Genomic DNA, 224603 nt, shown 5'->3' on the forward strand with positions numbered 1-224603 from the left:
ACTTCTAGTCCCCCTCAATTTCAGATTGCTTGTGGATTATAAGTGTACTTATTTTGTGACCAAAGTGATTAAAGAACAGTGGACTAGGAACAGCACACTGATGTTTGAACCCTCACTTAAATGTACTTGTTTTGAAGTAAGGATTATTACTTTCTATACCAAACAAGTTTTTTACTTACCTTATTGAAACTTCATCACCACTATGCTTCCCTAGTTTGCTTATGAGAATCCTATATAGATACTGCTAAAAGTCTTTCTATTAGTAAAGTTGTTATTCTGCCACTTATGTTCTGTTGCTCTGACATAAGATCAGTGTTAAGCACCTTGTCTTTAGAGATCTATGTTGGCTCTTAACTCCTTGTCTTCCAGATATAAACCTAATTTGTGTGAGGATTTTTTAATCAAAGTTTTTAAGAATTTGAAAGGAATTTTGAGAAAGTGACTGGCACATTTGCTGTTTCTAGTCTTCATTATCCACTGTGAATTTTGTAAGGTAACTGTTAACACTTCTAAAAAAAACCCATTTCAATAATACAGCTTAATATACATGCTGAAGCATCTTCTAATATACAAAGGAGCATCTTCTGGGATTTGAACAATCAAGCACTAAAGTATCCCTCCTGTGTAGCAATTGCAAACATTTGTAGCCTTTTTAATATTCTTAACATGCATGTGCAAACTTGGACTTCACATTACACACAAAATTCGTAACATACTCATCTTTACAGTGTTTCGCTATGTACAATCTTTTATCTCTGACTTTACATAGTAAGCGTTTCTTTCAAGGTACCATTTTTCCGATTCTGTGGTTTTGATTCTACAACATATTATTACATAAAATATACAGAATTCTCATCTATAAAATACAGAGGTGCAGAAATAAAAAACAGAACTTGCAAAAGTAGATTTAAATTACGCTATTCAAACTCACTATTTTTTAGGCAAGAAGGTGAATGCTGGAAAGACAACAATACTGTCACAATTATGCGCAAGGCTTCTCCGATAACCGTTTGGTCATATAAACACAGGGAAATTAACAGGATTTCACTCTCCCGTGATATCCAAGAAAGGACCAGATGGTGGCTGTCCGGGGTACGCGATGCTCGGTCCGTGCGGGATCCCCAGCACTGGGCTGTTTTGTACCTCAGATGAAAAGGGGATCGGGAGAGCACCGTGCGGACTATTCCCGGCGCGAACCCAGCACCCGGTCCGGACCTCCGCCGCCGCCTGGCCCGCCATGCACCACAGGTCGATGCATTCGCCCTCGAGCGAGCACCGCGGACGAAAGGAGCGAGGCTCTTTGTCTCTCCTGAGCTGCCGCGGAATGTCGCGCGGGCGGCGCCGCTGCGGGGCGATCTCGGTCCGGTCCGCAGGGTCCGGGCCCCGCCACCGCCGCATGCGGTAACACCGCCCCGTCCCCCCGGTAACACCGCCCCGTCCCCCCGGTAATAGCGCGGGGCGGGCGCCTCGCGCGCGCCAATCGGCGCGCGGCAAGATGGCGGCGGCGGGAAGTGCGGCTGGGTTGGGCGGCGGACGGGCGGGCGGTGGAGGGCCCGGCCGGGCTCCGCAGCCTGTGGCGTCCTGCATGGAGCGCGGCGGCAACAGCCCGCTGGACCCTGGCTTCTCTCAGCAGGAGACGCCCCTCCTCATCGTGGAAGACTCGCAGCCCCAGGGCGCGGAGGCAGACGCGGAGCGGGCTTGGCTCGGCGTGATGGCCCGCCGGCCGCCGGCCCGGCGGAGCCCGAGCCCCGTGCTGGTGAGCGCCCGGCGCGGTCGCAGCACCACCCGGCCTTGCCCGGCCCGGCTCTGACGTGGCCCCCGCCTCTGTCTTCCAGGACATCATTCGCGGTCCTGCTGGCAGCCCGGCGCCGCTGGAGCGACTCGCAGGTAAGGGCGGGGCGCGGGGTCATGGCGGGCCCGGGTACCGCGGTCGCGCTGACGGCGCCGTGCTTGCAGAGCCCGTGCAGAGCCCGGCCCGCCCGAGCGCCTCTGGACCGCGCGGCTGCGCAGCCGAGGAGTCTTCAGCGCCCGGCAGGGAAAGCAGGTACGTGGGATGGGCCATGGCGGCTCTCGGCCGCCGCCTCTCTGGCCTGCTGGAATCTCTCGTGCTGAGGACAGGCCGAGAAGGCGGGCTCGGCGCTGTAGCGGCCGTGCTCGGCCCCGGCCAGGATGTGCGGTGCGGAGGGCTTGGAGCGCCTGGTCGGTGCCAAGTGACCCTTCGGAACACGAACCGCGGAAATGCGGCCTGCAGGAGCCCCTGCACAACATTAGCGAATCTCTCTGTTGCAGTGCCCTTGGAAAGGCCGGGGAACGAAGTGAAGGTGATGTTGAGGACTGTGCTTCTTCACCGTGTGTAGAAGGTAACTTCTCCATTTCAGGTCGTTTTTTTTGGGTTTTTGGAATAGTATCGACCGTCTGCGCAGTTTTTCAGTTGAGCTGACTCACTTGTCTCACCAGGAGTAATTGTGCTGTTAGTAATAGGTCAGAAATTGACATCCTTTTCTGAAAGTTTATTTGTATGCTTTGGTATTTGAAAAAAAAAAAAAAAAAGGTTGGTTTATTTTTGTTAAAATGGATCTTCAAGATTGAAGGTGGTTTTAGAAGAAGCAGGGATGCATTGTGATCGTTAGGAAATGGAGCCTTATTATGAACTGGCATAATGGCTGTTGTCATCAGAGGGTTTTCAGACACAGGCTGTGTATTATCAAGATTATTTTCTCTTCATAGAATGGAAGTCTGCTGCAGTTCCTAATGGCATTACATAAGCCCTTGCTGATTAATACAGATTTTTGAGTTAGTGGCCATTGTCCCTGTTCTGATACCATATTTTAATTAGTACAGCTGAGATCAGATCAGTTAGTTTATTCAGAGTTTCAGCAATAGTCTAAATACTTTATGTTAGAGGGGATGTCTTTTGCCCTTGTAAAAATTATAGATAGCTCTTGATTTTTTTCTTTTTAGTATGTATGTTTGTAATGGATGTCTGGTGTTAGATACAGGCATGTCACAGCTTCAGTTCGGAGTTCTAGAACTGTCACAGAGCCAGGAGTTTGAGAGTGACTTGGTGCCTAATGAGGGAGATGCTGGGCATCCGCCCCACTCTGGACCCACTGTCCTTTCTTCCAGACTTATTAAGAATGAGTCTAAATATGGTAAGTGAAAATGATCATAGATGTCTTCTTGCTACTGTGTGGATTCTTTCTGGTTTCTTTAAATTGCAAATGTTATATGTTTTTGACAGGAAATATGGTATTAGTAGTTTTCAAAAATGAGTTCACAGCTCACTGATTGTTGCAAAGAATTTTACCCCCTCTTTCCTTTGGACTAATTAATTTGTTTTCTTGTACCTGTCCAAGCGTTACCATTTATTCTTTCACTTTTCTTTCCTAATCAGTTTCCAAAATATTTAGACAATCTGCTACTGAATTCCTTCCCTGGTAAAAAACTCATCCTGGTTTGTTTTTTGTTTTGTTTTTTTTTTTTTTTTTTGTTTGTTTTTTTTTTTTTTTTTTTTTGTTTTTTGTTTTTTGTTTTTTTTTTTCTTATTATCATAGATAGTTCAAAATTATTTTTTTTTCAATATAAGGCTTGCCCTGGTATTTGTGTAAATTACCAACCTACATTTTTTTATTTGTATATTAATCCAGGTATTTTTCTTTTATCTCTCTTCCTAGAACTTTGTGCAGACAACACAGAAACTGACTCCAGTACAGAAGCACATACTACTTTGGAAAGCCAGGCAGAGAAGTCTGAAAGGTAAAGCAAGTCTGTTTTCTCTGTAGGTTGTTTGCTGTAGGCACACAGTTTGTGCTGATTGGGAGTGGGGCTGCAGCTGAGCCTCATCCCCAGTGGGCCCAACTGTGAAAAGCAGGTGAGCAGCATTGACAGCAATGAGCCATGGAGTGCTAGGTGTGCTGACCAATCACCATAGGGAACAGAGGGCATACAGGTGCAATGCATGAACATGAGGGGTATAAAAGGCTGGGCTAAAGAATAAGTAGGGCAGATGCTTGAAGCCTTCTGAAGTGGTGTGGTGTTACTTTGTATGGATTGAAGTTTTCTAAAATTGTATGAGGCTATGCTGTGTGTAGTGGTTGTCTCAACTGTGATGTATACTGTGACAGTTTGTGGACATTCTGGAAGGTGATTTGTGTCTTTTGTTACTAGATTTTTAGATGTGGGAGAGGGTTCAGGGCAAAAGAGAAAGGGAAAGATGACATACTACTTAGACCTTTTTGCAGCAGTGCGGACTAAGGAGTGCTCTCAGCATTCCTTGGTGAGAAAAGATGTGATGTCAAACTCCTAAACGCAAAGATATTGATGGGTTTGTTTTTAAGGGCAAGTTCACTGCATAATAAAATATGGCAGTAATTTTCCTAAAAAGGTATGACTGGACTATACTAGAAGTGATACTTCATTTTAAGTTACAGAAGTTATCTTGAAATAACGTAATCACTGTGGCATGGACTTCGGCTGCACAGGAGAAATCTGGAGGCTAAGTGATGGTGTTTCAGGATGCTTTTTTGTATTTGCTATTGTAAGCTTTGTTTTATCTGTTTTTAAGTGTAAAACTTCAGTTTGTTGAATAGTACTTATTCCACCCAATGTAAAACTTACATAATATTCAGCTCACCTTGTATTATCATATTCTGCTGCAAAATAATGTTGAAAGAGGTGAAGTAAAATTCCTGGAATCCGCATTGAATAGAAGTCAGTAGAACAATCTGCATTTCATTTAAGCATTGCTTAGATTGGTAGAAAATGTAAAAAACTATTCTGAAAGTATAACATATCAAGGATGAAAATGCTGCTTTGTCAGGAGAAGTTGGTCTTCCTTCTCTCATTTTTTTTCCCTGTGTTATGCATGAGTGAATGCCTTCTACCTGTTACTGATAGATTTTCTTTGTAGTGTTGTGGTCTTCATATTTTTAATTTCTCAGGTCAAGGACTGTGTCTTGCATTTTCAGAACTCTTCAGGAAGCAGAAGAGCATACCAGAAGGAAAATGCCTGTCAATGGTGCCAGTAAAACTGAGGAATCCCTTGGCTCTGGTAATGAGGAGTCAGCTATCTTCTCAACTCAGGAAGAGATGTTTCCTGAGAATCATGCAACAGGTAACAATAGACAAGCAGAACCAAAATGTCTATCCCAGAGGTAGTTATAAACATCATACCTACTTGATCTTCACAGATATTAGTGTTTTAGGGTGTAGAGTGCCATGAGTATTTTTCACGTAATTTCTGCAAAAATTGAGAACACTTCAGAACTGAAAGGCTACAGCCTCATTCACTATAGTATGGAACAATATCTAAATGTCGCTTCCTGCTAGAATGGTTACTGGCTTGCTAAATACATTTAATTTCCTTTCTTTCTGTGCCCCTTGAAGAGTAAAACCAAAACCCAACTTTTACCCTCTTCTGAAACTAATGATGCTCTGCCTCTGTAATGACAAAGCAGCGTGGATAATTAGTGTAGGCAAACTTATGCCTAGGGGTGTGTCATCTTCTGAATGAACCTTCTCTATCCAGAAGATTCAATAACAACCTTCTCCTCACACTGAGTTAGTGGTCAGTGCAAGGTGTCTTTTATTGCAAGAACTTTGCCTATATTTGTATTGTATGCTGGATCAGGTATGCTGATATTGGAGCCATTGGGGATTTTCTTTTAATTCCCAGGTGGGAAGACTTGTACAGTCTAAAATTTGTTCGGGTTTTTCTTTTTCATCTGAACTATTTTGTCCTCATGTTTCATATACTGAACTGTCACATGCAGTCCTTTACCAGCTCTGAAAATCAGCTTGTCATTGCCTATCCGAAAAGGAGTTGTGCAATAGCATGAGTTTAATTCCTTGTAATTTTCTAATCACTGGGGGTTTTGACCATATTTCTATCTTTGTTTTCTTTTGTTCAAAGTCACTGCAGGGAGTGGCTGCCCAATAACCAGGGTGGAAGATGGGAGTTCTCTGGCATGCACCCCTGCCTGCAGTCTGCAAGTTCTACAGCTCTCTGGACAGGCATTCCTTGTACAGGAGGGTGATTCCACGTAAGCAAAAAATCTCCAAGCTCTTTTGAGAATTTAATTGCAGTAGTGCATTCCCCCTACTGTCTTCATTAGTCAAGGACTTCTACTTGGTTTAATTTTGCACTATGAGAGGAGTATGGCCTTATTTTGTGATGAAATGAATGAATGGTGGCCATGTAATCCTTGGCTGTTGCTAGTCTCTTACTGGTGAACACCTGACTCTTGCCTTTTATGAGAAGAGTTGTACTGTGGCAAGCTGGAGCTTGATAGGAGAACTTAGTGCATTTTTTTGTGAGGTGTGGTTTTCATTTCCGTGTTTCCTTTTGGTCTGCAGTATTTCTTCAGGCCTAGTTTCTCATCCTCCTGTTTCCTTTGGACCCAATGCCCTTGTCCCCAGCAGTCCTACTGAACAGGGGAAAGCAGAAGGTAATGTTTTTCTGCATACTGTCTGTGGTTGCATATTTGTGCACTGGTTTAGTCAGAGCTGGTAGCCTTTTCAAAATCTGTTAAAATTATGTTTAAAGAATGAAGCAGGACTAAGAACAGTGAAGGGGTTATAGATGAAGGGAGATCTGTATTTGTGACTATTTATGATTCTCTATATTCTCTATCTGCTGTTGATATTTCCTGCATAGCTATCGTAATTAAATTAGTACTGTTGACTAGCACCCCTTCATTTGAAAGATGAGAAATGCCTTGTATGGCATACAGATTTTTGCTGGCAATTATCTTCTTTAGGAACAAGCCATTCTTGCTACAAGCAGAAACCTGTATTAAGTCTATACTATTAGGGCAGTAGGAAGGACAGGTAAGAATTGCATCATAATAGGTTATTTTACCTTAATATAGACAACTTCCACAATATTTGTAAAACCTTTCATGTGCTACAAGTGTGTATTCTAAATTGTGATGCCTTGAGAGAAATTATTCTGTACGATATGTTGGTTGTTAAGATTTTCTCTAAGCATGCATTTACCATTAAGAGTAAGATATCCATCCCTGCAGGCTTTTGGTATGATACAAAATCAGATATTCCTTTCTGAGAGACTCCTGTCACAGAATGTGAAATACTGTTAGAATAGATATTTTGTTAATTGGGGTCTGAATTTAGTTGCATTTTAATTAAGATAGTAAAAGGAAAAGAAATGCCTCAGAACAATGCTTTTTTTAAATGAGTTTCAGACACTTTTTTCTAATTGTAGAAGTTCTAGACCTGTAGCAAAATAGTCATATGAACTGGTAACAAAACACTTGCTTCCCCCTGTGAAAGTAAGAATATGGATGTTTTTGTTGATTTTCCCCCTCCCCCTTTATAAAAAGAATGCCACTGGAGACAAGATTTTACAAAGTTGAATACACCACTGAAGGCAAATCTTTTAATATGATGTTGAAAACTCAGATATAACACAAGAATTTAGTGCTAATGTCTTTTCTGCTCTTTCAAACGAGATGAACAGCTAGATACATCTATCCCTGCAGATGGAAGAGAACTGATGCAAAAGCAGAGAGGAGATGTGCTGGTGGAGATGGCCCTCCCTTGTATCCCTCCAAGACCTCTTGTTCAGCCACAGGCTTCAACTCCAGTGTCCCAGAGTGCCCCAACCTTCTTTCCTGGATCTTTACCTATACCATCACAACCAGAGTTCTCTCATGTAAGGGTTCATGTACATGGCTTTATCAAGGTTTCTATATGGCTGATGCAGATTATGTGTTTGAGTCAATCTCTGTTCTTTTATGTTGAGCTTCCCTACTAAGCTGTTCCCACCAGTTGCAGTCATGCTGTGAGGCAGGTTTTCCTGCAGAGAAAATGCAGAGCAGCTTAAGAGGGCATAGTCAGTTACAGAACATAGAAGCTGTTGTCTTAGACTGTGCTGCCTTCTTATGCTGAACTGGCCATCCTGCATCTCAAACTACATCATAAATTAGTTCTTTATTGGGCAAGACCTTAACATCATTTTTTGTGGAGAAAGGGAAGCTGTTCCATAATAAAGCATTTTTATTCTACAAGGCCAGAATTTATTTGTGACGTTTCTCAAGTTGCTTATTCTTGCTGTTGTTTCCTTTGTGCATTTTAAGTCTGGAAATTATAACTGTTCAAAAGGATTTAACAGACAGTTTGTGGGTTTATACCTTAATATTATGAATGTCCTGAACTTGCTAGAACCCTCACTAGTTGAAGTGGTACTTCTCCTCAGCTGAAAACAGCATTCGTGTTAATATAATAGATATCACAGAGAATCTTTTTAAAACATTTGGTTGTTCAAGTAAAAATAGCTACTAATTTGCTATAGGTGCCCTGTATTTTGTGATTTGGTAGTGAAAGATACCAAGAATTGTATCTGACTTTGCTGAAGATATACTAGATAGTAATATGTGGTGATGATTTTTCTCAGCAAAAACAGATCAATTGTGGCTCTCATAAATGTGTAGAAAAGTTTTGGATGCTTTTGTTTTCATTGGTGGTTTTTTAATACGTAGTTTTGTGCTAAACTTGCTCTGATCCATAATCCAGTGCAATTTTTTTAGGACTAATAAACTAGCAATCCTACTTGGGATGCCCTAATACTCCATGTCTCACCTTTTTCATTTTAGGATATTTTTGTTCCAACTCAGAGTCCAGAGAAGAAGCATGAAGGAGAAGAAAAAATTGTTGGTTTAACCCCTTTATACTTACCAGGAGATCTCTCTGGATCCACAGATGGTTTGTCAAAGATGTCTACAGATGACTCTGTGTCACAGCCTCCTGAGTCTTGTAAACTGATGCTCTCTGCAAGTGTGTGTAGCCAGCCCATGAATACAGATGTCAGTTCAGGCTCTCTGAACACAGGCCAAGACAGTGAGACCACACAGGTAGAGAGGATTTCTGAACACAAGGCCTCAGACTCAAGACTCTGTTCTGTGGAAAATGATAAAATAAAACTGAAAGTGAATGCAGGTGATCAAGCATCCTCTGAAAACTGTGAAAAGGCAAAAAAGGAGGATGTAGAGACTGCAAGAATGCCTGTAGGACAGTCTGTTAGTGCAGGTTGTGCAGGAGATGGGTCATTAGCCTCTACAGTTCATCAGGAGATTGAATGTATTTCTGGAAGTCGGGCTGCTGCAGATCAGTCTGGTCTGCCTGAAATTTTGTCATATGCTCAAGAGACTTCCAAACCTGAGGCAGTTCCTGAGACTCAGTGTGAAGAACAAGAAGAAAATCTGCAAGTAAAAGAGAAGCAAATAAAGGAAGATAGGTCTCTTGTTAATATACTTTCTCATAGCTTTATTCTTGAAAGGGAAGGACAGTGTCATGAAGATACAGAAGTGAATGATTCTTGTAAAAATAGCAAAAATGTAGCCCAGGAATTAGAAGAGGTTGGACCAGAATGTCAGGGAAAAGAAGCTTTGAAAGATTCTACTTTTGATGCTGGGGAGGCAGAGAACGTGGATAAACTGTCTATGAACATGGCAAAGCTCAGTGAAGTTTTAGCTAAGCCTTCTGTAGGGGAGCACCGCAATTTGCTTCCAAAGTTAAAGAGCAGTATCCAATCAGAAGTGGCATTGTGTGCCAAAAACCATCCCGATTATTCAGAATTGGGACAGGTAATGGTAATAAGCAATCAGCCATCACTTCAAGAGAGAGGGTTTGAAACATGCATGGTTCAGCATGAGAATCCCATACCAAAGAGTATGGAGGATACTGTTACAACAAGGAATCTGGAGCAAGAAGAGCAAATGCAACCACAGGAGAAGGCAACTCCTAAATCCCCCAGTCCTTCCAGTGGTAAGTGAATTCAGGTTAATGGTTCACAGGTGTATATTTTGAATAATGTCAAGGACAACTGTATACAATCCTCAGTGTTTTCAGGGAGTACTGCTATTGGATACAAGTTGAGCAGCACTATACCTTACTGTGTTCTATGCAGGACATGACTTTGCTGTTTTCCCCGTGGTGTAATTCTTGTTCCTGACTCTTACTACTTTGTAGTAGAAATGCAGGGCAGCTTGAGGAACTGAAAACACTGTGACCTTGGCAATGTTCCGGGGTTTTTGTGACTTCTGCCCCACTCAAGAAGCAATAACAGCAGGGTCCTTGCAAGGAATAGGAGTGTGTGGTAGTCAGTACTTTCCATCCTGTAGGTCTCCTTATTTTCTTTTTCCTTTTCTTCATTCTCAGAGGAGAACTTTCTTTGGGGGGTGTACAGAGCCACTTTGAGCTAGAAGCTAATATAGCAAATTTTTCTTGAGATTTTTTTTAAAGTAGAATGGCTTTTCACTCGCATGCAAGCTCTGGCTCAGCAGGTATTGTCATGACCCACTGAAATAATTTAACATACTGTGTGTCATTATACAAGATGTGGGATACTGCACCTGTTTTGTTTGTGCCTCTTAGCTGACTTCATCTTTGAACACAGTTCTCTAGCCCTTAAATAAGAATGAACAAAGAATGATTTTAGTGTCAGAATATGTATTTTCCCCCTATGAAATCTGTTAGGCAAAGGGAAAGACTGTAGGACTTCAAATGTTACTTAATGTTAAGTTGAATGATTAAGTTTTTGCTACAATTTGCTTGATTTCCTTTAACTGAAAGAAGAAAAAATAGTTTTACTATATAGAAAACAATGCTTTGAGGTGATCGAGTCAAAATAACTGGTCAGGAAGTTCAAAGGTATTGTGACTCCATTGCATTTTGTGATTGAAGATGAACATTTCTGTGAACAAATCCACAGCATTTGGGACTGTTTTTTAAGACAATTTGGCATAGTCAGAACAGTACTGGTCTTCAAACTTAAGAAGTGTATGAGTTTTATTAAATAAAACAATAAGTTTGGCAGTATACTGCTGAAATGATGATAAATAGCTGTAGTTACATAACAAGGTTAAATGTCAGGTTCCACTTCAGTATTGTCTTTCACAATTTTCACAATCCAAAACTTCCTTTTTAAGAGAGCATAAACAAAATTGTGTTTGACTTTGGATAATATTTCACCTCTCATGCTGTACTCAAAATGTTTTGGTTTTTTTCTTAGGCAAATCTAAATGCAATTTAAACACATCACAGTTGGCGGGGTTTACTTTCAAAAGAGAACTATAAGCCATTGTTTGAAGAAAATTAATTTGAAAATTAATGCTTGTTTGTGTTTTTTTGCATTTCTATTACACTAAAGGGCTGATAGGTGTTCAGTCAGGAGAAAGTTCAGGCTTTTGACCTACTCTATGTAATTGCCTTCAAACTTGTGAAACATGGTGGAAAAGTATGTAGGGTTTTATTTGCTCTCCTGCCATCACTTAGTCCTTAACATATGAAGAGCTGTAGAGCATCTCTCTGCTCCTAAAGCAGCTTTGTTATTGTAATAATTATTTTAATAATAAATATTTTAGGAGTCTAATCTCTTATCAACAAATTGTGAAGCATAAATCAGTGAGCACAAAGATTGCATAGGGGCTTGCCAGGAGTACACTGTCTCTTCATCCAGGTCACTAATGAGTAAGTTGAGTCTGGACCCTGCAGTGACCCCTGGGGACGCCACTAGCTACAGGCCTCCCAACTAGATTCCACACTACTAACCACAGCCCTCTGAGCTCTGCCATTCAGCCAGTTCTCAACTGACCTTGCTGTCCGTTCATCCAAACCATGCTTTCTGGGCTTACCTGTGTGGGTGTTTCAGGAGACAATTTCAAAAATCTTCCTGAAGGCAGTGTAGACACCATGCACCATGCTCTCTTCTCATCTACCCAGCTAGTCATTCTATCACTGAAGGCCATCAGGTTGGTCAAGCATGGTTGCCCCTTGTTCCATGCATGCTGACTTCTGATAACCTTCTCCACGTGCCTGATGATGACGACCAGGGTGATTTGTTCCATCTTTCAATGGACAGAGGTGCAACAGTGGTCTATAGTTCACCGAGTCCTTCTTCTTGCCCTTTTTGAAGACTTGAATGATGCTGGCTTTCTCTCTGTCCTGAGGCATCTCTTGTCCTCCATGACATTTCAAAGAAGAGGGAGTGTGGCTTAGCAGTAACATCTGCCAGCACCCTTAGCAGTCATGGGCACATCCTATCAGGGCCCATATGGGTGGTTGTGAGTGTCATGCTTGTTTAAATGATCTCTAACTTGATCCTCCTTGACTGAGGGGAAGCCTTCCTTGTTCTATACTTTCTCTCTTGCCTCTAGGATCTGGGTTTCTGGGGCACTGGCCCTTTTAGTAAAGACTGAAGCAAAGCAGGTATTCAGTAATTCTATCTTCTCTGTATTCTTCATCACCACGGCACCCACCTCACTGAGCAGCAAACCCACGTTTTCCTTAGGCTTCCTTTTGCTACTGGTGTTCTTGAAGAAACCCTTTTTGTTGTCTTTTGACATCCCTTGCCATATTCAATTCCAAATAGACCTAAATCTGTTACAAGCTGATGGTCATAAGAGCATAAGAAAAGTTTATTACTTTTGATTAACTGTTTTCGTTGATACAACAGTTGAGACTGTAATGTGAATGAAAGCATTTAAACTTTCAGGTGAGGCATTCACATTTTTTTCAATTCTTCTTAAAGCTTGTTGTTGTTCTCTTTCACGGTAGCCCTTGGTGTAGTAATTAGATTATGCTGTTGGTCATCACCTGTGCTGGTGATCATTTCATAAATTCTTTTGATCATTTGTTACTAGCCTGCCAAATGTGGATATATAGGTTAGAAGGGATTGTGGTAGGTAAATCAATATTCAATGGAGTTGCTTCAGTTTTGAAATAAAACACTGTTTAAATAGAGACATGCTCTAGGCCATGATACGACAGACATTCATAAGCTGTTCATGAGGAGGGGCAGTTTGCCTTCCAATGCATGAGTACTGTTGTGTTAGAAGGTACCTACCCACTGCAAAAATACAAGTGAAGTTCTTGGGTTGGTCTTTAGGATGTTGCAGTTGCTCAACCATGTCCTTAAAGCTTGTGACAGCCAGAGAGGTGATGGTTTTCAGAGTTTTCAAACAGATGATACGTAATTGTTTGCTGGTGAGGCATTTTTCTATGAGAGGATTATGCAAATTACTTCTCTATAACATTGAAAGTTTGCAAATAAATACATGGGATGAGGCAAAAGGAAAGAGAATTTTATTAAGTTTCTGATTTATTTAATCCTGCAACATCAGCACATAGTAAATTCACCAAGGCACGGTTTCCCTGATGGGATAGGCCACCTCAGCCGTCATTGTAAGTTTTAGGTTATCAGTTCAGGCAATATGTAACTCTGCCAGTTCATTTCTGTCCTAACCTTCATTTCTGTTTTTGACCTCATTTCCCTCTTCTTTGGAAAATCCTGAGCATCTCTGAAGCAAAGCTGCATTCTTTAGAAGTCCTGTTCATGTCAGGATATTTAGTCTCCCTTTTATCTAGCACCTGGGAACAGCTGCATCCAGATGACCAGTCTAGGTTTTCACTGAGAGACATTTTCCACATAAAATGTGAGGAATATCAGAGCAGCTATTCAGGGGGTTTTTTTAGAGCACCAGTGTTATGCTTTTCCCTATTTCCACAGCACAGTGAATCTGTGCTTTTGATATTTGGACTAAAGTAGACCCTTGAAATTACTAATTCTGGTGCTCTGTGTCTTTTAGGAGCCCCGTTTCATGTTACTTTGCCGAAGGAGGGTGATATCATTCAGTCCTTAACTAGCATAACACCACCTCTTACTGGCCATCTCAAAATGGGACCCAGGAGACACAGCACACCAATTGGTGAGTTTGACCCAAGTGGCTCTGTTCTGCAATGAAAGCCTGGAAGCTTTTGATTCTTGGTGCAGGATGTATTGGGATTACTCAAACCTACCTTGGCAAAAAACATTGCTATGTTCCCATTCTGTGGGGATGGCTTATCCCTTCCCCACAGTTTTCTTGTCATATTTTCTCAGTCTCTAGTGAAGGTGTTTGCTTCCTGAGTACAGGGTGGTATGGAGCAGGTCTTCCTTGCATGTGGACCTTACTGTGGTCCTGCATAGAACTCCATTAAGGATTGTAAAAGAGCCTTCTGAGTAGCAAAAGAGCTTAGACTACAAGAAGATTGCTTCCATTATTCATCATCTTTTATCAGGACTTTCTCTGTTAGGTTCACAAAACGGCACCCTTGAAGTCTGTTCTGCTTGGGTGCTAGTAAATTATTGTGTCACAAACTAAGGATAAGACCTATGCTAGAGAATTGTCATGGTTCAGATCCCTAGAAAGAAATTTCCACTACTGCAGCATTACTAATAATGCATGCAGTGAAGTGTCTTCAAACAAGAACTAGCACCTCAACCCCACCAATGAGAATGACAGTAGCTACTACTTGTTTTTGTTTTTCTGTTTTCAGTGGATGATACTTGCCCAGACAGCACTATAGCAACCAGTGATGTCACAGCAGAGGGCACAATGGGGACCAACAATGTCACTGTGGAAAGTGCAGTGGTATCAGCAGATGTGTCAGAAGTGTATGAGAAAGGCGAGTCTGCTGTGGTTCCTGAGCCAGATGCAAAACTTTCTCTGCGAATGAACCTTGTTACCCCTGTGAATGATGGGAGTGAGGAGTCCTTGCCATTCAGCTTGGAAAGTAAGAGGATGAAACCTGAACTGTATGGGTCCTACTGGATCTCAGCCCTAACTTAAAACCTCTCCATGGCATTCCCTAAGATAGTCCCTAAGTCCCTGTTGTTTTTCTTTTTTCTTTTTGGTCAGTGTCACTTAAATTTATTTCTCTGATACTGCAATGCTCTAAGCAAGGATGAAGTGAGAGGAGAGGCCTCTGTTGTGAGGAAAGGTATTTCCAGCAGACTACAAATTGTGATGTATAGTGGCAGTGGTATACAGGACAGGAAGCGAGGTTTGTGTTGGGTGGGGAAAAATATATATAAGAAAATATAATCATAGAATAGTTTGGATTGGAATGGACCTTAGAGATCACTTAGTCCTAACACCCCCTGCCATGGGCAGGGACATCTTCCAGTAGGCTGGGTTGCTCCAAGCCCCATCCAGCCTGGCCTTGGACACTTCCAGAGTTGGAGCAGCTTCTCCAGGCAGCATGTGAAAGTGCATCACCACGCTCACAAGGAAGCATTTCTTCCTAACATCTAATCTGAATCTCTTGTCTTTTAAATTAAAGCTGTTTCCCACAGTCCCATTTTTATCTGCCCGTAGAAAAAGTTGGTGGTTTTTTGTTTTGTTTTGTTTTGTTTTTTTAATAAGCCCCCTTTTAAGTACTGAAAGGCCACAGTAAGGTGTTTCTGGAGACTTCTCCTCTCCAGGCTGAACAAGCCCAGCTTTCTCAGGCTGTCTCTGTAGGAGGGATTCTCCAGTTCATCTTATCATATTGTTACTTCCTCTGGACCTGCCCATAATCTGGAAAAAAAAGTTTGACAGGATTTTAACCAGTTTTAACAGTGGCATTCAGTCTAATAGTCTAAAACTTGTAGAATCTTAGGTCTGTTCTGAGAAGTTGTATGGGGAAGTCTGGGCACCCTTTGTCCAGTGTTACTCAGCCTCTCTTCACTGAGAGTATGGAGCTGGGAAAGGTTGGGACAGTCTTTTTGGATGATGCCAGAAACATCCTTCCTTTCCTTCTTGTTTCAGAGCCTGCAGCCAGTGATGGGAAAGATGGATCCTCTGCTGCTGCTGAGGCTGCTGCTAGGTAACTGGGCTTCTTGCTGGGCAGAGTTAATATTTAATATCTGGGTAGATCCTTTTTCCACATATTATCAGCTTCAGGGGGAAAAAATTAGGAGACACAGAAGCAAGGAACATTCTAGTAGTAGATGTGATTTTAACTCTTTAGCTCTTGCAGCAGGTTTTAATTACATAGGCAAAATGGGAACCCCACTTGTTAGTTCATTATGGGCTCTGTGGTTCCTCCTAATTTCAGTGTTTTGCCTCAATTTGATTGTAGTCAAAGCCAGAAATGCATGTTTTGTGCAGTCCAGAATGCAAGTCTGCCTTATCCATCTCTTAAAATCCAAATATATGAGAATCTCCTAGAAGTTCTGAAAGAGAATTGTCTTTTTGGTATAAAGCTGACAGAAAGGTAATCAGTTCATGGGTATACAGAAATCACAGATTAGCATTTTGACCAAAACACTGAGTTATTCCCTTGGTCTTTTGATCTGTATGTATCTATCTTACCTCACATTTAATGTCTAGCATTGTTTGATTTAGCTTACAGGAAGTAATGTTTGTAAATACTAACAGGAATCTCAGTAGGAAGATGGTGACCTGCAGTAATCTGAGTGAAGAATAGTGGTTTGAAGTAGTGAGAAAACATAGGAATAAAATCTGTATCTTTTGTTCAAGGATTGCTTGCTAGATGGTAATCATGCCTCAGTGCTGAGGATCAGTGATAGTCATTTCTCACTGGTTGAGGATGGGGTTACCTTTATAGGTACGGGGTGAATATGAACTCTCAGGGTCTGCTTTATGACTGTTGTTCCAGGTATTTTTGTGGTGCTGTGAAGTAAGCCATAAAGGGTCTAACTGTGTTCCCTGGTGGGTAGCAGAGACAGTACATGCTGAAACTCTTGATGGTGCTGCAGTTTTCCACACAACGGTTTCCAGAGTTGTTCCATTGCCCTTGGCTGTTAGGGTGTCTTCAGAAATGACAGAAATTGCTTGTGCAATTGCAGCTTCATTCTTGATCTTTGAGACAGATCATATCAATCATTCTGTGGCTGTGTAGGTCAACAAGCTCAATACTCTTTGTTCTCACAAGGAGCTAGAGAATTCTTGTTTTGCTGTATTAGGGTTTTTCTCACTTCCTGATGCATTTTTGTTTGTTTGTCTTAAATCTGCACTGCTAGCTCCCAGAAAGAATCATCTGTATTCAGTCGTGTCTGTGAAGTTCGTCGAGAGGATGAGGCCAGAGGTCATGGTCTTTCCACTTCTCCGTTTAGGTAACTCCTCACAGTCTTTGCCTGCCAGTCCTGGTTGGCTTTTTTTCAGATGTGTTTTCTACATCAAAGAAATTGTGCTAAGCTGTTTTCTTTGGGTGACTTAGAAGACTGGGGACAATGGGGTAAGTATACTAAATCTGTATGTTTGTGTCTCACATGGTTGTCAGGATTACCTTCCGACTGAGCAGCCATGTGATTCCAGAAGTCTGATATGCTTCAGTGAAGTCTTGGATTTGAGACAATTGAGATCATGTTTAAGGCTGTTTAAATACCTTTTCTGTCTCCTCTTCTAAGATCTTGCGAACAGTTTTGTTTGTTTGTTGTTGCTGCTGCTATTGTCCCCTTCCAAAGGACTGTACAGCTGCATATGTTACAGTGAAGAGGGTGCTGCCTGGAGAACTAGAAGTAGAAATCTGCTTCTTTAGTGTTTTCCATTCTATCTTTTGATGGGACAGTGAGGTCTTGGTCTAGTAGAAAGAATAACCTGAGTTTCAACAGTTGCATTAAAGACCACAACAAACAGGTAGTTACAGTGCTGGGTAAGACACAGCCAGAAAGGAAGACAGTCACTCCTCAAAATCTTCAAGTACCCAAGGGAAGCCAAATACATACTTCTAGTTGGGCTCAGTATAGTGTTCTATATGCTACCTGGCAGAGGCAGTGCTTCTGGCAGAACAGACAAATTCTAATGAAAGCATGAGACAGCATTTATGTTTATGCTGCAGGGTCTTCTTGCTAGATGTGATTATCAGTTTCAAGCCAATCAGGCATTGGAAGAGCCTGAAGTAACTTCCAAGATGGCATGCTTCTGGAAAGTTGCATGGTTGGTGCCTAATGCGTGGAGTGTAGCAAGAAAACTTCTATTTCAAGAAGCACTTAGTTCTGTACAGTGTCACCCATATGTTTTACCACCCTGTGTATCACTTGAGATGTATTGAAAGGTTTTTTTGTTATTATTTGAACTCTCTGAGGTCTGTGCAATTGTAAGAAGCAATTGAGTGACTTCCAGAGTGGAGTTTTTAAAATCTTGCTTTCACTTGAGTGACAGCATATTGGTTGCCTTGTTTTCTTAAACAGTAGTTTTGATCTGTGTGTAACTGGTTTGCAGGGGGGATCTGTTTATTCTTCCTGGCACACAAGAAGATGCTGAATTACTTACCAATCCCAGTGATTGGCAGTACCAGCAACAGAAAGCAGACAGCAGTGGTGGACAGAGCCTAATCGCTCAGAGGATGCAGCAGGACTGCCATCAACAATCTTCTGGTGCAGAGGATGGAGAGTCTATGGAGACTGATGTTGTAAGCACTCAGGCAGAAGATGGAAGAAGAATGCAGAGAAAACAAAGTAAGGCTGTTCAAATTGATCAAAATCGAGAGAGGTGGGAAAACATCAAGAATAAAGGGATCCAAACTACAGCAGACTGTCTTTTTACCCCGGCAACTGTTACAACAGCAACACAAACATCAGAAGAAATCTGTAGACAGGTGGAAATGGGAACCACTATGTTGCAAAAACCTGGGCAACAAGATGTGAACATACAAACCGAAGAGAGTGGGAAAAAGCATGTCAGCACCTCTGGGGATGACACGGATTCTTTGCGCAGTCAGGTGGGATGAGGGCTGCCTCTATTTAACTGCTTTAGGACAGTAAAGTATCCTTTCAGCCAGTAGATTCATTAACAGTTGGTTCTCTATTGAAAAAAGGCCAAGGACCACTTTAAAATGCTGTCCTGAATCAACTGCTAAGGTAGCAGTACTCACTGGACAGCATAAATTTAGGAAGGAAGTATCTCTATCTGTATTTTCTGGAAAAATGTGACAAGTTTTGATTGGTTGGTTGATTGTTTTTGTATCAACAGAAAGACTAGAAAAATTATTTTTTACTAAACCTGATTTAAGACTAATGTGTCCTGTGGGAAATAGGAGATTAATAGGGCCATAAAAGGACAGTGCAAGATTGATGTGATGCACATGAGAGTCTACTCAATCAAAGAGTATTGGAAGCCATGCTAAACAAGTTTGCTGTTTCCTCCTTGGACTGGTGTGATTTCCCTTCCTCTATTTGTCAGCAAAATGTGTTCAGTTCTCCTTTGTTTAGGGTCTCCTGTGTTGTTGCATTAATTTGTAACGATGCTTAAAGGTTCCCTACTCCCATACTTTAACAGGGTTATGAAGAAGCTGTTGCAGAGGTAGCCCTACTCAGAAATAGTTTGCTTTTTGTAGTCTGTTATGGTTTTACTATATCCTGTTTATTACAGGGAGAGGAGGAATTTAACCTTCACCCACCCAAAGGCCGAGTTCAGCGTCGCCACATACGAACCATTCGAGAAGTGCGGACTGTTGTTACACGTGTTATAACAGATGTTTACTACATCAACGGTGCAGAGGTGGAACGAAAAGTAGTTGAGGTAAGTTCCTGTTTTTGTGGTTAAATGGAATGAGATATTGGCTGAAAAATAGAAGGATTTAAAGTGAGACAGCGTTATGACTGCAGGAAACAAGTTGAATTAACATATCTGTGATGACAGGGGTTTCTTCATGAGCGGGCTTGCAGGCCATTTAGTGAACAGCAAAAGCTGTGGTTTTGATGCTGGTATACTTCATGCCATGTGTTCTCAAGACACATTCAAGTCCCAAAGAACTCAACAAAAGACTTAACTATGTGCATCCAGTTATTTTAAAAGTCTTGGACAAACCAGCCTTTTATGAGTACGCTTGTGTTGTAGTATGTACATTCATTAATTGGAAAGTCTTTAGAGAATCATGAAAGATAGCTGAGAAATGCTGATTTGATGGACACAGTAATCTCATCAGCCTGCTAGCAATAAAATGTTACTGCTCTTCTATAAAGGTAAATAACCTGAGAGTCTTGTGCTGTGTAATCACAGTGAGTAATGAAACAAAAGGATAAACTAGTTCAATACTTTTACAACTGATACTACACACAAAAGTCCTTATTGTAATATAAAAATGGAGAATAGAGTGTCCTGAAATATGCTTACATAGTTTCTGTAATCACAATCATATAACCATTTCTGCTTTACCTACCAACACTTGATAACACTGTTCTGTAGATGCGTGTTTTTATGTCCAGAAAGCTTTAGTAATTCTGGATGTCAAGCTGTCTGAAACTGGTCTCATGTATTTGTGCAGTCTCACACTCTACAGGGGTGGGAATTATTCAAAGCCAGATCAATTGGATACCAAGCCAAGCTCTGCCCTGTTGCTAAGGGAACTTCCCTGTCCAGCCATCCCAGAGCCGCTCTGGCAGTCACAACTGCACCATCTGAGCTGGGACTGAGGCGCCTTCACAGTGGACAGCTCAAATGAGTTGATGGGTGCCCTGCTCAAGTCCCAACACACCCCACACTCACACAGTCAGATCAGGTTTTGTTAGGAAACAACAAACCTCCTCACCAACTGGACCCCAGATGTCCAAATGTCTGAGACTATGCCCAGATTTCCCATGGCATAGTCTCAGACATCTGGATCCTTAAAATAATTTAATCTTGTTGCAATAACTAAATAAAACAACTTGAGCTGGTGCCTCCAAGGAGAGACCTCGAACAAAGGGCACCCTAGGCTTTTATACCCTTACAGTCTAAGCTGAAAAATGGGGGAAAGTCCATGGGTCTTCTGTTCCTGCTGTGCCTCCAAGTGTCCAGGTTCCACAACCTTTTGCCTGGGGCTCTCACCCCTCCCTGAGCTCAGCATGCCACTTGCACTTGAAGCCCTGTGCTACCTCCGCTGACTATATTCCTCAACCCTGCTGACTGACTTCTTGATACAGAGCAGCTGCAGGGCTGTAGTGAGAGATGCACTGTCTTCCACGGATTAGCCCAGACAGAAGTCCTAGTGGCTGTCATCAGCTTCATGAATATGGTATCAACTTGTCTGCACTTTGGACTGGTGATTGTAAAGCATCTAGCACTTGCATCATCTTAGGCAAGCCTCTTTTTTGTTTATTTTAAGGAAACTGAGGAGCCTGTAGTGGAGTGCCAGGAATGTGAGACTGACATGTCCCCCTCTAGAACTACAGGGGGCTCATCGCTGACCTCAGGGGACCTTGGTGATGTCAGCTCTTTCTCATCTAAGGCCTCAAGTCTCCACCGTACATCCAGTGGAGGAAGCAGTGGTCACTCTGCCACGCACAGCAGCAGCAGCTCAGGGCAAGGAACTGGAGCTGTAAAAGGGAAAGTGTATGGGACAGAAACCGGAGAACTTGCTTTACCCACTAGCAGAGGCATCTTAGGAAAATTTAGGTAAGTGCAGAGTCTTGGGAAAAGAGGAAGAGATGTTTTGCAGAAATAAGCATCTGGCTTGAGAGTGTGAAGCAGGGTAGATGTAAATCAAAGGTTTTCTGAAAAAGATCTGGCTTGATGAACAGAATTAAGGAGGTAGTACTTGCTTTTGCATCTCTTATTCCTAAAGGAGTAGCTTGTTTCCTTGTGAGACATTACTTTGCAGTTTAGCAGCAAAGAGGCAAAATTCTGGATATGTTGTGAGATGATGAAGGAAATGGGAGGATTCTAGTGAGATTGCTTCTCTTCTCAAAACAGTTAATTCATAAATTCTCTAGCCCTAGGAAAGGGGCTGGGCAGCCTGCATCACCACTCAGAGTTAGCCAGACAGGAGCACTGCCATGTGAGGAAGAGGAGGATTGTATGCCTGGCCCTCGTCAGACTGGCAGGGCACCAGTGACACTTCGTGGACGAGGAAGAAGAGGACGCCCACCATCTCGAACAACAGGAACAAGGTACCCTGGAAAAAGGAGACTGTAGCTTTCATATATTGCAAGAAAGAGAATAGGGAACTTCTGTTTTAATGTCTTAGAAGAAAAGGAGTATTGAGTATTTCAAAAGTTTATGGTGATATCATATAGCAGCTTCAAGCACCTCACCCAAGTATTTTATACTTAGTAATTGGTTTTTTTCAGATCCTTCTGGGTATGCTTTTTGTATTTTTTTTTCCCTATATGGGACTGCTTTTTTCTACAGAGATTTAGCTGGACTGCCAGGTATGGAGGATCTCTCAACTACAGCATCACATGAGGAGAAATCATTTACTCGTTCTGTTCGCCTGCCAGATGGAGGAGAGAAATCTGGCACTTCTGGCTTCTGTGCCTTACGTCGTAGTGACTCTCCAGAAATCCCATTTCAAGTGGTGACTGGTCCTTCAGACTGTGCAGATTCATCCACTGGGAGCAGCTTTGTGGGCCTCAGAGTTGTAGCAAAGTGGTCCTCAAATGGGTTCTTTTATTCGGGGACAATTACCCAAGATGTTGGAGCAGGAAAGTACAAGCTGCTCTTTGATGACACACACGAGCGTGATGTGCTAGGAAAAGATATTTTGCTCTGTGATCCTATCCCACTGGAGACGGAGGTGACCGCACTCTCTGAGGATGACTACTTCAGTGCAGGTAAGAGCAGTGCTTGAATTTCGTACTTGGTTTTCCGAGTTGCTGAATGTGTGGGAAATGGGTGCTTGTTCCAGGAGGATGAGAAGCCTGGTTATGGTTGGCTAACAGCTGTTAGTTGCTGTCTTACCAGGTGTGGTGAAGGGACACCGGAAGGAGTCTGGGGAGCTATACTACTGTATTGAAAAGGAAGGCGAGAGGAAGTGGTACAAACGAATGGCTATTATCCTGTCTCAGGAGCAAGCAAATAACCTGCGGGAGCAGTTTGGGCTAGGTCCTTACGAACCTGTCACGCCCCTGACCAAAGCAGCTGACATCAGTCTTGGTAGGTAATGGTGCTGTTGAGCTGCTGACTGCTATTCTGTGTCTTGTGCCTTTGAGGTAACTCTGGTGCCTGATCCCAGTTGCCAATGTTTAAGTGTTTCTGGGTGTTCAGTGATGCTTTTTGTACTTTATAGTGAGATCTTTGAGATCCTTTTATTGTTTGGCATCAGAAACTTAGTGGTATTGACTGGCTTGTGGAAAGTGGTCTGCTTCAAGGACAGTGATGCTTGCCATACCTGTGTAAACTTGGTGGATGGCTGCTTTGATAATAAAGTCCTAGCAGTACTGGGAGGAAAATAGACAACCAGGGTACAGGGCTTGAGAAGAAGGATATACTTTTTTTTCTTTCTTTCCTCTGTCAGAGGGTGGTGGCATGTATCTTCTAGGTACTATTGAGTTCAGCCACTTCTGTACAGATAGGTGGGGTGAGTTTATGGAGTTTGGTGACAGCCCATGACTAATCCCTGCATCCTATATTGCAGATAATCTGGTGGAGGGGAAGAGGAAGCGACGTAGTACCCTTGGTTCTCCCAGCACTTCCAGCAGCAGCACAACTCCCACTCGTAAAGGGCAGGAGAGTCGCCGTGTCCCACCAGTCTTACTGTCTGGGAAAAGGAAGCTTCTTGCTTCTGAAGGTGAACGATCCCCAGCTAAACGTGGCCGCAAATCAGCAATGATAAAGCCTGGTGAGAACTTGAATTCATCTAGTTTTTTCCGCACTGCTTTTTCTGTAATTATTTTTCCACTTTCCATAACTAAAAAGTAGATGAGATTGCTTTTTTTTTTTCTTTTTCTTCATGGTTTGAGGCTGATTCTCCCTGGATGCATTCAGCAGCCAGAGGTATTTTTAGCACAGTCTGAGTATTTACTTGCTGTCTTCAGTTCTGCCTTTTGACTTTAATGTTGTGATCGGTCTCTCTCTTATCTCTTTAGCCAGTCCTGAAAGCTGTTAAAGGGACCCCTCACAGCAGCCAGTGTTGTTTCAGGATGTTGATAAGACTTGCAAACTTGTCCCATTAGTCCTTCATGTTTTGATTTGAAGATCCAGAAGAATAAAAGATCCATACCTAGCTGAGTGTAATTGTAGCCCAATCCTGCCTCTCTGTGTCTCCTGCAGTAAAATAGCTGAGTTGAACAGATGCCTCAGGTAAGACATATCTTTGAAGACTCATGGTGCTTCTGCCTCTCTACAGGTGCTGTGAGAGGTGGAGAGTTTGTAAGCACCTGTGAAGGTGTAGATGCTACAGATCCCCCAGTACTGGAGGGTGACCATGGGCCCTTACCCCAAAATAAGACCCTCTTTTTGGGCTATGCCTTTCTTCTCACCATGGCAACACCAAGTGACAAATTGATCAATCACCAGAAGCCATCAGATGGTCCCACTGGAAGCAGTGAGGAAGAAGAAGGTGAGGCAAATCTTACTCATTGCATTTTCATATCAAATGCTGTGTCTTAAGGAAAAATGCTGGATACTGTCTGATCAGACATTTGTGTGAATACTTGTTTACCCTTTTGCTCTTTAATCCTTTGCAGAAAGGACCTAAGATTCAGTCTCTGACTTAGCCAACTTGCGGCCTAAGATGTGACAAACCTCAGTGATGATCATGGTCTTGTTCAGCAAGCTAAGAAAGGTGTGAAAATTAGCGAGATCAGCAGTGTCAGAATAGTATAACGTAAGAAGGAAGGCTTTGAGAGTTAAAGGATAGTGCTGGCAAGCATAGAACTTGAAAGCATGTATGAATTGCTCCAGTTAGCCTTTGCTGGTTTGCTGGTGTCATGTTTCATGCAGTCAAAAGAAGTGATGAGGTGCTCACCTGGGTAGTGGTGTGTTGCCCTTCCTGCTGCCTTTTTTTCCTTTTTTTTTTTTTCCCTCCCCTTTCCCCCCCCTTTTCCCCTCTTTTTCCCCCCCCCTCTTTTTCCCCCCCCCTCTTTTTCCCCCCCCTCTTTTTCCCCCCTCCCTCTTTTCCCCCCCCTCTTTTTCCCCCCCTTCTTTTTCCCCCCCCTTCTTTTTCCCCCCCCTTCTTTTTCCCCCCCTTCTTTTTCCCCCCCCTTCTCTTTCCCCCCCCTTCTCTTTCCCCCCCCTTCTCTTTCCCCCCCCTTCTTTTTCCCCCCCCTTCTTTTTCCCCCCCTTCTTTTTCCCCCCCCTTCTTTTTCCCCCCCCTTCTTTTTCCCCCCCTTCTTTTTCCCCCCCCTTCTTTTTCCCCCCCCTCTTTTTCCCCCCCTCTTTTTCCCCCCCCTCTTTTTCCCCCCCCTCTTTTTCCCCCCCCTTTTTCCCCCCCCCTTTTTCCCCCCCCTCTTTTTCCCCCCCCTCTTTTTCCCCCCCCTCTTTTTCCCCCCCCTCTTTTTCCCCCCCCTCTTTTTCCCCCCCCTCTTTTTCCCCCCCCTCTTTTTCCCCCCCCTCTTTTTCCCCCCTTTTTCTCTCTTTTCTCCCCACTCTTTTCCCCCCCACTTTTTTTCCCCCCCCTCTTCCCCCCCTTGCCCCCCCCCCCCCCCCCCACACACACACACCTTTTCCCTTTTTTTGACTCTTAATGATTTTCTCTAGAAATTCTTGAGAGCATGACTGGGATCCCTTATTGGAATGGATGAGGGCTTTGTAGACTCAGGTGTAGGAATATAAGCAGATAGATTATAGTCGACAATTGAACTTTCTGCTCTAGATTTTTTAGAGATGACTCCGTATGATAAACATTACATAGCGCAACAGCTGCGAGCAGGAGCTGGCTATATCCTAGAAGACTTCAATGAAACCCAGGTAAGGGTTCACTTACTAATCTAGAACAACAGTCACAGAATAGCTGAGATTAGAAGGAATTTCTATAGCTTATTTTGTCTAGCTGCTCTGCTGAAAGTGGGTTCAAATAGAGCAGATTGCTTAGGTCCTTGTCCAGTTGTGTTTTGTGTATTGTCAAGGATGGAAACACCAAAGCCTCTTTGGGCTGCTTGATTCAGTTAGAGAGAAAAAAAAAAAGAATTTCTTGTATTTCAGTTTGTAACTGTTGCTTCTTGTCCTTTGAGTGGGTAACACTGAGAAGAGCATACCTTCATATCAGTTATGAATATGCATTAAAAAGACCACCCAAGCCTTCCTTTTTTGATCTTTAACAAGCTCAGCTCTCTCAGCCTCTTCTGGTATGTCAAGGTGCTCCAATGCCCAGGCCTCTTAGTGCCTTGGCTGGACCTGCTCCAGCATGTCTGGTGTTTTTGGTATACTGCAGAATCTGGGAGTGGATGAAATACTCCAGATGTGGTCTCACTGCAGGTGTGTGCTTTGGAACTATTAGAGGTAGAACTCTTCACTTACCAGATCTGCTTCGACAACTACTGTAATTTAGTGTGACTTTTACTTTTTTGTTTTTTTAATAAAGAGGGTAAATTGTTTTTGGAACATTTTACTTGAGGAAGCAATCTTGTCTAGTGACTTACTGAGTCTCAGACTAAAAGGTAAGTAATCTCTTTTGTATGAACAGGAAGAGAGCTATGATACTATTGTAGTTTGACATGGAATAAGTATTTTTCTGGAAGGAAGAGGTCAATTTGGATATTGGCTAATTGAAGGTAGACACACCCCTGAGAACACAGAGGGGTTAAAAGCAGAATTCCCAGGAGAACTCACTCTCTTTGGTTACGGTCAGCACACAGTGCAGCCTCTCCCCCTGCCTGGCCGTGGCTGGGTGGGGAGGGGAAGGCCCATAGCCTGACTGAGGTAGGCCCAAGGGTGGAGGGACTGGAACCAGGCTGGCCCCAGCAGATGGAAGGGTGGAGAAATCTAGGATGTCTCTGTTCCCCCCCCAGAGTTTCTCTCCCGAGAGGGAGAGAGAAAGAGACATCAGCAGTTTTGTCAGCAATTTCACCGTGGGGAAGGAGGAGCTGGGGGGGCCGCAAGGTGCCCAGTTGCGTGGGAGCCGGAGTCTGGGCATCAAGCCATCCGGGGAGTTCAGACTTTTAACCCTTCCTTGAGAAATGAAAGCTTTGTGAATTTCTTTTTCCCCTCCTCGGTTTGAAAGAAGAGAGGAAGAGGGACACCTTAAACCCTGGGATGTTAGAAGGAAAAATTCTAGATGGGAGGGGGACAGGAAGTGGCTTTTGGCTGCACTTTTTTCCTTGGTAGCCACCGACTAAAATCAATCTTCTCCTTCAAGAGAGACTGTATTTTAGGAGGATGTCAGTGAGCCAAGAGACCTGCTTCAACTGGGAAAAGACAGAAGTAGAGCGAACAGAGAAAAAAGTTAGGGAGTTTGTGGTGGTGCCCCCTGTCCTCAAGGAAGAGAAGAAGAAGATCTCTGTTCCTAGACCCCCGGCCCCAGGGAAAAATGGGGGGGAACTGTGGTCCCAAAAAATGAAAAACTGAACTGTTGTTTTCTCCCCTCTTAGAAAGACATCTTTGAAAAGAAAAATCCTAAAAGCAGTCTGTCCATCCATGCATTAGTGGTGAGAGCACTGTGCATAGAAAAGAGGTCACCACGGCAAACTTTTTCTCCGGGCGGTGCCATGTGTGACATGGAAGCACAAAATGTAGCAGCTGTATTTCCTGGGGGGTCTGTGGCACAAGAGAAACTCTGTCTCCCTCGATAGACTGAGTATCAATTGTCTGGAGGGTGGAAACCTGATTGGGGTCCAGATTGTGTCTCACTGTAGTTTGTTATTAGGTAGTAAGAGGAGGAATGCGTTGCAAGGTTTTTTTTTTCATTTTAACCTTTGTGTATTTTTTTTTCCTTTCTTTTTTTCTTTTATAGTAGTAGCTTAATAAAGTCTTTTTTTCCTATTATTAAGCTTAGGCTGCTTTGCTCTGCTCTCAATTACATTTCACAGCATCCATTTAAGAAATTGCATTTTCATAGAGGCACTGGCATTGTGCCAGTGTCAAACCATGACAGATACAAAAACTACTAGGCAGAGTTTTTGCCTGCAAACTGCAGAGCTTTGAATAGGATATGATTAAACAGATTCTGAAATCAGTACTGACTTTATCTAATTCACCTTTTGTATAATATGGCTGTGAAAATCAAGGTTTCAGTTGTTTTCTTGTTTAAACTGTTTAGCATCAGGATAATTTCAAGGGTTTTTTTGCAAGCATTGTTTCCTGTTTACATGCCTTCTTTTCTCCCCTGTAGTGTAATGCAGCATACCAGTGTCTTTTAATTGCGGACCAGCATTGTCGAACTCAGAAATACTTGCTGTGCCTTGCCAGAGGGATCCCTTGTGTGTCTCATATCTGGGTCCATGATAGCTGTCATGCTAACCAGCTTCAAAATTATCGGAATTACCTTTTGCCAGCTGGATATAGCCTCCAGGAGCAAAAATTGTTAGAATGGTGAGTGCCAAATAATCGTGATCTGAGTCTACAGATTCTTGGAGAGACCTGTTGCACTTAGGAGGCTCTTGAATAGCTACAAATACTGAAGGTGACCCGAGTACTGCTCCCTATACTTTCCCTCCCATATATAGGAACAGCACTTCCATCTCTTTCCTTGGATTTGCAATGACCTCTAATGCCAAGGTACATTTGGGTGCCATATGCACAGAAAACAGACTCTCCTTGGAAGTAAGGAAGGTGTCAGTCTTCTCATGAGGAAGGCAGAATTTAGACAAGGCTTCCCATGCCCTCAGCTAATTTCTCTAATTGCTTAGAAATGGATAAAGGAGAACAATACTATGTTAATTTCCTTTTCCCTTTATATGTTTTGAAGCTAGCTTCTGCATTTTCTATGGAGTCTAATCCAGTAAGTCTGTTCTGAGATGACAGAGGAGGTCAGACTCCTTAGGCAAGCTGAGGGGCAGACACAAATTTGTAGATAGCTGTAGACTTTTGGGCAGGAGACTGAGGTCTTCCTGCTTAGCCCTGTTGAAGTGGAAGTAATTTGGATGTGCAAAAAAAAATGTGTTTCAGGATTAGGGAGGAGTTAGCCTTAACTTTGGATGTAGGCTGCTGCGCGCATACCCCACCAACACTGCCTAGCTCTGTGTTAGTCTCTATAAACAACGGATAGTCACTCCAAGTACTACAGGAAGAGTGGCAAGAGAGTGGGTCATTGTATGCAAGATACTAAAAAAGCATATATGGGAGCAAATCGAGTGACTAGGCTACTGGATAGTGTTACCAGTTTGCATTTCTCTTTACTCCTCAGGCACCCACGAGAAAACCCATTCCATAACCTGAAGGTTCTCCTGGTGTCAGACCAGCAAGAGAACTTCCTGGATTTGTGGTCTGAAATCCTCATGACAGGGGGAGCAGCATCTGTTAAACAGCATTACTCACATGGTCACAACAAAGGTACTCACTGGCCAGTTTCTCAGTGAAGCCTATGCCACTGTGGTCTTTAGTGTGGTTTAAAACCATGTGTGATGGTTTACAAGGTTGTTTGTAAGCAGAAAGGAAGGCAAAGCGCAGATGCTCACTACTCAAATATAATCTCTATATAGATTACATCTAGGAGACCTGTCTTGCAGAGGAGAAGCCGCAACAATTCAAACAAAAGCCATCAGCTTCCAGCCTATGTTGAAAGGCAGAAATTGGTCTCTCAAATTGTGCTTCCCTTGTCCTTCTGAACTGGGCTGTCTCTCCCTCTCCATATGTGATGTGTGCATTCACAACCTGAGGTCAGGACTCAGGGTTGTGCCTATACTGTTGGCTACTGGTTTTCTCCTAATTTTTATCTGGACAAAAGGAATATTTTTTGCGAGGTGCAGCACTGCTGTAGGGGTGTCTTAACTTTTACAAAGAGAATTTGCTGCGTAGGAATGAGAAGATGCAAGAGTGGTTCATAGAGGCAAAACACACTGATCTGCCAGGTTGGGTGGGGCTTGAAGCAACCTGGTCCAGTGGAAGGTGCCCCCATTCTTGGCAGAGGGTGGAATGAGATGAGCTTTAAGGTCCCTCTCAAAACAAATAATTCACCATTCCATGCTTCTATGATGTTCTGCTGTGGAGCAGAATCATTTCTTCACCTGACAGATGCCTTGTCTTTCTTCCTGTACAGATCTTGCTTTGGGTGTTTATGATGTGGTGGTGACTGATTTTTCCTGCCCAGCTGGTGTCTTGAAGTGTGCAGAAGCTTTACGGCTGCCTGTTGTCTCACAAGAGTGGGTGATCCAGAGTCTTATTGCTGGGGAGAGAGTAGGCTACAAGCAGCATCCAAAATATAAACATGACTATGTCCCTCACTGAGTGAAATGCTGCCCTGCTGTCCAACTGTTGTGCAGACTGTTTTAAACAGGTTTTAAATGTTTGTGAATTGGGCAGTATGCATGGATTATTGTATATAGTTTTATCTGCCTAACTTTTATGATTAAATAAATGTTTGATCTCTTGTGGTATCTGCTGGTACTCCTCATTTATCTAAACTTATTCAGGGCAATGCCTTCAGGAAAGGAGTACAGAGAAAAAAAGAAATGCTTACAGATCTCTGAGCTGAATAGCACTTAATATTCTGCTTTGAGTAAAGCCTGAGCTAACACAAAGTCAATTACAGAGGACAGGATGTTTTCCATTGGCTGAAGTTCAGGGCTGTGGCATTTCTGCTTGTTGGGAAGAATACCATGTTCTATATTCCTCCAGTTTGCTCCAGTTGTTATTTTCCATTAATTTCATTAAGGTGTTGCTGATGTGAGTGCTAGAGATAGACACAAGAACCTTGGACAACTAAACTGCTAGGAGACTGAGAAAGAGTATGTAAGTGCTGTGTATCTTTAAATGATAATGAGATAAATAATCTGCTTTTGAGCTTCTGCATTCACATCTTAGTGATCAGCTAGTATAAAGGCAAAAGCTCTTCACTACTCAGTGCTACAGGCTGAAGGTCTCCCTCCATCCTCATACAATCTTTTAGTCCCTTGCTTCAAAAGTGTAAAGTTTTTCTCAATGTGTACTTTTTCCTGTATCATTTCATGGCTCAGGCATTTGACTGTGTTGGTCTGTAAATCTCGCATCCAAACTTCAACACTTTCTATAGCTTTTTCCACAGTCTAGGGCTTTTAAACCTTGCATCAGGTACAGTCCTACCATAAAGAGCTGTAATGTGTGGAAGGTGATAAGTCTTATACTTGCAGGCTGTTGTTACTGTGTCTTTCTGAGTGAGCAGAGAGGATTTTTTTCCCCCCAACGACATGTAACTTCAAGTGTGAGCTGCAGCTGTATGCAAATACCAACCCTTTGAGGAGAAGGCTGGTTTTCTTCCCCACAAATGCTGGCAGCATTTGTGTTCAAATTGGGAAACCTGATACACCACCCCAGTGATGGACTGGAGGCTTCTCTTTTGCCAGTCATTCAAATGGACTTGCATCAAGATGGTCTGTTCATTATAGCAAGGCTGGGAAATACTAGGAACAAGCAAGAAGTTCCTACCAGATCCCATTCTTCATTGACAGACAAGGTCGTGCCATGCTATTCCCTTTGCATTGGGGTGCAGACATTGACAATACTCCATATAATTGCACGACAAGATATTTTTATTTGGGTTCAGTAGGGTAGTCACTACTAGCATTCTAAATAGGCTGGCATGAGAACAGCACAAGTGAACATCCAAGGTAAGCATTTCCATACCACTTTCTTGCCGGCAGAGGGCGCTTTCTACTCAAATAGGGCAAAACTGTCTCGGCAAGCGTCATTTTAGCATGTAAACTATTAAATTGTATAGAGAAAGCATGTGATATCCACAGTGTCTCCATAACCTATGGAGACATATGCACATATAATAGACTAGTGCACTGCATGAGAAGAGACTTTAAAAATCCATTCTTCTTCCCACCCCCTTCACCTCAATTGCTACTGCCGTTTCATTTACCTGGTGGTGTTTGATTAGCAGACATTGTGTACTGTAAATCAGCGTACTACACAAGTAGAATGTCTCATTTGTAGCCAAGAACAGGATTACTTCCTCCATACTTGAACTTAAAGTGGAACACAGTCCAGCTGAAGAGTCCAGGCATCTAATTCTAGTTTTTCACTTTCTGAAGAGGTTCATAATGCCTCCCTGGAAGCACTTATAAGTATATGCAGGGCTGCAGAAAGCATATTTTTATGCATTCAGAAGAAATGGAATTGCTTTCTGTAATCACTGGGCAGCCTTATGTAAGTGCCAATTCCCTCTGAAACAGCAGTTCACCAGGCAAAAGCCAGCTACAAAGAAAAATTCATTTGAGTGCAAACTCTCCAACTGTCCAAGAGCACCACTCTCCAGTGCTTGATGCATCGCTAGTCACAGCCTGAAGCAAAGGCCTTTACTGCTTAAACGCCAAAACTGCAAGAGAAAGGTTACAGTATTAACTACGTGTTGAAAGTAACTCCCTTTACCAACCCACACCAGCACTTTTTGGCCAATATGAGCTAGCAGCTTCTTCAACTTCCTGCCAAAAGAAACTCAGTGGAAAGAAAGTATATGAAACCCAAAAACTACCATGTGCTGATTTGTTACTTTTCTGTCACAGCATTTATCAATGCCTAGTGTCAGTCCAAATAATTAGAAGCCATCAATAAAAAATGGCTTTGTACTTCCAAGTACCTCAGGATAATGCTACAAGCAACCTTCAAGATAGTCCTACCTGCCCAAGGTTCCTCCAGCCTGGGTGTAGTATTTGTTATAATCCAAGCGTAGCAGCAGTTGAGCTAAGTCAGAGTTTATCTGATGATTGCGAACGCTAGAGAGAATCTTGAAGAGAAGTGATGACTGACGACTGAATCCCTACAAATTTGAAGATGTCAGTTCTGGGCCTTCTCAGAAAAGAAGGAAAGCAAGCATCTCATCTCTGTTTCTGCCTACCCAGTCCATGAACAGCCTGAAGAAAACAATCACTGCAAGACATTTGATGCTTGTGGTCCAGGACAAGGTAAGCTATTACTTATAGAAAAGGAGGGGTAGAGGTACCAACCTCTGCCTCCTTTCTATTCCAGTATCTGCCCCCGTTCTGTTTCTCTGTGCACATAGAAATTCCAACTCAAGAAGAGTTGATTAGGTAAAATAATTACAAGCACTTGGCTTTCACTCTGGTTCTACAGCTGTTAAAGACAAGATAACTGCTTAGGTAAATGTTTGTATGGAGGAGAACAGATCCACAGAAACATAGATTCACCTTCACCAAAATACTGAGTTGTGCAGCTCCCCGTTCATCTAAGGGACCCAGATTCTGACTGACCAGAGAACAAAAGCTATGACAAAGATCCAGAATTTCATTTAAGCAGTGGAAAACCTACATGGAATAAAAAGTACAAATTAATAGTTGAAACAGAGTTCGAACACAGAGAGAAAGCAGCAAAGTTGTAGCATTCATAAGAAAGATGTTGTTGATACTGTATTTTTTAGGAAGGAAGCTATTGATGCAGCATTTTTTAGTATGTTTTCTATGGAAAAAGGATTTAAATGTTATGCTGCATCTCTGCTCTGCCTCTCCCACAACCTTTTGCACACATTTCTGGGAAAATAGCAATTGGCATGAACCATCCAGATAGGCACAGGAGTTGTACACTGACTTCTCTATCCAACTGGCAGGTCACCACTGCAGCTTTGGGATTTAGAAGGCAGGATAAAGACCAACAGGAGCTGTGGTTCAAGGCTTTGGTTTCACTGCTAAACTAGGAATTTTCTTTGTATCAGTTATCTGACTGTAATTGCTATTTGGACACCTTTATTCTACAATAACCTCATAGATAACTAACCTCTGTAAATGTTTTTGTGAGGCTGTTTATAAACATTTTTTTTTTCTTTTTTTTTCTTTAATGAAATTAAAAAGACCCTAAGTCCACTCAGGAACACTTCAACTTTTTTTTTTCTCTTAAGTAGAAGAGGGAATTTTTCCTAGTCTAACGCATACCAGTATGAGTCCCTCGGGAATACAGTTCCCAGCACTATGCTCATTAGTTCTTCTTTAATAAAGTAGCCTGTGATAAAAACATAGTGCTAAAATACAAGTTATTAAGGTTAACTGAACACTGAAATAAGCTTGAATACATAATTCACACTCACCAACTGTAAATTAGAAGATCTTAATTAAATTATCAGTTATAGTTTATACCTGTATACTCCTAGAATTGTAGTCTGCAAGAGATTATCACTGATCTGTTTTAAAATATGTGATTTGTCATATTTGTACAAAAAAGTGTGTTTCTTAGGGCACTTGTAGAATTGGTAGAAAAAGGTGAAAACAAGACCTTACTTACAGGTTTTAGAAGGATGAAAGACTGAGCCAACAAATTACTTAGGAAATGATCATGAGCCAGTCGTATACTCTCAAAATCTCTTGTGGCATTTATCTGTTGTAGAAGCTGTGAGAACTGAGACTCCAGTACATCGACCTGATGAATATGTGAAGATACCTCATTAGTGGTTTGAGGAGCTGGGAGTGCTTCAGACCAGCCAGAAGTCTGGAGTAAGAAACTTACTTTCCTTATTACTTCTTATGTTAAAAGCTGAGGATCCCCTTCTCTGGCTGATGAATGGGGAATTCTATTCAAGAGCAGTACATAATGTGGGGTATGTACAATTTTTGATGCCTAAGTAATATCTAAGTAGAAAGGGAAATAGTCATTTTCTTTAACTATGGAAAGGCATACAGGTAGCATGTAGACAAAGGTATTTCACGTAGTAATTACTGAATTTTATACTGGGAGATACTATTGGGTATCTTAGGGCAAACCCTGCAGTACAGAAGCTCAGCCACATTACTGTGGAGAATTTAGAAATCCAGGCTCCCTCTCAATTCTTTAAAAACCAAACCAACCAAACAAAAAAGCCCAAAATGTAACTCAAAGTAGAGTTCACTTAAAGAGGCCAGAGAAGGAACCAGGATGGTATGTTATTGATGGTCCTTCAGAGATAAGTAGTTTCTCACAAATATTTAGTAACATTAGAGAGCAACAAAAGAACTCCATTTCACTGATTCACAAGTCCAAAAACTTCGTAGTTGTAGCAGTAGTCTGGGAACTTAGAGGAAGCTCTAGACTTGTTAAGGAAATCCTGATTTCCTTAAGGTACAAGGAATCAGAAACCTGAGATAGGTCTTCAGTGCTCCCTCCATGTGTTTCTGCCAGTTTCTGATTAACTGACATAGTTTATCTTTCTCTGTAATACTGACCTGCAGATAATACTGAAGATTGTCCACAAGGAAAGCCATGTGATCCCTCAGACGCCACTTGATAGCATCGGTTCTGTTAGATTTCAGGTGTTTACGTTGCATCTGGAGAGCCCAGCAGTGCTGTAGCTCAGCCTGGACTCGTCGCACACTCAGAAGGTATTTGAACACAACATTGTACCTACAATCCAAACGTAAAAGTACAAAGTTGTTTAAGACTAAAATCTTTCTCTGTTACTGGAGAATGGAGTTACTGGAGAATGTAACAATGCAAGCCTAGAAAAAGAAACAGGAGGTGACTGCCAATAGTTAGGGCCAATCAGGTTATGGCCCATGTGCCCCACAGCACATCTTACAGAGTAAGATTTCTGCTTGCATTGATTACTGACCTAAAAAATATGAAGTTAGTTTCAGTGTGAGTAGGGGAGCTGACAAAGAAAACACTGTTAAAGTAGCAGTTTGTAAATTGGTGCAGATCTGTCAGCATTTGCAGCTCCTACTGACTTTACAAGTACTTTCAATATGAGTAAGTGGAATGAGCCATTTTAAGGTTCAGGGAGCAATAGTTCTACCTTTCTCTCCATAGAGAATAAAAACCCCCAACACACTAGTGAATGCCTCACATCAGGGAATATACAGATGAATATAGAAAGACCATACCTAGTACTTACTTCTCAAGAACAGCAGGAGTAAAAAGAATGTGCAATGGCCATTGAACTTTGTAAGAAAGGCCCAGAGCTGCCCATCCAGATGTGGGGGCTTCACGTGGAGATAATTCCCGGGAAGGCCCTTCACGAATCTGAGAAGTATCTAAAAACAAGTAAGGTGCTGAATTATGTTATCTTCTCAGCCAGTGCAACCATGGCAAGAATGAAAAGGGAAAGAACAGAAGAAGAGCCAAAGTAGTCTAGGCCATCACATAGGGCAGTAAAGGGAACAAAATTAGTATTTCTTTAACTTGAGAGAAGGGTAAGTAATTGATTTGAAAACAAGGTCACCATCTCCCTTCTTAATTCACTTCTAAAAATGCAAGTAGATACCTTTATGTTCCTTTCCATGATACTCAATCGTTAGGTGAAGAAGGGGAAGAAGGTTGTCATCATCTAACAGTACCTTATGAGCAGACTGCTGAAATGCAATGTTGACATCTGACAAGAGAACACATATCAGCACAAGATGATGCAGCTAGTGCTAATTTTGCATCCATTATTTACTCTTGGTCCTAAAAGACAACACTGATGCACTACTGACGCTCTTTTCTTTTAATGCCAGTTTCAAACACCTGCCATCAGAAGGTTTCTGAGAGATTGTTTTCACTCACTCTCTGAGACATTCTAATTCACAGGTGCTATAGTTTCAAAACTAATGACATCATGTAGAGAGTTAAGATAGAACTCTTCTGTACTGGACATAGCTTACCACTTTCCTGCTATACCACAACGAGGCCAGTTTGGTAAGCAAATAAGCAACACTCACCATGTTCAGTTACAGCCGTAGGTGGTGTCTTTAACATGTGCTGTGCAGTGTCAATGAAGGCCTGAAACAGCTCACCTCTTCCCAAAAGGTAAAAGTCTTTTATAATCTGTGGAGATAAATTCATTGTATCTAACACACCAAAAACAGAGCAGAAATTTTAAACGTCTTAGCTGATAGTGCCCATTCTTATTATATGGACAAGTGCTGTTTCTAAACACAGCTGGAGAGCTCTGAATTTCATTCACTGACCAAAAAGGCTACACCACCTTTGCTTCAAGATGCAAACTACATATACCCCTCTAACTCTGTCTTTGACCTAGTTCTATCACTGTATGCTCACTCTTGAGACTGGAAAATGAAAACAGGTTTACCTAAATGAAGAAAGCCCAGAGTGTAAGTAAACAAAGTACTTAATAGAAAGAAAGAAGAAAGGGAAGAAAGAGCTGTTTTAGCAAAAACAAACTAGCAGTTGCATTACCTTCAGTTGTCCTAGTAGATCTGATTCCTCCACCATCAGTTTCCAAAGATGCTAGTGAAGAAACAAAAATCAAACGACACAACAGAAACCTCCCTTCAGAATTACTTCACCCATTCAGAGAGAAGAGTAGCTGCTGTCTTCATTTGTGATGCATACAAAAAGAGCACCTATATAAAATGCTATACAAAGTACAAGAGAATACAGTGAGCATCCTGTGTAGCAGCCCATGCTATCAGCTAAAATTCTTGATATATACTGGCAAAAAACTCTGCCTAAGAAACCAGAAGACCTGTAACAAAAAAAGTGCAAATTCCTATGAAACCAGTTCTACCCCAGCTTTGTTCTTGATTCTCTAACCTCCCCATTTTCTTTGGTTCTCCTCCCTGCTCCAAGTGAAAAAAAGATTAAAAATTGCCAAAGCATGTGCTCAGCAAGATGCCATCTATTATGCTGAAAGCAAATGAAAAGTTCTGAAGTAATTTCAAGTGAAATAAAAAACAATGCAGGAATTCCCTTCCTTCCCTCATGAAAGAGCATAGTATTTGTTATATGTCCCTTTGTCACTAAAAGCTAGTTTTACACGAAGCCCTGAGACCAGTTAGAACAGTTGCACCACTGACATGTTTGTTCAGTCACTGTCACTGATAAACCCTCTTCTTCCAGGTCCTTCACAAAACTTAAGAGCTTCTCAGCCTGCATAAATAGTTACCCCTCCTAGGATACTCACCTCAGCAACAGTGCTCCGTATCCAGTCAACCACTGATTCAAAGTCCACCAAACTAAAAAGTGGTTGCTGTTTGAGTCGATGTAGCTCTGCTGCAAAAGTGTCCTCCTGGTTTTTTAGAATGGAGCCTGTGCAACAATAAGAATTTCAGAGAGTAAAAAGGAATCCCATTTGGAGACGGGCTGACAGCAGAGGAATGGAAAGGCTGTCCAAGCAGCACTGTCTCAGGTCTGGCAATGAACAGGAAGAGGAGGCTTCAAAGTACAAGTACCAAGGTATAAGATTACTATTGCATGTACAGTTGCAGTATAGACACTTGTCACAGCAGTGCTGTGGTATCAGTAAAACCCCCAAATATTTTCTACATAAATGGTTGCTGCTAAAAGTCCTTTTTCTAGGACTGAGCTAGATCTTCAAACCCACAAACTTTTCTGCCACATTAACCAGTTGGTTTGGGTCTCCCCATACCCCTGCCCCTTTCAAATCTACCCTACTGCCCGAAGTTGGGGACTTTGTTTTTTTAACCAACTGAGCTAGAAGACTTAATTTGTTTTCCCCTTGCTTCTGCTACTGCAAGAAAACAGTCCACCTGAATTGGTCCTTTGTTCTCTGTAATGTCACTCAAGCATTTAAGTATTTTTACATAGGCATGCTCAAGGTAGAGTCACCTCAGCAGTCCTCTTCCATTGGTGTAGGAATGTATTTCCCAAACCACCCTCAATGTAAACTTTCCAAACTCTCAAAGTGAACCATCAGCTAGAAATTTCTCCCCCTTGCTTTCTTTAAGGCTCCATATAATTAGTCTTTCATAGCAACTTTGGGACCACCTTGTAAGTGAATCATGTTTGTGGATGCAGGTTAATTCCATGACTCCATTCTACAACATACACACTCAGAGCAAGATGTGACTTTGTGTCTGTTTGCAGCCTTTAGGGAGAGGGATGCAAACTGAAAAGAAGACAAGGTCTTTCCAATGGCTTTATCCAGAGCAAATCACATGGTGACTTGCCGCTGGAAACTTGGAGACTATGTTTGTAAAGTGTTATTTATTCATCCTGTTCTTACACCTTTCCCTTGGAATCAATCAGAAGCAGAACACCGGGACTCCTTCTCTGTCCTGGCACAACTATCCATATAGTCTGTAATGGCCAATAGCCAGTGACTGTTGAGGAATTCGTTAATGTGGCATTTTGGAAACTATGTGTCAGTCACTCATAACTGAGCAAGGGTTGCAGGAAAGATGTTCCTTACCTTTTCTGGTCAGGTTAACATTCTGATTCTCAAACATCTGAACAGATTCTCCCACAAAGAGGATCTTCTCAGCAACCCGTACAGGAATGTATGAAGGCAGCATTTCTACTCTCAAAGAAAACTGCTTTAGAGATGGAGCTAGCATGTTCTCCTCCTCAATCAAGCGCTGCCAGAGACACAAGGGAAAAGAAATCAAGCGCAAGACAGTGTCAGAAAATCAGGTAGAAAAGGTGTATAAAAGGGTGTGTGTGTGAGGGGGCATTTAAGAGCATTGGAAGTAAGCAGAAAGGTAGCAAAATTTATTTGTATCATTTAAGTAAGCCAGTAATCTTCCTCGTACTTCTGGTATGCTAGCAGATCTCCCTGGAGATATTGCTTCCATCAGAGTACAGCAGAAGGGAAAAAGAAGCTAAACCTTTGTGGAACAGCAGCAAATTTGCTGTATTAAAGGGTTATGTTACATAAGCAAAAGGAGTGTTATTACAAATGCATTACATCTGTCTTTTGCTGATGTAACAATGTTAACTAGAATTACCAAAAATAATCCTCCCCTACACCCATTCCTATGTTTTAACACTTTTAGAATACTTGTGATACAGGCCAAATATAAACACCTCCACTAGACAGTGAATAGGATAAAGATCCAAAGGCTTGCTAGCAAAGATAAGGCAATTTTCTCAGTTCCTGTGAAAGCTGTTTTAGAACAATAAAGTAAGTTATTAATTTTTTTCTGAATGTTAATAAGGAACTCCAAGTATGGAGGCAAGATTTTCCTTCAGGAACGCAATACTGGTAATTTCATCTGTCTTTCTTGTTACTGGAGAATTAGTTTCGGTGGTCCATAATCCATAAGAAAATCGCCCACAGTTTTGAGAATGTTTGCCATCTACAAAATTCTTCATTTCAATAGAAGAGTTCAGTAAAAATTTGTACACTGATGTTAACAGGTTGGCAGTTCTTTTCTTAAGATTCTAGCGACACTTTTAGATGATGCAACACCTAAGTATTTTAGCGATCTATTCCACTAAAACTCAAAGTGTTCTTATTTTACTCTTTGACTGAAGAATTGTCAACACTGTTAGTTGATAATACTGAAAAAATAAGTTGCTTAGTCTACAATTTCCACCATGGACCTAGAAAACTCAACAATTTTCACTTTCTTTATCCAATATAGTGAAATAACAGATTTTTCCACTAACTGCCTTTTAAAAGTTTCCCCTGTTTTTCTCTGGGCATAGTCCATTTACAGCAGAGACTGTTGGTACAGGGCATTTAATTATTATGCAACATAAGAGTTTCAGTGTAGTCACAGCAAAGCTGCATGCACCACACTAACTCCATAAGTGCCCATGAAATGTTTTCTCACCATAAAATAGAAAGTGAATTTAGAGTTGAACTTGCTCCACACTATTCTCTATTCAGACACTATTCAAGTGCTCAGTGTGGAAGACTACTCCATTAAAAAAGGTGCTTTGCAAAAGGGCACTCTAATGGTATAGCATTTATAGAGGAAGAGTTACCACATTTCAGCAGTGTGCTGGTAGGTTGCTCCCTTGCTTAGCAGTCCCTTGACTCTCACATAACGTATTTTCTACAGGTAATGTCAGTAGTATAAACCTATTAGGTAACATTTGCACAACTAATGGCTGTTCAAGAAAGGCACCTGACCCAGCTGACCATAGAAAATGTGCAAATCAAGTCAATAGCCAAGTTCCCCACACCCTGTTCCTTGCAATTGCTCACACTACCACCAATGCCTATGTTAAACAGATCACAGTGTTGGCCATAAGGAATGGGAAACCAGTCACTCAAGAACAGTGGGCATGCAGCAGTTCCCATTACTTGACATCGGCATCTACACAGATTCTATCCTTAGGGCTTTCTGCTGTGGGGTTATCCAACTGTACCAAACAATAGGTCTCTGTCCCTTATGCCTAGCAGAAACCTATTACAGTATTATTTCAATTTACCATCCTAGCAGGTTTCAATATTTGTCTAGTCTAGCACAGCTTACACTGAAGCAGAATACAATACGCATCTTCTTTAGTTCCCTAAGGACCAAAGATGTCAAGTTATGACTTGTAGATCTTACCAGGTCCTGAAGTTCTCGTAGTTGTTTTCCTGTAAGTCCCCCAATTCCTAAGTCATCATCATCTTCTTCAGGCTGGCTAAGAACATTTCCAGAAGAGGGGCCCTGTTTGATAAAGAACTCTTCATGTTGGTCTAGTAGCAATCCATGCAGCATCCAGGCAGAGAGCTGCTTATACATGACTCCATGACACACAGCCAGAATCCTGAGGTCAAGCGAAACGGGTCAGTCAGGCCTTTGCACACAATAATCAAAACCTCACTGAATGTTGTTTCAGAAAGTTCAGTTGGTCAGCCAGGCAGTAGGGCAAGTACTAAGTCGTATCCTCTGAACATGTGACTTCTCCAGGGAAATCTGCTAGTATACCAGAGGTGTAAGTCTGCAATGGCTTTTGTTTCTACTCAAAACAGGACGTTTTAAGTAGTTTGACTTTCTCCACAAGGACATACAAACATCACAACACTCACACATTCACATTTATCATTTTGAAAGATCAAAGATCAGTGATATGCAGAATAGCCTTAGATATGGAGAAAGACTTCATTCTCACCACAAACCTGCTTTAGATAAATAATGGGGATGGTGACAGTCTTCCCCTGCATGGTACTCCTAATTTTATACCATGCTGTTTTGCACGTACTGTTCCAACAAGTAAGAAACACTTTGACACTAACTTCAGAAGAATGAAGTAATAGTTTTACTGGATCTACATACTTTTCAAGAGCACTGCGAACAGGAGGCAGCCCCCCACAGCTGTGTTTGTGGACTGTCTCCAATATCTGGCACCCATGAATCTGCAGAAAGAAAAGGTTAGACCAGGTCTGTTATTTGGATCTGTACTGACCTTTTTATACATTTAAACATTACACTTTCAGCTAACAAAAAAATGCCTTCACAAACTGAACAAGTCTTACTGAAAGAAAGATGTAACATGCTGGTGTAGTGATGAAAAAGACCTTCTATATGTGGCTCTACACTCAAGCTTCTCTCAATACTTTCCCTTAAAAAATGTAAGCATCTCTGGATTCTCGAAACATTAGCCTCTGCCTTTTTTATTTCCAGCAATGGCCAGAGAAAACAGACTCAGAAAATAAAGATTCCCACTACCAGCATCCTGTCCTATAAAATTCAAGACATCAAAGATTATGGGATAAGAGAAAAAAAATCAAATACAATGTAAATGAATTTGTAAAATAATCTCAGTACTTACAGTAGAGCTAGTAATAGGGCACCCATTACTGAAACGACATTATTTTCTACTTTCAGAAATATGGGATGGGGGCAGAAATTACTTCATCAGTTAAAGAGAAAACCTGTTAAGAGAAACTAACTGCAAGTTTACTGTACCTTCTGAGTTTTGATCTGTTCCACCATGACCATCACAGAGGGGAAGAGTAACTGAAACTGCAGAACAAGTGAAATATTGATGTAGGTTGTTATGTAAGGAAGAGAGAAAAAAACTGTACTTGAGTAACTGTGGACAGCAGCTGAACACAATAATTTAATAAAACTATTACCTGTCTTTCCTCACAAATTAGAAACATGACATGCAAATTTCTAGGAAGTATGTCTTCCCTTCACTGGACCAAGATGCACAAAGTTACTATATTCCAGCAGTAGTTAAGGCTAAACACAGTCAGTGAGGAATGTGTGAGGGTCAAGGTGGAGTACCTTAGTTTTGTGCTGAAGTGCAGGTGATCCTCTGAGTACGATTAAGGGACTACAGATGTAGAGACATTAGATAGAAATGACATGACATGATGGAACAAGCCTCGTTTATCCCACCCACTTTCTTATTAGACTCAATGAGGGATGACAACAAGCAAAGAACACTACTTCTTTAATAACACGACATACCTGGTCCAAGGAGTAATTAACATGTGAGATGGAAAGGTGTGGGTCAGCCAGAAACTATAAAGATAAAGCAATTAATGAAGATTAATTATCACAACCACTAAATGGTGACGCTACCCAAGGTATGACAGCTACTAGTCTAGCAGAGATTAATCAAAACCTCTAAAATTGAAAACAGAAGCCACAGTAGTCTGAGACAGCACTGGGCTAACAGAGATGGAGCCCTTACAGAATTGAAGGTAGAGAGGATAACACTTAATAGAATGAAAAGTAATTTACAATGGCATCTCACAGGAATAATTTGGAAGGCATTCCTAACGTGGAAAGGAAAATACCTTGTTTCATCTTAGAAACTACTACTAACATATTAATTGCAGAAATTACAAGTTTCCACAATCTGCCAGCAGCACTACAGCCTCTTGTTCTGTATCTCTCTCCTTTACCTCTTGTTCCAGGTCAAGTAGTGCCTGTCGATAAGGCTGCAGCACTGAATCAAGACCTGTGCAGAAGGCTCTCAAATAAATGCCATGCAATCCACTCTGGTTTTGCTGAGATGGATGGTGATCCTGAAACCAAACAATAAAATCTGCCTCAGCATACTCGTGCAAGTCTGAAGAGTAATGTAGTATCTGTGCAGTGCCACAGCAGTTGTCAGTGCTTTAAACCTGTTGAAATGCACCTTAGCTCACCACAAAGTGATCAGAAAAACAAATACAACCTTTTCACAATGACAGTTACTCGAGCAGACTGATGTTTAGTTCTTTTGTGGACCTCTGAAAGTGCTGGGAGCCTTTGGTACCAGTGCTTCTTTTCACTTAAGTGTGCCTCTTGGATCTCAAGGCTCTTCGCACATCATGAGGAGATAGTCATGAGCATCCCGCTCAATTGACAAACCCTGGCCAGTCTGCTGTGGTCAGAAATTATTACAAGACGTCCCCAATAATAAGATTTTACATTTGATTCATTATTCTTCATTGCTCTCTACCCTCCCTTACAAGCATCGCGAAGAGCTTTCTGGAGCTCTGCTCGGTGGTGGTGCGAGCGCGGGTATGGGCCACGGACCACTGCTGTGTCCTGGGCAGCTTGGCCTTACTGGCACCTGCCGCGCTCTTCCCGGGCAATACCTCGGCCCAGTGACCCCACCTGCTGCTGTACATGTCCCGTGTACTGCTCCACGAATTCGGCGAAGCGGATGTAGTCGGTGCCGAGGCGGCAGAGCCGGTTAAGGACGCTGGTCTCGCTGGGGTGCAGAAACGGCAGCTCCTGAGACACCTGGAAGAGAAAACAGCGGTGAGGAACGAATGGGCGGACGGACGAGCCGCGCAGGCCGGGGGGTGGGGGGCAGGGGGCAGGCGGGGCGGGGTGGGCTTTGCCGGGGCCGTGCCACACCTGGAGGCCGCCGCGCTTGCTCCAGGTGAAGGCCGCCCCCGGGTAGCCGCTGAGGGCCAGCAGCAGCTCGTGGATCATCCTGCGGCGCGGCGCCGCGCGGGCTGCCGGGAGCGGCGGGGCCGCCGGGAGCGCCGGGCGGGGCTGCGGCGTGCAGCGCCGCCGAGGCTCTGATGGCCACCGTCCGTCCCGGACAGCAGAGCTGCGCTGCCCTCTACGATACGCCTCACGAGGTTTCTTTATCGCTTTCTCAGGTTATTTGTCAGTGTTTTATCAGCGCCAGTTTTACCTTTCTCCATTTATTATGTACTGCTTTCCTTCACTTCCTGTCGTAATCCGGGTAGACTTTTATTCAAAACTGTCTAGTTTGAAAACTATGAAGTCATTTAATAAAGTGTTTTTTAGCAGCCTCTTTTTCATTTACCCCCCCTATTTTTGACAGTTTTTTCCTCTATGTACATGTTTACTCTTCTTCATTTAGAAGAAATTGGTGTTTAGTCTTAAGGGTCATCTAATTTGTATTTGTTTCAGCTTGCCACAATAAGGTCTGAAGGGTAGGAAGAATATGGGCATGTACTAGCTATAGCTATACAGCTTTATGTGTAAATTGGAAGCCCCAACATTGTTGTTTATCATATATGAGGAGTATAATAAAACTATTGTCTTTCTGTTGACAAAACTTCTAGCATCATAATAAAGACTGAGGAGTTGGCCTAGACATTTGTTATGCATCCTTGACATAAATATCACAGTATACAATTGGTCTGGAAACCTCTGCAAAAGAACAGATAACAGTAGTTTATTTAAAGGATTTCGGTGCTCATTTTCTCTGGGAAACCTAGTGATTAGTCATTAAAGCAAAAATCTTAAAAGAATTTTTTGGTTGCTCAAATTTTGAAATGAGAGAAAAATAGGTATCTCTATGATATTTGCAGGGCCATCTGACTAGTGCTCATTAAACACTAGGGGGGAAAAAGACAAGGAACAGGATAGGCAATAAATTAGGCACACAGATACACAACTTTTAATAAAAACATTTTGCAAAGTCGATAACAAGCACCAGAAATCTTAAATCAGGGGAGCTGTTATAGGTACCATTGAGTCCAGCTTTGAAGAGGTTCAGAAAGGTTCTTTGATGACATGTAATAATCGTGTTTTATTTTTCTTATCAGAATGAGATGTTTTTGAGGGAGGTTTGTGGCACTGTGCAAAAATGTTACGAGATTTTTAGGGGGAACAAAATGAATTCTGCACGCCACATTCTACATATAAACATTATTTTAAATGTCTTCTCATTGCATAACTTACAAGTGGCTACATGTGAAGTAATGCAAATGTTAATAAATAGAATCCTAACTGTATTATAAAACCTTTTGTTTTGTAATTTATGTCTGGCATTTCCCAATGTAGTTATTTCTGTAACCATTGAATTATGTCTTCCTTTAATCAATTCAGTTCTCTAAGATTGTTGAGTCCAACCAATGATCGAATGCCACTTTGTCAGCTAGATCAAAGCACTAAGTGCCACATCCAATCTTTCCTCTAACACTTACAGGATGATGTCTCCACCACGTTCCTTGGCAGCCCATTCCAATATCTCACCACCCCTCCTGTGAAGAAATTCTTCCTAATGTCCAAGCTAAACCTGCCCTGGCACAGCTTTAGGCTGTGTCTTCTTGTCCTGTTCCATGTTACCTGTGTATATATAGTAAGTAAATATACTTTTTGATGGGCTCATGGAATCACTGATTTTGGAAGTGACCTCTAGAAGTCTCCAGTCCCACCTTGTTTTCTCAATACCAGGTGAACTCAAGCAGGTTTGTCCAGGACTATGCCTAGTTAGGCTTGAATTTTCTCCAAGGACAGAGACTCCATAACTTCTCTAGGTAACTTGTTCCAGTGTTGAGTCACCTTCAGAATACAACTATTTTTTATTCTATTGAAATGGGACTTTTTATATTTTTCAGTCCATTGCCCACTGCTTCTTGGCATGTTCTCTCGTGCTCTCCTCATATGTCAGATGCTCCAAGCCCTTAATCAATTTCACTGTAGTTGTTCCATTATGTCCATGTCTTCCTTGTACTGAGGGAGCTGAAACTGAATCCACATCTGGGAAGATGAGAATGATAGATTGACTCCTTTGCCTGCTGGGGATGCTTTTCCTAACAGAGGCTATTGGTTTTCCAAATTACTTAATGTGTACTTAGGTAGTAAATGTATGCCCTAGCAGTGAAATTCATGTGACTAATTAAAATGGACACCTGGTGACTGACACTGTCAGTACTCTGACCCTTGAACAAGAAATAGGCAAAGCAACAGTAATATGTACTGAGGGGAAGGAAGTTTTCAGGGCATGATTCTCCTGTGGCAGTGCTGCTGGATGTTGCTATTGTTTAGGGGCTTCCACTGCTTCCACTTGTGGTTGACATTTCATATGAGTTACCATGGTTTGGTCAGTAGAGCTGTTTATGCTACATCCAGCAAGGCCAGGTTTTGCTACTGTGAAGGGCTATGCAGCTGAGGAACCTGGCAGGGCAAGAGGGCTTAGGCGAAGCAGCATGTGGGAGGCAGCCGGGCTTTGGAGGCTGAGCTGTACTGCACACAGTGGGGCGCACGTGGGCTGCGCACACATGGCTGGGCTGAGAGGGTAAAATGTGGGTCATGACCAGGTTGACCTGGGCTGTGTCCCGCGTATGCTGGCAGAGTTTAGGTGAGAGCTTAGCTGGGTGTTAGTTATGAGGCTAACAGACAGATTCAGAGCCAGGGCGCTGGCCCTGTGAGAGGGAGAGGGACCCCGGGGAGAGACAAGACGGCCAAGCCGTGTCCTTCAGGTTTACGGGACGGGCCGAGCTAGATTGGGGCCTGGGTCCGGCCGGAACGGGACTGCGCAACTCATCCTTTCCAGCAGCGCCGAAGGTGGCGGGGACGCCTCGGGTGCGGCCGGGGCGGGGAGAGAGAGCGCGGCGGGGCGACTCCTCCCCCGCCACACCCGGTGCGGCAGGAAGAGGAACAGCCGCGCCCAGCTCCCGCTAGCCCCAGCCCAGCGCAGCGCCATGGCGGCGGAGGACGTGGACGGGCTGGCCGTGTCCCGGCCCCACTATGGCTGTAAGTATCGGGATCCCGGGGTGAGGGAATCCGCGTGGCCGCCAAGCGACGCCCAGTCCGAGCCGTCCGTGCTTTCCAGCGTTCAGCGCTGTGAGGGGAGGCTGGGCCACCGCAGGCATGGGGGGAGCCGCGGGCTCCGGGACTGCCCCTCGGGCACGGTGTGCCCCGCCGGCTCTCCTGGCGGGCCCTGTCGAGCTGCGCCTCCCGCGAGATGAGCGCCGTGCCGCGCGGGACCTTGTCTAAGCTCGACAGTCCTCCTGAGGGTTGGAGACGAGTGCTGGGAGAAGGCAGTGGATGAGCAGCAACGCGACGTCCCATGACTGTGCGGCCGTCGTCTGCCGCGGGCGAGCCTTGCACCTCGCCCAAGATGTCCGCCGCGGGCGGGGTGGGGCGGGGGCGGCCCTGCCTTCCGCCTTCCCGCCGATTTTGGCGACCACACCCGATTTTCTGGGCGAAACACCGCTCCCATTTGACACCTTCATTGCCTTGTCGTGGGCTTGCTATGGAGAGGGAGGCTTTGGATCTTAGCGTCCGATGTGCGGGCTCACCTACGCTACTATACCGCGTCAAAAATGACCAACGGCGGAGGAAAACGTGGTGCTGTGGAGGGGCGATGTTGTAAGCGACAGTCGGTCCGACCTGGTCTTTTAACATTCCAGGGATGGGGCTGCCACAGCTTCTCTGCCTCACTATCTTCTTGGTTCAAGAATTTCTTCCTGTCATCTGCTCTAAATCTCTCCACTTCTAGTTTTAAACTGTTCCCCTTTGTCCTATCAGCATTTCCCTCTTCCTTTTATAAGCTCCCTTTTAAGTACAGAGAGACCACAGAGAAAGCCCTCTCCAGGCTGAGCAACCCGTACTGTCTCAGCCTGCCTCTGTGGGAGAGGTGTTCCAGGCCCCGGAGCATCTTTGTTGCCCACCTCTGGACGTGCTCTAGCAGGTTTTGTGCTGAAGATGCCAGTGTTCCTGCTGGGGTCTCACAAGTGCACCATAGATTGTTGTTGAAATTATCTTAGGTATAAGCTAACCTTTGCTTTATTAACAGTATGAAACATTTCCTATTTGTTAAATTGGTCCATGATACCTAAAAAAGTTGACATGAGATGTATTTAGCTGTAAGTATGGGAAGAGAAGACTTTTTTACTGAGACTTTGAACACACAAAATCTAGAAGATTTAGGCATATTACCCCTATGTAGGTCTTTAGCGTGATCCAAAGATGGCATGTAGGTTGGGAATCTGAATGATTCCCTTCCATGTAGGGAGTGTGAGTAGCATTTCTACCTTGCTTTAGAGGTGGACTATAAAGATATAGAGGGGGTTATATGATGTTAATATGTATTTGTGTCCTTCCTTAATCTTTTGCTATCAAAATTGGAGGATTGGTGAGGGGACAAGTGGTCACTGATGTGCTTTTGAGGAAGACAAAGGCAAAGGTAGAAGAAAATAAGAAAATAAAAGATTGTTTCTAAGAAGTTGTAAGAGGGATGCTGTGAATTTGAGAAATCAGGAAGAAGGAAGCTGGCAAATTTATGTGACAAGGATAAGGAAATTGAGTGTTTTCTCTTGCTAGTAAAGAACAAGTAATCAGATCCTTAGTTTGCTGAATTAAAAAAAAACAACCGTGATGAGTTTCTGTGGGAGAGGTTGGATCTGATTTTTGATGTGCCTGTTCCATTACATTCAATGTTCAACCATCTGAGGGCTGTGTTTCATTTATTTTCAGCTGTTTTGGATAATGAGAGATTAACAGCAGAGGAAATGGATGAAAGGCGACGCCAGAATGTAGCCTATGAATACCTTTGTCATCTGGAGGAAGCAAAGAGGTGAGAATAATTGATTTGGAAAGTGGTGGTGCTTTAAAAGAAGATGTGACCTTTGGTATGGGGAATAATTTGGATGCATATTACCTCTTGTCTTGGTTTCTTAGTGGCTATATAGTTTCACTAGAAAAAACAACCAACCAAAAAAAAAATCAAAGAAACTCCCTTCCTCTGTGAAAAAAAAACAACTGACCTCTGATATGTGTTTCTAAGGTTCTCAAAGACTTCATGACAAGGACTACGTACCTGTTTGTTCTGTTATTCCTAGCACTGGATGGGTTCTCCTGATGCCATGATGATTTTTTACTTTTTCTTTTTATGTACCACTTATATATTCCCAACACCCTTAACGTGTGCATTTGTAATTCTTTGAGTCTGTAATACCTTAGCATAGTTCTGGTATTCTGTTAAGCCAGAAGACCAAACATCCTGAAGGCCTTGCAGTGGGAGGCTGAAAAACCTTACGGTATCTTGAAAAACCAAGACCCCCTCTAAAACATGTCCTGTAAACTAAAATTAAGTCCATCTGAGAGAAAATACTTGACGATAAGAACATTCACACTGTTCATTTAAACCTCTAATTGAAGCATCAATTTTAAATATACTAATTTACAAAGTCCATAAAATTGTATATGCAATCTACTGTGTGTGTACGTTTCTACTTATTCCACCTTGGTGAATTAGTGTGCCATAGAAATACTTATTAGATACCGAGATAAAAAAGCCCTTTATCCCTTAACTGTATCTAACTCTTAATGCCCAAGAAAAGGCATCACTTCCTGTTGTCTAACTTGTATATGTCTGGTGCAGTATTGCCTCCTGGCTTAGCAGTGCACATGAAAAATTGTTACTCCCTTCCTCTTAACTGAAGCCTTTTACAAATTTAAATTGCAGCAGTGTATATTCCTTGCACACTGAGAACTCAATTCTTGCGTATTTCTCCATGCATCCATCTATTTAATAGATCTGTAGTACTTTTCCCTGGGTTGCTTAGACTTCTCTCCAGGCACTCAGTGTCTTTCTGGAAATCCTCTGCCAAAAGAGAGAAAACATTTCCAACAGGGCCTTAGTGGGCATACTTACAAAGAGCGCAACAATTATTTTATATACCCTAACAGATTTGATAGTATCATGCATTCTTGCACAGTATCTGTTTTTTCATGATGTCATAGTATAGTGGAGTTTTGCTGAGTTGTCACCTTGAATTTGTGCTGCTGACATGTGTTTCTCATCTTTTGTTTATATGGTCTGTCGTGTTTTCCCAAGTGTTACCCTTCACTCTATTCTGCTGAATTAGATTTTTCCTGATTTTTATTTAAAATATTGAAATAACTTTTATTCTTGTCATCCAGCATGTGTGTAATCTCCACATTTAATAAGCTTATAAACATACTGTGTATCTTCATTAAGACAATTATTTAAAAGTATGATCAGAACACAGTAGATGCTGTGAAAGAAAAAGGACTGGTATTAAAAATGAATGCATTAAGTTCTATTGTTGCTATTTAAAAAATATTTTGCAAACATTAAATCCTATATGCTGTATGTGAAGAATAGGAATGCAATATGCATAAACACATGTTCGACATAGCTGAGAGCATGTTTTATCATGGCTCAGTGAACACTTAAGTCTCCTTTTGTCATTCAAAAGATGATATGGGTTAAGAGCCAGAAGATTTTCCGTGGCTGGGTGATGAATTTTGAATAAATCTGTGTCATTCTTCCTTAGCAAGGCAGACATGTTCAGCTGTGATTTTACTGAGGAGGAAGTAGTCTGTTTGTACAAGTTCACTGCTGGCAGAATATAAAGGATCTAATTCCAGGACTTCAGTTTTACCAAGAATTTATAGTATATTTTTGAAGGGACGGGGAGCATACAGTTTATGCTGTAGTCCTTTAGATGCTTTATGAGGGTTATCACTACTGTAAATTCACAGAGACTGCTTAGTTACTAGTAGATAATAATTTTCCTTCCATACAGACTTGTATGAAGTTCGAAGTAGTCAGATCTGAGTGTGTTTCAAAATAACTCCTTCCTTTTGAATCCAAAGTTTTTAGCAGCAAGTGCGGGGCAAACAGGGAGAGATTAGTTGCACTGTAGTAACTGTCCAAGCTTGAAGGAGCCCCAGATCCTTCACTTGTGGGCTCTTCCTGTCATCAACCTTGGAGTAAATGCTTAAGGAGGTAATGATTCTCTCTTGAATTCCATGCCCAGATATGGGAAAAAAAAAAAAAAAAATCCTCAGGCAAAATACATTTTACAGTGACAGCTTTAATATTTTTGTCTAGCTCTTGCTTAATCGTGGGTACTTACTCTTTAAATAAATCAGCTTTGAGTCTGAAGTTCTTAGTGATCTTGTCTCTGCTTCTGAGTGTTTTGTTGATATTGATGAGGTTGAGCAGCTGGGCATTTGATTTTTGCCACACCTTGTCAGAAAAAAGTTTTCACTCTTGTCTCAGGGTGAGCCTTGAGATGTTTCAAATAATGCCTAGTGGTAGCCACTATGTTTTGTAAAGAATGGAGAAACAGCTGTGCTGCTCAGAATACAAGTAGTGCTGTACAGCCTTCCTTGTATCCACCTTGGCAGTTGGAGCACTTAGGTTTCAAGTGGAAGGTCTGCTTGGAGAGCCTCAACCCTTATCCAATCCATAACCCTTGTTTGCTTTGTGGCATACAGGGTATTCATGTATATGTGAGTGGGAGTTCCCAATTCCTATAGAGAAAGCCATATCACTTAACATAACAGTTAAAGATTAAATGACCAGGAGGGGAGCAGACTTCTGAGTTTAATAATTAAGATATATGAGGGAGAGCAAAGGCTTGAGTTCACTGCTTCCAGGAATTTTTTTCCTTCCTGAGAAGTTATTTTGTAAATTATCCTTTGAGTTTTGATTATTGCTACTAGTACAGTCTAGAAGAGGGCTCTTGGCTGCTTTGTTGGTAAGGAGTTTATTTAGCAGAAGCAATTAAACAAGAGCTATTAGAGGTCAGTGTGTTTGAAATTAATGCCCTTGATCTGAGATGTTCTGTGTTTGAATTCTTTGCTGGTAATGTAACTGAGCGTAGCATCTGAATTAGATACTGTGGCCTTTTTCTTGTGCTATTGAATACAGTCCCTCTGAGCTGTGAGAGGGCTAATAATCTTCCTTCATGATGAGAGAATATCAGATCAGAAGTTCTATCTCTAAGGAGAAGAGGAGGACCTAAGAGCAAAGGAAGGTGGCTGGTGTACTCTGTGTCACACTCAGAAACTGAAAAGGTGAATGTTATAAAGTTGATGGTAGCCAAGGCAGGATGGGATGCAGCTGAAGAACAGCAGTTGGTGACTCCTCTCCTCTTCCCCATAATCATGTTATATTATTACAGTATAGAATGCAATATATATTGTATGCAAACACTGTAGTTTGTATTTATTTTTTCTTCTATGACATAAATACTACTACACTATAGTTTGTATTTATTTTTTCTTCTACAACATAAAGACACCTAAAATCATGTGATTAACAACATGCTGATTTGCATTCTATCAGCATTGTTAGAGGCTTGCCAGCCCTTTAACTGAGCAACAGATAGGGAATCTAGAAGCAAAGAGGGGTTTTTATGTTAGAAGAAGATAAGATGATAATTGGCTAGCACCTGATTTCGTACTGAAATAAAAAAATTAGGAAAGTTTGAATTTCTGATTTGTCTGATGTGATGGTCCATGTGCAGTGTAACTTTGGGTACTTCTGTACTCTATTTTGTGGCAATTTATAGCTGTTTGCCGGACCTGTCTGTTAATGAACATGCATCAGAAGCATTATTAGAAGAATAATTAGTACTTATTTAATGGTATTCCAGCATGTTGTTTGATTGGTCTTTTTTGACTGTCACTGTTTTTATGTTGTTAAATAGTAGGTTTTTATTTCAGTTAATAATGTGCAACAGTGTTGTGAAAGAGGAATTAATTCTTGCTAATTGGAGAAAGGGAAGCGGAGTGTAACTAAGTTGCTCAAGATTGTGAAAAAATGAAATGAAATTTGGGGTTAAAATGAAGATTGTGAATAGAGGGATTCCTGTACTATCTGTGGGCCAGATGCCTCATTCTTGAAGAAAAAAGACTTTATTAATAAGTGTTGTTTAATACTTCAAGTTTTCTTTTTTGTGTTCTTTTTTGTTTGTTTGTTTGGATTGCTTTGCTTGTTTTGTTTTCCCCTGTCTCCAAATCACAGTAATCTGATAGAAAAGCTGTGGCAGTGCAGATAAAACTGTAAAAATATACTCTGTTCTGTTGCCAGCTCATTCTCACAGAAGGGTAAGGGTATATTTGTCTCGAATAGAAGCAGCCTGAGACCTGATTTTTTTGGTCCTTATCTAGAAGTCATGGTGTTTTAATATAATATCCTTCATTGATGTTTCCACTTGTAGAAGAGATCAGATACTTGTTTGGGGTTGGTTGTTTGGATTGGTTTTTCTGTATGTGTTGTTTTGTGTTTTTTTTTTTTTGTTTGTTTCTTTTCTGCTTCTCTCAGGCACAATGCAAGTGCCGTATTAGACTCTAATCCAGGAGTATTCATAGACAATATTTTATTATCACTGTTTGTAAGTTGGAGTAACTTCTGCTTAGCTCTTACTGCTTTATTTGGGCTTTTATCAGCTCCTGTTTGGACTTGAGGTATTTCTCTACGGATCCTGTTCTGTTTCGTATGACCTCATGCAGTTGCAGGGAGTGGCTGTCTGGACTGGAAGTGGTTTGGAATGCATATTCAGGACATATTCTGAGAAGTGGGTGGAGAGAGGTACAGAAAGGACAGTGGTGGAGTACTACCATCTTTGCCTCACTTCGGATACTTCTTTTATGACTCACTGGAAATGGTAATGAAAGGCAGCCAGGAGGAAAGAAACAACTGTTTGTTCAGAGACCAGGACTTTTCTTTTTGGACAATGCTTTCTGAAGGTGTACTGTGTGTAATGTAAGGAAAGAACAGCCCAAAATAACCAAAGCAAACAGATGTTGCTAACAGTTCTTGGCTATCAGGTACTGTGGAGTGGTTCTTAATAACCCTTGTTTACAAGAAATCAAGTTGGTCTTGAGGAGTGATAATTCAGTGATGTTGTAGCTTCCAAGCATGTAGGCCTATTTAGTTTCTAATGCTAAGTGATCAAGGCAATTACCTTGAAAAGATTTTCTGTGTGTTTGATAATTACGTTCCTCTTGACTGTGGGCTTAGTACTCATCTGAAAGTTTTCCAGGACAAATGATCCACCTTTTTGGCAGACATGGCAAGTGCAGTAGTATCCTCAACAGCAAGAGCAGCTAAGGGAATTTTTACAGGTTGATAGCAGTGTTTGCAAGGGAGCAAAGAGGAACCTGATACTTACTTTTAAGGAGGCAGGGAGTGGTAGAGGAAAAGATTTTAATGCCAGAGTATCAGTGTTGTCTTTGGTTCAGCTGCATGTTGCCAGGCAGAGTACATCAATCACTGGGAAAAATCTGGCCTACTGCTAGTTGGAGTTACTCATTAATTTCTTGCTCTTTTGTATCTTTGAACTGAAAATGCCTGTGTGGATAATGAGAATGTTATTTTAGCTGTGCATAGTACTTGTTTTCCTAGCTCTCCACCTGTACAAAACTTACTGGAAGGTGTTTAAATACCCACCTACTTTTCTAGAGGAGAACACTCCTGATGTGATAAATTTATTTTACTTTGCTGTTGTTAACTCTCTGAGAGGTCTTTCATCTTTTGAGGTGATTCCTTGATTTGTTTGGAGTTGGTAGAATGAGTTATTTTGAGAAGTTTTTGTTGGAGTTTTTTCCATGGCTGTCTAATGCCCTTGTTCAGGTGAACTGCATAAAGAGCTGAGGCTGTTTTCCAAGTTTTCTCTTCTTAACCATTTGTGATATTGCCTGCCAAGTCTACATTTGTAACTGAATTCAAAATATTTGAGATTGCTACTACATATGAATGATCTGCTGGAGTATGGGAATCCTCATCTTTCAATAAAATGAATAGTATGGTTAGTCCAAAAAAATGCCATTCCTGTGGTGTCACAGTAGTGAGCAGTGAAAAAGCTTTTAAGCCATAGTTTCGTACATTCTTTTGGATAGTTTATGCAGATACTGTTGGGGAAAAAATAAAAGGTGCTGCCCTTTTGCTCTCACCACTTTTTCCTCTGCTATGGTGCTACAGCGGCTATGCATCTTTTCCTTGGTACATTTCTGGGGAATTGCATTAGAAGAAGGGCTAAGTGATCACAAACAGAAGCATCTAGATGTGAAGGCACCACGTGCAACAGTTGGAATGACTTGTCTTTAAAAATGCCTGGATTAGCTGCTAGTCATCCAGATCCCAGCATGTTTTCATTCAGTTTCACTAGACTCCCTTTGGAGGCAGAACACAGTGAGCAAATGCTGGTGAATCATGGAGATGGTACTGGACAGAGATGGTCATCAATGTTTACTATCAAAGGATATGGAAAGGCTTATTTGTGACCTGTAAATTCTGCATTTGGTTGCCAATTGAGAAAGTGTGCAGGAGATGTGAGGAGGACTTCATGACTGGTCACCCGCCATGTCAGGGCAACAGGTCCTTGACCTGCTGATGCTTGTTGGGCCAGGTGTAATGGCCCTCTCCTGTGTGGATAGCTTGAACATCCTTTTCCTTCTTGAGCAAGAGATTTTTCTTTTCTGGGGCAAGTGACAAAGATTTATATTTCTATTTCAGCTTGTTAGATTTTTTAAAGCTATTTGAGTTGAAAGTGAAATTAGGAAAGATGCTTTTGGTAGAGAAATAGAGGGTTAGAAATAGACCAGTCAGCAGTCAAAATGTGTTTTAGTAAACACATCTTGCTCGATAGAATAATTCAAATTAGAATCCTGATAGTTTTGTGGTAATTACTGGTGTAATTTTAATGGTTGTAAAGGTACCTGACAATGTGTCATACTGATACGAGCAAAGTCCTCTGAGTGTTAGCAAGTGTGAATTCAGATTTACCTGCTTTGGAAGACTTTGAGGGACTGATCTTGAACCTTGTATGTCTTGATGATGATCTCGTTTCCCAGGATGTTGCACCACTGTGAAAGCCTTCATGTGCTTCTCTACCCCCCACCCTTCCCTGGGATGTCATGATCTTTGAAGAGTGGAATTCTAAATAAGTATTGTCGGTACCTTCCTTTACCTTGGGCACCTGCTGTCTGGAATATGCTTGTGTCCCTTAGTCTTCTTTTGTGAGCCTTGTTTCTGTGGGATGAATTCTCAGGCAAAAGATGATAACACTTTAAATTGTGACAGTGCTGGGTGCTAGACAAGATGGGCAAAAAAAATTGGTATGTTATGCAAATATGGACCCTGCGGGTGAGCAAATCCATTGGGGAGTTAGGGAAGGGGAGACAGTTTTTCTTTCTTGAGGTTTTGTTGTTGTGAGTGGAATGCTTAGTATTTTGTAAGTCATTGGGTGGCATAATTTGTCATTTTTGTAGTCGGAATGAACTGGCAGGCTAGCATTATTCACTGTCTCATTTCCAGCTTCTTACTGATGGTTATACTGTGATCACTGAAAGTGTGTTTGTCAGAGTTCTGACCTCTTTTAAGTTTCTTGCCAAATTCTCCTGTTACAGCAGCCACATGAATAAGATGCTATCACAAACTATTACTTAAGGAGGTTTATATTATTTACTGTATGTCAGAAATCCTGTGAAACAAACTACTTTCCACGTAAATAAATGTAGTTTTCAACGCAGGGACAGGTTGATCATGTTACGGGTCCTTCTTGCTCAAAATGTAGTTGTCCTGGAGTTGTGAAACTCAATATTGAACTACCAAAAACTGAAGTATGTGAATGTTTTTGGGTCTTTACTGCTGCAGGTTGTCATACCAACTTTGACAGATCACGAGCAAATTTTTCATTTATTTTCTTGTGAGCAAAAATATTATAGTATGTTTTGTGGGTTTTGTTTGTTTGTTTGTTTTTAGCCCAGGCTAGACAACTTTAGGAACTTTTGCATCAGCACTGTGATATTTGACAGTGTTACACCACAAAGGTATCCAGTGTTGATTTTCTTGATGCTCCAGGCACTTCAAAAGTGCACAAAAATGACCAAATTTCAAGAATTTGTACTCAAAGTCTGAGCACGCGCGTGGAAGTCACACGTTGAAGATGTCCTAGAAGAATGTAATTTTGGGCAAACAGCCTGCCTATTTCATGGTTGTAACAAGGAGATGTTTAAGGCAGTCTAGCTATGTTGGTAAAGCAGAGGTTTAGGTAGGCGTGTTTTCCTGATTAAAATACATTGCTATGGTATACAGACAGTGTTATGAAGATTGGAGACTGACAGTCATATGCACCTGGAAAGAGAGTTAAGCTCTTGTGCCCCTCCAGTCTACCTCTGTTTCCTCATTCAGGGGGAAATGGAGCGTCTGCTTCTTGAAGAAGAAGACAACAGCCTTCTGAAATGTAGTTGGTAGGGGAATGCTGGAAGCAAAGAAGCACTGCTGTGGTACTGACAAGCTTACAAAGAGAAAACTCACGTGATTCTGACCTATGATCAGGAACTCTGTGGCCGGTGCTCTCAAACTAGTGGCTCAGAAGTTTACATGGATGTTCTGTTTGCAGCGTTCCTGCTAATGAAACTGGTGAGGTATTCAGTAAGCAGAATGTGATGTGGAACTGAGCTTCAACCAACAGTGTTGTCACCCGGCCGGGATCCAAATTGTACAAATTATTTTTCAGCATGTCATGCCAAGGTTACATACTTTATCTTCTTAGAGTTCTTATTTGCTAGAAGTCACTCATTTGCTTCAATGTCACTCTTGAGGCCTGCACAGTGGAGTGACCACTAGGTGCAGACTTAGGTGGTGTGTTGGGCCACTGTGTCATCTCAGAGTTGAAAAACATCACTGGCTAGCTCTGTGTCAAAAAGTAAGTCCATTGTTTTGGAACTGTAGGACAATTGAAGGTTAGAAAATGCTATATTTCTGGCCCCTTCAAATAATTAGTTTTACTTGGAAATTATTGCTACTTAATGATGACCAAGAAGTGAGCTTTCTTCATTGGTGGATAAAATCACTTTTTTGTTTATTTGATTTGATATTCTTGCAACAGTTTCTGGAGAGATGGTTTGATAGTTCTACTTCCTCAAGCTTGTCTATAATCAGTCTGAGCGGAAAAGAGTGGCTTTTTATTTATTTTCCACACTATTTCAATTGTCTCGGGTTTAGCCAGACTTACCATTTTCACAAGTGAAAGAGCAAAAGGTATGCCATATGGTCAGTGTTGAGTTTTTGCTGTGTCTAAATTCCAGTTCTGGTTGAAATACGCCTATGATACTTTTCAAACATAAGGACATGTTTGTGTAAACTTGTCACAATACTCAGTGCCATGTTGTGGGAGAATAAAAAGGTTGTTAGCTGAGATGATGAATGTTAATTTTTTTCCAGTCCTTGGTAATGGAGCAATGTTTCCTTTGAAAGCTTGAAGACAATGTTACTTGAGTGACTGGCTGCCCAACAATACCTGATGTTACCTTTTTATTGTCATGCCTTGTCAGGAAAGCCTGGCTCTAAATGGCAGTTGATGGTAGTAGCTGCATGTCAGTATTCAAGAATATTCTTCTAAAAGGGGATTTTGTAACAGTATGACTGATTGGAGGGGTACACTTCATGCTTTAATTAGAGCTAGCTTCAGTAAAATTGTATGTCCAATGTTATCTATGCAGTCATGTGATGAAACTTGATTGAAAAAATAATTCTGGGTGAAACATTGTTTTCTGTACTGGTGAGAGGGAGGGAGCTTAGTGGAAACAACTGAAGTGGCAGAAAATAATTGAAAGTTTCTGCAAAAAGCTTATTGATGGCATATTGTTCTAATGCCTAATGTTGAAAAGGATTAGAGGTTGTTACCCATCAGCCAGATTCCCTGCTCATTGAGAAGTGTATTTGTCCCGGTCATCTGGAAATTCCACATGTATTTCTGCCTTTTAAGGCAGAAAATTAAATTATTAAAATTAACAGTGTTAGTTTTAATACAAGTATGTGAGCTTTTAAACATAAAAGCTCTGAATGAAATACTGAATGATATTTTCTGAAAACATAGCTTTGTCCTCTGGCTTAGCAAATTGTGAAGCAATGCCACACCAAGCAGGAACATTACTGTATGTAAATTGCTCTAGTTTTGTAGCTATAATAACACCCACTTAGGAACCTGTTGAAACAGGTACAAGTACACTGAGATAGCTTATGTTCTAATTATGGGCCATTTATCTTTCTCTGTGGAAACAGACAAAACTCATTGCCTCTGTGTCCTTCCATAAGGAGGTCTAATTAAATTGTTGGGTCACATGTCCCTTTTACTTAGTTTAGGTCTTCAAGTCTGAAGGAAGTGGTTGTTTTTTGGTGTGTGTTTTTTTGTTTGTTTGTTTTGGTTTTTGTTTGTTTGTTTTTTTGTTTTCCCAGTAAGGTAGTTGGGAAGGTATTGTGAAAACTGTTGCTATGATTTGGACTCTTCCAGCATCTGAATAGCTCTGTGTCCTCTCAGGAATCTGGTTCTAATGGTCTGTGGCATGCAAGTGACATTTTTGATAATGGTCCAGATTTTTTAAATTTATGCCATGTTTATTACATATTCAGTTAGTATATGCATTTTTCTAGAACTTAATTAATATTCAAGAGCGACTAAGTTTTGAGGGGAAGGCAGCAAAACCTGGGAAAACAGTAATTTTAAGAAGAACTGAGTTTCTTTTTGTAGCTTATGTATCAGCCAGGTATTCCCAGAAACCTTTTCTTCCTGGTAAACACTACTAGTTGTTGCTTTCCAGGGCCTGCTTTGGTTGCAAGTTCCACCCTTTTTCTGGGCTCACGCTGCAGTCCACAGTGCACTGGGTTGAAGCAGGATCATCTAGTTGCTTGTGTTTCAGATCAGTGCCAGTAATGTGGGCTTATCATCCCTGTAAACCAAATTATTAACTTTGTTTACATTATACTGTCAGCTCCATTTTATAGTACGGACTGTTGCTATTTTGGACCCCTATTGTCTTGAAAGTCACCTTTCTGTGATCTTAATTGGTCCAAGTCCTATAAGAGCTTTAGAGCTCAGCTGCAAGTGAGGCATGATCTGAGTAAGACACTTTAGAAAGTGGCCTGTGGTTGTGAAGGTCCATTTTTTAGAGACCAGAGCAGACAGGTTAGCAGGTGATCTTCAGGTGAAACTGTAGCTGAGCTTGCAGTTTATAGCCTCCAGCAGCTTGTACAGAAGAAATATCAAGGTGCACCTCTGTTTTGAGAACAGTGATTTTTTTCAAAATGTTTTGCTTTATTTTTGTCATGAGATCTGGGATACCACTAAATGAAATGGAAGGCAACAATATAAGGGAAAATGAGTTGTGAGGAGAGGAATGTCTGTTCCATGTTTTTTTCCCTGTTTTTGAAATGTAATAGTAGGATGGGAGGAGATATATAGGAAGATAGACTTGCGAACATCATCATCAAACTGAAAGAGGGTAGGTTTATATTGGGTATAAGGGGAAAAATTCTTTACTGTGTGGGTGTTGAGGCACCTGAAGGAGCTTGCCTAGAAAAATTGTTGCTTGCCCTGTCCCTGTAAGTGTTCAGGAACCAGTCTTGGATAGAGTTCTGAGCAGCTTTGTCTAGTGGAAGGTGTCCCTGCTCATGGCAGAGGGTTGGAATGAAATAGGCCTTGAGGTCCTTTCTGACTCAAACTGTTCTGTGATTCTGTGAACATTGTAGGGCCTCTTTGTGAGATCATTTAAAAGAGCTTGAGTAAGTGGCACAAGTCCTGAAATAACTGGCAAATACTTAATGAGAGTAAAGAAGTGCTTGTGAGATAAACCTGTACAAGGGGAAGATTTAAGTTAGTTAAAAAGGACAGGATGGCCGTGCTATCTGTAGACCAGTACAAACTCCATCATGGGCTGAAGGAGAAACATGAAGATGAAATGGTGTCTTAATTACTTTTGAAACTCTGGCTGATGAATTCTGAACTCTTCTCCTTAATATTTTGTCTGAAGTGTTACCGACCAGCATTTTAATGATGCAGACTCAGTGTTATATCCGTTTTCAACCCTGAGTGCTAAGTGAATAGTATGCTTGAGTATGACAGCAGCAGCAGCATTGTGGGAACCCAGGACATCCCTCTGGCTGTCTCAAGACCCTGGCAGGGGGCTCAGAGACCTTGGCGTGAAGTCAAAAACACCTGTGGCTTTGATTTTAGCCCATGGAAAAAACTGCCAACTTTGTGTGAAGAATTACAAGCCACAAGGGTTTGAGTAGTGTGGTAGTTGAATTAACACAGGGTGAAAAACTAGAATTTTGGGGTTTTTAGAATGGGGTTAGAGGGGACAAGATGGAGGGATTTGGGTGTGTCCTGACCTTCTTCTTGCCCTCCATGTCTTGCTGTGATGATGAGACTTTTCTGTTGGTTTAGTAGAGACACACTCTCCAACATAAATGATAGATATTGGCATGTTATTGTAAACATAGCACAGGCAGTTTTTGGTATAAAATGTGAACACTGCCCTAGAGGCAGACAGAATGCCATGCCTGACTTGCTAGACAAAACTTAGCAGGTTAGAGAAAGAATGTTATAAATAACAGAAAATAAACAAACTTGAGAAGCTGACCCTACGTGTTCAGACTCCTTTGGCTGCGCAAGCTGGAAAACAAGGACTTTTACATTCTTGGGGTCACTTCGATCTGCAGACCCCGAGGCAGCATGAGACTTGTTTGGCATGGGGTTGTGTTCACAAATGAGAAATGTACTCATGTGATCAACTTTGTTGTTTTTGCACTTCCAGATGGATGGAGGCCTGTTTGAATGAGGAGCTGCCCGCCACAACAGAGCTGGAAGAAGGATTGAGAAATGGAGTCTACCTGGCAAAACTTGGAAACTTTTTCTCCCCTAAAGTGGTTTCTGTGAAGAAAATCTATGACAGGGAACAGACTAGGTATAAGGTGAGTACTGTTGACCATGGATACTTCTTTAGGTAGACATCTAAAATGGGAATATGTACACATGGAGATACTGTGAGAAAATAAGCATAAAGTTAATTTGTATTAGTCGCACATGAGAAACTCTGTCTTCACTCCAGAACAATGGTTAAATGAGGGGGTGGGTGGACTCTTAGCTATATATCTAAGCTTGCACTTAGGTGCAATAATTTGTTGTAAACGGTCAATATAAGCATTTATAGAAGACTTCAGACTTCTTTCCTGCAAAGGTGCTGTTTTTGCTATCTGTGTTAATTAAACTCGCTGCTGTTCTTGACCGCTGTGATATTTTGTTCCTTAGTGCCCTCACTCTTGTTTCTGCCGATTTTTATTTCAGGCAACTGGTCTCCACTTCCGACACACAGATAATGTAATCCAGTGGCTGAATGCCATGTCTGAGATTGGTCTCCCCAAGGTAACTTCTGTCTTGTACATCCAAATAAATAAATAATCTCAGAAAAGCTTTGCATTCTATGGAAGCATTTGCTGTTATAAAAAAAAAAAAACAGCACCCTTATTCTAGTTAATTCTTAAATTTCTAGATTTGTGTCCCTGTAGAAACTCTCTCCTAAAACTTGCTGAAAGATTTCATTCTGCTACATATGTGAGAATGACTAGGAGCAAAATAATTTATCCCTGTATACCATTTCCCTGATATTACTTATCTTGCTCAATCTCTGCAATATGTCATTCTTGCCATGCATTCTTTTGAGCAGTATCGAGACTACAGTTTGATTGTGGAAGTTTTTTTAGAAATCAATGCTAAACATAGCAGCACAACAGAAAATACTATGTTCTCTGTTTCTTCAGATTTTCCTATTAAGTTTTCATGTTGAGTTGAAATGTTCCTGGTGTGACTTAATCAAATATAAATGATTGACTTGACTAGAGAAATGGCCAGATAAACTTCTCGGAGCTAATAAACACAATTGCCTGAAAATATATAGAATTGTGGTGGCATTGGGCTGAGAGTCAAGTTTTTTTGTAGCCATGTTATGCATAGTCTCACCAAAACTGGCATTTTGTAGTTTAGTTTGATGCATGTTTTCTTTGCATATATGCTTGTAAATTGAACACTTTGGTTTTGGCAAAGATTTTTAAATAACTTGTTGTGATTTACTAGTTGGGCTTTCCTGGGATCTATGGTGCTCTTACAGAAGCACATTTGGTATTAGGAAATACTGAAATATACTGTAAGGGTGGTTAGGTGGAAAGAAATGAGGGATTTAGACGGAGAGACATTAAGTGCCAGCTATGAGGTAAGATTTGCAGATGCAAGTAGGGTTTGGATGGAAGTAAATATGTGAGAAGATGTTGAAGAAACTGGGCTGGGGTTCAGTAGATTTACAAGAGGTACTGCTTCTTTAAGTATTTGCCCATGCAGAACAGCCAGGGAACTGATACTGTGGAATTAAGGGTCTTTCAGTTGCTCTTGCCTTTATAGAAAGGGCAATGCTATTTTGTGCTCGTAGGCAACAGCAAGGTACCTTCAAATAGTGGAAAATAACATACTTTATTATGTTACAATAAATCAGGCCTTCTGAAATAGTTGAAACATTATTTGTTAAACTTTGAAGGGCTTTGTGTTTGAAAGCTTTTGGGTCCAGCTACCTGAAAATATAGTATGCAAAGCACCTCTGCTGGTCTGGATTTCCAGAAAATTCTGGAAAACTGAGTGCTGGTCTGGGTTTCCAGTTTCCCTTTGAAACTGTCTCTCCTCTTGTTTCTCAACCACATTTAATCCAAACAAAATTCTGTTTTCTCTTTTCTTCTGTAAGTGGTTTTTTTTTTTTCATTCTTTAGCTGTCACAGAAGTCCTTGCTAATACCTCATAGCTGGTATCTTGGTGTACACAAAAACGAAAGGTTCTGCCCATCACACATGTAAAACTTGGCAGGAAAAGGGGACGTCTGATTTGGGTATTGGAAACAAAAGTAAGCATTGACACTTCATTAGGAGAAACATTGGTCCAGGGCAGAGAATCTTGAAGAGTTTTATTCCATGAGCTGTTTCTCTAGTGTAGTGTGGAAGAATTGAGATGACATGATTTGGCTGTATAGAGTGAAGATAATTCAGACTGCTATCTTTGTTTTATCTTTAGATATTCTACCCAGAAACAACAGATATCTATGATCGCAAGAACATGCCACGCTGTATCTATTGTATTCATGCACTCAGGTAAGGAATTCTAGACAGAAATCTGATTGCTTCTGAAATCTTCCTGCAAAGCTGAAAGGTAACAGGAGAGAAAACTGAACTGAAGGCTGGATGAGGACAAATTTTCTAGCAGAACAATCTCATCAGGTCCGCAAAGATCCATGAAGCCAATATTTTGCCTTGGGCAGTGGCCATATCAGATTCTGAAGGAAAAAAGCCAGTAAAGCATGTTGAGATTGCTATCTTTTCATTACGGTTCCCACCCTCTCTGCTGTCTGAGGCAGAGCTAGACATTCTTTAACTGTCACAGATTACCCAGAGAAGCTTTGGCTGTCCCATCCCTGGAAGTGTTCAAGGCCAGGTTGGATGGGGCTTGGAACAACCTGGGATAGTGGAAAGTGTCCCTGCCTGTGGCAGCAGGGTGAGTTGAAAGTAGATGATCTTTAAGGTCCCTTCCAACCCCAGCCTTTCTGTGATCTGTGTTGAGCTAGCATGACAGGCAAAAAGTAGGAGTTGCTTTTCTTTTCCCAGACCCACCTTTCTGCATCTGTATGGGTTCATCCCTCCTTTGTAGCGATTCCATTTCTTATCAGGCTGCAGGTGAATTCATTAATCCCATTTTAGTAAGCCAAATCAGCCTAGTGAATACTTCGCTATTGGGAATGCCACAACTGCAGTCCTGTATTTAGTTCTGGGCATTAGAGAGACACAAGCTGGAGAGAGTTGAAGGAATGGTCACTAAGATGCTTAATGGACTAGAGGATCTCTCCTATCAGGATGGGCTGAGACAGTTGGCACTATTCAGCTTATATAACATATAGTGCCATGGGAATCTCAACAATGCATGCAGCTATCTGAAGGGAAGATGCACAGGAGATGTGAAGCCAGGCTCTTCTCAGTGATGTCCCATGATGTCACAAGCGGCAAATGGCATAATCTGAACCATAGGACCGTCCCTTTTAACATCAGGAAATGTTTCATTTATCTGTGAGAGTGACCAAAAGGTGGCACAGGTTGAAATGTGGGATCTCCACTGTTGTGATCCTCAAAAGCCATCTGAAATGATCCTAGGGAATTTGATCCTATGTGACCTGGTTTGAAAAGGGAGCTTGAACAAGACAAACTTGAGTGTGCCCTTCTAGCCTCAACCATTCTGTAATTCTCTGATGACTTCATAGTGGTGGGCCAGTTACATTCTGCTAAGGGGGGAAGAGAAGAGTCAGCTCACTCTCTTGTTGATTATCAGCTGTTATATTGGCTTACCTCTCCTTGAATCTATATCTCCTAAAACTGTATCATTGTCAGAACTACAAGGAAAAATTACTAATTCTAATTATTTGCTTATTTTCTTTTCTAGCCTGTACCTTTTTAAACTGGGTCTTGCCCCCCAGATTCAGGATTTATATGGCAAGGTAGACTTCACAGGTAAAAAAAAACCCAGCACTTACGCATGCTGCCTTTATCTCATTCTCTTCTAGATCAGTTATTGAACACTTGTTTAGGTCAATTAAAGGATTGTTGCTGTTGCTATCCTAAATGCAAATAAAATTACAAATTAATGCTGTGAGGAATTTTAGTTATTTAAGAAAAAGAGACTTCATTTGCCAGGTTCTGAGCCAGGCAGTTAGACAGTCATCGGTTCTGTAATTGCTTACTTTCACAAATAACAATGTCTTAACTCTTTTGTCACTGCTGTAACATGCTTAAGCCTTGCATCCATCTCCTTAGGAGAGTTTTCAGTTTGGAACTTACTTCATTGTTCTGACCTCCTGTGACAGTTTAGAGGTGCCATCACTGAAGAAGTGTTTGACAGCTGATCTGCTGCAGGAGATGCCAGCACAAAGTCATGTGTCCACACATGTCCTCAAAGTTTCACTTCCTTAATTTTGTGAAAGTGTCAAATTCTGTGTTTTACATTAGTGAGAGTCTTGCCCAAGGGCACACATCTGGTTTAAAAGGTGTATAAACTTTATTTCCCTGCAAATTGGTTGTTGATTATACTTATAAAATGCTGAACTATTAACTCTCTTTGAGAGTTGTATGGTATTTAGCAACCGCATGTGTTGATGCACTGCACTTGCTGTTTGTGCGGAAAAAGCAAATCTTAAACTACTCCCTGTGTGTTTTCCTGACCTGGCAAGCACAGTTGAGGTACCTCAGAATGGAATTGGTTTCCAACTCCTCATGAGAGTTCTTGTTTTGTTTTCTAATAAGAAAAACTACAGAATACTCCTGTATGAGTTTCTGGGAGAAATGTAGTTTTTAGGAAAGTGTGCAGAATGTCTTTGCATTTTCATTTATTTTGTTTCACTTACTGAGTTGCATTCAAAGTATTATTTAAATAATAATTGTCATCTATTGTAGCTGTCCTATTTCTTTTTTTTTAGCAGCAGTTAGTACAGCAGTGCTAACGCATTGTTAATGCTAATGCCATGTAACGCTATTTTAACGTATGTTTCAGAGGAGGAAATCAGTAATATGAGGCTTGAACTGGAGAAGTATGGTATTCAGATGCCTGCCTTCAGCAAGATTGGAGGAATTCTCGCAAATGAACTTTCGGTGGATGAAGCTGCATGTAAGGAAAAATGGCATTTTGTTTGCTTTTTCAAATCAGCAGATCAATTTAGTGTTGGTTTTATTGCTGCAGGTTTTAAGCGTAGTACAGTCTTTCTGATAGGCCTTTTCGAAAACGGGGAATATGTTTTTATTCTTTCCCTTGTGTATTTTTCTTTTTTCTGGAGCATGATGATTTGACTACTTAAAATATTGTAACTAGAAAGTAGGCTGCTAGTTTTTTGAACAACATAAAGCCATGATGGAATGAGAGATACTTTGATAATTATTTTGCTTTCCAGTTAATTTTCAGATAATTTTTCTGCTCTTTTCAAATAAGGGGTTCTGGATGTCTTTATTTTTAACAGTGCTACTTTGTTTGGGACTAACTGGCAGACTGTGGCTTGTTTTTCAGTGCATGCTGCTGTCATTGCCATTAATGAAGCAATTGAGCGTCAGGTTCCAGCTGATACACTTACAGCAATGAAGAACCCTAATGCCATGCTAATAAATCTGGATGATCAACTGGAATCCACTTACCAAGCCACACTCTACAGAGCAAAGCAAGACAAGATGGAGAATGCCAAAAATAGGGTAGCTCAGTTCTTCTTTCAAACCATTTGCATCGATTGCTATTTTGCATTGCAGTGTAAACTGTGGGGAATTCGCTAAACATGTGTTAAGGTCCTGTATGTGTGGTCTTAGGTGGATTTACTCCTTGTGGCATTCTATTATGTTCCCCAATAACTTATCTTAATGCAGAAAACAGGCAATATTTAGCTGTGTTAGTCTGTTTAGCTGTCTGAAATATGGGCCTCATAGATACAGAATTCCTGTCAGCATTTTTATGTTGGGAATGCATCCTTCTGTTTTCACAGATAGGTTTTCCTAATAATGAAATGATGAGCAAAAATTACTGATGCTGGAAGTGGTCCATGTTGCTTTAGAACACTGTATAACACATGCCTAACTCTGTATACTGCTTTCTATGTCCTGGAGCTCTACTGTGTGTTCAGTAGTGCCATTTGACTGAAATAAGACGTTTCTAAGCTGTCTGTATCAGAGTCTGACTACAGTTATTCTAAATGTACTGATGTCTAGGGCTTCTTTTTGCACGTGTAGAGGCATGTATGTATGGCCTATCACAGATCTATAGGGGTCAACATTTACCCTTCCTGACCTTTTCAGTTAGAAGGTATGTAAGGGAGAAGGAAGCTGTAGAAACCCTGATTAGTTTGTATTTCATCTTCAGACTGCCTCAGAAAGTTCAGATAGAGAGAGAGATGTGTATGAAGAACTTCTGACTCAAGCTGAGATTCAGGGAAACATCAATAAAGTGAACAGTAAGTGTCATGTTATACTAAGAGTCTTAATTAAAAGTGTACTTGAAAATGATACCTGTGCATCTCTTTTTCTGTAATGCAGACAAAATTTCAAGGCAGCTCCCCTGTTTTTGTGGTGGGGTGTTTTGGTTTTCTTCAGTTGTGTGGTTTTTGTTTTTATTAGTTGGTTTTGGTCTTGTTTCGGTTTTTTAGTCATTATCAGTACATAGTTGTAAGCTTAATTCACTATGACTTTTGTTACCCTTCCTTTTGGAAATGGATTGTTCCATGTTGCTGGGCCCTTCAATTCTTCATCCTGAATAGTGCATGCCATTTCCAACCATTAGCCTGTTTTTCAGGCTAATAATTCATAATTGACTTAATAATTGATTCTGGAAGTGTTCCTTTTGGATTACATACATACCTTGCTATCTATCATATCTATCAGGTCTAAGAGTATTTCTTTCTGAGTGGTAGGTTATGTAAACCGTGGGATTTTCTCAAGACTCTGTTTTATTGTTGCTAGCACACGCAGCCATATCAAAGATTGACTTGGCTTTGGAACGAGGGGATGCATTAGCACTGTACGAAGCTTTGGCAACACCAGCCCTGGGACTCCGAGGATTGCTACGAGAAAATTGCGACTGGTATTTCAAGCAGTTCTTGAGTGATAGGCAACAGAAACAGGAGGTATGGAAAAGTGTAGATTACCCTGATTTGCGAGGTTTTTCCCCTGCTCCTGCCTTTCATCATACAACTGTGTACTAATCACTTGGTATATACCTGCATTATGGTTTAGTGTTGTCTAGAAAAAGTAAATATTAAGAGATGGAAGCATTCAGTAAGCCTGTCTATTATTGAGGCTTTATCTCTGCATGTGAAAGGCCAGTACAGTGTTTATATGTAGGTGTGCATATAATAGACCAAACCTTAAACTACCAACTTGTGTGTGTATAGGACTATTAAAGTTAAGGTGCATCCTCCCTTGTTTTGCTATTGTCAGTGCCCAAATAATGTGAATATATGTGTTTTATAAACACCTGTCAGATAAGCTTGAACTACTTTCCCTGTGGAGATTATAGTCATAGACCGCTTGAAGGCATTATGCTAAGGGACATGGTTTAGTGGTGGACTTGGCAGTATTAGGTGTATGGTTGGACTCAATGATCCTAAGCATCTTTTTCAGCTTCAGTGATTCTGTAATGCTGCCCAAGTAGTTAAAGTCATCCTTCCCCCCTAGTTACTTAATCTTGTTTTCTATGTGTATTTGTGTAGTATCATAATAGTCCAAGAAGCACATATGTATAAACCAAAGCTGCTTGTTGTTCATTTTGATGTTCTGCTAACTCTATAGTTGCTCAGAGGTAAAATGCAACATTACTTACTGGATTATCTCATGCCAAACTGCACAATTGCTAGTCTCGCTCCAGCACATAGGTCATGTACAGGGAGCCTTTTCCCACAAAGTTGTGCCTTTTATCTTAAATATGTTGCCACTTTGGAAGCAGTCTTGCCTTTTATTGCTATGTTCATGGGACTGCAGTTCTGATATAAAAAAGATCAGGTTGTACACATACAATCTTTCAGCACCTGAACTGAGAATCTGGTGAGTAATTTCTGATTTCCTTATGTATATTCTTTCTGGTTTAAGTTCAAGTGGAGTATTTTTATTGAGGTAATTTGAATTAACTTGGCTTTGTTTCACCCTTACAGTTTCTGTTTTTTCTTCAGGCTGGCCTTACAAGTCCTCTGCAGAAGGAGGAGTTGCAGTTGGGAGTGGATGCTGCTAACAGGGCAGCACAACAGTTCCAGCAAAGTAAGGATCAGCAGAAATTATTATAGCAAAGTCACTGTGCATGTGATCAAGTAAATGAGGCAGCACAGTATTTGGGTCTATTATGAATGGTCATTGTGAATGTTCTTTAAGTACTTTACAGCTGCTAAGAACATTAAAGAGAGCTGGTTGCCCTAATTATTTGCAATGTCTTTTATCCAGGTCTTACAGCATAGCTGGAGATAACAGCATTAAAACATTAATTTGAATTAAGAAACATAGACTTTTTGCATCCATATTAAATAACCTCTTTTTATAGAATACTGTTATGAATTTTTGTGCTGTGGATCTGTGAAGAAAACCTGGATTGCTCCAAGAGTTATGAAAGATAGGTTTAACTGCTGATTGTTCACCCTGAGCTACAGAACCTTTACTGTTTCTGAATATCAGGTAGCAAATAAAATGCAGATCATTTGCTGATTGTTTTTTGATAGATACTTCTGAGACCACAAAAAACTTTCTTACAGGAGCAATTCACTTTGTAGAATTGTATATAGGTAGAAAGGAGACTATCAGAGATTGGAGAGAGGATTTAGAATACAAGAAGAAAATAGCAAATGCTGAATTAAGTAGGCAGCTACCTTCAAAGTACCTTACTTGCTAGGCATGGAAGTCCACATTTTTTTACCTCCTTGCGGTGTTTTAAGTTAGCCAGCATGTACCCACTACAGAGTGCCTGTGTTACTGCCTTGAGCAGGACAGAGGTAGAAAGGAAGAAAAAACTGGTATGATTCACCCATCCAAAAATTTGCAATGAGGCTTCTTACTATCAGAATACTGAAATGGTAAAACAGTCCCTTGATAATCGGGCAAAAAGGTGAACTAGTATTAAATATGAGCATTGTGTGCTTTAATGCTCTTCATTAATAGAATACTAGCTATCTGGGGATGTATGGATCTGAGAGTTTGGCTCTTTCCCTGCAGTTTGGGTATTATTCTTTCTCTAGTTAAGTACTGTTATTATGGGGGTGTCAACTGTCTACCTTCCGTATTTTTTGTGCTCTTTGAATTTCTAGGACTGGCAGCAGTAGCCAAAATTAATTCAGCAATTCGAATGGGTGATGCTGAGAAGACTGTGGCAGAAATTATGAATCCAGAGGCCCAGTTACCAGAGGTTTATAGATTTGCTGCAGATCTTTACCAAAGGGAGCTGGCCACCTTACAGCAACAGAGCCCTGAAGTAAGTATCATCTTCTCTGTTATTTCTGAAAGTTGGCATGGGTCACTGGGTCTACCTGTTTTCTTAAATGCATTCTCTGGAACAAATCTGTCTTGAGTCTTCACAGAACTGCTTTGGTGTTCAGTGTGTTCTGATGTGGTTTAATCTTTTAATTTTGATCTGATCGGCCTTGTAAAACTTTAGCTCAGTCTGTTACTTGGTGCTCTAGCTTTATGATACTAACCTTTCTACTTTATTGTCTTAAAGGATGTTCCTTTGCCTTGTTACATGTCTGTTCTGACAGTTATTTATTTTCTATGCGCAGCAATAGTTTGCATAGAACGAATAGAATTAATTTATTGTCCTCTTTGTATGCAGGGTCACCTCACCCATCCAGAACTATCTGTTGCTGTAGAGATGCTGTCTTCTGTGGCCCTGATTAACAGGGCTTTGGCTTCAGGGGATATGAATACAGTGTGGAAACAACTGAGCAGTCCTGTTACAGGCCTTACAAACGTTGAGGATGAGAATTCACAGAGGTGAGTAATTCAAGGAATCGTAGCTATCCTTGATGTTGCATCTGTTCTGTGACTTCATGAATTTTATTTTCCTTCTCTTAAATGTTACATTATTTCTACATTATTTGTTACAGTGTGGACTTAATCTCTGCTCTCTCTTGCATCTTGTTTTTGCAATTACTGTTTCTTACTGGTTTGATTCCCATGCTGTCTTTCACTGCTTTCTTATGGATTTCACATTAAAGCCATGCTGTAATACCATTAGGTTGTCACTAGTACTTACGCCAGCTTACCTATTTTCTTTGCCCTGATTTAGTGTTTCAGTGCTTCTTTCTATTTGGCAATACTGTCTGTTTGAACGTCCTTCACATTTGTACTGACATCCTTCACATACACAAGCATTTCTCTTTCTCCCCATTTTCAGTTTCAGCCTTCATGTTACCTCTCCCACTTTGTGTGTGGTTCTCAGTGCTGAGTTGTGTGCTCCCTGAGCAGCTTGTTGCAGTGTCATGTTTACTGGGTTTGGTTTTTGTTTTCTGACAGATACATTGATGATTTGGTGAAGCTGAAAGCTGAAAGAAGTGCAGAAGGAAATGAATTTATCACATGGAATGATATCCAATCATGTGTTGATCATGTGAACAAAGTTGTGCATGAAGAACATGAAAGTAAGTTTTCTGTTCAATTCATGGTAGAACGATCGTAGGTTATAAGGAGTGCTAAAATTACATGTGTATCAATACAAAAAGTTACTGATTGACTTGTAGTTGTCTTATACATTAGATATCTAGGAAGATCTTAGTTGTGAACAAGACTTGGTGTTCTATAATATGAAAGTGTTGATTACAGGACTTTTTGTTGATGGAGACATCAGGCAGTCTGTTGTGTTTGTCAGTATTTCAAAGCTGTTTATTAATCCTTCCAGTGTAAATTTCAACTGTTTTCAGATTGGAAATTGATTGTCTGGTATCAGTGTCTGGGATTAGTCTAGAATCTTCTAATTTTGCTTCAATCCCCGAAATTTAAGCTAGTATTACCAAAATCTCTCAATTAGTTGTAGCCTTGTCTTGGAGTGCTCCATCCTTCTTCCTAATTTGCTGCGTTCAGTAGAAGATATTTTTCTTGAATTCTTATCCTTTTATTTGATGGCTGCTTTTTCCCTCTTCAGGTTTTCCTCTTCTTCCTTTTATTTTTTTTTTTTTTTTTTTATCTGCATTGGTCTTTTTACCTTCCCGGTATTTCATTCCCCGGTTTAGTTGCCAGTAATTTAGCTCCATAATCGGAAGATGTGCAAAAATCCTCTGAAGTTGCAAATGTCTAACACAGATCACTGGTGAGACTCAAGCTCCCTGGGTGCGGGGGCACTGGTATTTGAGCTCTCACCATGGCCATGCTTCTGAAGTTAATCCTTCAACTGTACTATGTGTCTTTTGCCTTGCAGTCACACTGCTGATCAGTGTTTCCCTAGACAGCTTATTGACCTGGAGTATGGAAGCCTGTTCCTTTGCGTTCATATAAAAAGTGTGATCGAGGAATCACCACTAATTCATTGCACTCAATTAAAGGCATTTGTTCAGTAGTCCTACAGTGAAGGACTCCTACAATGAAGTTTTTACATTGAAGAGAACAGGAAGAGGTGTAGTATATACATACATACACAGTGTGAGGTTCAACAGGGCTTGGAGCAGCCTGGTCTATAGTCTTCTTGGTCTAGTGGAAGGTGTGCCTTGCCCGTGGCAGGGGGGCTTGGAGCTAGGTGATCTTTAATGTCCCTTCCAACCCAAACCACTCTATGCGGCAAGTGTGAGTACTGAAAATTAAATACTCATGAAGAAAAAAAATTACTGCTGCAAGATGGAAATGGTGAATGAGTGTTAATGTAATTTCTGTGCTTCTAGTCCTGCAAATTTTTTACTTTCTATTTCTCAGTAGTATTTATGTTAATAATGGTCTTTTTAGCAGTGATAAAAGACTAGGCCTGAGTGTAATTATGAAAACTTCATCAGAAAAGAAAATTGGGGTAATTCTTCTTGTGCTAAGACAATATTAGTTGACGTAAAATCCAGAGTGGCGAGAGAGGAGTCCTTGGAAATAGTACAGTTAAACAAACTTATTTTTCAGTAGATCCTTGTGATGTTCTGTCCTTAATAAAAGAGTTTTCTAAAATACAAGGTCACCGTATTTTTAACTTATATTCCATGCAGGTATTTAGTTTCATATGAAGATTTCTTTCTGGAGAAGCCAGAACCTTGGAATATTGTGAACTCTGGCCATTTGGGCTTTCTAGAAGCTTTGAGCCGAGTGTCTGAGGATTCAATTTTGTCCCTGCATGTGGTTTCCCTGAGGTGTTTTTTTTTTCCTTTGAAGCTTTATTTTTTTAATTGCAGCCCTCAAGAATTACGAGTTTGGTTTCTTTGCTAGAAAATAATGTTTTCTGTCAAAAATATTGTGGTTCTGAGCTGTTACTTGATTTATGAGGGATTAATTGCACTTTTCTTCTTAAACAATACTTTTGTGATAATTGTTGACCAAGAATGGAACTTTGTCTTTCTCTTCCCCCTTTGCATTCCTCCCTAGGGATTTTGGCAATTGGTCTTATTAATGAAGCTCTGGATGAAGGGGACACCAAGAAAACTCTTCAAGCCTTACAGACGCCTGCAGCAAAATTGGAGGGTGTAGCCCCAAAGGTAGCACAGCATTACCAGGATACACTACTTCGAGCCAAGAGAGAGAAAGCGCAGGTGAGTGCAGTTAAATGCACCTCTTGAAAGATCTTTACATTAGTGTTGCTGGATTCCTACTGGTCTTGTAAATCAGAAATCAAAATTGACAATGGAGAGGTAGGCATTTTGCATACCTTCAACCGATCTTAACCAATCAGAAAGATATTTCAGCTAACAGTGTGAAATCCATGAACTGTGGAGATGGGTATAAGGATATTAAGTGCACGTGGTGGCTTGCTGTAGCTAAACTCGGGTCCCAAGTGAGATACATATCTTTTTTGTGAAAAAATAATATTCATCATCTGTTTTTGCGAGGAGACCATGTTCATTTGAGGAATACTGAATTGCTGATGTCAAGTTTTCTGCAAGCTTAGGTATTTTCTACTAATGTTCTGTGTTAGATGTACTCTTATGTATAGTCATATATATGGCAAAAAAGAAAGTTTCTGGAAGTGGAAAAATCTGTAAAGTGATAAATTAGAAAAAAGATGTGAAACAACATACATGCTACCAGCAAAATATATGCTGTTGTTCACCTGATGACACTTACATAGCTTATGACTTTTTTGAGCAGAAGTTTTCATTAGCCAAGGACTTCTACTGACTTGTACATAGTTGCAGTTTTCACTAACTGAAAGGTGAAGATGAAGAGAGGAAGAGCAAGTTTCATCTTACAGGTATAAGAAAGCATGACAACTGCACGTGTGTGTACGCAAGTGATTTTTGGGTAGTAGGGATAGGACACTGATTGTTTTTTTCCTTATCTGTTTACAGAGAAGTGGCAGATGTCTGCGTTCAGTGGCTTGAGAGTGTTTTGTTTTCTTTCTTTGGGTGTGGAGCTCATTGCTGTAATAACAATGCACAATTTTGTATAGAGGCTAAGGTCTAGATTGTGTTGAACATTTTGTTTTTGACTAAAGGTAAACAAGTGTGATGACAATAGCTGAAAACTGTATGCAGTTTTGATGAAAATCATTAAACAGCTTTCCCAAGGGTCTTGACAGGGTTAATGTTCCTCAGGATCCATTTTGTGCTGAAGCATTTCCGCTCACTGAGTCAGAATGAAACAATGAAATCTTTTTATCCTGTGCTTAAACTTGTGCCAGATTGTGCTGTTAACTTCTGAGTTGGTATGAAATTGCCTTATTTAGGCATAAGATAAATAAAGGGTTTCTCCCAGCAGCATAGGAAAAATTCCCGAAATAGAAAGATCACATTATACCGCAGCAACAGAGAAAATAAGCACAATCTGAAGTCAATTGTTATGAACTAGTGATTTCTCTGCCTTGGGGCTGAGGGGGATTGTTGTTCACCTGAAGATGTTGTTCGGTTGCTCACTTGAATGGGGAATACTGTACCATGCGTGTTTCTGATGTGATGAGGTGAGAGAGAAAAAAACAGTAGACTCTGTAGTATGTTACACTGTGTGTATCTTGCAGAAAGCCTTGCAGCAGTAAAACTGTAGAGAAGCTTGACGTGGTTTTGGTAGTCTTCAGATTGACTTCTGTGCATAGATAGTACAGTAGAGTTACAGCGATGATTCTCCCGCACATCCTGGACAGGAATTTTGCTGTTGCTGGTGCTTTTGTGGAACTGTCTGACTTTCAGATGGAATCTGCCTGTGATGATCATGTACTCTTGAACAAAGTATCATTTAGCCAGTTAGTTTCAGATCTGCCAAAACAGTGGTTAAAATATGGAAAGCACGTAAAGAAATGTTCATTTTAAGTATGGCCTTAAAGCTCTTGAATGTTGTAACCAGTGGTTCTTTTGTGCACTGTGATTATTATTCCATTCCAGAGCTAAAGGTTTCCTGTGTTCTGTTTGTATGAGGAAAGTTGTCAGGGGGATGGTAGTTTCATCCTAGCATTTCTTCTGGTAGTTACCTACAGGAAGCACCAGTGGTGGGGAGAAGCTTATGCTTGGCAACTGCCTGGGTCATTGTTCTTTATGTATATTTTGGGACTTGCAAAACACTTGTCCCTTTCCTCCTCTCAAATTTCTGCATGTAACATTAGCTCTTTTGGCTAGATTTCCCAGCCAAAATACAGGATACTGTGTGATCACTGCTCCTTTACAGGCAATCTGTTAATATAAAGATTTAAAACATGGCGTTGACTGCTGTGTGTGTACACTCATCCACAACACATATGATGCTTTTTGCTTTCTTAGTTTGTACAGGTTTGTGAAGTTTTGTGGGCACAGAAATGAACAGCCTGATGTGACATTAGTTACCCAAAGACATATTAGTCTCTGCACACAGATATGCATTGGCAGCTCTCTGTAGTCATCTTCTGTTGAAGGACTAACTTCCTGGGAAATCATATCCTCTTATCTAGTATAGCTTTAGGACTAGCTGGTACCTAGTCCCTGGCCTTGTGTTCGCTCAGCTTATTAGAGTAATTCCTGTTGTTAGAATTTCTTGTTTGTTCTGTTTCCTGAGAAATTTTTTTGTCTGGGAGAAAGTCTTGAGTTTGGTAATGCCATAGTCTGCCAGTCACAAATCCACGTGGTGTCCTTGTGCTGGAGTTAGTTAGGAAGACTGAAATACTTCTTATTCCCTCTGATATGGAAAACTACTCTATTGGCTGTTTCTGAATATAGGTTATCTTACTTGGCAAAAATAGTGATACTTTTCTCCTGATATTGTATATTTTTCTTGTTGTATTCTCTTCAGGACACACAGGATGAAACAGCTGTACTTTGGCTAGATGAAATTCAGGATGGGATTCATAAAGCTAACAAGGACACAGAGGAGTCCCAGAGATGTAAGTTGTTATTGCACAGTATTACAATTAATCCCCACTACCAGCTAAATACTAGTTATTTAAGGAAAAGTCATGTCATGTACATGTGTCAGAGGAAATGAAAAGAGCCAACAGGCTTCTGGTGCAGGTGTGTTTTTTTGAGGAGAGAATGTCAGATTCTTCAAATACTAAATTTCTTCTATTGTGGGGGGATATGCATTTCTTTCCAGTTTTGCATGTGACCATTAGACCACGTTACCTTGTTGGACAAATCTATATCAAATTGTTTGTCATCTGCGACTAATTGTGTTTGTGTGGGGGTGGTTGGTTAGAAGTAAGAGTGTTCACATGCCCTGTTGAAATGGTGTTTTCTGGTGAGCATTACCTTTTCTTTGCATGAGGTACTGTTGTGTTGTCTTGATTCTCTTAGGTATTACCAGACAAACACTCACATGTTTTTCAGATACAGAGAGTACTACACGTCGGTGATACTCACCTTTGTTCCTTAATGCAGTTTGCAGGTGGACTGGTCCACCCATTGTTGCATCCCAGTCTTTGTAACAATGTTGTTTCTGTCTGCAGAAACAATTAAGTAATTACCGCTCTGGTTGTTAAAAAGGCCTCTTTTGAGTTGTGCTTGGCTCTGCCAGAAGAAACTGAAACAGACATCAGGGGAGAGCTGTAACTATGTGTGTTGAAAAGTTCTGGTGATAAATCAGCATTATACTGGGACTTCAGGCACACACATTACATGCTGTCAGGTGCAGTTCCACAAATGGTTGGATATGCTTTACTGAAGAGGCCTCTATGTGCAAGTTCTCTAGTTGTTTTTTTATTTATATTTCATGTTTATGTACACTTAAAATTTGCATATCTTACATACAACCCAATTATAAGGGTGTGTTCATATTGCCTTGTTCTGTTCTGCCATACTGTGCTTGCTGTGAGCTACTGAGCCCCTGAGCTAACCTGTTTCCTGGTGTTATCCAAGTCTCCTTAGGAATTCTAGCCATTAATGAAGCAGTAGATCATGGTGACGTTAGTCAGACCCTGAGTGCCTTGCGTTCACCTGATGTTGGGCTGTACGGAGTCACTCCAGAATGTGCTGAGACGTACCAGCAAGAATTATCTGAAGTCAAGAAAAGGGCAGCAGGTACACCTTAAGTAGCTAACTGTTAGTGAAATGAATGCAAGATTATTGCACATGGAATTGGAACCAGAGGTAAAAAAGGCCCTGGTTAAATATCTTGTGTTGTAGATAGCAGTTGTCGATGCTTTGTGAAATAAGGTTTTTTTTGTTTTTTTGGTTTTTTTTTTTAAAAAAAAGTGTGAATCGTATAATGTTCTCCACTTGCAGAACGTGTTGTGTTTAGGTAGCTCTCATATGAGGTCATTAGGGACTCAGAAATGTTCCTTTCCTTGCTTGGACTTCTAATTGCAGTTTCTGCTCTTAGGGGGCAATGGCAGTGAGTGGGTGAAACACTGGGTGAGAGGAGGCTATCATTATTACCATAACCTGAGGACCAAAGAGGGAGGATGGGATGAGCCATCAGAATTTGTGCAAAATGACACTCAGCTGTCACGGGAAGAGATACAGGTAGAGTAATGGATTAACACATACTCTTTCTCTCAAAAGTTGATGTTCTTACCATTCCCAACCTTAATGTAGCTCTAAGATAGAATGCTTCAATGCCATGTTAACACGCTTAGTAATTAATTTGATTTGCTAGGCATCATCAGATGGTGTGTGTCACAACTCCTAGTCCTCTTTCATAAAAATTATCCTGTCACTAAAAGAATACAGAACCATGATGTCACTGTTTTTTGAAAGACAACTTTGGAGCTTCTTGAAATCACAATGTGGAAACTGATGTAACATCCTTTTTCTTGTATTTCCATTTTCTTTTTCTGGCTCCTCTTCCTGTCGTAACATTAAATCAGAGCACCATATCTGGAGTCACTGCAGCATACAACCGAGAACAGTTGTGGCTTGCAAATGAGAACCTGATTATGAAACTTCAGGCTTGCTGTCGAGGGTATCTTGTTCGCCAGGAATTCAACTCAAGAATGAATTTTTTGAAGAAGCAAGTGCCAGCAATCACTTGCATTCAGGTAGTGATACCCTTTAATTCTGTTTGGAATTTGTACTCTGCAGTTGTTTTCTGTACACAAGCTTGTTAACAGTTTTTGTTCAATTCAGGTAGTTACAGCACACTGAAATGTATGCAAATGCAATAGTTGCTCTGCATCCTAGTACCATTTTATTTTTTCCGCAGTATATGTCTGTTTCTGCCTAAGTAGCACATACTCTGCCTGTATATTTAACAAAGCTTCCACACCCACTCCCAGTTAATTAAAATAACACACTCTCCCTTTAAATGTAGTCCAACCCTTTGCCTGACTTCTCTTCCCAAGTGTGGATGGAAGTGGGTCCACTGGAAAGGCTTAAAATGTTACATTGTTCTCAGCAGCAGCTAACACGTGATCCTCATGTAGAACGGCTTCTGTCACCTTGACTGTTTCACTGTATCCTTGACCCCTAACTGTGCTTCAGAAGGCCCAGGTTCTTCATGGGGTAATTTCAAGTTTCTCATTATTACATTTGGAAAATAGTTAATGCTTCATACAGCGTATCTCTTGCTAAGATAAGCATGCCTCCTTCATGTTTCATTTAGCCAAAAGGGCAGTTGGAAGCTGAGGAACACAAAAGCTCAGATTTGTAATTACTTCTGTTCTATTTGAAAAGTAGAGTGAGTATTCCTGTTGTGTTTTCAGTCTCAATGGCGTGGCTACAAGCAAAGAAAGGCATATCAAATCCGTTTGGATTACCTACGCGCACAAAAGGACCAAGTAGTAAAGGTAGTGCAGATTCTCTGATGACTGTTTTGCTGAGCCTTTGGGGTAGTGAACTTCATAGGTAAGGTTTCTATCTGAGTGTTTTGGTTACCCTTCAATAGATTCAGTCAATGACCAGGATGTATCAAGCCAGAAGACGTTACAGAGACCGTCTGCAGTATTTCAGAAACCACGTAAGAGACTATCTTGTTAAATTTATTTTGTACCCAACTTCAGTGCTGTTTCCCGAATGATGTCAAGTGCTTTTTGTTTCTTAAATCCTAGATAAATGATGTTGTAAAAATTCAAGCCTTTATTCGAGCAAACAAAGCCCGAGAAGATTACAAAACCCTCAGTAAGTATTGCCAAGAGGATAAAACTGATGTGCCTCGAATCTCTGTTTGTGAGGGATAATAGATTCATAGAAGAGATTCCCCACCTCTCTTTGCCTGTCTACATAGAAGAGATGCTCCAGCCCCCAGATCATCTTTGTAGCCATCCTCTGGACTCAGTCCTGCAGCTCCACATCCTTCTTATGATGTTGGGGGCCCCAGAGCTGAATACAGTACTCCAGGTGGGGTCTCATTAGAGTGGAGGAGGAGAATCACCTGCCTTGACCTCTTGACCACACTGCTTTTGATGCAGCCCAGAATGCAGTTGGCTCTCGGTGCTGCAAGTGCACATTGCTGGGTCATTTCCAGCTTCTTGTCAACCAGTATGATATCGGCTGTATGATTTACAACATCAAGACAGTTTTGAGGAGTAGTTGGAGTGAAGCTGATAGGGCAGTGCAGGGACTAGGTAGTTCTTGAGGCTGAAGGAGAAGGTGATTGTATTTTTTTTTTCCTGCTGGAAAATAGAATGGTAGCTTTGCAGTTAGCTCTGACAGTGTGGACTACCCTATGCTAATACTGACTTTGTTCTTGATTTAGTTCTCTTACAGTTTTCTCAACACAGGAAAATCAAAATGTCTGAAGCTGTTTAGACATGATGGTACTAATTTGACTCTGAGTGCCCCTTGATGTGCTGTTTAAACATAGATAAGGCATACATTTACTTCTGTTTGCCATCCCCTAGTATAATCTATTTTCTTGCCCGTAGTTAATGCTGAAAATCCACCTATGGCTGTGGTTCGGAAATTTGTCCACTTGCTTGATCAGAGTGACCAAGATTTTCAGGAGGAGCTTGAGCTAATGAAACTGCGTGAAGAAGTTGTAACCTTGATCCGATCCAATCAGCAACTAGAAAATGACCTCAATCTCATGGACATCAAAATTGGTTTGCTAGTGAAAAACAAAATTACATTGCAGGTAAGAAATGTGTTGTTGGGAGACCAGCTACACATAGAATTTGAGCCCAGTGGTAGTTACGAGAGCTCCTGGCCTTAGATATTGGTTGCTCAGGTCCATTGGAAAACATTTCCCCTGACTTAGTTTTTACTGCCAGTATGTTCATAGTTCATTCCACTAATTTAGTATTTATCCCTAGAAAGACAACTGTAGGAGGAGAAGAAACAAGTCCTGAAGCTAAAAAAAGCAAGACTATCTTGATGTAACAAATGCAACAGGTTTTGTATTGAAAGGCTTTGAGACTCTTTTGTTGCTCTTTTGTGGTTAAACAAGTCACATGCCACAAGCTTGCAGCCAGGGGAGTGATTTTGGAAGCAGGAGACATACTTGGTTGCTTTTTGTTTAAAGGAAGTGCCCTCTATCTAAGCTTGCCTGGTGTGATTAATTTCCCCCACAAAAACAAAACAAAACAAAACAAACAAAAAAAAAAAAAACCAACAAAAAAAAAAAAACAAACAAACAAAAAAAAAAAAACAACGCTCTTGCTGATACAGCATTGTCTTTTCTTTGACCTGAAGTACTGGTGAGCTTTTCATGTGGTCCTGGATTCATTACACTAGGCTTCTCTGAGTGCAGAATCTCAATTGGTGTAGTGAAATTTATCTTAGAAAGAAGCTGCAGTGGTTGGGCTGATGATTGCAGTGAAAAGTGCCATTGCTGTCAAGAGTATGTGGAGGTAGTGAGCTAGCTGAATATGGAACAGTATTTTTAAACTGTAAGCTCAGTTTAAAAAAGGAAAACATTTCCAAGCATTTTCAGAATGCTACCAGCTCTGATTGTAATTGCTGCCAAGAGTGACTAACCCTTCTAGGATTTCAGACAAATTCACAAAGGAACAAAGCAGAACATATACTTCCAGTTGGAGAAACTACTGCCATAGCAAACTGCTTCACTTTAATAGCCCCAGGCATTCCCTGACCCTGCATTTCTGCATCCAAGAGAAGTAACTCTCAGATGCAACTGTTTTCTGGTGTTTCTTGTTTGAAACGTCTCAGAATGAAATCTGTACCTGTTCTTTCTTTCCAGGATGTTGTTTCTCACAGCAAAAAACTTACCAAGAAGAACAAGGAACAGCTCTCTGACATGATGATGCTGAACAAACAAAGGGGAGGTTTGAAAGCACTGAGCAAAGAAAAGAGAGAAAAGTTGGAAGCCTATCAGCATTTGTTTTACCTACTTCAGGTAAGCAACTTCTTACACTGCTCCGTAAGCTTTTGTCATAGAAACTTATATGCCTCAGCACAGTCTTTGCTTGTGCGCTGTAGTTGTTATACAAGCAGTAAGGTTGGAAAAGACCTTTAAAATTAAGTCCAGCCAGCAACTGTTTTGAGCCACCTTAGTTTTTAGCAACATCAGTGGGGACATGCACACTAAGTAATTTTTCTTGTTGTTGTAGACTAACCCAACCTACTTGGCCAAGCTGATTTTTCAGATGCCTCAAAACAAATCCACAAAATTCATGGATTCTGTCATCTTCACGCTGTATAACTATGCATCCAATCAAAGAGAGGAATACCTGTTGTTGCGACTTTTCCAAACAGCACTGCAGGAAGAGATCAAGTATGTGATAGCATACGGCACATTCTTGCTGTTGAATCAGTTTTGGCAGTTCCTGAAAATGAGGCACATTTTCCTGTGAAGTGTAGTGCTTATAGGCAGATAATGCTAATCTGTCCCTTCATTGTCCTTTTCCCATTTCATACCTATTAATGTAGTCTCTCAAAGAAGAATCAAGTATGTCCATAGAAGATGAAAGGTTTTCACTTCAATCAAGATTTCACTGCTCAACACGACAGCTACTTCTGATCTGATGCTAAGTCATGCTAAAATTCAGTCTAATCTCAATTCTCCAGTGTCTGATTATAAATATGTCCAACAAACTGCAAACTCAGTCTTTAGGAGCCAGGAAGCGAGCTAAATCTAAGCTGCCTGCATTTCCAAAATCTAACGAGGAGTCTGAAATCTCTGTTGTTTGGCATATCTGTTCCCTGTCAGTGTTAGAAACTGTGGCTGTCCTCAGACATGTTTTGTTGGATTGGTTAGGCCTTAGGGGCTTTGTGTTACATGACTTCACGTATGAGTTTGAGTTACATGACTTTACAATGGAGAGTGGCACAACTTGCTGTGAGGAAAAATATGCAATGAACTTTTTGAGGAGCTACCCTCAAGCGTTTCTGGGAATGCTTTTTAAGCATGAAGATGATATATGCCCTGAAACAAATAACAACTTCTAAAAAACTTGTGTGTCTCCCCCCCTGCCCCACCCCCCAAAGTCATGCTTGGAACAGTAGTCCAGGGAAGCGTAGACAGAGACAGAGTTTTGCATACCTCAAATTTCATATAGATTCTTTCTTCTTCAGATCAAAAGTAGACCAGATACATGAAATTGTGACTGGGAATCCTACTGTTATTAAAATGGTGGTAAGTTTCAATCGTGGTGCCCGTGGTCAGAATGCCCTGAGGCAGATCCTTGCACCAGTTGTGAAGGAAATCATTGATGACAAGTCACTTAATATCAAAACTGATCCTGTGGATATTTACAAGTCTTGGGTTAACCAGATGGAATCTCAAACTGGAGAGGCCAGGTATGGGACCTGTTAATACTGTATTTTTCTAAACATTGCTTAGCTGCTTTGCATTGCTCAGTTAGTCATTCAGAACCATCCTTGGCTCCACTGCATGTATCTGTCCAACTGATTGTCTCACCAAGACAGTTTTCATCTGAGAGTTTTGAAGTTCTTACTCTGGTTATGGTGGTGAGAGTATTGAACAGGAATGTCATTAAGTGATGGAAGAAGAAATGGTATTTTGGTATTTTCCTGTGCTAACTTGATAGTTAGCTATGAGATGCCCTCTAACCTAAAAGAATGTATTGTAAGAAAATGTATTTGGCAATTGCTTCCATGTCAGTCCCTGTTCATGTCACGTGTGGCCTGTGCAAACAGGTACTGTTCACAAGCACACAAAGCCGCTCTTGCTGGCAGAAAGCATCACATTGTATTTAATTCTCCATGGTCCTAACATCTTTCTGATTAATACCAGCCGCTGATGACAGTTGTATTGAGTTACATGATTTGTGTCATTCTGGTTTCTTTTTCTTCAGTGGTTGTGATTTGCTAGAACTTGAGGATTCTATTGTGTTATTGGTGTTTTTTAACGTACTTAAAAGAAAAAAAAGAAAATGCAAAAGCCATACAGATGAATGACTTCCTCCATATCTAAAGCAGTCATATACCTTTGCACACTTTATGCAAAAATCTGGATGTGTTAAAAATGGAAGTGAAGATGTGTGTTCAGATTCTTCTCTGTACATGAGATTTAGGGTACACCTTTATGAATTACCAGCTTCATCTGTCTGTGTTCACTGGAATACTATGCAATAGTTTCAGCTGATTAAAAAAAGGATAACTATTCCTTCAGCAGCACATTATATTGATTTTATGGATGCTGCTCTAGCTTCTGCTTGTTTTAAGTTTTCATCATCTTAATACTCAAATGCATAGCTTTCATTTTCACCAGTTCGCAGTCTGAAGTACCAGTATATGTTAAGGATGGTGCTTTTTTTGCCTAGTGTGCATGCTGTAAAAAAGATTCAATTCTGAGTTAGCTGGGTCTTTCTCTCGGTGGCCAGTGCAAGGGAAAGTAAAAGAAGTAAAAGCAAAAGAATTTTGGTTCTGACGGTGCCAAGTAGGTTAATTAAAGGCAGTGCATAGTTTTTGGCAGCAACGTGAATATAAGCTGTACGTTCTTGAAGTGGACTAGCCTGAGTAATACTCTCCTTTTTATGTCTGACTTTTTCAAATAGCAAACTGCCATATGATGTTACACCTGAGCAAGCCCTAAGTCATGAAGAGGTGAGGATGCGCCTGGATGCCTCAATCAGAAACATGAGGACAGTGACAGACAAGTTCCTGTCTGCCATTATTAGTTCAGTGGACAAAATCCCGTGAGTCTGATGCACCAGTGTTATCCCTGAGAAGCTGTTGGTGTCTTCATGCTTGGCAGCAGCAGTCTTATTTGACCTTTTCTTTTCTCTCAGGTATGGAATGCGTTTCATTGCCAAGGTCCTAAAAGACTCCCTGCATGAGAAGTTTCCTGATGCTGGTGAGGATGAGCTTCTGAAGGTGAGGATCTATACACCTTTGTAAATAATTGTCAGCTGAATTGGCTGTGGCAGGCACATCTCACTCTTCTCTCTTGTTTGGTGTATGTGTGGAGAGGAGCACATGTAAACTTATTCATTTACCTCTACAGATAGAAAATATTTCACATCAGGCTATTGATGTTAGCTTCATACATCGCTTGACATGTAATACATTGTTTAGAAGGCAGTATCCCGATGCTTCTGTTTTGCTTTTAGTATCTTGGGCATTTGGACCTTTAGGTTTCTTGACCTGGGTTTTGCTGTTGCTCCCAGAAAGTAAACCTTGGGTTAACTAGTGTGATCACTGCCTGCTGCTCCTTCCTTAAAGAGACAAGTTAAAAAGTCTGTATGCCAAATTCAGATATTCCTAATGCCCCGTCTATAACACACTGGGATATTTTGGCAGCAATATGTATAATTGCTTCCTGTGTTGTCTTGTCAGTTTTGCATTTTGCATTTCAGTTGGTTTGGAGAACTAAAAGGATCCTAATATTAGGTGCTCTTAGATGACTACAGTGTTGGGGTTTTCATAGAAATTTCTTTGGTTTTGTGGCTTCTGGTAAATTCTGAATTTATGACTATGAATGCTTTACTTTTTAATACAATATACTTCGGTTATTAGAATACTTGAAAAAGTTTCTTTAAGCTTCTCTGCCTCTGCTTCATTACAAAATAATTACCAATCTGAATGCTGTTTTCTTCTCTCTTCTAGTTCTGTGCTTTCCCATTCTGAGACATCGGTTCTTTCTATGCAGGTGAATTAATTTCTTCCATCTGTAAATTTAGGTGGAAAACTGCAGGTTTTGTTAATCCTCATGGAAACAATGTAACTGTCCACATGAAAGTCAAAACTGCAGTTGCGTGCAATACCTACCTGTAGATTTTGTTTAGCAACCAAAGATACCCATATAATATACTGTTCTTTTTGCCCCACAAGTTCAAATGTCATTAATTCAATTTCTTTTATGGATGTTTTTTCTTTTTTTCTAACTACTGGCAGTAGTTAGACTGTTACTGGTCAGCAGACTGTTAGCATCCCATGGCATTACTTGTGAGAGTACAGTAGAGGCTTGCATAAAACACTTGTCCAAGCATGGCCTTACTGAAACTGGTTATTAATTTCTGGGACTTAGCAATCGCTAGGTTTTTTTCTCAGTGTTTTCAACTGTTTGTTCAGACCCCAGTTTCTTCCATGCATTTTAGTCATGTGAAAAGCAGGTGAAGCCAAGATTCATTGACCTGGCCTTCTGCAGATGAGCATGTGGTGAGAGTATGTGGCTTTAAATCAGCATGGTTGGTTAATACCTTTCATTGCTAGAATTACTTTTGGCAAAATATCCAGTACAGGGTAGAGGAATGTTGTGAGCATGTGGATAATGTGATAATCTCTATTTGCAATACTGCTGCTCACATTTGACTAGGTAAATTGGATTTTTGAAGCATCCAATGCCATTTGTTTTCTGTACTTCTGATTTTCTTACTTCTGGATTAAATGGTTTCTCACTAACTAGGGGTCTGTGCCTGAATACATTGATGGCTTATAGAAGGCGGCTTTTATTCTGAAAGAGAGAAGGGCTTTGGACAAGAAATGGAAAATAATTTCCTCAATTTAACTTCCTGTTGTGCCATTCTTCCTCCCTATTTTTGCTTTGTCAGAGATGGCAGCCAATGCTTTATGCTTCTTTAAAAATTGGCTTTTGTTTTATTCCATACTGAAACTTGATTATCGGATTCCTCTATACCATGGTCATTCTGCCGTCTGTTAGGCTACTTAGTTGCATTTAATTCTTCTGGCAGACTGTCTCATGCTCATATCAGTAGTTCATTGGTAACTTGTAGTATCTCCTATCCATACATATTTTTAAGTTGGAGTTCTAAATCTTTACGCATAGGAATACCTGCTGCTGTATTGTCCTGTGACTGATAGTGCTCAGGCTTTCCTCTGTGTTGACCGCCCTATTGCATCTTTATGATACTGTTTTGGTTTTTTTTAACACTCTAGATCTTTTGGGATGGTATGTTCTTCTATACAGCAGAACCTTTGTGTTGGAAAGAAGCTTGCAATGAAATAATTTATTGAAACACAGAGTAGTTTCAATAAAATTTGGTTGTGTCCTGTACTGGTTTTTGTTACATTTTTTCTCTCTTTTCCAGATTGTTGGCAACTTGCTCTACTATCGCTACATGAATCCTGCCATTGTTGCACCAGATGCATTTGACATCATTGACCTTTCAGCTGGAGGTCAGCTGACGACAGATCAGCGCAGGAACCTCGGTTCCATTGCAAAGATGTTACAGCATGCTGCATCCAATAAGATGTTCATGGGAGACAATGCTCATCTAAGCATCATTAATGAATACCTATTGCATTCATACCAGAAATTCAGGTAGGAGACCGTAGCTAATTAAGCTGGGAAGTTTGTCAGAGGGTAACGTTGCAAGTAAAAAGGGAAAACGGTAAATTTAGAATATAGAAAATTCTGTCTCTGTCAAATATGCAGTCTGTTTAAAATAAAAGAGATTTCACTCCAGACTGCCACAAGCATCAGTGACAATGGCAGATAAAATGTGTATCTGGAATTTATGAGCAATGCATTGTATGTTCATTGCAAAGTTTGTGATTGCAAAGTCAGGAGTTTCAGGTGTCCGGAATAAAGGTTGCTTTTGCACATACTTATTACAGTACTTTGGACGTGGACAACCAGAACAGACATATGTTCTTCTGTCCTGTGTGAATCCTGGTTCCACATGAAAATCTAGTGGTGATCAGGAATAAAGCAGGTTGTTATTTAGCTATTCATGTAGTTGAAATAAGCTTTTGTTCAAGAACTGTCATATCTCCTGTGTTTTGGAAAAAGGGTAACCAGAGGTAGTTGGGGGCAAAGGACAATAACGTAGTGGGGGCAGGAGAACAAGGTCACTGAAGCCAGTTCTGTCAATTCTGAAAATGAGAAAATGTCAACATGGCCAGTATCAATGATTGAATTTACTAGATGGCTTCTGATGTGTTAAGCTAAAGCTGCAAACTGCAGTATGCCATAGTGTGCCATAGTGTACCATAGTTTGAAGAGGAGAGTCTGTGCTTGAAATTGTCATGGGGAGGTAATACTCTTGACTTTTCACTTGACTCTCAGAGTCATACTGAGTGTTCTCTCCTTCTTTGTTCTGAAGACGTTTTTTTCAGGCTGCCTGTGAGGTTCCCGAATTGCAGGATAAATTTAATATTGATGAATATTCAGACTTGGTGACTCTCACTAAACCAGTAATTTATATTTCTATTGGTGAAATCATCAATACACACACTGTAAGTATACCTTAGTCACAGTTGCTCCTTATAAGCAGTGTTTGTGAAGAAAATGCTGCTTCTGTCTGAAACGCAAAGGTACCAAATACAAAGCTGAAAGTTGTCACAATTGTAGTTTGTGAGAGCTTGTTGATTTATAGAATCTAGTAATTTAGGTATGGCTTCACTAAGTTTCTTTGGAAAGCATTTGAGTATGTGATATTGACGCAGCTCTGAATATTGACATTGCTGCTTTGGACTTCAGTGATTTTTTTTCTAAAAATACCAGGCTAAAGTAATGAAATTCTACTGTCTAGAAAAGGATGTGTTGTTAAAACTTTTTTTTTTCCTATTCATCTAGTTGCTCTTAGACCATCAAGATGCAATTGCTCCTGAGCACAATGATCCAATTCACGAGCTGCTGGATGATCTTGGAGAGGTTCCTACAATTGAGTCCTTAATAGGTGGTCTAGTTTGTTCTGCTAAAGTAATATGTGATATTACCTGAAATGACTTAAAGTGCAGTAAAGAAACAGTAAGAAATCATCACACGTCCTTCAGGAGGACGTGCTCTAAAAAGCAGCTGCAGATTCATTGCAGTATATTTTCTCTGCATAATTTACTGCCCTGAAAAAAACCGGGATTCTTTCTCTTCTCCCCACCCATCTCACCTCATCCCACTCCAGCAGTTTCTGGAAGACAGATGAATATTGACATATTGTCTTTGTTCCATTACAATGGAGATATTTCTCTGTGCTTGTGTCCCTGTTCCAGCTTGTTTGCAAAGATCTGTCCTCCTTACTGGAGATCTGTAGGTGTTCCTTTCAGAGTGCAGTAATAAGTGTATTAAATAGCATGTGTTCCTTTAAGAGTCTTTGGCATGCTGACAGGTAACATTTTTCCCTTCCTTTAGAGTTATTTTCCAGAAGGAAAATAGAATTTTATCCTCTTGTGATTGGGGGAAGAAGGAATTAACACTACGAATCTGTGAAACTGTTCTGGAAACCTGAGACACAGTTTACTGCTTCAGGATATAACACACACTGGAAAGATGCACAAGTTTTTTTCCTTCATTGGTTTCTATGTTGCAGTTATTCAAAGTTTCTAGTCTAGCAGAGGGGAGGGAGACAAACGAGGCACAGTTTTTGGAGAGGATGCTCTAACAGCACTTACCTTGAAGTTGCTTGATGAGAAAGGTTGGAACCTTTTAAAAGAGTGATTGCAAGCACATTTTCTTCCAAGTGCTGGCAAAGAACTGTAAGAAGCGTTATCTGAACAAGCATAGACCATGGGTGTAGCTGGAACTTGCCATTGTTCCCTACTTAATTTCTCCTGTGTGCATTGTTTCACTGTGGCTAATATGTCAGATCTTTCTGCAGCCCTTTAAATTGTTCTGGTGAAAGTTCATATGCAATTAGAGCAAGAAAATTTCTTTTTTATGGGATAGCTTACTTTGTTCAAGAGATGATGACAAGCTCAGTTGCTAATAAGTGCTTTGCTCTTAGCGTGGAACATGCATTTTGATGAGGACATGGACAGGTATCATATTTTTGTTTCTAAAGTACTTTTGGCAATTCAGCCACTCTTCTCAATGAGAAACTGAGATACAGTGTCAAATATATGCAAATCTTTAAGGCATGCAAAGTGGTGATTTTTTGGTGCTTTTCTGGCCAGTGCATTCTCTCAGATTTGTTATGAAAAAGTCTGTAATATATTCAAGATGATGTCTTTAAAAGTTGGCTTAGGTTTTGAAGTGTCCTTTTGACAGTATAGGAAACAGTCTAGTTTTTCTCTGTGTGTTACATAGGGAAGAATTACAAAGTCTTAACAGTCATGAAGGTAAAGAATGTGATTTAATCTATAAACTCTCTCTGCTTGGCAGGGGAAGGTTCTGGCAATGTTAATGACCCCAACAGGGAAATGCTAGCAAAGACTGAGGTTTCTCTCACACTCACTAATAAATTTGACGTTCCTGGTGATGAGAATGCAGAGATGGATGCAAGGACAATTCTGTTAAAGTAAGTAGGGGGTAACTACTTGGTATGTTACTCAAAAGAAGAAGCAACTGGAACTTTACTGGTTAATCAGCATGTGAAAATGAGAGAACTGAGGCATAAGTTAAGGAAATGTGGGGGGGACTGTTACTCCAGATACACTGAGATTGTAACCATGCCCTTTTCCATGCTGTGGCATGACTTTTAATTGATGAAGACTAATAGCCTTTTTGAGAAGCATAGGTCTTATTACCCTAATGGAAAGAGAGCAGTGGGCTGTCAGGGATTTTATTATTGCCAGAATCTTTATTCTGGAAAACTTTTAACTGACAGTGACTCTTGGCTAGTTTTAAGCAAATTCCTGTTGCTGAGATGTACAGAGCAGTGACCTGAAATTCAAATGCATGTTTACCTCCTCTGATGCATTCCTGCTCAGTTGCTAGATAGTTCAATTTAAAAATCTTTGGTCAGCATGTACTTGGCCTCACAGACAAGTGATCTCCCACAAGAAGATTTTGTCTTCAAAAATAGCTTTGACCAGACTTCTTAAAAAGGTACATCAGTATTTTCCTACCCACTAGACAACGGTGACATTGATTTCAAAAGTAAGGATTTACCAGCTGCACTGGTAGTCATTTAAGTTGTGGATGATGAGGAAGGTGATTATGTGATGCACTTTGTGTGATTCCAAAAATAATTCCAGCTGGCCTGCAGAGATACTATTTGGTTTCATTGTGTGGCTTAAAGACAGAAGTGCTTCAGAGTAGACACCAACAAATCTCAGCTCAAATCAAGGAAATAGTCCTGTCTATCGCCAGGCTGGAGTTGAGATCTACCTTGTCGCCCATCTACATAAGAAAATAATCTTCAGAGTTTTTTGATACCTCTTATAGATCACCGAAACATGCTTATGGATGGGTATTATTATAGAGCTTTTCTGGTTGCACAGGTGGGCTGAGGCTGCTACCTGCTTTTATCTTTCACCTTGAATGCAGTTTCTGTGGTCCATGTGGCAGTACTGCAGTTACCTTCTAATATATGGGGTAGCTGCCTTGCTGTTTGAAGGAGTTTTGGGGGGCAAATTGTGCATATTACAGAGAGGAACCTTTCGAGAAACCGGTTTCCAGTAATGCACTGTCCAAAAACTAAAGTGCTTCTCAGGGTTCTGGTCTGATTTAGCTCATGACTACCTAAGTGCTCATCCAGTAATAATCTGACTTCAAATAAATCAGTAACATTGACATTGTTGCAGAAGAGAAAAATATTAAAGATCTTTCTGTTTAAAATTTTTTCTCCTATTCTCCTTGATGTCTTTGCAGCACAAAACGTTTAATTGTTGATGTAATCCGCTTCCAGCCAGGGGAGACGCTGACTGAAATTCTGGAAACTTCAGCTACCTCAGAGCAAGTATGATGCTCTTTGTGCTGGTTTTAGACTTGGAAGTCATCATCTATCTAGATATATGTGGTATATCCGTTTAGGTATTGCAGTGAAGCTGTCTCCACCGGTGCTGGAGCAGGGTGTTACGATAATCAGGAGGGTGTACAGTGGAAGTAAATTGTACATGTGAATCTTTCTCCTGCAGCAGTTGCTAGAAATTGTTTATGTAGAAGACCACTTTAGATGATAGGTAGGCTTCTGGTTCCCACGTGTAGAATGTGTTCATCAAAATGTCTTTATTCGAGTCAGTATGGGAATCACCACGCAAAACTCTTTATCCTGTGTTATGCCAGAGATCAGATGATCTGTTTCTGCTTCTTTTTGTCTCATTGCAATTGATCTGCTTATGAACTTGCAGGTTTTTGTTTTCTTCTAGGAAGCAGAGCATCATAGAGCTATGCAGAAACGGGCCATTCGTGATGCTAAAACTCCTGATAAGATAAAAAAATCTGTCTCTGTAAAGGAAGATGGCAACTTGAATCTCCAAGCAAAAAAAGAAAAAATCAAGGCAGGACTGAAGAAGTTGACAGAACTGGGGCCAGTGAATGCCAAAAATAAATACCAGGAACTAATCAATGACATTGCGAAGGTATACCCATATCATTTGGTGGTTTCCTAGTAATCATAGTGGAGTTTTCCCAGTTTGCAGGTCTGTGAAACTGGCATGAGTTTTCAGATGGAAAAGGATTATTAGTAGCTAATTTATAGAGAAAAATCATACCTTTTGTTGCAGCATTTCCACCAGCTGGCATGTGGGAAGTACTTTATTTTTATACTACGCTTCTATTCTGTCAAATGACTGTGTTGCCAGGTTCTCAGGTACTTTAAGAAAAAACTTAATATCTTGGAAGGGAGGTTCTGATGTGTGATGTGTTTTTCTGCTCCATTTCACTCATTCAAGTAGTGCCTCTACAAGCTTATTCACACAAAGATGTTTTGTGCATAACTCTAGGACATCGTAATTGTTATTTTGATTTGATTTAAATGTGCCTGTTAAAGAATCCCTAAACGATAAAAAAACTATGGCTATGAAAAGCTTAGAAAAGAGATCCAGTACTGTTGTATATTGCTACAACCAAACCAACTAAATAATCATCTTTAAGAATCCGATAAGAATTAATTGTACTGTAGATAATATGTGTTACAAAAAGTAGCAGTCAATGAATGTAGTGTTTTCTTGTTGAGATATTAAGGCAAGTGATGTTTACAGGCTGACTAACAAAGAAAAATTATGAAGTCTGCGTGCTGCTGTGGATGTAGCACTCGATTTGTAAGATACTTTCCAGTGCTAGCAAAATTGCTGCTTTTATATCATGGGCTTTCAGTGTCCAGTCTAGTCATTGCAGCTGGAACAGAACTGAAGTTTGAGAAAGCCACAGAAGGTGCAACTTGTAGAGTTGGTTAGTTCCACAAATAGTCGTCACAGAGAAAAAGCTGTGACACTTAAACTGGGGCAGGTGCAAATGAGTGCTCAAACCTTGCATGAAGCAAGACTAAGCAAAATCAAAATGTGTGTTTCAAATACTCAGTGGCTCTGGGACTGAGCACCTGGAGAGCTCAAATGACTGTTAAATCTCTGCCTGTCTTTCTCTATGCTGTAGGATATCAGAAATCAGCGTAGATACCGTCAGAGAAGAAAGGCGGAGCTAGTGAAACTACAGCAGACATACAGTGCCTTGAACTCCAAAGCTACTTTTTATGGAGAACAAGTAGATTATTACAAAAGTTACATAAAGACCTGCTTGGATAACTTGGCCAGCAAGGGCAAGTAAGTATCTTGGAACTGTAGAACTATAGAATGGTTTGGTTTTGAGGGGACCTTTACAGATCATCTGCTTCCCACCGCCTTCCCATGGGCAGGGACACCTTACACTAAACAAGCTTGCTCCAAGCCCCATCCAGCCTGGGCTGGAACAGTTCTAGGATGGTGTAGCCACAGCTTCCCAGGGCAACTTGTCCTGGGGCCTCACCACCCTAACAGGGAAGCTGTTGACTGCAATTCTTTGAGCACAACCATCCGGTTGATCCTTATCCATCAAGCGGTCCATCTATCAAATCCATGTTTCTTCAGTTTAGAAACAAGGATGTTGGGTGGAACGTTGTTGAATGCTTTTCCACAAATACAGGTAGATTATTATTGTCAGTCAGAAATGCAGAAGAAGTCAGAAACCTCATCCACAAATTGTGTATTAACCCCGTTGTAGCAGATCACTAAATTGTCCAGGCACCTGAGTGAAGGTATTTTGGCTGTCAACAATTACCTCCTTGTTTTCAATGCATCTTAGCATAGTTTCCAGGATGACCTTGCCAGTCACTGATCTCACAGAGGTGAGACAGATTCCGTCTTCCTTATTTTCCTTCTCCAATTGGTAGGAGTTTCACTGGACTGCCACATTTTATCATATATGATGGATAGTGGCTTAGCCACTTCCTCCACCGGTTCCCTGAGGACCCATCTCATCAGACACATCTCATCAGGGTCCGTGGACTTCCACACCTTCAGGTTCCTTAGATGGTCTTGAACCTGATGACCTGCCATGGGTGGTTCCGTGGCCCTAGAGGTGCTTCTTACAAAAAAGCATGTGTTGCCAAGAAGAACCGTAATGCTATCTGCTCTAAGCTCCTTGTCCAAGCTCTTTCTCACAGCAGTAATTTTAGCAAAAGGGTCTCAGCAGTAGTAAGAAAATACAGGGTGAGGTCCTCGCCATGAACGGTATCAAAAAGACAATCCTGAACGACTTTTTGGTCCCTTTGGGAGAAGAGAGGTACAGAGAGTCCAGTGGTACGAAGCTTGTTGTTGATATGGGCACTTGCTGCTCAGTCAGTCTGTCCTATCATCCTTCTTAGGAGCAAAGAATGAAAATAACATAGTTACCTACAAGGAAACCCTTGATCACAAATTGTCCCCGTTTTTATGCCAAATGAAGCCAGCCGCTATAGTGCTAGACAAATCAGATTTTCGCGGGTGGGGGGAAGAAGTTGCTGTCTTCTCCAGTCAGATGTGAGAATGTGAACCCTTTTTGTTTGCAGAAGGAAAATACAAGCAAGTTTTTGAGTAGTCTCAGCTTTCTCCATGTCAGTTGTCATTAGCCCCCATTTTGCCTAATGAGAGATGGCATTGCTTTTTATGAAGTACCATATGCTTCTCTTTTGGGTGGGATTTTTTTGGTTTTGTTTTTTGGTTGGTTTTTTGTTTGCTTTGGTTTATTATTATCATTACTAGCATTATTATTATTAGCCTGCCTAAATGTTACTGGTAAATAGTAGAAAATTAAACATCTGATCTGGGCTACAAGTGCTTTGTAGGTAAACTGACTAGTAGAAGTACATCATTATCTATCATTAGTTATAGTTCATTAGCTGTACTGATTCTATCCCCTCTTTCAAATAGGATTGAAAATTTACTGCTCAAAATGCCTTTACTTGTGACCTTCTAATTTGTTTGGTTTGTCTTTTTTCCCCAGAGTTTCCAAGAAACCTCGAGAGATGAAAGGCAAAAACAGTAAAAAGATTTCTCTGAAATACACAGCAGCTCGACTTCATGAGAAGGGAGTGCTTTTAGAGATTGAGGACCTGCAAGGTAACCAGTGAGTATCTACTTCAAACTCTTTAGAGCTGAATAACCTTTTTGGAGGAAAAGGAAAATAGGTATGCTGAATTCTTGTCTTTTTCTAGAACTAGTCTAGGTGCTGATAGTTGAGCACCAGAAATTGTGAGATCTATTTGAGGCTGTCTCACATTATCTTTCAATTTTGTTATTGGAATTTTAGTGTTGTTGGTAGACGTAGTTATTAAAGGTGAGAAAGTTGCTTTGATGACCTAGGCTGGCATCCGTAGGGCCAAGATACCTTGCATAGTGATCACTCTTCAGTTCTCTTTTTCTGGTTGGAGCAAAGCAATTCTTTGAAATGTGCAATGTGATTTAAACATGACATCCTCTTTCTCCCAGCCCCTTCTCTGTAACCCCCACAGTTATGGAAAGGTACCTCCTTGGGTGAATTTTTATTATGGGTAATAGCTTTCATTGTTGAAAAAACAGCTTTATGCTAGCTTAAGTTTCTCCAGCAGTAGTTTGCTAGCCTTGAGAAGCTGGCATGTCTTGTGTCAAATATAGAGGAGCTGGCTATTACTAGAATTTTTTCAACTCTGAGTCATACTTTGTACTCAGTGCACTAAACGAGGCATGAATGCGCAGCACTAAAGTAGACTGCTTAGATTGTACAAGCTAAATTAAATTACCCTGTTTCCTGCTATGCTTGTATGAAGATGTGATTTACTGGATGTAGAATCTGTTAGGCTTCCGTTCATTGTTGTATTGAGTCTGGTTGGCTTGTATGGGCTCATTTCAAATGGGGATAATAGAATAAAGAGTTAAGAAGAGAATTCTTAGAAATTTATCTTCACATTTCATCTCATCTATTCCCTCCCTGGGATGTTTCATTTCTCCATTTCATAGGTTTAAAAACGTGATTTTTGAAATCAGTCCAACAGAAGAAGTAGGAGATTTTGAGGTTAAAGCAAAATTCATGGGTGTACAGATGGAAACCTTTATGTTACATTATCAGGTAAGAACTGTCCTATTTAATAGTGCCATGTAAGTTCCCCTGCCAGTCTCTTCATCAAGATAGCAGTGACATGTTTTTTGCCTAAACAGTCTGAAAAATGCTCTCAAAATGACCTGTTTGTTGCAGGTGAAATAGATGCAACATGTACATGGGATCCAGACTGCTTTTTGTTTCTTTGCTAATGAAAGCCTGATGTCGATCTGCGTTCTTCATTATGTGTATGCATACGCACTCAAAACAAACACTTGTGTTTTCAACAATTTCCTGCTACAGCAGACAGTCTGGGAGTCTGTGGCAGCAGTCACCTGGGCTTGTGTGTCATTCTGTATTGGTATTCTTTCTGCTACCGTATACTTACCTGTTTGTTTCCAGTTCTTAGGTGTCCTCCTTAGGTGTCAGCCCTTACTTAGGCCACCAGAACAGGCATGGTGACTGACCTTTTCCCAAACGGTTCCCTGTTCTTTTTCTCATGCCAGTATTTTCACACCTGGTGTCTCTGTACCTTTCTTCCCCCACCCCCTGTTCATCTTGGTCTTCATTAGGTTTGTTAGTTGTGGAAGCCTCAGGCCTCTTGAAACAGATTGCGTGTAGGAGCACCTTGCATTGCAGTTAGTCCACGCCAGCTTGGCTGCTGGGATGGACAGCTGCTTCACACTTTTTGGTTGTTTTGAAGACTCCCCTAGTATGTTCCGGTCCTAATCCATCAGAGCTGGTCATGAACTTGTTGGTTCATGGGCCTACCCAAGGTCACTCGCTTCTCAGGTACATGGTAGACTATACCACTATGCCTTTGTAGCAGTGCTTTGCAGATAAAGCAGATGTTGTCAGAGGACAGCAACAAGGGATACAACATCACACACATCCACCCACATGCCTACACCTACCCACCGTGTTACCTGCAGGAGTGGGATTGTGGAAAGACTTTAATCGGTGAGATAAAATCAGTGCTGGTGTATTGCTGACAAAGCAAAGTATAACTAGAAATAGTGCCTACATAAACACCTGAGAGATTGAATCAACATCATATGCATTGTGACCAAGATACCATTTCTTTCTGTGCCATAGATTGAAGTGCTGTAAGCAGCTTCCCTGAGATCTGTGGCAGCTAAAGCTTTCAGAAAGGGACAATGTGGAATGTTGTAATGTCTCATGAGTACATGATAGAATTATGCACATAGGAACCTAAATGTTACAGCAACTTTATGGCTACTGTGCAAATGGCAAGGCTGGAGATGGCTAGATCTGAAATTTGGCTTACTTAGAATGGCCTTCTATTTCTGCTCTCTTTTGTAATTTTTTTTAAACCCACGGCTTAAAATAATTAAGATCTTAAATGCCTTAGAATTACTATTTTTTGCACAATAAAAGTGGCGCTTTAATAAGTCTCTCGCTTTTCTATCTTATGCCGTAAGATATCAACCATCTTTTGTAAATATTCTTTAAGATCTACTGTACTACAGGGTCTTTTATATTCTCTGTCAGCTCTTGAGGATTCCTCACTCATTAAGATATTCTCTTTGGCAGGATCTCTTGCAGCTGCAGTATGAAGGTGTTGCTGTCATGAAGTTGTTTGACAGAGCAAAAGTGAACGTCAATCTTCTGATCTTTCTTCTGAATAAGAAATTTTATGGGAAGTAACCGACCTCTGCTAGCAAGTCTGTGAAAGGGGAGGTGGATAGAAACCTGCATGTACAACTTCTAATAATGTAGTGATGTATCAGTATATTCCCACCGTGTACTAATTGTATCAAATGTATCATGAAGGAGGACTAAGAACCTCTTGGGAATTGACAACCTTGATTGAGTCTGCAGGGAGTTTCTTGTTTATTTATAATTGTCAACTTTGAAGAACCCCTTTAAAGAGGTTATTTTAGAATGTATTTTTACATGGGTTTGGGAATTAAACTAGTATTAGAGTATACTTATGCCGTCTGAATGCTTAATTTGCTTAACCATGTACTTTGTGAGGCTTGAATTCTTGTTGCCTGTGCGAAGAGAAAGCTGGCAGAATATATAGAGGTCTGTTAGCCTCTTCCTGAGAGCCAAAAAAGGGTCGCAGGTGGTATTTGGACTCCAGTTATTCTCAAGCAGTCAAGACCAATAGAAAACCTGGTCAAGGTCCAGGTTACTCATTTGTTTGCAAGCTTGCATTGGTAGAGGTGGCAGCGGTCACTTGCCAATATTAGAACTACTGCTGTCAGGGTAATCAGTAAGCATAATAAATAGTTACTGAGCTATTGGTGATTATCTACTTCAGCCACATATAGCAGCTTTAGTGTCTCATTTTTCTTGATTTGCTTCTCTTTATCACACTGTAGTAATTTACAGGTGCCCCCTTCAATGGAGGGACCATGGAATGTATTTACTAGGGCTTATAGATAAAAATATTTTTGTGGAAGGGGAGGATAGCTGAAACAATGTCTTGTGACATGTTAACTTTTAATGTTACTTGCAGAGCATTTGAAATGTAAAATTCACCTTTTTTTTTCCAGTTTAATGTTCTATATATCTGTGTCTGATGCAATAAATGTTTTCTTCCTTGGACATGTCTTTAGGTAGAGCCTATCTCAAATAGATTAGCTTTTAAAAAGTTAATTTTTTCTAGCTACATTCAAATTCCCGTATCTTTTGTTATTTCATGGGGGTTTTGTCTGTGCTTTTTCACAGTGGTGATTGTGCAGGCTGTTCTGCTATATCCAATAAAAATGCAGAGACTTTTAAAAAATATAATTGACCTTTAAATTCATTCGCTTCAGCTGTTCCCCCAGTTTTTTCCTTCACGTTTTTTTAAAGGGACATATCTTCTACAAATTTCAAGTTGGCCTGCTTGTTCAGGTTACTGTTTAGAGTTTAAATGAACTTTTTGATCTACAGCGAGGCAAGTTCTTTCTTTATATCGTTTTCCCTCATGAAAGACATTCCTAGTATTTGAAATGTCTGTGTCACTGAATATAACTTTTCTGCAGTTCTCTTGGAAGGAAATATGTAAACTTGCTGGTGTTTAGACTGTATTTAACCATACTCTGGTGTTGGTGTATGTGTGGTCCAACCTGATAACAAAAACTGCTTACTGAGCCCAAGAAAGAGGGAGCACATCAACCATTTAGCTTTCATTGAGTTTCATCAGGGAGTTTGTGGCCCTACCAAGAGACAGATGGTAATTAATGAGTCCCAGGCTGAGCTGTGACAGTAACCAGTTCTGTTCATGGTTTATTGACACATTCATCAGCCAAACTCTCTGATTAAAAGTCCTGGGGTTTGTTCCTGTTTTTCTTTCAGCCTTATATCAAACTTTCCACCTCTTCTCTCTGTTCAGTGTGTCTTTTGTTTTCCTTTCTTGTCCTGTATGCTCCCCCTCCCATTCCCTTTCACTGCTTCACTCTCTCTTATTCTTGGTTTTTTTTTTCCAAGAAATAAATACCCATTTATAAAGCATTTATTTAATAAATATTTCTCAGTCCATCTCCTCTACTTTTTGTCTCTGTCTCCCTCCCTGCCCACACCTTTACTTCTCCTCCTTTCTTCCTCTCCTTTTTCCTTTGTCCTGCACCATGCATGTATTTCTTTGTCCTTCTCACTGTCCTTTAGCCTGTACCTGTCTGCACCTGCTGCCCAGTCCTCCTCCCTCATTGTACCCTTCTCTTGGTAAGCCTCTGTCCTGCTGACCATGCTTCTCTTTCTCCATCCCTGTGCTGGCCCTTGCCCATCTTCCCCCCACCTGCACGTGCCATAGTAATTTCCTCTCTCAGTCCGTGGTTCCCTTTTTGTCTCTTTGTTTCCCTTGTGTCCCTCTGTCCTTGCCGTGTGTTTGGCATTCTGTTTTTTTCTCTGTCCTCCTCCGTGCCTCACTCATAGTCCTTTTTGTGTGGCTCTGTGGTGCTCCCCATGCCATTGTTCTTCATGGAATCCATATGTCCCATTCGCTGTCCCTGCTTTTTTTTATTCCCTCTCTGTCATGCTACCCATCCCAGGAGTTTTTTGTTTGGATTTTTTGTCAATTTCACCCTGCACCCCATTCTTCCTTTTCTTCCTGTGTCCTCTCTGCTGTCACTCCCTGTTTCTGCCACTCGCCTGTGACAGCGAGGCTGGGGAGGAGCTTCAACCCTTCTGGGGCTGCCCTCATTTCTTGGTGAAGCTGTCCCTTTCTGTCTGGAAAGGGCTTGAATAAAGTGCTGGGCTGCTGTCCAGGGCAGTTGGACTCGTTCTGTGTCTTCTTTGAGGGTCAGGAAAAGGGGCTGAAGACTCGGGGCTCTGATGTCATTTGGGGCACCCCAAGGTCCCTAGGAGAGGGACGCACACTGCGGTGGGGGAGCGGGTGGGTGGCAGATGGTGGTGGGGGGCGGGGGCGTCACGCTGGGTGCCGTCCCGCAGAGGGACCCAAAGCTGCCCCAAAATTCCCTGGGAGGGGTGTGTGTAGAATACTAAAACCTGGCAAGTGTTTCGTTTTCACAGCTATTGGTAAAGAATAGGAAGCTATGGTTAAACTCATTTGAAAACAAGCCCTCTCTCGATCCACTCATTTGTACCGAGGAATGTAGGAAACTCTGACTGGGGATGGGCAGTAGTTTTGAAAATCATGCCCTAGCCTTTTTCTCTAGGAACGAACCAAGTAAGTGCCCTGAAAGCACCGGAGGGGCTGCAGGGGCTGAAGGGAACAGAAAGGGCTCCCGGCACCTTTTGCTTCCGTTCTCTGCCATTCCCCAAAAGGCTTCGCAGTCTCGGAAGAGGAGTTTGTCATGCAGCCTGACGAAATAAAGACCTGTAAAATCCTAGCTCTGCCTTTTGTTTAACGTGTTCTTACTTCCTATTTATGTCATCACAGAAAGCAAGGAAAGAATAAATGTGACTGTTTTCCACTATTGCTCCGTGCAGGCATTTTTAAAGGCTGCTGTACTTCTGTCCTCTTTTTCCACTCCAAGCTTGACTTTTCCCCTCCTTTTTCGAGGTCTGCTGCTTTGGGTGTCCTAAGGAGGGCTGGATTCCTCGGCAGGGGTCTTAGGAGCTGGTGCTGATTCTGCTTTTTGCGAAGGTGTAGCAAAGTGTGCCAGCAAAAGGACTGTTTTCTCCAGGGGAAAGCTTTCTCTCAATGACCATCAATGCATGTATGTGTTTTAATCGTGTAACCAGATGGATTAAGAAAAGCTGACACCCGTAGCAGATTTCTGTTGGATCTGTGTCTGTGAGAAGTGGGCTGTATGCTGCAGAGGGAGAGATGCTGTTGGAGAGTGGCAACAGCGGCAGGTGTGAGCTGTGAGGATGATGAGGGCTCAGAGCAGCCCCAGGTGTGAGCTGTGAGGATGAAGAGGGCTCAGAGCAGTCCCAGGTGTGAGCTGTGAGGCTGCGGAGGGCTCAGAGCAGCCCCAGGTGTGAGCTGTGAGGATGAGGAGGGCTCAGAGCAGCCCCCGGTGTGAGCTGTGAGGATGAGGAGGGCTCAGAGCAGCCCCAGGTGTGAGCTGTGAGGATGATGAGGAGGGGGCGGCTCCTCCAGGGGCTGATTCAGGGGGTTTTCCTCACGTCGCTTTTGTACGGAGCTGCTGGAGAAGAGGAGTTTATGGGGGGCTCCCGGGGCTGTCTCCTGGAAGGATGGTGAGCGCTTCGGACAGGGTTCGGACAACGCTCCCCACTTGGAGACGTGGAGCATCGCTCAAAGGAGGAGCCGAGGGACAAACCTTTGTGCCGAGAAGCAGCAGCCAAACAGGTGAGCTGCTGCGCCTTTGTAGTGGGGACTTTTCTCCTTTCCCTTTGGAATTTCGTCATCCTGAGGTTGAATTGGAGGGGGCAGTCCTGTGGTCATGCCTTTTAAGGGGTTTGGATTGAGGTAAAAAGCCCCCTTTTGCCAACATCTGAGGCAAGCCCCTTCTTTTCTGCTCTTCTAGGGGACGCAGTTGAAGGGGGGTCGTCCACGTTTCTGTGCCCTCGTTGGGGTGAGGTGAGCGCCGGAGCGTGGCATCAGAGTCGGGGCTTCAGAGGAAGGGAGCTGCAGCCGTGGCAGCGCTGGCAGGGCGGGGATCGGGCTGTGCCGCTGCATTCGGGGCGCTTCTTCTGCCCCCGGCCCGGCAGTGAAGGGTCCGGCGCGGAGCCCTGCCGGCAGTGCCGGGGCTGGCCGGGGCGGAAGGGGAGCTGGGCGCGGCTGGGCTGCCGCGGGCCCGCCGGAGCCGCGCCGGTGCGAGCCGTGCGGAGCCGAGCGGAGCTTTGGCCGGGCCGGCGGGCGGGGGAGGCGGCGCGGGCGCCGCGCCGGTGCCGGCCGGTGCCGCCGCTCCGTCCGCTCCGGGCGCGGGGCTCGGGCGCCGCCGGGGCCCCCCGGGCCCGGTGCCGGCCCCGCCGGGCCGGGGGCAGCGGGCGGGGGTCTGCCGGCGCGGCGCCGCCTCTGCCTGCCGGAGGAGCCGCTTTCCTGCCGGAGCCGCGCTGCGCCCGGGGCCGGGAGCGCGGCTCCGCATCTTCCAGCCTCCCTCGCTGCGGTGCTTCCGAGGCGCTCCTGAGGAGCTCCTGGGATCGGTGGCTTTTGATCGGCGTCGCTGTAGGAGAAGGGCCCCGGGCGCTTCTTGGTTTTTATGGTTCTTGTTTCGGGTGCTCGTGACAAGGGTTTTTTTTTTGGGGTTGACTGTTGTTGTTGGATTTCTTTTTGATCGGTTCGTATGTTTTTATGGGATGGGTTTTTAAAGGTTTCCAATGGTTTTTATGGGTCGTAGCATGAAGTTAGAGGGTAGGTTTTTAATTCGGTTGTGGAGCCTTTATTAGCGCGAGTGCGTAGTGTTTGTTTTGGTGGGCTTGAGGGAGTGTCCTGGAGTTAATCGGTGAGGTTTTTTTAATATTGAAGATTGCATTCTTGTTTATTATATTATAGGGGGTTCATTCATTTGGCTTATTTGATTGCCGTGTATGTTTTATTGTCGGAGAGAATTTGGGAGATATTGTTTGTGGTTGCACTTCTCTTTTGGCGACATGTTTTTTTTCTAGGTGGTATTTGTGTTTTGATGGTTTGAGGCAATTTTTGTTTCTTGAGTTAGGAATACTTATTTTGTTGTTGTTAATTTAATATTTTTTTTTTTTTTTTAGTTCGATGTATTTGGTTGTTGTTTTTTTATTAGTTTTATTTTTGGGAACATGGGCATTTCCATGGTAGAACTCTTAAGGTATTTATTTTATTTGGGTGGTGATTTTTTTGTTTCTTACTAGTTCCGATTTTTTTTATATTTGTAATTATTTGGTGGGGTTTTTTAGTTAATTTTCTAGAGCAATGGGTTCGCTTTATGAGTCAGTGTAGTGGTAGAGTTTTGGGTATTATTTTTTTTAGAAACGTTGGGGGTCTCTTGTATGGTTTAGAGTACGGTAAGTTAGTTGGCTTTTTTTTTTTCTTTTTAGTGTTTTTTTGTAATTTGCTGTGTGGGATTCTATCGGTCTTTTTTAAAATGTTTGTTTCGTTTTTGTGACGTGATAAGAGCTGCTAGTGAAAGGAGTGTAGTGAGGGTATTTTTGTTGGTAGTTGGTTGGCTGGTGGAGCCTTTCTGAATCGTTTGGACGGTATTGGTGGGAATTTGATGCTGTTTGTTTTGGCATTTTATTTTTAGGAATTAGATTATAACTGCAGTTTTTAAACTATAACTCTAATGAAACAAAACAAATGCATAAACATGAAAATGGGAATATAAACTTCAATTTTAAATATAAACGGAAAACATATAAATTAAACATGCAACATAAATAATGCTATCCATTACTATTAGGTATTATATTGTTTGATATAGAGTATTTTATATGTTTATATACATATAAATATTGTTTATATACATAAATATCCGTATAGAAATGTTTAATTAATATACATGGATATATGAATATTACAAAACAATAGGAATCAATACAGTACATAATGCACATTTTACTGCATGTGTCTTATTATAACACATTACATGTCATAAATATTATATATCGAAATATAGTACCTCAATATGTTGTGATAGAATAGATAAGTACTTGAAAAAAATAAAAAATAGAAATATAGAAATATTAAAAATCCCCTTTACTTTAAACTATATTTAATTTTCTATTTGGTAGTAGTAGGGGTTTTATTATAAAAATTATAAATAGAAATAAAATAAAATTAGAAATCTTTGTATAGGAATATATCCTAAATACGTTAAGATCTATATGAAAACTCAAAGGTAAGTAAATATAAGTATTAGCAGTATGTACGAAATAGAACTTAAAAAACAATTTATCTATCTCGCTACCTTATAATATATATAATATATATTTAGAAATACATCAATATAAAGTAGAAGTTCAAATGTGACTATAATGATGAAAAAAAAATAAATATTCAAGTATCGTTTAAAGAAAGGGCTTTTTTGTTTTTATTTTGTTAGAGGCAGGGTTTTAATGGAAAAAAATATGAATATACATTTTAGTTTGATATCACTCTAAATATGGAAATATATAATCAATGTATACAGGTGTATATATAAAAATATAAAATAGAAATAAAAATGAATATTAGGAAGAGATAGACTATAAATAACACCATACATCAATCTACATTAAAAATATAAATTTGAATATAAATGCGAAAAATAGAGATGCATTTAAACGGAGTTTAAACAAAGGGTTTTTTAAAAACGTTTTTACTTGGATCGAGGCAGGGGTTTATTTTAAGCAATATAAAACTTTTAGAAATAGAAATCTAACTATAGAAATATGTAAGCAATGTATTAAGCAATGTATAAAAATATAAAATGTAATAAAATAGAATAGGAATACATGTAAGAAATTATAAAAATACAATTATACATCAATATCCATTACAAATCCGAATGTGAATATAAATATGAAAAATATAAAAATAAACTATATTGAAATGCAGTCTAAGAGGAAAGGTTTTTTCTTTCGGTTCCTATTGGGTCAGAGGCAGGGTTTTTTTTTGTTGGCGTTCTTGTCCACGCGGGATGTTTCGGGGCATTCGCTGCCGAGGCTTTTCCGGAGGGGACGGCGCAGTGCTGCCTCCTTGTGGGCAGAGAGCGGTACTGCAGCCCGCCGCCCGCGGCCGCCATCTTGGGAGTGGCTTGGCGCGGACTCGCTTGACCTTCTCGAGAGGGCGCGAAAACGAGGACATTGAAATTCGAGGACCCGTGTCTGTTTTTTACACTGCCTGAATTGTCCGCACGGCCGGCGCCCCCCGTAGGGATTTTCCGCGGCGGTTCCGGTGCCGTGAACATGGGCTGTGGGGTCAGCAGCACTGCGAGCGTGCGGGTTTTTGGCGGGAGCCGACAGGCATCAGCAAAAAACACCTCTCTCCGTCAAGGTCCCCACGGGCCGCCATCGTGTCGCGGACTCTCTTGACAAGTGCTGCCGCCTTGTGGACACAGGGCGGTACTGCAGCCCCCCAACCAGCGCCCGGCAAAACCACCGAGACGGGGCGGGAAGGGGCCAGAGCGGCCCCAAAACCACCGAGACGGGGCGGAAAGGGCGAGGGGCGGCAGCGAGCGGGGCGGTGTCTGTGAGTAGAGGGGAGAGCTGAAGGCGGCTCAGCGGCGGCGCCGGGAAGGAAGGCGGCGGCGAGGGCGGATTTCTGTCCCTCGCCGGCCGCCGTCCCCCACGTGACGCGAGCCCGGCGCCATCGTTATGGCGGCGGTCGGTGGGACCGGGTCCGGGCGGGCCTTGGAGGCGCTGATGGAGGTGGGATGCGTGGCCCGGCGCGCGTGAGGGCGGCGGCACCGGTGGGATACCGGTGGAGGGCCGGGGACAGCGGGGGAGGGCGGGCGGGAGCAGCCGGAGGGGACCCGGCAATGGCACCGGGACCGGGAATGGGATTATTGGGGGGGGGGGGGGGGGATCACACGGACAGGCCTCGGAGCCCTCGGGACCCCCAAAGAAACATCCCGGGACCCCTCAGAACCCTCCCGGGACCCCCCCAAAAATAAGCGGGAGCCCCCCGGTCCCGCAGGGCGAAGGCGCTGGCGCTGACCGGGAACCGGGGAGTGGAACCGCCTATGGACTGGTGAGGGGGGGACCCCAAGAACACTCCCGGGACCCCCAAAAATACGTAGCGGGATCCCCCAAAAACAGCTCCGGGACCACGAAAAGCAGCCTTGGGAACCCAAAAATTCCCTTCAGGAGCCCCAAAAATCCCCTTGGGACCCCCAGAATTCCCTTCGGAACCTCAAACCCCCCCCCCGGTGCCCCCAAAATTCCCCTCAGGACCCCCCCCCCCCCCCCCCCCCCCCGGGATGCCCAAAATTCCCTTTGGGACCCCAAAACACCCCCTGGGACCTCCAGATTTCCCTTTAGGACCCCTGAAATTCCTTCTGGGACCCCAAAAACCCCTGAGACCCCCAAAAATTCTCCCCAGGACTCCAAAACTCCCCCCTGGGACGCCCAAAATTCCCTTTGGGACCCCAAAAACCCCCTGACACCCCAAAATTCCTCCTGGGATGCCCTAAAAACCTTCCAGAACCCCCCAGGACCCCATCCCAATTTTTGGCCCCCCCCCCCGATTCAGGGTTCCCCCCGATTTTTGGGTCCCCAGGCTGGTGGCTCATGACGACGACCCCGACTCGGACCCCGAACTCTCCCCGGGTTTGGGGGTGCCGTCCTTGGGCCTGGGGGGGCCCCGGCAGGCGCCGGTCCCCAAGGACGAGACCCAGAAGTGAATTTTGGGAGTCAGGGGGGGATTTTGGGGTTTGGGGAGGAAATTTTGTGGTATGGGGAGCTCAGGGATATTTTGGGGTTCAGAGTGGTTAATTTGGGGTTTCAGGGTGGTTTTGGGCAGGGTTTTCGGGTATTCTTGAGAGGGCTTTGGGGTATTTTTTGGTGGGTTTTAGGGTATTTTTGGGTGGATTTTTTTGGGTATTCTTGGGAGTGTTTTGGGCTGGTTTTGGGGCATTTTATGGTGGTTTTTTTGGGTATTTTTGGGTGGTTTTTTTGGGGGTATTTTTAGGATGATTTTGGCGTATTTTTGGGTGGGTTTTGGCTGAAGGCAGCTCAGCGGCGGTGCCGGAGAAGGATGGCGGTGGCGAGGGGGGCCCAGCGGGGCCCTGCCTTTGCCAGCCCCTCTTGCCACCCTCCTTGGAATGGTTTGGGCCATTATGGGGTTATTGAGGTAGGAATAATTATTTTGTTGTTGTTAATTTAATGTGGTTTTTGTTTGTTGTCGTTTGATGTGTTTGGTTTGTAGAGCAGGAACTGTAGACAGAATCCTGCAGAAGTAATATAGAACTTGTCCTCCCAAAACCCACCCGGCTTCCAACCACTTTCAGCACGTGGTCTTCCTTAGCAGCACATGGTTCCCCCACACTTGGGAGCTGGTGCACTCTACTTTTCTTTCCACCTTTCCTGACAGATCCTGCTGAGGCTGAGGACAAAGCCCTACCCCTACACGGACAAGACAGCAGACCTGGTTCGGGACGCCAGCGTGCTCCAGGTTGCTACAGGACTCTGATCAAACATCAGCATCCCCATCTCTCACATTGATGGTATGTGGTAACCCCTTAAGAACAGAATTCCACCTTTTCTAACCCTAAGCAGCAAACTGGGGATGGATAACTCTAGAAATCCTGTCATTTAAGAACCTCCAGCATTCAGCCTTCCATGTGTCCTTGGTATCAGAGGCTGGAATTGCAGAGTTGCCACTTTACCCCCATATGTAATTTTTGATGTGGTTGTGCCACTTTAACAGTATTTGAAATCTCTCTTCGTGCTCTTGCAGCAGCATTTTCGAACCACAATGGAAATCTAGTCCTTCTGCCTGGAGCTGTTCACAGAATCATGGAATCCCAGAAGGGTTTGGATGGGAAGGCACCTTTTTTTAAAGCTCATCCCGTTCCACCCCCTGCCATGGGCAGGGGCACCTTCCACCGTCCCAGGGTGCTCCAAGCCCTGTCCAGCCTGGCCTTGGACACTTCCAGGGATCCGGGGGCAGCCACAGCTTCTCTGGGCAACCTGTGCTGGACAGCAGCTTTGAAAGGCAGACTGAAGTACAGCTGTGATTTTTGTGCTGCCCTTAACATTGTATTATCTGGCAAATGTGCCTTTGGTTTTTTTTGTGGGGTTTTTTTTTTTGGTGGTTTTTTTTTTTTTTTTTTTTTTTTTGGGAACTAGAAAGATACCTTGTGTTCCTGGAATGTTGCATTCTACCTCTGTTGTTTTCCCAGTTAGTCTGGATCCTCTGCTTACATTTTTTCCTTCACTTATTAGATGTCGTGGATATGCTGGCTGTTCTGATGGAGGGCAGTGATGGCTTAGATGAAGAAATTGAGTTCTCTTTAAATGAAGACGTGATTATCCAAACATTTCCCTGCAGTGCTGTTGTCCCTGCTGCATGAGCAGCCAGGAATATGCTGTTGCTTCAGTCTGAAAATGGAACAGGTACAGGTTTTTTTTTTGTGTTTTATGTGTAATTTCTAGCAGTGGAGTGAAAGTGGCATCATTTCTACCCTCTTGTAATAATTTTTTACCATTTATCATTTTTTACCTGGAGGCATTTTATTATCTTCCCTGCAAGCAGAAGGAGGTGCAGATTCACGGTGCTTTGTGCTCAAGAGGGGCATTGAATCTCTGTAGGTGCTTCTGCCCTTTTTCCCGACCCTAAAGAGAAGGGACACTGTCCCTGCATGGACAGTCTTGTCCTGGAAGTAGTTGGCCTCAGTAACACAGCGTTTTAAGGGCAGAGCGTGGCGATCAGGAGAGGAAGGTGGTTCCCGTGCCTGTGGGCAGCTCTTCCCAAGATCAGGGAGAGGGGACTGCATTGCTAAGTAGGAAGTGGATGCATTTCCCAAGGAAAACTTTAGAAATTAAGCTCCAAGGGCATATATTGCGAGGTTCTACCACCTCCTTGAGGACAGCGTTAAAACCACAGGGGCATCAGCAGGGCTTGGAGCAGGATTAGCCAACCCCAGAGCACCTCACAAAGCCCTCTGTGTGTATGTGGCAGTCGAGTAGCACCTGGGGGGTACTGAAAGTCCCAGTTCTGACAGAAAATTCTGTTTAATTTGTACACGTTGGCTGGGTGTGCCCCCCAGTACAGCTGGGGTCTTCTCTGAGGTGGTGCCTGGCAGGGTCTCTCCCTGTTAATGGCCGGGCGTGTTTTTGGCACAACACAGTGAAGGTGGATTATTTGCTTCAGCAAGAGCTGATGATGTCTGGAGGGTTTTTCAGGTACCTCAGCGGCCAGGAGCACTTGTCTAGGTCACTAGGAACACTTTCTGATCTCATTCAGTTCTTTTCTGCATGAGGCTCTGTGGGCTGCTGGCAAGGCCCAAAGTAAGGAAGGTTGCCCCAGTGTCCGTGCTCATGGTAATAGTTCAATTTATTTGGCTTTTCTAGGAGCAGACGTCGTGGAGGACCTTGGTGCTGTTTTCACTGACCTCCTGCACCCTTCGAGAGAACCCCTTGCTCCCTGCTTGACGTTCCATCTCTGTGACAAAGATCCCGAGTCCCTGAAAGCTGCTAAGTATCCTCAGCTCTACCAGTTTAACCGATACTATAGACTCTGGATGCCCAAGCAGTCCCAGGAACCTGTGGTATGGAATCCCTGAAGTCACTGAATTCTTGAGCCAGTATTCCTGTAAAATCCTCGCAGTCGACAGAGGCTACATTTCCATCAGAAACAGCGTTTTTATTGAGGAGGTAATTCTGCATCTCTTGTTGATCGTGCTGGGGACACACGTTTGCTCCAGGGCTTTTCTCTGATGACACAAGAGGTCTCTGTGGTGTTTGGGAGGCGATACCAGGGCTCAGGGCTCATACGGAGACTCCTCACCGGGCACAGCAGAGCCTGGTGTGCGCTGTGGCCTCTGTTTACAGCACCTGGAGTTCCCCCAGGTGGGTGGAGGATCACAGGCCCCTGGGCTGGGTTTGGTGAGTTTTTCTCAGCTCAGCATTGTGAACACTCCAGATGCCCCTGGGGAGACTGCTGGGCAGCTCTGTTCTATCAGGACTGCACGCCTGTGTTCCCAGAGCTTCAGTTCAGAGGTCATCTCAAAACAAAGGTGGCTGAAGAGATTTTTGTTTCATGCTCATCACTGTTTTTCTCTTATGCTTTTTGTCTGGCTTTAAACAGTTTGAAAACCACAAGGAAGTAAGCCAAGGGCCTCCTGTGGCACCGGATTCTGAATTTGCCACTTTGCTGAAGGGAGCCTGGGAGAGAGGAAGCAGTACCTTCCTGGAAGATGGTGTTCAGACAAAGTGGAGAGACTTGGCTTCCTGGCTCCCCCACCCTGAGCAGCTTTTGTTGGGAGTAAAGCACGTGCTGCTGTACCCGAAATCCACAGTAGAGAACTTCAGCAGATAATACTGTAGTTATGCTTGGATTACTTTATGGCACAAGTTACAAATGACTTGGCTGCTAAAACTTAGGTTCCAGTTCTTTTTCCTCGACTCAGCTCCAAGGGTACGCAGCACCGTACAAAACTGCACCTAATTTGTAAACAAACGTCATTTGTTCTGATTATTGAAGCCGGGCTTTATTCAGTTGAATCCCGAGTGTGTGCTGCACCCAGGTCCTTTGTACAAATAGGGTATGGAGGGTGGGGGAACCAGAACTGCACATTCCTTGTGATATGTATGGGATTTTGGGGGGGGGGTTAAATTAAAAGGAGATGCAAAATGAGGGAATTGCTTTTAGATGTAACTATTCTTGTCCTAAAGGAGCAAGTGTGTGTGTGGTGAAAGAGCCGCAAGCCTTTTAGGGGCTGCAGTTTGTGTGCCGTGGAATGAGGTGCCCTGAGGAAATGTGTGAGCCGGAGGGAGCCGAGCTGTGGGAATGGGCGAATGGAGGCGGGTGCGGGCGGGAATAGCCGAGCGTGGCCGAAAGCAGCCGAAAGGGCCCGAGGAGGCGAGCGGAGCCGAGCTTTGCCGAGTTCAGCCGAGGCGAGCCGAGCTTTGCCGAAGAGGCGAATGGAGGCGAATGCGGCCGGAGATAGCCGAGCGTGGCCGAAAGTAGCCGAAGCTGGCCGAGGAGCCGAGTGCAGCCGAACCTAGCCGAGCTCTGCCGAGCGCAGCAGCCCGGGCAGGGCGGGGCTGAGCCGGGGCGGAGCCGGGGCGCCGGGAGGATCCCCTCCTGTCCCTCTCTCTACCGCTCCATCCTCCTGCCCGTGTTCAGTTACCTCTCTTTCCCCCGTTTCCGTGTCCCCCCCAAACCCGGCTCCTTCCTATCCTGTCCCTGCCCCGCTACTCCGTTCCATTCCCCCTCTCTCCCTCCTCTGTGCCCCGTCCCTCTTCCCTCCCCTGCCGGCCTTTAAATCCGAATTATAAATCCGAATGTGAATATAAATATGAAAAATACAAAAATAAAATACATTGAAATGCAGTTTAAAAGAAAAGGTTTTTTCTTTTGGTTCTTGTTGGGTTAGAGGCAGGGTTTTTTTTTTTGTTGGCGTTCTTTTCCGCGCGAGATGTTTCGGGGCATTTGCTACCGAGGACGTTCCGCAGGGGACGGCGCCCGTTCTTTTTTGCCGCCTGCCCCGCCCGCGGCCCCGAGGCGAGCGGCGGCCCCCGGCGGTGGCGTGCGGCAGTGCTGCCGCCTTGTGGACAGAAAGGGGTACTGCAGCCCCCCAGCCAGCGCCCTGCAAAACCCGCCGAGACGGGGCGGGAGGGGCGAGGGGAGGGAGCGAGCGGCGAGCGGGGCGGTGTCTGTGAGTGAGGGGAGGGCTGGAGGCGGCTCCGCGGCGCCGGGGATGGCGGCGGCGCGAGCGGCTTCCTGTCCCTCTCCGGCCGACGTCCGTAACAAAACGCTTTCTGTCTTTCTGTCCCTCTCCAGACGCCGTCCGTACCATAACTATTTTGATACTTTCTGCCCCTGTACGGCCGCCGTCCGTACCATAACGAATTTGATACTTTTTGTCCCTGTACGGCCGCCTCCCGTACGAGAACGCAGTTTAGGCTTTTTGTTCCTATACAGCCGCCGTCCGTACCACAACGCATTTGATACTTTCTGTCCCTGTACGGCCGCCGTCCGTACCATAACGAATTTGATACTTTCTGTCCCTGTACGGCCGCCGTCCGTACGAGAACGCAGTTTGAGCTTTATGTTCCTATACGGCCGCCGTCCGTACCACAACGCATTTGATACTTTCTGTCCCTGTACGGCCGCCGTCCGTACCAGAACGCATTTTAGGATTTTTGTCCCTGTACGGCCGCCGTCCGTACGAGAACGCAGTTTAGACTTTTTGTCCATATACGGCCGCCGTCCGTACCACAACGCATTTGATACTTTCTGTCCCTGTACGGCTGCCGTCCGTACGAGAACGCATTTGATACTTTCTGTCCCTTTACGGCCGCCGTCCGTACGAGAACGCAGTTTAGGCTTTTTGTTCCTATACGGCCGCCGTCCGTACCACAACGCATTTGATACTTTCTGTCCCTGTACGGCCGCCGTCCGTACCATAACGCATTTGAGGATTTTTGTCCATATTCGGCCGCCGTCCGTACCACAACGCATTTGAGTATTTTTGTCCCTCTCCGGCCACCGTGCGTACCACAACGCATTTTAGGATTTCTCTCCCTCTCTAGACGCCGTCCGTCCGAGAACGCAGTTGAGGCTTTTTATCCCTCGGAGGCCGCCGTCCGTACCGGAACGCTTTCTGCATTTCTGTCTCGCGCCGGCCGTCGTCCTCCACGCGTCGCGAGCCCGGCGCCGCCGTGATGGCGGAGGGCGGTGGGACCGGGCCCGGGCTCGCCCTGGAGGCGCTGGCACCGTTGGGACACCGGGGGAGGGCCGGGGACAACGGGGGAGGGCGGGCGGGAGCATCCGGAGTGGACCCGGTAACGGCACCGGGACCGGGAATGGGATTATTGGAGGGGGGGGGCGGGGATAGACACGGAAAGGCCCCGGAGACCCCGGGACTCCCGGGACGCCTCAGGACTGTGAGAAACTGCATTGACTTGTTTGTTCATCAAAAGTATGAAATTAGGATAAAAGGGGGGGAAGTCGGGACATGGAATTTGCAGGCTTGACTGGTAACCACAAACAAAGATTGTGAAAGATTTTGCAGGACTGGCTGGAACTGATAACCGCAGTGGAAACCCATTGTTGCTGAAAACTGATAAACCGAAGTGGAAGAAGACACACCACCCCACTTGTGAAATCCATTGTTTTTGGGACTGATAACCACGGTGGAACGAGACTCACCACCCCCACTCATGCAAGATAAAAAGGGACTGAAGAGAAGGAAAGGTTGTCAGCTTTTGGCGGAGCCAGGCTCCCAGCTGAACCCAGCGCTGTTTTGCTTGCTATCGCTTGCTGTAATTAATAAAATTATTAATTGATCTTAAAAGGCTGAATCAAATTATTCGCCTCAACTTATAACAGGACCCTCCCGGGAACCCCGCAAAAATAACCAGGAGCCCCCCGGTCCCGCAGGGCGAAGGCGCTGGCGCTGACCGGGAACCGGGGAGTGGAAGCGTCCATGGACTGGTGAGAGGGGGACCCCAAAAACACCCCCGGGACCCCCAAAACAACCCAGCGGAATCCCCGAAAAACAGCTCCGGTACCACCAAAGAAACCCAGCGGGATCCCCGAAAAACAGCCCTGGGAATCCAAAAATTCCCTTCAGGAGCCCCAAAAATCCCCCTGGGACCCCCAAAATTCCAAATAGAACCACAGAACCCCCCCGGGATCCCCAAAAACCTCCTGAGACCCCCAAAATTCCCTTCAGGACACCAAAACCCCCACAAGACCCCCAAAATTCTATTTGGGACCCCCAAAATTTCTCCCAAAAACCTGAGATCCCCAAAATTCTCCCCAGGATTCAGAAACCTCCCCTGGGATACCCAAAATTCCCTTTGGGACCCCAAAAACTACCCTGGGACCCCAAAATTCTCATCAGGGTCCCCAAAATTCCTCCTGGGACCCCCAGAAGCCCCCTGAAACCCCCAGAATTCTTTTCAGGACCTCAAAACCTATCCCAGGACCCCCAAAATTCTACTCGGGACCCCCAAAATTCCTCCCAAAAACCCCCTGAGACCCCCAAAATTCTCTCCAGGAGTCCAAAACCCCACCTAGGATGCCCAAAATTCCCATTGGGACCCCAAAACACCCCCCAGGACCTCCAAATTTCTCTTTAGGACCCATGAAATTCCTCCTGGGACGCCAAAAAGCCCCCTGAAACCCCCAGAATTCTTTGCAGGAACCCAAAACCCCACCCAGGACCCCCAAAATTTTACTCGGGACCCCCAAAATTCCTCCCAAAAACCCCCTGAGACCCCCAAAATTCTCCCAAGTACTCCAAAACCCCCCTGGGATGCCCAAAATTCCCTTTGGGACCCCAAAAACCACCCTGGGACCCCCAAAATTCTCATCAGGGTCCCCAAAATTGCTCCTGGGACCCCCAAAAGCCCCCTGAGATCCCCAGAATTCTTTTCAGGACCCCAAAACCCCCCCCAGAACCCCCAAAATTCTATTCGGGACCCCCAGAATTTCTCCCAAAACTACCTGAGACCCCCAAAATTCTCCCCAGGACTCCAAAACCCCCCCCGGGACACCCAAAATTCCCTTTGGGACCCCAAAAACCACCCTGGGAACCCCAAAATTCCCATCAGGGTCCTGAAAATTCCTCCTGGGACCCTCAAAAACCCCTGAGACCCCCAGAATTCTTTTCAGGACCTCAAAACCTATCCCAGGACCCCCAAAATTCTACTCGGGACCCCCATAATTCCTCCCAAAAAACCCCTGAGACCCCCAAAATTCCCATCAGGGTTCACAAATATTCCTCCTGGGACGCCCAAAAGGCCCCTGAGACCCCCAGAATTCTTTTCAGGAACACAAGACCCCACCCAGGACCCCCAAAATTTTACTCGGGACCCCCAAAATTCCTCCCAAAAACCTCCTGAGATTCCCTAAAATTCTCCTCAGGACTCCAAAACCCCCACTGGGATACCCAAAATTCCCTTTGGGACCCCAAAAACCACCCTGGGACCCCCAAAAGCCCCCTGAGACCCCCAGAATTCTTTTCAGGACCTCAAAACCTATCCCTGGAACGCCAAAAATTCTACTCGGGACCCCCAAAATTCCTCCCAAAAATCCCCTGAGAGCCCCAAAATTCCCATCAGGGTCCCCAAAATTCCTCCTGGGACAACCAAAAGCCCCCTGAGACCCCCAGAATTCTTTTCAGGACCCCACAAACCCCCTAGGACCCCCAAAATTCTATTCGGGATCCCCTAAATTCCACCTATAAATGCTCTGAGATCCCCAAAATTCTCCCCAGTACTCCAAACCCCCCCCTGGGACGCCCAAAATTCCCTTTGAGACCACAAAACATCCCTCAGGACCTCCAAATTTCCCTTTAGGACCCCTGAAATTCCTCCTGGGACCCCAAAAACTCCCTGAGACCCCCAAAATTCTCCCCAGGACTCCATAACTCCCCCTGGGACGCGCAAAATTCCCTTTGGGATCCCAAAAACCCCCCTGGGAGCGGCAGAATTCCCTTCAGGGTCCTCAAAATTCCTCCTGGGACCCCCTAAAGGCCACCTGAGACCCCCAGAATTCTCTTCAGGACCCCAAAACCCCCGCAGGACCTTCAAAATTCTATTTGGGACCCCCAAAATTCCTCCCAAAAACCCCCTGAGACCCCCAAAATTCTCCCCAGGACTCCAAAACCCCCCTGGGACGCCCAAAATTCCCTTTGGGACCGCAAACCCACCCTGAGACCCGCAAAATTCCCATCAGGGTCCCCAAAATTCCTCCTAGGACCCCCAAAAACTTTGTGAGACCCCCAGAATTCTCTTCAGGAACCCAAAATCCCCACCCAGGACCCCGAAAATTCTACTCGGGACCCCCAAAATTCCTCCGAAAAACCCCCTGAGAGTCCCAAAATTCTCCCCAGGACTCTAAAACCCCCCTGGGATGCCCAAAATTCCCTTTCGGACCCCAAAACACCCCCCAGGACCTGCAAATTACCCTTTAGGACCCCTGAAATTCCTCCTGGGACCCCCAAAAGCCACCTGAGACCCCCAGAATTGTTTTCAGGACCCCAAAATCCCCGCAGGACCTTCAAAATTCTATTCGGGACCCCCAAAATTCCTCCCAAAAAACCCCTGAGATCCCCAAAATTCTCCCCAGGACTCCAAAACCCCCCCTGGGATGCCCAAAATTCCTTTTGGGACCCCAAAAATCCCCTTGAGACCCCCAAAATTCCCATTAGGGTCCCCAAAATTCCTCCTGGGACCCCGAAAAGCCTCCTGAGACCCCCAGAATTCTCTTCAGGACCCCAAAAACCCCCCAGGACCCCCAAAATATTACTCGGGACCCCCATAATTCCTCCTAAAACCCCCCTGAGACCCGCAAAATTCCCATCAGGGTCCCCAAAATTCTTCCTGGGACCCCCAAAAGCCCCCGGAGACCCCCAGAATTCTCTTCAGGAACCCAAACCCCCCCCCAGGACCCCCAAAATTCTACTCGGGATCCCCTAAATTCCTCCCAAAAACCCCCTGAGACCCCCAAAATTCTCCCCAGTACTCTAGAACCCCCCCTGGGACGCCCAAAATTACCTTCAGGACCCCAAAACATCACACAGGACCTCCAAATATCCCTTTAGTACCCCTGAAATTCCTCCTGGGACCCCAAAAACTTCCTGAGAGCCCCCCAAAAACCTCTCCAGGACATCAAAATCTCCCCTGGGACCCCCAAAATTCCCATCAGGGTCCCCAAAATTCCTCCTGGGACGCCCAAAAGCCCCCTGAAACCCCCAGAATTCTCTTCAGGAACCCAAAATCCCCCCCAGGACCCCCAGAATTTTACTCGGGATCCCCATAATTCCTCCCAAAAACCCCCTGAGACCCCCAAAATTCTCCCCAGGACTCCAAAACCCCCCCTGGGACACCCAAAATTCCCTTTGGGACCCCAAACCCACCCTGAGACCCGCAAAATTCCCATCAGGGTCCCCAAAATTCCTCCTAGGACCCCCAAAAACTTTGTGAGACCCCCCAGAATTCTCTTAAGGAACTCAAAATCCCCACCCAGGACCCCCAAAATTCTACTCGGGACCCCCAAAATTCCTCCTAAAAACCCCCTGAGACTCCCAAAATTCTCCCCAGGACTCTAAAACCCCCCCTGGGATGCCCAAAATTCCCTTTCGGACCCCAAACACCCCCCAGGACCTGCAAATTTCCCTTTAGGACCCCTGAAATTCCTCCTGAGACCCCGAAAAGCCACCTGAGACCCCCAGAATTGTTTTCAGGAACCCAAAACCCTCCCAGGACCCCCAAAATTCTACTTGGGACGCCCAAAATTCCTCCCCAAGACCCCCTGAGACCCCCAAAATTCTCTCCAGGACATCACAGGGCCACCTGGGACACCCAAAAACCTCTCCAGGACCGCAAAATCCCCCCTGGGACTTCCAAAATTCCCTTTGGGACCCCAAAACCCCCCCTGGGACCCCCAAATTTCCCTTCAGGACCCCAAAATTCCTACTGGAACCCCCCAAAAACTCCCAGAAACCCCCAAAATTCCCTTCAGAACCCCAAACCCTCCCCAGGACCCACAAAATTCCACTCGGGACCCACAAAATTCCACCCAAAAACCCCCTGAGACCCTCAAAATTCTCCCCAGGACTCCAAAACTCCCCCTGGGTTGGCCAAAATTCCCTTTGGGACTCCAAAACCCCCGCTGGGACCCCCAAAATTCCTATCAGGGTCCCTGAAATTCCTCCTGGGACCCCCCAAAACCCCCTGAGACCCCCAAAATTCTACTTCAGGACCCAAACCCTCCCCAGGACCCACAAAATTCTCTTTGGGACCCCAAAATTCCTCCCAAAAACCTCTTGAGATACCCAAAATTCTCCCCAGGACTCCAAAACCCCCCCTGGGACGCCCAAAATTCCCTTCAGGACCCCCAAAACCCCACTGGGGTTAGGGGTTAGGGTTAGGGGTTAGGGTGTGACTTAAAATGACATTTATCACACTACTTAGAAAAATTGGCAGCATGACTTTCTAACATTACACATACAATATTTATTATAACATTTGCAAAAAACCAATCACAGAATAAGCATTTTTCACAGTGGGGAAAATGGGAAAAATACGGGGGAAAGGGGAAGAAAAAGTGGGAAAAAAGCGAGGGAAAATGTATGAAAAAGAGAGGAAAAATATGGGGGGGGAAATGAGGAAAAATGTGGGAAAAGGGAAAAATGTGGGGGGAAAAGCGGTGAAAAGTGGGAAAAAACCCAAGGAAACATCTTTTCCTCCTCCGAGTAATTTCTTCCCCATTATGGAGCTTTTTTCCTATTTTCCCCCCGTTTTTCCTCTTTTCCGGCTCTTATTCCCCTTTTTTCCCTCCTTTTCCCCACTCTAAATCCTATTTCCCCCTCCACCTTTTCCACATCCCCCTTTCCCTCCCCAAATCCCAGCAGCCGCACCCCAGACCTTTAATTTAAAATTAAACTTTATAAATCCGTGATCGCCCCCCCCTCCCCGCGCTCCCAGCCCCACTTCCCCCCTTTCCCGGCCTTCACCGCCCAAATTCCCACCCCGCTGCCTTCCCCATCCCCATTCCCCCTCCCAAACCCCATTTCTCCCCTCACAATGCTCGTTTTTCCCAGGAAATTCCCTCTTTTCTCTGGAAATTCCCGCTTTTCCCGCGCCCCCCCCCATCGCCTCACATGGCGGCCGCTTCTCCTCCGACCCAGCAAAAGAGCGCTACGGGGCTTCCCGGCCGCTTATATACCGGGACGCCTCCGTTTACGTAACGCATGCGCAGTTTCACTGTACGGCACCGAACACGCTTCCACCCTCGGTGCGTGTGTGGCGCATGCGCCGTGGCGATGTTACGGCGCAGCCGCCATGTTGGTTACGGGAATCCGCCTCAAAGGCCGCCGGGGTTGGTTTTAAGGGGCTAAAAATGCGCGCGGAGGTGACAAAGAGGGGACAAAAAGGGGGAAATGAGGGGACAAAAAGAGACACGCAGGCCTGGAGGGACACGCGAAGGGGAAATGGCCTCATTGGACGAGGGCGAGGCACACTGACAAATCACAGCTCGCAGTGCGCGTGACGTCAGGGGTTTCTAGGCAGATTTACGGGGGACCACCTTTTCGGCTATTTAGGGGACCCCAAAAGTCCCAAGTCCCCCCAAGTCCCCTCCGTACCCCAAATCCCCCAAAATTCGTCCCAAAAATCCCACTAAAAAAAAATCCTCCCAAAAATCCACCCCAAAGTCCCTAAAAAATGCCCTAAAAATCAACCAAAAATCGCCCCAAACCTCCCCAAATCCCATAAAAATAAAATTACTTCCCAAGAATTTTCCGAATCTCCCAAAGAATCCATCCCAAATTCCTGAAATCTCAATTAAAAATCCCCCAAAATTAAAAAAAATTCTCAGGACAGACTAAAAACACCCCCAAAATCCCAAATAATCCCTAAAATCCCCTAAACCTGCCCGAATGTTAAAAAAAAAAAAAAAAAAAAAAATCTGAAAAATCCCCTCCCCAGAAATCCCCAAAGCCGTTTCTATAAACTATATAAATAATATTGTGGGTTCTTTGGGGCATTCGCTGGTGACGGCGCAGTGCTGCCGCCGTGTGGGCAGAGAGCGGCACTGCAGCCCGCCGCCCGCGGCCGCCATCTTGGGAGTGGCGTGGCGCGGACTCGCTTGACCTTCTCGAGAGGGCGCGAAAACGAGGACGTTGAAATTCGAGGACCCGTGTCTGTTTTTTACACCGCCTGAATTGCCCGCACCGCCGGCGCCCCCCGACGGGATTTTCCGCGGCGGTTACGATGCCGTGAACACGGGCTGTGGGGTCAGGAGCGCCGCGAGCGTGCGGGTTTTTGGTGGGAGCCGACAGGCATCGGCAAAAAACGCCTGTCACCATCAAGGTCCCCACGGACCGCCATCTTGTCGCGGACTCACTTGACAAGTGCTGCCACCTTGTGGACACAGGGCGGTACTGCAGCCCCGCAGCCAGCGCGACCCCAAAACCACCGGGACGGCCCCGGGACCCCCAAAATTCCCTTACGGACCCCAAAAACCCCCCTGGGACCCACAAAATTCCCTTCGGGACCCAGAACACCCCCCTGGGACCCTCAAAATTCCCTTCAGAACCCCGAAAACCCCCGTGGGACACCCAAAATTCCCATCAGGGTCCCCAAAATTCCTCCTGGGAAGCCCCCAAAACTCTTTGAGACCCCAAAATTCCCTTCAAGACGCCAAAATTCCTCATGGGACCCCCCAAAACCCCCTGAGACCCCCAAAATTCCCATCAGGGTCACCAAAATTATTTCTGGGACCCCCAAAAACTTCGTGAGACCCCCAAAATTCTTTTCAGGACCCCAAAACCTCCCCCAGGACCCTAAAAATTCTACTCGGGACCTCCAAAATTCCCCCCAAAACCCCCCGGAGACCCTCAAAATTCTCCCCAGGACTCCAAACCTCTCCCTGGAATGCCTAAAATTCCATTTGGGACCCCAAAACCCCCCTGGGAGCCCCAGAATTCCCTTCAGGACCCGGAAATTCCTCCTGGGACCCCCAAAAACCCCCTGGGATGCCCAAAATTCCCTTCAGGACCCCAAACCCCCCCTAAGATCCACAAAATTCTACCCGGGACCCCCAAAATTCCTCCCAAAAACCCCCTGAGACCCCCAAAATCCTCTGCAGGACTACAAAACTCCCCCTAGGACCCCCAAAATTCCCATCAGGGACCCCAAAAGTCCTCATGGGACCCTCCAAAAACTCCCAGAGACCCCCAACATTCTCTTCAGAAACCCAACTCCCCCCTGGGACTCCCAAAATTCTACCCGGGACCCCCAAAATTCCTCCCAAAAACCCCCTGGGAGGCCCAAAATTTCCTTTCAGGACCCCAAAACTTCCCTTGTGCCTCCCAAAATTCCCATTGGGACCCCAAAACCCCCCCTGGGACCCCCAAAATTCTCTTCAGAACCCCAAACCCTCCCCAGAACCCACAAAATTCTACTCGGGACCCCCAAAATTCCTCCCAAAAAAACCCTGAGACCCTGAAAATTCCCCCCCCAGGACTCCAACCCCCCCCCGGGACTCCCAAAATTCCCTTTGCGACCCCAAAACCCCCCCTGGGACCCACAATATTATACCCGGGACTCCCAAAATTCCTCCCAAAAACCCCCTGGGACGCTCAAAATTCCCTTCGGGACCGCAAAACCCCCCCTGGGACCCCCAAAATACTTCCAGAGACCCCCAAAATTCAGAACCCCAAACCCTCCCCAGGACCCACAAAATTCTACTCGGGACCCCCAAAATTCCTCCCAAAAAAACCCTGAGACCCTCAAAATTCTCCCCAGGACTCCAAAACCCCCCCTGGGACCCCTCAAAATTCCCATCAGGGTCCCTGAAATTCCTCCTGGGACCCCCCAAAACTCCTTGACACCCCAAAATTCCCTTCAGGACCCCGAAATTCCTCCTGGGACCCCCCAAAAACTTTGTGAGACCCCAAAATTCCCTTCAGAACCCCAAACGCACCCCCAGGACCCTCAAAATTCCACCCAGGACTCCAAAACCCCCCCTGGAACGCCCAAAATTCCCTTCGGGACTCCAAAACCCCCCCTGGGACCCCTAAAAATTCCCATCAGAGTCCCCGAAATTCCTCCTGGGACCCCCCAAAACTCCTTGAGACCCCCAAAGTTTCCTTCAGGACCCCAAACCCACCCCCAGAACCCCCAAAATTCTACTCAGGACCCCCGAAATTCCTCCCAAAAAAACCCTGAGACCATCAAAATTCTCCCCAGGACTCCAAAACCCCCCCTGGGACTCCCAAAATTCCCTTCGGGACACCAAAACCCTCCTGGGACCCCCAAAATTCCCATCGGGGTCCCCAAAATTCCTCTTGGGACCCCCCAAAAACTCCCAGAGACCCCAAAATTCACTTCAGGACCATAAAACCTCCCCAGGACCCCCAAAATTCTACCCGGGACCCCCAAAATTCTCCCCAGGACTCCAAAACCCCCCCTGTGACTCCCAAAATTCCCTTCAGGACCCCGAAGTTTTTCCTGGGACCCCCCAAAAACTCCAGAGACCAAAAAATTCCCTTTGGGACCCTCAAAACCCCGCCTGGGACCCCCAAAATTCCCTTCGGGACTCCAAAAACCCCCCTGGGACCCCCAAAATTCCCATCATGGTCCCCAAAATTCCTCCTGGGACCCCCCCAAAAACTCCCTGAGACCCAAAAATTCCCTTCAGGACCCCAAACCCTCCCCAGGACCCACAAAATTCCACTCAGGACCCCCAAAATTCCTCCCGAAAACCCCCTGAGACCCCCAAAATTCTCCCCAGGACTCCAAAACTCCCCCTGGGACGCCCAAAATTCCCTTCAGGACCCCAAAACCCCCCCTGGGACTCCCAAAATTCCCATCAGGGTCCCCGAAATTCCTCCAGGTACCCCCAAAAACCCCCTGAGACCCCTAAAATCCACTTGAGGACCCCAAACCCCCCCAGGACCCACAAAATTCTACTTGGGACGCCCAAAATTCCTCCCCAAGACCCCCTGAGACCCCCAAAATTCTCTCCAGGACATCACAAGGCCCCCTGGGACACCCAAAAACCTCTCCAGGACCGCAAAATCCCCCCTGGGACTTCCAAAATTCCCTTTGGGACCCCAAAACCCCCCCTGGGACCCCCAAATTTCCCTTCAGGACCCCAAAATTCCTACTGGAACCCCCCAAAAACTCCCAGAAACCCCCAAAATTCCCTTCAGAACCCCAAACCCTCCCCAGGACCCACAAAATTCCACTCGGGACCCACAAAATTCCACCCAAAAACCCCCTGAGACCCTCAAAATTCTCCCCAGGACTCCAAAACTCCCCCTGGGTTGGCCAAAATTCCCTTTGGGACTCCAAAACCCCCGCTGGGACCCCCAAAATTCCTATCAGGGTCCCTGAAATTCCTCCTGGGACCCCCCAAAACCCCCTGAGACCCCCAAAATTCTACTTCAGGACCCAAACCCTCCCCAGGACCCACAAAATTCTCTTTGGGACCCCAAAATTCCTCCCAAAAACCTCTTGAGATACCCAAAATTCTCCCCAGGACTCCAAAACCCCCCCTGGGACGCCCAAAATTCCCTTCAGGACCCCCAAAACCCCACTGGGGTTAGGGGTTAGGGGTTAGGGGTTAGGGTGTGACTTAAAATGACATTTATCACACTACTTAGAAAAATTGACAGCATGACTTTCTAACATTACACATACAATATTTATTATAACATTTGCAAAAAACCAATCACAGAATAAGCATTTTTCACAGTGGGGAAAATGGGAAAAATACGGGGGAAAGGGGAAGAAAAAGTGGGAAAAAAGCGAGGGAAAATGTATGAAAAAGAGAGGAAAAATATGGGGGGGAAATGAGGAAAAATGTGGGAAAAGGGAAAAACGTGGGGGGAAAAGCGGTGAAAAGTGGGAAAAAACCCAAGGAAACATCTTTTCCTCCTCCGAGTAATTTCTTCCCCATTATGGAGCTTTTTTCCTATTTTCCCCCCGTTTTTCCTCTTTTCCGGCTCTTATTCCCCTTTTTTCCCTCCTTTTCCCCACTCTAAATCCTATTTCCCCCTCCACCTTTTCCACATCCCCCTTTCCCTCCCCAAATCCCAGCAGCCGCACCCCAGACCTTTAATTTAAAATTAAACTTTATAAATCCGTGATCGCCCCCCCCTCCCCGCGCTCCCAGCCCCACTTCCCCCCTTTCCCGGCCTTCACCGCCCAAATTCCCACCCCGCTGCCTTCCCCATCCCCATTCCCCCTCCCAAACCCCATTTCTCCCCTCACAATGCTCGTTTTTCCCAGGAAATTCCCTCTTTTCTCTGGAAATTCCCGCTTTTCCCGCGCCCCCCCCCATCGCCTCACATGGCGGCCGCTTCTCCTCCGACCCAGCAAAAGAACGCTACGGGGCTTCCCGGCCGCTTATATACCGGGACGCCTCCGTTTACGTAACGCATGCGCAGTTTCACTGTACGGCACCGAACACGCTTCCACCCTCGGTGCGTGTGTAGCGCATGCGCCGTGGCGATGTTACGGCGCAGCCGCCATGTTGGTTACGGGAATCCGCCTCAAAGGCCGCCGGGGTTGGTTTTAAGGGGCTAAAAATGCGCGCGGAGGTGACAAAGAGGGGACAAAAAGGGGGAAATGAGGGGACAAAAAGAGACACGCAGGCCTGGAGGGACACGCGAAGGGGAAATGGCCTCATTGGACGAGGGCGAGGCACACTGACAAATCACAGCTCGCAGTGCGCGTGACGTCAGGGGTTTCTAGGCAGATTTACGGGGGACCACCTTTTCGGCTATTTAGGGGACCCCAAAAGTCCCAAGTCCCCCCAAGTCCCCTCCGCACCCCAAATCCCCCAAAATTCGTCCCAAAAATCCCACTAAAAAAAAATCCTCCCAAAAATCCACCCCAAAGTCCCTAAAAAATGCCCTAAAAATCAACCAAAAATCGCCCCAAACCTCCCCAAATCCCATAAAAATAAAATTACTTCCCAAGAATTTTCCGAATCTCCCAAAGAATCCATCCCAAATTCCTGAAATCTCAATTAAAAATCCCCCAAAATTAAAAAAAATTCTCAGGACAGACTAAAAACACCCCCAAAATCCCAAATAATCCCTAAAATCCCCTAAACCTGCCCGAATGTTAAAAAAAAAAAAAAAAAAAAAAATCTGAAAAATCCCCTCCCCAGAAATCCCCAAAGCCGTTTCTATAAACTATATAAATAATATTGTGGGTTCTTTGGGGCATTCGCTGGTGACGGCGCAGTGCTGCCGCCGTGTGGGCAGAGAGCGGCACTGCAGCCCGCCGCCCGCGGCCGCCATCTTGGGAGTGGCGTGGCGCGGACTCGCTTGACCTTCTCGAGAGGGCGCGAAAACGAGGACGTTGAAATTCGAGGACCCGTGTCTGTTTTTTACACCGCCTGAATTGCCCGCACCGCCGGCGCCCCCCGACGGGATTTTCCGCGGCGGTTACGATGCCGTGAACACGGGCTGTGGGGTCAGGAGCGCCGCGAGCGTGCGGGTTTTTGGTGGGAGCCGACAGGCATCGGCAAAAAACGCCTGTCACCATCAAGGTCCCCACGGACCGCCATCTTGTCGCGGACTCACTTGACAAGTGCTGCCACCTTGTGGACACAGGGCGGTACTGCAGCCCCGCAGCCAGCGCGACCCCAAAACCACCGGGACGGCCCCGGGACCCCCAAAATTCCCTTACGGACCCCAAAAACCCCCCTGGGACCCACAAAATTCCCTTCGGGACCCAGAACACCCCCCTGGGACCCTCAAAATTCCCTTCAGAACCCCGAAAACCCCCGTGGGACACCCAAAATTCCCATCAGGGTCCCCAAAATTCCTCCTGGGAAGCCCCCAAAACTCTTTGAGACCCCAAAATTCCCTTCAAGACGCCAAAATTCCTCATGGGACCCCCCAAAACCCCCTGAGACCCCCAAAATTCCCATCAGGGTCACCAAAATTATTTCTGGGACCCCCAAAAACTTCGTGAGACCCCCAAAATTCTTTTCAGGACCCCAAAACCTCCCCCAGGACCCTAAAAATTCTACTCGGGACCTCCAAAATTCCCCCCAAAACCCCCCGGAGACCCTCAAAATTCTCCCCAGGACTCCAAACCTCTCCCTGGAATGCCTAAAATTCCATTTGGGACCCCAAAACCCCCCTGGGAGCCCCAGAATTCCCTTCAGGACCCGGAAATTCCTCCTGGGACCCCCAAAAACCCCCTGGGATGCCCAAAATTCCCTTCAGGACCCCAAACCCCCCCTAAGATCCACAAAATTCTACCCGGGACCCCCAAAATTCCTCCCAAAAACCCCCTGAGACCCCCAAAATCCTCTGCAGGACTACAAAACTCCCCCTAGGACCCCCAAAATTCCCATCAGGGACCCCAAAAGTCCTCATGGGACCCTCCAAAAACTCCCAGAGACCCCCAACATTCTCTTCAGAAACCCAACTCCCCCCTGGGACTCCCAAAATTCTACCCGGGACCCCCAAAATTCCTCCCAAAAACCCCCTGGGAGGCCCAAAATTTCCTTTCAGGACCCCAAAACTTCCCTTGTGCCTCCCAAAATTCCCATTGGGACCCCAAAACCCCCCCTGGGACCCCCAAAATTCTCTTCAGAACCCCAAACCCTCCCCAGAACCCACAAAATTCTACTCGGGACCCCCAAAATTCCTCCCAAAAAAACCCTGAGACCCTGAAAATTCCCCCCCCAGGACTCCAACCCCCCCCCGGGACTCCCAAAATTCCCTTTGCGACCCCAAAACCCCCCCTGGGACCCACAATATTATACCCGGGACTCCCAAAATTCCTCCCAAAAACCCCCTGGGACGCTCAAAATTCCCTTCGGGACCGCAAAACCCCCCCTGGGACCCCCAAAATTCCCTTCAGGACCCCAAAATTCCTCCTGGGACCCCCCAAATACTTCCAGAGACCCCCAAAATTCCCTTCAGAACCCCAAACCCTCCCCAGGACCCACAAAATTCTACTCGGGACCCCCAAAATTCCTCCCAAAAAAACCCTGAGACCCTCAAAATTCTCCCCAGGACTCCAAAACCCCCCCTGGGACCCCTCAAAATTCCCATCAGGGTCCCTGAAATTCCTCCTGGGACCCCCCAAAACTCCTTGACACCCCAAAATTCCCTTCAGGACCCCGAAATTCCTCCTGGGACCCCCCAAAAACTTTGTGAGACCCCAAAATTCCCTTCAGAACCCCAAACGCACCCCCAGGACCCTCAAAATTCCACCCAGGACTCCAAAACCCCCCCTGGAACGCCCAAAATTCCCTTCGGGACTCCAAAACCCCCCCTGGGACCCCTAAAAATTCCCATCAGAGTCCCCGAAATTCCTCCTGGGACCCCCCAAAACTCCTTGAGACCCCCAAAGTTTCCTTCAGGACCCCAAACCCACCCCCAGAACCCCCAAAATTCTACTCAGGACCCCCGAAATTCCTCCCAAAAAAACCCTGAGACCATCAAAATTCTCCCCAGGACTCCAAAACCCCCCCTGGGACTCCCAAAATTCCCTTCGGGACACCAAAACCCTCCTGGGACCCCCAAAATTCCCATCGGGGTCCCCAAAATTCCTCTTGGGACCCCCCAAAAACTCCCAGAGACCCCAAAATTCACTTCAGGACCATAAAACCTCCCCAGGACCCCCAAAATTCTACCCGGGACCCCCAAAATTCTCCCCAGGACTCCAAAACCCCCCCTGTGACTCCCAAAATTCCCTTCAGGACCCCGAAGTTTTTCCTGGGACCCCCCAAAAACTCCAGAGACCAAAAAATTCCCTTTGGGACCCTCAAAACCCCGCCTGGGACCCCCAAAATTCCCTTCGGGACTCCAAAAACCCCCCTGGGACCCCCAAAATTCCCATCATGGTCCCCAAAATTCCTCCTGGGACCCCCCCAAAAACTCCCTGAGACCCAAAAATTCCCTTCAGGACCCCAAACCCTCCCCAGGACCCACAAAATTCCACTCGGGACCCCCAAAATTCCTCCCGAAAACCCCCTGAGACCCGCAAAATTCTCCCCAGGACTCCAAAACTCCCCCTGGGACGCCCAAAATTCCCTTCAGGACCCCAAAACCCCCCCTGGGACTCCCAAAATTCCCATCAGGGTCCCCGAAATTCCTCCAGGTACCCCCAAAAACCCCCTGAGACCCCTAAAATCCACTTGAGGACCCCAAACCCCCCCAGGACCCACAAAATTCTACTTGGGACGCCCAAAATTCCTCCCCAAGACCCCCTGAGACCCCCAAAATTCTCTCCAGGACATCACAAGGCCCCCTGGGACACCCAAAAACCTCTCCAGGACCGCAAAATCCCCCCTGGGACTTCCAAAATTCCCTTTGGGACCCCAAAACCCCCCCTGGGACCCCCAAATTTCCCTTCAGGACCCCAAAATTCCTACTGGAACCCCCCAAAAACTCCCAGAAACCCCCAAAATTCCCTTCAGAACCCCAAACCCTCCCCAGGACCCACAAAATTCCACTCGGGACCCACAAAATTCCACCCAAAAACCCCCTGAGACCCTCAAAATTCTCCCCAGGACTCCAAAACTCCCCCTGGGTTGGCCAAAATTCCCTTTGGGACTCCAAAACCCCCGCTGGGACCCCCAAAATTCCTATCAGGGTCCCTGAAATTCCTCCTGGGACCCCCCAAAACCCCCTGAGACCCCCAAAATTCTACTTCAGGACCCAAACCCTCCCCAGGACCCACAAAATTCTCTTTGGGACCCCAAAATTCCTCCCAAAAACCTCTTGAGATACCCAAAATTCTCCCCAGGACTCCAAAACCCCCCCTGGGACGCCCAAAATTCCCTTCAGGACCCCCAAAACCCCACTGGGGTTAGGGTTAGGGGTTAGGGTGTGACTTAAAATGACATTTATCACACTACTTAGAAAAATTGACAGCATGACTTTCTAACATTACACATACAATATTTATTATAACATTTGCAAAAAACCAATCACAGAATAAGCATTTTTCACAGTGGGGAAAATGGGAAAAATACGGGGGAAAGGGGAAGAAAAAGTGGGAAAAAAGCGAGGGAAAATGTATGAAAAAGAGAGGAAAAATATGGGGGGGGAAATGAGGAAAAATGTGGGAAAAGGGAAAAACGTGGGGGGAAAAGCGGTGAAAAGTGGGAAAAAACCCAAGGAAACATCTTTTCCTCCTCCGAGTAATTTCTTCCCCATTATGGAGCTTTTTTCCTATTTTCCCCCCGTTTTTCCTCTTTTCCGGCTCTTATTTCCCTTTTTTCCCTCCTTTTCCCCACTCTAAATCCTATTTCCCCCTCCACCTTTTCCACATCCCCCTTTCCCTCCCCAAATCCCAGCAGCCGCACCCCAGACCTTTAATTTAAAATTAAACTTTATAAATCCGTGATCGCCCCCCCCTCCCCGCGCTCCCAGCCCCACTTCCCCCCTTTCCCGGCCTTCACCGCCCAAATTCCCACCCCGCTGCCTTCCCCATCCCCATTCCCCCTCCCAAACCCCATTTCTCCCCTCACAATGCTCGTTTTTCCCAGGAAATTCCCTCTTTTCTCTGGAAATTCCCGCTTTTCCCGCGCCCCCCCCCATCGCCTCACATGGCGGCCGCTTCTCCTCCGACCCAGCAAAAGAGCGCTACGGGGCTTCCCGGCCGCTTATATACCGGGACGCCTCCGTTTACGTAACGCATGCGCAGTTTCACTGTACGGCACCGAACACGCTTCCACCCTCGGTGCGTGTGTGGCGCATGCGCCGTGGCGATGTTACGGCGCAGCCGCCATGTTGGTTACGGGAATCCGCCTCAAAGGCCGCCGGGGTTGGTTTTAAGGGGCTAAAAATGCGCGCGGAGGTGACAAAGAGGGGACAAAAAGGGGGAAATGAGGGGACAAAAAGAGACACGCAGGCCTGGAGGGACACGCGGAGGGGAAATGGCCTCATTGGACGAGGGCGAGGCACACTGACAAATCACAGCTCGCAGTGCGCGTGACGTCAGGGGTTTCTAGGCAGATTTACGGGGGACCACCTTTTCGGCTATTTAGGGGACCCCAAAAGTCCCAAGTCCCCCCAAGTCCCCTCCGCACCCCAAATCCCCCAAAATTCGTCCCAAAAATCCCACTAAAAAAAAATCCTCCCAAAAATCCACCCCAAAGTCCCTAAAAAATGCCCTAAAAATCAACCAAAAATCGCCCCAAACCTCCCCAAATCCCATAAAAATAAAATTACTTCCCAAGAATTTTCCGAATCTCCCAAAGAATCCATCCCAAATTCCTGAAATCTCAATTAAAAATCCCCCAAAATTAAAAAAAAAATTCTCAGGACAGACTAAAAACACCCCCAAAATCCCAAATAATCCCTAAAATCCCCTAAACCTGCCCGAATGTTAAAAAAAAAAAAAAAAAAAAATCTGAAAAATCCCCTCCCCAGAAATCCCCAAATTTTCCCAAAAATTCGCAAAAAAACCCCAAACAAACATAAAAACAAAATTACCAAAGAACCCACAATATTATTTATATAGTTTATAGAAACGGCTTTTTTATTGTTTTTATTTGGTTAGACGGAGGACTTTAGTGGAAAAAGTATGAATATACATTTTATTTTGATATCATTCTAAATACGGAAATATAAATTCAGTGTATACATATATATATAAAAATATAAAATAGAAATAAAAATAGTATTAGGCAGAGATAGACTATGAATAACACCATACATCAATCTACATTTAAAATGTAAATTTGACTATAAATGCGAAAAATAGAAATAAATTTAAACGGAGTTTAAATAAAGATTTTTTTTTAAGATTTTTACTTGGATAGAGGCAGGGTTTTATTTTAAGCAATATAAACCTTTTAGAACTCTAAATCTAACTATAGAAATATGTAAGCAATCTATTAAGATATGTATAAAAATATAAAATATAATAAAATATAATAAATGGAATAAATGTAAGGAATTATGAAAATACAATTATATATCAATATACATTATAAATCCGAATGTGAATATAAATGTGAAAAATGTAAAAATAAACTCTATTGAAATGCAGAAATTCCCTTTGGGACCCCAAACCCCCCCCTGGGACCCCCAAATTTCCCTTCAGGACCCCAAAATTCCTACTGGAACCCCCCAAAAACTCCCAGAAACCCCCAAAATTCCCTTCAGAACCCCAAACCCTCCCCAGGACCCACAAAATTCCACTCGGGACCCACAAAATTCCACCCAAAAACCCCCTGAGACCCTCAAAATTCTCCCCAGGACTCCAAAACCCCCCCTGGGACGCCCAAAATTCCCTTTGGGACTCCAAAACCCCCGCTGGGACCCCCAAAATTCCTATCAGGGTCCCTGAAATTCCTCCTGGGACCCCCCAAAACCCCCTGAGACCCCCAAAATTCTACTTCAGGACCCAAACCCTCCCCAGGACCCACAAAATTCTCTTTGGGACCCCAAAATTCCTCCCAAAAACCTCTTGAGATACCCAAAATTCTCCCCAGGACTCCAAAACCCCCCCTGGGACGCCCAAAATTCCCTTCAGGACCCCCAAAACCCCACTGGGACCCCCAAAATTCTATTCGTCACCCCAAAACACCTTCTGGGACTTCCAAATTTCTCTTTAGGACCCCTGAAATTCCTCCTGGGACCCCCCACAAACTCCCAGAGGTCCCCAAAATTCCCGTCAGAACCCCAAACTCTCCCCAGGACACACAAAATTCCACTCGGGACCCCCAAAATTCCTCCCAAAAAACCCCCGAGACCCCTAAAATTCTCCCCAGGACACCACAAGCCCCCCTGGGACACCCCAAATTCCCATCAGGGTCCCTGAAATTCCTCCTGGGAGACCCAAAACCCCACTGAGACCCCCAAAATTCTCTTCGGGACCCCAAACCCCCCCCCCAGGAGCCCCAAAATTCCCATCAGGGTCCCGGAAATTCTTTCTGGGACCCCCCAAAAACTTCGTGAGACCTCAAAATTCCCTTCAGGACCCCAAACCCACCCCCAGGACCCTCAAAATTCTGGTCGGGACCCACAAAATTCCTCCCAAAACCCCCCTGAGACCATCAAAATTCCCTTTGGGACCCCAAAACCCCTCCCGGAACGCCCAAACTTCCATTTGGGAACCCAAAAACCCCCGCTGGGACCCCCAAAATTCCTATCAGGGTCCCTGAAATTCCTCCTGGGACCCCCCAAAACCCCCTGAGACCCCCAAAATTCTACTTCAGGACCCAAACCCTCCCCAGGACCCACAAAATTCTCTTTGGGACCCCAAAATTCCTCCCAAAAACCTCTTGAGATACCCAAAATTCTCCCCAGGACTCCAAAACCCCCCCTGGGACGCCCAAAATTCCCTTCAGGACCCCCAAAACCCCACTGGGGTTAGGGGTTAGGGTGTGACTTAAAATGACATTTATCACACTACTTAGAAAAATTGACAGCATGACTTTCTAACATTACACATACAATATTTATTATAACATTTGCAAAAAACCAATCACAGAATAAGCATTTTTCACAGTGGGGAAAATGGGAAAAATACGGGGGAAAGGGGAAGAAAAAGTGGGAAAAAAGCGAGGGAAAATGTATGAAAAAGAGAGGAAAAATATGGGGGGGGAAATGAGGAAAAATGTGGGAAAAGGGAAAAACGTGGGGGGAAAAGCGGTGAAAAGTGGGAAAAAACCCAAGGAAACATCTTTTCCTCCTCCGAGTAATTTCTTCCCCATTATGGAGCTTTTTTCCTATTTTCCCCCCGTTTTTCCTCTTTTCCGGCTCTTATTCCCCTTTTTTCCCTCCTTTTCCCCACTCTAAATCCTATTTCCCCCTCCACCTTTTCCACATCCCCCTTTCCCTCCCCAAATCCCAGCAGCCGCACCCCAGACCTTTAATTTAAAATTAAACTTTATAAATCCGTGATCGCCCCCCCCTCCCCGCGCTCCCAGCCCCACTTCCCCCCTTTCCCGGCCTTCACCGCCCAAATTCCCACCCCGCTGCCTTCCCCATCCCCATTCCCCCTCCCAAACCCCATTTCTCCCCTCACAATGCTCGTTTTTCCCAGGAAATTCCCTCTTTTCTCTGGAAATTCCCGCTTTTCCCGCGCCCCCCCCCATCGCCTCACATGGCGGCCGCTTCTCCTCCGACCCAGCAAAAGAGCGCTACGGGGCTTCCCGGCCGCTTATATACCGGGACGCCTCCGTTTACGTAACGCATGCGCAGTTTCACTGTACGGCACCGAACACGCTTCCACCCTCGGTGCGTGTGTGGCGCATGCGCCGTGGCGATGTTACGGCGCAGCCGCCATGTTGGTTACGGGAATCCGCCTCAAAGGCCGCCGGGGTTGGTTTTAAGGGGCTAAAAATGCGCGCGGAGGTGACAAAGAGGGGACAAAAAGGGGGAAATGAGGGGACAAAAAGAGACACGCAGGCCTGGAGGGACACGCGGAGGGGAAATGGCCTCATTGGACGAGGGCGAGGCACACTGACAAATCACAGCTCGCAGTGCGCGTGACGTCAGGGGTTTCTAGGCAGATTTACGGGGGACCACCTTTTCGGCTATTTAGGGGACCCCAAAAGTCCCAAGTCCCCCCAAGTCCCCTCCGTACCCCAAATCCCCCAAAATTCGTCCCAAAAATCCCACTAAAAAAAAATCCTCCCAAAAATCCACCCCAAAGTCCCTAAAAAATGCCCTAAAAATCAACCAAAAATCGCCCCAAACCTCCCCAAATCCCATAAAAATAAAATTACTTCCCAAGAATTTTCCGAATCTCCCAAAGAATCCATCCCAAATTCCTGAAATCTCAATTAAAAATCCCCCAAAATTAAAAAAAAAATTCTCAGGACAGACTAAAAACACCCCCAAAATCCCAAGTAATCCCTAAAATCCCCTAAACCTGCCCGAATGTTAAAAAAAAAAAAAAAAAAAAATCTGAAAAATCCCCTCCCCAGAAATCCCCAAATTTTCCCAAAAATTCGCAAAAAAACCCCAAACAAACATAAAAACAAAATTACCAAAGAACCCACAATATTGTTTATATAGTTTATAGAAACGGCTTTTTTATTGTTTTTATTTGGTTAGACGGAGGACTTTAGTGGAAAAAGTATGAATATACATTTTATTTTGATATCATTCTAAATACGGAAATATAAATTCAGTGTATACATATATATATAAAAATATAAAATAGAAATAAAAATAGTATTAGGCAGAGATAGACTATGAATAACACCATACATCAATCTACATTTAAAATGTAAATTTGACTATAAATGCGAAAAATAGAAATAAATTTAAACGGAGTTTAAATAAAGATTTTTTTTTAAGATTTTTACTTGGATAGAGGCAGGGTTTTATTTTAAGCAATATAAACCTTTTAGAACTCTAAATCTAACTATAGAAATATGTAAGCAATCTATTAAGATATGTATAAAAATATAAAATATAATAAAATATAATAAATGGAATAAATGTAAGGAATTATGAAAATACAATTATATATCAATATACATTATAAATCCGAATGTGAATATAAATGTGAAAAATGTAAAAATAAACTCTATTGAAATGCAGAAATTCCCTTTGGGACCCCAAACCCCCCCCTGGGACCCCCAAATTTCCCTTCAGGACCCCAAAATTCCTACTGGAACCCCCCAAAAACTCCCAGAAACCCCCAAAATTCCCTTCAGAACCCCAAACCCTCCCCAGGACCCACAAAATTCCACTCGGGACCCACAAAATTCCACCCAAAAACCCCCTGAGATACCCAAAATTCTCCCCAGGACTCCAAAACCCCCCCTGGGACGCCCAAAATTCCCTTCAGGACCCCCAAAACCCCACTGGGACCCCCAAAATTCTATTCGTCACCCCAAAACACCTTCTGGGACTTCCAAATTTCTCTTTAGGACCCCTGAAATTCCTCCTGGGACCCCCCACAAACTCCCAGAGGTCCCCAAAATTCCCGTCAGAACCCCAAACTCTCCCCAGGACACACAAAATTCCACTCGGGACCCCCAAAATTCCTCCCAAAAAACCCCCGAGACCCCTAAAATTCTCCCCAGGACACCACAAGCCCCCCTGGGACACCCCAAATTCCCATCAGGGTCCCTGAAATTCCTCCTGGGAGACCCAAAACCCCACTGAGACCCCCAAAATTCTCTTCGGGACCCCAAACCCCCCCCCCAGGAGCCCCAAAATTCCCATCAGGGTCCCCGAAATTCTTTCTGGGACCCCCCAAAAACTTCGTGAGACCTCAAAATTCCCTTCAGGACCCCAAACCCACCCCCAGGACCCTCAAAATTCTGGTCGGGACCCACAAAATTCCTCCCAAAACCCCCCCGGGACCATCAAAATTCCCTTTGGGACCCCAAAACCCCTCCCGGAACGCCCAAACTTCCATTTGGGAACCCAAAAACCCCCGCTGGGACCCCCAAAATTCCTATCAGGGTCCCTGAAATTCCTCCTGGGACCCCCCAAAACCCCCTGAGACCCCCAAAATTCTACTTCAGGACCCAAACCCTCCCCAGGACCCACAAAATTCTCTTTGGGACCCCAAAATTCCTCCCAAAAACCTCTTGAGATACCCAAAATTCTCCCCAGGACTCCAAAACCCCCCCTGGGACGCCCAAAATTCCCTTCAGGACCCCCAAAACCCCACTGGGGTTAGGGGTTAGGGTGTGACTTAAAATGACATTTATCACACTACTTAGAAAAATTGACAGCATGACTTTCTAACATTACACATACAATATTTATTATAACATTTGCAAAAAACCAATCACAGAATAAGCATTTTTCACAGTGGGGAAAATGGGAAAAATACGGGGGAAAGGGGAAGAAAAAGTGGGAAAAAAGCGAGGGAAAATGTATGAAAAAGAGAGGAAAAATATGGGGGGGGAAATGAGGAAAAATGTGGGAAAAGGGAAAAACGTGGGGGGAAAAGCGGTGAAAAGTGGGAAAAAACCCAAGGAAACATCTTTTCCTCCTCCGAGTAATTTCTTCCCCATTATGGAGCTTTTTTCCTATTTTCCCCCCGTTTTTCCTCTTTTCCGGCTCTTATTCCCCTTTTTTCCCTCCTTTTCCCCACTCTAAATCCTATTTCCCCCTCCACCTTTTCCACATCCCCCTTTCCCTCCCCAAATCCCAGCAGCCGCACCCCAGACCTTTAATTTAAAATTAAACTTTATAAATCCGTGATCGCCCCCCCCTCCCCGCGCTCCCAGCCCCACTTCCCCCCTTTCCCGGCCTTCACCGCCCAAATTCCCACCCCGCTGCCTTCCCCATCCCCATTCCCCCTCCCAAACCCCATTTCTCCCCTCACAATGCTCGTTTTTCCCAGGAAATTCCCTCTTTTCTCTGGAAATTCCCGCTTTTCCCGCGCCCCCCCCCATCGCCTCACATGGCGGCCGCTTCTCCTCCGACCCAGCAAAAGAGCGCTACGGGGCTTCCCGGCCGCTTATATACCGGGACGCCTCCGTTTACGTAACGCATGCGCAGTTTCACTGTACGGCACCGAACACGCTTCCACCCTCGGTGCGTGTGTGGCGCATGCGCCGTGGCGATGTTACGGCGCAGCCGCCATGTTGGTTACGGGAATCCGCCTCCAAGGCCGCCGGGGTTGGTTTTAAGGGGCTAAAAATGCGCGCGGAGGTGACAAAGAGGGGACAAAAAGGGGGAAATGAGGGGACAAAAAGAGACACGCAGGCCTGGAGGGACACGCGGAGGGGAAATGGCCTCATTGGACGAGGGCGAGGCACACTGACAAATCACAGCTCGCAGTGCGCGTGACGTCAGGGGTTTCTAGGCAGATTTACGGGGGACCACCTTTTCGGCTATTTAGGGGACCCCAAAAGTCCCAAGTCCCCCCAAGTCCCCTCCGCACCCCAAATCCCCCAAAATTCGTCCCAAAAATCCCACTAAAAAAAAATCCTCCCAAAAATCCACCCCAAAGTCCCTAAAAAATGCCCTAAAAATCAACCAAAAATCGCCCCAAACCTCCCCAAATCCCATAAAAATAAAATTACTTCCCAAGAATTTTCCGAATCTCCCAAAGAATCCATCCCAAATTCCTGAAATCTCAATTAAAAATCCCCCAAAATTAAAAAAAAAATTCTCAGGACAGACTAAAAACACCCCCAAAATCCCAAGTAATCCCTAAAATCCCCTAAACCTGCCCGAATGTTAAAAAAAAAAAAAAAAAAAAAAATCTGAAAAATCCCCTCCCCAGAAATCCCCAAATTTTCCCAAAAATTCGCAAAAAAACCCCAAACAAACAAAAAAACAAAATTACCAAAGAACCCACAATATTATTTATATAGTTTATAGAAACGGCTTTTTTATTGTTTTTATTTGGTTAGACGGAGGACTTTAGTGGAAAAAGTATGAATATACATTTTATTTTGATATCATTCTAAATACGGAAATATAAATTCAGTGTATACATATATATATAAAAATATAAAATAGAAATAAAAATAGTATTAGGCAGAGATAGACTATGAATAACACCATACATCAATCTACATTTAAAATGTAAATTTGACTATAAATGCGAAAAATAGAAATAAATTTAAACGGAGTTTAAATAAAGATTTTTTTTTAAGATTTTTACTTGGATAGAGGCAGGGTTTTATTTTAAGCAATATAAACCTTTTAGAACTCTAAATCTAACTATAGAAATATGTAAGCAATCTATTAAGATATGTATAAAAATATAAAATATAATAAAATATAATAAATGGAATAAATGTAAGGAATTATGAAAATACAATTATATATCAATATACATTATAAATCCGAATGTGAATATAAATGTGAAAAATGTAAAAATAAACTCTATTGAAATGCAGAAATTCCCTTTGGGACCCCAAACCCCCCCCTGGGACCCCCAAATTTCCCTTCAGGACCCCAAAATTCCTACTGGAACCCCCCAAAAACTCCCAGAAACCCCCAAAATTCCCTTCAGAACCCCAAACCCTCCCCAGGACCCACAAAATTCCACTCGGGACCCACAAAATTCCACCCAAAAACCCCCTGAGATACCCAAAATTCTCCCCAGGACTCCAAAACCCCCCCTGGGACGCCCAAAATTCCCTTCAGGACCCCCAAAACCCCACTGGGACCCCCAAAATTCTATTCGTCACCCCAAAACACCTTCTGGGACCTCCAAATTTCTCTTTAGGACCCCTGAAATTCCTCCTGGGACCCCCCACAAACTCCCAGAGGTCCCCAAAATTCCCGTCAGAACCCCAAACCCTCCCCAGGACACACAAAATTCCACTCGGGACCCCCAAAATTCCTCCCAAAAAACCCCCGAGACCCCTAAAATTCTCCCCAGGACACCACAAGCCCCCCTGGGACACCCCAAATTCCCATCAGGGTCCCTGAAATTCCTCCTGGGAGACCCAAAACCCCACTGAGACCCCCAAAATTCTCTTCGGGACCCCAAACCCCCCCCCCAGGAGCCCCAAAATTCCCATCAGGGTCCCGGAAATTCTTTCTGGGACCCCCCAAAAACTTCGTGAGACCTCAAAATTCCCTTCAGGACCCCAAACCCACCCCCAGGACCCTCAAAATTCTGGTCGGGACCCACAAAATTCCTCCCAAAACCCCCCTGAGACCATCAAAATTCCCTTTGGGACCCCAAAACCCCTCCCGGAACGCCCAAACTTCCATTTGGGAACCCAAAAACCCCCGCTGGGACCCCCAAAATTCCTATCAGGGTCCCTGAAATTCCTCCTGGGACCCCCCAAAACCCCCTGAGACCCCCAAAATTCTACTTCAGGACCCAAACCCTCCCCAGGACCCACAAAATTCTCTTTGGGACCCCAAAATTCCTCCCAAAAACCTCTTGAGATACCCAAAATTCTCCCCAGGACTCCAAAACCCCCCCTGGGACGCCCAAAATTCCCTTCAGGACCCCCAAAACCCCACTGGGGTTAGGGGTTAGGGTGTGACTTAAAATGACATTTATCACACTACTTAGAAAAATTGACAGCATGACTTTCTAACATTACACATACAATATTTATTATAACATTTGCAAAAAACCAATCACAGAATAAGCATTTTTCACAGTGGGGAAAATGGGAAAAATACGGGGGAAAGGGGAAGAAAAAGTGGGAAAAAAGCGAGGGAAAATGTATGAAAAAGAGAGGAAAAATATGGGGGGGGAAATGAGGAAAAATGTGGGAAAAGGGAAAAACGTGGGGGGAAAAGCGGTGAAAAGTGGGAAAAAACCCAAGGAAACATCTTTTCCTCCTCCGAGTAATTTCTTCCCCATTATGGAGCTTTTTTCCTATTTTCCCCCCGTTTTTCCTCTTTTCCGGCTCTTATTCCCCTTTTTTCCCTCCTTTTCCCCACTCTAAATCCTATTTCCCCCTCCACCTTTTCCACATCCCCCTTTCCCTCCCCAAATCCCAGCAGCCGCACCCCAGACCTTTAATTTAAAATTAAACTTTATAAATCCGTGATCGCCCCCCCCTCCCCGCGCTCCCAGCCCCACTTCCCCCCTTTCCCGGCCTTCACCGCCCAAATTCCCACCCCGCTGCCTTCCCCATCCCCATTCCCCCTCCCAAACCCCATTTCTCCCCTCACAATGCTCGTTTTTCCCAGGAAATTCCCTCTTTTCTCTGGAAATTCCCGCTTTTCCCGCGCCCCCCCCCATCGCCTCACATGGCGGCCGCTTCTCCTCCGACCCAGCAAAAGAGCGCTACGGGGCTTCCCGGCCGCTTATATACCGGGACGCCTCCGTTTACGTAACGCATGCGCAGTTTCACTGTACGGCACCGAACACGCTTCCACCCTCGGTGCGTGTGTGGCGCATGCGCCGTGGCGATGTTACGGCGCAGCCGCCATGTTGGTTACGGGAATCCGCCTCCAAGGCCGCCGGGGTTGGTTTTAAGGGGCTAAAAATGCGCGCGGAGGTGACAAAGAGGGGACAAAAAGGGGGAAATGAGGGGACAAAAAGAGACACGCAGGCCTGGAGGGACACGCGGAGGGGAAATGGCCTCATTGGACGAGGGCGAGGCACACTGACAAATCACAGCTCGCAGTGCGCGTGACGTCAGGGGTTTCTAGGCAGATTTACGGGGGACCACCTTTTCGGCTATTTAGGGGACCCCAAAAGTCCCAAGTCCCCCCAAGTCCCCTCCGTACCCCAAATCCCCCAAAATTCGTCCCAAAAATCCCACTAAAAAAAAATCCTCCCAAAAATCCACCCCAAAGTCCCTAAAAAATGCCCTAAAAATCAACCAAAAATCGCCCCAAACCTCCCCAAATCCCATAAAAATAAAATTACTTCCCAAGAATTTTCCGAATCTCCCAAAGAATCCATCCCAAATTCCTGAAATCTCAATTAAAAATCCCCCAAAATTAAAAAAAAAATTCTCAGGACAGACTAAAAACACCCCCAAAATCCCAAGTAATCCCTAAAATCCCCTAAACCTGCCCGAATGTTAAAAAAAAAAAAAAAAAAAAATCTGAAAAATCCCCTCCCCAGAAATCCCCAAATTTTCCCAAAAATTCGCAAAAAAACCCCAAACAAACATAAAAACAAAATTACCAAAGAACCCACAATATTGTTTATATAGTTTATAGAAACGGCTTTTTTATTGTTTTTATTTGGTTAGACGGAGGACTTTAGTGGAAAAAGTATGAATATACATTTTATTTTGATATCATTCTAAATACGGAAATATAAATTCAGTGTATACATATATATATAAAAATATAAAATAGAAATAAAAATAGTATTAGGCAGAGATAGACTATGAATAACACCATACATCAATCTACATTTAAAATGTAAATTTGACTATAAATGCGAAAAATAGAAATAAATTTAAACGGAGTTTAAATAAAGATTTTTTTTTAAGATTTTTACTTGGATAGAGGCAGGGTTTTATTTTAAGCAATATAAACCTTTTAGAACTCTAAATCTAACTATAGAAATATGTAAGCAATCTATTAAGATATGTATAAAAATATAAAATATAATAAAATATAATAAATGGAATAAATGTAAGGAATTATGAAAATACAATTATATATCAATATACATTATAAATCCGAATGTGAATATAAATGTGAAAAATGTAAAAATAAACTCTATTGAAATGCAGAAATTCCCTTTGGGACCCCAAACCCCCCCCTGGGACCCCCAAATTTCCCTTCAGGACCCCAAAATTCCTACTGGAACCCCCCAAAAACTCCCAGAAACCCCCAAAATTCCCTTCAGAACCCCAAACCCTCCCCAGGACCCACAAAATTCCACTCGGGACCCACAAAATTCCACCCAAAAACCCCCTGAGATACCCAAAATTCTCCCCAGGACTCCAAAACCCCCCCTGGGACGCCCAAAATTCCCTTCAGGACCCCCAAAACCCCACTGGGACCCCCAAAATTCTATTCGTCACCCCAAAACACCTTCTGGGACTTCCAAATTTCTCTTTAGGACCCCTGAAATTCCTCCTGGGACCCCCCACAAACTCCCAGAGGTCCCCAAAATTCCCGTCAGAACCCCAAACTCTCCCCAGGACACACAAAATTCCACTCGGGACCCCCAAAATTCCTCCCAAAAAACCCCCGAGACCCCTAAAATTCTCCCCAGGACACCACAAGCCCCCCTGGGACACCCCAAATTCCCATCAGGGTCCCTGAAATTCCTCCTGGGAGACCCAAAACCCCACTGAGACCCCCAAAATTCTCTTCGGGACCCCAAACCCCCCCCCCAGGAGCCCCAAAATTCCCATCAGGGTCCCCGAAATTCTTTCTGGGACCCCCCAAAAACTTCGTGAGACCTCAAAATTCCCTTCAGGACCCCAAACCCACCCCCAGGACCCTCAAAATTCTGGTCGGGACCCACAAAATTCCTCCCAAAACCCCCCCGAGACCATCAAAATTCCCTTTGGGACCCCAAAACCCCTCCCGGAACGCCCAAACTTCCATTTGGGAACCCAAAAACCCCCGCTGGGACCCCCAAAATTCCTATCAGGGTCCCTGAAATTCCTCCTGGGACCCCCCAAAACCCCCTGAGACCCCCAAAATTCTACTTCAGGACCCAAACCCTCCCCAGGACCCACAAAATTCTCTTTGGGACCCCAAAATTCCTCCCAAAAACCTCTTGAGATACCCAAAATTCTCCCCAGGACTCCAAAACCCCCCCTGGGACGCCCAAAATTCCCTTCAGGACCCCCAAAACCCCACTGGGGTTAGGGGTTAGGGTGTGACTTAAAATGACATTTATCACACTACTTAGAAAAATTGACAGCATGACTTTCTAACATTACACATACAATATTTATTATAACATTTGCAAAAAACCAATCACAGAATAAGCATTTTTCACAGTGGGGAAAATGGGAAAAATACGGGGGAAAGGGGAAGAAAAAGTGGGAAAAAAGCGAGGGAAAATGTATGAAAAAGAGAGGAAAAATATGGGGGGGGAAATGAGGAAAAATGTGGGAAAAGGGAAAAACGTGGGGGGAAAAGCGGTGAAAAGTGGGAAAAAACCCAAGGAAACATCTTTTCCTCCTCCGAGTAATTTCTTCCCCATTATGGAGCTTTTTTCCTATTTTCCCCCCGTTTTTCCTCTTTTCCGGCTCTTATTCCCCTTTTTTCCCTCCTTTTCCCCACTCTAAATCCTATTTCCCCCTCCACCTTTTCCACATCCCCCTTTCCCTCCCCAAATCCCAGCAGCCGCACCCCAGACCTTTAATTTAAAATTAAACTTTATAAATCCGTGATCGCCCCCCCCTCCCCGCGCTCCCAGCCCCACTTCCCCCCTTTCCCGGCCTTCACCGCCCAAATTCCCACCCCGCTGCCTTCCCCATCCCCATTCCCCCTCCCAAACCCCATTTCTCCCCTCACAATGCTCGTTTTTCCCAGGAAATTCCCTCTTTTCTCTGGAAATTCCCGCTTTTCCCGCGCCCCCCCCCATCGCCTCACATGGCGGCCGCTTCTCCTCCGACCCAGCAAAAGAGCGCTACGGGGCTTCCCGGCCGCTTATATACCGGGACGCCTCCGTTTACGTAACGCATGCGCAGTTTCACTGTACGGCACCGAACACGCTTCCACCCTCGGTGCGTGTGTGGCGCATGCGCCGTGGCGATGTTACGGCGCAGCCGCCATGTTGGTTACGGGAATCCGCCTCCAAGGCCGCCGGGGTTGGTTTTAAGGGGCTAAAAATGCGCGCGGAGGTGACAAAGAGGGGACAAAAAGGGGGAAATGAGGGGACAAAAAGAGACACGCAGGCCTGGAGGGACACGCGGAGGGGAAATGGCCTCATTGGACGAGGGCGAGGCACACTGACAAATCACAGCTCGCAGTGCGCGTGACGTCAGGGGTTTCTAGGCAGATTTACGGGGGACCACCTTTTCGGCTATTTAGGGGACCCCAAAAGTCCCAAGTCCCCCCAAGTCCCCTCCGTACCCCAAATCCCCCAAAATTCGTCCCAAAAATCCCACTAAAAAAAAATCCTCCCAAAAATCCACCCCAAAGTCCCTAAAAAATGCCCTAAAAATCAACCAAAAATCGCCCCAAACCTCCCCAAATCCCATAAAAATAAAATTACTTCCCAAGAATTTTCCGAATCTCCCAAAGAATCCATCCCAAATTCCTGAAATCTCAATTAAAAATCCCCCAAAATTAAAAAAAAAATTCTCAGGACAGACTAAAAACACCCCCAAAATCCCAAGTAATCCCTAAAATCCCCTAAACCTGCCCGAATGTTAAAAAAAAAAAAAAAAAAAAAATCTGAAAAATCCCCTCCCCAGAAATCCCCAAATTTTCCCAAAAATTCGCAAAAAAACCCCAAACAAACATAAAAACAAAATTACCAAAGAACCCACAATATTGTTTATATAGTTTATAGAAACGGCTTTTTTATTGTTTTTATTTGGTTAGACGGAGGACTTTAGTGGAAAAAGTATGAATATACATTTTATTTTTATATCATTCTAAATACGGAAATATAAATTCAGTGTATACATATATATATAAAAATATAAAATAGAAATAAAAATAGTATTAGGCAGAGATAGACTATGAATAACACCATACATCAATCTACATTTAAAATGTAAATTTGACTATAAATGCGAAAAATAGAAATAAATTTAAACGGAGTTTAAATAAAGATTTTTTTTTAAGATTTTTACTTGGATAGAGGCAGGGTTTTATTTTAAGCAATATAAACCTTTTAGAACTCTAAATCTAACTATAGAAATATGTAAGCAATCTATTAAGATATGTATAAAAATATAAAATATAATAAAATATAATAAATGGAATAAATGTAAGGAATTATGAAAATACAATTATATATCAATATACATTATAAATCCGAATGTGAATATAAATGTGAAAAATGTAAAAATAAACTCTATTGAAATGCAGAAATTCCCTTTGGGACCCCAAACCCCCCCCTGGGACCCCCAAATTTCCCTTCAGGACCCCAAAATTCCTACTGGAACCCCCCAAAAACTCCCAGAAACCCCCAAAATTCCCTTCAGAACCCCAAACCCTCCCCAGGACCCACAAAATTCCACTCGGGACCCACAAAATTCCACCCAAAAACCCCCTGAGATACCCAAAATTCTCCCCAGGACTCCAAAACCCCCCCTGGGACGCCCAAAATTCCCTTCAGGACCCCCAAAACCCCACTGGGACCCCCAAAATTCTATTCGTCACCCCAAAACACCTTCTGGGACTTCCAAATTTCTCTTTAGGACCCCTGAAATTCCTCCTGGGACCCCCCACAAACTCCCAGAGGTCCCCAAAATTCCCGTCAGAACCCCAAACTCTCCCCAGGACACACAAAATTCCACTCGGGACCCCCAAAATTCCTCCCAAAAAACCCCCGAGACCCCTAAAATTCTCCCCAGGACACCACAAGCCCCCCTGGGACACCCCAAATTCCCATCAGGGTCCCTGAAATTCCTCCTGGGAGACCCAAAACCCCACTGAGACCCCCAAAATTCTCTTCGGGACCCCAAACCCCCCCCCCAGGAGCCCCAAAATTCCCATCAGGGTCCCCGAAATTCTTTCTGGGACCCCCCAAAAACTTCGTGAGACCTCAAAATTCCCTTCAGGACCCCAAACCCACCCCCAGGACCCTCAAAATTCTGGTCGGGACCCACAAAATTCCTCCCAAAACCCCCCCGAGACCATCAAAATTCCCTTTGGGACCCCAAAACCCCTCCCGGAACGCCCAAACTTCCATTTGGGAACCCAAAAACCCCCGCTGGGACCCCCAAAATTCCTATCAGGGTCCCTGAAATTCCTCCTGGGACCCCCCAAAACCCCCTGAGACCCCCAAAATTCTACTTCAGGACCCAAACCCTCCCCAGGACCCACAAAATTCTCTTTGGGACCCCAAAATTCCTCCCAAAAACCTCTTGAGATACCCAAAATTCTCCCCAGGACTCCAAAACCCCCCCTGGGACGCCCAAAATTCCCTTCAGGACCCCCAAAACCCCACTGGGGTTAGGGGTTAGGGTGTGACTTAAAATGACATTTATCACACTACTTAGAAAAATTGACAGCATGACTTTCTAACATTACACATACAATATTTATTATAACATTTGCAAAAAACCAATCACAGAATAAGCATTTTTCACAGTGGGGAAAATGGGAAAAATACGGGGGAAAGGGGAAGAAAAAGTGGGAAAAAAGCGAGGGAAAATGTATGAAAAAGAGAGGAAAAATATGGGGGGGGAAATGAGGAAAAATGTGGGAAAAGGGAAAAACGTGGGGGGAAAAGCGGTGAAAAGTGGGAAAAAACCCAAGGAAACATCTTTTCCTCCTCCGAGTAATTTCTTCCCCATTATGGAGCTTTTTTCCTATTTTCCCCCCGTTTTTCCTCTTTTCCGGCTCTTATTCCCCTTTTTTCCCTCCTTTTCCCCACTCTAAATCCTATTTCCCCCTCCACCTTTTCCACATCCCCCTTTCCCTCCCCAAATCCCAGCAGCCGCACCCCAGACCTTTAATTTAAAATTAAACTTTATAAATCCGTGATCGCCCCCCCCTCCCCGCGCTCCCAGCCCCACTTCCCCCCTTTCCCGGCCTTCACCGCCCAAATTCCCACCCCGCTGCCTTCCCCATCCCCATTCCCCCTCCCAAACCCCATTTCTCCCCTCACAATGCTCGTTTTTCCCAGGAAATTCCCTCTTTTCTCTGGAAATTCCCGCTTTTCCCGCGCCCCCCCCCATCGCCTCACATGGCGGCCGCTTCTCCTCCGACCCAGCAAAAGAGCGCTACGGGGCTTCCCGGCCGCTTATATACCGGGACGCCTCCGTTTACGTAACGCATGCGCAGTTTCACTGTACGGCACCGAACACGCTTCCACCCTCGGTGCGTGTGTGGCGCATGCGCCGTGGCGATGTTACGGCGCAGCCGCCATGTTGGTTACGGGAATCCGCCTCCAAGGCCGCCGGGGTTGGTTTTAAGGGGCTAAAAATGCGCGCGGAGGTGACAAAGAGGGGACAAAAAGGGGGAAATGAGGGGACAAAAAGAGACACGCAGGCCTGGAGGGACACGCGGAGGGGAAATGGCCTCATTGGACGAGGGCGAGGCACACTGACAAATCACAGCTCGCAGTGCGCGTGACGTCAGGGGTTTCTAGGCAGATTTACGGGGGACCACCTTTTCGGCTATTTAGGGGACCCCAAAAGTCCCAAGTCCCCCCAAGTCCCCTCCGTACCCCAAATCCCCCAAAATTCGTCCCAAAAATCCCACTAAAAAAAAATCCTCCCAAAAATCCACCCCAAAGTCCCTAAAAAATGCCCTAAAAATCAACCAAAAATCGCCCCAAACCTCCCCAAATCCCATAAAAATAAAATTACTTCCCAAGAATTTTCCGAATCTCCCAAAGAATCCATCCCAAATTCCTGAAATCTCAATTAAAAATCCCCCAAAATTAAAAAAAAAATTCTCAGGACAGACTAAAAACACCCCCAAAATCCCAAGTAATCCCTAAAATCCCCTAAACCTGCCCGAATGTTAAAAAAAAAAAAAAAAAAAAAATCTGAAAAATCCCCTCCCCAGAAATCCCCAAATTTTCCCAAAAATTCGCAAAAAAACCCCAAACAAACATAAAAACAAAATTACCAAAGAACCCACAATATTGTTTATATAGTTTATAGAAACGGCTTTTTTATTGTTTTTATTTGGTTAGACGGAGGACTTTAGTGGAAAAAGTATGAATATACATTTTATTTTTATATCATTCTAAATACGGAAATATAAATTCAGTGTATACATATATATATAAAAATATAAAATAGAAATAAAAATAGTATTAGGCAGAGATAGACTATGAATAACACCATACATCAATCTACATTTAAAATGTAAATTTGACTATAAATGCGAAAAATAGAAATAAATTTAAACGGAGTTTAAATAAAGATTTTTTTTTAAGATTTTTACTTGGATAGAGGCAGGGTTTTATTTTAAGCAATATAAACCTTTTAGAACTCTAAATCTAACTATAGAAATATGTAAGCAATCTATTAAGATATGTATAAAAATATAAAATATAATAAAATATAATAAATGGAATAAATGTAAGGAATTATGAAAATACAATTATATATCAATATACATTATAAATCCGAATGTGAATATAAATGTGAAAAATGTAAAAATAAACTCTATTGAAATGCAGAAATTCCCTTTGGGACCCCAAACCCCCCCCTGGGACCCCCAAATTTCCCTTCAGGACCCCAAAATTCCTACTGGAACCCCCCAAAAACTCCCAGAAACCCCCAAAATTCCCTTCAGAACCCCAAACCCTCCCCAGGACCCACAAAATTCTCTTTGGGACCCCAAAATTCCTCCCAAAAACCTCTTGAGATACCCAAAATTCTCCCCAGGACTCCAAAACCCCCCCTGGGACGCCCAAAATTCCCTTCAGGACCCCCAAAACCCCACTGGGACCCCCAAAATTCTATTCGTCACCCCAAAACACCTTCTGGGACTTCCAAATTTCTCTTTAGGACCCCTGAAATTCCTCCTGGGACCCCCCACAAACTCCCAGAGGTCCCCAAAATTCCCGTCAGAACCCCAAACTCTCCCCAGGACACACAAAATTCCACTCGGGACCCCCAAAATTCCTCCCAAAAAACCCCCGAGACCCCTAAAATTCTCCCCAGGACACCACAAGCCCCCCTGGGACACCCCAAATTCCCATCAGGGTCCCTGAAATTCCTCCTGGGAGACCCAAAACCCCACTGAGACCCCCAAAATTCTCTTCGGGACCCCAAACCCCCCCCCCAGGAGCCCCAAAATTCCCATCAGGGTCCCCGAAATTCTTTCTGGGACCCCCCAAAAACTTCGTGAGACCTCAAAATTCCCTTCAGGACCCCAAACCCACCCCCAGGACCCTCAAAATTCTGGTCGGGACCCACAAAATTCCTCCCAAAACCCCCCTGAGACCATCAAAATTCCCTTTGGGACCCCAAAACCCCTCCCGGAACGCCCAAACTTCCATTTGGGAACCCAAAAACCCCCGCTGGGACCCCCAAAATTCCTATCAGGGTCCCTGAAATTCCTCCTGGGACCCCCCAAAACCCCCTGAGACCCCCAAAATTCTACTTCAGGACCCAAACCCTCCCCAGGACCCACAAAATTCTCTTTGGGACCCCAAAATTCCTCCCAAAAACCTCTTGAGATACCCAAAATTCTCCCCAGGACTCCAAAACCCCCCCTGGGACGCCCAAAATTCCCTTCAGGACCCCCAAAACCCCACTGGGGTTAGGGGTTAGGGTGTGACTTAAAATGACATTTATCACACTACTTAGAAAAATTGACAGCATGACTTTCTAACATTACACATACAATATTTATTATAACATTTGCAAAAAACCAATCACAGAATAAGCATTTTTCACAGTGGGGAAAATGGGAAAAATACGGGGGAAAGGGGAAGAAAAAGTGGGAAAAAAGCGAGGGAAAATGTATGAAAAAGAGAGGAAAAATATGGGGGGGGAAATGAGGAAAAATGTGGGAAAAGGGAAAAACGTGGGGGGAAAAGCGGTGAAAAGTGGGAAAAAACCCAAGGAAACATCTTTTCCTCCTCCGAGTAATTTCTTCCCCATTATGGAGCTTTTTTCCTATTTTCCCCCCGTTTTTCCTCTTTTCCGGCTCTTATTCCCCTTTTTTCCCTCCTTTTCCCCACTCTAAATCCTATTTCCCCCTCCACCTTTTCCACATCCCCCTTTCCCTCCCCAAATCCCAGCAGCCGCACCCCAGACCTTTAATTTAAAATTAAACTTTATAAATCCGTGATCGCCCCCCCCTCCCCGCGCTCCCAGCCCCACTTCCCCCCTTTCCCGGCCTTCACCGCCCAAATTCCCACCCCGCTGCCTTCCCCATCCCCATTCCCCCTCCCAAACCCCATTTCTCCCCTCACAATGCTCGTTTTTCCCAGGAAATTCCCTCTTTTCTCTGGAAATTCCCGCTTTTCCCGCGCCCCCCCCCATCGCCTCACATGGCGGCCGCTTCTCCTCCGACCCAGCAAAAGAGCGCTACGGGGCTTCCCGGCCGCTTATATACCGGGACGCCTCCGTTTACGTAACGCATGCGCAGTTTCACTGTACGGCACCGAACACGCTTCCACCCTCGGTGCGTGTGTGGCGCATGCGCCGTGGCGATGTTACGGCGCAGCCGCCATGTTGGTTACGGGAATCCGCCTCCAAGGCCGCCGGGGTTGGTTTTAAGGGGCTAAAAATGCGCGCGGAGGTGACAAAGAGGGGACAAAAAGGGGGAAATGAGGGGACAAAAAGAGACACGCAGGCCTGGAGGGACACGCGGAGGGGAAATGGCCTCATTGGACGAGGGCGAGGCACACTGACAAATCACAGCTCGCAGTGCGCGTGACGTCAGGGGTTTCTAGGCAGATTTACGGGGGACCACCTTTTCGGCTATTTAGGGGACCCCAAAAGTCCCAAGTCCCCCCAAGTCCCCTCCGCACCCCAAATCCCCCAAAATTCGTCCCAAAAATCCCACTAAAAAAAAATCCTCCCAAAAATCCACCCCAAAGTCCCTAAAAAATGCCCTAAAAATCAACCAAAAATCGCCCCAAACCTCCCCAAATCCCATAAAAATAAAATTACTTCCCAAGAATTTTCCGAATCTCCCAAAGAATCCATCCCAAATTCCTGAAATCTCAATTAAAAATCCCCCAAAATTAAAAAAAAAATTCTCAGGACAGACTAAAAACACCCCCAAAATCCCAAGTAATCCCTAAAATCCCCTAAACCTGCCCGAATGTTAAAAAAAAAAAAAAAAAAAAAAAATCTGAAAAATCCCCTCCCCAGAAATCCCCAAATTTTCCCAAAAATTCGCAAAAAAACCCCAAACAAACAAAAAAACAAAATTACCAAAGAACCCACAATATTATTTATATAGTTTATAGAAACGGCTTTTTTATTGTTTTTATTTGGTTAGACGGAGGACTTTAGTGGAAAAAGTATGAATATACATTTTATTTTGATATCATTCTAAATACGGAAATATAAATTCAGTGTATACATATATATATAAAAATATAAAATAGAAATAAAAATAGTATTAGGCAGAGATAGACTATGAATAACACCATACATCAATCTACATTTAAAATGTAAATTTGACTATAAATGCGAAAAATAGAAATAAATTTAAACGGAGTTTAAATAAAGATTTTTTTTTAAGATTTTTACTTGGATAGAGGCAGGGTTTTATTTTAAGCAATATAAACCTTTTAGAACTCTAAATCTAACTATAGAAATATGTAAGCAATCTATTAAGATATGTATAAAAATATAAAATATAATAAAATATAATAAATGGAATAAATGTAAGGAATTATGAAAATACAATTATATATCAATATACATTATAAATCCGAATGTGAATATAAATGTGAAAAATGTAAAAATAAACTCTATTGAAATGCAGAAATTCCCTTTGGGACCCCAAACCCCCCCCTGGGACCCCCAAATTTCCCTTCAGGACCCCAAAATTCCTACTGGAACCCCCCAAAAACTCCCAGAAACCCCCAAAATTCCCTTCAGAACCCCAAACCCTCCCCAGGACCCACAAAATTCCACTCGGGACCCACAAAATTCCACCCAAAAACCCCCTGAGATACCCAAAATTCTCCCCAGGACTCCAAAACCCCCCCTGGGACGCCCAAAATTCCCTTCAGGACCCCCAAAACCCCACTGGGACCCCCAAAATTCTATTCGTCACCCCAAAACACCTTCTGGGACCTCCAAATTTCTCTTTAGGACCCCTGAAATTCCTCCTGGGACCCCCCACAAACTCCCAGAGGTCCCCAAAATTCCCGTCAGAACCCCAAACCCTCCCCAGGACACACAAAATTCCACTCGGGACCCCCAAAATTCCTCCCAAAAAACCCCCGAGACCCCTAAAATTCTCCCCAGGACACCACAAGCCCCCCTGGGACACCCCAAATTCCCATCAGGGTCCCTGAAATTCCTCCTGGGAGACCCAAAACCCCACTGAGACCCCCAAAATTCTCTTCGGGACCCCAAACCCCCCCCCCAGGAGCCCCAAAATTCCCATCAGGGTCCCGGAAATTCTTTCTGGGACCCCCCAAAAACTTCGTGAGACCTCAAAATTCCCTTCAGGACCCCAAACCCACCCCCAGGACCCTCAAAATTCTGGTCGGGACCCACAAAATTCCTCCCAAAACCCCCCTGAGACCATCAAAATTCCCTTTGGGACCCCAAAACCCCTCCCGGAACGCCCAAACTTCCATTTGGGAACCCAAAAACCCCCGCTGGGACCCCCAAAATTCCTATCAGGGTCCCTGAAATTCCTCCTGGGACCCCCCAAAACCCCCTGAGACCCCCAAAATTCTACTTCAGGACCCAAACCCTCCCCAGGACCCACAAAATTCTCTTTGGGACCCCAAAATTCCTCCCAAAAACCTCTTGAGATACCCAAAATTCTCCCCAGGACTCCAAAACCCCCCCTGGGACGCCCAAAATTCCCTTCAGGACCCCCAAAACCCCACTGGGGTTAGGGGTTAGGGTGTGACTTAAAATGACATTTATCACACTACTTAGAAAAATTGACAGCATGACTTTCTAACATTACACATACAATATTTATTATAACATTTGCAAAAAACCAATCACAGAATAAGCATTTTTCACAGTGGGGAAAATGGGAAAAATACGGGGGAAAGGGGAAGAAAAAGTGGGAAAAAAGCGAGGGAAAATGTATGAAAAAGAGAGGAAAAATATGGGGGGGGAAATGAGGAAAAATGTGGGAAAAGGGAAAAACGTGGGGGGAAAAGCGGTGAAAAGTGGGAAAAAACCCAAGGAAACATCTTTTCCTCCTCCGAGTAATTTCTTCCCCATTATGGAGCTTTTTTCCTATTTTCCCCCCGTTTTTCCTCTTTTCCGGCTCTTATTCCCCTTTTTTCCCTCCTTTTCCCCACTCTAAATCCTATTTCCCCCTCCACCTTTTCCACATCCCCCTTTCCCTCCCCAAATCCCAGCAGCCGCACCCCAGACCTTTAATTTAAAATTAAACTTTATAAATCCGTGATCGCCCCCCCCTCCCCGCGCTCCCAGCCCCACTTCCCCCCTTTCCCGGCCTTCACCGCCCAAATTCCCACCCCGCTGCCTTCCCCATCCCCATTCCCCCTCCCAAACCCCATTTCTCCCCTCACAATGCTCGTTTTTCCCAGGAAATTCCCTCTTTTCTCTGGAAATTCCCGCTTTTCCCGCGCCCCCCCCCATCGCCTCACATGGCGGCCGCTTCTCCTCCGACCCAGCAAAAGAGCGCTACGGGGCTTCCCGGCCGCTTATATACCGGGACGCCTCCGTTTACGTAACGCATGCGCAGTTTCACTGTACGGCACCGAACACGCTTCCACCCTCGGTGCGTGTGTGGCGCATGCGCCGTGGCGATGTTACGGCGCAGCCGCCATGTTGGTTACGGGAATCCGCCTCCAAGGCCGCCGGGGTTGGTTTTAAGGGGCTAAAAATGCGCGCGGAGGTGACAAAGAGGGGACAAAAAGGGGGAAATGAGGGGACAAAAAGAGACACGCAGGCCTGGAGGGACACGCGGAGGGGAAATGGCCTCATTGGACGAGGGCGAGGCACACTGACAAATCACAGCTCGCAGTGCGCGTGACGTCAGGGGTTTCTAGGCAGATTTACGGGGGACCACCTTTTCGGCTATTTAGGGGACCCCAAAAGTCCCAAGTCCCCCCAAGTCCCCTCCGTACCCCAAATCCCCCAAAATTCGTCCCAAAAATCCCACTAAAAAAAAATCCTCCCAAAAATCCACCCCAAAGTCCCTAAAAAATGCCCTAAAAATCAACCAAAAATCGCCCCAAACCTCCCCAAATCCCATAAAAATAAAATTACTTCCCAAGAATTTTCCGAATCTCCCAAAGAATCCATCCCAAATTCCTGAAATCTCAATTAAAAATCCCCCAAAATTAAAAAAAAAACTCTCAGGACAGACTAAAAACACCCCCAAAATCCCAAGTAATCCCTAAAATCCCCTAAACCTGCCCGAATGTTAAAAAAAAAAAAAAAAAAAAATCTGAAAAATCCCCTCCCCAGAAATCCCCAAATTTTCCCAAAAATTCGCAAAAAAACCCCAAACAAACATAAAAACAAAATTACCAAAGAACCCACAATATTGTTTATATAGTTTATAGAAACGGCTTTTTTATTGTTTTTATTTGGTTAGACGGAGGACTTTAGTGGAAAAAGTATGAATATACATTTTATTTTGATATCATTCTAAATACGGAAATATAAATTCAGTGTATACATATATATATAAAAATATAAAATAGAAATAAAAATAGTATTAGGCAGAGATAGACTATGAATAACACCATACATCAATCTACATTTAAAATGTAAATTTGACTATAAATGCGAAAAATAGAAATAAATTTAAACGGAGTTTAAATAAAGATTTTTTTTTAAGATTTTTACTTGGATAGAGGCAGGGTTTTATTTTAAGCAATATAAACCTTTTAGAACTCTAAATCTAACTATAGAAATATGTAAGCAATCTATTAAGATATGTATAAAAATATAAAATATAATAAAATATAATAAATGGAATAAATGTAAGGAATTATGAAAATACAATTATATATCAATATACATTATAAATCCGAATGTGAATATAAATGTGAAAAATGTAAAAATAAACTCTATTGAAATGCAGAAATTCCCTTTGGGACCCCAAACCCCCCCCTGGGACCCCCAAATTTCCCTTCAGGACCCCAAAATTCCTACTGGAACCCCCCAAAAACTCCCAGAAACCCCCAAAATTCCCTTCAGAACCCCAAACCCTCCCCAGGACCCACAAAATTCCACTCGGGACCCACAAAATTCCACCCAAAAACCCCCTGAGATACCCAAAATTCTCCCCAGGACTCCAAAACCCCCCCTGGGACGCCCAAAATTCCCTTCAGGACCCCCAAAACCCCACTGGGACCCCCAAAATTCTATTCGTCACCCCAAAACACCTTCTGGGACTTCCAAATTTCTCTTTAGGACCCCTGAAATTCCTCCTGGGACCCCCCACAAACTCCCAGAGGTCCCCAAAATTCCCGTCAGAACCCCAAACTCTCCCCAGGACACACAAAATTCCACTCGGGACCCCCAAAATTCCTCCCAAAAAACCCCCGAGACCCCTAAAATTCTCCCCAGGACACCACAAGCCCCCCTGGGACACCCCAAATTCCCATCAGGGTCCCTGAAATTCCTCCTGGGAGACCCAAAACCCCACTGAGACCCCCAAAATTCTCTTCGGGACCCCAAACCCCCCCCCCAGGAGCCCCAAAATTCCCATCAGGGTCCCCGAAATTCTTTCTGGGACCCCCCAAAAACTTCGTGAGACCTCAAAATTCCCTTCAGGACCCCAAACCCACCCCCAGGACCCTCAAAATTCTGGTCGGGACCCACAAAATTCCTCCCAAAACCCCCCCGAGACCATCAAAATTCCCTTTGGGACCCCAAAACCCCTCCCGGAACGCCCAAACTTCCATTTGGGAACCCAAAAACCCCCGCTGGGACCCCCAAAATTCCTATCAGGGTCCCTGAAATTCCTCCTGGGACCCCCCAAAACCCCCTGAGACCCCCAAAATTCTACTTCAGGACCCAAACCCTCCCCAGGACCCACAAAATTCTCTTTGGGACCCCAAAATTCCTCCCAAAAACCTCTTGAGATACCCAAAATTCTCCCCAGGACTCCAAAACCCCCCCTGGGACGCCCAAAATTCCCTTCAGGACCCCCAAAACCCCACTGGGGTTAGGGGTTAGGGTGTGACTTAAAATGACATTTATCACACTACTTAGAAAAATTGACAGCATGACTTTCTAACATTACACATACAATATTTATTATAACATTTGCAAAAAACCAATCACAGAATAAGCATTTTTCACAGTGGGGAAAATGGGAAAAATACGGGGGAAAGGGGAAGAAAAAGTGGGAAAAAAGCGAGGGAAAATGTATGAAAAAGAGAGGAAAAATATGGGGGGGGAAATGAGGAAAAATGTGGGAAAAGGGAAAAACGTGGGGGGAAAAGCGGTGAAAAGTGGGAAAAAACCCAAGGAAACATCTTTTCCTCCTCCGAGTAATTTCTTCCCCATTATGGAGCTTTTTTCCTATTTTCCCCCCGTTTTTCCTCTTTTCCGGCTCTTATTCCCCTTTTTTCCCTCCTTTTCCCCACTCTAAATCCTATTTCCCCCTCCACCTTTTCCACATCCCCCTTTCCCTCCCCAAATCCCAGCAGCCGCACCCCAGACCTTTAATTTAAAATTAAACTTTATAAATCCGTGATCGCCCCCCCCTCCCCGCGCTCCCAGCCCCACTTCCCCCCTTTCCCGGCCTTCACCGCCCAAATTCCCACCCCGCTGCCTTCCCCATCCCCATTCCCCCTCCCAAACCCCATTTCTCCCCTCACAATGCTCGTTTTTCCCAGGAAATTCCCTCTTTTCTCTGGAAATTCCCGCTTTTCCCGCGCCCCCCCCCATCGCCTCACATGGCGGCCGCTTCTCCTCCGACCCAGCAAAAGAGCGCTACGGGGCTTCCCGGCCGCTTATATACCGGGACGCCTCCGTTTACGTAACGCATGCGCAGTTTCACTGTACGGCACCGAACACGCTTCCACCCTCGGTGCGTGTGTGGCGCATGCGCCGTGGCGATGTTACGGCGCAGCCGCCATGTTGGTTACGGGAATCCGCCTCCAAGGCCGCCGGGGTTGGTTTTAAGGGGCTAAAAATGCGCGCGGAGGTGACAAAGAGGGGACAAAAAGGGGGAAATGAGGGGACAAAAAGAGACACGCAGGCCTGGAGGGACACGCGGAGGGGAAATGGCCTCATTGGACGAGGGCGAGGCACACTGACAAATCACAGCTCGCAGTGCGCGTGACGTCAGGGGTTTCTAGGCAGATTTACGGGGGACCACCTTTTCGGCTATTTAGGGGACCCCAAAAGTCCCAAGTCCCCCCAAGTCCCCTCCGTACCCCAAATCCCCCAAAATTCGTCCCAAAAATCCCACTAAAAAAAAATCCTCCCAAAAATCCACCCCAAAGTCCCTAAAAAATGCCCTAAAAATCAACCAAAAATCGCCCCAAACCTCCCCAAATCCCATAAAAATAAAATTACTTCCCAAGAATTTTCCGAATCTCCCAAAGAATCCATCCCAAATTCCTGAAATCTCAATTAAAAATCCCCCAAAATTAAAAAAAAAATTCTCAGGACAGACTAAAAACACCCCCAAAATCCCAAGTAATCCCTAAAATCCCCTAAACCTGCCCGAATGTTAAAAAAAAAAAAAAAAAAAAAATCTGAAAAATCCCCTCCCCAGAAATCCCCAAATTTTCCCAAAAATTCGCAAAAAAACCCCAAACAAACATAAAAACAAAATTACCAAAGAACCCACAATATTGTTTATATAGTTTATAGAAACGGCTTTTTTATTGTTTTTATTTGGTTAGACGGAGGACTTTAGTGGAAAAAGTATGAATATACATTTTATTTTTATATCATTCTAAATACGGAAATATAAATTCAGTGTATACATATATATATAAAAATATAAAATAGAAATAAAAATAGTATTAGGCAGAGATAGACTATGAATAACACCATACATCAATCTACATTTAAAATGTAAATTTGACTATAAATGCGAAAAATAGAAATAAATTTAAACGGAGTTTAAATAAAGATTTTTTTTTAAGATTTTTACTTGGATAGAGGCAGGGTTTTATTTTAAGCAATATAAACCTTTTAGAACTCTAAATCTAACTATAGAAATATGTAAGCAATCTATTAAGATATGTATAAAAATATAAAATATAATAAAATATAATAAATGGAATAAATGTAAGGAATTATGAAAATACAATTATATATCAATATACATTATAAATCCGAATGTGAATATAAATGTGAAAAATGTAAAAATAAACTCTATTGAAATGCAGAAATTCCCTTTGGGACCCCAAACCCCCCCCTGGGACCCCCAAATTTCCCTTCAGGACCCCAAAATTCCTACTGGAACCCCCCAAAAACTCCCAGAAACCCCCAAAATTCCCTTCAGAACCCCAAACCCTCCCCAGGACCCACAAAATTCCACTCGGGACCCACAAAATTCCACCCAAAAACCCCCTGAGATACCCAAAATTCTCCCCAGGACTCCAAAACCCCCCCTGGGACGCCCAAAATTCCCTTCAGGACCCCCAAAACCCCACTGGGACCCCCAAAATTCTATTCGTCACCCCAAAACACCTTCTGGGACTTCCAAATTTCTCTTTAGGACCCCTGAAATTCCTCCTGGGACCCCCCACAAACTCCCAGAGGTCCCCAAAATTCCCGTCAGAACCCCAAACTCTCCCCAGGACACACAAAATTCCACTCGGGACCCCCAAAATTCCTCCCAAAAAACCCCCGAGACCCCTAAAATTCTCCCCAGGACACCACAAGCCCCCCTGGGACACCCCAAATTCCCATCAGGGTCCCTGAAATTCCTCCTGGGAGACCCAAAACCCCACTGAGACCCCCAAAATTCTCTTCGGGACCCCAAACCCCCCCCCCAGGAGCCCCAAAATTCCCATCAGGGTCCCCGAAATTCTTTCTGGGACCCCCCAAAAACTTCGTGAGACCTCAAAATTCCCTTCAGGACCCCAAACCCACCCCCAGGACCCTCAAAATTCTGGTCGGGACCCACAAAATTCCTCCCAAAACCCCCCCGAGACCATCAAAATTCCCTTTGGGACCCCAAAACCCCTCCCGGAACGCCCAAACTTCCATTTGGGAACCCAAAAACCCCCGCTGGGACCCCCAAAATTCCTATCAGGGTCCCTGAAATTCCTCCTGGGACCCCCCAAAACCCCCTGAGACCCCCAAAATTCTACTTCAGGACCCAAACCCTCCCCAGGACCCACAAAATTCTCTTTGGGACCCCAAAATTCCTCCCAAAAACCTCTTGAGATACCCAAAATTCTCCCCAGGACTCCAAAACCCCCCCTGGGACGCCCAAAATTCCCTTCAGGACCCCCAAAACCCCACTGGGGTTAGGGGTTAGGGTGTGACTTAAAATGACATTTATCACACTACTTAGAAAAATTGACAGCATGACTTTCTAACATTACACATACAATATTTATTATAACATTTGCAAAAAACCAATCACAGAATAAGCATTTTTCACAGTGGGGAAAATGGGAAAAATACGGGGGAAAGGGGAAGAAAAAGTGGGAAAAAAGCGAGGGAAAATGTATGAAAAAGAGAGGAAAAATATGGGGGGGGAAATGAGGAAAAATGTGGGAAAAGGGAAAAACGTGGGGGGAAAAGCGGTGAAAAGTGGGAAAAAACCCAAGGAAACATCTTTTCCTCCTCCGAGTAATTTCTTCCCCATTATGGAGCTTTTTTCCTATTTTCCCCCCGTTTTTCCTCTTTTCCGGCTCTTATTCCCCTTTTTTCCCTCCTTTTCCCCACTCTAAATCCTATTTCCCCCTCCACCTTTTCCACATCCCCCTTTCCCTCCCCAAATCCCAGCAGCCGCACCCCAGACCTTTAATTTAAAATTAAACTTTATAAATCCGTGATCGCCCCCCCCTCCCCGCGCTCCCAGCCCCACTTCCCCCCTTTCCCGGCCTTCACCGCCCAAATTCCCACCCCGCTGCCTTCCCCATCCCCATTCCCCCTCCCAAACCCCATTTCTCCCCTCACAATGCTCGTTTTTCCCAGGAAATTCCCTCTTTTCTCTGGAAATTCCCGCTTTTCCCGCGCCCCCCCCCATCGCCTCACATGGCGGCCGCTTCTCCTCCGACCCAGCAAAAGAGCGCTACGGGGCTTCCCGGCCGCTTATATACCGGGACGCCTCCGTTTACGTAACGCATGCGCAGTTTCACTGTACGGCACCGAACACGCTTCCACCCTCGGTGCGTGTGTGGCGCATGCGCCGTGGCGATGTTACGGCGCAGCCGCCATGTTGGTTACGGGAATCCGCCTCCAAGGCCGCCGGGGTTGGTTTTAAGGGGCTAAAAATGCGCGCGGAGGTGACAAAGAGGGGACAAAAAGGGGGAAATGAGGGGACAAAAAGAGACACGCAGGCCTGGAGGGACACGCGGAGGGGAAATGGCCTCATTGGACGAGGGCGAGGCACACTGACAAATCACAGCTCGCAGTGCGCGTGACGTCAGGGGTTTCTAGGCAGATTTACGGGGGACCACCTTTTCGGCTATTTAGGGGACCCCAAAAGTCCCAAGTCCCCCCAAGTCCCCTCCGTACCCCAAATCCCCCAAAATTCGTCCCAAAAATCCCACTAAAAAAAAATCCTCCCAAAAATCCACCCCAAAGTCCCTAAAAAATGCCCTAAAAATCAACCAAAAATCGCCCCAAACCTCCCCAAATCCCATAAAAATAAAATTACTTCCCAAGAATTTTCCGAATCTCCCAAAGAATCCATCCCAAATTCCTGAAATCTCAATTAAAAATCCCCCAAAATTAAAAAAAAAATTCTCAGGACAGACTAAAAACACCCCCAAAATCCCAAGTAATCCCTAAAATCCCCTAAACCTGCCCGAATGTTAAAAAAAAAAAAAAAAAAAAAATCTGAAAAATCCCCTCCCCAGAAATCCCCAAATTTTCCCAAAAATTCGCAAAAAAACCCCAAACAAACATAAAAACAAAATTACCAAAGAACCCACAATATTGTTTATATAGTTTATAGAAACGGCTTTTTTATTGTTTTTATTTGGTTAGACGGAGGACTTTAGTGGAAAAAGTATGAATATACATTTTATTTTTATATCATTCTAAATACGGAAATATAAATTCAGTGTATACATATATATATAAAAATATAAAATAGAAATAAAAATAGTATTAGGCAGAGATAGACTATGAATAACACCATACATCAATCTACATTTAAAATGTAAATTTGACTATAAATGCGAAAAATAGAAATAAATTTAAACGGAGTTTAAATAAAGATTTTTTTTTAAGATTTTTACTTGGATAGAGGCAGGGTTTTATTTTAAGCAATATAAACCTTTTAGAACTCTAAATCTAACTATAGAAATATGTAAGCAATCTATTAAGATATGTATAAAAATATAAAATATAATAAAATATAATAAATGGAATAAATGTAAGGAATTATGAAAATACAATTATATATCAATATACATTATAAATCCGAATGTGAATATAAATGTGAAAAATGTAAAAATAAACTCTATTGAAATGCAGAAATTCCCTTTGGGACCCCAAACCCCCCCCTGGGACCCCCAAATTTCCCTTCAGGACCCCAAAATTCCTACTGGAACCCCCCAAAAACTCCCAGAAACCCCCAAAATTCCCTTCAGAACCCCAAACCCTCCCCAGGACCCACAAAATTCTCTTTGGGACCCCAAAATTCCTCCCAAAAACCTCTTGAGATACCCAAAATTCTCCCCAGGACTCCAAAACCCCCCCTGGGACGCCCAAAATTCCCTTCAGGACCCCCAAAACCCCACTGGGACCCCCAAAATTCTATTCGTCACCCCAAAACACCTTCTGGGACTTCCAAATTTCTCTTTAGGACCCCTGAAATTCCTCCTGGGACCCCCCACAAACTCCCAGAGGTCCCCAAAATTCCCGTCAGAACCCCAAACTCTCCCCAGGACACACAAAATTCCACTCGGGACCCCCAAAATTCCTCCCAAAAAACCCCCGAGACCCCTAAAATTCTCCCCAGGACACCACAAGCCCCCCTGGGACACCCCAAATTCCCATCAGGGTCCCTGAAATTCCTCCTGGGAGACCCAAAACCCCACTGAGACCCCCAAAATTCTCTTCGGGACCCCAAACCCCCCCCCCAGGAGCCCCAAAATTCCCATCAGGGTCCCCGAAATTCTTTCTGGGACCCCCCAAAAACTTCGTGAGACCTCAAAATTCCCTTCAGGACCCCAAACCCACCCCCAGGACCCTCAAAATTCTGGTCGGGACCCACAAAATTCCTCCCAAAACCCCCCTGAGACCATCAAAATTCCCTTTGGGACCCCAAAACCCCTCCCGGAACGCCCAAACTTCCATTTGGGAACCCAAAAACCCCCGCTGGGACCCCCAAAATTCCTATCAGGGTCCCTGAAATTCCTCCTGGGACCCCCCAAAACCCCCTGAGACCCCCAAAATTCTACTTCAGGACCCAAACCCTCCCCAGGACCCACAAAATTCTCTTTGGGACCCCAAAATTCCTCCCAAAAACCTCTTGAGATACCCAAAATTCTCCCCAGGACTCCAAAACCCCCCCTGGGACGCCCAAAATTCCCTTCAGGACCCCCAAAACCCCACTGGGGTTAGGGTTAGGGGTTAGGGTGTGACTTAAAATGACATTTATCACACTACTTAGAAAAATTGACAGCATGACTTTCTAACATTACACATACAATATTTATTATAACATTTGCAAAAAACCAATCACAGAATAAGCATTTTTCACAGTGGGGAAAATGGGAAAAATACGGGGGAAAGGGGAAGAAAAAGTGGGAAAAAAGCGAGGGAAAATGTATGAAAAAGAGAGGAAAAATATGGGGGGGGAAATGAGGAAAAATGTGGGAAAAGGGAAAAATGTGGGGGGGAAAGCGGTGAAAAGTGGGAAAAAACCCAAGGAAACATCTTTTCCTCCTCCGAGTAATTTCTTCCCCATTATGGAGCTTTTTTCCTATTTTCCCCCCGTTTTTCCTCTTTTCCGGCTCTTATTCCCCTTTTTTCCCTCCTTTTCCCCACTCTAAATCCTATTTCCCCCTCCACCTTTTCCACATCCCCCTTTCCCTCCCCAAATCCCAGCAGCCGCACCCCAGACCTTTAATTTAAAATTAAACTTTATAAATCCGTGATCGCCCCCCCCTCCCCGCGCTCCCAGCCCCACTTCCCCCCTTTCCCGGCCTTCACCGCCCAAATTCCCACCCCGCTGCCTTCCCCATCCCCATTCCCCCTCCCAAACCCCATTTCTCCCCTCACAATGCTCGTTTTTCCCAGGAAATTCCCTCTTTTCTCTGGAAATTCCCGCTTTTCCCGCGCCCCCCCCCCATCGCCTCACATGGCGGCCGCTTCTCCTCCGACCCAGCAAAAGAGCGCTACGGGGCTTCCCGGCCGCTTATATACCGGGACGCCTCCGTTTACGTAACGCATGCGCAGTTTCACTGTACGGCACCGAACACGCTTCCACCCTCGGTGCGTGTGTGGCGCATGCGCCGTGGCGATGTTACGGCGCAGCCGCCATGTTGGTTACGGGAATCCGCCTCAAAGGCCGCCGGGGTTGGTTTTAAGGGGCTAAAAATGCGCGCGGAGGTGACAAAGAGGGGACAAAAAGGGGGAAATGAGGGGACAAAAAGAGACACGCAGGCCTGGAGGGACACGCGGAGGGGAAATGGACACTTACGCGTGGACGAAGAAGGGGAGAGCACTCATTGGACGAGGGCGAGGCACACTGACAAATCACAGCTCGCAGTGCGCGTGACGTCAGGGGTTTCTAGGCAGATTTACGGGGGACCACCTTTTCGGCTATTTAGGGGACCCCAAAAGTCCCAAGTCCCCCCAAGTCCCCTCCGCACCCCAAATCCCCCAAAATTCGTCCCAAAAATCCCACTAAAAAAAAATCCTCCCAAAAATCCACCCCAAAGTCCCTAAAAAATGCCCTAAAAATCAACCAAAAATCGCCCCAAACCTCCCCAAATCCCATAAAAATAAAATTACTTCCCAAGAATTTTCCGAATCTCCCAAAGAATCCATCCCAAATTCCTGAAATCTCAATTAAAAATCCCCCAAAATTAAAAAAAATTCTCAGGACAGACTAAAAACACCCTCAAAATCGCAAATAATCCCTAAAATCCCCTAAACCTGCCCGAATGTTAAAAAAAAAAAAAAAAAAAATCTGAAAAATCCCCTCCCCAGAAATCCCCAAATTTTCCCAAAAATTCGCAAAAAAACCCCAAACAAACAAAAAAACAAAATTACCAAAGAACCCACAATATTATTTATATAGTTTATAGAAACGGCTTTTTTATTGTTTTTATTTGGTTAGACGGAGGACTTTAGTGGAAAAAGTATGAATATACATTTTATTTTGATATCATTCTAAATACGGAAATATAAATTCAGTGTATACATATATATATAAAAATATAAAATAGAAATAAAAATAGTATTAGGCAGAGATAGACTATGAATAACACCATACATCAATCTACATTTAAAATGTAAATTTGACTATAAATGCGAAAAATAGAAATAAATTTAAACGGAGTTTAAATAAAGATTTTTTTTTAAGATTTTTACTTGGATAGAGGCAGGGTTTTATTTTAAGCAATATAAACCTTTTAGAACTCTAAATCTAACTATAGAAATATGTAAGCAATCTATTAAGATATGTATAAAAATATAAAATATAATAAAATATAATAAATGGAATAAATGTAAGGAATTATGAAAATACAATTATATATCAATATACATTATAAATCCGAATGTGAATATAAATGTGAAAAATGTAAAAATAAACTCTATTGAAATGCAGAAATTCCCTTTGGGACCCCAAACCCCCCCCTGGGACCCCCAAATTTCCCTTCAGGACCCCAAAATTCCTACTGGAACCCCCCAAAAACTCCCAGAAACCCCCAAAATTCCCTTCAGAACCCCAAACCCTCCCCAGGACCCACAAAATTCCACTCGGGACCCACAAAATTCCACCCAAAAACCCCCTGAGACCCTCAAAATTCTCCCCAGGACTCCAAAACCCCCCCTGGGACGCCCAAAATTCCCTTTGGGACTCCAAAACCCCCGCTGGGACCCCCAAAATTCCTATCAGGGTCCCTGAAATTCCTCCTGGGACCCCCCAAAACCCCCTGAGACCCCCAAAATTCTACTTCAGGACCCAAACCCTCCCCAGGACCCACAAAATTCTCTTTGGGACCCCAAAATTCCTCCCAAAAACCTCTTGAGATACCCAAAATTCTCCCCAGGACTCCAAAACCCCCCCTGGGACGCCCAAAATTCCCTTCAGGACCCCCAAAACCCCACTGGGACCCCCAAAATTCTATTCGTCACCCCAAAACACCTTCTGGGACTTCCAAATTTCTCTTTAGGACCCCTGAAATTCCTCCTGGGACCCCCCACAAACTCCCAGAGGTCCCCAAAATTCCCGTCAGAACCCCAAACTCTCCCCAGGACACACAAAATTCCACTCGGGACCCCCAAAATTCCTCCCAAAAAACCCCCGAGACCCCTAAAATTCTCCCCAGGACACCACAAGCCCCCCTGGGACACCCCAAATTCCCATCAGGGTCCCTGAAATTCCTCCTGGGAGACCCAAAACCCCACTGAGACCCCCAAAATTCTCTTCGGGACCCCAAACCCCCCCCCCAGGAGCCCCAAAATTCCCATCAGGGTCCCCAAAATTCTTTCTGGGACCCCCCAAAAACTTCGTGAGACCTCAAAATTCCCTTCAGGACCTCAAACCCACCCCCAGGACCCTCAAAATTCTGGTCGGGACCCACAAAATTCCTCCCAAAACCCCCCTGAGACCATCAAAATTCCCTTTGGGACCCCAAAACCCCTCCCGGAACGCCCAAAATTCCATTTGGGAACCCAAAAACCCCCGCTGGGACCCCCAAAATTCCTATCAGGGTCCCTGAAATTCCTCCTGGGACCCCCCAAAACCCCCTGAGACCCCCAAAATTCTACTTCAGGACCCAAACCCTCCCCAGGACCCACAAAATTCTCTTTGGGACCCCAAAATTCCTCCCAAAAACCTCTTGAGATACCCAAAATTCTCCCCAGGACTCCAAAACCCCCCCTGAGACGCCCAAAATTCCCTTCAGGACCCCCAAAACCCCACTGGGGTTAGGGGTTAGGGTTAGGGTGTGACTTAAAATGACATTTATCACACTACTTAGAAAAATTGACAGCATGACTTTCTAACATTACACATACAATATTTATTATAACATTTGCAAAAAACCAATCACAGAATAAGCATTTTTCACAGTGGGGAAAATGGGAAAAATACGGGGGAAAGGGGAAGAAAAAGTGGGAAAAAAGCGAGGGAAAATGTATGAAAAAGAGAGGAAAAATATGGGGGGGGAAATGAGGAAAAATGTGGGAAAAGGGAAAAACGTGGGGGGAAAAGCGGTGAAAAGTGGGAAAAAACCCAAGGAAACATCTTTTCCTCCTCCGAGTAATTTCTTCCCCATTATGGAGCTTTTTTCCTATTTTCCCCCCGTTTTTCCTCTTTTCCGGCTCTTATTCCCCTTTTTTCCCTCCTTTTCCCCACTCTAAATCCTATTTCCCCCTCCACCTTTTCCACATCCCCCTTTCCCTCCCCAAATCCCAGCAGCCGCACCCCAGACCTTTAATTTAAAATTAAACTTTATAAATCCGTGATCGCCCCCCCCTCCCCGCGCTCCCAGCCCCACTTCCCCCCTTTCCCGGCCTTCACCGCCCAAATTCCCACCCCGCTGCCTTCCCCATCCCCATTCCCCCTCCCAAACCCCATTTCTCCCCTCACAATGCTCGTTTTTCCCAGGAAATTCCCTCTTTTCTCTGGAAATTCCCGCTTTTCCCGCGCCCCCCCCCATCGCCTCACATGGCGGCCGCTTCTCCTCCGACCCAGCAAAAGAGCGCTACGGGGCTTCCCGGCCGCTTATATACCGGGACGCCTCCGTTTACGTAACGCATGCGCAGTTTCACTGTACGGCACCGAACACGCTTCCACCCTCGGTGCGTGTGTGGCGCATGCGCCGTGGCGATGTTACGGCGCAGCCGCCATGTTGGTTACGGGAATCCGCCTCAAAGGCCGCCGGGGTTGGTTTTAAGGGGCTAAAAATGCGCGCGGAGGTGACAAAGAGGGGACAAAAAGGGGGAAATGAGGGGACAAAAAGAGACACGCAGGCCTGGAGGGACACGCGGAGGGGAAATGGCCTCATTGGACGAGGGCGAGGCACACTGACAAATCACAGCTCGCAGTGCGCGTGACGTCAGGGGTTTCTAGGCAGATTTACGGGGGACCACCTTTTCGGCTATTTAGGGGACCCCAAAAGTCCCAAGTCCCCCCAAGTCCCCTCCGCACCCCAAATCCCCCAAAATTCGTCCCAAAAATCCCACTAAAAAAAAATCCTCCCAAAAATCCACCCCAAAGTCCCTAAAAAATGCCCTAAAAATCAACCAAAAATCGCCCCAAACCTCCCCAAATCCCATAAAAATAAAATTACTTCCCAAGAATTTTCCGAATCTCCCAAAGAATCCATCCCAAATTCCTGAAATCTCAATTAAAAATCCCCCAAAATTAAAAAAAAAATTCTCAGGACAGACTAAAAACACCCCCAAAATCCCAAATAATCCCTAAAATCCCCTAAACCTGCCCGAATGTTAAAAAAAAAAAAAAAAAAAAATCTGAAAAATCCCCTCCCCAGAAATCCCCAAATTTTCCCAAAAATTCGCAAAAAAACCCCAAACAAACATAAAAACAAAATTACCAAAGAACCCACAATATTATTTATATAGTTTATAGAAACGGCTTTTTTATTGTTTTTATTTGGTTAGACGGAGGACTTTAGTGGAAAAAGTATGAATATACATTTTATTTTGATATCATTCTAAATACGGAAATATAAATTCAGTGTATACATATATATATAAAAATATAAAATAGAAATAAAAATAGTATTAGGCAGAGATAGACTATGAATAACACCATACATCAATCTACATTTAAAATGTAAATTTGACTATAAATGCGAAAAATAGAAATAAATTTAAACGGAGTTTAAATAAAGATTTTTTTTTAAGATTTTTACTTGGATAGAGGCAGGGTTTTATTTTAAGCAATATAAACCTTTTAGAACTCTAAATCTAACTATAGAAATATGTAAGCAATCTATTAAGATATGTATAAAAATATAAAATATAATAAAATATAATAAATGGAATAAATGTAAGGAATTATGAAAATACAATTATATATCAATATACATTATAAATCCGAATGTGAATATAAATGTGAAAAATGTAAAAATAAACTCTATTGAAATGCAGAAATTCCCTTTGGGACCCCAAACCCCCCCCTGGGACCCCCAAATTTCCCTTCAGGACCCCAAAATTCCTACTGGAACCCCCCAAAAACTCCCAGAAACCCCCAAAATTCCCTTCAGAACCCCAAACCCTCCCCAGGACCCACAAAATTCCACTCGGGACCCACAAAATTCCACCCAAAAACCCCCTGAGACCCTCAAAATTCTCCCCAGGACTCCAAAACCCCCCCTGGGACGCCCAAAATTCCCTTTGGGACTCCAAAACCCCCGCTGGGACCCCCAAAATTCCTATCAGGGTCCCTGAAATTCCTCCTGGGACCCCCCAAAACCCCCTGAGACCCCCAAAATTCTACTTCAGGACCCAAACCCTCCCCAGGACCCACAAAATTCTCTTTGGGACCCCAAAATTCCTCCCAAAAACCTCTTGAGATACCCAAAATTCTCCCCAGGACTCCAAAACCCCCCCTGGGACGCCCAAAATTCCCTTCAGGACCCCCAAAACCCCACTGGGACCCCCAAAATTCTATTCGTCACCCCAAAACACCTTCTGGGACTTCCAAATTTCTCTTTAGGACCCCTGAAATTCCTCCTGGGACCCCCCACAAACTCCCAGAGGTCCCCAAAATTCCCGTCAGAACCCCAAACTCTCCCCAGGACACACAAAATTCCACTCGGGACCCCCAAAATTCCTCCCAAAAAACCCCCGAGACCCCTAAAATTCTCCCCAGGACACCACAAGCCCCCCTGGGACACCCCAAATTCCCATCAGGGTCCCTGAAATTCCTCCTGGGAGACCCAAAACCCCACTGAGACCCCCAAAATTCTCTTCGGGACCCCAAACCCCCCCCCCAGGAGCCCCAAAATTCCCATCAGGGTCCCCGAAATTCTTTCTGGGACCCCCCAAAAACTTCGTGAGACCTCAAAATTCCCTTCAGGACCCCAAACCCACCCCCAGGACCCTCAAAATTCTGGTCGGGACCCACAAAATTCCTCCCAAAACCCCCCTGAGACCATCAAAATTCCCTTTGGGACCCCAAAACCCCTCCCGGAACGCCCAAACTTCCATTTGGGAACCCAAAAACCCCCGCTGGGACCCCCAAAATTCCTATCAGGGTCCCTGAAATTCCTCCTGGGACCCCCCAAAACCCCCTGAGACCCCCAAAATTCTACTTCAGGACCCAAACCCTCCCCAGGACCCACAAAATTCTCTTTGGGACCCCAAAATTCCTCCCAAAAACCTCTTGAGATACCCAAAATTCTCCCCAGGACTCCAAAACCCCCCCTGGGACGCCCAAAATTCCCTTCAGGACCCCCAAAACCCCACTGGGGTTAGGGGTTAGGGTGTGACTTAAAATGACATTTATCACACTACTTAGAAAAATTGACAGCATGACTTTCTAACATTACACATACAATATTTATTATAACATTTGCAAAAAACCAATCACAGAATAAGCATTTTTCACAGTGGGGAAAATGGGAAAAATACGGGGGAAAGGGGAAGAAAAAGTGGGAAAAAAGCGAGGGAAAATGTATGAAAAAGAGAGGAAAAATATGGGGGGGGAAATGAGGAAAAATGTGGGAAAAGGGAAAAACGTGGGGGGAAAAGCGGTGAAAAGTGGGAAAAAACCCAAGGAAACATCTTTTCCTCCTCCGAGTAATTTCTTCCCCATTATGGAGCTTTTTTCCTATTTTCCCCCCGTTTTTCCTCTTTTCCGGCTCTTATTCCCCTTTTTTCCCTCCTTTTCCCCACTCTAAATCCTATTTCCCCCTCCACCTTTTCCACATCCCCCTTTCCCTCCCCAAATCCCAGCAGCCGCACCCCAGACCTTTAATTTAAAATTAAACTTTATAAATCCGTGATCGCCCCCCCCTCCCCGCGCTCCCAGCCCCACTTCCCCCCTTTCCCGGCCTTCACCGCCCAAATTCCCACCCCGCTGCCTTCCCCATCCCCATTCCCCCTCCCAAACCCCATTTCTCCCCTCACAATGCTCGTTTTTCCCAGGAAATTCCCTCTTTTCTCTGGAAATTCCCGCTTTTCCCGCGCCCCCCCCCATCGCCTCACATGGCGGCCGCTTCTCCTCCGACCCAGCAAAAGAGCGCTACGGGGCTTCCCGGCCGCTTATATACCGGGACGCCTCCGTTTACGTAACGCATGCGCAGTTTCACTGTACGGCACCGAACACGCTTCCACCCTCGGTGCGTGTGTGGCGCATGCGCCGTGGCGATGTTACGGCGCAGCCGCCATGTTGGTTACGGGAATCCGCCTCAAAGGCCGCCGGGGTTGGTTTTAAGGGGCTAAAAATGCGCGCGGAGGTGACAAAGAGGGGACAAAAAGGGGGAAATGAGGGGACAAAAAGAGACACGCAGGCCTGGAGGGACACGCGGAGGGGAAATGGCCACTTACGCGTGGACGAAGAAGGGGAGAGCACTCATTGGACGAGGGCGAGGCACACTGACAAATCACAGCTCGCAGTGCGCGTGACGTCAGGGGTTTCTAGGCAGATTTACGGGGGACCACCTTTTCGGCTATTTAGGGGACCCCAAAAGTCCCAAGTCCCCCCAAGTCCCCTCCGCACCCCAAATCCCCCAAAATTCGTCCCAAAAATCCCACTAAAAAAAAATCCTCCCAAAAATCCACCCCAAAGTCCCTAAAAAATGCCCTAAAAATCAACCAAAAATCGCCCCAAACCTCCCCAAATCCCATAAAAATAAAATTACTTCCCAAGAATTTTCCGAATCTCCCAAAGAATCCATCCCAAATTCCTGAAATCTCAATTAAAAATCCCCCAAAATTAAAAAAAATTCTCAGGACAGACTAAAAACACCCCCAAAATCCCAAATAATCCCTAAAATCCCCTAAACCTGCCCGAATGTTAAAAAAAAAAAAAAAAAAAAAAAATCTGAAAAATCCCCTCCCCAGAAATCCCCAAAGCCGTTTCTATAAACTATATAAATAATATTGTGGGTTCTTTGGGGCATTCGCTGCTGACGGCGCAGTGCTGCCGCCGTGTGGGCAGAGAGCGGCACTGCAGCCCGCCGCCCGCGGCCGCCATCTTGGGAGTGGCGTGGCGCGGACTCGCTTGACCTTCTCGAGAGGGCGCGAAAACGAGGACGTTGAAATTCGAGGACCCGTGTCTGTTTTTTACACCGCCTGAATTGCCCGCACCGCCGGCGCCCCCCGACGGGATTTTCCGCGGCGGTTACGATGCCGTGAACACGGGCTGTGGGGTCAGGAGCGCCGCGAGCGTGCGGGTTTTTGGTGGGAGCCGACAGGCATCGGCAAAAAACGCCTGTCACCATCAAGGTCCCCACGGACCGCCATCTTGTCGCGGACTCACTTGACAAGTGCTGCCACCTTGTGGACACAGGGCGGTACTGCAGCCCCGCAGCCAGCGCGACCCCAAAACCACCGGGACGGCCCCGGGACCCCCAAAATTCCCTTACGGACCCCAAAAACCCCCCTGGGACCCACAAAATTCCCTTCGGGACCCAGAACACCCCCCTGGGACCCTCAAAATTCCCTTCAGAACCCCGAAAACCCCCGTGGGACACCCAAAATTCCCATCAGGGTCCCCAAAATTCCTCCTGGGAAGCCCCCAAAACTCTTTGAGACCCCAAAATTCCCTTCAAGACGCCAAAATTCCTCATGGGACCCCCCAAAACCCCCTGAGACCCCCAAAATTCCCATCAGGGTCACCAAAATTATTTCTGGGACCCCCAAAAACTTCGTGAGACCCCCAAAATTCTTTTCAGGACCCCAAAACCTCCCCCAGGACCCTAAAAATTCTACTCGGGACCTCCAAAATTCCCCCCAAAACCCCCCGGAGACCCTCAAAATTCTCCCCAGGACTCCAAACCTCTCCCTGGAATGCCTAAAATTCCATTTGGGACCCCAAAACCCCCCTGGGAGCCCCAGAATTCCCTTCAGGACCCGGAAATTCCTCCTGGGACCCCCAAAAACCCCCTGGGATGCCCAAAATTCCCTTCAGGACCCCAAACCCCCCCTAAGATCCACAAAATTCTACCCGGGACCCCCAAAATTCCTCCCAAAAACCCCCTGAGACCCCCAAAATCCTCTGCAGGACTACAAAACTCCCCCTAGGACCCCCAAAATTCCCATCAGGGACCCCAAAAGTCCTCATGGGACCCTCCAAAAACTCCCAGAGACCCCCAACATTCTCTTCAGAAACCCAACTCCCCCCTGGGACTCCCAAAATTCTACCCGGGACCCCCAAAATTCCTCCCAAAAACCCCCTGGGAGGCCCAAAATTTCCTTTCAGGACCCCAAAACTTCCCTTGTGCCTCCCAAAATTCCCATTGGGACCCCAAAACCCCCCCTGGGACCCCCAAAATTCTCTTCAGAACCCCAAACCCTCCCCAGAACCCACAAAATTCTACTCGGGACCCCCAAAATTCCTCCCAAAAAAACCCTGAGACCCTGAAAATTCCCCCCCCAGGACTCCAACCCCCCCCCGGGACTCCCAAAATTCCCTTTGCGACCCCAAAACCCCCCCTGGGACCCACAATATTATACCCGGGACTCCCAAAATTCCTCCCAAAAACCCCCTGGGACGCTCAAAATTCCCTTCGGGACCGCAAAACCCCCCCTGGGACCCCCAAAATTCCCTTCAGGACCCCAAAATTCCTCCTGGGACCCCCCAAATACTTCCAGAGACCCCCAAAATTCCCTTCAGAACCCCAAACCCTCCCCAGGACCCACAAAATTCTACTCGGGACCCCCAAAATTCCTCCCAAAAAAACCCTGAGACCCTCAAAATTCTCCCCAGGACTCCAAAACCCCCCCTGGGACCCCTCAAAATTCCCATCAGGGTCCCTGAAATTCCTCCTGGGACCCCCCAAAACTCCTTGACACCCCAAAATTCCCTTCAGGACCCCGAAATTCCTCCTGGGACCCCCCAAAAACTTTGTGAGACCCCAAAATTCCCTTCAGAACCCCAAACGCACCCCCAGGACCCTCAAAATTCCACCCAGGACTCCAAAACCCCCCCTGGAACGCCCAAAATTCCCTTCGGGACTCCAAAACCCCCCCTGGGACCCCTAAAAATTCCCATCAGAGTCCCCGAAATTCCTCCTGGGACCCCCCAAAACTCCTTGAGACCCCCAAAGTTTCCTTCAGGACCCCAAACCCACCCCCAGAACCCCCAAAATTCTACTCAGGACCCCCGAAATTCCTCCCAAAAAAACCCTGAGACCATCAAAATTCTCCCCAGGACTCCAAAACCCCCCCTGGGACTCCCAAAATTCCCTTCGGGACACCAAAACCCTCCTGGGACCCCCAAAATTCCCATCGGGGTCCCCAAAATTCCTCTTGGGACCCCCCAAAAACTCCCAGAGACCCCAAAATTCACTTCAGGACCATAAAACCTCCCCAGGACCCCCAAAATTCTACCCGGGACCCCCAAAATTCTCCCCAGGACTCCAAAACCCCCCCTGTGACTCCCAAAATTCCCTTCAGGACCCCGAAGTTTTTCCTGGGACCCCCCAAAAACTCCAGAGACCAAAAAATTCCCTTTGGGACCCTCAAAACCCCGCCTGGGACCCCCAAAATTCCCTTCGGGACTCCAAAAACCCCCCTGGGACCCCCAAAATTCCCATCATGGTCCCCAAAATTCCTCCTGGGACCCCCCCAAAAACTCCCTGAGACCCAAAAATTCCCTTCAGGACCCCAAACCCTCCCCAGGACCCACAAAATTCCACTCGGGACCCCCAAAATTCCTCCCGAAAACCCCCTGAGACCCCCAAAATTCTCCCCAGGACTCCAAAACTCCCCCTGGGACGCCCAAAATTCCCTTCAGGACCCCAAAACCCCCCCTGGGACTCCCAAAATTCCCATCAGGGTCCCCGAAATTCCTCCAGGTACCCCCAAAAACCCCCTGAGACCCCTAAAATCCACTTGAGGACCCCAAACCCCCCCAGGACCCACAAAATTCTACTTGGGACGCCCAAAATTCCTCCCCAAGACCCCCTGAGACCCCCAAAATTCTCTCCAGGACATCACAAGGCCCCCTGGGACACCCAAAAACCTCTCCAGGACCGCAAAATCCCCCCTGGGACTTCCAAAATTCCCTTTGGGACCCCAAAACCCCCCCTGGGACCCCCAAATTTCCCTTCAGGACCCCAAAATTCCTACTGGAACCCCCCAAAAACTCCCAGAAACCCCCAAAATTCCCTTCAGAACCCCAAACCCTCCCCAGGACCCACAAAATTCCACTCGGGACCCACAAAATTCCACCCAAAAACCCCCTGAGACCCTCAAAATTCTCCCCAGGACTCCAAAACTCCCCCTGGGTTGGCCAAAATTCCCTTTGGGACTCCAAAACCCCCGCTGGGACCCCCAAAATTCCTATCAGGGTCCCTGAAATTCCTCCTGGGACCCCCCAAAACCCCCTGAGACCCCCAAAATTCTACTTCAGGACCCAAACCCTCCCCAGGACCCACAAAATTCTCTTTGGGACCCCAAAATTCCTCCCAAAAACCTCTTGAGATACCCAAAATTCTCCCCAGGACTCCAAAACCCCCCCTGGGACGCCCAAAATTCCCTTCAGGACCCCCAAAACCCCACTGGGGTTAGGGTTAGGGGTTAGGGTGTGACTTAAAATGACATTTATCACACTACTTAGAAAAATTGACAGCATGACTTTCTAACATTACACATACAATATTTATTATAACATTTGCAAAAAACCAATCACAGAATAAGCATTTTTCACAGTGGGGAAAATGGGAAAAATACGGGGGAAAGGGGAAGAAAAAGTGGGAAAAAAGCGAGGGAAAATGTATGAAAAAGAGAGGAAAAATATGGGGGGGGAAATGAGGAAAAATGTGGGAAAAGGGAAAAATGTGGGGGGGAAAGCGGTGAAAAGTGGGAAAAAACCCAAGGAAACATCTTTTCCTCCTCCGAGTAATTTCTTCCCCATTATGGAGCTTTTTTCCTATTTTCCCCCCGTTTTTCCTCTTTTCCGGCTCTTATTCCCCTTTTTTCCCTCCTTTTCCCCACTCTAAATCCTATTTCCCCCTCCACCTTTTCCACATCCCCCTTTCCCTCCCCAAATCCCAGCAGCCGCACCCCAGACCTTTAATTTAAAATTAAACTTTATAAATCCGTGATCGCCCCCCCCTCCCCGCGCTCCCAGCCCCACTTCCCCCCTTTCCCGGCCTTCACCGCCCAAATTCCCACCCCGCTGCCTTCCCCATCCCCATTCCCCCTCCCAAACCCCATTTCTCCCCTCACAATGCTCGTTTTTCCCAGGAAATTCCCTCTTTTCTCTGGAAATTCCCGCTTTTCCCGCGCCCCCCCCCATCGCCTCACATGGCGGCCGCTTCTCCTCCGACCCAGCAAAAGAGCGCTACGGGGCTTCCCGGCCGCTTATATACCGGGACGCCTCCGTTTACGTAACGCATGCGCAGTTTCACTGTACGGCACCGAACACGCTTCCACCCTCGGTGCGTGTGTGGCGCATGCGCCGTGGCGATGTTACGGCGCAGCCGCCATGTTGGTTACGGGAATCCGCCTCAAAGGCCGCCGGGGTTGGTTTTAAGGGGCTAAAAATGCGCGCGGAGGTGACAAAGAGGGGACAAAAAGGGGGAAATGAGGGGACAAAAAGAGACACGCAGGCCTGGAGGGACACGCGGAGGGGAAATGGCCTCATTGGACGAGGGCGAGGCACACTGACAAATCACAGCTCGCAGTGCGCGTGACGTCAGGGGTTTCTAGGCAGATTTACGGGGGACCACCTTTTCGGCTATTTAGGGGACCCCAAAAGTCCCAAGTCCCCCCAAGTCCCCTCCGTACCCCAAATCCCCCAAAATTCGTCCCAAAAATCCCACTAAAAAAAAATCCTCCCAAAAATCCACCCCAAAGTCCCTAAAAAATGCCCTAAAAATCAACCAAAAATCGCCCCAAACCTCCCCAAATCCCATAAAAATAAAATTACTTCCCAAGAATTTTCCGAATCTCCCAAAGAATCCATCCCAAATTCCTGAAATCTCAATTAAAAATCCCCCAAAATTAAAAAAAAAATTCTCAGGACAGACTAAAAACACCCCCAAAATCCCAAGTAATCCCTAAAATCCCCTAAACCTGCCCGAATGTTAAAAAAAAAAAAAAAAAAATCTGAAAAATCCCCTCCCCAGAAATCCCCAAATTTTCCCAAAAATTCGCAAAAAAACCCCAAACAAACATAAAAACAAAATTACCAAAGAACCCACAATATTGTTTATATAGTTTATAGAAACGGCTTTTTTATTGTTTTTATTTGGTTAGACGGAGGACTTTAGTGGAAAAAGTATGAATATACATTTTATTTTGATATCATTCTAAATACGGAAATATAAATTCAGTGTATACATATATATATAAAAATATAAAATAGAAATAAAAATAGTATTAGGCAGAGATAGACTATGAATAACACCATACATCAATCTACATTTAAAATGTAAATTTGACTATAAATGCGAAAAATAGAAATAAATTTAAACGGAGTTTAAATAAAGATTTTTTTTTAAGATTTTTACTTGGATAGAGGCAGGGTTTTATTTTAAGCAATATAAACCTTTTAGAACTCTAAATCTAACTATAGAAATATGTAAGCAATCTATTAAGATATGTATAAAAATATAAAATATAATAAAATGTAATAAATGGAATAAATGTAAGGAATTATGAAAATACAATTATATATCAATATACATTATAAATCCGAATGTGAATATAAATGTGAAAAATGTAAAAATAAACTCTATTGAAATGCAGAAATTCCCTTTGGGACCCCAAACCCCCCCCTGGGACCCCCAAATTTCCCTTCAGGACCCCAAAATTCCTACTGGAACCCCCCAAAAACTCCCAGAAACCCCCAAAATTCCCTTCAGAACCCCAAACCCTCCCCAGGACCCACAAAATTCCACTCGGGACCCACAAAATTCCACCCAAAAACCCCCTGAGATACCCAAAATTCTCCCCAGGACTCCAAAACCCCCCCTGGGACGCCCAAAATTCCCTTCAGGACCCCCAAAACCCCACTGGGACCCCCAAAATTCTATTCGTCACCCCAAAACACCTTCTGGGACCTCCAAATTTCTCTTTAGGACCCCTGAAATTCCTCCTGGGACCCCCCACAAACTCCCAGAGGTCCCCAAAATTCCCGTCAGAACCCCAAACCCTCCCCAGGACACACAAAATTCCACTCGGGACCCCCAAAATTCCTCCCAAAAAACCCCCGAGACCCCTAAAATTCTCCCCAGGACACCACAAGCCCCCCTGGGACACCCCAAATTCCCATCAGGGTCCCTGAAATTCCTCCTGGGAGACCCAAAACCCCACTGAGACCCCCAAAATTCTCTTCGGGACCCCAAACCCCCCCCCCAGGAGCCCCAAAATTCCCATCAGGGTCCCCGAAATTCTTTCTGGGACCCCCCAAAAACTTCGTGAGACCTCAAAATTCCCTTCAGGACCCCAAACCCACCCCCAGGACCCTCAAAATTCTGGTCGGGACCCACAAAATTCCTCCCAAAACCCCCCTGAGACCATCAAAATTCCCTTTGGGACCCCAAAACCCCTCCCGGAACGCCCAAACTTCCATTTGGGAACCCAAAAACCCCCGCTGGGACCCCCAAAATTCCTATCAGGGTCCCTGAAATTCCTCCTGGGACCCCCCAAAACCCCCTGAGACCCCCAAAATTCTACTTCAGGACCCAAACCCTCCCCAGGACCCACAAAATTCTCTTTGGGACCCCAAAATTCCTCCCAAAAACCTCTTGAGATACCCAAAATTCTCCCCAGGACTCCAAAACCCCCCCTGGGACGCCCAAAATTCCCTTCAGGACCCCCAAAACCCCACTGGGGTTAGGGGTTAGGGTGTGACTTAAAATGACATTTATCACACTACTTAGAAAAATTGACAGCATGACTTTCTAACATTACACATACAATATTTATTATAACATTTGCAAAAAACCAATCACAGAATAAGCATTTTTCACAGTGGGGAAAATGGGAAAAATACGGGGGAAAGGGGAAGAAAAAGTGGGAAAAAAGCGAGGGAAAATGTATGAAAAAGAGAGGAAAAATATGGGGGGGGGAAATGAGGAAAAATGTGGGAAAAGGGAAAAACGTGGGGGGAAAAGCGGTGAAAAGTGGGAAAAAACCCAAGGAAACATCTTTTCCTCCTCCGAGTAATTTCTTCCCCATTATGGAGCTTTTTTCCTATTTTCCCCCCGTTTTTCCTCTTTTCCGGCTCTTATTCCCCTTTTTTCCCTCCTTTTCCCCACTCTAAATCCTATTTCCCCCTCCACCTTTTCCACATCCCCCTTTCCCTCCCCAAATCCCAGCAGCCGCACCCCAGACCTTTAATTTAAAATTAAACTTTATAAATCCGTGATCGCCCCCCCCTCCCCGCGCTCCCAGCCCCACTTCCCCCCTTTCCCGGCCTTCACCGCCCAAATTCCCACCCCGCTGCCTTCCCCATCCCCATTCCCCCTCCCAAACCCCATTTCTCCCCTCACAATGCTCGTTTTTCCCAGGAAATTCCCTCTTTTCTCTGGAAATTCCCGCTTTTCCCGCGCCCCCCCCCATCGCCTCACATGGCGGCCGCTTCTCCTCCGACCCAGCAAAAGAGCGCTACGGGGCTTCCCGGCCGCTTATATACCGGGACGCCTCCGTTTACGTAACGCATGCGCAGTTTCACTGTACGGCACCGAACACGCTTCCACCCTCGGTGCGTGTGTGGCGCATGCGCCGTGGCGATGTTACGGCGCAGCCGCCATGTTGGTTACGGGAATCCGCCTCAAAGGCCGCCGGGGTTGGTTTTAAGGGGCTAAAAATGCGCGCGGAGGTGACAAAGAGGGGACAAAAAGGGGGAAATGAGGGGACAAAAAGAGACACGCAGGCCTGGAGGGACACGCGGAGGGGAAATGGCCACTTACGCGTGGACGAAGAAGGGGAGAGCACTCATTGGACGAGGGCGAGGCACACTGACAAATCACAGCTCGCAGTGCGCGTGACGTCAGGGGTTTCTAGGCAGATTTACGGGGGACCACCTTTTCGGCTATTTAGGGGACCCCAAAAGTCCCAAGTCCCCCCAAGTCCCCTCCGCACCCCAAATCCCCCAAAATTCGTCCCAAAAATCCCACTAAAAAAAAATCCTCCCAAAAATCCACCCCAAAGTCCCTAAAAAATGCCCTAAAAATCAACCAAAAATCGCCCCAAACCTCCCCAAATCCCATAAAAATAAAATTACTTCCCAAGAATTTTCCGAATCTCCCAAAGAATCCATCCCAAATTCCTGAAATCTCAATTAAAAATCCCCCAAAATTAAAAAAAATTCTCAGGACAGACTAAAAACACCCCCAAAATCCCAAATAATCCCTAAAATCCCCTAAACCTGCCCGAATGTTAAAAAAAAAAAAAAAAAAAAAAAATCTGAAAAATCCCCTCCCCAGAAATCCCCAAAGCCGTTTCTATAAACTATATAAATAATATTGTGGGTTCTTTGGGGCATTCGCTGGTGACGGCGCAGTGCTGCCGCCGTGTGGGCAGAGAGCGGCACTGCAGCCCGCCGCCCGCGGCCGCCATCTTGGGAGTGGCGTGGCGCGGACTCGCTTGACCTTCTCGAGAGGGCGCGAAAACGAGGACGTTGAAATTCGAGGACCCGTGTCTGTTTTTTACACCGCCTGAATTGCCCGCACCGCCGGCGCCCCCCGACGGGATTTTCCGCGGCGGTTACGATGCCGTGAACACGGGCTGTGGGGTCAGGAGCGCCGCGAGCGTGCGGGTTTTTGGTGGGAGCCGACAGGCATCGGCAAAAAACGCCTGTCACCATCAAGGTCCCCACGGACCGCCATCTTGTCGCGGACTCACTTGACAAGTGCTGCCACCTTGTGGACACAGGGCGGTACTGCAGCCCCGCAGCCAGCGCGACCCCAAAACCACCGGGACGGCCCCGGGACCCCCAAAATTCCCTTACGGACCCCAAAAACCCCCCTGGGACCCACAAAATTCCCTTCGGGACCCAGAACACCCCCCTGGGACCCTCAAAATTCCCTTCAGAACCCCGAAAACCCCCGTGGGACACCCAAAATTCCCATCAGGGTCCCCAAAATTCCTCCTGGGAAGCCCCCAAAACTCTTTGAGACCCCAAAATTCCCTTCAAGACGCCAAAATTCCTCATGGGACCCCCCAAAACCCCCTGAGACCCCCAAAATTCCCATCAGGGTCACCAAAATTATTTCTGGGACCCCCAAAAACTTCGTGAGACCCCCAAAATTCTTTTCAGGACCCCAAAACCTCCCCCAGGACCCTAAAAATTCTACTCGGGACCTCCAAAATTCCCCCCAAAACCCCCCGGAGACCCTCAAAATTCTCCCCAGGACTCCAAACCTCTCCCTGGAATGCCTAAAATTCCATTTGGGACCCCAAAACCCCCCTGGGAGCCCCAGAATTCCCTTCAGGACCCGGAAATTCCTCCTGGGACCCCCAAAAACCCCCTGGGATGCCCAAAATTCCCTTCAGGACCCCAAACCCCCCCTAAGATCCACAAAATTCTACCCGGGACCCCCAAAATTCCTCCCAAAAACCCCCTGAGACCCCCAAAATCCTCTGCAGGACTACAAAACTCCCCCTAGGACCCCCAAAATTCCCATCAGGGACCCCAAAAGTCCTCATGGGACCCTCCAAAAACTCCCAGAGACCCCCAACATTCTCTTCAGAAACCCAACTCCCCCCTGGGACTCCCAAAATTCTACCCGGGACCCCCAAAATTCCTCCCAAAAACCCCCTGGGAGGCCCAAAATTTCCTTTCAGGACCCCAAAACTTCCCTTGTGCCTCCCAAAATTCCCATTGGGACCCCAAAACCCCCCCTGGGACCCCCAAAATTCTCTTCAGAACCCCAAACCCTCCCCAGAACCCACAAAATTCTACTCGGGACCCCCAAAATTCCTCCCAAAAAAACCCTGAGACCCTGAAAATTCCCCCCCCAGGACTCCAACCCCCCCCCGGGACTCCCAAAATTCCCTTTGCGACCCCAAAACCCCCCCTGGGACCCACAATATTATACCCGGGACTCCCAAAATTCCTCCCAAAAACCCCCTGGGACGCTCAAAATTCCCTTCGGGACCGCAAAACCCCCCCTGGGACCCCCAAAATTCCCTTCAGGACCCCAAAATTCCTCCTGGGACCCCCCAAATACTTCCAGAGACCCCCAAAATTCCCTTCAGAACCCCAAACCCTCCCCAGGACCCACAAAATTCTACTCGGGACCCCCAAAATTCCTCCCAAAAAAACCCTGAGACCCTCAAAATTCTCCCCAGGACTCCAAAACCCCCCCTGGGACCCCTCAAAATTCCCATCAGGGTCCCTGAAATTCCTCCTGGGACCCCCCAAAACTCCTTGACACCCCAAAATTCCCTTCAGGACCCCGAAATTCCTCCTGGGACCCCCCAAAAACTTTGTGAGACCCCAAAATTCCCTTCAGAACCCCAAACGCACCCCCAGGACCCTCAAAATTCCACCCAGGACTCCAAAACCCCCCCTGGAACGCCCAAAATTCCCTTCGGGACTCCAAAACCCCCCCTGGGACCCCTAAAAATTCCCATCAGAGTCCCCGAAATTCCTCCTGGGACCCCCCAAAACTCCTTGAGACCCCCAAAGTTTCCTTCAGGACCCCAAACCCACCCCCAGAACCCCCAAAATTCTACTCAGGACCCCCGAAATTCCTCCCAAAAAAACCCTGAGACCATCAAAATTCTCCCCAGGACTCCAAAACCCCCCCTGGGACTCCCAAAATTCCCTTCGGGACACCAAAACCCTCCTGGGACCCCCAAAATTCCCATCGGGGTCCCCAAAATTCCTCTTGGGACCCCCCAAAAACTCCCAGAGACCCCAAAATTCACTTCAGGACCATAAAACCTCCCCAGGACCCCCAAAATTCTACCCGGGACCCCCAAAATTCTCCCCAGGACTCCAAAACCCCCCCTGTGACTCCCAAAATTCCCTTCAGGACCCCGAAGTTTTTCCTGGGACCCCCCAAAAACTCCAGAGACCAAAAAATTCCCTTTGGGACCCTCAAAACCCCGCCTGGGACCCCCAAAATTCCCTTCGGGACTCCAAAAACCCCCCTGGGACCCCCAAAATTCCCATCATGGTCCCCAAAATTCCTCCTGGGACCCCCCCAAAAACTCCCTGAGACCCAAAAATTCCCTTCAGGACCCCAAACCCTCCCCAGGACCCACAAAATTCCACTCGGGACCCCCAAAATTCCTCCCGAAAACCCCCTGAGACCCGCAAAATTCTCCCCAGGACTCCAAAACTCCCCCTGGGACGCCCAAAATTCCCTTCAGGACCCCAAAACCCCCCCTGGGACTCCCAAAATTCCCATCAGGGTCCCCGAAATTCCTCCAGGTACCCCCAAAAACCCCCTGAGACCCCTAAAATCCACTTGAGGACCCCAAACCCCCCCAGGACCCACAAAATTCTACTTGGGACGCCCAAAATTCCTCCCCAAGACCCCCTGAGACCCCCAAAATTCTCTCCAGGACATCACAAGGCCCCCTGGGACACCCAAAAACCTCTCCAGGACCGCAAAATCCCCCCTGGGACTTCCAAAATTCCCTTTGGGACCCCAAAACCCCCCCTGGGACCCCCAAATTTCCCTTCAGGACCCCAAAATTCCTACTGGAACCCCCCAAAAACTCCCAGAAACCCCCAAAATTCCCTTCAGAACCCCAAACCCTCCCCAGGACCCACAAAATTCCACTCGGGACCCACAAAATTCCACCCAAAAACCCCCTGAGACCCTCAAAATTCTCCCCAGGACTCCAAAACTCCCCCTGGGTTGGCCAAAATTCCCTTTGGGACTCCAAAACCCCCGCTGGGACCCCCAAAATTCCTATCAGGGTCCCTGAAATTCCTCCTGGGACCCCCCAAAACCCCCTGAGACCCCCAAAATTCTACTTCAGGACCCAAACCCTCCCCAGGACCCACAAAATTCTCTTTGGGACCCCAAAATTCCTCCCAAAAACCTCTTGAGATACCCAAAATTCTCCCCAGGACTCCAAAACCCCCCCTGGGACGCCCAAAATTCCCTTCAGGACCCCCAAAACCCCACTGGGGTTAGGGTTAGGGGTTAGGGTGTGACTTAAAATGACATTTATCACACTACTTAGAAAAATTGACAGCATGACTTTCTAACATTACACATACAATATTTATTATAACATTTGCAAAAAACCAATCACAGAATAAGCATTTTTCACAGTGGGGAAAATGGGAAAAATACGGGGGAAAGGGGAAGAAAAAGTGGGAAAAAAGCGAGGGAAAATGTATGAAAAAGAGAGGAAAAATATGGGGGGGGAAATGAGGAAAAATGTGGGAAAAGGGAAAAACGTGGGGGGAAAAGCGGTGAAAAGTGGGAAAAAACCCAAGGAAACATCTTTTCCTCCTCCGAGTAATTTCTTCCCCATTATGGAGCTTTTTTCCTATTTTCCCCCCGTTTTTCCTCTTTTCCGGCTCTTATTTCCCTTTTTTCCCTCCTTTTCCCCACTCTAAATCCTATTTCCCCCTCCACCTTTTCCACATCCCCCTTTCCCTCCCCAAATCCCAGCAGCCGCACCCCAGACCTTTAATTTAAAATTAAACTTTATAAATCCGTGATCGCCCCCCCCTCCCCGCGCTCCCAGCCCCACTTCCCCCCTTTCCCGGCCTTCACCGCCCAAATTCCCACCCCGCTGCCTTCCCCATCCCCATTCCCCCTCCCAAACCCCATTTCTCCCCTCACAATGCTCGTTTTTCCCAGGAAATTCCCTCTTTTCTCTGGAAATTCCCGCTTTTCCCGCGCCCCCCCCCATCGCCTCACATGGCGGCCGCTTCTCCTCCGACCCAGCAAAAGAGCGCTACGGGGCTTCCCGGCCGCTTATATACCGGGACGCCTCCGTTTACGTAACGCATGCGCAGTTTCACTGTACGGCACCGAACACGCTTCCACCCTCGGTGCGTGCGTGGCGCATGCGCCGTGGCGATGTTACGGCGCAGCCGCCATGTTGGTTACGGGAATCCGCCTCAAAGGCCGCCGGGGTTGGTTTTAAGGGGCTAAAAATGCGCGCGGAGGTGACAAAGAGGGGACAAAAAGGGGGAAATGAGGGGACAAAAAGAGACACGCAGGCCTGGAGGGACACGCGGAGGGGAAATGGCCTCATTGGACGAGGGCGAGGCACACTGACAAATCACAGCTCGCAGTGCGCGTGACGTCAGGGGTTTCTAGGCAGATTTACGGGGGACCACCTTTTCGGCTATTTAGGGGACCCCAAAAGTCCCAAGTCCCCCCAAGTCCCCTCCGCACCCCAAATCCCCCAAAATTCGTCCCAAAAATCCCACTAAAAAAAAATCCTCCCAAAAATCCACCCCAAAGTCCCTAAAAAATGCCCTAAAAATCAACCAAAAATCGCCCCAAACCTCCCCAAATCCCATAAAAATAAAATTACTTCCCAAGAATTTTCCGAATCTCCCAAAGAATCCATCCCAAATTCCTGAAATCTCAATTAAAAATCCCCCAAAATTATAAAAAATTCTCAGGACAGACTAAAAACACCCTCAAAATCGCAAATAATCCCTAAAATCCCCTAAACCTGCCCGAATGTTAAAAAAAAAAAAAAAAAAAAATCTGAAAAATCCCCTCCCCAGAAATCCCCAAATTTTCCCAAAAATTCGCAAAAAAACCCCAAACAAACAAAAAAACAAAATTACCAAAGAACCCACAATATTATTTATATAGTTTATAGAAACGGCTTTTTTATTGTTTTTATTTGGTTAGACGGAGGACTTTAGTGGAAAAAGTATGAATATACATTTTATTTTGATATCATTCTAAATACGGAAATATAAATTCAGTGTATACATATATATATAAAAATATAAAATAGAAATAAAAATAGTATTAGGCAGAGATAGACTATGAATAACACCATACATCAATCTACATTTAAAATGTAAATTTGACTATAAATGCGAAAAATAGAAATAAATTTAAACGGAGTTTAAATAAAGATTTTTTTTTAAGATTTTTACTTGGATAGAGGCAGGGTTTTATTTTAAGCAATATAAACCTTTTAGAACTCTAAATCTAACTATAGAAATATGTAAGCAATCTATTAAGATATGTATAAAAATATAAAATATAATAAAATATAATAAATGGAATAAATGTAAGGAATTATGAAAATACAATTATATATCAATATACATTATAAATCCGAATGTGAATATAAATGTGAAAAATGTAAAAATAAACTCTATTGAAATGCAGAAATTCCCTTTGGGACCCCAAACCCCCCCCTGGGACCCCCAAATTTCCCTTCAGGACCCCAAAATTCCTACTGGAACCCCCCAAAAACTCCCAGAAACCCCCAAAATTCCCTTCAGAACCCCAAACCCTCCCCAGGACCCACAAAATTCCACTCGGGACCCACAAAATTCCACCCAAAAACCCCCTGAGACCCTCAAAATTCTCCCCAGGACTCCAAAACCCCCCCTGGGACGCCCAAAATTCCCTTTGGGACTCCAAAACCCCCGCTGGGACCCCCAAAATTCCTATCAGGGTCCCTGAAATTCCTCCTGGGACCCCCCAAAACCCCCTGAGACCCCCAAAATTCTACTTCAGGACCCAAACCCTCCCCAGGACCCACAAAATTCTCTTTGGGACCCCAAAATTCCTCCCAAAAACCTCTTGAGATACCCAAAATTCTCCCCAGGACTCCAAAACCCCCCCTGGGACGCCCAAAATTCCCTTCAGGACCCCCAAAACCCCACTGGGACCCCCAAAATTCTATTCGTCACCCCAAAACACCTTCTGGGACTTCCAAATTTCTCTTTAGGACCCCTGAAATTCCTCCTGGGACCCCCCACAAACTCCCAGAGGTCCCCAAAATTCCCGTCAGAACCCCAAACTCTCCCCAGGACACACAAAATTCCACTCGGGACCCCCAAAATTCCTCCCAAAAAACCCCCGAGACCCCTAAAATTCTCCCCAGGACACCACAAGCCCCCCTGGGACACCCCAAATTCCCATCAGGGTCCCTGAAATTCCTCCTGGGAGACCCAAAACCCCACTGAGACCCCCAAAATTCTCTTCGGGACCCCAAACCCCCCCCCCAGGAGCCCCAAAATTCCCATCAGGGTCCCCAAAATTCTTTCTGGGACCCCCCAAAAACTTCGTGAGACCTCAAAATTCCCTTCAGGACCTCAAACCCACCCCCAGGACCCTCAAAATTCTGGTCGGGACCCACAAAATTCCTCCCAAAACCCCCCTGAGACCATCAAAATTCCCTTTGGGACCCCAAAACCCCTCCCGGAACGCCCAAAATTCCATTTGGGAACCCAAAAACCCCCGCTGGGACCCCCAAAATTCCTATCAGGGTCCCTGAAATTCCTCCTGGGACCCCCCAAAACCCCCTGAGACCCCCAAAATTCTACTTCAGGACCCAAACCCTCCCCAGGACCCACAAAATTCTCTTTGGGACCCCAAAATTCCTCCCAAAAACCTCTTGAGATACCCAAAATTCTCCCCAGGACTCCAAAACCCCCCCTGAGACGCCCAAAATTCCCTTCAGGACCCCCAAAACCCCACTGGGGTTAGGGGTTAGGGTTAGGGTGTGACTTAAAATGACATTTATCACACTACTTAGAAAAATTGACAGCATGACTTTCTAACATTACACATACAATATTTATTATAACATTTGCAAAAAACCAATCACAGAATAAGCATTTTTCACAGTGGGGAAAATGGGAAAAATACGGGGGAAAGGGGAAGAAAAAGTGGGAAAAAAGCGAGGGAAAATGTATGAAAAAGAGAGGAAAAATATGGGGGGGGAAATGAGGAAAAATGTGGGAAAAGGGAAAAACGTGGGGGGAAAAGCGGTGAAAAGTGGGAAAAAACCCAAGGAAACATCTTTTCCTCCTCCGAGTAATTTCTTCCCCATTATGGAGCTTTTTTCCTATTTTCCCCCCGTTTTTCCTCTTTTCCGGCTCTTATTTCCCTTTTTTCCCTCCTTTTCCCCACTCTAAATCCTATTTCCCCCTCCACCTTTTCCACATCCCCCTTTCCCTCCCCAAATCCCAGCAGCCGCACCCCAGACCTTTAATTTAAAATTAAACTTTATAAATCCGTGATCGCCCCCCCCTCCCCGCGCTCCCAGCCCCACTTCCCCCCTTTCCCGGCCTTCACCGCCCAAATTCCCACCCCGCTGCCTTCCCCATCCCCATTCCCCCTCCCAAACCCCATTTCTCCCCTCACAATGCTCGTTTTTCCCAGGAAATTCCCTCTTTTCTCTGGAAATTCCCGCTTTTCCCGCGCCCCCCCCCATCGCCTCACATGGCGGCCGCTTCTCCTCCGACCCAGCAAAAGAGCGCTACGGGGCTTCCCGGCCGCTTATATACCGGGACGCCTCCGTTTACGTAACGCATGCGCAGTTTCACTGTACGGCACCGAACACGCTTCCACCCTCGGTGCGTGTGTGGCGCATGCGCCGTGGCGATGTTACGGCGCAGCCGCCATGTTGGTTACGGGAATCCGCCTCAAAGGCCGCCGGGGTTGGTTTTAAGGGGCTAAAAATGCGCGCGGAGGTGACAAAGAGGGGACAAAAAGGGGGAAATGAGGGGACAAAAAGAGACACGCAGGCCTGGAGGGACACGCGGAGGGGAAATGGCCTCATTGGACGAGGGCGAGGCACACTGACAAATCACAGCTCGCAGTGCGCGTGACGTCAGGGGTTTCTAGGCAGATTTACGGGGGACCACCTTTTCGGCTATTTAGGGGACCCCAAAAGTCCCAAGTCCCCCCAAGTCCCCTCCGCACCCCAAATCCCCCAAAATTCGTCCCAAAAATCCCACTAAAAAAAAATCCTCCCAAAAATCCACCCCAAAGTCCCTAAAAAATGCCCTAAAAATCAACCAAAAATCGCCCCAAACCTCCCCAAATCCCATAAAAATAAAATTACTTCCCAAGAATTTTCCGAATCTCCCAAAGAATCCATCCCAAATTCCTGAAATCTCAATTAAAAATCCCCCAAAATTAAAAAAAAAATTCTCAGGACAGACTAAAAACACCCCCAAAATCCCAAATAATCCCTAAAATCCCCTAAACCTGCCCGAATGTTAAAAAAAAAAAAAAAAAAAAATCTGAAAAATCCCCTCCCCAGAAATCCCCAAATTTTCCCAAAAATTCGCAAAAAAACCCCAAACAAACATAAAAACAAAATTACCAAAGAACCCACAATATTATTTATATAGTTTATAGAAACGGCTTTTTTATTGTTTTTATTTGGTTAGACGGAGGACTTTAGTGGAAAAAGTATGAATATACATTTTATTTTGATATCATTCTAAATACGGAAATATAAATTCAGTGTATACATATATATATAAAAATATAAAATAGAAATAAAAATAGTATTAGGCAGAGATAGACTATGAATAACACCATACATCAATCTACATTTAAAATGTAAATTTGACTATAAATGCGAAAAATAGAAATAAATTTAAACGGAGTTTAAATAAAGATTTTTTTTTAAGATTTTTACTTGGATAGAGGCAGGGTTTTATTTTAAGCAATATAAACCTTTTAGAACTCTAAATCTAACTATAGAAATATGTAAGCAATCTATTAAGATATGTATAAAAATATAAAATATAATAAAATATAATAAATGGAATAAATGTAAGGAATTATGAAAATACAATTATATATCAATATACATTATAAATCCGAATGTGAATATAAATGTGAAAAATGTAAAAATAAACTCTATTGAAATGCAGAAATTCCCTTTGGGACCCCAAACCCCCCCCTGGGACCCCCAAATTTCCCTTCAGGACCCCAAAATTCCTACTGGAACCCCCCAAAAACTCCCAGAAACCCCCAAAATTCCCTTCAGAACCCCAAACCCTCCCCAGGACCCACAAAATTCCACTCGGGACCCACAAAATTCCACCCAAAAACCCCCTGAGACCCTCAAAATTCTCCCCAGGACTCCAAAACCCCCCCTGGGACGCCCAAAATTCCCTTTGGGACTCCAAAACCCCCGCTGGGACCCCCAAAATTCCTATCAGGGTCCCTGAAATTCCTCCTGGGACCCCCCAAAACCCCCTGAGACCCCCAAAATTCTACTTCAGGACCCAAACCCTCCCCAGGACCCACAAAATTCTCTTTGGGACCCCAAAATTCCTCCCAAAAACCTCTTGAGATACCCAAAATTCTCCCCAGGACTCCAAAACCCCCCCTGGGACGCCCAAAATTCCCTTCAGGACCCCCAAAACCCCACTGGGACCCCCAAAATTCTATTCGTCACCCCAAAACACCTTCTGGGACTTCCAAATTTCTCTTTAGGACCCCTGAAATTCCTCCTGGGACCCCCCACAAACTCCCAGAGGTCCCCAAAATTCCCGTCAGAACCCCAAACTCTCCCCAGGACACACAAAATTCCACTCGGGACCCCCAAAATTCCTCCCAAAAAACCCCCGAGACCCCTAAAATTCTCCCCAGGACACCACAAGCCCCCCTGGGACACCCCAAATTCCCATCAGGGTCCCTGAAATTCCTCCTGGGAGACCCAAAACCCCACTGAGACCCCCAAAATTCTCTTCGGGACCCCAAACCCCCCCCCCAGGAGCCCCAAAATTCCCATCAGGGTCCCCGAAATTCTTTCTGGGACCCCCCAAAAACTTCGTGAGACCTCAAAATTCCCTTCAGGACCCCAAACCCACCCCCAGGACCCTCAAAATTCTGGTCGGGACCCACAAAATTCCTCCCAAAACCCCCCTGAGACCATCAAAATTCCCTTTGGGACCCCAAAACCCCTCCCGGAACGCCCAAACTTCCATTTGGGAACCCAAAAACCCCCGCTGGGACCCCCAAAATTCCTATCAGGGTCCCTGAAATTCCTCCTGGGACCCCCCAAAACCCCCTGAGACCCCCAAAATTCTACTTCAGGACCCAAACCCTCCCCAGGACCCACAAAATTCTCTTTGGGACCCCAAAATTCCTCCCAAAAACCTCTTGAGATACCCAAAATTCTCCCCAGGACTCCAAAACCCCCCCTGGGACGCCCAAAATTCCCTTCAGGACCCCCAAAACCCCACTGGGGTTAGGGGTTAGGGTGTGACTTAAAATGACATTTATCACACTACTTAGAAAAATTGACAGCATGACTTTCTAACATTACACATACAATATTTATTATAACATTTGCAAAAAACCAATCACAGAATAAGCATTTTTCACAGTGGGGAAAATGGGAAAAATACGGGGGAAAGGGGAAGAAAAAGTGGGAAAAAAGCGAGGGAAAATGTATGAAAAAGAGAGGAAAAATATGGGGGGGGAAATGAGGAAAAATGTGGGAAAAGGGAAAAACGTGGGGGGAAAAGCGGTGAAAAGTGGGAAAAAACCCAAGGAAACATCTTTTCCTCCTCCGAGTAATTTCTTCCCCATTATGGAGCTTTTTTCCTATTTTCCCCCCGTTTTTCCTCTTTTCCGGCTCTTATTCCCCTTTTTTCCCTCCTTTTCCCCACTCTAAATCCTATTTCCCCCTCCACCTTTTCCACATCCCCCTTTCCCTCCCCAAATCCCAGCAGCCGCACCCCAGACCTTTAATTTAAAATTAAACTTTATAAATCCGTGATCGCCCCCCCCTCCCCGCGCTCCCAGCCCCACTTCCCCCCTTTCCCGGCCTTCACCGCCCAAATTCCCACCCCGCTGCCTTCCCCATCCCCATTCCCCCTCCCAAACCCCATTTCTCCCCTCACAATGCTCGTTTTTCCCAGGAAATTCCCTCTTTTCTCTGGAAATTCCCGCTTTTCCCGCGCCCCCCCCCATCGCCTCACATGGCGGCCGCTTCTCCTCCGACCCAGCAAAAGAGCGCTACGGGGCTTCCCGGCCGCTTATATACCGGGACGCCTCCGTTTACGTAACGCATGCGCAGTTTCACTGTACGGCACCGAACACGCTTCCACCCTCGGTGCGTGTGTGGCGCATGCGCCGTGGCGATGTTACGGCGCAGCCGCCATGTTGGTTACGGGAATCCGCCTCAAAGGCCGCCGGGGTTGGTTTTAAGGGGCTAAAAATGCGCGCGGAGGTGACAAAGAGGGGACAAAAAGGGGGAAATGAGGGGACAAAAAGAGACACGCAGGCCTGGAGGGACACGCGGAGGGGAAATGGCCACTTACGCGTGGACGAAGAAGGGGAGAGCACTCATTGGACGAGGGCGAGGCACACTGACAAATCACAGCTCGCAGTGCGCGTGACGTCAGGGGTTTCTAGGCAGATTTACGGGGGACCACCTTTTCGGCTATTTAGGGGACCCCAAAAGTCCCAAGTCCCCCCAAGTCCCCTCCGCACCCCAAATCCCCCAAAATTCGTCCCAAAAATCCCACTAAAAAAAAATCCTCCCAAAAATCCACCCCAAAGTCCCTAAAAAATGCCCTAAAAATCAACCAAAAATCGCCCCAAACCTCCCCAAATCCCATAAAAATAAAATTACTTCCCAAGAATTTTCCGAATCTCCCAAAGAATCCATCCCAAATTCCTGAAATCTCAATTAAAAATCCCCCAAAATTAAAAAAAATTCTCAGGACAGACTAAAAACACCCCCAAAATCCCAAATAATCCCTAAAATCCCCTAAACCTGCCCGAATGTTAAAAAAAAAAAAAAAAAAAAAAATCTGAAAAATCCCCTCCCCAGAAATCCCCAAAGCCGTTTCTATAAACTATATAAATAATATTGTGGGTTCTTTGGGGCATTCGCTGCTGACGGCGCAGTGCTGCCGCCGTGTGGGCAGAGAGCGGCACTGCAGCCCGCCGCCCGCGGCCGCCATCTTGGGAGTGGCGTGGCGCGGACTCGCTTGACCTTCTCGAGAGGGCGCGAAAACGAGGACGTTGAAATTCGAGGACCCATGTCTGTTTTTTACACCGCCTGAATTGCCCGCACCGCCGGCGCCCCCCGACGGGATTTTCCGCGGCGGTTACGATGCCGTGAACACGGGCTGTGGGGTCAGGAGCGCCGCGAGCGTGCGGGTTTTTGGTGGGAGCCGACAGGCATCGGCAAAAAACGCCTGTCACCATCAAGGTCCCCACGGACCGCCATCTTGTCGCGGACTCACTTGACAAGTGCTGCCACCTTGTGGACACAGGGCGGTACTGCAGCCCCGCAGCCAGCGCGACCCCAAAACCACCGGGACGGCCCCGGGACCCCCAAAATTCCCTTACGGACCCCAAAAACCCCCCTGGGACCCACAAAATTCCCTTCGGGACCCAGAACACCCCCCTGGGACCCTCAAAATTCCCTTCAGAACCCCGAAAACCCCCGTGGGACACCCAAAATTCCCATCAGGGTCCCCAAAATTCCTCCTGGGAAGCCCCCAAAACTCTTTGAGACCCCAAAATTCCCTTCAAGACGCCAAAATTCCTCATGGGACCCCCCAAAACCCCCTGAGACCCCCAAAATTCCCATCAGGGTCACCAAAATTATTTCTGGGACCCCCAAAAACTTCGTGAGACCCCCAAAATTCTTTTCAGGACCCCAAAACCTCCCCCAGGACCCTAAAAATTCTACTCGGGACCTCCAAAATTCCCCCCAAAACCCCCCGGAGACCCTCAAAATTCTCCCCAGGACTCCAAACCTCTCCCTGGAATGCCTAAAATTCCATTTGGGACCCCAAAACCCCCCTGGGAGCCCCAGAATTCCCTTCAGGACCCGGAAATTCCTCCTGGGACCCCCAAAAACCCCCTGGGATGCCCAAAATTCCCTTCAGGACCCCAAACCCCCCCTAAGATCCACAAAATTCTACCCGGGACCCCCAAAATTCCTCCCAAAAACCCCCTGAGACCCCCAAAATCCTCTGCAGGACTACAAAACTCCCCCTAGGACCCCCAAAATTCCCATCAGGGACCCCAAAAGTCCTCATGGGACCCTCCAAAAACTCCCAGAGACCCCCAACATTCTCTTCAGAAACCCAACTCCCCCCTGGGACTCCCAAAATTCTACCCGGGACCCCCAAAATTCCTCCCAAAAACCCCCTGGGAGGCCCAAAATTTCCTTTCAGGACCCCAAAACTTCCCTTGTGCCTCCCAAAATTCCCATTGGGACCCCAAAACCCCCCCTGGGACCCCCAAAATTCTCTTCAGAACCCCAAACCCTCCCCAGAACCCACAAAATTCTACTCGGGACCCCCAAAATTCCTCCCAAAAAAACCCTGAGACCCTGAAAATTCCCCCCCCAGGACTCCAACCCCCCCCCGGGACTCCCAAAATTCCCTTTGCGACCCCAAAACCCCCCCTGGGACCCACAATATTATACCCGGGACTCCCAAAATTCCTCCCAAAAACCCCCTGGGACGCTCAAAATTCCCTTCGGGACCGCAAAACCCCCCCTGGGACCCCCAAAATTCCCTTCAGGACCCCAAAATTCCTCCTGGGACCCCCCAAATACTTCCAGAGACCCCCAAAATTCCCTTCAGAACCCCAAACCCTCCCCAGGACCCACAAAATTCTACTCGGGACCCCCAAAATTCCTCCCAAAAAAACCCTGAGACCCTCAAAATTCTCCCCAGGACTCCAAAACCCCCCCTGGGACCCCTCAAAATTCCCATCAGGGTCCCTGAAATTCCTCCTGGGACCCCCCAAAACTCCTTGACACCCCAAAATTCCCTTCAGGACCCCGAAATTCCTCCTGGGACCCCCCAAAAACTTTGTGAGACCCCAAAATTCCCTTCAGAACCCCAAACGCACCCCCAGGACCCTCAAAATTCCACCCAGGACTCCAAAACCCCCCCTGGAACGCCCAAAATTCCCTTCGGGACTCCAAAACCCCCCCTGGGACCCCTAAAAATTCCCATCAGAGTCCCCGAAATTCCTCCTGGGACCCCCCAAAACTCCTTGAGACCCCCAAAGTTTCCTTCAGGACCCCAAACCCACCCCCAGAACCCCCAAAATTCTACTCAGGACCCCCGAAATTCCTCCCAAAAAAACCCTGAGACCATCAAAATTCTCCCCAGGACTCCAAAACCCCCCCTGGGACTCCCAAAATTCCCTTCGGGACACCAAAACCCTCCTGGGACCCCCAAAATTCCCATCGGGGTCCCCAAAATTCCTCTTGGGACCCCCCAAAAACTCCCAGAGACCCCAAAATTCACTTCAGGACCATAAAACCTCCCCAGGACCCCCAAAATTCTACCCGGGACCCCCAAAATTCTCCCCAGGACTCCAAAACCCCCCCTGTGACTCCCAAAATTCCCTTCAGGACCCCGAAGTTTTTCCTGGGACCCCCCAAAAACTCCAGAGACCAAAAAATTCCCTTTGGGACCCTCAAAACCCCGCCTGGGACCCCCAAAATTCCCTTCGGGACTCCAAAAACCCCCCTGGGACCCCCAAAATTCCCATCATGGTCCCCAAAATTCCTCCTGGGACCCCCCCAAAAACTCCCTGAGACCCAAAAATTCCCTTCAGGACCCCAAACCCTCCCCAGGACCCACAAAATTCCACTCGGGACCCCCAAAATTCCTCCCGAAAACCCCCTGAGACCCCCAAAATTCTCCCCAGGACTCCAAAACTCCCCCTGGGACGCCCAAAATTCCCTTCAGGACCCCAAAACCCCCCCTGGGACTCCCAAAATTCCCATCAGGGTCCCCGAAATTCCTCCAGGTACCCCCAAAAACCCCCTGAGACCCCTAAAATCCACTTGAGGACCCCAAACCCCCCCAGGACCCACAAAATTCTACTTGGGACGCCCAAAATTCCTCCCCAAGACCCCCTGAGACCCCCAAAATTCTCTCCAGGACATCACAAGGCCCCCTGGGACACCCAAAAACCTCTCCAGGACCGCAAAATCCCCCCTGGGACTTCCAAAATTCCCTTTGGGACCCCAAAACCCCCCCTGGGACCCCCAAATTTCCCTTCAGGACCCCAAAATTCCTACTGGAACCCCCCAAAAACTCCCAGAAACCCCCAAAATTCCCTTCAGAACCCCAAACCCTCCCCAGGACCCACAAAATTCCACTCGGGACCCACAAAATTCCACCCAAAAACCCCCTGAGACCCTCAAAATTCTCCCCAGGACTCCAAAACTCCCCCTGGGTTGGCCAAAATTCCCTTTGGGACTCCAAAACCCCCGCTGGGACCCCCAAAATTCCTATCAGGGTCCCTGAAATTCCTCCTGGGACCCCCCAAAAGCCCCTGAGACCCCCAAAATTCTACTTCAGGACCCAAACCCTCCCCAGGACCCACAAAATTCTCTTTGGGACCCCAAAATTCCTCCCAAAAACCTCTTGAGATACCCAAAATTCTCCCCAGGACTCCAAAACCCCCCCTGGGACGCCCAAAATTCCCTTCAGGACCCCCAAAACCCCACTGGGGTTAGGGGTTAGGGTTAGGGGTTAGGGTTAGGGTGTGACTTAAAATGACATTTATCACACTACTTAGAAAAATTGACAGCATGACTTTCTAACATTACACATACAATATTTATTATAACATTTGCAAAAAACCAATCACAGAATAAGCATTTTTCACAGTGGGGAAAATGGGAAAAATACGGGGGAAAGGGGAAGAAAAAGTGGGAAAAAAGCGAGGGAAAATGTATGAAAAAGAGAGGAAAAATATGGGGGGGGAAATGAGGAAAAATGTGGGAAAAGGGAAAAATGTGGGGGGGAAAGCGGTGAAAAGTGGGAAAAAACCCAAGGAAACATCTTTTCCTCCTCCGAGTAATTTCTTCCCCATTATGGAGCTTTTTTCCTATTTTCCCCCCGTTTTTCCTCTTTTCCGGCTCTTATTCCCCTTTTTTCCCTCCTTTTCCCCACTCTAAATCCTATTTCCCCCTCCACCTTTTCCACATCCCCCTTTCCCTCCCCAAATCCCAGCAGCCGCACCCCAGACCTTTAATTTAAAATTAAACTTTATAAATCCGTGATCGCCCCCCCCTCCCCGCGCTCCCAGCCCCACTTCCCCCCTTTCCCGGCCTTCACCGCCCAAATTCCCACCCCGCTGCCTTCCCCATCCCCATTCCCCCTCCCAAACCCCATTTCTCCCCTCACAATGCTCGTTTTTCCCAGGAAATTCCCTCTTTTCTCTGGAAATTCCCGCTTTTCCCGCGCCCCCCCCCATCGCCTCACATGGCGGCCGCTTCTCCTCCGACCCAGCAAAAGAGCGCTACGGGGCTTCCCGGCCGCTTATATACCGGGACGCCTCCGTTTACGTAACGCATGCGCAGTTTCACTGTACGGCACCGAACACGCTTCCACCCTCGGTGCGTGTGTGGCGCATGCGCCGTGGCGATGTTACGGCGCAGCCGCCATGTTGGTTACGGGAATCCGCCTCAAAGGCCGCCGGGGTTGGTTTTAAGGGGCTAAAAATGCGCGCGGAGGTGACAAAGAGGGGACAAAAAGGGGGAAATGAGGGGACAAAAAGAGACACGCAGGCCTGGAGGGACACGCGGAGGGGAAATGGCCTCATTGGACGAGGGCGAGGCACACTGACAAATCACAGCTCGCAGTGCGCGTGACGTCAGGGGTTTCTAGGCAGATTTACGGGGGACCACCTTTTCGGCTATTTAGGGGACCCCAAAAGTCCCAAGTCCCCCCAAGTCCCCTCCGCACCCCAAATCCCCCAAAATTCGTCCCAAAAATCCCACTAAAAAAAAATCCTCCCAAAAATCCACCCCAAAGTCCCTAAAAAATGCCCTAAAAATCAACCAAAAATCGCCCCAAACCTCCCCAAATCCCATAAAAATAAAATTACTTCCCAAGAATTTTCCGAATCTCCCAAAGAATCCATCCCAAATTCCTGAAATCTCAATTAAAAATCCCCCAAAATTAAAAAAAATTCTCAGGACAGACTAAAAACACCCCCAAAATCCCAAATAATCCCTAAAATCCCCTAAACCTGCCCGAATGTTAAAAAAAAAAAAAAAAAAAAAAATCTGAAAAATCCCCTCCCCAGAAATCCCCAAAGCCGTTTCTATAAACTATATAAATAATATTGTGGGTTCTTTGGGGCATTCGCTGCTGACGGCGCAGTGCTGCCGCCGTGTGGGCAGAGAGCGGCACTGCAGCCCGCCGCCCGCGGCCGCCATCTTGGGAGTGGCGTGGCGCGGACTCGCTTGACCTTCTCGAGAGGGCGCGAAAACGAGGACGTTGAAATTCGAGGACCCGTGTCTGTTTTTTACACCGCCTGAATTGCCCGCACCGCCGGCGCCCCCCGACGGGATTTTCCGCGGCGGTTACGATGCCGTGAACACGGGCTGTGGGGTCAGGAGCGCCGCGAGCGTGCGGGTTTTTGGTGGGAGCCGACAGGCATCGGCAAAAAACGCCTGTCACCATCAAGGTCCCCACGGACCGCCATCTTGTCGCGGACTCACTTGACAAGTGCTGCCACCTTGTGGACACAGGGCGGTACTGCAGCCCCGCAGCCAGCGCGACCCCAAAACCACCGGGACGGCCCCGGGACCCCCAAAATTCCCTTACGGACCCCAAAAACCCCCCTGGGACCCACAAAATTCCCTTCGGGACCCAGAACACCCCCCTGGGACCCTCAAAATTCCCTTCAGAACCCCGAAAACCCCCGTGGGACACCCAAAATTCCCATCAGGGTCCCCAAAATTCCTCCTGGGAAGCCCCCAAAACTCTTTGAGACCCCAAAATTCCCTTCAAGACGCCAAAATTCCTCATGGGACCCCCCAAAACCCCCTGAGACCCCCAAAATTCCCATCAGGGTCACCAAAATTATTTCTGGGACCCCCAAAAACTTCGTGAGACCCCCAAAATTCTTTTCAGGACCCCAAAACCTCCCCCAGGACCCTAAAAATTCTACTCGGGACCTCCAAAATTCCCCCCAAAACCCCCCGGAGACCCTCAAAATTCTCCCCAGGACTCCAAACCTCTCCCTGGAATGCCTAAAATTCCATTTGGGACCCCAAAACCCCCCTGGGAGCCCCAGAATTCCCTTCAGGACCCGGAAATTCCTCCTGGGACCCCCAAAAACCCCCTGGGATGCCCAAAATTCCCTTCAGGACCCCAAACCCCCCCTAAGATCCACAAAATTCTACCCGGGACCCCCAAAATTCCTCCCAAAAACCCCCTGAGACCCCCAAAATCCTCTGCAGGACTACAAAACTCCCCCTAGGACCCCCAAAATTCCCATCAGGGACCCCAAAAGTCCTCATGGGACCCTCCAAAAACTCCCATAGACCCCCAACATTCTCTTCAGAAACCCAACTCCCCCCTGGGACTCCCAAAATTCTACCCGGGACCCCCAAAATTCCTCCCAAAAACCCCCTGGGAGGCCCAAAATTTCCTTTCAGGACCCCAAAACTTCCCTTGTGCCTCCCAAAATTCCCATTGGGACCCCAAAACCCCCCCTGGGACCCCCAAAATTCTCTTCAGAACCCCAAACCCTCCCCAGAACCCACAAAATTCTACTCGGGACCCCCAAAATTCCTCCCAAAAAAACCCTGAGACCCTGAAAATTCCCCCCCCAGGACTCCAACCCCCCCCCGGGACTCCCAAAATTCCCTTTGCGACCCCAAAACCCCCCCTGGGACCCACAATATTATACCCGGGACTCCCAAAATTCCTCCCAAAAACCCCCTGGGACGCTCAAAATTCCCTTCGGGACCGCAAAACCCCCCCTGGGACCCCCAAAATTCCCTTCAGGACCCCAAAATTCCTCCTGGGACCCCCCAAATACTTCCAGAGACCCCCAAAATTCCCTTCAGAACCCCAAACCCTCCCCAGGACCCACAAAATTCTACTCGGGACCCCCAAAATTCCTCCCAAAAAAACCCTGAGACCCTCAAAATTCTCCCCAGGACTCCAAAACCCCCCCTGGGACCCCTCAAAATTCCCATCAGGGTCCCTGAAATTCCTCCTGGGACCCCCCAAAACTCCTTGACACCCCAAAATTCCCTTCAGGACCCCGAAATTCCTCCTGGGACCCCCCAAAAACTTTGTGAGACCCCAAAATTCCCTTCAGAACCCCAAACGCACCCCCAGGACCCTCAAAATTCCACCCAGGACTCCAAAACCCCCCCTGGAACGCCCAAAATTCCCTTCGGGACTCCAAAACCCCCCCTGGGACCCCTAAAAATTCCCATCAGAGTCCCCGAAATTCCTCCTGGGACCCCCCAAAACTCCTTGAGACCCCCAAAGTTTCCTTCAGGACCCCAAACCCACCCCCAGAACCCCCAAAATTCTACTCAGGACCCCCGAAATTCCTCCCAAAAAAACCCTGAGACCATCAAAATTCTCCCCAGGACTCCAAAACCCCCCCTGGGACTCCCAAAATTCCCTTCGGGACACCAAAACCCTCCTGGGACCCCCAAAATTCCCATCGGGGTCCCCAAAATTCCTCTTGGGACCCCCCAAAAACTCCCAGAGACCCCAAAATTCACTTCAGGACCATAAAACCTCCCCAGGACCCCCAAAATTCTACCCGGGACCCCCAAAATTCTCCCCAGGACTCCAAAACCCCCCCTGTGACTCCCAAAATTCCCTTCAGGACCCCGAAGTTTTTCCTGGGACCCCCCAAAAACTCCAGAGACCAAAAAATTCCCTTTGGGACCCTCAAAACCCCGCCTGGGACCCCCAAAATTCCCTTCGGGACTCCAAAAACCCCCCTGGGACCCCCAAAATTCCCATCATGGTCCCCAAAATTCCTCCTGGGACCCCCCCAAAAACTCCCTGAGACCCAAAAATTCCCTTCAGGACCCCAAACCCTCCCCAGGACCCACAAAATTCCACTCGGGACCCCCAAAATTCCTCCCGAAAACCCCCTGAGACCCCCAAAATTCTCCCCAGGACTCCAAAACTCCCCCTGGGACGCCCAAAATTCCCTTCAGGACCCCAAAACCCCCCCTGGGACTCCCAAAATTCCCATCAGGGTCCCCGAAATTCCTCCAGGTACCCCCAAAAACCCCCTGAGACCCCTAAAATCCACTTGAGGACCCCAAACCCCCCCAGGACCCACAAAATTCTACTTGGGACGCCCAAAATTCCTCCCCAAGACCCCCTGAGACCCCCAAAATTCTCTCCAGGACATCACAAGGCCCCCTGGGACACCCAAAAACCTCTCCAGGACCGCAAAATCCCCCCTGGGACTTCCAAAATTCCCTTTGGGACCCCAAAACCCCCCCTGGGACCCCCAAATTTCCCTTCAGGACCCCAAAATTCCTACTGGAACCCCCCAAAAACTCCCAGAAACCCCCAAAATTCCCTTCAGAACCCCAAACCCTCCCCAGGACCCACAAAATTCCACTCGGGACCCACAAAATTCCACCCAAAAACCCCCTGAGACCCTCAAAATTCTCCCCAGGACTCCAAAACTCCCCCTGGGTTGGCCAAAATTCCCTTTGGGACTCCAAAACCCCCGCTGGGACCCCCAAAATTCCTATCAGGGTCCCTGAAATTCCTCCTGGGACCCCCCAAAACCCCCTGAGACCCCCAAAATTCTACTTCAGGACCCAAACCCTCCCCAGGACCCACAAAATTCTCTTTGGGACCCCAAAATTCCTCCCAAAAACCTCTTGAGATACCCAAAATTCTCCCCAGGACTCCAAAACCCCCCCTGGGACGCCCAAAATTCCCTTCAGGACCCCCAAAACCCCACTGGGGTTAGGGTTAGGGGTTAGGGTGTGACTTAAAATGACATTTATCACACTACTTAGAAAAATTGACAGCATGACTTTCTAACATTACACATACAATATTTATTATAACATTTGCAAAAAACCAATCACAGAATAAGCATTTTTCACAGTGGGGAAAATGGGAAAAATACGGGGGAAAGGGGAAGAAAAAGTGGGAAAAAAGCGAGGGAAAATGTATGAAAAAGAGAGGAAAAATATGGGGGGGGAAATGAGGAAAAATGTGGGAAAAGGGAAAAATGTGGGGGGGAAAGCGGTGAAAAGTGGGAAAAAACCCAAGGAAACATCTTTTCCTCCTCCGAGTAATTTCTTCCCCATTATGGAGCTTTTTTCCTATTTTCCCCCCGTTTTTCCTCTTTTCCGGCTCTTATTCCCCTTTTTTCCCTCCTTTTCCCCACTCTAAATCCTATTTCCCCCTCCACCTTTTCCACATCCCCCTTTCCCTCCCCAAATCCCAGCAGCCGCACCCCAGACCTTTAATTTAAAATTAAACTTTATAAATCCGTGATCGCCCCCCCCTCCCCGCGCTCCCAGCCCCACTTCCCCCCTTTCCCGGCCTTCACCGCCCAAATTCCCACCCCGCTGCCTTCCCCATCCCCATTCCCCCTCCCAAACCCCATTTCTCCCCTCACAATGCTCGTTTTTCCCAGGAAATTCCCTCTTTTCTCTGGAAATTCCCGCTTTTCCCGCGCCCCCCCCCATCGCCTCACATGGCGGCCGCTTCTCCTCCGACCCAGCAAAAGAGCGCTACGGGGCTTCCCGGCCGCTTATATACCGGGACGCCTCCGTTTACGTAACGCATGCGCAGTTTCACTGTACGGCACCGAACACGCTTCCACCCTCGGTGCGTGTGTGGCGCATGCGCCGTGGCGATGTTACGGCGCAGCCGCCATGTTGGTTACGGGAATCCGCCTCAAAGGCCGCCGGGGTTGGTTTTAAGGGGCTAAAAATGCGCGCGGAGGTGACAAAGAGGGGACAAAAAGGGGGAAATGAGGGGACAAAAAGAGACACGCAGGCCTGGAGGGACACGCGGAGGGGAAATGGCCTCATTGGACGAGGGCGAGGCACACTGACAAATCACAGCTCGCAGTGCGCGTGACGTCAGGGGTTTCTAGGCAGATTTACGGGGGACCACCTTTTCGGCTATTTAGGGGACCCCAAAAGTCCCAAGTCCCCCCAAGTCCCCTCCGTACCCCAAATCCCCCAAAATTCGTCCCAAAAATCCCACTAAAAAAAAATCCTCCCAAAAATCCACCCCAAAGTCCCTAAAAAATGCCCTAAAAATCAACCAAAAATCGCCCCAAACCTCCCCAAATCCCATAAAAATAAAATTACTTCCCAAGAATTTTCCGAATCTCCCAAAGAATCCATCCCAAATTCCTGAAATCTCAATTAAAAATCCCCCAAAATTAAAAAAAAAATTCTCAGGACAGACTAAAAACACCCCCAAAATCCCAAGTAATCCCTAAAATCCCCTAAACCTGCCCGAATGTTAAAAAAAAAAAAAAAAAAAAAATCTGAAAAATCCCCTCCCCAGAAATCCCCAAATTTTCCCAAAAATTCGCAAAAAAACCCCAAACAAACATAAAAACAAAATTACCAAAGAACCCACAATATTGTTTATATAGTTTATAGAAACGGCTTTTTTATTGTTTTTATTTGGTTAGACGGAGGACTTTAGTGGAAAAAGTATGAATATACATTTTATTTTGATATCATTCTAAATACGGAAATATAAATTCAGTGTATACATATATATATAAAAATATAAAATAGAAATAAAAATAGTATTAGGCAGAGATAGACTATGAATAACACCATACATCAATCTACATTTAAAATGTAAATTTGACTATAAATGCGAAAAATAGAAATAAATTTAAACGGAGTTTAAATAAAGATTTTTTTTTAAGATTTTTACTTGGATAGAGGCAGGGTTTTATTTTAAGCAATATAAACCTTTTAGAACTCTAAATCTAACTATAGAAATATGTAAGCAATCTATTAAGATATGTATAAAAATATAAAATATAATAAAATGTAATAAATGGAATAAATGTAAGGAATTATGAAAATACAATTATATATCAATATACATTATAAATCCGAATGTGAATATAAATGTGAAAAATGTAAAAATAAACTCTATTGAAATGCAGAAATTCCCTTTGGGACCCCAAACCCCCCCCTGGGACCCCCAAATTTCCCTTCAGGACCCCAAAATTCCTACTGGAACCCCCCAAAAACTCCCAGAAACCCCCAAAATTCCCTTCAGAACCCCAAACCCTCCCCAGGACCCACAAAATTCCACTCGGGACCCACAAAATTCCACCCAAAAACCCCCTGAGATACCCAAAATTCTCCCCAGGACTCCAAAACCCCCCCTGGGACGCCCAAAATTCCCTTCAGGACCCCCAAAACCCCACTGGGACCCCCAAAATTCTATTCGTCACCCCAAAACACCTTCTGGGACCTCCAAATTTCTCTTTAGGACCCCTGAAATTCCTCCTGGGACCCCCCACAAACTCCCAGAGGTCCCCAAAATTCCCGTCAGAACCCCAAACCCTCCCCAGGACACACAAAATTCCACTCGGGACCCCCAAAATTCCTCCCAAAAAACCCCCGAGACCCCTAAAATTCTCCCCAGGACACCACAAGCCCCCCTGGGACACCCCAAATTCCCATCAGGGTCCCTGAAATTCCTCCTGGGAGACCCAAAACCCCACTGAGACCCCCAAAATTCTCTTCGGGACCCCAAACCCCCCCCCCAGGAGCCCCAAAATTCCCATCAGGGTCCCGGAAATTCTTTCTGGGACCCCCCAAAAACTTCGTGAGACCTCAAAATTCCCTTCAGGACCCCAAACCCACCCCCAGGACCCTCAAAATTCTGGTCGGGACCCACAAAATTCCTCCCAAAACCCCCCTGAGACCATCAAAATTCCCTTTGGGACCCCAAAACCCCTCCCGGAACGCCCAAACTTCCATTTGGGAACCCAAAAACCCCCGCTGGGACCCCCAAAATTCCCATCAGGGTCCCTGAAATTCCTCCTGGGACCCCCCAAAACCCCCTGAGACCCCCAAAATTCTACTTCAGGACCCAAACCCTCCCCAGGACCCACAAAATTCTCTTTGGGACCCCAAAATTCCTCCCAAAAACCTCTTGAGATACCCAAAATTCTCCCCAGGACTCCAAAACCCCCCCTGGGACGCCCAAAATTCCCTTCAGGACCCCCAAAACCCCACTGGGGTTAGGGGTTAGGGTGTGACTTAAAATGACATTTATCACACTACTTAGAAAAATTGACAGCATGACTTTCTAACATTACACATACAATATTTATTATAACATTTGCAAAAAACCAATCACAGAATAAGCATTTTTCACAGTGGGGAAAATGGGAAAAATACGGGGGAAAGGGGAAGAAAAAGTGGGAAAAAAGCGAGGGAAAATGTATGAAAAAGAGAGGAAAAATATGGGGGGGGAAATGAGGAAAAATGTGGGAAAAGGGAAAAACGTGGGGGGAAAAGCGGTGAAAAGTGGGAAAAAACCCAAGGAAACATCTTTTCCTCCTCCGAGTAATTTCTTCCCCATTATGGAGCTTTTTTCCTATTTTCCCCCCGTTTTTCCTCTTTTCCGGCTCTTATTCCCCTTTTTTCCCTCCTTTTCCCCACTCTAAATCCTATTTCCCCCTCCACCTTTTCCACATCCCCCTTTCCCTCCCCAAATCCCAGCAGCCGCACCCCAGACCTTTAATTTAAAATTAAACTTTATAAATCCGTGATCGCCCCCCCCTCCCCGCGCTCCCAGCCCCACTTCCCCCCTTTCCCGGCCTTCACCGCCCAAATTCCCACCCCGCTGCCTTCCCCATCCCCATTCCCCCTCCCAAACCCCATTTCTCCCCTCACAATGCTCGTTTTTCCCAGGAAATTCCCTCTTTTCTCTGGAAATTCCCGCTTTTCCCGCGCCCCCCCCCATCGCCTCACATGGCGGCCGCTTCTCCTCCGACCCAGCAAAAGAGCGCTACGGGGCTTCCCGGCCGCTTATATACCGGGACGCCTCCGTTTACGTAACGCATGCGCAGTTTCACTGTACGGCACCGAACACGCTTCCACCCTCGGTGCGTGTGTGGCGCATGCGCCGTGGCGATGTTACGGCGCAGCCGCCATGTTGGTTACGGGAATCCGCCTCAAAGGCCGCCGGGGTTGGTTTTAAGGGGCTAAAAATGCGCGCGGAGGTGACAAAGAGGGGACAAAAAGGGGGAAATGAGGGGACAAAAAGAGACACGCAGGCCTGGAGGGACACGCGGAGGGGAAATGGCCTCATTGGACGAGGGCGAGGCACACTGACAAATCACAGCTCGCAGTGCGCGTGACGTCAGGGGTTTCTAGGCAGATTTACGGGGGACCACCTTTTCGGCTATTTAGGGGACCCCAAAAGTCCCAAGTCCCCCCAAGTCCCCTCCGTACCCCAAATCCCCCAAAATTCGTCCCAAAAATCCCACTAAAAAAAAATCCTCCCAAAAATCCACCCCAAAGTCCCTAAAAAATGCCCTAAAAATCAACCAAAAATCGCCCCAAACCTCCCCAAATCCCATAAAAATAAAATTACTTCCCAAGAATTTTCCGAATCTCCCAAAGAATCCATCCCAAATTCCTGAAATCTCAATTAAAAATCCCCCAAAATTAAAAAAAAAATTCTCAGGACAGACTAAAAACACCCCCAAAATCCCAAGTAATCCCTAAAATCCCCTAAACCTGCCCGAATGTTAAAAAAAAAAAAAAAAAAAATCTGAAAAATCCCCTCCCCAGAAATCCCCAAATTTTCCCAAAAATTCGCAAAAAAACCCCAAACAAACATAAAAACAAAATTACCAAAGAACCCACAATATTGTTTATATAGTTTATAGAAACGGCTTTTTTATTGTTTTTATTTGGTTAGACGGAGGACTTTAGTGGAAAAAGTATGAATATACATTTTATTTTGATATCATTCTAAATACGGAAATATAAATTCAGTGTATACATATATATATAAAAATATAAAATAGAAATAAAAATAGTATTAGGCAGAGATAGACTATGAATAACACCATACATCAATCTACATTTAAAATGTAAATTTGACTATAAATGCGAAAAATAGAAATAAATTTAAACGGAGTTTAAATAAAGATTTTTTTTTAAGATTTTTACTTGGATAGAGGCAGGGTTTTATTTTAAGCAATATAAACCTTTTAGAACTCTAAATCTAACTATAGAAATATGTAAGCAATCTATTAAGATATGTATAAAAATATAAAATATAATAAAATATAATAAATGGAATAAATGTAAGGAATTATGAAAATACAATTATATATCAATATACATTATAAATCCGAATGTGAATATAAATGTGAAAAATGTAAAAATAAACTCTATTGAAATGCAGAAATTCCCTTTGGGACCCCAAACCCCCCCCTGGGACCCCCAAATTTCCCTTCAGGACCCCAAAATTCCTACTGGAACCCCCCAAAAACTCCCAGAAACCCCCAAAATTCCCTTCAGAACCCCAAACCCTCCCCAGGACCCACAAAATTCCACTCGGGACCCACAAAATTCCACCCAAAAACCCCCTGAGATACCCAAAATTCTCCCCAGGACTCCAAAACCCCCCCTGGGACGCCCAAAATTCCCTTCAGGACCCCCAAAACCCCACTGGGACCCCCAAAATTCTATTCGTCACCCCAAAACACCTTCTGGGACCTCCAAATTTCTCTTTAGGACCCCTGAAATTCCTCCTGGGACCCCCCACAAACTCCCAGAGGTCCCCAAAATTCCCGTCAGAACCCCAAACCCTCCCCAGGACACACAAAATTCCACTCGGGACCCCCAAAATTCCTCCCAAAAAAACCCCGAGACCCCTAAAATTCTCCCCAGGACACCACAAGCCCCCCTGGGACACCCCAAATTCCCATCAGGGTCCCTGAAATTCCTCCTGGGAGACCCAAAACCCCACTGAGACCCCCAAAATTCTCTTCGGGACCCCAAACCCCCCCCCCAGGAGCCCCAAAATTCCCATCAGGGTCCCCGAAATTCTTTCTGGGACCCCCCAAAAACTTCGTGAGACCTCAAAATTCCCTTCAGGACCCCAAACCCACCCCCAGGACCCTCAAAATTCTGGTCGGGACCCACAAAATTCCTCCCAAAACCCCCCTGAGACCATCAAAATTCCCTTTGGGACCCCAAAACCCCTCCCGGAACGCCCAAACTTCCATTTGGGAACCCAAAAACCCCCGCTGGGACCCCCAAAATTCCCATCAGGGTCCCTGAAATTCCTCCTGGGACCCCCCAAAACCCCCTGAGACCCCCAAAATTCTACTTCAGGACCCAAACCCTCCCCAGGACCCACAAAATTCTCTTTGGGACCCCAAAATTCCTCCCAAAAACCTCTTGAGATACCCAAAATTCTCCCCAGGACTCCAAAACCCCCCCTGGGACGCCCAAAATTCCCTTCAGGACCCCCAAAACCCCACTGGGGTTAGGGGTTAGGGTGTGACTTAAAATGACATTTATCACACTACTTAGAAAAATTGACAGCATGACTTTCTAACATTACACATACAATATTTATTATAACATTTGCAAAAAACCAATCACAGAATAAGCATTTTTCACAGTGGGGAAAATGGGAAAAATACGGGGGAAAGGGGAAGAAAAAGTGGGAAAAAAGCGAGGGAAAATGTATGAAAAAGAGAGGAAAAATATGGGGGGGGAAATGAGGAAAAATGTGGGAAAAGGGAAAAACGTGGGGGGAAAAGCGGTGAAAAGTGGGAAAAAACCCAAGGAAACATCTTTTCCTCCTCCGAGTAATTTCTTCCCCATTATGGAGCTTTTTTCCTATTTTCCCCCCGTTTTTCCTCTTTTCCGGCTCTTATTCCCCTTTTTTCCCTCCTTTTCCCCACTCTAAATCCTATTTCCCCCTCCACCTTTTCCACATCCCCCTTTCCCTCCCCAAATCCCAGCAGCCGCACCCCAGACCTTTAATTTAAAATTAAACTTTATAAATCCGTGATCGCCCCCCCCTCCCCGCGCTCCCAGCCCCACTTCCCCCCTTTCCCGGCCTTCACCGCCCAAATTCCCACCCCGCTGCCTTCCCCATCCCCATTCCCCCTCCCAAACCCCATTTCTCCCCTCACAATGCTCGTTTTTCCCAGGAAATTCCCTCTTTTCTCTGGAAATTCCCGCTTTTCCCGCGCCCCCCCCCATCGCCTCACATGGCGGCCGCTTCTCCTCCGACCCAGCAAAAGAGCGCTACGGGGCTTCCCGGCCGCTTATATACCGGGACGCCTCCGTTTACGTAACGCATGCGCAGTTTCACTGTACGGCACCGAACACGCTTCCACCCTCGGTGCGTGTGTGGCGCATGCGCCGTGGCGATGTTACGGCGCAGCCGCCATGTTGGTTACGGGAATCCGCCTCAAAGGCCGCCGGGGTTGGTTTTAAGGGGCTAAAAATGCGCGCGGAGGTGACAAAGAGGGGACAAAAAGGGGGAAATGAGGGGACAAAAAGAGACACGCAGGCCTGGAGGGACACGCGGAGGGGAAATGGCCTCATTGGACGAGGGCGAGGCACACTGACAAATCACAGCTCGCAGTGCGCGTGACGTCAGGGGTTTCTAGGCAGATTTACGGGGGACCACCTTTTCGGCTATTTAGGGGACCCCAAAAGTCCCAAGTCCCCCCAAGTCCCCTCCGTACCCCAAATCCCCCAAAATTCGTCCCAAAAATCCCACTAAAAAAAAATCCTCCCAAAAATCCACCCCAAAGTCCCTAAAAAATGCCCTAAAAATCAACCAAAAATCGCCCCAAACCTCCCCAAATCCCATAAAAATAAAATTACTTCCCAAGAATTTTCCGAATCTCCCAAAGAATCCATCCCAAATTCCTGAAATCTCAATTAAAAATCCCCCAAAATTAAAAAAAAAATTCTCAGGACAGACTAAAAACACCCCCAAAATCCCAAGTAATCCCTAAAATCCCCTAAACCTGCCCGAATGTTAAAAAAAAAAAAAAAAAAATCTGAAAAATCCCCTCCCCAGAAATCCCCAAATTTTCCCAAAAATTCGCAAAAAAACCCCAAACAAACATAAAAACAAAATTACCAAAGAACCCACAATATTGTTTATATAGTTTATAGAAACGGCTTTTTTATTGTTTTTATTTGGTTAGACGGAGGACTTTAGTGGAAAAAGTATGAATATACATTTTATTTTGATATCATTCTAAATACGGAAATATAAATTCAGTGTATACATATATATATAAAAATATAAAATAGAAATAAAAATAGTATTAGGCAGAGATAGACTATGAATAACACCATACATCAATCTACATTTAAAATGTAAATTTGACTATAAATGCGAAAAATAGAAATAAATTTAAACGGAGTTTAAATAAAGATTTTTTTTTAAGATTTTTACTTGGATAGAGGCAGGGTTTTATTTTAAGCAATATAAACCTTTTAGAACTCTAAATCTAACTATAGAAATATGTAAGCAATCTGTTAAGATATGTATAAAAATATAAAATATAATAAAATATAATAAATGGAATAAATGTAAGGAATTATGAAAATACAATTATATATCAATATACATTATAAATCCGAATGTGAATATAAATGTGAAAAATGTAAAAATAAACTCTATTGAAATGCAGTTTAAGAGGAAAGGTTTTTTCTTTCGATTCCTATCGGGTCCGAGGCAGGTTTTTTGTTCCGTTCTTTCCCGCGCGGATCTTTGGGGCATTCGCTGCTGTCGGCGCAGTGCTGCCGCCGTGTGGGCAGAGAGCGGCACTGAAGCCCGCCGCCCGCGGCCGCCATCTTGGGAGTGGCGTGGCGCGGACTCGCTTGACCTTCTCGAGAGGGCGCGAAAACGAGGACGTTGAAATTCGAGGACCCGTGTCTGTTTTTTACACCGCCTGAATTGCCCGCACCGCCGGCGCCCCCCGACGGGATTTTCCGCGGCGGTTACGATGCCGTGAACACGGGCTGTGGGGTCAGGAGCGCCGCGAGCGTGCGGGTTTTTGGTGGGAGCCGACAGGCATCGGCAAAAAACGCCTGTCACCATCAAGGTCCCCACGGACCGCCATCTTGTCGCGGACTCACTTGACAAGTGCTGCCACCTTGTGGACACAGGGCGGTACTGCAGCCCCGCAGCCAGCGCGACCCCAAAACCACCGGGACGGCCCCGGGACCCCCAAAATTCCCTTACGGACCCCAAAAACCCCCCTGGGACCCACAAAATTCCCTTCGGGACCCAGAACACCCCCCTGGGACCCTCAAAATTCCCTTCAGAACCCCGAAAACCCCCGTGGGACACCCAAAATTCCCATCAGGGTCCCCAAAATTCCTCCTGGGAAGCCCCCAAAACTCTTTGAGACCCCAAAATTCCCTTCAAGACGCCAAAATTCCTCATGGGACCCCCCAAAACCCCCTGAGACCCCCAAAATTCCCATCAGGGTCACCAAAATTATTTCTGGGACCCCCAAAAACTTCGTGAGACCCCCAAAATTCTTTTCAGGACCCCAAAACCTCCCCCAGGACCCTAAAAATTCTACTCGGGACCTCCAAAATTCCCCCCAAAACCCCCCGGAGACCCTCAAAATTCTCCCCAGGACTCCAAACCTCTCCCTGGAATGCCTAAAATTCCATTTGGGACCCCAAAACCCCCCTGGGAGCCCCAGAATTCCCTTCAGGACCCGGAAATTCCTCCTGGGACCCCCAAAAACCCCCTGGGATGCCCAAAATTCCCTTCAGGACCCCAAACCCCCCCTAAGATCCACAAAATTCTACCCGGGACCCCCAAAATTCCTCCCAAAAAACCCCTGAGACCACCAAAATCCTCTGCAGGACTACAAAACTCCCCCTAGGACCCCCAAAATTCCCATCAGGGACCCCAAAAGTCCTCATGGGACCCTCCAAAAACTCCCAGAGACCCCCAACATTCTCTTCAGAAACCCAACTCCCCCCTGGGACTCCCAAAATTCTACACGGGACCCCCAAAATTCCTCCCAAAAACCCCCTGGGACACCCAAAATTATCCCCAGGACTCCAAAACCCCCCTGGGACCCAAAAAAAACCTATCAGGGTCCCCGAAATTCTTCCTGGGACCCCCAAAAACCCCCTGAGACCCCTAAAATTCCCTTCAGGACCCCAACCCACCCCCGTGGGATCCCTAAAATTCTACCCGGGACCCCCAAAATTCCTCCCAAAAACCCCCTGGGAGGCCCAAAATTTCCTTTCAGGACCCCAAAACTTCCCTTGTGCCTCCCAAAATTCCCATTGGGACCCCAAAACCCCCCCTGGGACCCCCAAAATTCTCTTCAGAACCCCAAACCCTCCCCAGAACCCACAAAATTCTACTCGGGACCCCCAAAATTCCTCCCAAAAAAACCCTGAGACCCTGAAAATTCCCCCCCCAGGACTCCAACCCCCCCCCGGGACTCCCAAAATTCCCTTTGCGACCCCAAAACCCCCCCTGGGACCCACAATATTATACCCGGGACTCCCAAAATTCCTCCCAAAAACCCCCTGGGACGCTCAAAATTCCCTTCGGGACCCCAAAACCCCCCCTGGGACCCCCAAAATTCCCTTCAGGACCCCAAAATTCCTCCTGGGACCCCCCAAATACTTCCAGAGACCCCCAAAATTCCCTTCAGAACCCCAAACCCTCCCCAGGACCCACAAAATTCTACTCGGGACCCCCAAAATTCCTCCCAAAAAAACCCTGAGACCCTCAAAATTCTCCCCAGGACTCCAAAACCCCCCCTGGGACCCCTCAAAATTCCCATCAGGGTCCCTGAAATTCCTCCTGGGACCCCCCAAAACTCCTTGACACCCCAAAATTCCCTTCAGGACCCCGAAAGTCCTCATGGGACCCCCCAAAACCCCCTGAGCCCCCCAAAATTCCCATCAGGGTCCCCGAAATTCCTCCTGGGACCCCCCAAAAACTTTGTGAGACCCCAAAATTCCCTTCAGAACCCCAAACGCACCCCCAGGACCCTCAAAATTCCACCCAGGACTCCAAAACCCCCCCTGGAACGCCCAAAATTCCCTTCGGGACTCCAAAACCTCCCCTGGGACCCCTAAAAATTCCCGTCAGAGTCCCCGAAATTCCTCCTGGGACCCCCCAAAACTCCTTGAGACCCCCAAAGTTTCCTTCAGGACCCCAAACCCACCCCCAGAACCCCCAAAATTCTACTCAGGACCCCCGAAATTCCTCCCAAAAAAACCCTGAGACCATCAAAATTCTCCCCAGGACTCCAAAACCCCCCCTGGGACTCCCAAAATTCCCTTCGGGACACCAAAACCCTCCTGGGACCCCCAAAATTCCCATCGGGGTCCCCAAAATTCCTCTTGGGACCCCCCAAAAACTCCCAGAGACCCCAAAATTCACTTCAGGACCATAAAACCTCCCCAGGACCCCCAAAATTCTACCCGGGACCCCCAAAATTCTCCCCAGGACTCCAAAACTCCCCCTGGGACGCCCAAAATTCCCTTCAGGACCCCGAAGTTTTTCCTGGGACCCCCCAAAAACTCCAGAGACCAAAAAATTCCCTTTGGGACCCTCAAAACCCCGCCTGGGACCCCCAAAATTCCCTTCGGGACTCCAAAAACCCCCCTGGGACCCCCAAAATTCCCATCATGGTCCCCAAAATTCCTCCTGGGACCCCCCCAAAAACTCCCTGAGACCCAAAAATTCCCTTCAGGACCCCAAACCCTCCCCAGGACCCACAAAATTCCACTCGGGACCCCCAAAATTCCTCCCGAAAACCCCCTGAGACCCCCAAAATTCTCCCCAGGACTCCAAAACTCCCCCTGGAACGCCCAAAATTCCCTTCAGGACCCCAAAACCCCCCCTGGGACTCCCAAAATTCCCATCAGGGTCCCCGAAATTCCTCCAGGTACCCCCAAAAACCCCCTGAGACCCCTAAAATCCACTTGAGGACCCCAAACCCCCCCAGGACCCACAAAATTCTACTTGGGACGCCCAAAATTCCTCCCCAAGACCCCCTGAGACCCCCAAAATTCTCTCCAGGACATCACAAGGCCCCCTGGGACACCCAAAAACCTCTCCAGGACCGCAAAATCCCCCCTGGGACTTCCAAAATTCCCTTTGGGACCCCAAAACCCCCCCTGGGACCCCCAAATTTCCCTTCAGGACCCCAAAATTCCTACTGGAACCCCCCAAAAACTCCCAGAAACCCCCAAAATTCCCTTCAGAACCCCAAACCCTCCCCAGGACCCACAAAATTCCACTCGGGACCCACAAAATTCCACCCAAAAACCCCCTGAGACCCTCAAAATTCTCCCCAGGACTCCAAAACTCCCCCTGGGTTGGCCAAAATTCCCTTTGGGACTCCAAAACCCCCGCTGGGACCCCCAAAATTCCTATCAGGGTCCCTGAAATTCCTCCTGGGACCCCCCAAAACCCCCTGAGACCCCCAAAATTCTACTTCAGGACCCAAACCCTCCCCAGGACCCACAAAATTCTCTTTGGGACCCCAAAATTCCTCCCAAAAACCTCTTGAGATACCCAAAATTCTCCCCAGGACTCCAAAACCCCCCCTGGGACGCCCAAAATTCCCTTCAGGACCCCCAAAACCCCACTGGGGTTAGGGTTAGGGGTTAGGGTGTGACTTAAAATGACATTTATCACACTACTTAGAAAAATTGACAGCATGACTTTCTAACATTACACATACAATATTTATTATAACATTTGCAAAAAACCAATCACAGAATAAGCATTTTTCACAGTGGGGAAAATGGGAAAAATACGGGGGAAAGGGGAAGAAAAAGTGGGAAAAAAGCGAGGGAAAATGTATGAAAAAGAGAGGAAAAATATGGGGGGGGAAATGAGGAAAAATGTGGGAAAAGGGAAAAACGTGGGGGGAAAAGCGGTGAAAAGTGGGAAAAAACCCAAGGAAACATCTTTTCCTCCTCCGAGTAATTTCTTCCCCATTATGGAGCTTTTTTCCTATTTTCCCCCCGTTTTTCCTCTTTTCCGGCTCTTATTTCCCTTTTTTCCCTCCTTTTCCCCACTCTAAATCCTATTTCCCCCTCCACCTTTTCCACATCCCCCTTTCCCTCCCCAAATCCCAGCAGCCGCACCCCAGACCTTTAATTTAAAATTAAACTTTATAAATCCGTGATCGCCCCCCCCTCCCCGCGCTCCCAGCCCCACTTCCCCCCTTTCCCGGCCTTCACCGCCCAAATTCCCACCCCGCTGCCTTCCCCATCCCCATTCCCCCTCCCAAACCCCATTTCTCCCCTCACAATGCTCGTTTTTCCCAGGAAATTCCCTCTTTTCTCTGGAAATTCCCGCTTTTCCCGCGCCCCCCCCCATCGCCTCACATGGCGGCCGCTTCTCCTCCGACCCAGCAAAAGAGCGCTACGGGGCTTCCCGGCCGCTTATATACCGGGACGCCTCCGTTTACGTAACGCATGCGCAGTTTCACTGTACGGCACCGAACACGCTTCCACCCTCGGTGCGTGTGTGGCGCATGCGCCGTGGCGATGTTACGGCGCAGCCGCCATGTTGGTTACGGGAATCCGCCTCAAAGGCCGCCGGGGTTGGTTTTAAGGGGCTAAAAATGCGCGCGGAGGTGACAAAGAGGGGACAAAAAGGGGGAAATGAGGGGACAAAAAGAGACACGCAGGCCTGGAGGGACACGCGGAGGGGAAATGGCCTCATTGGACGAGGGCGAGGCACACTGACAAATCACAGCTCGCAGTGCGCGTGACGTCAGGGGTTTCTAGGCAGATTTACGGGGGACCACCTTTTCGGCTATTTAGGGGACCCCAAAAGTCCCAAGTCCCCCAAGTCCCCTCCGTACCCCAAATCCCCCAAAATTCGTCCCAAAAATCCCACTAAAAAAAAATCCTCCCAAAAATCCACCCCAAAGTCCCTAAAAAATGCCCTAAAAATCAACCAAAAATCGCCCCAAACCTCCCCAAATCCCATAAAAATAAAATTACTTCCCAAGAATTTTCCGAATCTCCCAAAGAATCCATCCCAAATTCCTGAAATCTCAATTAAAAATCCCCCAAAATTAAAAAAAAAATTCTCAGGACAGACTAAAAACACCCCCAAAATCCCAAGTAATCCCTAAAATCCCCTAAACCTGCCCGAATGTTAAAAAAAAAAAAAAAAAAAATCTGAAAAATCCCCTCCCCAGAAATCCCCAAATTTTCCCAAAAATTCGCAAAAAAACCCCAAACAAACATAAAAACAAAATTACCAAAGAACCCACAATATTGTTTATATAGTTTATAGAAACGGCTTTTTTATTGTTTTTATTTGGTTAGACGGAGGACTTTAGTGGAAAAAGTATGAATATACATTTTATTTTGATATCATTCTAAATACGGAAATATAAATTCAGTGTATACATATATATATAAAAATATAAAATAGAAATAAAAATAGTATTAGGCAGAGATAGACTATGAATAACACCATACATCAATCTACATTTAAAATGTAAATTTGACTATAAATGCGAAAAATAGAAATAAATTTAAACGGAGTTTAAATAAAGATTTTTTTTTAAGATTTTTACTTGGATAGAGGCAGGGTTTTATTTTAAGCAATATAAACCTTTTAGAACTCTAAATCTAACTATAGAAATATGTAAGCAATCTGTTAAGATATGTATAAAAATATAAAATATAATAAAATATAATAAATGGAATAAATGTAAGGAATTATGAAAATACAATTATATATCAATATACATTATAAATCCGAATGTGAATATAAATGTGAAAAATGTAAAAATAAACTCTATTGAAATGCAGTTTAAGAGGAAAGGTTTTTTCTTTCGATTCCTATCGGGTCCGAGGCAGGTTTTTTGTTCCGTTCTTTCCCGCGCGGATCTTTGGGGCATTCGCTGCTGTCGGCGCAGTGCTGCCGCCGTGTGGGCAGAGAGCGGCACTGAAGCCCGCCGCCCGCGGCCGCCATCTTGGGAGTGGCGTGGCGCGGACTCGCTTGACCTTCTCGAGAGGGCGCGAAAACGAGGACGTTGAAATTCGAGGACCCGTGTCTGTTTTTTACACCGCCTGAATTGCCCGCACCGCCGGCGCCCCCCGACGGGATTTTCCGCGGCGGTTACGATGCCGTGAACACGGGCTGTGGGGTCAGGAGCGCCGCGAGCGTGCGGGTTTTTGGTGGGAGCCGACAGGCATCGGCAAAAAACGCCTGTCACCATCAAGGTCCCCACGGACCGCCATCTTGTCGCGGACTCACTTGACAAGTGCTGCCACCTTGTGGACACAGGGCGGTACTGCAGCCCCGCAGCCAGCGCGACCCCAAAACCACCGGGACGGCCCCGGGACCCCCAAAATTCCCTTACGGACCCCAAAAACCCCCCTGGGACCCACAAAATTCCCTTCGGGACCCAGAACACCCCCCTGGGACCCTCAAAATTCCCTTCAGAACCCCGAAAACCCCCGTGGGACACCCAAAATTCCCATCAGGGTCCCCAAAATTCCTCCTGGGAAGCCCCCAAAACTCTTTGAGACCCCAAAATTCCCTTCAAGACGCCAAAATTCCTCATGGGACCCCCCAAAACCCCCTGAGACCCCCAAAATTCCCATCAGGGTCACCAAAATTATTTCTGGGACCCCCAAAAACTTCGTGAGACCCCCAAAATTCTTTTCAGGACCCCAAAACCTCCCCCAGGACCCTAAAAATTCTACTCGGGACCTCCAAAATTCCCCCCAAAACCCCCCGGAGACCCTCAAAATTCTCCCCAGGACTCCAAACCTCTCCCTGGAATGCCTAAAATTCCATTTGGGACCCCAAAACCCCCCTGGGAGCCCCAGAATTCCCTTCAGGACCCGGAAATTCCTCCTGGGACCCCCAAAAACCCCCTGGGATGCCCAAAATTCCCTTCAGGACCCCAAACCCCCCCTAAGATCCACAAAATTCTACCCGGGACCCCCAAAATTCCTCCCAAAAAACCCCTGAGACCACCAAAATCCTCTGCAGGACTACAAAACTCCCCCTAGGACCCCCAAAATTCCCATCAGGGACCCCAAAAGTCCTCATGGGACCCTCCAAAAACTCCCAGAGACCCCCAACATTCTCTTCAGAAACCCAACTCCCCCCTGGGACTCCCAAAATTCTACACGGGACCCCCAAAATTCCTCCCAAAAACCCCCTGGGACACCCAAAATTATCCCCAGGACTCCAAAACCCCCCTGGGACCCAAAAAAAACCTATCAGGGTCCCCGAAATTCTTCCTGGGACCCCCAAAAACCCCCTGAGACCCCTAAAATTCCCTTCAGGACCCCAACCCACCCCCGTGGGATCCCTAAAATTCTACCCGGGACCCCCAAAATTCCTCCCAAAAACCCCCTGGGAGGCCCAAAATTTCCTTTCAGGACCCCAAAACTTCCCTTGTGCCTCCCAAAATTCCCATTGGGACCCCAAAACCCCCCCTGGGACCCCCAAAATTCTCTTCAGAACCCCAAACCCTCCCCAGAACCCACAAAATTCTACTCGGGACCCCCAAAATTCCTCCCAAAAAAACCCTGAGACCCTGAAAATTCCCCCCCCAGGACTCCAACCCCCCCCCGGGACTCCCAAAATTCCCTTTGCGACCCCAAAACCCCCCCTGGGACCCACAATATTATACCCGGGACTCCCAAAATTCCTCCCAAAAACCCCCTGGGACGCTCAAAATTCCCTTCGGGACCCCAAAACCCCCCCTGGGACCCCCAAAATTCCCTTCAGGACCCCAAAATTCCTCCTGGGACCCCCCAAATACTTCCAGAGACCCCCAAAATTCCCTTCAGAACCCCAAACCCTCCCCAGGACCCACAAAATTCTACTCGGGACCCCCAAAATTCCTCCCAAAAAAACCCTGAGACCCTCAAAATTCTCCCCAGGACTCCAAAACCCCCCCTGGGACCCCTCAAAATTCCCATCAGGGTCCCTGAAATTCCTCCTGGGACCCCCCAAAACTCCTTGACACCCCAAAATTCCCTTCAGGACCCCGAAAGTCCTCATGGGACCCCCCAAAACCCCCTGAGCCCCCCAAAATTCCCATCAGGGTCCCCGAAATTCCTCCTGGGACCCCCCAAAAACTTTGTGAGACCCCAAAATTCCCTTCAGAACCCCAAACGCACCCCCAGGACCCTCAAAATTCCACCCAGGACTCCAAAACCCCCCCTGGAACGCCCAAAATTCCCTTCGGGACTCCAAAACCTCCCCTGGGACCCCTAAAAATTCCCGTCAGAGTCCCCGAAATTCCTCCTGGGACCCCCCAAAACTCCTTGAGACCCCCAAAGTTTCCTTCAGGACCCCAAACCCACCCCCAGAACCCCCAAAATTCTACTCAGGACCCCCGAAATTCCTCCCAAAAAAACCCTGAGACCATCAAAATTCTCCCCAGGACTCCAAAACCCCCCCTGGGACTCCCAAAATTCCCTTCGGGACACCAAAACCCTCCTGGGACCCCCAAAATTCCCATCGGGGTCCCCAAAATTCCTCTTGGGACCCCCCAAAAACTCCCAGAGACCCCAAAATTCACTTCAGGACCATAAAACCTCCCCAGGACCCCCAAAATTCTACCCGGGACCCCCAAAATTCTCCCCAGGACTCCAAAACTCCCCCTGGGACGCCCAAAATTCCCTTCAGGACCCCGAAGTTTTTCCTGGGACCCCCCAAAAACTCCAGAGACCAAAAAATTCCCTTTGGGACCCTCAAAACCCCGCCTGGGACCCCCAAAATTCCCTTCGGGACTCCAAAAACCCCCCTGGGACCCCCAAAATTCCCATCATGGTCCCCAAAATTCCTCCTGGGACCCCCCCAAAAACTCCCTGAGACCCAAAAATTCCCTTCAGGACCCCAAACCCTCCCCAGGACCCACAAAATTCCACTCGGGACCCCCAAAATTCCTCCCGAAAACCCCCTGAGACCCCCAAAATTCTCCCCAGGACTCCAAAACTCCCCTGGAACGCCCAAAATTCCCTTCAGGACCCCAAAACCCCCCCTGGGACTCCCAAAATTCCCATCAGGGTCCCCGAAATTCCTCCAGGTACCCCCAAAAACCCCCTGAGACCCCTAAAATCCACTTGAGGACCCCAAACCCCCCCAGGACCCACAAAATTCTACTTGGGACGCCCAAAATTCCTCCCCAAGACCCCCTGAGACCCCCAAAATTCTCTCCAGGACATCACAAGGCCCCCTGGGACACCCAAAAACCTCTCCAGGACCGCAAAATCCCCCCTGGGACTTCCAAAATTCCCTTTGGGACCCCAAAACCCCCCCTGGGACCCCCAAATTTCCCTTCAGGACCCCAAAATTCCTACTGGAACCCCCCAAAAACTCCCAGAAACCCCCAAAATTCCCTTCAGAACCCCAAACCCTCCCCAGGACCCACAAAATTCCACTCGGGACCCACAAAATTCCACCCAAAAACCCCCTGAGACCCTCAAAATTCTCCCCAGGACTCCAAAACTCCCCCTGGGTTGGCCAAAATTCCCTTTGGGACTCCAAAACCCCCGCTGGGACCCCCAAAATTCCTATCAGGGTCCCTGAAATTCCTCCTGGGACCCCCCAAAACCCCCTGAGACCCCCAAAATTCTACTTCAGGACCCAAACCCTCCCCAGGACCCACAAAATTCTCTTTGGGACCCCAAAATTCCTCCAAAAACCTCTTGAGATACCCAAAATTCTCCCCAGGACTCCAAAACCCCCCCTGGGACGCCCAAAATTCCCTTCAGGACCCCCAAAACCCCACTGGGGTTAGGGTTAGGGGTTAGGGTGTGACTTAAAATGACATTTATCACACTACTTAGAAAAATTGACAGCATGACTTTCTAACATTACACATACAATATTTATTATAACATTTGCAAAAAACCAATCACAGAATAAGCATTTTTCACAGTGGGGAAAATGGGAAAAATACGGGGGAAAGGGGAAGAAAAAGTGGGAAAAAAGCGAGGGAAAATGTATGAAAAAGAGAGGAAAAATATGGGGGGGGAAATGAGGAAAAATGTGGGAAAAGGGAAAAACGTGGGGGGAAAAGCGGTGAAAAGTGGGAAAAAACCCAAGGAAACATCTTTTCCTCCTCCGAGTAATTCTTCCCCATTATGGAGCTTTTTTCCTATTTTCCCCCCGTTTTTCCTCTTTTCCGGCTCTTATTTCCCTTTTTTCCCTCCTTTTCCCCACTCTAAATCCTATTTCCCCCTCCACCTTTTCCACATCCCCCTTTCCCTCCCCAAATCCCAGCAGCCGCACCCCAGACCTTTAATTTAAAATTAAACTTTATAAATCCGTGATCGCCCCCCCCTCCCGCGCTCCCAGCCCCACTTCCCCCCTTTCCCGGCCTTCACCGCCCAAATTCCCACCCCGCTGCCTTCCCCATCCCCATTCCCCCTCCCAAACCCCATTTCTCCCCTCACAATGCTCGTTTTTCCCAGGAAATTCCCTCTTTTCTCTGGAAATTCCCGCTTTTCCCGCGCCCCCCCCATCGCCTCACATGGCGGCCGCTTCTCCTCCGACCCAGCAAAAGAGCGCTACGGGGCTTCCCGGCCGCTTATATACCGGGACGCCTCCGTTTACGTAACGCATGCGCAGTTTCACTGTACGGCACCGAACACGCTTCCACCCTCGGTGCGTGTGTGGCGCATGCGCCGTGGCGATGTTACGGCGCAGCCGCCATGTTGGTTACGGGAATCCGCCTCAAAGGCCGCCGGGGTTGGTTTTAAGGGGCTAAAAATGCGCGCGGAGGTGACAAAGAGGGGACAAAAAGGGGGAAATGAGGGGACAAAAAGAGACACGCAGGCCTGGAGGGACACGCGGAGGGGAAATGGCCTCATTGGACGAGGGCGAGGCACACTGACAAATCACAGCTCGCAGTGCGCGTGACGTCAGGGGTTTCTAGGCAGATTTACGGGGGACCACCTTTTCGGCTATTTAGGGACCCCAAAAGTCCCAAGTCCCCCCAAGTCCCCTCCGTACCCCAAATCCCCCAAAATTCGTCCCAAAAATCCCACTAAAAAAAAATCCTCCCAAAAATCCACCCCAAAGTCCCTAAAAAATGCCCTAAAAATCAACCAAAAATCGCCCCAAACCTCCCCAAATCCCATAAAAATAAAATTACTTCCCAAGAATTTTCCGAATCTCCCAAAGAATCCATCCCAAATTCCTGAAATCTCAATTAAAAATCCCCAAAATTAAAAAAAAAATTCTCAGGACAGACTAAAAACACCCCCAAAATCCCAAGTAATCCCTAAAATCCCCTAAACCTGCCCGAATGTTAAAAAAAAAAAAAAAAAAAATCTGAAAAATCCCCTCCCCAGAAATCCCCAAATTTTCCCAAAAATTCGCAAAAAAACCCCAAACAAACATAAAAACAAAATTACCAAAGAACCCACAATATTGTTTATATAGTTTATAGAAACGGCTTTTTTATTGTTTTTATTTGGTTAGACGGAGGACTTTAGTGGAAAAAGTATGAATATACATTTTATTTTGATATCATTCTAAATACGGAAATATAAATTCAGTGTATACATATATATATAAAAATATAAAATAGAAATAAAAATAGTATTAGGCAGAGATAGACTATGAATAACACCATACATCAATCTACATTTAAAATGTAAATTTGACTATAAATGCGAAAAATAGAAATAAATTTAAAACGAGTTTAAATAAAGATTTTTTTTTAAGATTTTTACTTGGATAGAGGCAGGGTTTTATTTTAAGCAATATAAACCTTTTAGAACTCTAAATCTAACTATAGAAATATGTAAGCAATCTGTTAAGATATGTATAAAAATATAAAATATAATAAAATATAATAAATGGAATAAATGTAAGGAATTATGAAAATACAATTATATATCAATATACATTATAAATCCGAATGTGAATATAAATGTGAAAAATGTAAAAATAAACTCTATTGAAATGCAGTTTAAGAGGAAAGGTTTTTTCTTTCGATTCCTATCGGGTCCGAGGCAGGTTTTTTGTTCCGTTCTTTCCCGCGCGGATCTTTGGGGCATTCGCTGCTGTCGGCGCAGTGCTGCCGCCGTGTGGGCAGAGAGCGGCACTGAAGCCCGCCGCCCGCGGCCGCCATCTTGGGAGTGGCGTGGCGCGGACTCGCTTGACCTTCTCGAGAGGGCGCGAAAACGAGGACGTTGAAATTCGAGGACCCGTGTCTGTTTTTACACCGCCTGAATTGCCCGCACCGCCGGCGCCCCCCGACGGGATTTTCCGCGGCGGTTACGATGCCGTGAACACGGGCTGTGGGGTCAGGAGCGCCGCGAGCGTGCGGGTTTTTGGTGGGAGCCGACAGGCATCGGCAAAAAACGCCTGTCACCATCAAGGTCCCCACGGACCGCCATCTTGTCGCGGACTCACTTGACAAGTGCTGCCACCTTGTGGACACAGGGCGGTACTGCAGCCCCGCAGCCAGCGCGACCCCAAAACCACCGGGACGGCCCCGGGACCCCCAAAATTCCCTTACGGACCCCAAAAACCCCCCTGGGACCCACAAAATTCCCTTCGGGACCCAGAACACCCCCCTGGGACCCTCAAAATTCCCTTCAGAACCCCGAAAACCCCCGTGGGACACCCAAAATTCCCATCAGGGTCCCCAAAATTCCTCCTGGGAAGCCCCCAAAACTCTTTGAGACCCCAAAATTCCCTTCAAGACGCCAAAATTCCTCATGGGACCCCCCAAAACCCCCTGAGACCCCCAAAATTCCCATCAGGGTCACCAAAATTATTTCTGGGACCCCCAAAAACTTCGTGAGACCCCCAAAATTCTTTTCAGGACCCCAAAACCTCCCCCAGGACCCTAAAAATTCTACTCGGGACCTCCAAAATTCCCCCAAAACCCCCCGGAGACCCTCAAAATTCTCCCCAGGACTCCAAACCTCTCCCTGGAATGCCTAAAATTCCATTTGGGACCCCAAAACCCCCCTGGGAGCCCCAGAATTCCCTTCAGGACCCGGAAATTCCTCCTGGGACCCCCAAAAACCCCCTGGGATGCCCAAAATTCCCTTCAGGACCCCAAACCCCCCCTAAGATCCACAAAATTCTACCCGGGACCCCAAAATTCCTCCCAAAAAACCCCTGAGACCACCAAAATCCTCTGCAGGACTACAAAACTCCCCCTAGGACCCCCAAAATTCCCATCAGGGACCCCAAAAGTCCTCATGGGACCCTCCAAAAACTCCCAGAGACCCCCAACATTCTCTTCAGAAACCCAACTCCCCCCTGGGACTCCCAAAATTCTACACGGGACCCCCAAAATTCCTCCCAAAAACCCCCTGGGACACCCAAAATTATCCCCAGGACTCCAAAACCCCCCTGGGACCCAAAAAAAACCTATCAGGGTCCCCGAAATTCTTCCTGGGACCCCCAAAAACCCCCTGAGACCCCTAAAATTCCCTTCAGGACCCCAACCCACCCCCGTGGGATCCCTAAAATTCTACCCGGGACCCCCAAAATTCCTCCCAAAAACCCCCTGGGAGGCCCAAAATTTCCTTTCAGGACCCCAAAACTTCCCTTGTGCCTCCCAAAATTCCCATTGGGACCCCAAAACCCCCCCTGGGACCCCCAAAATTCTCTTCAGAACCCCAAACCCTCCCCAGAACCCACAAAATTCTACTCGGGACCCCCAAAATTCCTCCCAAAAAAACCCTGAGACCCTGAAAATTCCCCCCCCAGGACTCCAACCCCCCCCCGGGACTCCCAAAATTCCCTTTGCGACCCCAAAACCCCCCCTGGGACCCACAATATTATACCCGGGACTCCCAAAATTCCTCCCAAAAACCCCCTGGGACGCTCAAAATTCCCTTCGGGACCCCAAAACCCCCCCCTGGGACCCCCAAAATTCCCTTCAGGACCCCAAAATTCCTCCTGGGACCCCCCAAATACTTCCAGAGACCCCCAAAATTCCCTTCAGAACCCCAAACCCTCCCCAGGACCCACAAAATTCTACTCGGGACCCCCAAAATTCCTCCCAAAAAAACCCTGAGACCCTCAAAATTCTCCCCAGGACTCCAAAACCCCCCCTGGGACCCCTCAAAATTCCCATCAGGGTCCCTGAAATTCCTCCTGGGACCCCCCAAAACTCCTTGACACCCCAAAATTCCCTTCAGGACCCCGAAAGTCCTCATGGGACCCCCCAAAACCCCCTGAGCCCCCCAAAATTCCCATCAGGGTCCCCGAAATTCCTCCTGGGACCCCCCAAAAACTTTGTGAGACCCCAAAATTCCCTTCAGAACCCCAAACGCACCCCCAGGACCCTCAAAATTCCACCCAGGACTCCAAAACCCCCCCTGGAACGCCCAAAATTCCCTTCGGGACTCCAAAACCTCCCCTGGGACCCCTAAAAATCCCGTCAGAGTCCCCGAAATTCCTCCTGGGACCCCCCAAAACTCCTTGAGACCCCCAAAGTTTCCTTCAGGACCCAGAACCCCCAAAATTCTACTCAGGACCCCCGAAATTCCTCCCAAAAAAACCCTGAGACCATCAAAATTCTCCCCAGGACTCCAAAACCCCCCCTGGGACTCCCAAAATTCCCTTCGGGACACCAAAACCCTCCTGGGACCCCCAAAATTCCCATCGGGGTCCCCAAAATTCCTCTTGGGACCCCCCAAAAACTCCCAGAGACCCCAAAATTCACTTCAGGACCATAAAACCTCCCCAGGACCCCCAAAATTCTACCCGGGACCCCCAAAATTCTCCCCAGGACTCCAAAACTCCCCCTGGGACGCCCACAATTCCCTTCAGGACCCCGAAGTTTTCCTGGGACCCCCCAAAAACTCCAGAGACCAAAAAATTCCTTTGGGACCCTCAAAACCCCGCCTGGGACCCCCAAAATTCCCTTCGGGACTCCAAAAACCCCCTGGGACCCCCAAAATTCCCATCATGGTCCCCAAAATTCCTCCTGGGACCCCCCAAAAACTCCCTGAGACCCAAAAATTCCCTTCAGGACCCCAAACCCTCCCAGGACCCACAAAATTCCACTCGGGACCCCCAAAATTCCTCCCGAAAACCCCTGAGACCCCCAAAATTCTCCCCAGGACTCCAAAACTCCCCCTGGAACGCCCAAAATTCCCTTCAGGACCCCAAAACCCCCCTGGGACTCCCAAAATTCCCATCAGGGTCCCCGAAATTCCTCCAGGTACCCCCAAAACCCCCTGAGACCCCTAAAATCCACTTGAGGACCCCAAACCCCCCCAGGACCCACAAAATTCTACTTGGGACGCCCAAAATTCCTCCCCAAGACCCCTGAGACCCCAAAATTCTCTCCAGGACATCACAAGGCCCCCTGGGACACCCAAAAACCTCTCCAGGACCGCAAAATCCCCCTGGGACTTCCAAAATTCCCTTTTGGGACCCC

General features: G+C 45.6%; 3 protein-coding genes and 1 long non-coding RNA gene across 9 annotated transcripts; 3 read left to right on the forward strand and 1 right to left on the reverse strand.

Annotated features, from left to right (window-relative positions):
• Nucleotides 1-1494: 1494 nt before the first annotated feature.
• Nucleotides 1495-29953, forward strand: TP53BP1 (tumor protein p53 binding protein 1). 4 transcript variants are annotated; one of them, XM_021541838.2, is made up of 27 exons: nt 1495-1756; nt 1836-1887; nt 1957-2044; nt 2290-2360; nt 2994-3152; nt 3675-3756; nt 4941-5113; nt 5912-6041; nt 6355-6446; nt 7500-7672; nt 8613-9783; nt 13605-13724; nt 14335-14571; nt 15588-15645; nt 16805-16897; nt 18006-18504; nt 19155-19304; nt 20869-21158; nt 21476-21652; nt 21894-22315; nt 22446-22637; nt 23119-23322; nt 23830-24042; nt 25297-25391; nt 27751-27950; nt 28765-28910; nt 29617-29953. In XM_021541838.2, exons 1-27 carry the CDS (start codon nt 1496-1498, stop codon nt 29802-29804), a joined length of 5736 nt encoding a protein of 1911 aa, XP_021397513.2. In that variant the 5' UTR covers nt 1495; the 3' UTR covers nt 29805-29953. The 4 variants fall into 4 exon arrangements, with proteins under 4 accessions (XP_021397513.2, XP_077642111.1, XP_077642112.1 ...); XM_077785985.1 differs by having other exon boundaries at nt 1836-2044; nt 4968-5113; XM_077785986.1 differs by lacking the exon at nt 13605-13724 and having other exon boundaries at nt 1836-2044; nt 4968-5113.
• Nucleotides 29954-31066: 1113 nt separating this feature from the next.
• Nucleotides 31067-44079, reverse strand: TUBGCP4 (tubulin gamma complex component 4). Its single transcript, XM_021541843.2, has 18 exons — nt 43961-44079; nt 43715-43843; nt 43015-43137; nt 42575-42628; nt 42065-42121; nt 41432-41511; nt 40721-40922; nt 38629-38794; nt 37381-37505; nt 36654-36704; nt 36176-36281; nt 35740-35847; nt 35371-35509; nt 34703-34880; nt 33789-33923; nt 32705-32821; nt 32177-32316; nt 31067-31875 (listed from the first exon to the last, which is right to left on the reverse strand). The coding sequence occupies exons 1-18, from the start codon at nt 44036-44038 to the stop codon at nt 31863-31865; spliced, it is 2001 nt and encodes a 666-aa protein (XP_021397518.1). The 5' UTR covers nt 44039-44079; the 3' UTR covers nt 31067-31862.
• Nucleotides 44080-46918: 2839 nt separating this feature from the next.
• IQGAP1 (IQ motif containing GTPase activating protein 1) lies at nt 46919-99218 on the forward strand. The gene is made up of 38 exons (XM_021541844.3): nt 46919-47062; nt 48788-48887; nt 61673-61829; nt 62203-62280; nt 63967-64043; nt 65380-65447; nt 66484-66597; nt 66991-67169; nt 67828-67918; nt 68424-68587; nt 69629-69713; nt 70748-70911; nt 71269-71429; nt 71952-72076; nt 73986-74149; nt 76809-76899; nt 77870-78031; nt 78333-78475; nt 78820-78990; nt 79654-79737; nt 79836-79907; nt 79999-80068; nt 80815-81023; nt 82089-82244; nt 82459-82622; nt 83423-83647; nt 84868-85008; nt 85102-85186; nt 87361-87593; nt 88378-88510; nt 88851-88953; nt 90372-90507; nt 91803-91890; nt 92300-92512; nt 93525-93691; nt 95388-95510; nt 96380-96488; nt 98013-99218. The coding sequence occupies exons 1-38, from the start codon at nt 47011-47013 to the stop codon at nt 98124-98126; spliced, it is 4971 nt and encodes a 1656-aa protein (XP_021397519.1). The 5' UTR covers nt 46919-47010; the 3' UTR covers nt 98127-99218.
• A 3154-nt stretch (nt 99219-102372) lies between these two features.
• On the forward strand, nt 102373-111789 carry LOC144246956 (uncharacterized). 3 transcript variants are annotated; one of them, XR_013340687.1, is made up of 5 exons: nt 102373-102417; nt 107824-107956; nt 108678-108848; nt 109806-110108; nt 110542-111789. It is a non-coding gene; the product is annotated as an uncharacterized LOC144246956 (long non-coding RNA). The 3 variants fall into 3 exon arrangements; XR_013340685.1 differs by lacking the exon at nt 102373-102417 and adding an exon at nt 106056-106160; XR_013340686.1 differs by lacking the exon at nt 102373-102417 and adding an exon at nt 107228-107583.
• Nucleotides 111790-224603: the final 112814 nt, after the last annotated feature.

This window comes from Lonchura striata, chromosome 11 (genome assembly GCF_046129695.1).
Source record: "Lonchura striata isolate bLonStr1 chromosome 11, bLonStr1.mat, whole genome shotgun sequence".
NCBI lineage: Eukaryota > Metazoa > Chordata > Aves > Passeriformes > Estrildidae > Lonchura > Lonchura striata.

What these genes read in the sequence shown, in the direction of transcription:
- IQGAP1 (XM_021541844.3), top strand. Translation starts at nt 47,011, where the DNA reads ATGGCGGCGGAGGACGTGGACGGGCTGGCCGTGTCCCGGCCCCACTAT. An exon ending in AGCACAACAGTTCCAGCAAA is followed by an intron (nt 69,714 to 70,747) that starts GTAAGGATCAGC and finishes TTGAATTTCTAG; the next exon opens with GACTGGCAGCAGTAGCCAAA. An exon ending in CACAGAGGAGTCCCAGAGAT is followed by an intron (nt 76,900 to 77,869) that starts GTAAGTTGTTAT and finishes GTGTTATCCAAG; the next exon opens with TCTCCTTAGGAATTCTAGCC.
- TP53BP1 (XM_077785985.1), top strand. Translation starts at nt 1,496, where the DNA reads ATGGCGGCGGCGGGAAGTGCGGCTGGGTTGGGCGGCGGACGGGCGGGC. An exon ending in CGGATTCTTTGCGCAGTCAG is followed by an intron (nt 18,505 to 19,154) that starts GTGGGATGAGGG and finishes TGTTTATTACAG; the next exon opens with GGAGAGGAGGAATTTAACCT. An exon ending in GGCATCTTAGGAAAATTTAG is followed by an intron (nt 21,159 to 21,475) that starts GTAAGTGCAGAG and finishes TAAATTCTCTAG; the next exon opens with CCCTAGGAAAGGGGCTGGGC.
- TUBGCP4 (XM_021541843.2), bottom strand. Translation starts at nt 44,038, where the DNA reads ATGATCCACGAGCTGCTGCTGGCCCTCAGCGGCTACCCGGGGGCGGCC. An exon ending in CGGGACATGTACAGCAGCAG is followed by an intron (nt 43,138 to 43,714) that starts GTGGGGTCACTG and finishes GTTTGGTTTCAG; the next exon opens with GATCACCATCCATCTCAGCA. An exon ending in AACTCAGTATTTTGGTGAAG is followed by an intron (nt 32,317 to 32,704) that starts GTGAATCTATGT and finishes TCAAATTTGTAG; the next exon opens with GGATTCAGTCGTCAGTCATC.